The following is a 245,475-nucleotide window of genomic DNA, read 5'->3' on the forward strand; positions in this document are numbered from 1 at the left end:
CAGAGGCGATGGTATAAGAGACAATGAAGTCAAAAACAAGGGTATAAGAGACAATGATTCTAGGGACAATGGAAAAAGAGACAATGAAGTCAGAGGCGATGGTATAAGAGACAATGAAGTCAGAAACATGGGTATAAGAGACAATGATTCTAGGGACAATGGAAAAAGAGACAATGAAGTCAGAGGCAATGGTACAAGAGACAATGAAGTCAGAAACATGGGTATAAGAGACAATGATTCTAGGGACAATGGAAAAAGAGACAATGAAGTCAGAGGCAATTGTATAATAGACAATGAACTCAGAGGCATAGGTATAAGAGACAATGATTCTAGGGACAATGGTAAAAGAGACAATGAAGTCAGAAACATGGGTATAGGAGACAATGAAGTCAGTGGCAATGGGGAGAGAGACATATGTATACTGGAAACAATAAATTAGTATCAACAATACTTCAATGGCTGAATTTGATTCTTCAGAAGAAAAAGCAATTACAGTGTTTTGGCAGAGATTGATTTCAACAGTTTTCTAAAATCACAACACTCAAAGTGAGATACTTCTTGATACATCCCACTTGTTCTCTACTAATGCACAGGTGGGCAAAGTGTGTCATATTGTAAGCAAATAGTCAACCACAAAGAGGTTTTCAAGACCATATCAATGGGTTTAAATTTATAGCAAGAAAAGACATGGAATGTTTATGTACATACCTTGGGTTGTCTTTTTTTTTGGGGGGGAGGGAGGGGGGAGTAGGTACGTTTTAGCACTTCAACCTATTGTTATAAATGAATCTTCATAATGCCACTGACAGTGGTGAGCACTACTATTGCATGGTGTGAACTTGAGATAGAGAGGTAACCATAAAGACACCATTTTGACTGCAAAGGCTATGGTAACCAATCATTCAAATCCAGGTCCATTTTTCTTCCCCCTATTAATTGTTTTTTATGGTACCACCAGTTTGAGGAGATAAGGGTCATATGTCACCACAATCCTACACCTTATGAAACTCCAGTGAGTAATCCTGCAATCCCAAACTCCTTTTACTTACTCTTCATGGTGCCATCACCCTCTGTTATGACCATGGTGTTCATGTCTGTATCAAGGTCCAGGATACCATTATCCCCATGCAAGTCATGTTCTATCATGGTGCCGTCGCCATGGGTGATCATGGTGCCGTCGTCGTGGGTGATCATGGTGCCGTCGTCGTGGGTGATCATGGTGCCGTCGTCGTGGGTGATCATGGTGCCGTCGTCGTGGGTGATCATCGTGTCCTCTGAGTGGTCAATGAAGGTGTTTGATGTGCCCATATCACTATGGATCATGGTGCCAGAATCCTGGTTGTTACCATTTGTGTCCCCTTTCCTTCTGATCATGGTTCCACTACTATCCTCCTCATCCTTTGAAAAGAAATTAAAACAAACAAAAAAATCAAAGTTAAACAATATAGTCAAGTTACTTTTGCTGAACAGCAAATACTAAGCATTGACTATTTGACGAACTACTTAACCCATCCCCTCACCTGCTGAAGGGGGGGGGGGCCTTCACAGAACAGAAATTGGTGATACTGATGTACAAAGGACATTGAGTTCATGTGGATATATTTCATTAATTGCTGTAAAACTTGTTCTCTTTGGGGGGGGGGCGCAATGTTTAACATCAGCTCTATTGTCAAACCTGTAGTCCCTTGGAAGAGAAATAAAACTGTTTGACAATGACTCTTTGGCCTTCCAATGATTTTTCATCGTCGTCTGCTTAGCAATGAATTTTCAGGCCACGTTATCTTATAAGTGACAGGGAACAGTATATAGAACTTCTAGGAACAATGTTGATCTTGGTAAATTTGCAGTACAGTACCATATTCCCAAGTTCATTAGAAAGACCAGTTACACAGTATACTGTACATAACCCCAAATAATGCTGGGGCTTTTGGACACTCTGTACAATTCCGATTCGTTATGTAATGTACAGTATACATATAAGTGCTAATGGTACTACCGAAGTTATTCTTATTTTATTAACCATTTATTTTATTTTAATTTTTTTATACATACATATTCTTTAGGACAACCCTAGCCTTGAACAAATAAGTCCCCACAGCCATAACAATCAGTTCTTTGACACGATAACTACTTCTTGAGATAACAGTTTCTGCACAGATCTATATATTTATATGCAGTTACTGCATAAAGAAGTCGTTTGTTGATATACACAGAGTGTAGCAGAAAGCTTAATCCCCACGTTTTCTGAACTGTTTCCTGATATCCAAGTAAAAATACCCACTGCCCTATACGGACGCTTCCTTGACACCTGCCCTCCAACTCTCGTTACGTAAAAGTTTTTAGTGCTTTACATTATAAGTGGTTAAATATGAACATAACAGTTCTAAAGCCCCATTGCCTGACAACAAAAATCCAACTGCAGTAGGTAAGTCGGTACACAGTTTTTCACACTAAAAAAAAAAAACTTAAGTTCTGCTTAATCGATATTGCTAATTGATTCTTTACTACAGTATCTACAGTATCAATGAATAAGTGTTTGGTAAAGTAAATTGCTGCAGCATGCAACTATAGTCAAATATTATGTCAAAATCAAACAGAAAAGTACAGTATGACAATGTTAAAATAACTAGCTTTTGAGTTCCTTTTTGCAATTACAAATTCCACAGTAGGAAGCAGCTATGATTAATAGAGCAGATAGCAAACACATACAGTAGCAAACACAGAACAATTTGAAGGTTGGGGGAGGGGGAGGATGGGAGAGGATGGGGAAGAGAGACAACAGGGTAGGATCGGGAATGTGGGATGGTTGAGAGTGTTTGGTGCCACATATACACATTTGCTACATAATGCCTCTATAATAATAATAATACAGTTCTTATAAAGCACAACACACAACAAAGTCTCAATGTGCTGTACACAAAATGAACATGTATACAAAATATAATACAGTAGTACAAAACAACAGTGAAAACATGAGTCTTGAGTACAGTTTTAAAGTTATTAACATATTGAGCACATTTGACATGCTCTGTAGTTAACAGCTCTTGTACTAACATTATGCAGTACCCCAGACTTACTATTGTACCAATCCTAATTAAAATCAGCTTGAGGAATGACATGTGGGGTGAGGGAGAGGGGAGGGGGAGTAACATATCAACTTAATCAATCTATCACATGTGTACTCAATGGGAGAACTTACATTTAGGGATGCACCGGATATCCGGTCCGGCCGGATAGTGAGCAATTATCCGGTTCCGGCCGGATATTTTTCAAAATCCGGCCGGATCTTTTTCAAAATCTGGCCGGATCTTTCTCAAAATCTGGCCTGAATTATTCCTTAAAAAGGTGTTGGTATTAACTTAAATCAATGTAAACTATTTCCAAAAATTAATAAAAACATTCAAAGTAAGGAAAAATTAGGTTTAACATGTTTAATTTAATTTTCTCAATGGTCTGACCCACTGTTTCTAAAGATCAACCAAAATAATACAACTACTGTAATAATATGAAGCTATATACAACAAATACAGTTTGCAGTGAAATCATTTCTTGCAGCCTTCATCAGTTTAATATTGAAAGTTCCTAAAAGTTCATGAAAAACCTAAATCATTAAGTGTTCTAATGAACATTCAATTCCATTTTAAAGGATAGATAAAAGATAGATATGCGTATACCTCACCTAAGATTTGCTCCTTGTTTCATACTTCTACTTCTTATTAATGATTTCCGGTTCCGGCCGGATTTTATCCGGCCGGATTTCATGTATTATCCGGCAAAATCCGGTTCCGGCCGGATCCAAAAATGTGGATCCGGTGCATCCCTACTTACATTCAATGGGAGAACTTACATTATGGGCAATTAATGTAACAGTACCTCAAGAATAACAGTTAGACGGACGATGAGACTGATGACAAACGAGACCCCACTAACGATGGTTCCTATTGTCTTTGTCTTTCGTCATTAATTATGCAAATATCAATACATATCAATCTGAGATCAACGACAAATTAGTTTACAGATCCCAGCAATTTCAAATATGAGAGAATACTAAATGATAAGGTACTGTAATACAAATCTGAAAGACATACTATCAGGGAAACTTATCCTGTGGATGACATTATTTTTCGGTTATTTTGCCCATTACTTTAGCTGATTTTAGCTGATATTAACTGATAACTGAAATTAGCTGATAAAACAACCTGTTGGGAGATCTTTGCAAACATATAGATCTATATAAATAGATAGATATATAAATGCGTATACAGGGATGTGCCCACGCTGGGCGGCACTGGGCGTTCCCGCCTAGCACTAAAAATTACCGCCCAGCCCTGTCTTAAAAATAGTGTACAGTATCCCACCCAGCACTATTTCCATCTAAAATCCTGACTTTCCTAACAATATATTCAGCATAAATTAGGCCTATGCCAAAATCATACAGACTAATAATGCATCAGTTACACAAAGAAACATTAATTAAAACTCTCAATCGGTCCCTTGTAAAATCTCTTTGAAACAAACTAATAACTTTTACCAGGTACATTATATATTTCACTAAAAAAAATTCTTAAATTTAAATTGTTAGCAAAACTAGTACTTGTGTATCAGTGCTAAAAAAGCTACACAAGTCCCAGCATTTAGCATCTGAGCACCTTCAAATATCGAAAAATTTCTCAAAGGCGAGGGGGACACCCCCTCCCCCTTAGACCCCTCCCCCAGGACGGCGAACAGTATACCCGGCACTCAGGAAATCCTGGGCACATCCCTGCGTATATATCTCAATGTTAGCAAGTCAGCAGGCTATTATTGAATACTGCCACATTAGTACAATAACAGTAAAGTATAGCTCATGCTCTTTTGAACTGTTTCGAACAATGAACTTTCCCATTGTATGAATCTGATTTCCAAATCAGCTTTTCCTTTGCCAACATTATTCTGTGCACTTTCTCTCTCTCTTTACAATCCTATTTTCCTGATGCCTTTCAGAGCAATGTTGAAACTAAAACTGCATTTTGAGGTGATACTTAGGTACGCTACAATGAGCTGATTTCACATAATGATAATAAAAAGTGAAATACATCCTCTTGTTACATGTAAGCGTTTCAGCCACATACAAAGCTCGACTAAATTTAACCAACCATAGATATTGAATCATGTGCTATTTATATTTATGATGTAGGAGCAAGCATTTGTTTAATACATCCTCTTTGTTAGATATAAGCGGTTTCAGAGACATACAAAGCTCGGCTAAATTCAACCAACCATAGTTAACGAATCATGTGCTATTCATATTTATGATGTATGAGGAAGCATTTGTTTGAAACAGTTATACAAAAAAAAATAATGGCATGTATCATGAAAGGACACTGGATTATGAAAATAATCTGTTGATCCTATTTAACACAGGTGTGACCCTCAGAAAGCATCAAATATGTTGGTTATTTGGTATTTAATTGAAGTACCTAACAAATCACAATAACTATATCTTCATTTTCAGATGAAGAGCAAGACATATCTACCATTTTCTTCTAAATTTCAACTGAAGGAAGCATCATATTTAAGAACCCACAGAGGCCATAACCTATGGGTTATTCTATTCAAAAATCTTATTTTTTGTTTGTACAAATATTACACAATGTCAGAGATACAATTTCAATATGTGCCTGTCATTTCACAAACCACCTTATTTTTATGCTTTCATGGAATAATTTAGTGCTTGAATTCTGTATAACATTTTTGAGGGTTCTGTATGTGCCTAAGTTACAAAATATGATCGTACCTGTGCACAAAAACTGCCAAATACATCTATTGCACTTGTACAATATAGCAATTTCCATTTACCAGATCAATTATTCCCTAGCTGTGAGTACTGTCTGTATCTCTGTTATAATGCATTTGATCGTACGTAAAGGAGAGGATTCTAAACCGTTTCACGGTCTCCACGACAGTACTCAAGATATCAACAGCTTAAACATTTAAAAAATTTGCATTGCGTCCATCTGTCTATGAACTGACTGTTGCTGTTACATTTGGGAATAACGTCCCATTACGAGACGAATGTTATGTACAGTATGTACTAAACTCGTTTATTTTACGGCCGTAAATAGTATCATAATAATTCATTATTCATCGCCATCATAACTTCATCACAGTTCAGATTCACATCAAAATTTCTCACGTGATAATTTTTTTCTATTTTTTATATTAGAAGTAGACTATCAATATCAGAAGTACTGTAATGACAAGATGAATTATTATGGTCAACATGTCCTTGTGCTTTCAGACTTACCTACTTTTATTTTCTATTTATATTTTGATAGTCTTATTGTTACTAATTTTCGGTTGTAATAGTTTAGTATTTTAGTTTTATTGTATGCTGTCATATTTTATGGCTTTCGTCTTTCGTTTCTGAATTTTATTGCTTTAATAATTATTTTTAGGATATTTATTTATTTTGTAATTTTTAGGATGCAATATTTTTTAAGCTGTAATATTTTTTAGCTGTAATAATTTTAAGTTGTAATATTTTATGCAATTTTTTGAAGTGCTTTGAGATCATTCTTTGATGTAAAGCGCTATATAACTATAAATTATTATTATTACTTCATAATTCAACATGACAGTGGCTGGTGATTGTACACAACTAATGATCAAAACGTTGTATTCAGGCTATACTTTGCTCCCGTTTGCTGAATGTTACCATTCTCAATGCACTTTAAATGAATTATCAGATGAAGCAGGACTTGCAAGGTTTTGCATTTCACAAGTTCAATGTAATGCAAGCTCAATGGGATAGTGAGGAGAGAAAGAGTGGTGATATGTATAAGAGAAACTTATTATGAAATTCAAGCAACAAAGGTACTGTACAGTCAGAGCAATTATATATCCACTGTATTTCAAGGGACAAATAACATATATCCACTGTATTTCAGGGCAATTTCATCTATCCACTGTATTTCAGGGAAATTACATATATGTCCACTGTATTTCGAGGGAAAAATAACATATCCACTGTATTTCAGGGCAATTACATCTATCCACTGTATTCCAGAGCAGTTAAATATGTCCACTGTATTTCAAGGGAAAAATAATATATCCACTGTATTTCAGGGCAATTACATCTATCCACTGTATTTCATAGCAATAACATACATCCACTGTATTTCAAGGGAGAAATAACATATCCACTGTATTTCAGGGCAATTACATCTATCCACTGTATTTCATAGCAATTACCTACTGTATTTCAGGGCAATTACATCTATCCACTGTATTTCAGGGCAATTACATCTATCCACTGTATTTCATAGCAATTAAATGTGTCCACTGTATTTCAGAGCAATTACATCTATCCACTGTATTTCATAGCAATTAAATGTGTCCACTGTATTTCAGGGCAATTACATCTATCCACTGTATTTCAGGGCAATTACATCTATCCACTGTATTTCATAGCAATTAAATGTGTCCACTGTATTTCAGAGCAATTACATCTATCCACTGTATTTCATAGCAATTAAATGTGTCCACTGTATTTCAGGGCAATTACATCTATCCACTGTATTTCATAGCAATTACATATATCCACTGTATTTCAGAGCAATTAAATGTGTCCACTGTATTTCAGAGTAATTACATATATCCACTGTATTTCTGGGCAATTACATATATCCAAGTATTCCAGAGAAATTAAATATATCCACCATTTCAGGGCAATTACATATCCACTGAATTTCTGGGTATGTAACACACACAAATAGATATAATTGTGAAATTGGCTTGTCAATAAAGCTTCCTTCCTAATATTTTCATTTCTTTCCCATTTTGCCCTATTAGCTGCTTATGAAAGGAAATTATTATTATCATTATTATTATATTACATTTATAAAGAGCACTTATTCTACAAGTAAGCTCTAAAGTGCTATGTCACCACCCAGTGCAAATAAAATAAATGCACGGGTAGATATGATGAACGGCCTTCAAATCTTATTGGTAACGCCGGGGTCAGAACTAGGATTTATCCTCCAACTCTTTAAGGTTAGGATGAACCATAGTGCAGTAGTGCAACAGAGACAGGTAAGCAAGGAATGAAGCAAATGATAATCCTCCGAAAGAGAACAAGTAGAGTAAATTATTCTCATCAATTCCTGTAAACAATGAAATGTAAGCAAGCCATGCAACAAGGACTCAAGTTCCAACACACCCAAAGTTGTTCAGATACAGTTATTTGTGCAATTAATTTTTCCTTCTTGGCAATAACAGAGACAATGAAGTGAAAGAGAAGGGGGGCAGGGGGTGGGGTGGGGGCAGGGGTGTGGGGAAGGGATGGTAGAGGGCAAAGAGTGATATGGGATGGCTGACGGAAATCTTGGGAGTCTTGCAAGTCGACAACAGAATGGAACATATTGCTGCAATATTTGCTGAACAAAATTCACCACAACACTGGCAACATTCACTTTATATGGCAATTTACTTTGGCAATGGTAATGACAAAAACTAAATAGAAAAACACCAAAAATCATATCCACAAAAAAAGAGGAAAAAAAAACTGATGAACATGTTTAAAGCACCAAAACAAAACAGAAAACAACAAAAAGCTGGAAGCAGTTTGATTCAAGTTTCCTTGCTTTTGATACCTAAGACAAAAATCACTTTGTTCTCTTACCACTCTGCTAGTGGTCGAATCGCCATCTTTCTAAATTATGGTAAAAGACAATCATTGAAGAAAAAAAAAGGTAAAACAAGAGTTTTGCGGTCAAAAATGAAGAGAGAGAGAAAGAAAAAGAAAAAAGATGACGATGGAAGACGACACCAACCCCAGATGAAGAAGAATAGCTCGATGGCGATTTTGAATAAATTACCCTGCCACCGTAATTACTTTGACTGACAAGTACTACCTAGGTAAACAGTGGCGGAGCGTCCATACAGTCAGAGGGGGGGATGCCCCCCCTGACGGACTCAAATGGACTGCTGGCACCCTTTTCAGCTTTTTACTTATTCACGATTGTTGACTTTTTTATTGCACTCTCAAATACCTAGTGACATTTGTCACATTTTGTTGGTGTAATTTTCTGACAAAATGGCGATGACACCTATTTATTCTTCGTTTATTTGCAAATTAGCAAGGCCCCGAAAGGGTCATTTCCGATGATCCTGACTCAAAAAATGTCTGTACGCTCCCCTTAGTGTCGAAAGCGCCCCTACAGACCATTCTCGCCCCCACCCCTGACTAATACCCCTAGCTCCGCCACTGTAGGTAAAACAGAATGGATTGTATGATAACTGTGACATGGGATCTTGTATCCACCCCACAGCATTCAAAACTATTCCGATACCAAGATTTATGATTCAAACTACGACTAACGAATGTGCTTTTGGAGAAAATTCTCAACGAGATGAGCTTCATTTTTTGTCAGAATTTACTTCAGCGATAAAAATTTGAAATTTCACCAAGTATACAAAATCATGTAAATGACATTTAGAACTGACTTGTGGATGTGTAACTAACCAGCCATGGCATTGAAAATCAACTTTCAAATGCATTTGAAACATACAGAAACAGACATTGACCATGCCTACAGCAGTTAGCAGCAAACTTAAACATGTTAATGGCACTATCAACACTAAGCAACATTTTAAACAGTTATGATGGCAACTAAATTCACTCCAAAATGAAACATCCTTGCAGCTGTGAGTTCTTGATCTGATATAGATTGTTATCAGGAAACATCCGCATGGAAAAATATGCATCAGTCTTGAGAATCTAGAAGTCTTAAAAGAAGCAGCAAATTCCTTACTACAACCCTCAATCTCACCCTCTCTTGCCCCCCCCCCCCCATCTCTCCAGGATGGGAAAGAATCAGTAGTCAGGAAGAAATGAAATGTAAGTAGAGAGACTGAATGTTTCAGAATGATATCAAGATGCAGAGTTAGTCGGGTATCAACTCTAAATCGATGGTTCAACTTACTGAATATTCAATGTGGTTCAACTTACTGAATATTCAATGTGGTTTAAATTACTGAATATTCAATGTGGTTTACATTACTGAATATTCAACAATGGTACAACTTACTGAATATTCAGCAAACATTCAACTAACTGAATATTCAAAGTGGTTCAATTTACTGAATATTCAAAATGGTTCAACTTACTGAATATTTAACCATGGTTCAACTTAATGAATATTCAATGTTGTTTAAATTACTGAATATTCAACAATGGTTCAACTTACTGAATATTCCTCATCCGAATCATCTAACTTGTTCTTTTCTTTTTCCCTGATTATGTTGGATTCGTTTATCATATCCTTAAGAATGGACAGAGGTTGAGCTTCCTTGATGAATGTATGCTGAAATAAACAAAAGCAAAATAATTATAGAAGTAGCATATTTCTCTATATGATACTTCCTCCCTTCTCTAAAACAGAGCAAAATGCAAAGATTCCGCACAAAACAGCTGCTTGCCAATGTCATCTTGTAATATGCAAATTTCAAAAACATTTATGCTATGCAAATTACAGGGAAACAAGCTGTATTGATAGTTTGTAGCATGTGGTCACAACCAAAAAAACCTTACTAGTGAAAGCGGCCGTTCCCTGAAAACACCGAATTCAGCATTGAGACTGGACCTACTAATGCTTTTATAGGGAATTTAGACAAATGCAAATATACGATTCTAGAATCTAGACCTGTTCCCTAATCTTCCCTGACATATATGTCTCTGAATGCTTCCTACAAATATCAGGTAAAAAGAATGTGTTACTGTATGCCTATCTGACAGGTTCAATAAATCATTCATCTTAAGCAAGCTTATCACTTTACCCTTACCCATACCTACAGGTAACATACAGAATGCTGGATCGAGTAAATCTGTTGCTATAACCTTTAAAGGATACCTACATTTCTTACCTCATGCAAACCTGTCTTGAGGAGCCATCCAAAAATGTGACCTACATCACTAACCTCAATTAAACACTTCCCTTGAGATATTTTACATTACAAACCTTCAGTGAACCTATAACTATGACCTTTCCCTAAAGATAACCTAGATTACTAATACCTCATGGAAAATGTTGGGGTAACCATACCCCAAAGGTTACCTACATAAATTAACTGAAGTAAACCTGTTGCTATAACCCTTCCTTGTAAGTTCAATGTTTTGCTTATTTTGAGTTAGTATGATGCTATGACCCTTCCATAAAGGAATTAAATCAAGTGAACCTGTTGCTATGGCTCTTCACCGAAGGTTGCCTGTTTTACTTACAAAAAGTAAACCTATTGCTACGACTCTTCACTGAAGGTTGCCTGTTTTACTTACAATAAACCTGTTGGAATGACTTTTCCCTGGAGGTTGTGTGTTGTACTTACATTAAGCAAACCTGTTGCTACAATCCTTCCCTAACTTACAAATGTTAAGTCAAGTTATTCCTATGACTCTCTTCCCTGTAGCCTAGTTTTGCTTACATTAAGTAAATCAGTAGCTGTGGCCCTCTCTTCTGGATTTTTGATGAGACATATTGAAGTAAAATCAATAAATTCTGAAGACCATCTTTCTGGTTGAGAAAAGGTTGGTGGAGGTTTGGTCGGTATCATGAATATAGCCTGACAAAAAAGGAAAGAAAAACAATATAAAAACAAATCTGTTAGCAAACTGCTTATCCACGAAAGAGCCTGTTTAAGAGAATGTGTGTAAATAAGAGGGCCTAACGATTCGATCCTAGCAGGATCTTCTGCAGAGGCTGAAAAAAGAAGATCCTGCTAGGATCGAAACGTCAGGCCTTCTTACTTTTACACAAAAAGGAAAGAAAAAATACAATAATGACCACAAAAAAAAAAAAAAAAGGTTTCATCTAAAAACCCCAATCAGAGTCGTCAGTTTATATTATTACGACCTTACGTACAAAGTTAATAATAACTGTAAAATTATTGTCAATCTCAGGTAACTCTATATGAGTATCATTTGTTGTATATTTTTGTTAAGAACCTATGGATCAAAAATTTTCTACTAATGAATGAACTGAATGTAATGTTATATTAACCACAGACAAGTCTAAGAAAACCACTCAAATGACCAGCCCCAAAATCAGCCGCTTGTCAAGATGGGTTGGAGACATCCTGGAACGATGTAAAGCATTCTAATTTCTTACAACTGGCATCTTAGAAGAAATTGGTTGGGGTGGGTATTGATCTTCTAATTGTACTCACAGTGCAGATCAATCACGTATTCACCAGAGGGGTGGGCTGGGGGGTTGGTGGGGTGGGGGGCCTGCATTAGTTACTAGTTATGTTGTTAATATATCTATATATCTCTATGAAAATGAATTCACAAAATATCCTTCCATTTGTAAACTGATGCAGAAAAGTTCAAGTAGCAATTCCAGGAGGGCAGCTTCAACGATTGAAGAGATCGAGTCCATAACCTCTGGCCTGAAAGAGGAAAGAGTCGGATGTATTAAATATTCATGCGATGATCTTACCCTCATAGGATGAATGTCTGCATATGGAGGTTTGCCCTGGGCCATCTCGAGAGCTGTAATACCCAAGGACCAGATATCCGCCTTGCAGTCGTAACCGATCTCCTGTATGACCTCTGGGGCCATCCAAAAAGGGGTCCCTATAACCGTGTTCCTCTTTGCCATGGTGTCCTGTGACATCACCAAAGAACAAAACAGAGAAGATGAGGGAACATTAAAAATTGGAAATCCAAGACTGACTTTTTTGTGTGTGTGTAAATAGCCAATTTTACCACTTGACAAAGTGTCATATGAATATGATGAAGAAAAATAAAGGGTAAAAATGTGATTCAGAAATGATTGGAAATCCAAGACTGACTATATTGTGTGTGTGTAAATAGCTAATTTTACCACTTGACAAGTGTCACGCAAATATAGTGAAGAAAAATAAAGGGTAAAATGTGATTCAGAAATGATTGGAAATCCAAGACTGACTATATTGTGTGTGTGTAAATAGCTAATTTTACCACTTGACAAGTGTCACATGCATATGATGAAGAAAATAAAGGGTAAAATGTGATTCAGAAATGAGGTTGGGGCTGAGGGCAAACAGGTTAAACTGTCACTTTATAAGACAAAACACTCAAAATCAAAGCAAATTGCCATTAGAAAATTGCAATAATTATATTTCTGGATGGATGACCCATATTTGATCTACTCATTCAATCACATCTGGAATCTGTTGTTGCCAAACTGTACCACCTTTAGTCAACATAAAAGACTATTGTACTAGTCCGGTCACAACCGGTCACTTACCGTGAGTTGTCCAGCAACTCCAAAGTCGGCCAGCTTTGAGTGTCCTTCGTTATTTAAGAGGATGTTCCCTGCTTTGATGTCTCTGTGTATTTTCCTCATGAAGTGAAGATATTCCAGTCCTTTAAGGGTAGACTGTAGTACGGTTGCTATCTGGGCTTCTGTTAGCTGTTAATAAGCAATCGATCAATCAATCAATTAATCAATCAATAAATAAATAAATGAATATCAGATGAAGGAAATCAAGATTAAATTGAGAACGGGCCAAAAAACTACTTAAATAGGATATAATTTGGTATATTTGTGATATTAACAAATCTCAAGATAGCCAATCTGAACATTTGTGATAATCGTGAAAGACAATGAACAGAACTCATCGTAAACAACAACAACAAAATGGGACGAGCAAATCTTTAGCTTGTTCATGATAATTTTTGGTACATGGAACCAAATGTCAGAAAGAAAGAAGAAAATTAAAATAATACTGTCACATACAGAACCACATTCTGATAGAATAATATCAAAAATTGGACACAAGTTTCGAAGATTGTGAATTGATTTCTAGAGAGAGGCCAGCTAAAACTAAGAACTACTGTCACATGTGTGACTTGACAAAATTTAGAGACAATCTGGAGAGAAGACCAAAACTACATCAAATACGAGCATATAACCCTGTCAAACTTAGCTGTTGATTGAAATATTGTGATAACTGGAAAGGACCAAAAGAAAGAGCTGATTTAGGGAATTGTTAATAAATTCTTGAAGAGTGAATTGATTTCAAGGTCTTGTGGATAATAACAGCCAGTGTCTCATTAGGTTAATTTCTTATATCAAAATAATAGGACTTCCCAAAGAGATGCACCCCAGAATTTGGAAGTTATGTCAGTAACATGTATACATGAAGCTAACAAACTTTGTGGCCAGAATTAGATACACTTATATGACAGAATAGCAGATTTTTGGGAGACCAGACGAGTCGGCAAGAAACGCTAGTGTAATTTAAAATCATTCAGTTTTTACGTTTTTTGACACAAAATTCAATTCTCAGTTTGAGATTGGAGTTTTGCAGGAATCTGCTCTTGTCTCCTTGTTGCCGTGACAATTGAAAGACATAGATTCAGTCTGTCAAAATTGACGCAACGTCACATAAATTCTACTTGAATAGTTTTTTGTTAAGTGACGTACACAGTTTGTACAAAACAAGGTTAAACAAACCACTTTCACTTTTGCCCTGATTCTATTTCATTTTAATATTATTATTATTATTATTTTTCTAATCCTTTCGGACTGTGATCACCTCATAAGAGAACAAAGAATCTTCTTACGAAATTAATGTCAAAGCAAGCTCGTTGAATTTCACTTCCCAGTATCACATTTCAGAATCACCCATGCTCGTAGACAATTAAAAATTTAACTTTTCAAACACTGTGTGTACAGTAGCACACTATTTAACAAAGCTTGGAGCATTAGCTTCAACAATATACTGTATATGCAGCCTACCCAAAGCTATACTTGACTGTTAGACTGAACTGTCAGAGATAAATTAGACTTTACCACTGACAGTATGGGGGAGTTAATTAAAATGCACCTTCTGGTGAACGTCCAACACAACCACATCCTCTTGCGTGGATCCATCAGGGTGTGGGGGTGTACCCTTTCCCCCTTCCCCATCCCTTCTCCCTTATTCAGAGTATAAAGTAGAGAGTAGTGATAAGTAGTGATTTAGACCATTTAATTATATACCTAATTTACAGCCAATATAACTCCAACACAACCACATCCTCTTGCCTGGATCCATCAGGGTGTGGGGATATATCCTTCCTCCCCCCCAACATCCCTTCTCCCTTATTCACACATAAACTTGAGAGTAGTGACTAGTAGTGATTTAGACCCTATAATTATACACCTAATGTACAGCCAATATACAGTATGTTTCAAAATCTAAATTTTCACACCTCAAACTTCTGGTGGACCTCCCACACCCTACTGTACTCCATCAGAGTCCGCTTCAAACGTTCCCAGGGCCACACGCCCTTGTTAAGGAATCCTTCAATCAACAAACCCCCAAACCAACCCACCTGCCCCCTCCCTGCCCATCATCACTGTAACCCCTCCCTTTACCACATGTTTGTGCACTGACCCTTTGCCTAACAAGAAGCTTGGCTGCATCAAACATTTTCTGCAGAGGAAACTGCCGGACTTTAAAATGTCTTTTGAGACACATACAGTACTATTAGCTTCACAACAATCTACAGCATCGATTAAAACTTGATCAGAAAAAGTATTTTATGAGTCATCAAACAAATAGTGCTATGTACGACACTTTGGTTGTATAATATAATATAATATTGAAGATTTACAAGTCGCAGACATATCCACAGATAACCATGCTCAAGGCGCATAACAATATTACCCAGGTCAAGGATAACCTGTCAAGCATAGAGACAATCCCTCCACATGGTAGCAGCTAAATAGCGCCCAGCTGACAGTTTATCTCACAGGTCCCCATTTATACACCTGGGTGAAGAGAGGCAATGGAGATAAAGTGCCTTGCCCAAGGAGACAACGTAATGATCTGGCCTGGACTCGAACCTGCAAACCTTAGGTCACAAGTCCACTGCCTTAACCACTTGACCACCAAGCACTCATATGCCATGTATAGGGCTATCTAACCCTAGCCTAATTTACATATTTGATTCTGGGCACAGATTATTCTTTTCATTCAGTGACAAATCTGTAATTTAGCAAATAATCTAAACTCATGAAGATCAATGATATGATACCAACAGAAAAAAAAAGAAAAGATGAGCGTTGTTCAAAGGATAAAACATGACATGTTTGAGAGATCTCATAAGAAATTGATTTTTTTTTTACAAGATCATAACTTACGGTTTTGCTTCTTCTTCTCATAATGTCTGAGACGGACCCAGCTCCACAATACTCCATCACAATCTAAAATGAAAGATAGATGAAGGTGTAAGATGATTCGATCTGCAGAAGGGGGGGGGAGGTGGTATGAGGGGGTAGAGAGAGAGGGCAGCAAATAATTTAGTATTCAAATCTGGTTAAGCAGTTGAGCTAGGGAGAGTGGATACTGGATAGATTCCCTGACACTGTAAACGGAGAGCATCACACGTCTTTATCTGAATTGAAAAAAATCGTTAATACTCTTTTTTGCTTCTTCACCCCCCCCTTAGTCCCCTCCCCCACCCCTTCACTCCCCTCCCCCACCCCTTCACTCCCCTCACCCGCACCCCTTCACACCCCTCACCCCTACCCTCTCTCTTTTTTCTTTCAAAGTCATTCCATTAGCTCAGTGATTCGATGACTTTAATGGATATTATAAAACGTTTCAATTTGAAACACTCGACTCCCAACCTACTATAGCATTCCTTTTCTGATGCACCTCGCAAACATATACTGTACACAAACTTTTGTAGATTTTTAGAAATTAACAAATCATCATTTGTTGACATGCTAAGGAACAAATCATCAACAGAAGGGGTGAGGGGTCAAACTTTGCTTTAAACACTGAGAATATAAGTACTGAAAACATCAAAGCTGACACTGGTTTTGTCAAAATATTGGTTATAACTCGGAGACCCTACACAATTTATGCTGTTTCTATAGCAACCCTGACAACAAGTATTTAGTTTCTCAAAATGAGATTATACATATTTATTAAACGTAAGATGAATGAAACACCTTTAACAAATCTTTGAAGTTCCTACAGTATGGGTATTACACTTTGCCCAACATAGGGTTTTATCTTTCCTTTTATCAAACGAGCTCTAGACCTCAGTAGACAATGTACAGTACAGTATCTGTATAAACGTTGACTGTATCATTAATGTAAATGAGTAACAGAAGTTGATGAAGTGCATACAATAACATAATGTGTCGTCCTGGTGACCGTTTAATATTATCATAGATAACTTGAAATCAGGTATCTGTTCCTGGGAACATGTTTGTCACAGGAAACCGTACCACTGTAAAAATAATGGCATTAAAGTTGAAAGGAAAGCAAAACATTTCTTAATTACATTTCCTTCCCTTTCTCTCCTTTGGTACAGTACTCATTTCATATTTTTTGGGGGGGGGGGGCAAATAATATCAAGCAATTATTCTGGTACAAGTAAGTGAAAATTTGAAGTATTGAAAGAAGTGACACTTTATCTGTTTCATCTTTCCATGATTCATTGATTCCTTATGATTCCATATGAATCCTTATGAATCCTTATGCTTCCTTATGAGCAAACTGCATTGCACCTCTAAAGGACAGCGATGCTACAATAGTTTAAAACTCAAGTTTGCATTGGGTTTGTATTGAACTCGTCAATTGGACTTATCTTAGACTAGTATTGAACCTGTAATATCTCCCAAATGAAACAGCTTTCCCTTAGCTTTTTTAAAGAAGTTATTCATCCAGGTTTTCTCTATCTCCTCAACAAATGATGATTATGTTTAGGTCTGTGTCACCTTAAAAGGGATATTCAGGTGGCTAAAAGTTTGATTGAATAAATAAAATTGCTGGAGATTTTCTCAATAAATACGTCGAAAAACACATCTTTGTTAAGCGGCATAATTTTACGCTTTTGTGAAGATATGAATCTTTTCAAATTAGATGGCATTTTGTGAATGCATTCGGCAATAGCACAGTGAATTTCAGCTGTAAATTTATGTTTTTTTTTTTTCCTTAATAATAATTACAACCCATTTTCACAGAAGAAAATAAAATATCTTTAAAATAAAGTTGCACTTAGATTCAATTCTACACATAGAGAACCTTGACAGCTACAGGAAGCATTCCAAATATGTCAGGTTTGAGAATTAACAGGATATAACATAAGGAAGGTAACTCTTTTGAAGAATACTTGCAGTTACTATGACAACACAGACCGCCCACTATGATCTAAGTACAAAAGAAGAATCCCGGCATATAGCCAGCCAAACTGGGGTCGATCGATCAAACCATTTCGTACCCTCAGTTAGGAACAAGATATCGACATGGGGTGTGGAGAAATTTTTATTTTCCACGTTATCCTCACAATTATGTGCCACTGATTTACTTCACTCCTCTCTTACCTGTCTCCTACAACACTAATACACCTCTCCTAATGTAGAAGACAGGTAAGTATCGTCGTTCGTAACTACCCAAACCAGTGAGATTTGGGGTATACAGTATATGCAAGGGCTTTTAAAAGACAAATTTCAATACATATTATCGAATCTGCTTAAATACACTGAAGACCTAATGATTCCCTGCTACTGCTACTGCTCACCCATAGATCTGTGTTCTTGAAATAGCTTCCGTAGTACCGGACCACGTGAGGACTGTTACATTGTTGCATAATAGATATCTCCTTGATGATCTCCTGCAGGTCCGTGTCTACGGGGACCTGTTTGATGGCGAGGATCTGGCCCGTTTCTTTATGATTGGCCTTGAAAACGCTGCCATATGACCTGCAAAAGAAGCAAAGAATCCAATTGGAGAAGAGAACTTAAGACAATCATTATGCTAATGTTATAGTTTTATATTTTAATGTACAGACCAGACCTGACCTAGATGTTGGGCAAGGCCACATACCGCACAGCACCTCTACGGTTAGTGTGTTTACAGTATATACTGTGTTTTAACCAGTGTTTGCACAGGTTATCCGGGTACCCGGGTACCCACCCGACGCTCTACTACCCGGTTCCTAATTTGTTACCTGAATCCTTTAAATTTGTTTATTGAATGTGTATATTCCTTTTCTTTTACTTTTTAAGAAGTTTGAAAATGTTTCGAAAGCTACAAATTTTTAAAATAACAGGTTAATTGAAAGAAACAAATGCAAATTGAAATTAACGAACATGTATGAACATGGAAACATTGTCAGAGATAAATACACTTGATATGTAATAGCATTCAATTTGCAATTTATTGAAAATAGCTATACCAGAAGGTAAATAGACAAATTTCTGGGTACCCGGATACCAACGGTAACAGCCTCGGGTACCCGGTTCCCAATTTTTGGTACTGTGTAAACACTAGTTTTAACCAAGGACATGTGTGCTGTTACCATACATTAAATCACAGGGCAATTGGCACAGATACTGTACTTTATAAATCATTATGTTAATGTTTTATTCTATCTAAAAATGTAAGTTAGGCTACATACAGACAGACATACAGACATCTGTAAGTGTAAATCAAAATGCAATTGGCAAGATACTTCATAATTCATTATGTTAAATGTTTCAATATTATGTTACCTACAAAATATTTCTTTAATTAGGATAGGCTATACACAGTACAGTATCTCTGCCATAAGTGTGTCAAGGATCTTATTTTCGATTAATTACCCACAGAGAGATCTGCGCGGTGACGTTACATAAATCAAATGTAAGCATTACGTCTTCATGATAAAATTGACTGCAAGAGATGTATTTATATAAACAACTCATGATGACCCTTAGCAGGTCTTATAGATCCTTTATGACATTAATAAAGGGTCTAACAAGGCAAGGAAAAACAAACAATCAAGAATTGCACTGCCAGCTGCTATTTTATTCCTTTTTTTTCTAGCATTCTACACAAGACAATATTCTACAGTATATGTACAGAAGAAAATATTCAAGATAAAAACAGCTCCTTAGAACATATAAAAACAGACACAGCTATAGTAAAAGATTATACTGACCCTTCTCCTAGTTTTTCCAACAGATCAAAGACTTCCTCTGGTGCCTTCCTTAGGTTGTCCTCACTGAGCTTTTGGAGAGGGCTGTATAATATATAAAATATAGAAGTGTGAAGTGGATTGGAGTGTTAGCTCAGTGGCTAATGCCGGTGCCTTTTAATCATAAGGTCCCGAGTTCGAGTCACTCCAAGATTAATGTTTGTCGCTCAGTTACAGTGTTGTTGACAATTGACAATTCGTAATCATGGACGTTTAATATGAATCTAAGAGACTGACTTCAATTTTTCGACAATATTTTTCTAGTGTTATTTTAGTAAATAATCACAAGAATCATGATAGAGTAAAATTTTCCCAGAGATCAAACAAAATGAAATATTAAACCAAAACAAAAGGTGTCCAGTTCTTTGTTACTGCTTTGGTAGAGATGAAACCAGTAATGCGCATTCTGTAAGTACTGTAATGGTCACAGAATATTCATGTTTTGCTGTGACTACAGTATTTCATTTATTTTGTTTCATCACAACATAAGTATGACATACAGTATGACAAGGAGATAACAAAACTTGTGAAAGGAAGTGTACTAAAAAACCCTATAGGGCTTGTCAGGTAGTGACTCTCCCTGAACAAAATACAGAACTTTACAATTACAAAAGAGAACCAAAACCACAAAACAAAAAGAACCACTATGACTAACTGAATATTCATTTTCTACAGCTGTAGCACTATAAGTACTGTAACTGACCACAGAAAATGAATATTCATCACTGTGACTGTACTACTGTATAATGACAGAATCTGAATATTCATCTTCTACAGCTGTAGTACTGTAAAACTGTACTGGTCACAGAAAATGCACATTCATCTTCTGCTGTGACTGTACTGTAATGACAGAATCTGAATATTCATCTTCTACAGCTGTAGTACTGTGAGTAATGTACTGGTCACAGAAAATGAATATTAATCTTCTGCTGTGACTGTACTGTAATGACAGAATATGAATATTCATCTTCTACAGCTGTAGCACTATAAGTACTGTAACTGACCACAGAAAATGAATATTAATTTTCTACTATCACTGTACATACTAGAATGACACAATCTGAGTGTAGAAGACAGGAACACTTCAGAAAACAAAAAATCCTAACTTCTGGATGTGCAAACCGCTCATTCAACTCATGAAGTGTCCAGAACTCTACCTCAAATAATTGTCGGATCTAATCATATTTTCTGCCATCACATGAGTCTAACTCCTAGGAGTATATAATTTGAAGTTGATGTGTAAAACCCTGATATTTCAAAGAATCTATGCCGAAGACTAATTAATATTCTGCAGTGGATGCATGGATGCTTCTATGCCAAACGGAGAAAAATTTAAAAACTAAACAGATAAAAAACAAGTTATCGCAGCTTGATATGATGCAGAGAGGTTAATAAGCCGACTGTGAATATATCTTATATATGAACTAGTGTTTGCACGGGTTATCCGGGTACCCGGGTACCCGCCCGACGCGATCCTACCCGGTTCCTAATTTATTACCCGAATCCTACGATAAGTGTGATTTAAGAAAAAAAAAAAATTGGCAAACCGACGATTACGCAGATTTCCCTTTGACTTTGTGGTGTTAGGCTACAATGTGGTCGAAGATAACAGCAATAACGAAAGTACCCGCCCGACGTAATACTACCCGGTTCCTAATTTAATACCCGAATCCTACGCAAAGTGTGATTGTTTAAAAAAAAAATTGCAAACCGATGGTTAGGCAGATTTCCCATTGACTTAGTGTGTTGTTAGGCTACCATGTGTTCGAAGATAACAGCAATAACGAAAGCTTTCCATAGATAATAGATATCTTATAACTGCGTCACAATTTCAGCTAATAAACAAATGGCTAGGCTACATTTCCCCCATTGACTTAGTGTGGTGTTAGGCAACCATGTGGTCGAACGTAACAGCAATAACGAAAGTATTCCATGGATGTCTTATAACTGCGTCACAACTGCAGCAAATAAACAGATGGTTAGGCTTAGCTAGATTTCTCATTGACTTAGTGTGGTGTTAGGCTACCATGTGGCCCAGTATTATTTATTCATTCGTTTATTTCATAGAAGGAAAGGCTGACAAGGAATTTTACGAGATGTTTATGGATTATAGACGGGATAACTAAAAAATAGTAATCGCAAGTGGCTTTTTACTAATCGTTTCTTCCAAATGCGATCAAATTGCGCGAATCGCGCAATCTCGAGGCTAATGCGAGCCCTGGGCCTGCATAATAGATAGTAGTAGTAACAACTGTTCAAGAGCTAAATTGAATATTTATATGGTTTGATCCAATAGACGTGCACGAGCAAGCATAAGCAGCGGCGGCAGTGCGATGTTAGTAGTAATGCTAATTATAATGAAATAATTAATTTATTAACAAGTTAATGAAAGAAACAAAAGCAAATAAAAATTATTGAGGAAGGTTTTATACCTTATCTTAAACCTACGTATTTGAACATGAAAACATTGTCAGTAGAGAATATAATGCATTTATTACAGCATCCAATATGTAATTTCTTGAAAATCGTGATACACGAGGGTAAACAATTTTTTCCGGGTACCCGGATACCCGACGGGTAACGGCCCTCGGGTACCCGGTTCCCGATTTTTGGACCCGTGTAAACACTAATATGAACTAATATTCTGAAGTGGATGAGTAGTCTGCGGATGATCGGATCGGTAGTGGGGAAACGCTCATCTCACATTTGCCCAAACCTTGAACATCACAATACAACAACAACAACAATAAAATGATACCATAAAAACTTACATCCAGAGGTTGAAAGTATCTCAAAGTATCTCAAAGTGAAAATTGCTATTTCCTTGTTTCACTGTGACAACATTTTTAGCTGTTTCAGTAAAGGCATTTATAGGTTAAAATTGGGTGAAAAAGTGGTTACAATTTGACTTACAAACTCAATAACCACAGTGCCTATCGGTGCATCTACATTTGTATACATTTGTATACATGCGAAGTTACTGTACACCACCATACATAATGTACTGTACCTCTATGGATACCCACTGTAGTTGCTATGTTCCTAATTGAAGATTCAAAATAATAGTAACCACTTTTTCAATTGCAATTTTAGTCTACAATGTCTTTAACGGGGGGAAAAAAAAATCAAAATTGCCACGTGTACTTAGCGTTGTGCGGTAGTCGGATTTCACACAACCGGTAGCGTTGCAACATGAATCCTGGTATCGTAACTACAACCGGGATTTTCTCAACTTTCATATATGGTTCAAAGCACTTAGTTACGAGACTGTCAATGTCATACTTTCAATATGCATAGCCTAGGCTATGTACATACTCTTAAACGCACGGTAATAAAAAATAAAAAAATATCACGCTATATTAGGGCCTTTGTTTTTTTAACATACACTTCCAAAAAGAAAAGCACAAACCTTGGAAAAAAGCAACCCACACCATCCTTCCTTCATACTCGACGTACGATATTAGATTAACACGTTCGCACATGGATTAAACTTGTAATCTGTACACAAACAGAAATTTGGAGTTCCCCACTGATCCATGATATTGGAATAGGGCAAGGTTCCCCTTCAAGTTCAAAAGTTCACAATGAAAAGTTTTTAGCTATCAACAAGTCACCACTTGTTTGGAACTTCAGACAATAAGATTGTAACATAGGGGCTACGTAAATATGGGATTATAAACAACATACATAAGAATAGTAAAGATTTATTTATATCATTAATTGGCTGTTGTTTACTCCAGAAAATATACTTTCTATACATACAATATCAATTTTTTGTACAAAAGTTCTTAAAAATTAAAAAAGTAGCGAAAGATACCTATAAATGCCATCGTGGAACCCCCTGCATTAATAAACGAATCCATTTCATTACAGCATCAAATCTCAAGTAACGCACTGCAGTGTGTGTACCAGTACCAAACCCTAGGCTATAATAATATACAGTCCCGTGCGAAGATGGATTTAAACTGGATATACTTCCTGCGGTTTTGGCTCAAAATTTATTAAATTATTATAATTATTATAAAAAATGAGGTGAAATGCATTAGGGTTAGAATATGTACATGTGGGAACCTTCACAATCTACGTTTGAAGGAAGAATAAATAACGAAAATTTCAGAACAACTTTGAGGTCCCGTAACATGCCGAGCCCAAGTACCGTTCAATTTGGTGTAGCCTAGGTCCAAATTACTTCATGAAAAGTTGATTCGTTAATATATAGGTCTACTGTAGGCCAGTACGTAAATTGATCAGATATTATTCAAACTAAGAACACGGAAACCAGAAATAAACGTGTTTTCTTTTCTTTATTTCATATCGTAACACGTAGATATTTTTATTATGTCCGGGATTCCCGGGAATGATACCGAAAGGAATGTAATAACCGGTTGTTTTCCCAATACCGGTAGTACTTAAACATTGCACTGTGATCGGGACTAGTCAATACCGGGATCGGGAAACCGGATTCACTTGACTACCGGGATCCCGCACAACACTACGTGTACTGAAAGAAGGGAACATCAATCTTGTCTTTTGAGACACTTTTGTGGATTATTCAACACACTTAGCTCAACTGAACAGCAGGCTTCAACGGCTGCGCAAAGTTAGGGGAAATTGTTCCTGTTCCGAACATTTTGAATCCTGAGGCTGATCTTCTTCAAAGTGGCTATTCTTACGACGAGTCGTAAGAATAATTTCCGATTACGCATGCGCAGTTGCTATTTTTACAACCAGGAGTTATATTTTTACGACCATGGGTAACAATAATTTCCGGTTAGGATTAGGATTAGGGTTACCCCTACTACACGCGCAGTTGCTTTATTTACTTTACTGTGCATGAATTCGCCGATGTTGTAAGAATAGTTTATAGATAGTTGTTACGACTAGTCGTAAGAATAGCCACGGTCGATCTTCTTGTCTATTTCTGGAGGAATCACGTCAAACAATCAATGAAATCACATAGGCCTAGCAGAAGGACAGTTTTTTAGCTAAACCACTGACCAACATCAGCGAGATGGTCATCACATCTTTTCAAAGAGAATATATGCATTTACTATCGTGAATTTTCCGTATAGGCCTAGGCTACCATCTTACAGAGTGTAAGTTATAAATGTATTGTAAGGTTACATGTATGATGTAGGCTAGGCCTACCTATACTGTAGCCTAGGCCTACCTAGTGTGTAGCCTAACAATTTAGTACATATAATACTGTGTATAATATTGCATAGACTTATGCTCATGAACGTTTCGTAAAACAGAAAGATAGGTCGAGCACAGAAAGCGGAAGATTATACCCTGTAGAGCTCATTTTCGCCTCTTCTTCTTCCACGAGTGTACTGAACGTTCAGTTCTTCTTCAGACTCCACGGACTACATCAATATCTGAGACGAAAGAACCATTGGCAGCACACGAGAAGGACAAGTCCTTATTGATGCGAGAGAAAGGAAATATTCGACAATCGACTTGATCAAGCAAAATGATGGCTGTATGTATACCACGGAAATATACTACACTTAAAGGCCATATATATGAATCGCGCGAATCTGTTTAACTTTCTTCAAAGGCAGTTCGGTCAAAGTTCATATTGTTTGTCCACGTGACTGATTGAATGTTTACGACGGTCAAATGCTTTTGTTTTATCTGTTTACAATGAAACATACACTTTCTGACATTTAAGGAATTAGACACGAAATTGGATGCAAATCTGTTTTCAGGAATCAGATATCAGGAATTATTTAATAATGTCATTAAATTAATTGATGATAATTGTTATATATTTAATGGTATCTTTATTTAATTTTAATTGGTTTTGGATATTTGTTGATATCGTTAATTCATTTGTTGATATCACTAATCGCATTGTTGATGTCACGAATTCATTTCTAGTTGTATCTTGAACTGATGACTTATACAAGATATTCATTCAATTTATTTCAACCAGTGTAACAGATATAGCCTAACAGTATGAAAAAGAATACGTGACTTACATAGTAGCCTAATGATACGATCGATGAATGACAATTAATTTAAGTATACATCGCATGGATACAGAATGGTTGAGGAGATACACTGGACATGTGCTACTGAAAGGCCTGATGATTAGGGGGGGGGGGGTGTAGTGGCGCAAATCCAATGTGTTTTGAAGCCAGAAAATTCCGACTGTTGCCTTGTCCCCCGCCCCTACCCCCGCGCTACTCGTCAACGATACGGTCAGTGTCATTCAGATTCCCATCTTTCGCGACTGCACTTTTGTTCGGAACTTTTTTCGATACATTTGTACCCACTGGCACTCACTTCACAAACTTATTAGGCCCCCCCCCCACCCCAACCAAATATTTTTGTAAAAATTCGGGCAATATACTAATAACTTTTCGGGTACCTACTGAAAGAAAGATAATTTGCAATGTCATTTGCAATGGTTAAACTGATATTATTATTACCATTAATATTGTAACGACTTCCCCAATAATTATAACCAATATGGAAGGGTAATAACATGGAAAATGATTGAATGTTACTGGCATGCGATATAAAAACCGTTGCATGATATGCACATTAAAATGTGGAACGCTCGAAAAATTTTGGTTATATTTTTCGAGCAAGTCGTTACAGCCCCCCCCCCCCCCCTCCAAAAAAAAATCAAATTGGGCTCCTATGCCTATGACGGTAGTTGTATTATTAGGCACTTTTTTGGAGTATTCAAAATCATACGAAGTTTTGTATGGTGGAGTATAAGAATCGCGAGATACAATTTCTCAAAATGGCAAGGAAAACGTGGTAAATATGACTGACTAAATTTCAATTTTAACCGATATGTTTCAATTTTTAGGTCATTTACAATCACAGGAATATATGTCGGTCTAGATAAACTAGAGTGCGACAGTCGGAAATCGCACTCCAAATTTCCAACTGTGAGACACCGCCACCCCCCCCCCCCCCTCTAACGACGTCCCTGAATATAGTACGTAGCCTACTGTACATATGTACAAATAAATATACACGTTAGCACTCTTAGACAGACAATTAAGTAGCTTGCGTAAACACAAAACAAACCTATTTATAATATAACTTTCAATGGCTATTGTGCTTGCTGATATAGTTAATTACTATACGAAACTCACATTAGATGTTAACGTTTGCCTAATTGTATAGTCATAAAGTAAACTACATTTTGCATGATCTTTCAGTTCAGTTATAATTTCTACATTGTCGGAGAGTTCATTACTGGATAGTATGTAGGCCTATTCCCATCATTCCCACATAAAACCGAATTGATTGCATCTTGAGTATAATATTCAAACTCTTCATGTATTGTAATAAAATATATTTAGCAATACGGATAACGATTATACGGTTTGTAGCTGAAGCTATATATCATGTCGAGTTTTATTTTCAACGGTAGGATATGTATTTCCTATACAATTTATTCTTCGTACAATAGGAGGTAAATTTATCTTAAGATACCAACGTTTCTTTGTATTGCTCTATTGCATTTTTCTAGTACTCGAAAGAAGTAACTTACATTCATTGTAACAATTAAGAAATAATCTGGTTCATAGACAATGTTCGTGTCCGTGTTATTTGAGACGCTAGTCTTGAATCACATAGTGAGAGAATCTTTTTATATCAAGATATCTTGGTAAGTTCATTTGAAGATACTTAATTGATATCAATATAAATACGTAAATATCGGGAGTTCGGCCGTGCATGATTTATTACTAAGTCGAATTAATAATATTATCAGATATGAAGTATATATTTATATATATATTTATATAAGTTCAGCCGCAACAACCAAATTTATGATATCAAAACTTACGCCCTACGCCCTGTGATATATCCCAAAAACTATTTACAACGGGCCCGTCTTGTCGTGGGGGGGGGGGGGGGGAATTAGTTTTCAAGAACTGTCTACGGTAGGCCTATATATGGAGTAAGACAACTTTTTTCATAGTTAAATTTTTGCAAAGTTGTGATTCCACCCAAAAAAAATCTGGTAAGTATACCTGCGTCAATAGCTTTATCTACTAATCCTCTTACTTCGATCTCTTTTTTACGGTTCACCCTGCTAAGTTACCTGTCTGTATTCAGTGTTTATATTTGTCCTTGTAGTTATGTTACTTGTCATTCGATCAGCCTCTGAAGAAGGTGCTGCTAGGATCGAAACGTCAGGCCCACTTACTTTTACATATTCTCTTACACATGATCTTTAGTGAATAAGCAGTTTGCTAACAGTTTTTGTTTTATTTTTATTTGGATTTCAGTATATTCTTCTCAAACATTATAGTCTCTCCAAAATAAACATCAACACGGTATATAGAAACATCCCAAAGTTGATTGACATTTAAATGGGGTGTCGATCTTTTCTGTGATGTCAATTTACGGGCAACGTAGCAACTCGACAATTTGATAATTTTCGCCAAGATATAAATACTATCGTAACATGCATGTCAACTCGACAAGTAACGTCTTTTTGAACTTTTCAATTTACACCGTACATCAGTTACAAGACAATTCGACTATTGTCGTCAAAAAAAAGTCTTCGCAACCTGTCAACTGGACGAAAATCATATTTGTGTCAAACTCTTTGTTAGCGATCGGCAACACGGCAAAAAGTATTAAAAAAATTGTTTTGATGTCTTGTTATGACAAATCTGTAAATCTTCAATTCGTTTGTTCCTTCAGAAGCACTGTGTGTTATTGTATCATATATCGCACATAAACTAGAACTGCTGGGTATTTGGGCCGCGAATATCAAACATGATAAGCAGCTGTGTGGTTCGCCAGAGAAAAAGTTCGGGAAACGTTTTGTTATATCCTTATATTGAGTAAAACCTCCAAAAAAGGGTGTCCATTTGTCAACTGGAATAAGTTGGCAGTAGGTTTACATAATCGATCCCTAGACCATCCAATTATAGGTAGTGGCGTAGGAAGGTACTTTTGAGTGGGGGCGGGGTCTAAGGGAGGGGGTGTCCCCCTCCCCCTTTGGATTTTTTTTTTGCATTTCCAGGTGGCCTCAGATGCAATTTGGTGCAATATAGCACACTTCAACACCCACTCCATTTTGTAAACTTAATTTTGTATTTTCACCTGGCCATAGATGCAATTTGGTGCTCCAAATGATTTTTTTTTCTCATTTGGAAATAAAAAAGGGTTTTCTGACTCGCCCTTGGTCCCACCCGGGCCATCAGCAATATGGTGTGTCATTCAGTTGAAATCTTCGATGTATTAACGACCTTGGAAAGTGTAAGTCAATGCAGCATCATTTTTGTGGTACGTCACCAGGGTTATGCATACTTTTTTTAAGAAAAAGTCGCCCAGGAAAGAACCTGGGCACGAAAACCAAACTACCGAACGACTGATCCGCTCTCAACCCCAGTCCCCTTGCAAAGTGATCATCGTCGGTTGTGAATCACCATTCCTCTCGAAAGGGAACAGCTACTACACATGATCTTAGCCAAAAGGGTTATCATTCGATAATTTTCAATGCAGCAGTTAATTAATGATCATTTGGCGTTCCCTGAAAGAATAGCATGCCTGCGTAAATACATATTGTTTGTCTTATAGCCAATACAAAAAGCAGACTTACGTACTTACCAAGGCTTGTCAAGCACCAGTGCAATAGAAATTTCTGTGCAGTGAAATCATGACTAGCAGTAGCATGACTATCGCTGAACTGAGACCTGTGAGAGTTGCATATCCAGGGTCAGCAGAAGCCCTAACATTAATGTAAGTAATGTTTATAACCCAAGACCGTCAGAAGAATTTCCAGCCCTAGCACTCGTTGGTACTCAAGAGCTATTACAATCATAACAATTCAACACCCGCTATTTAACGTATGCTAGACAGTAGTCATAATATATTCCAGGCCCAGGGCTAGAGTAGCATACTTTGGAGTTTTGAAGGGCCAGTTCGAAAATAATACCTATGCCTGTCGCATACAGTTACGTTGCGTTAGACATGTGTAAAAGTGGTATCAAATTTAACAATAACAGTGTTGAGAGATGACCTCTGGTTTATAAGCAAAAATGAACTATTACATGGTCACTAGTAGTCTTGACATAGGCTCCAGGTCATTCTCTTTAACTGTAGTGTAACTAGGTTAATGAGTTACACAATGTGTATGAAATGATATATAGTGTTTATGACCATTGTTTTCTTAAGTGTAAAAACATGCTCGCAAAATATGTGACTTGCAAGTTCAGTGAAGAGGATAAAGATGCCTTACTTTGACAAAGAGCTTCTATGTGAGTGATGAGTTGCGACTACCTGTACATGATCATTTCCACAAATTCCAGGTAGCCTACCGTAGGCTTACAAACTGTAAAAACAATGTTACAACAATGCATAATGTATGTAATTTCTCCTTCCTCCATCAGAACATCATGGCAGCTGTTCTTCCTAAAGTTGAGGTTCTCTCTAGCCGAATAATTCGATTCCTTGGTTGCAATCCAGGATCTTTTACCCTCCAAGGAACAAATGTTTACGTAGTTGGAACCGGCAATAGGTACAAATTTATTCAAAATATTTAAAACTAAAAGAAATTTTTGTGCATACATGTGTATAAGTATCATAATGGAAACCCTTGCAATTAAAAGACTACAATACTGTAGTCTGCAGTTACCAGATGGTCCTTAATTTGCGTAGTTTGGCCTCCCAACCTGCAACCACTTCAGTTCCCTTACTGTACAGACCTGTATTTTATAATTTGTTCTGCTTTATTGCGAAGTAGGATGGTATACGGTAACTTTGTGTGGCTAAGTGAACAAACATTCTTGGAAAGGTCAAAGGGGATAACAATATCTTTTGATTTTTTATCTTTGGTTTAATTTTATCCTTTATGCGATTTTGATTCCTATGTGATTTCATCGTTACTTTGATTAGATTCTGGCAGAATTTTATTTTTTAAGGTCTTGAGTCAAAACATTCCAAAGGAAACATTTTCTTCACTTTGTGCATGCCTTAAATTTTATGGTTATAATTCTGGGAAATGGGTGTAATAATTTGTCAAAGTGCCTCAGAATACAAAATTGTTGCTTCCTTCTTTTACTTTGCAAATTTTAGCCATTTGCACTGAATCTATGTAGTTTCAACTTGCGTTGAAAAAGTTGTTACAATTTTGCTTTACGAACACAGCAACTACAGTGTCTATCAGTGCAGTTAGATATTGATGTAAACTATTATGTGAAGTTATGGGGACATGTGAATTTACTGTACTTGCCATGCATATTGGTTTGCAGAGAAAATTTCACAATTTAAATTGTGATAGTTTTTGTTGGTTTCAAGCACACATCTACTACCTTATGTACTGTACTGTACTGTACTTTGATGAATCAAAATTCATTTGGAGTTGTGTTTTTTATTTCCTTTCTTTCATCCTCACCTTTCCTTCCTTCTGTTTTCCAATTTTTCATTATTTGCAGGAGGATCTTAATAGACACCGGTGAAAAAGACAAACCAGAATTCATTTCTAACTTAAAGAAAGTATTTCAGGAAAAAGGTATCAGTTTGGAAGCCGTTCTGATAACTCATTGGCACAGGGATCACTGTGGCGGTATCACAGATGTCTTTGAAGGACTAAATCTTGGTGAGAATTTTGATCTGGTCGTTGCCATGTCATTACTAGTGCCGGATTAACACCCCTGGGCAACCCAGGACACTATGCAGTATGGATAACCTGCCACACAAAACCCCCTCCCTCCACCCCCCCCCCCTCCCTGCCTTGTCATATTAAGACTTGCAAGCAAAAATAATAATTGTTGGTATGTCTTGGCTAGAAATGTCCACAGTGACCCTTGCAGACTTCTACTATAGGCACTGACCTTATCTGGCATCTGAATTTAATCAGAACTATTTATGACCATGTATTGTAGCAAAGATAGAAGGAAAAAAAAAAGATCTCATAGTTCCACAATGACTGTGTCTATTAATTTAATTGAGCCAAACTAGACTTATTTGCACCTGGCCACTTTTGTTAATTGTTGCTGATGATTGGGTTATACTGTTCCTTCAAACTGTGCACATTTTTCCCCCCTCTGGTTCTCCTCCCCCTCTGGTTCTCCTCCCCCTCTGGTTCTCCTCCCCCTCTCGTTCTCCTCCCCGTCTCGTTCTCCTCCCCCTCTGGTTCTCCCCCCTTTAATTCTCCTCCCCCTCTTGTTCTCACCCCTTTCATTCTCCTCCCCTCTCGTTCTCCCCCCTCCCTTTAAGTCTTCCCCTCTCGTTCTCCTTCCCCTCTCTTTCTCCCTCCATTTCGTTCTCGTTCTCTGCCCCCTCTCGTTCTCCGCCCCCTCTCATTCTCCCCCCTTTCGTTCTCCTCCCCCTCTCTTTCTCCTCCCCCTCTCTTTCTCCTCCCCCTCCTCTCGTTTTCCTCTCGTTCTCCTCCCCCTCAATAGATCAACCCATAGTTGACCGTGCTTGCAACTTATCAAAGATGTTTCAAGATTCCAAGAGAGCCCTTTTGTGAGAGTTCGGTTTTAAAAGACTCTGTCAATAATCGAATGGCTTTCTTTCGTAGAAGGCGACTGAGATGAGATCAAAATGTGTTTCGCCCCAAAAGTTAAGAATGTGACATAAAGTGGATTGAACTGTGTTTTAAGAATGTGCGAGGAACAAACAAGGGATTATAGTGAATGAATTGGACTATTTGGACAGTGATCTGTCAGATATGAGAATCAATCTTATTTCTTTATCATGTTCTGTCGTTTCTCCAAAGATCATTCTATACCAGTAAACAAGTTTCCGAGGAAACCGTTCACAGAAGAGTCCATCGGAGGTCCTCTGAAATACACCTATATCAAAGACGGCGACACTCTGAGGACAGAGGGTGCTACTCTCAGGTTGGCACTTCTCCATAAATTTGACAAATTGCTGATTTACTGATTACTGATTTTATTGTAGCAGTTGCTTGAAAGTGTTCCGATCAGGATCAAGGCTCAAAATCTGGATAAGTACCCAAATTTTCAAATATTACCAAAGTTCACGGCGTTCTTTTCCGTATCGAGTTCAGCCAGAGTAACTCGGTTTACTCCTGTTAATTAATGTAATGATACATGTTGAAACACATGCAAATAACTCAAATGGTTCAAGTTTTACTTGTAAACAGTGACTTCGTTAGATGCATTTATTCTTCTTCTTCATCTTCAGGCCGCAAATAAAGGCATTTTTACAGCTAACAATGATACATACTATAGTTTGCTACTTTCATGTACATTTTTTGTATTTTGTTTATTTCATTCCTTGCCGGAAGCAGAAGGAATCTTTGTGATGGTGATGGCGTGTGTGTGTGTTTGATGCTTGCGTGGTGTGTGTGTGTGACACTTGCTTGTAAACAGCAATACTCAAACCATTCATGGTGGATTGACTCCATACTTGGTATGTGGATCCGTCTTATTGAGACAAGATACCTATTCTTTTCTGTGGTCATTTGGGGTCAACAGAGGTCAAAGTCTGAAAACTTTTTAAACACGATAACTCAATTAGTACATCTTTGTTGAACTTTATATTTGGTATGTAGATCCAGCTTGGTGAGTAGAAGAACCCTATTGATACTGGTGGAGGTCAAATGTCATTGTCCTTCAACGTAAGTCAAAGTCTGTAAAACCTTGTAAACATGATAACTCCAAAAAGTACATATTTGTCCAACTTCATACTTAGTGTACAAAACCAGCTTAGTGAGTGCAAGAACCCTATCGAAATTGGTAAGAGGTCAAAGGTCATTTGTGTGCAACATAAGTCACACCTTGTTAACATGATAACTCAAAAAAAGTACATATTTGTCCAACTTCATACTTAGTGTGCAAAACCAGCTTAGTGAGTGCAAGAACCCTATCGAAATTGGTAAGAGGTCAAAGGTCATTTGTGTGCAACATAAGTAACACCTTGTTAACATGATAACTCAAAAAAAGTACATATTTGTCCAACTTCATACTTAGTGTGCAAAACCAGCTTAGTGAGTGCAAGAACCCTATCGAAATTGGTAAGAGGTCAAAGGTCATTTGTGTGCAACATAAGTAACACCTTGTTAACATGATACAGGTAACTCAAAAAAGTACATATTTGTCCAACTTCATACTTAGTGTACAAAACCAGCTTAGTGAGTGCAAGAACCCTATCGAAATTGGTAAGAGGTCAAAGGTCATTTGTGTGCAACATAAGTCACACCTTGTTAACATGATAACTCAAAAAAAGTACATATTTGTCCAACTTCATACTTAGTGTGCAAAACCAGCTTAGTGAGTGCAAGAACCCTATCGAAATTGGTAAGAGGTCAAAGGTCATTTGTGTGCAACATAAGTAACACCTTGTTAACATGATAACTCAAAAAAAGTACATATTTGTCCAACTTCATACTTAGTGTGCAAAACCAGCTTAGTGAGTGCAAGGACCCTATCAAAATTGGTAAGAGGTCAAAGGTCATTTGCGTGCAACATAAGTAACACCTTGTTAACATGATAACTCAAAAAAAGTACATATTTGTCCAACTTCATACTTAGTGTGCAAAACCAGCTTAGTGAGTGCAAGGACCCTATCAAAATTGGTAAGAGGTCAAAGGTCATTTGCGTGCAACATAAGTAACACCTTGTTAACATGATAACTCAAAAAAAGTACATATTTGTCCAACTTCATACTTAGTGTGCAAAACCAGCTTAGTGAGTGCAAGGACCCTATCAAAATTGGTAAGAGGTCAAAGGTCATTTGTGTGCAACATAAGTAACACCGTGTTAACATGATAACTCAAAAAGAGTACATATTTGTCCAACTTCCCACCTAGTGCGAAAACCAGCTTAGTGAGTGCAAGGACCCTATCAAAATTGGTAAGAGGTCAAAGGTCATTTCCGTGCAACATAAGTAACACCTTGTTAACATGATAACTCAAAAAAAGTACATATTTGTCCAACTTCATACTTAGTGTGCAAAACCAGCTTAGTGAGTGCAAGAACCCTATCGAAATTGGTAAGAGGTCAAAGGTCACATGAGGTCATCATGTGTCAAAGTATGTTATCCATGTTAATTCCAGAATTAAAGTAACCATTAAAACTGTGTGTTCTACCATGTTATGATTTTCGTTTTGGTGATTTATAGTTTGTTCAATTTCAGTTCAGTGAATAGTTCTTCAGCTATACATATATAGTAACCAGGACCTATACATATAGTTATCCAGGCCATGAAATCTGTGTCAAATAGTTGATACTCTCGGGCTAAGTGCTTTTGAACAACCTCAAGTGGCACTTATCAGCTTTCACACTCTGAGTATCAAGAGGTCAACGGGTTATCCCAAAATTTGGGCTTATTCTCTGTGATTTATACTAGATGGCTTTGGCTTTGGCAGTAAGATGTGAAGATATTTCACAGTGTATGAACTATGTCATGTAACTCTAATTCATTAATAACAATTATTAAAGGGATAGTTGGTGACAGAGCTGATTTGCTATCTCAAAATTGGTTTAAAAAAAGGCCAATTGTTCATACATCTATGTGTCTATATTTCACCTAGGAAGGGTTTTTTTTCCATGGATATTCAAACAATTTGGAGTAAACATTCTATACTGTAAAATCCTTACCTGTGAATTAATTGGTTGATGCCCACAAGTGAGTGCTACAAATAAGCGATGGACATCTCTGATCTCTTCTGGTTCTCACTTAATTCGTAGACAAATTTAACTCACTTGCTCTACATAAGTCAGATATGTGGAGTTTTGAACAAATTATATGGCAAGGAATCACAAAGCCTACTGGATTTGTTAAAACTTAACAAAGTTTGATGATTAATTTGAATAAATGGTCTCTCGTAAAGGGAATTCTATTTCTTTAATAATTCACAAAACAAACTTAAAAATTTCGCAGAGCATCTTGCTACGCTATACGGGGAAGCAATTTCCTCCCTGAATTTAGCATAAGCAGCTGTGTATAATCCAACTTATTGACTAAAATGGCAAAATTCCTTTGTACAAAGATTTTGGCACATTTGCTATGACTACCAATGCTTCAGGTAAGAATCAAAATTCCTGAAAAAATGAAAGTAATAAAATATGTGAAAGGTCTTCTTCAAGCTGGTTGAATTCCAGCATGATAGTAATAATAAAAATCAACAGTTATTGTTACGAGGCTTAAGCAACCACAAATGTGGCGAGAAACCCACAAGGGCTTATGGATTACAACTTACACATCGTGTGGCTTCCAATTCAACATTTTAACTCAAATGTGGAATCTTTTTTCAATTTTGAAAGTCATTTCAGATGGGAAAACCATAGATTTCTCTGGGATAAAAAACCCACCTTACTATGACCTGGCTGGGTATCGAACTCGGACCTCCCGATCGCTATTGTTTCCTCATTGTTTAAAATGCCACCGCCTTTGTCCACTCGACCACAGCATCGTTACTTATAATATTCTAACCTGAAACCTCTTTGTTACGATTCCAGGTCCATATATACCCCGGGACATACCGATGATCACATGGTGCTGTATATGGAGGAAGAGAACGCTGTCTTTAGTGGAGACTGTATCCTTGGAGAGGGAACTGCAGTAAGCCATGAATATTCATAATATTATAATTAGATACTGAAATCTTGCTGATCTGTAATGTTCAGAACATAAAAACATAAAAATTAAGAATGTCTGTAGCGTTACTGTTTCATCATCTCATACAAAACGTAGCAAAGGGACTCGCTAAAGCCAAGCTGGCTTTTTTTCTCTGGTTAGTTTAAAAAATGAATTGCTAAATGAAATCTATTGTTTGGGATGTGTGGTATTGACTAGGAGTGGAGTGTTAGCTCAGTGGTTAACGCCGGTGCCTTTCAATCATAAGGTCCCCAGTTGGAGTCACTCCAAGATTAATGTATGTCGTCCAGTTACAGAGTTGTTGACTATTGACAATTCATAATCATGGACGTTAAATATGAATCTAAGAGACTGACTTCGGTCAGCTTGTTGCTGTGATAAGCCAATGATGGCTTCTTCGCTAGTTCCTGCTTGCAGGAGGATCTAAAATACATACATACATACTACCATTTACAGACATGACCAAAAATCAAAGGCAATAAGAAACAGCTCTGCAAAGAAAAAAGTCATCTTTTTAAAGTCTGTCCATTTTATGAAGCTAAATATTGCAAAATTCCCATGATTTGTAGAGTACATAGTCATTGCCGTCCCATGGTGACTGCACATTTAAATTGCCTTATGCAAATGAACAACGGTAAAGTGTCCCAAATGCAAGGGCGGCGGAACCGGGGGGGCACAGGGGGCACGTGCCCCCCCCCCACTTTTCCTCAGGTTAAAAATGTGCCCTTTTTCTACATAAATATTTCTAAATAAAAAAAGAGTTTACAAAGCGAAACCCACGTCGAATGAAATATTTCGGGAAGTTTTAAATGTTTACTACCACAGGGGTAGGAGCCCAATTTGATTTGGTGGGGGGGTGCTGTAACGACTTGCCCGAAAAATATTACCAAAATTGTTCGCGCTCTACGCGCGCGTTCAACATGTTAATGTGCATATCATATAGGCATGCATTGGTTATTACATCGCATGCCAATAACATACAATCATTTGCCGTGTTATAACCCTTCCAAATTGGTTATAATTATTGGGAAAGTCGTTACAATAATAATGATCATAATAATATCAGTTTCACCATTGAAAAACACATAGCAAATTATTTTTCTTTCAGTATTTTGACATATTTCATTTGCTTTCATGCATGTATCGATCACGTGTGCAGGGACTTGGACTTTCTCTTTTTCCTTGTTTCCCAATTTTGCACATTAGATATTGCAGTGCTAGTATGCATTGTTTCCTTGAGGGGGGGGGGGGGGGGGGGGTGGCGTTGATGGAGTGATGTGTATACGCAAATAAGATAATACAATAAGAGTTATAAAGGGTACTAAATATCAGGCTGCATCAGTCCAATCAAATTTCTGCAAAGTGCCCTTCGACGTTGGTGCCCCCCCAGATTAAAAGTGCTTCCGCCGCCCTTGCCCAAATGTGAACTGGCTATTTGCTTTACCTGACAAGTCACGCATACCCTGTGGATCATTTGTGTAAATTTGCCAATGTTAAATATAAACAATATTAGTAGATGAATAACAGGAAGCATACAGGAAAATTGTCAACAACTTGAAAAAAGCAGCAAAATATTTTAAAATATCAGGTGAGACAAACCAATGTCCTCTGGTCCTGGTGACACTGGATTAGATCTTGTTCAGGCCCAAAATCTCAAAGATAACTTTATTGATAAGAGTTGAAGTTACTTTTTTTTTTAACATAATTTGTCAAATTTAAGTAGTCTTTTGAATGTAGACACTGGCATTAGACTGCTGATATGATATCAAAACAGGAAGTAATGTCATCGGAAATATTAACCTAAAATGACTCTTGGATTTAGTTGAATTTGGCTACAATCCAAGTAGGCTACTGAGGCATTTAATTAAGAGGATACACTCTTTTGGGACAATCGTTGATTAAATCTGAAATATAGAACCGCTTTATCAGACCTAATGCCAGCACTGGTTTTCATCGTCAGCGCTATTTAACATCCTATGTGAAAATATGATAAAGACACTAAAAGAGAAAGTAAAAGTATATCCATCCTCGTGTGATTTTCGACAAACCTTCCATCTGAAACATTCACAGCTCCCAGACAACCCCCAGATTTTTTACACAATAATTTCGCCCCATATGCAACAAGATTTGTTGAGCTGATTCTTTGGGTGGTGGGGGAGGGGGGAGGGGGGAGGGGGTTGTACTTTACAAAGATCTCAGTCATACTGTATATGAAGCCAAAGGTGAAAGTTCTCCAGTGTCCACCTTCAATATTTATTTGTATCTCTCTCTCTCTTAACTTGAATGATAGCTTCATCCTGGCAAACTGGTTAAAGTAAAGCTTGTCTCTTACAAAAACAAACATCACTTGCGGATGAAATATAAAAAAACAATAAACTTCCTGTTTTGCTTTCATCTCATGGTTTTTGTCCATAGTTCAAAAGAACGATCACGCTCAATTAACACGGTAAAGCAATGTTCCCCCTAATTTGAGAGCAGATTTTACTTCCTCGTAAACCTCGCTGGAAAGGAAAAAAAACAATTTTTTCTATGTCTAGGTTACATTGTTGCATTTCATGCTGCTCTACTGGTTAAAGACAAAGGGACAGGTTTCTGATAGGATCAAACCATATTTGAAGTCTCCTGACTATTTTACACAATGCTTCAAAGTTCTTTTTCTGCTACCACACCAGTTGCGTAGCGAGGAATTTGCCAAGGGAGGCGCGAAGCCTGTAGGCAAACTATCTAAGCGTAGCGACATAATGAGTTGGCGCAAAGCGTACAAGGAAAATTTTGGCCGAAAAAGCCTCCCAAAATGCTGGAAATGGCACTTCCCAGGCCTTTTAAGTTGCATCTAAGCATTTTCTATTTTGAAATTACTAGGGATATCATTAAAAATATTTTCAAGGGGGGGGGCGGTCGCCCTCTTCGCCCCCTCTGGCTACGCCCCTGACCCACACCACCCCCCACCAAACACCCTCTCGACGACTTTCTTTGTCACTCTTACAACATCAGGTATTTGAGGACCTTCACACCTACATGAAATCTCTGGACAAGATAATCTCCCTGTCACCCTCCACCATCTATCCCGGTCACGGACCGGTGGTGACCGACGCCGTGCCGAAGGTCCGGATGTACATCGACCATCGAAACCACAGGGAAGCTCAGATCTTGGAAGCGCTGCAGACGAACCAAGGGAAAATGACTGCCATGGACATCGTCAAGGTCGTTTACAAGGACACTCCCGAACATTTACACATTGCAGCTGCGTCTAACGTACATCATCATCTCACAAAACTCGTGAAGGAAGGAAAAATTGGTAATTTACAAAATATTGAAGATGAAACCTTTTTTTTTTACTTTTTTTGCTTAACGTACATCATCACCTGACAAAATCGTGAAAGGAAGGAAAAATTGGTAACTTAATAAGATTAATTTTTTTTTTTTTTTTTTTTTTTTTTTTTTTTTTTGAAGTACACTTTTACTCTATTCTAACATAGTTACCTGTACTCCTTCACCTTTGAGGGATGTTTGACTCATTTCATCGAGCGTGTTGAAATCAAGATGACCAACTCACTTTTCAGATCTCTCAGTTTGTGTTTTCATCTTCTTTCTTACTTTTTTCCAACATTTATTTATTTTGTCTTTCTGGAGAATATATGTATATACATGTGAAGTACACAAAAAGTCGTCATTGAATAGTTTAAGACAGGGCAGGATATAAATGTAGCCGGCTAATCAACAGAGTAAGGACATCCGTTCAAAGTTCTTCTCAACTTCATGGAAGAATATATCGGGCAATCCTCACTTTCACTTTACGGCTGGACAGGAAACTTGAATTTATAGAGAAGTCATTAATTTTGGGAGATGTCGTTGGGACACTTTTTGCGGTACATATAGTATTAAAGGTTAAACATTAGAAAGTTAGAGGGATGTCTTAACAAAAGTCTTTTACCCCCAAATGACATTAGAAATGAAACACAGTGAGTGTGGACTATGATGGCACTATGACAACGACTACCCCCTGCCCCCCCCCGCCCCCACAAGCTCCTCTTATATAAATTTTGTTGTGAATTTGTCTCATTAAAAATCTGATACATTTGGCATGTTTGCTCAGGTGTCATAATATACCCAAAGTTGTAAATGTCTTGGAAACATACTATTTTCGATCTCAGAATTATTATTTTCTTTTGTTCAAACATAACTCACATACTAAGGACAAGATAAAAAAATAAAAGCCATTTGAAGAGTACATCTTTAATTTCAGTTGCATAGTTGTAACTACTGTTTTCTGTAAATAAACACAAAGTTTCACTCAAATTTCAAAAATATGTCATGTTGCTCCTTCATAAAGAATGCAATTTTCAGCAAGTTGTCCTGGAAATGTTCCAGTGAATAATTTGACATGTAAATTTTCAACTATTAAAAAAGGTTTTCATTTCAAGTGTAAATTGGAAGAGGTAGTAGTATCTTACCAAGACCTTGGACTCTACATAGCACTGTGGAAAAAAAAAGAATTTTCGGCGAAATATGTACAGTGTCACTTAAAGGGAGTGAAGACACGTGCACAAAGAAACGTCTGATGCTGGTAAACTGACCTAGTTTCGAATGAGGTGTAACAGAAGTGTTAGACACCACCATCGATGCCAGAAAATACACACACAGCTTGCTACCGTCAGTAATTAGACACTAGTGTACAGTCAATAAATGCAGCTACGGTCAATACCCACAACACAGTGTACATAGCAGCGATGGACACCTCAGGTCTAGATAAAAGACAGCAAGGTATCACGTTTCATTACTGTCTGCATTTTGTAGTGACAAGAAGAAAACTTCACTTGCAAGCAACGGAAAGTTTTCAGAGGTACAGAGACACCGCCCTTCTAAAAGGTCTTTTCAGGTCACAGAATTTGGAAGAATTTCTTCACTCCTATCTCACCTGTCTCCATTCAACACATGCACTCCAATCTACCAAGTCTACAACACTATCTGTTAAGTTTCAGTACCTCGCCTGCTCAGACCTAGTGACTATAATTTTTTCTTCTTCACAAGTCAAACAATTTTTGGGCTTACGACTTCCATGTTCCAGCGTAGATGGCATTCACGGGAATCGTGTAATTTTTCCAATTTTGTTGAAGTTAGAGAATTTGGAATTTGAATTCCACAGAGTCGAGACATTTAGTGGTTATTTCTTGCTTCTGTTTCAGATTCAGATGGGGATGTTTCCAGTATGGACTGCAAGTGGCAGAGTAAGCTATAGCAGATGATGGCAAAGGGGTACTGGTCACACTCAGACGTCTACCAGCTTTCATCTCTCTTTGCCAGTTAATTTGACTGTCGGGTGGTGGAGCATGTGATTAACTACAATAAAGAAAAAAACTGAATAACTAGTAGATCAGTACCATAGTACAGCTCTGTTTGCAGCTCTGCAGCCTTTATTAGCAATATGAAATGTTTGTCGAGTGTGTTGCAAAGTGTGCTTAAGCAAAGGGGGCTAGGCATTGCGGTTGTGGTTTTATAATGCCTGATTTGGAATGGAATTTCACAACTGGCAAACTGCCACCTTTAAACTTATCAAATTCAAATCCTTCTAGAGAGAGAGGAATAGGTCGGGAAAGGCTAATTGTCCCTTCTAGCCAAGAAAGTCTTTGCTTAAGAAACATGGATTTACTTGGGTCATTTGATCAGAGTACTTGAATGGAATTGAGCCCTTCACCAACTCCTTACTATACAAAAAACTGTTTGAAGTCAGCAATTAATTGGCAAAGTGTGATGCTGGATCTGTGTTGTGAATGTAGAAACTTCCTACATCAGTTTGCTAGGAGATCAAATTTGCCAAGTTTTTTGTTTTTTAATTTTCCATGGCTATTCACTTTTAACATCCTAAATCCCTTTTAGTTTTGAAGAATTTCGTTTTTGCGGTTTCTCAAGGTCCTGCCAGAACTTATAAGCCATTTATAAATAAACCAAACAAATCAGTTATGTTTGTCATTTAATTAATTAATTTTCATTGGGAATGGGTGAAAAAGGGGGGGGGGAGGAAGAGAATATTTTTTAATTCATATTCTGATTATTCTCTGTTAAGAGGATATTTGCATAAATATATTGAATAAAGTTCTAATCAAGGGAAAAAGAATGCATTTTCAAATTATCTTTTGTTTGTCAAAGTGGCCGTTTATGTCTGCAAGAGAACATGTCTTGCTACTCGGACTCACTTCAAAACAATTAACAAGCAGGGTTATTTAAAACAGGAATGGTTGGATTTTTAGATCCTTATGAAGTCCATTTTCATGTAGTAACATGTAGGTATTTTATACCTCTTGTCCTGGTTGATCTAAGCGAGCAGCATATAATTGGTCCCTTTGCGTTTCCTTTTCCTAGTCAGAAAAATAAGGGCATCCGAGTGAACGGAGGTGCGTCACTCATCCTCAGCAGAGGATTCAATCTCCGTGGAGGGGGAGGGGGAGGGGGAGGGAGGTGGCTGACAGGATTTTTCTGACAAAATGGTTCCTCTGTGCTTTCTATACTACAAATTCCAGTATTTTAATGTTTTTTTTTCAAGTAAAAGACACTTTTTTTAAAATTACAATAGAATTCGTTTTAATGACGAAAGAGGGAACATTTTTACCGAAAAGGTGGGCTAATTGTTTATTTAAAAATTGATCACTTTTTTTCAGGTTTTTCACAAAACTGGGGGATATTCACCCCGTTCCCTCCCCCCCCCCCCCCAAAATCCGGCTGTCCCTGCTCATGATATTCATCACTTCATCATTCACTAGTATCGAAATTACCACTTATGGCATAATCACGCCCTCGTGAAAAAATCGATGCTTTAAAACTGATTAGGGGACCACGGCTCTGCCTCCCCCCCACCCCCCCCCCCCCCCCGGCAATAGCGCTATATTTTGAAAGGAAAACTAATCAAGTTGGCAAACAATTTTTACACGATTTTATTATCAAACGATACTGCAAGATTGATTAAAATCTAGCCAAATACTGTTCTAGCTTAGTTATCAGTAGGAAAATCAATATTTACAATGCAGTCGCTGTTACTATAGTAACCCGTAACATAGCTACGTATATTATTTATAATAAAATATTTATACAAACAAGACCAAGAACAGAGAATCAACAACAAAGTCGAATTTGACAGAAACAAACCAACGATATTTGTTAATATAATCATTGTGGTTAATTTGACGTTTCCTCGGCCCGAATCTATCACCTACTGGCTTTTAGCTCACCTGTCCTGAAAACCAGCACATTTGATGGTAATTGAAGAAGACCTGTACAAGCATTTCTGAGATTTGTGTAAGATTAGGCCTACTCAGTACCGGGACTAGTTAACAGTTACGATATGTTCAGGTCCGGCTTTCTGACAGGATATCTCTTGATATAGGTTCAAGTAACATTAAAGGGTGTGAAGACTCGCGCAAAAAGAAACGTCTAATGCCGGTAATCTGACCTAGTTTCGAATGAGCAGAACAGTGTATAAACGATACAGCCATTGGACATCTCAGGTCCAGCTATAGATAACAAGGTATCACGTTCCATTACTGTCTGCATTTTGTAGCGACACAAACAAAACGTCACTTGCAAGCAACAGAAAGTTAACTTTTGCAGATGGACGCATGCGGTTTGGGGCGAGTCTTCAATTCCTTTAAGAAGGCCGTTATTCGTCTAATCGGCGTATTATTATATTTGCCTGCAGAAAGTGGCACGCCGTCTAATCTAGTAAGATTTACAGTTAAATTATTTAGGCTGGCTGAAACATTCTTAAAATTGTTAACGTTTTAATACCCTGATCCATTGTATAAGCCACCATTGACAAAGCCTGACACATGCTTGATATTGAACGGAATGTTATGCGGTGTTGGAATTGCTGCCCGTGGCGTTTCAATGCAAATCATGTTTTTCCCGTCTGAAAATCATTCTTGTGAAAGTTAGTTAAACGCCGACTCAAACTCCACTCTGTACCCGTTATCATGCAACCAATTTTAAATTGACTTAATCTGCTATGAGCAATAATAGTCCACATCCTGTGTTCCGACCTTTAACCCTAAGTAGACTCCAATCACAGACAGTGCAACACTTGCAACCCATTCCTCCGTGCCATGCGGATTTAATTTGTTGACAAATTTCAGTGTCTCTTTCCAAAATCTTTCTGCGTGACTTCGTTGAATCAGTGATAACGTCAATCTCATTTCATTCCACATATACTGTAAGTCCGTGCCACCGAGGGCTATGATAGGTAAACACGTGACCATAATCTTACCCATGAATATATATATCGACATAAGTATGAGATTTTGGATCTTTTGGGGTCCAGGTTCTACTACGTCGTTGTAAGTGTCATTCGAGGTAAAAACCAAATAATTCCACTTCAGGTGGACCACTAAACCGAGTACGCTGGCAGGCAAAACGACCTGCATCCAAAGGTTAGTGACTGACCTTATGACCCTGTAGTCTCTCACCATGGAGACGATGCGTTTTCTGCAAGCTTGGACATTGCCTTCGTTGCAATAACAGTATTTGACGAGGAAGAGAAGTTCCTCTCGCAGTGAAGTCCTTAACATATAAACGTAGTTACAAAACAGTGAAAAGAATATCACCCCAATTGTTCCGCTGATTATTAGGACACATAATGATTGACCATCGCAACGGGAATATTTCGGCGTGTCGTAATAGACTAGATAAGACATGAAGGAGGAAATTACGCACATGATGAAGGAAATTAGTAAGAACGAGGTGCAAGAAAATGGCCGATTTTTAGCAGAGACAGGGAGGAACCGTAGACGTCTGACGACAAATGGTTCCTCGAGGAACATCCATAAACACCACGCGATGCTACAACAATCCAAGGTCCTAATGGTCTCTTTACTGACGAAGAAGAAGTAGAGACGGCTCAGCGAGCATCCCAGAGGCAGAATCATCAAGTTCACGCTGTAGGTTGTCATGGAGATGAAGTGAATGATACGGTGCGTTTGGCCGAAATATCTGATCATGGTGAAGCAGAAGACATAGCCAGTAGAGATGGCGCATAATAATAACAACATCGCGGACATCCCAAAATAAGTTCTTCTTAATGATGACCTCAAATCTGAAATTAAAAAGAAAAAGGAAACACTAAAACAGGTTTTCAGTACAAGCTAGGAAGGCCATATATATCCTGAATAGGCTACTATATAAACTGACCACTTAATTCTGAATTTGTTACCAAAAATTGAACCGTTTGAATAAGCCTTGGTAATTAATGTTTCTGAAGTAGTGACGTTGCTGGCTAATATTCATTTCCTTTACCCACAAGTCTTGTACGCTTCAAGACAGGACAGTGAATGGTTGGTAGTGTGGGAGGGGAGAAGAGGGGAAGGGAGGGGGATGACGGATAGAGAGGTAGGACCAGCTTCAATGTTTCGGATCAAATTATCGTGTTTTACACTATAATGTAATCCAGTAAGCAGGACTTACCATTGAAATGCATCTATACTTCTAAACGATCACTCTCTCATTTTGTTATTAATTTCCCCCAACCCCACCACCCCCCCCCCCCACTCTCCCAATTGCCGCGACATTTAACTTCTCATTTCTTCAGATAAAATAACATATTTTTACCATTGGGGTAACCTTGTATCTGACTAAATTTAAAACAGTATTTTTTGTAAAGGTATGATATACTAAGCTCAAGATATGTTTGTTTTTCACCAATTCATTTCCTGCTCGCCCCACATGCTGATCTCGTACAGACATTCTCTGTGGCTGTCATAATTGTGCTATACATGTACGGAAGCGTATTGGAACTCATTCACATTGAAGACTTATACAGTCATTGCAATGCTTAAATCTGAAACAAGATACGACAAGACAGTGAACGTATATTTAGGGTAGGCCTTTACAGCAGGGATTCCCTAACTGGGGTGCATGAACCCCCAAGGGGTGCGTGAGTCCATCCTAGGGGGTTCGTGAGACGTTTCTGAAAGTCAAAACTATAGTACTTTTTGTTGAGCTAACATCTGATATGTCATAGACTTTAGTAATGTACAAAAGTCGTACCTATCAACAAACTCTTTTCGCGTTCCATGCGCATATGTTGCCATAGTAATACCGTACCATGCATGTGATATTTGATCTTTTTTACGAAGCACTGTTATACGTATTATAGTATAATAATGACTCAGATCGTGTCTCGAAAAGTTGGGGGTTCGTGGATAACTCAGACATCCACAGGGGGTTCGTGGGGGGGGGGGGATAAAGTTAGGGAAACCCTGGTAAACAGCCTCGTTGATGGTGTGATATACATGTGTTTCCACTGTCTATAGAGCTATATATAGGGAAACACAGCTCCGGGATATCCGGGGGAAATCACCATGATGTCATTCTTCACAACTTCCTACATTTACTATGCTTGAAAGAACACAAATTGACACGATCGAGACTTGATAAAGTCGAGGTTAGATTAATAAGTAACAAAGGGTACAAAGTCGCCAAGATTAAGACCATATCAGCTTTTTATACCAGCATGAATCAGCTCAGTAGAGATGACATATTTGTCCCGTAGTGCATATAAATAGTTTTACTGGTCACGTTTATGATTCTATTTAAAGAAGCAAAGCACAAATTCTTTAGTAATAGGAAACCATATAGCTTCTTGCAAATGTAGTTTGCAGGCCTATAGAACACACAAAGGTTAATCGTCCAACGCCTCTATGCAAAATACTCGAGAAAAGTTATCAAATGACAAACTTGAAGCGATTTTTACTGTAATAAAAAACATCACTTTACAAATAAACTGTGGTGCATATCACATAAAACATCGCACCCAAGGCTTTGAAGATTTGGCAATTCTAATAAAGCACAAAAGTGCGTTAATTATCTTTGTAATTGTAATCGTCTGGGTATATATCACTCTCATGTCAAATTCAATTACAATTCAACTAAAGAATGAATTATAACTACCCCGCTACGTACCATGTCGCCCCCCCCCCACCCATCACATATGCTTCCGTATATATGCATTCTCTCATATGCTATTGCCATAGAAATCGAAGTAATCTATTGCATATTATATAATACCTAATTGTATTCTGGTCATTTGATTGGTCAATTGCTCGTTGATTGCATGCAACATCCGCTCTATTCCACTCTATGAAATAGAACCATGGGTTATACTTTTTTGGTAGCACTTTTTTTCAATGGTAAGAGAGCAGAGAAACCTGTCTGTTCAAAACAATCTGTTGCATGAGTGCGTTTCACCCATCTTAATCAGGTGCGTATCCAGGGGGGGGGGAGTTAGGGGCGCGCGCCCCCCGGGTAAGGAAAAGAGGAGAGAAAAAAAGAGAAGAAAAAGGGAAAAAGAGGGGGGAAAAAAGAAAAGGAGGAGAGGAAGGAAGGGAAAAGAAAAAGAAAAAAGAGAGAAAAGGAGGGAGTAGAAGAAAGCCAAGACCTCGGGAAGAGAAAGAGGAACAGTCATAGTTAAAGCGCTGATCCCTACTATATACACAGGGTAGCCAGTGACAGATCAAGGATTACGGAGGGGGTGTGCGCCTCACCCTACCCCTTACATCGACAACTCCATTTTTGACGTTTCCATTTTTCCTCTCTCACTAATGTATCTATATAAGTACTATATATGGTCTATCATAACGCGTGTGTGTGTATGTACGGCTAAAACAATTGTACAATTGTGCTATATGGAACCAACTGTGCACTGGTCTTGAACTCGACCGAGTCGTCGGGGAACATGACGCATTTCGGGAAGGGGGCGACCCCCCCCCCCGAGCAAATTTCTTTATGACATCGCTAGTACTTTCAAAATAGACAATGCTTAGATGCAACTTACAAGGCCTGGGAAGTGTCATTTCCAGCGATCTGGGAGGCATTGTCGGCCAAATTTTTTATTGTACGCTTCGCGCCAACTTATGATGGCGCTTCGCTTAGATAGTTTGCCTACAGGCTTCGCCCCTCCCTTGGCAATTACTCGCTACACGCCTGTTCGAATTTGTAAAACAAAGAGCAGATATAATATCATATCAGTGAGCATTGAAATACATGTTCCACGATGAACAGCCTCAAAAACTGTCTATGTGTGTAGTCAAAGGCGTAGGAGCCCAATTGGATTTGGGGGCTGTAATGACTTGCCCGTAAAATATAACCAAAACTTTTCGCGCGCTTCGCGCGCGTTCAACATATAGATGCCAATATCATATCAGCAAGCATCGGTCATTACATTGCATGGCATCGTGTACCTTACGGTCCGTGAAAGTTGCACAGTATACCGCCGGATGCTAATGTAAACAGCGAAATGTCTGATGTAGATGGAGAAAAAGCATACAGATCCATCTATGTCAAAACTCTCTTTTACAGTATAGTAATGTCGGCCAAGCTTACAACTTTATTTTAATTACCAAGGAGATAATTTTTAAGCTATTCATTGCTATTTATTTTTCTTTCAGTAGGTGCCCGAAAAAAATGGGAAAAATTTGGTTGCGGGGGGGGGGGGGGGGCTGCAGCCCCCGCCTCCTGCGGGACCTACGCCTATGTGTGTAGTGTTCGGTTGAAGGAAATATCTGCTATTTTTCATTTCCTTCAACCAAGTTTTATAAAAGCCATTATAAGAGGTTTTAATATTTCTACACCAATAAATTAACTGTGTCTGAATTTTCCTGACCAACATTCTTCATCATACTTTCCTCTACTCGTGCAATTTTGACCTGTCTGTTAGGGGTTCAAGGAGGTTTTTCTATATTGGTTGTCCATAGATTGAATTTTGTGCAACATTATGGGTATGTTTTAAAGTGATTTTATTCACGAGAAATGTGAATTTTCAAATTCTCAACAAATAATGGGCTTAAAACCTTGAAAAGTGGGGCTTTCGGATATTGTGGGCAGTGACGTAGAATCACCTACAAAAGCAATGATCCATAGGACATGCAATGAGGTCGAACATGATGTGTGACTGGTGACAATCTTCAAAAAGGTTATGGATGGAAGGGAAAAAATGGGAAATACTTGGTTCTCAGGCAAAAGTGTACATCTGGTTGGTCATTTTCAAGCCCGAGAAGTGCCATTTCCGGTGATCTGGGGGGTATCAAAACCAGAAATTTTCTTGTACGCTCCGCGCCAACCGATGGTGGCGCTCCGCTTAGATAGTAATTCGCGCCCCCCGGGTTAGAAAATCCTGGATACGCGCCTGTTAATATAATATGTTGTATAAAAACAAATAATGAATGGTTTCCATTCGTGCAATAGTGCAAATATTTTATTCGTTGAAAGATGTAATTTGTTCGATCTTTCAACTCATGAAATATTTGCACTAATGCACTCATAACCATTCATTATTTGCATATTACCTACGCGGCGAACCGATACCGTATGACCTACCATGAAGGCCCATAGTCTTTATATACCTTTCATTTCAACCGTACCGTAGCCTTTACCCCCATCCTACCGTTATAAGGCTTACCTTTGCAAATACCATTCCCTGTATAGATACTATACTCTTCTTAACCATGCAAAGGCTGGCAAAAAGTTTCGTATCACATCCTCATCTCCTCCATATATCAGATCATACCCCAGTCACCCTAACCTACTATACGCATTCATATATTATACTATTTCATCGTATCCTACCGTATAATACCTGTAGCTTTACCCTACCGTACCATACTAGGCCCATATATGTATATAGTACCATAACATAATATGCCATGTAATGACATACGATGCCATGTTTTTCTACAATGGTCACCGCAACACACTTTTTCATAGCATATAGGCCTTACCTTCCCTAGCATATACCATGTCATACCAAAGCATATATACATATACCCTTCCCTACCATAACATATATCATCAATCTTATACTACCGTACCAAACCATACCATACCATAACATAACATAACAAACCATAACATACCATAACAAACCATAACATATCATACCATAACATACCATACCATACCATACCTAACGAAATTTAAAAGCCGGATATTATTCTAATTATGTCGATCAGGATCACAGAACTTGCATATACATCTCCTCATAAGATTTTATAACGTTGTAATTTCTTTCGAGAAAAACGTAGCCCGTAAATTAAATAAATAGTCACAATTAGAGCTGGTTTTCTTACCGAAAGTTTGTTTTTCTAGTCGGAAGCTGTCGTCCAGTAATGTTGTTTTGCCTTCGTTGATTGAACAACCTAAATCCTCTGTACAAGTCTCAGATAAAATACTCCGGACACTTGTTTTCTTCTCCTTCCAGCTCAACACTCCTAGAGGTATCAATTGGAGATGCAGCCACATGGACACTCTATAACCCTTACGTTTGTCTCCAAGTAATGGTTCATGCTCCATTTTGTTTCTTTTCAACGTCCGTCTCCCTAGGCGGTGAATATTTCTTCTTTTATCTACATTTATCCAGAAGACAAAATAAGCCTATATATTGTAATCTCTTAAATGGTTAGGTTTGTTACCATGGAGTGTCTCTCCGTTCGTCCGTCTTTCCGACTTATATCAATATGTTGATTGATTCAAACAATTGAGGTTGGCTATACCTAATCCCGATCTAATACTAGAGGCAAACATGTACAGTAATTGTATGCACTCCCCTAATTCTCGAGTTTGTAACAACAATCACGAAACTAGTCATTCACTTCCGCAATTGCCTCGAGTATTGATCGTGTACATACATTATCATCGTGTACTGTTTGTGTAAACTTCACCTAACTTTCAGTTTTGACATGTTGTCATAGTCCGATTAACTAAGCACGAGATCTGTTCCTTGCGATAATATGTCACGTGATTTACTTAAAATCACAAAGACAGTTTCCTTCCAGACGATTGTTCCTGGGCTAATTAACTATTCCTGAAATTTTAGGTCACTCAATTAAGTTACGTTATACGTAATTAATGTAAGACATGCATGCATGTAGAAAAGGGTATTTACATTTATGTATGACTCACAAAAGACTGGGCAACATTATTGCAGCAAACGAAATTCAATTTTTCTTTTATGCGATGACGTCACACACATTTGTTTTTATCATCAGTCGTGTTAGTTTCGATAACATTCACAACAATACAGGCTTCGATGTCTGTCTTATGTTCATCAACGGATATTGTATGGAAACAAAAAAAAACATAAGGAAGCGGTTTATGATTCGTTAGCACGAAAAATTCGCGGCGGTCTAATTATGACGGAAATGTCTAGTCGCGCACTATGTAGCGTATATCCGCCAATGTTTCTTTACTAAATGCGCTGGGTCGATCTTTACTATTCATCAAGCAATGAGTGATTCGTTCATGTGATTACTTCTATGTTTGATTCGTTCCTCCTGTGTAAAGCGTAATGTAGAAAGGGGAGGAAAATATAACAGCCGTAGCATCAAGTCCCTATTTTTATGTAGGGAGACTCATTCGCGTCGGTGAGCAGTCTCAGCAGTCTACGCAGTATGCTGTTAAGAGTTCTCTGCCGAGTACGCTGTACCGCGTTTCAGCCGATTGAACTAGAGAAGAAAGAAATTGGAAACAATTTTCGTCCACCAACTGTTGAAGCGCGCCACCAACTACGACGTCCCAATCATCGGGGCAGTGGGATTAGGATGCTGCAATAATTTGGCGTTAGAGGGAACAGATCTGTTGACAAAGTGCATAGCTAGTCGAGTTTTGCCCCGTGCCGATAATGCGCGCAAACTGCGCGAATACTTAGGATTACTTCATTTCTATCGCCGCTTCATACCTCGCTGCGCGCAATTACTTCATCCGCTAACTGATGAACTGCAAGATAATATCAAGAAGTCTACAGCAGTTCATTGGACCGAAGGAGCGCAATTAGCTCATATATATACGTTGGGAATCAATCTTATGTTGCAGGAATTCGAACGAATCGACGTTAAGCACGCACTTTGACGGGTTAATAGCAACACCACATTTTTTTTCTCACCGAGCAAATAGTTGAGAAAAGAGTGTGCTCTTCGGGGTTAACGCTGGCTACAAGCAAATCATTGATGCGAAACAGCGTGTGAATTTGTCAATAAACCTCTGTAAGGTTTGCGCTGCGTTGTGTTATCGGAACGGCATGCATACGAACTTATAAAGGACAAAAGGCGTAATAATTATTGCTGTTTTGCACAACATGTCTAGGGGCTTCGACGGGGATATGATGATAAGCGCGCACTAAATCGATTGCAGGGAAAATTTTGCCATCCGTATTTCGCGAGGGAGAATCCTTGCGAGATCGCGATCGTAGTACCGTTTAAATGCTTATTTAGCTCGCTAAGCTGCCGCGTTAGGTTATCTACCTGCTATCCATCTGCCTTCGGACGAACGTAGTTGTCGCCACCGTGCTAATTGTAGGATCAAGCGACTTCGACAATTTTATCTTCAATTTCAACCAATTGCCCCAGCGTAGTATTGTCGATGCAATATGCAAGCACTATGTTGACGTTTGCCGGCAATCGTTGCAGGCAAAGATGGATGGAGCCCTCTAATTTTCGAACGCCTAACAATTATTGATGCATGTGGCGCAATAACTGCGAGGGTTTTCGGGCTCTCAGTTTGACCTCATTTAATAACATTTGCAAGCGCTTCTGTTCGGATAAAGCAGTGTTCGGATAGAGCAGTGCGCTTAATCAGGTTTTCCTTCAGAGTATAGTAAGGGTATTTCGCGGGCGGCGTGAAAAGTAACTCTCTCACTGCTTGCGTTATGTTAGGCGTTAGCGATGAAACAATTTATTCATATTTTGAAGACTGGGCCGTAATATATACTGCTAAATTTGGCTTGAACCTGGGCAAAACATAGCAGAGGATCGTTCAAGAGGATGGTTATTGATCGTGGGTTCGCTATGTGGTAGAAAACTCTCGGTTGAAAAATATGGACTATGAGCGATTGAAGAAAGTACTTGACGAATGTGTAGAGAAATAATGTAAAACAGTCAAAAGGATTCTCGAATTACGTCGAGGTCACCACTTTGTTGTAAGTGTGTAGTAAGGCAATGAATATCGTGAATTCCCAGTAAAGTATAGATCGGTGGCAAACGTAAGTTCCATTGAGAAGAACATATATGTCTATAGTAGGATATACGTTACACATACGGGAGGATACTTAATAAACCTCTATATCTCTCGGGGCCACGCGGAAAAGTGGTCGTGGATTCTCTCTTAGAAATCCTTACACAAAAATAGGGTCACCCATGACTCAGAGGGGTACACGGGAAGAACTATGAATAGAGTGAGGGCGTACTATCGAAATAGCCAAAAAGTACCGTGATAGTATTGCGTCACAACCTATGAACAAGCGATATGAGTATTGATAATGGGCACAAGAGCAAGTTTTGTTATGACGGGGAAGGTTGGGGTGGGGGAGGTAAGATGTTATCCCATTCTCGGAAAGAGGGTGAGAAATTTTAAATAAACGAAAACCGGTGCTCTATTTTGTTAAGTTTGGTGGAAAAATTCGACAAGTTTTAAATCTTTAGATTTACCGTACATAACTGCTAAAATGTCATATATTTATGGACTGTTGACTATATATATATATATATAGTCAATAGTCAATTTATATGTATATATATATATTTATATAGATATATATATATATATAAATATATAGATATATATAAATATATATATATATATATATATATCAATGTGATGGGTGGGTCCCTTAATTTAAATTTGTCTGATAAAATGTCGAAATAATTCGTCATATACCGATTTAAATTGTCCTACGTCAAATTAAACTGGTATATCTTGATTTAAACTGGAAAAAAAATCCACCTAAACTGGTACAAGACGATTTAATTGAACACATGTCGATATAAATCGTGGTATATGTTGATTTCCCTTGATCTGGTACAAATGGCCCGACAAACAGTAGTCTATGTTAGCTAAGACCCTGGCATAACACGGCTTTAGTATTCCTCTTTGCTGCCACACTTACGCCCCCCCCCCCACCCTCGCTAAGGATATTTTGTTCGATACTATAGGGTAAATTCCAGAGCCGTATATTTAGAAATAAATATACGGCTCTGGTAAATTCACAAGACGAGTGCCCTCTATTTCGTCCCAATTTAATTCCTAACAACAAGAGACTGCAGGCAAAGACGATACGAATTTTACGAAAGAAAACTCATTGCGGGCTTGGGATGGTCCAGGTTCTTCCTTCTCACAGTCGAAATTTTATTAATCTTTTCTTTTATATGAACAATAAAATCACATGTAACTAGCAAATTCTAAAATGTATTCAAGGTATGAAATGACAAAGAAAAAAAAAAAAATGAAAAACGAGGGAAGAGAACGGTTTACTTGTGAAGTTAATACACAATAATGTTATAATTTTCTTTGGATTTTAATGTCGAAAGGTTTCTTTAAATTGATCAATATATTTGTAGTTATTTTTACGACGCTGAGCTTCCACATATGCATATGGGAGACATGGGAGACATGGGCGTCAGCAGGTTTCAGAAAGTGAGGGGGACACTATACTATCTAAGCGGAGCGCCACCATTGGTTGGCGCGTAGCGTACCAGAAAATTTTGGGTACATAAGACCCCCTAGATCGCAGGAGACGGCCTTCCTGAGTCGTTTTTAGTTACATCAGAACCAGATCTGTGAGGAGAAATTTTGTCTCACAAAACTTAATTCCGACAGAAAGTACTGGTAGAAAGATGCCGTTCTGACACCAAGGGAGACGAATTACACAGCGTCCATCTCAAACGAAATATTTTTGGTAGTTTGGTATCATATAATACCCTGCATACAGGCAGAATACTGTCTGTAGGGCCTAAAATATATGATATTACCTTCCTGGTGGGGTCTTCGACTTGTTTTCAAGTTGAAATGCGTCGTTTTCTCTGATTCACAGTGTAGGGCAAGGGGAATTCCATTTCTGGCGAGAAGGGGTGCTTCCACAAAACACTCTAAAACATCGTTCAAACATCGCACAAAATTTTATCAGAGGTCTCGGACGAAGCGGGGAGGGTGAATATCAGAGGAAGGGGGATAAAGGGCCAAGCACTGTTCTAATTTCCAGTGCAATTTATTGATAATGATTCTTAAGTTAGATTCTACTTGAATCAGCTCAGCAATTGTGATAGAAAATCGCGCAAATGCATGTGATTTTTTTAATAACTGCTCTGAAAAGTGGGGGGGGACAAATGATATGATATCCCCTCCACTTTTGAAAGTGGGGGGGGGACATGTCCCCCCCGTCCCCCACCTGTTGACGCCCATGATGGGAGAAACCGAATGGCTTATTATTCACACTTCACTTCGGGTGCCCTTCAGAGCAGCTTCAATTTCCATACCCTTGACCATGGTCATTTTTAGCAACGAGTTTCCAAAGTTGTATGCATTTGTAAACTAAGTTTTGTACTCACTGACATAAGCAAATATTCTGCTATATGCTGTAAATGCCATAAGGGATCTGAAATCACTCCCAAAAATAGTGTCCGAATTTCTTACACCAAATGTACTTACACCCAAATCCTATTTTGTTACAGGCCTATCTCTAAAATTATATTCCCTCATTGCATGTTAGCAGTTCTTTTCTGAGACAGTAGACCACACTTTGTGGGATTAAGGGCGTGCTAGATCTGTTTCCTGATGAATAGATTCATTATTCTGCCCCCCCCCCACCCCGCCCCGGATCTTCGCACGTCACCAAACGCTAAAATCTATTTATAGTAACATGGAAATTCCTTTCTTTTACTTCTCATGGCGTATACAAAACTATGTACAATGTTGCAGTGTCTGGTATAGGGAAAACATCAGGGTGAAGGGGTAGTTTAGGACAAGAATGAAATACTGATATCACATAGCCTGAACGTACGTCATTCAATACAACATCACTGGCTCAGCCATTCGACAAGTTTCGTCAAAGATGTAACGATATCGTAAATCAACTGGGTGTCCCTTCTGCACCACCGTAGAAAAACGATCTTTTTATAACAGTATGTATAATAGTCTATTTATAGAAACATGGAAATCTCGTTGGTGATGTAATTACGCAAACGCCGCGTGGGATATTCTTACATGCAAAATAAACGGATATATCACCACCAATAACCATGAAAGATATACGTCGTTTCACAACTGGGGATATTCCGGTGAGAGTAAAAATAGTGAGATTGCTCGAAAAACATTCCTGTTGTGGTTTCTTGTTCATCAATCGATATGCCAAACGCCTGATTAGTATGCCTGGTAAAAACGTTCACGTATAACTATATATGTACATGTTTATCACCCAACAAGATCATAAGCTAGCTTGCAAACGATCAGACCTACAGTTGAGGAATTATTGCAATGTGAAGAATTTCACATTTGACCCCGGTTAAGGCCCATCCACCTCATGATAACATATTGAAGCAATAAGTAATAGATATATTTCTCAAGAATGAGGCATAAAAGCCCCTTTCACACTAGGCGCGACGCGAAGCTAAAATAAAAAAAAGTTGACGGGCGATTTTGAAGGTTCATGTCGCAAGATGCGGCTAACATGATTGATGCCAGAGCTAAATATAGTCCCTGACACATTCAGCCCTAAATACAAAAGAAGTGATTCTAGCAGTCGGAGGTATTCGCCGATATCTTTCCTTTATTTCTTCAAAATAATGTGTAGGCCCTACGTAGCCTATACCTATAATGATATATTTCTCTTCCGTTTTACTATTTTATACGGCAAAGCTATATCAACTAAATCTATTTCATCACAATTTTGTAATACCTCTTGCGCAGGTTATGACATAATATCGAGTGTCCTTGTACAACTATTGCACATATTATTGTTAACTATACATATCATTATGTGACCCAATGACACAAGAAATATCCCGCCACGAAAAACAAAATCGCCGAGCGATCAAATAAAAAGAAGAAAAGTCACCTTTATCTGTCGCATCTCGTTGCGCCTAATGTGAAAGGGCCTTTACTTTTAGGTTTTGTTGGGGCCTAAGTTAAGGTAGCATATGTAAGTCACCTTGCTTGGCCATCTGCTATTGCTATAAGATTTGATATCACCAACTAAGTAAGACCTAGGCCCTTTTTTGTTCTACCAAAACATGTCAAAATTAAAAGGTACACAAACCCATTATAGACTTTATCATTAATTATACATTGATAACTAAAAGTGGGAATGAGCATCTGAAGAAAAAAAAATTGTTATGTAGGTGTAACGCAGCTGATGTTTTAGCTCACTCTTGAGAGATGATATTTTGCGTTAATTCAAAATTGTTGTGGGTAAGAGGAAGATCACCAATATTTTAATGCAGACAATTAATAATCGTTGCAAATTAATTAATCAAATTATACATAATTCCTGAGAATGATCAAGCAATAACAGTTTAAAATAACATAAGTTAATGCTCTTAACCTAACCCACATGACGCCATTCTATAGTATTCTTTGGCTTTAACAAGTAAAGAATACGCAATGAAAACCGGCCCCTCAGTTACGATGTGCTATATATTTACCAAAGCCTACAGCAACCTAATCAGAGTGAATGCCATTACTACATAATAACCACCAGCCTATAAGAGTAATAGTACAATAATAATACGAATTGAAAGATGTACTATAGACGCTCGTTATCGATTTGTAAAATAAGTAAATATTTAAATCTATCGAGGCTTAAATGATACACTGATGAAACACACGCACAAACACGAACAAACAAAAGCTAGTGGTTGTACTGATATACATGAAACACACGGTGAATGTTCAACCTAACATAGTCTAGGTCCAACGTAAATCACATGAGCTACTAGGCTCAACGTATGATTCAATATATATATATATATATATTTATATATATATATATATATATATATATATATATATATATATATATATATATATATATATATATATATATATATATATATATACATATATATATATAGAGAGAGAGAGAGAGAGTTGGTTGGTTGGCGTCTATCTTGGCGCAGAGTGCTCTATGTCCAGTGGACAGAGCGGAATATATGTTGATGCTAGTTGAGACAAGTGGGACACTAGTAGTTGTAACTCGGAGTTTCACGCGTTATAGCGATCGTCAGACAACTCTTTGTCTGCTTTTGTTGTCTGACGATCGCTATAACGCGTGAAACTCCGAGTTACAACTACTAGTGTTCCACTAGTCTCAACTAGCATCAACATATATATATATATATATATATATATATTCATTTATATATATATTCATTTATATATATATATATATATATGTATATATATATATATATGTATATATATATATATATATATATATATATATATATATATTTATTGATATATATATATATTTATATATTTATTGATATATATATATCTTAAGTATAAAAGGAACCAAGGAAAATTGCCTGGGAAATATTAAACATTGTAAAAGAGTAAACAGTTTTGGCTAGGATTTGAACCAGTGACCTCAGACGTACAAGCCCTTCACTCAATCAACTGAGCCATTAGTTATCCAGCTATTAATCGATGATGACCCCTACATAGCCATTACTTTGCCAGTCAGAAACCAAGGTACATTTACTACCTTGCACACTATATTCAGGGATCACATGGACCCACTATCATTTGATACCAGCAAGAAGGCGATTTCAACAGAAATTCGTCTTTTTTTTAAATGTTTATATTCAGGGATCCACTTTTATTAGATTCGATCAAGCAGCAGGCAGGGAATTGCAAAGAAATTCGTTTTTTTTTTTTAATTGTTTATATTCAGGGATCCACTTTCATTTGATACCAGCAAGTAGCAGGCAGGGGATTTCAAGAGAAATTCGGCTTTTTTTTATAAATGTTTATATTCAAGGATCCACTTTTTATTAGATTCGAGCAAGCAGCAGGCAGGGAATTGCAAAGAAATTCCTTTTTTTTTTAATTGTTTATATTCAGGGATCCACTTTCATTTGATACCAGCAAGTAGCAGACAAGGGATTTCAAGAGAAATTCGGCTTTTTTTTTATAAATGTTTATATTCAAGGATCCACTTTTTATTAGATTCGAGCAAGCAGCAGGCAGGGAATTGCAAAGAAATTCCTTTTTTTTTAATTGTTTATATTCAGGGATCCACTTTCATTTGATACCAGCAAGTAGCAGGCAAGGGATTTCAACAGAAATTCGTCTTTTTTTTTAAATGTTTATATTCAGGGATCCACTTTCATTTGATACCAGCAAGTAGCAGGCAGGGGATTAAAACAGAAATTCGTCTTTTTTTTTAATTGTTTATATTCAGGGATCCACTTTCATTTGATACCAGCAAGTAGCAGGCAGGGAATTCAACAGAAATTCGGCTATTTTTTTATATAAATGTTTATATTCAAGGATCCACTTTGATTAGATTCGAGCAAGCAGCAGGCAGGGAATTGCAAAGAAATTCGTTTTTTTTTTTTTAATTGTTTATATTCAGGGATCCACTTTCATATGATACCAGCAAGTAGCAGGCAAGGGATTTCAACAGAAATTCGGCTTTTTGTTGTTGTTGTTGTATTGAAAATGAACAGCAGTAATTACACAAACAATGTCAAGCGATCTGTAGGTCCATACTAATTTGAAATGACCTTTGACATCGTTATTTATCTGCCAAACGTTTGGTAAACAAATTGTTGGAATCATACAATGATGGTCGGCTATGTAAAGTTTCAGAGTTTGACCCATTATTACCTTTATCTCAACTTTGACCTCCCATCCTTGTGCAAGGATTGTTCGTGCACCTCATAAAATCAATAATGATCCTTTTACTGTCATCCATGTCATCCAAATGTCATCCAAAGATAATAAAACTCTCAAGAAGAAGTATTTCAAGTTTAAACCTCTTATGTATGTATGACCTTGAATGACATCCGAGCTAACTTTAGTTATAATGAAAACACTAACACCAACTTGGATAACTTTGATGGAGATCAAATGAAACGGTTCTTCTAAACACTAGAATGACATCCGAGCTAACTTTAGTTATAAAGAAAACACTAACACCAACTTGGATAACTTTGATGGAGATCAAATGAAACGGTTGGTCTAAACACTTGAACGACATCCGAGCTAACTTTAGTTATAATGAAAACACTAACACCAGCTTGGATAACTTTGATGGAGAGCAAATGAAGTGTTGGTCTAAACACTTGAACAACATCCGAGCTAACTTTAGTTATAATGAAAACACTAACACCAACTTGGATAACTTTGATGGAGATCAAATGAAACGGTTGGTCTAAACACTTGAACGACATCCGAGCTAACTTTAGTTATAATGAAAACACTAACACCAGCTTGGATAACTTTGATGGAGAGCAAATGAAACGGTTGGTCTAAACACTAGAATGACATCCGAGCTAACTTTAGTTATAATGAAAACACTAACACCAGCTTGGATAACTTTGATGGAGAGCAAATGAAGTGTTGGTCTAAACACTTGAATGACATCCGAGCTAACTTTAGTTATAATGAAAACACTAACACCAACTTGGATAACTTTGATGGAGATCAAATGAAACGGTTGGTCTAAACACTTGAACGACATCCGAGCTAACTTTAGTTATAATGAAAACACTAACACCAGCTTGGATAACTTTGATGGAGAGCAAATGAAACGGTTGGTCTAAACACTTGAACGACATCCGAGCTAACTTAAGTTATAATGAAAACACTAACACCAACTTGGATAACTTTGATGGAGATCAAATGAAGTGTTGGTCTAAACACTTGAACGACATCCGAGCTAACTTTAGTTATAATGAAAACACTAACACCAGCTTGGATAACTTTGATGGAGATCAAATGAAACGGTCTAAACACTTGAACGACATCCGAGCTAACTTTATGTTATAATGAAAACACTAACACCAGCTTGGATAACTTTGATGGAGAGCAAATGAAGTGTTGGTCTTAACACTTGAACAACATCCGAGCTAACTTTAGTTATTATGAAAGCACTAACATCAGCTTGGATAACTTTGATGGAGATCAAATGAAGTGTTGGTCTAAACACTTGAACAACATCCGAGCTAATTTTAGTTATAATGAAAACACTAACACCAGCTTGGATAACTTTGATGGAGATCAAATGAAGTGTTGGTCTAAACACTTGAACAACATCTATTTTATATCATCACAAAAAAACGAGCTAGCTGCTTAGAGTTTATCGGCACTAATGATGTTCCTCAACGTGCGTATCATCACCATTCATTTGTGATCAACTATTCACAAACGTTTTGCAAATTGGTGTGACTTTTGATAACGTAACTACGGCGGTCATAAGGTGACATCCGAGATGTAGAGTTACCATGTTAGCATAACATGGCATCTCGACTAAATAGTGAATTTTTGTCGAGATACCGACTTACGCTAACTTGACATCTCGGTAAAATTTTTCAAAATGTCGAGTTGACATGTTACGCCTAACTCGGCATCTCGACAAAAATCAAAATTTTGTCGAGATGCCGAGTTAGGTGTAACATGTCAACTCGACAAATAGACAAATTTTACCGAGATGTCAAGTTAGCGAAAGTCGGCATCTCGACAAAAATCAAAATTTTGTCGAGATGCCGAGTTAGGTGTAACATGTCAACTCGACAAATAGACAAATTTTACCGAGATGTCAAGTTAGCGAAAGTCGGTATCTCGACAAAAATCAAAATTTTGTCGAAATGCCGAGTTAGGTGTAACATGTCAACTCGACAAATAGACAAATTTTACCGAGATGTCAAGTTAGCGAAAGTCGGTATCTCGACAAAAATCAAAATTTTGTGGAGATGCCGAGTTAGGCGTAACATGTCAACTCGACATTTTGACAAATTTTACCGAGATGCCAAGATAGCGTAAGTCGGTATCTCGACAAAAATTCATTATTTTGTCGAGATGCCGTGTTATGCTAACATGTCAACTCTACATCTCGGATGTCACCTTATGACCGCCGTACGTAACCCTTACATTTACTTTGATTTGGTTTGACCTTAACCTGCATTATAAAAGATCGATCATTCAACGCGGTTACTACATTAGTACAGTAAACTTTCAGTCACACGTCTGCCAGTATTAGCGTGGAATGAGCGGTGGAATTCTCCGTATTTTGCAATCCGCAAAGTGGTAATAGTAATGAATACTGTAGCAGCTGCTATAAATTCTGGCTTTGTTACGGAGGTGTTAATATTGAACACTTATCATTACAATTTGATTAAGCACACAGTGTTGTTTATGAAATGGCAACATCTCATTCCAAACGTTGCAAGGCGGAGAGTGAAAATCGGAGTTTTAAAGGGTGAGAAGACTCGTGCAAAAAGAAACGTCTACTGCCAGGTTTCTGACCTAGTTTCGAATGAGGTGTAACAGAAGTTTTAGACACCACCATCGATCCCAGAAAATTCACACACCGCTTGCTGCCGTCGATAATTAGACACTAGTGTACAGTCAGTACATACAGCTGCGGTTAATACCCACAGCACAGTGTATAAACGATACAGCGATGGACATCTCAGGTCCAGCTAAAGATAACAAGGTATCACGTTTCATTACTGTACTGTCTGCATTTTGTAGCGACACGAACAAAACGTCACTTACAAGCAACAGAAAGTTAACTTTTTCAAATGGCCGCACGCGGTTTGGGGCGAGTCTTCAATGCCTTTAACGAGTCTTGGACTACAGATTATTTCTTTGTTGAACATAATTGAAAACCACACTGCCTCTTGTGCGGCACCATTGTATCAGTATTCAAAGAGTACAATGTGAAGCGCCACTATGACACGCATCATAAGGATACCTCCACGTTATGGCTCCTGAAATTAGGAACATGAAAATTACATAACTCAAGAAAAAACTGGGGCAACAGAAAACACTTGGTTTCTTCACTTCAGCTTCAAACGCTGCTGCAAAGGTTTGAAGTCAACAGCAGGTCGTTGGTAATAAGTGCGGCCCAGTCAATGTTTCACTCCTTATATCTGGCACATTCATTCAAAAAGGTTGTCCACCCCTGCTATAAGCACTTAAATGACATCACGAGCTGACTTCACTTGAAGCGAAAACACTTACACCAGCTGGGATAACAAATTAAACAGTTGGTCCAGACACTTGGATGGCATCCGGGCTACTTTAGTGGCAACACTTACAACAACTTGGAAAGCATTGATAGAGTTCAAATTAAACGGTTGGTTGGATTGAAGGCAATTCTATATGGAGTATAACACATTAAGTTAAGTCATTGGTGAACCGCAACAAAACAACATCTGGAATGGTAGTTTCTAAAGTCCTCAAAATTATGAACAACTTACACTGTTATTTAAATAAGCACATTGTGTCTGTTAAGATGTAATGGCTCTACGTACACAGTGTGCAATACCACATATACCATGCTGCGTGAGCAGTAACCTATGGTCCAGCCTCCAAGCACTCTCTCCTATACTACCAAATATCGGATCTGTGGATTTATTCCTACGGCCAGATTTAAACTAGTATCTGACTACAGCTAACTTTGATCTGGTATGTTCCACTTGTAACAACTCTTTCCCAAAGACAGACAGCCAGCTTGCAAGAGTTGTGTCATCCCAGGCTCTGAAAAGTGATGAAAATGACTTTATATTAAAGGGTGTGGAGACTCGCGCAAAAAACGTCTGATGATGGACCTAGTTTCGAATGAGGTGCATCAGAAGTGTTAGACACCACCATCGATCCCAGCAAATACACACACAGCTTGCTACCGTCGGTAATTAGACACTAGTGTACATTCAATACATACAGCCGCGGTCAATACCCACAGCACAGTGTACAAACGATACAGCGATGGACATCTCATGTCCAGCTAAAGTTAACAAGGTATCACGTTTCATTATTGTCTGCATTTTGTAGCGACAAGAAGAAAACTTCACTTGCAAGCAACGGAAAGTTAACTATTTACAGATGGCGGCACGCGGTTTGGGACGAGTCTTCAATGCCTTTAAGTTATCAGTGGGCCGGAATGAATTTCACAAATTATCAACAGATTTCAACAGTTCATGATTTTGAGATACAAATGTCTCTAAAATGGTGTGGTTTGTGGCCTAGAGAAATAGGGAGTAGCCTGCACTTTCTTTTTCTATTTCAGCCACTGGGAATGGAACATACTATTTTCCAAAATACTTACAACGTTATATACAGTTAAATTACCAAAATGAATCATCCACACACTGGCTTAAATTTTTAAAGCATATCCACTTGCTTGTCGGTACTCTAAATACTGAATAGCAGTTCAGTGATGAGAGAGGGGCCAAGACAGGGGGGGGGGGGAAGAGAAGATGACATATTCTGTACAAAAAATCATCAATTTGCTTCTAGGCAATTTAAAATAATTCCAACATACCTCATGTCTTCATCTTGCTACATTTCATAGAATCATCACGATGCATTTTCTGCTGTATAACCATTTTGGACCAGGGAGCCTTTGGAGTCACTGTTTCAAGAACCTGCAAAGCAGAATGTTTTAAATTCCAAATTACTAACATGCTCCACAAATTTGTTAAGATGGTTATAAGGCTGCAATACCCTTAATACACGCCGCATGTAGCAGGGAATCATTTATCCAGTATCGCATCGCAAAGTGCTGTTCAACATGATCAAATTGCTATATATACACAGTTTTTCTTACATACACAAAACCATAGCGTTTCATAGGGGACAAAATGAAGAGCTTTTAAGACTGCTACACAAAATGTGAACACTAAATTATTCACATGCCTAGCAGGAGGGAATAATTTAATCAGTATTCAAATTATTCTATAGCAGTTTTGAAAGCTCTGAATGTTCCTTTACAAAGTACTACAAGGTTGCCTGTGTAAAATAAAACTGCTATACATGCTGGCACTTGTATAGCATTTTGCACTGCATTTTGCGGTGCGATACTGAATAAATTATACCCTCTTGGTTCAAGTTTCTTTGTGTGCTGCAGTGTTGATATATTATACTAACTTCCAACTGACCTGTCTCACATGATCAGAGCAATGCATTATTATGCAGAGTAAGGAATAACCAACCTAATAGCACAATGAAATATGCAAATATATATATATATATATATATATTATCAGGTTGCTGATGAAGGAAGAAACCACAAAGCTCAGACAGCAGTTACATTGTGATACTTTCAAAACTTTTTGGGAAAATACGCCGGCTTTTTTTTTTACTTTGAGCACACATTCTGTTTCTGGTAACGGTTCCCGCGAATACTGCTTGCTTACTTATCTTTGGGGAAATGAATAAATGATGGTGTTGAATGAAGTTGAATAGTTCAAAGATATGGATGGGGGGGGGGGGGGCAAACTAGTTCTTCATCTGATGAGTCGCCCGTTGGCGGTGATTTGCGTTTTGTGTTTGGGATCATAATAAGGGTCAACAATTTGGTAACAGAACTGAAAGTTTGTCGACAAAAGCCGAAGCTATGCCTCATATTACCATGGTCTGTTTTTACCTCCATGATATTACTGACTTTGAATTTGGGATACAATGTTTTACTTATTGACATGTCAGGTATGCCTTATCGCGCGATTGCGGTTAACCTACTGACAAGAGTTTTCATTTGTACCGATCATACACACAAGGTACCCCTGTTTGAGTTGTCGTTATGCATTTATTAAAGTGTTTTTTTTTTCATTTTGGTTACACCTATCGTGCATCATTAAGTCTGAGCGATTAGTATCAAATTAGTTTCGAGTTGTAGGACCTACTTGTAACAGTGCACTTTATAATACTACTGTAATGTGTTACATTAGGCAATATGCCTTAGTTGATTGGCTCACAAGTTAATGGTAAGCCTATCGTATAAAGGCAGTGAGCGAATGGGCCACTCGCCAAAATGTCGAGCGTAATGCATTTTTTGCTCGCCAGTCGCAAAATTCTACTCGCCATTGGCGAGTTGGCGACCGTATTTGTCAAGACCTGATATATATATTATATATATATATATATATATATATATATATATATATATATATATATATATATATATATATATATATATATATATATAATATCATGCATGGTAACATCAAGATAGACCCAAAGACATACATGATAATGAGACCAGTAAAAACACACTTAGAAGCCAGAAATCAATCTTGTTTTTGCACCAGGGCATGGAAATTATGGAATAAATTAGAGAAGAATTAAAGAAGTAGTGCTAGCTAAGACACTGCTTGGTTTTAATGAAAGGAATTGATGTCAGCAGGATTTTCAAGAGTTATTGTCAGTATCGAAGCTTCCTTTCCCTATGTGCCACCCAAGTGCCCCTCAACACAGAAGGATGTGACATCCAGGTAACTGATACTGCTCACTAATAGGTACATGTTTAAAATTATAGAAAACAATCTCTTGACTATCCGGCTAGAGCATGCGTAAACAGAGTCTACGGGGACTCCTAAACTAGTTTTCTATAACTATTTACACACAACTATTTATATATAGTGAGTGTGTAATACTAATGTAATGTATTCGGAGAGCTATATATATTTTTTTAATGGAATAAATAAATGTCTATGTTGCATCATTTTGTTGAAAAATTGGATTATCTAGCAAAGTTTGGCTATAGCCTTTAGGCTAGAGCCTTAATATGATTTTATTTTGTGGATCGAGAAAATTTCACGCAGGCTACGTGTTACCATTTCCATACCGGATTAAATTCTTTAGGAAAATTCGCACGGATTTGGTGATATGAAGGTTAAATAAATGTCATTGTTTTAATTTATGAAAGCTCTGGATCATATCTCCTTATTGTGTTGGGTTTTATAGGGAAAGAACGCGATAAATTACCCTCAAGGTTTTGTTTAAAGAGGTTATGAAATGAAAAATTTTCATGTCTTAGAATGGTTTATCTACATTACTACAACACCATCCATGCACAACTTTCCGTAAATACGGCTTCAAACGCCAGAAATTCGCTGTCAAAGTATTCCCCAGAGACCTCTCGAGCTGCCACTCGTAAAAAAAAGCAAAGCTGCCCACCGCAGTTCATCTGACGTCATCAAAGGAACCATTTCAGCCAAAGCCGACTCCCCGCTGTTTACCGATACGGCGTTACACAGTTTACTACATGTAACCACAACACTCTTCTCATCAATTGAAAATGTCTTCTCCCGAATCTTCCGATTCAGAGGAAATCTCTCAGGACATTCGTAAGCTTTGACGAAAATTATTTTCTTGAGGAAGAAGAGGAGGAAATAGTTTTCGAGGGTGATGAAGATAATATCGGTGTTTTTCCCTATCAATTGAGCCCCTTGCAGAAGAATTGTAAAACGATCCCGGTGGCCGAGACTCGTCGCTGCCGATCGAAGTCCCCGAGCAGAACGGTTGGACGACCCTGAACCGAAACTGGTCGGTTGAGCATAAACAAAACCACCGTTATTAAGACCATCATATGATTTAAATTATCTCGAATGTCGATGATCCTGCTACTTAACTTCGTAGCGAAGCTTCTAGAATTTTGTGTCTTACAGTGCAAGGAAAATGTGACATCCTGTACATTGCAACCTTATAGTACTAGTAGTGGTAACATGGGGTCTAGACCTAACTAATAGACGTTGTATAACAGGCTAGCCAGTGTAATTGTATCATCCAACTGTTACGTAAAATCACAACGCAACGCCAGTTTTACCACAAAAGAAAACTTGCAGATCTAGTATTGATTGTTCTTAAACCAACTGGCTTTAAAATTTGTGCGAAATATTAGGTAACCATAAAAAAATCGTCATTTGCTGTATCAAGGAGGCCTAGGCTATGGTCATAACAAGTAATTTGGCAACAGTATAGGCCTACAGGCACTCGTAACGTTGTGTATGTGTAGTGTTTTGAGCGAGTCGTGTTCAAATTCTTCGATTTTGTCATCTTTTGGAAAAGCTTGCAGTAGAAATCCGTCTTTACTTGTGGTGGAGCAACCTGATACCACATATCGGCTCGGCATTTTTAACATTTACGAGATAAATTTACGTAAAAACAAACTCCAAACACCAAATCTCAATTACTACGGAGCAATGCAACAGTGTAATGGTGTGTGTTCTCAGACGTTTAAGAATGTAAACATAGCGTCTCGGAAGTGAGCTGAGTTCCTCGACTGACGTCACGCCGCGTTACCGTAAATACAACAATTTTTAGAAAGTTTTTATTACCCTCGAATTTTTGATCGTTTATTCCTCGAGAATGCAAGCTTCGTTTGACACAAATTGGGTATCATTGGAAAGCTACGAGTGTACAGAATACGATGATAAAGATTTTTTTTTCATTTCATAACCTCTTTAAGATATAGCTTATGTCATACAGCTTGTATACACACATACGCGCACAGTGTGTTGTGACCTGCCTGGAGGAAGGCTCTCTTGAATTTGTGATGCCGCCCTCTACATATATCCTCATTGTGTAATGGGCAATTCCAAAAAGATATTTTTAGACGTTGTAATACGAATTTAGTTTAGATCCACCGTTAGTGTTTTTCACTTGTATTTGAATTGTCTGAAAGACGAACTTGTGTCGCTAACCTTGCAGTGTTGTGAATTACTAACCAGTGAATCAGTTTCCAGTCAAAGGTATGTATGACCAAATCATTTTCAAATCAAAGATTGGTACAAACGCTCGAACCGTACGTGTTGGAACCGTTGTTAGTCAGATAGAACAAAACAAACGGCCGACAATTTTTTAGTGTGGTTGATATCGAAAGGGAAAAAAAGAACATGCTAGATAGAGGGGAAGTTTTTAAGTAAAGAATTGAGATTGGATATTAGGTTAAGGTTAATTAAGGTGGTAACACTTGGTGGAGCGCACATTACTGTTTAAACACTCAATGGCGCTGAACAACAATACAATTATAAATACGATTTCTTAAATAAGTGAGTCTTCAAAGCAACTTTAAAACTTTAAATTGATATGAGTGTGGTATCAATATAATCTTAGAGGGGAATGAGCTTGGATATTAATTGTTTCCCTCCGACCACTTCTATGCATGCCCCTTCTAATTCCCCTTGCATGCACGATATACCTAACCCCTTAGATACCTTTCGAGAATTGCTCCCCGTACCCCCCTCCCCACTTCTATGCATGCCCCTTCTAATTCCCCTTGCATGCACGATATACCTCACCCCTTAGATACCTTTCGAGAATTGCTCCCCGTACCCCCCCCCCTCCCCACTTCTATGCATGCCTCTTCTAATTCCCCTTGCATGCACGATATACCTCACCCCTTAGGTACCTTTCGAGAATTGCTCCCCGTACCCCCCCCCCACACACACATAACAACCAACCATCCAAAACTCACCGCATGTACCCCTCAGAAGCACCAATTTTAACTCCTCATCCACCCCTCCCCCACCCCCACCCCATCTATACCTCCTCTCTCTTCGTTTGTTATCAATCCAATCCTCGTCATCACTTTTCGCTCTACCCTACCCTACCCCACCGCATCTCCGATATCCCGTTAGGATTTGAACCCTGTCGCAACCATTTGACTTATAATTTAACTTTGTTTTGTTTTTGGTGGGGAGGACCCCAGACCACCCCTACCTATATAGGATTTCGGATAACCTAAATCAGTCAGGCTAAAATATTCATTTGACCACCGTACCCCCCTCCCCCCCCCCCCCGGCGCCCCCCCGAACCACACACACACGCATTTAAAATCCCGTGCACGCCACTGTACGTAGGTGCATGACCGAAGAACGCGGCAGAAAAAGAAAAAAAATTGCGCAATTGGTGACTTGCAGCAAGTTACCCAGGCACATGGGTTCTGTAAGTGCCAAGTCATGGAAGCCCCTTGCGAAATGCGTTTGCTGGTAATTTCGCATAACATCCTTCTCTTACATCAGGAACAATATGTCACATGATGGAGAAATAATCCACTCATTGAGTTGCGAGATGTTTACCGGCAACGCTTCATATACTTTAGTTATTTTCTTAAGTTTGTTGTTGCATTGTTGATTGTGTTTTCGATTGTGCAAACATTATGCAATAATCGTTGCATTATGAAAAAACAAAATAGGCTAAAATTAAAGATGACTTGATACGAAGCAATCACGACAGTCAAGAAGATATGTGAATCGGAGATACACAGGCATGAGCTCTTCCGCGGAAACGCGGATTTCCGAATTTTTTTTATTTCATTTTCGCGTTTTTTCTCGTAATTCGCGTTTTTTATTATTTTTTATTATTATTTTTATTTAATTTTTTTTTTTTTTTTTTTTGCCGAACATGCTGGACTGTGAAGGGAAGGAACACCGAATTTGACCAGTGGTGGAATCAAGTAGCACAAAGCAAGCAAAAAAGCCTTTTTTTGGTTCAAAAAAACTAATGGATAAATTATACAAGCAGAAATTCCACACTTTTTGGGCGAGTTATGTGATGTGATAGATTCCATCTAGAGTCCACCATTTTGCATCTAATCCCTCCTTACCTGACAAAAAATTTCTAAAGGGGAGGGGGACACCCCCTCCCCTTAAACCCCTCCCCCAGGACGGCGATCGATAAATTTCAGATTTTTTTTCCCCGGCTCAGTCTCATCCCTTGCCCGCGACACGGACGTGTATTACTTGTGTACTTAGCACTTCGTAATACCTACGTCCGCCGACGTTCACCTCTAGAAATGCCATTTCTGCGTAAGATTTCTACGATATGAATAATCAATCACCTTGTGACCTCACGTCAATTACCCACTAACTGACGAGAAAAAGCTGTCATGGCACTGAATATTAATGAGATCAACTCGGCAGTGGGCGGAGTCGCTTGCCGTTGTTCATCTAATTATAGTATATACTGCGTATATTTTTATCATTTATTACACTTTGTAGGGGAATACATGACGAATATGATTTTTCTGATATATTTTGAGTCTCACAATTTTCTGACATTTGTTCGAATTAGTACTAGATTATATTCAACGCACTAGAGTTGTGTCCGAGCTCCGCCCATTCTGATACGTGTATATTCATTTTCCGAACCAATCAACTGTTGGTCGAGTCTATTAGCGACACAGGGTCAGAAATCGGAAAGTTGTAAACAACTACAGATGTCGAATGCGGAGCATTCACATCGGTTGCACAGATAATCTCATCCCTGGATATAACCAAGCATCTACCTATAATTGTCTGATTTTCAACACTGAAGCAGGGTCAATTTTCATTGCTGTCAACATAACAACTTTGGAGACTCGACTCCTCTCCCCTATTGAGGTCTCGTGGAGAGAGAAATTAAAACACTTGCTTAAGTATCCTAGGCTTAAGCCATAATCTCTGTGTTCTTCCGTTAGATTGGTTATTGTACACATATACTACATGTAGGCCTACATATAAACTTCATTTCTTTGAGTAATGTGTGCGGCACTCAACATGCATGAATGCTATGTTTTGAGACCTGATTATAAGCAACAAAGAGCTCCGTGGTGGTACTATAGTGAACTTCGTATCGACTAAATATCAATCCTTTTTCTTTCCTTGTCAGACATTTTGGACATAATTTTGAACTTATATTCAGCAAAATGTGTTTTTGATCATATTTTATGATCATTTACGCATTATTTCCCCAGGGGACTGTTGACTACTGTATACTATAGCTTACTGTATACGTTAAAAATGTATACCAGCACAATGATCAGTATAGCGTCATATTACATTGTTACTGCGATATTATGATATCGCGATGAATATCGATAGCAGATAGTTTTCGGTATACTTTCTTATCAATATCGATTATCGAAAGTAGACCAAACGGCACCGATCGAGTGACTTGCATACACGGTTAAAAACCACAGCAGCACAAATGAAACTATTAAAAAATTAATAAAATTATGAGTTATTTCACCGTAAAGAAAGACATTCTGATGCCCAAAATATGTGAAAAGCTTATCACAAGTAGAAATTGTTAATGAAATGATTAGGCCTATATAAAGTGCGAACGTTGTACATTATGACAGCTGGGTCTGATACAGAGCCGCCCGTAGCCTCGCCGTCGTAGATGTGTTGTCACGCACTCCGCGCAGTTGTAACTGTTTGTGGTTTATTGCCTGCGATATCTCGTTACGAATATTTCTCGACTTCAAAAGTAGTCTACTCGAAGGTAATTCCGTGCGCACATATGTGTGTGCGTGCGTCTGTTTGTGTATCTTTGTGACGCCTTGGCTTCTAAAACTATTATAACTAAAAAACGAAAGAAGAAAAATTACACGGCGGTTTACATTCATACTTGGTACGAGTACAATTACGATCGGTGACGGCCAAGTGTCATATGAGGTCAACGTCTGATAACCTTGTTTACCAAATGTTAATGTGACACTTGGATATGAAATTCATATTTGGCATGTGGATCAACGTAAGTGCATGACGGGCTCATATACAGGTATCTTAAGTTGGGGCAGGGCAGTAACAATCTTTGGAGGGGTACCAACTTCTTAAAGGAGAGCACTCACAATTTATGGAAGGGTACAATAGTTGTGTCCTATAACTTGTGACGTTTTTGTACGAATGATGGTGACACAGATGGGGAGGGATGGGGAGGGGTACAACAGTCTATACGTGGGGTGGCACTGGCAACAGGTCTGGTTAGTGGCTACAAACACCTTACTGTTATGGAGAGATGAAAGTTCGGTTGATGTCACGAGAGGTAGGCTAAATGCTCAAACATTATTTTTTATTTCTAATGTGGGCAAGCAACAACTGAAAGTGTTGTCATTTTTGCTTTGCATTTTTATCACCCTTCCAGAGTTTCCCCATAATGATGTGGCTCATTATTCGGCTGTTCATATACCCTGGACCCAAAGTGGTCATCATCGCCTGCTTCTTCGTGTGCGCAATCACGAGGTCTACAGGTCAAGAGGTCATCAGCTATACCCCGCGATGTGATGCCGTTTGTGGCGTCAGACGTAACATGGTCGATTGCGAACACTCCAGTATTGAGACCATCTCCCAAGTTCGTGGATGTTATGAAGTAAGTCGTCTGGAAATCGGGTTCAACAGGATCACAAGCCTACGAGTAAGTGATCCGCTACCGACAAGCAACCAGTTAACGTATGTTGATTTCACGGACAACCCTATAACCGATATAGAACCAGGGTGGTTTGCCAACAATCCCCAAATCGAGGAAATTTACTTGAATATGATTAGTCTCCGTAAATTGTTGAACAGTACTTTCAGTGAGTTGCACAGTTTAAGGACCTTGCACTTTTGGGGAGGCCGACTGCGAGAGCTGGAAGAGTATGCACTAGCTGGACTTAGCTCGCTTAAAGATATCAACTTCAGTTTGAATGACATTCGCAGCCTACCAGAAGATTTATTTTATGAGACCATCAATCTAGAAGTTGTCTCTCTCTCTTTAAATAAATTAGTCGAGTTACCGAGTCGCATTTTTTCAAATTCACCTAATCTGAAAATAATAGAATTAGCAAGTAATCGTTTAAGTTCAATCCCAAGCGACATTTTCATGGGTTTATCGGCTCTAGAAAAAGTCGACTTAAAAAAGAACAATTTAGTGGAACTACCACTTTTAAACGTAAAATTTTTAGACTTGGTCTCCAATCAGCTCACAAGTTTACCATTTCCCGATGGCGAAATCAAATGGGAGGAGGTTCGCTTACACCATAACCCCTTGCACTGTGATTATACAATTGAGCCATTACGTAATTGGTACGCATGTCAGATAAACCGATCTTGCAATGGTACTGCCAATGTTGACCGTTGGTTATGTTCGACACCAATGGAATATCAACACTTTCATGTCGGCGATCTGCCGGCTATAGTGACCACTACTGCAGTTCAAACGACTAGGCCTATTACGAATACAGATCCATTAATATCCGTGAATAATAAGTGGGACCAATTTTTTATTGAAAGAAAGGAGAATGAATTAGGGCAAGGTGTTGATTCGTCATCGTTTGTAAATTTGAGTAGTCACTTATTAACTATAGTATTGACCGCCATATGCTTGCTTGCAAAGTGATGATGACCTCATATAAATGCACAACTCACAGTTGTACCCAAGCAATTGTATAGGTCACTTTTGCACAACGGGGGACGAAAAGACCTTTCGCGCCCTGTTGAAGATATAGAGTTGGCGCCCGTTGGAAGTTGCCAATTTGACTCCTATCACGCATGTATGCTGTGTTTGTAATAAGATCATTTCCTATACGCTAGATTGTTCCCTAATTAGCAAGTACAGTACTATTCACTATTCATTAGATATTTCATTTTACTCACTGCTTATAAACTAAGGTTTTCATTCCTTTCCTTTTAAAACAGCTTTCCATATTTTTTTTTTAAATTCTTTTTTTTTCGTTTATTCAGTAACTTCGCCAATTCTCTGTAGTTTATCTCAAACTAAAATTTTAAATTGATCTAATAGCGGTAGTCATACTATATATGCCTTTCTCATCAAACGTAAATAGGCTTGAAGTTATTAGTTTTTCCATTCGTCATCCAACAAAGATTAGTTTAAATGATCGTATTCAAGACCCAAAATAGGAATTTTTAAAAATATTTTATATTTTCATGAAATATGACTCGATTATATAATATAAGGACTGCTTTCTTACATCACTTTTGTAACAAGCAATGGAATTGTATGGCATCAAATGCGAGCTCACAATACTTAAAACCTTTTTGATAATAAAATGCCACATTACTACTGACTACCGCAATTCCTTTTAAGTGCCACTGTTACTAACAGAATCAAATAAAATCTCCCTTGATATCAGTGTTATTTTTGTGACATTTTGTGACATTTTGCAAAAAAAGTAAATAGGGGTTATTGACAATTATCAAAGAAATATATTCTGCATTCTACTCATTTATGTTAAAACAAAAGAAAAAATTGCGTATGTCTTCATGTGCGATTACTTTCAGATTAAAATCAGAAATGTATAATGTGATAAGTAGTTCATCTAGTTGTGAATAAAAACTATTAGGTTTCACTATAATATGAAAATTCATACTCCGTCACCCTTACCTCAAAAATTTATTTCTGAACTTTAGAACTGAAATTAAAAATATCAAGATAAAGAAAAACTACATAACTGCTTTCCCAGCTTTCTTCCACGTTTTGTAAAGTCAAGTTTTTTTTTTAGTTAGAATTAAATATAATAGTTAACTATTATCCAAATTTCTTTAATTCGTAAGTAGTAGTCATAGCCTTTATTTTAAAACACAATTAATGGAACCTTACTCTTAGTCTCTCATTGCAAACTAAATTGAAAAGTTTAACTTGGTTTTTGAGAGTCATGTTTAGTTTAGGAAATGGTTATTGCTTCGACGTAGTTATTATAGTAAGTCTTCCAAAGTCCGAAGATTTAGAACAGACGATCCCAAATTGCTAACGTAAACTGTTTTTAAACTATACGTTTGGGTAATGTCATTCTCTGTATAGGCTAAACGGTTAGTAATACCGAATTCACGATAGGCTAGGATTACTATCGGAGGAAACCGAAGGGAACAATCTAGCGTTGGATCACAGCAGCGTAATATGGTCTGTTTATATTAAAAATGAGATATCATGAAATATTCGAAGGAAATTGTCACCGGTCTTGAACCACCATGCAGTAAGACTAGTAATTTCACTTCGGTGAAGGATACAAATATTTGTCCCTTTCACGTGATGACGTCATAATAACTTCATATTTCATTTGACATAACGAAAGACATTTGTATTGTCTAATCATTTTTGATGTAACCTATATTTCCAGTGAATGATGGGTAGTGTAACTTTTGTCTTCGGTGACGGTTAGAGGATTTTTGTACTGAAGGAGAGCTTAACATCACTCTTCGATCTGAGAAGCAGATATTCAGTCTGGAGGTAGAAAAATTATTCCCTCGACGAAACAAGTGGTTGCGTTAAGTGACAAGAATAACGTAGTAATCACATTATTACGTAATCACATTATCATGAAGGAAGTAAAACCACGTGACACCACTGAATACCCGAAGATTCGGTAGGGTGTTAGGAGGTGAAGGAGTCGTTGCGCTTTTGTTGTTGTGCTTTGCTTAACCGATGTGCTCAACGGAAGCGCAGAATACATATACTTTTTACTGGAAAGGGCATAGTTATGTGATTTGAAGAAACAACTTGTAATGTGGTGACTAAGGTATTATTATTGGTGACTATGTAAAATTAGGATGGTGAGTGGTGCTCGCACAAACGTCCTTACGTTGCGACTCTTGAAATGAAATAATACGGTAACGATGTTGACATGTATAATGTGATGTAATGCATCGTTTCAACTCATTACAACTTATATGTGAGAGTGGTTATCACATTTTGTATGCCTATAGTCATCGCACAGTTTTGTTTTCGGCGTCACGTAACTTTACCCTATCCGCGTTCCATATGGCACACGAAACCATATATTATGATCACCTCCTCAATATCACATGAATCTATATAAGGTTTAGAAAATGGGCAGTTAAACCGAAATAACAGCACAATATTTAACTACTTCCTTCCACCTTTTCCGAGTGAATTGATTCAACAATGGTAGTAACTTCCAAAACACTAAAAATAAATAGCCTATCGAAGGTGTATACGAGAAAACCTCACGTGTTATTATTATAATGAAAAGAATAATAATATCGCGCCATATGACTAGCGTTATGCTTTGTTCACCAGTTTCCATCACGAAATCCCGTGAGACAAAGGGTGATTGCGTCAGTATCAGGCTAGCACATGCACTAAATTCACCCCTATATCTGGTTGCAATGGAGCAGAAGAGATCCATAAAGTTTCACTACCTCTTTGTTGTGTTCGGTGATAAAAAATGACACGATGGTAAAGGACAAAGTCTGCAGTATACGGAGGGTGGTGGAGTGGAAATTCCTAATTGAACAGAACTGTTAAATTTAACAACCACCGTTCCAATCACTGCTATGCATGAGTAAGAGGAACACCCTTAGATCCTTCCACGCAAAGGACAATAGTCTTGGCCAAGTCGTTTGTACTACTCTTTTTGTACAGTGCAAACTGTACATGCCTCAGGGTCCGTTTCTGCCTACCACCAATGTGCTTGCCCACTGTAGTTTACATGCCCGAGGATCTGTCCGATACAAACTAGTATCAATCTAAGGCGTATCGAAAGCGTTGCCGGGGCGTTCTCTGGGCACTAGGCCCACAGGAGATAGATACGGGAACATATATAGATTTGTGAATAGAAAGGTACACTATGGCTGTTCATACTAGGGTGTTAACAAGACGAAAGGGACAACAGCGTGACGAATCAGGTCACGGACAACAAGTATTTATAGTTGATACTTAAAAATGAGGCTAATGACTTGCGGGTTATAGGCAGGAATATTTCTGCCTGGACCATCTCTAACATACCAGAGTGGTCACACATGTGTCGGAATATTTAGGCTAGAGCATCGATAGACCAGTTCCAGGTTCAACTCCCCGGCTATATCTGAATATCGTAATTGATGTCAGGTCGCCAGAGTTTAGCCGGGTATGGAATTTTGGTTCGCAAAGCTCGTTGTCGATTCCACACAGAAAATATGCTATAAAGGCATTTTACAGTGACATAAAATACATATGAAATAACAAAATCTTGCCAAATGTTTATATACTTCTTGCCAATTTTAATATCCTTGTTGTCTTTCCAATTTACGAATCACCTTGTGTACTGAATGAACTTCCATGTACTAGTAACAGTAATGAGAGCAGGGAGTTGTTATAACAACTTCCATGATGAGAGTTATACGGGCCGGCCCGTACTACATGTAAGATAACGTATTGAATAAAGAAGGCAGAGCTAGTAATGGGGGGGGGGGGGTGAATGTAAAGGAATGACCGTAGACATGAGAGTTGGTATCCGTGAATGCTAATATCTGAAATATTGTATATACAGAATATATATATATATATATAAATATATATATATATATATATATATATATATATATATGTATATATATATATATATATATATATGTATATATATATATATATATATATGTGTGTGTGTGTGTATGCGTGTTCGTGTGTATGTGTACTGAGGTATTATAAGATATGTTACATTTCCGCTGAAATCATTCTTCTGATATACTTACATTGCTTTATCATTACTTTTTTATAATTAAATGTACAGTAATCTCTTTCTGGGCCGGATATATTTCTTAAAATATTGTATACATAATTTCCTATCGGGATAAACGCTCAAAGGGGGGGGGGGGGGGGTTCTAGACTGACTGTCGACTGATTTTGTAAACAGTTGAAATGTATAATGCCTTTTTATATTTTGCTTTCAATTTTAAGGATGGAAGGAATTAAGGAATAGGTCTATATTCGGTGACTATGTCATGGTGAACGTGTGTATATGAAACATTTTGTACTATACTTGAGTGGGTTGGTGGTTATGAACAGATAAGTTAATATTTGTTGTCGGATTGTTGTAGCATATTAAGCATAAAACCAGACAACTTGCGTTAAAGGATGACTCTAGTTATACAAAACTTGATATGTTTTGGACCATTCAAACACACTATAACACTACATCAGTCCAGTATGAATTTCGGTACAACAATTTTGATTTTTATTGTATTTTTGTTGTATTTGGCTTTTTTTATGCAGAATTATTCAAAATAAATTTTCACCACATCTGAACTATCATTGCAATAATTTATTAATGTGGTAACAATATCAACCAAACCAGCAGCGGGGTTCGTGATATCAGAGAGCGGATACCCCTGGGATACTTATTTCACCGAATTCCCATTCAAGTTCGAACACTTCATTCTTCATATATTAAATTACGAAAAAGAGTCTACAAAAGTTCGTTAAGTCCATATTTTCCGGAGTCCCTCTATGTAGCCCAGGCCACTTATTGAATCCAAACTGTACCCCTCTCTTCCTTATCCCCCTTTAGTCAGGCCAGCTGTCCCTCTATATATCCCAGGCCACTTATTGAATCCAGATGGTACCCCTCCCTCCCTTCTCCCCATCTCGTTACGTTTGCTGTTCGGGACTATGGCCTCTGAATGTGTCCACCCGGACAATGACAGGACATACATCATATTCAAGAGAGGGAAAATACACCCACCAGCAGAACCTGCAGGCATGACATGCATGTGTTCGAGAAAGCCAACTTTTTTGATTACCGGAATGGCACTCTGTCTCAATATTGTCAACAATGTCTGCGTGGCATTTTCCCTCAGTCTCATTGGTGATTCTGTTCTTTGCGTTGAATAAATTAACCGCACGCGTAGAGGCCCATGCATATACGTTATGACCCTCATGGCCAATTACCGTACACGTGTCGAGTGCGCGCATGTCTATTAAATGTTTCGCGGCTTGAATAAAACCAACTCGTGGAGAATTGGAATCCGGTGACACAGCATCTTCCATACAATATGACATAAGCACACAAACAGATGGTTACATGGAGACAATTGGAAAGTACTACATGATTAATCGCATATAATAGTACGCCTATATATACTGGATGAAAGGTTTGTGTTTTCTCATTTTCTTTCTTCTTTCTTTCTTCCGGTCTAATTTTCTTGTGGCCACTACGTTAACCTTTGTTTTTTTTCTCTATAGTGTCCCATAAATGTCCCCCTTTTTTTTCCCCGGATTTTACCAGACACCTGTATTGACTGATGTATTCATGTGAGGAAATAAATTTGAATTGAATTGAGGAACGGTTAGAGACTCCTGCTAGAGTACAAACGTAGTGATATCTACGAAGATCTAGATAGGACATGGTAAAAAATATATATATTACGTACGTACGTAATATTTATGACGTACGTACGTAATATTTATTACGTACGTACGTAATAATGTAACGTTCTATACCGAAGATAGTAAGAAGTGGCGGTACGCGGTACGTACATACTGTAACATATTTGTCTACATGCAAGATACGTACACCACAGAAGTCAAGCTTATAGATAACTAAAAACATGCCGGAGACAGGCAAGGTACGTTCGTTCGACTAACACCACAGGTATATATGCCTGTGTTTAGGCTTGACACAATATAAAAATGGCCACATCCACAATGTCTGAATGTTTCCTGCGATACAAGAAAAGGCTCCTCAGAATGCGCCTGAGATGTCTTTCGCTAACTATTATCCGATGCTTTGCTGTCAAAGTAATAAAGGATTTCCTTCTGGCTAAACCCTAAATTAAAGTACATATACGAACAAGTTCATCCCTCTCCATCTTTGATATGAAGATGTATCCCGCAGTATATAACGTAGGCTCGCTTACGCTCACTTAATAAAAACACGTACGTATACGTAGGCCTACATTCGTTATAAATATTAAATACGTACGTGATTATCACTGCATAAGTACGTAGCAATTATTACGTACGTACGTAGTAATTATCACGTACGTACGTAAAACATATCACGTACGTACGTGATATTATTACGTACGTACGTAATATTATCACGCACGTACGTGATAATTATACGTACGTACGTAGTATTATTACGTACGTACGTACTTTATCATTTTTTAACCATGTCCTCTCTAGATCTTTGTAGACATCACCTCCATTCCACCCAGTGTGAAATGCACTGTAACGACCTCTCTATTACCGAAGAAGTCCAAGATCGGAAGAGGGGTGTCACAGTTCAGTGCAAATCGTAGCAAATAGTAATATCTAGATTCCTCAATGGAAAGTGTGATTAACAATAAATATACGCACGAGATTATTTGTGTAAACTTATGATAAAATAATTTACATTGCAGTAATATAGTCTTTTTAAACCATCCTTCAAGTATAATATTTCCAAGATGCTACTTTGAACCACGAAGACATTCAATATTAAATCAAGAATATTATACCATTTAATTATACACAGAACATCCTTCACCTTAATTTAATTAACGATGACGCTCCGCCCGTTTACACTTTGTAAATCAAAAGAATCAACTTACGGGTTTATTAACAACGATTAAAACTCCCGGTTTCACCATTGCAGACATCGAGGGATGACAACTGGTCGGAAATACTACGATATAGAATATGACTGGAACAACCATGGTGAGAGACACAAGGACGAATCCAACTTAACTACATACATAGACCTCGAAAAAACGTCACTTGGGCGATCTTAAAGACAAACTGCGACGGAAACTCATTGCTTTACGGTAAACTACAACTGCTGTGGAGACCACCAAGCAACCTCCATGTTAGTAAACGATGGAGCGATTGTCCTCCCATTATCTCCAACAAAATATATTTAGTTTCCCGGCTGTATAGCCTGACCTCAAATACTATTTAGTACAACCCTATTGCTTGCGCAACTATAAGTTATTCATGGTTACTGGACTGTGCAGTCTTGCTTTAATTCATTAACCATATACAAATAGTAAGCATACATATATATATTACTAGTAGCTTCGGTGCAAATTCTTTTCACGTATTATTCACAAGTCACTTAAATGTTACAAAGAGGTCGGGTAGGTGGTGACGAGGTCGGTCCGCTTGCCACCATCCCCACCCCCCCCCCTTCCCCGAACCTCGAAGAGAACCGACCTGAGGTGTTTTGATTTACCTGGTGTTACTTTAGTTGCTACCAATTGTACATCCGCTGACAAGTTCATATTAAATAATGGTTGTGTATATATACGAGAAAACCTATAAACAGTAAGCAACATACGACATGGGTTCTACACATCTAATTCCACATAATTATGTCGATTTCTTTCACATATGAGAAACAGACATAAATTCCAATTTATTCGACATATGTCGATTTCAGAACTAATTTATAGCACCCTAGGCGCACCATAGCCAACACTATATAAATGCTCACATCTGCTGAGTTCTGTTGCATATCGAAACGTGTTTGGCAGTTTGTTGCATTAAACATTGCGCGCAGTACGTACATCACGATTCTACGATATCAACCATAGAAATTAATAAATTTCTGTGATATAAACACTTTCAAATTGAAGACATTCCATTCACGTGAAAGGGGTTAGGATCATGTTTCAACAGACACGTATGATTGATCCACGTATTCATTGTTCATCTCAGTACGATCTTTGCACAGTCTAGCAACCGTGAATATTCAAAATCATTTTCATTTCGCGTTCTACCTAATTTACAAGTAGAAGTTAAAGTACAAGTTCTACTTAACTTACAAAATCGCATTTAATGCGATTTTTGTCGCAAATACGTTGACTAGCATCCTACTAGTACTACACTGCTTATAAGCCTAACGATAGGTCTACTCTACGTATTGTACTGATAGTGATAGGCTGTGTAAGCACCGTCTAAGATATACGAATCAAACGGATGCAGAATTCATCGCCTTGACCAAATGTTACCTTTCTGTACCTCATCCTTTGAAACAGTCAGTGGCGGCGGAACCGGGGGGGGGGGCTTGGGGAGCTCAGCCCCCCAATAAAAAGGTTGAGGGGGCAAATGCATGATAAGCCCCCCCAATATTTACCAAGGCTCCGAAACGTACATCTGCCCATTTTTCAATGCATACTTGTCGATCTGTCCGATGCACACGTATACTCTATAGGTGTAATAATTTTAGTAATTGCTGGGGGACCGTCGGCCCGTCCCTTGGCAATAGACCACATTGTCACCCCAACCGCGTCTTCACGCCCCGTGAAAAGTGGAAGCAGTGAGTGTGAGTACCGGTAAGCGTAACACAACTTCGTTTTAGGCCAATGACTTGCCTCATTTCAGCCAGTTCTCCAACATCCCCTTACTTAGTGGCGGATCGAGCGTCCATATATACAGTCAGGGGCGGATGCCCCCCCCCCCTGACGGACTCAAATGGACTGCTGGCGCCCTTTTCAGCTTTTCACTACTTTTTACTTATTCGCGATTTTTGACTATTTTATTGCGCATCTGTTTTTTTATTTGTTTACCTGCAAATTAGCAAGGCCCCGGAAAGGGTCATTTCCTGCAATCTCGGGAGTATCTTTACTCAAAAATTTTCTGTACGCTCCGCGCCAACCTGTGGTGGCGCTCCGCTTAGATAGTGTCGAAAGCGCCCCTACAGACCATTCTTGCCCCCCCCCCGACCAATACCCCTAGCTCCGCCACTGCCCTTACTACACTCAAAAACGTCTTTGCGAGTACACTACGAGTAATAGCTACTCTCTTAAAACACCATCGAATATACAAATTACAATGTTTTTACAGACTTTACGTGCAATCTGAGAAATTGCAGGATTGAGACCCATATTTTAGGGCCAGGTATTCGCAGCATAAAACACTCGGGAAGTGCCGTTTCCGGCCATCTGGGGGTTTGAAAAAACCCAAAATTTTCTTGTACGCTCCGCACCAACCGATGGTGGCGCTCCGCTTAGATAGTCTCCACACATTAGCCCCCCCCCCCCCCAATAATTTTTCCGTTCCGCCGCGCCTGGAAACAGTAGGTCACTTACCGTGGGTTATAGTGATATTCTTTGTATTTTCAGTGAATGGAACCACTGTTTAACCCTATCTTGGCGGGGCGACTGACCCCAACCAGGCGCGTCCCCAGGTGGCGGATAGGGGAACGACCTCTAGATATAGAGGTTAGCTACGAATAAAACTGGCTTGCCAGTTGAATAAGTAGTCGCGGACCAAACAGCGATGTTCCTACCAGGATGGTAGGTGGGTGGATAGGACTCAAAAGCTCTGGAAGGCAACCTATCTAGGAATGAATCTCCAAATTCAATCCTGGCCCTCCTAGTCTGGGGGTTGGGCAGAAGGCTAACTACCTCCTCCCGGAAAAACTAATTAGTTACAGAAACTACGGATATCAATAAATCAGAGAGGTGAGGAGATGGAAATGGATCGGCCATGTGCTGAGGAAAGACAAAAACGATGACTGTGCTGTGGCCCTCGGATGGAAACCTGAAGGAAAAGAGGCCGCCCGAAAACCACGTGGCGACGAATGATGGAGGTGGAGCGGAACTGCGAAGGCTGGAACACATGGAACTCAGTACGCCACGCAGCTGCAAACCGAACCCAGTGAAAGAATGATGTCCGGGCCTTGTGTGCCTTCTGGCACAGAGAGACTTAAGATAAATAACTACTGTTTAACCCCATACCAAACAACCACATTCGTTCGGCAAACTCGCCGTTCAGTTGTATGTATAGTTGTATGCACAATGCATGCTAGCCGCGCCTAGCCTATGACATATAACATAAACTTTGCGCGTACATACGTGCACAATGTTCGAAGTATGTGTATTGTAGTGCCGTAGGATATGCGTTATTCCCCTACAACAGAGTACCGCCGCCCTAGTCAGCATGACTCAAGACTTTTGTTCACAGATAATTACTTTCTAGCTTGCAAGAGATGAACCATATGATAGATTTGTTTGACTGAAAGCAATTCTAACACATATTAAAATATTTCAATACAGAACACGAAACGAACCAGACAGCAAAACTGCAGTGTGGTTTCGACGATGCTACATGAATGATCTTATATGAATGTGACACACGCACTAGGCTGTAGGGTATAGCCAGGATGGACAACATACGTCAATCTAAGTAGTACAGCAGAAAGCATTGAGATTTATGACAAACAATATTCACATTGGCAGCTGATGACCGAAGTGGAAACTTTTCTTGTATTCAGCATACAGATTGATCTCTACCAAAGACAGCAGGCTTCAAGCTTCTACTCAATGTGGTACACCTACAAGTCGGGGCGATTTTTACCCCCTAGTCCCCACGATTTTGCGTCTAGTTTAATGTGTCTAAAACATCTAACCGTGGGCGACATTTTATTTTCGTAAACCTGGTCATTTTCCCAACGTTATTACATCCAAATCTGAACATTTTGTTTGGCACTGAATCTCGACATTTCCAAAATACGACGGAAAAAATACACGGAAAGACTTCAACAACTGAAACAAAGATATAATACCGATGATTCACAATGATATCTTCCATTCCAATGGGAACGTTGTATTACCAGGGTGCTGCTACTCTAACAATAAAACGTTACATTGTACACATTTGTGTACAGGCATGTATGCAGCGACGTATACATGGCAACTCCAAAAGTTACCGACACACTTGAGCTTAAGGGTATCCGTAGATAAGAACATTTGGTCGAGACTTCTGATTCTTATCTAAGGATGCCTTTAAGCTAGTCCAATTGCCAACAGTCTGTCATATTTTTATGTGGCGAAACGCACATGTTATCTAATAGGCTGGTCGGTGGGAGATACGGTAGATTACAAAACAAGGTTTCCACAATTTGACCCCTAATGACTACAGATGACTTTTGACCTCCTACAAAAACGATAGGCTTCCTATACTTAACGTGTCACAACAACATACTAAATATGATAATGGTCAAAGCTTCCCTTCATGAGATATCGTGTTTACAAGGTTTTCATAATTTGAACCCTCAAATGACCTTTGACCTCCCCAAAAAACAATATGCTTCTTCTACTCAGTGTGGTACTCCCTACGCACCAAATATGAGATTGGTCGAAGCTTCCGTTCTTGAGATATCGTGTTTACAACCAAGGCGTCACACACACTCACTCATCCGCATGCATGTCTATAAAGGTTACCATTATCATCGAAACCAAAAAATAAGAACTTGGTCACGTGATCTTTGTTGACAACTGCAGCACATCCATCAGCTAATTGATGGCGACCTGTCACTTGATTGTCGTTCCAAAAAACATGCAAGTCCGATAAAACTACCGAACCAATTGGTACAGTTTCTGCATATGGTTGTCGCTTTGGCCAAGTAATTGAGTGTTGTGAGTATGGGAACAACAGGAAATACCGTTAGTTTGAGGGTATTCTCTATTGACAAACGACATTAGCCTATTTTTGTTTCGAAACCCACATAATCCGACAAGAGCCCCAATGACAGTTGATAGATTTAACGGTGCTGGATAGAACTCTTCAATTACCGTTAACGGATACTGGGCGCCCCAAAGTCAAGCAATCGCTGTAATTCCAGGAGAGAGACAATTATTTACCACAGCCATCACTCATTGAACCACGTACTTCAGCGCCAGCCGGATAGCACGAAAGAACCATTGCGATTACTTCCATATGCGTGGCCTTATATTAACAATCGTCATGTTTATAAAATTTTAAATATTTACCACAAATGTGGCATCAGAAGTAGTTCCCATGGTGGAAAAGTTTTGTATGGTATCACTCTTTCGTTAGAACTCTACAGGAAGCCATTTTTTTCAAGGAACTATAGCTAAATATAGCAACACCAGATATGCGAAACCAATTACTTTTGTTTCGATTTCAAACTCGGGTAGGAATGTTGTTTTTTATAGTGGTAAGTTCAATGTATTAAGTACACAGCGGTTAGCAAAATAAATGAGTTAACTTTAAGATAATATTTGTTGAAAAACACGTACGAACTTGCGGTTATTTAATCACAATGATCACTATATATAGGTAGGAATTTAATTGGGTTCGCATTCTATTGCAATGAGGTACTGATAATGTGAAGGGAGTAATACTGATAAAATGAAGGGAGTAAACCGTGGTAAAACAATTCCAATGTACTTCTTTTTTTTTTTTTGTACCCACGCGTGCGCATTGGGTCAGGTTGAACAACGTAAAATGGTCGATGCGAGATTTAACAATTACAAGCTCCTTTTGCCTTTCACAGTTGGTATGCCCCAAGTACTGTTTGAACGGACGTTTCATTTTCCTCCTGCCAGTGAAAGTAACCATACGCCAAATTTGTCATTGTTGTCGTTGAAAACGCCAAAATTGACAGCGCCTATACGTCATACAAGGAGATGATTGGCTCATTACTTACACTTCACGCCGGGAGGCTATTCAATTTAACATTTTTTGCTAGTTTTTGTAAAATTTTGTTTATAAAATAATTTTACATTTTCGAAGACTATTTTAGGATGGAAAAACCGTAGACTTCTCCTAGATGCAAAAGAAACTGAAAAAAATCGAAACCCGACCTTTTTTGGCCGACCAAGGATCTTACCCATGACAACCCTGCACGTGCTATGTTTAAATGCTTCTAATAACACCGCCTTTGTCCACTTTGACCATAACACAGAGACGGAGAAGTATAAGTGGCGTCGAAATTATCTGCTGCATTATTCAATGTTAAAGAAACTACCTTGTAGTATATATTTTCACATCAAGCATGGCACTTCTTCTACTCAGTAAGGTACATCCATGTACTTCATATGGAGTTCATCCAACTTTTTTTTTTTTAATTTGACCTCTGTCGACCTCAAATGGCCTTCCACCTCAACAGTACCTATATGACTTTCCTCTATACTCAAGATGGTGTATCCACATGCCAATTATAAACGTCAACCACTTTTGATGTTTTTGAGCTATCATGTTTACAAAGGTTTCCTATTTTCACCTCTGTTGTGAACAAAATGGTGGTTGTCATGTATCTTAATATTTAATGATCACTACTAAGATAACACTTGCACACATGTTTTTAGTTGGTTGCCAAGAGGCTGTATTTCATAATCACATCACTAACAATGTAAGTAGGAGCTATACAAAGTAGATAGCTCAGAATGACAGATTGTCTGTAACAACTACAGTTAATAGTAACAATACCACAATGGTCACATTCATGAAACTACACCATGCAGTTAGAAGCATAAGAAGGAGATTTATTGATATATGAGGTCACATACAAGTGTCACAACTGTCTTGCAGCGGAATATCCTGAAATAGCCGGACATGTAGTGTAGGCCTTTAGGGTCTAGGTTTGAGAAATAGTTTATCAAAAGCTTTCTGAGTCATTTCTTGGCGTCCAAAAGAATGTTGAACGACTTTGACCGAGAATGGATGAAGGGATCGACGGGCAGAAACAACATCACAAGAATGAAAAGATTTGGCAAAGAATTCTGTTATACACATGTTGTCTTGGCAGATTCATGCAGCATAATTGGAGTCCACGGAACTTGCTGGTTATCGTTTTAATCGGCTTGTTAACAGAACAAAAGAAAAAGGAGGGGTGGTTACAAATATCTATGGAAGGCATTTTACAGAGCAACATGAATTTCGTTTAACTTACTCCGACATCAAAGCAACTCCCTGTGGATATATCCTAGATTACAAACAGTTGCGTTTCCTTCAAGATTTATCGTAGGCCTATAACGACTCCGCTTGAAACTAATAACGATTTCGCAACAGGGACTTTTTGTATGACGAAATGAAGCCTGCTATAAACATTTAAAAAAAAGATAATTATACGAAAGGAAACTAGTAATGACGCTATTGCGGTTGTAAATGTCTCATATACAAGCGAAAGAGAAACTCCGGAAGAAGGAAATTTAATAATAACGTCCTCGTCGGTGTTGTTTATGAGACAAGCGATGTAATGTGTTATTTGTATTAGATCAGTTCCGTGCATGACAGTAACGTTTTCCATTTTTGGTCATACCGAGAGGTTTACTGTAATAGGTCGACGGTGTGATATTTTCGTCATGCGATATCGTCATACATTCGATGTTATCACAACATCCTTTATCAATGTTTAATCCTACCGACCACAATAACAATACAAACAAGCTGGTCTCGTCATTTTTAGATTGCTCATATTCACATAACAATATAACAATGAAACTATTAACGTTAATTTAGACTATAGAAATAAAAAGTTCTATTCGCACATTGCTCACCAACGGTTACACGGTTACGTTGGATAACTCACACACGGGTACTCACTAAGGCCTTTATCTAATACGGTACCCATGTTAGCTTGTCATATTTTCCCTTTTCGGCCATACAGTGAAATTATATTTTTCCGGTTGTTTGGTTGATGAAATGCTCGTTTTGATATTAGGTAATTTAGCGGGCTGAACTACAGTGGGGTTTTGTAAACCTCGTCGTGCGGTGCAAAACAATTGCGCAAGGGCCTCACTTCGTCCACATGAAATTTACAAGCATTATCTTCCCAAAAGCTAACGAGGGGTAGGCGAGGAGTAGGTGATTCAAGCCTACACAATGTTGCAAAGTCTGCGGCAATTGGATTACAATAAATGACATATCCTCCTATACGTTTCCACACATTGAGTATTAACGGGAGCGAGAAAGAGAGATTAATAAAATAATTTCGAATTGACACTCGAATTCCGTCCATCAGGTACTTTTCATAGTATGGTACTTACATAATTGATATAACTATTTATAACTATATATAACTATACGTAACTATACCATATATAACTGTAAAATATTTACTACTAAATATTTATATATATTACAAACATATATAATCCGTTCTTTGCTCCTTAATCCACTACCTGTATAGTCATGGTTTATTTGGTTCTATAATTCCATCAATGCAACTAACACTTATCTTGCGTCATACTTTCATTGTGTTACATTTTGTACTTTTCAATCGACTGCCAAGTATTGCTGACGAAAGTCCCATGCAGGGGGACCGAAAATTCCAATATATTTTTCCCAAAACTTTACTCCTTATTTGTTAGTTTTGAGTCATATCTTATTCTCTGGTTTTCTCTTATTATATATACATATATATATATATATATATATATATATATATATATATATATATATATATATATATATATATATATATATATATATATATATATACGCAAGCCTAGTCTATCGGTCTGAGGCTCCGGTCTTACTCATAGTCTCACGGAGATCGACTTTGCGAAAAATTTTGGGACAGAACACTGTAGTGTAAGCCTACAGCCAAGGGCGGCGGAACCGGGGGGGCACAGGGGGCACGTGCCCCCCCACTTTTCCTCAGGGTTAAAAATGTGCCCTTTTTCTACATAAAAATTGAGGTGTCTCAAGTTAGCAAGAGGCCAGGGAACCGGAATGAACACTCGGGAAGGGCCGTTTCTGGCCATCTGAGGGGTTTGTAAAACCAAAAATTTTCTTGTACGCTCCGCGCCAACCGATGGTGGCGCTCCGCTCTGATAGTCGTGCATACAACTTTGGATATTGCAGAGCTAGTATGCATATTTTCTATGAAAGGGGTGGGGGGGGGGGGGCGTTGATGGAGTGATGTTTATACGCAAAAAATATAATACAATAAGAGTTATAAAGGGTACTAAATATAAGGCTACATCAGTCCAATCGAATTTCTGCAAAGTGCCCTTTGATGTCGGTGCCCCCCCAGATTAAAAGTGCTTCCGCCGCCCTTGCCTACAGCATTGTATTTACGCAAACAAATTTTTGAATGAATATCTTTCTTTCTTTTCAAACACCACAAATTCTTCTCAAAAGAACCAAAATTTAAATAATGCATTCTACATATGATTGAGTTTGTTTGAAGAAAAAAAAAATCCCATAACAATCAAAGTACAGAGTTAACAGCATTTCCATTAAAGGATTTTGATGCATGCGGTTCTAAATAATTGTGGCTAAATATTACCATTGCCCGAGTCTGCGGCAAGCATTCTTGCATCTATATATAGGCCTACTCGAAATGCGACGCGAATACGTCTCCATACATACAAATAGGACAATGCTACGACTGTTATATTTTCCCATCCATTTACATACCAGTCACAGACTGTAGACAGAAATATCTCACTGAGTCCTATGAGTGTGTTATAAGGAGTTTTTGCGTACAATTCGCTTGTACAGAGCCGTATCTCAGCCCTGATATATACATAATGCGTAATTGCACGTCAACATTGTGTAAGTTATGACATGGAGCTATAGCTCCATGGTTATAAGTACAAGAATACACGGTATGAATGAAACGCTTTGACCTACGACTTTGTTTACGTTTCTGCAATGAACTTACCATTCGCTTCTCGGCCTTTTGGCTAGGATCATGTGTAGTATCTATTCCCTTTCGAGGGAATGGTGATCCACACCCGACGATGATCACACAGTCACAGTCCCGATGCAAGGGGACTGGGCTTGAGAGTGGATCAGTCGTTCGGTTGTTTGGTTTTCGTGCCCAGGTTCTTTCCTGGGTGACTTTTCTTAGAAAGTACCATTCACAGGGGGAGCAGAAGATATCTATGTGAACTATTTTGATTTAAACACAGTTACTGAACTTGAAGCCGTTGCAATCACAGGAATGAATCGCTCATAGCGTGATGAATAGTACGGATCGACCTGCAGCGCATTTGGCAAAGAAAAATTGGCCGATACTTAACAAAGGCTAGCAAATACAGTGCTCAGTGAACACAAAGAGTGTTGTTTAAATGCAACAACTTGTAACTATCGTAACTAGTCTTCGACAAACTTACCGCTTCAGAATTTGACAATACGTTTGTTGTATGTATGTATGTATGCGTGTATGTATGTATGTATGTATGTATATGTGATCTTCCCGCAAGCAGGAACTCGCGAAAGAAGCCATGGAGGCTTGTAGTTGTTGTTGTTGTAGTTGTTGTTGAATACTATACAAGGGCGGCGGAACCGGGGGGGCACGTGCCCCCCCCCCACTTTTCCTCAGGTTAAAAATGTGCCCTTTTTCTACATAAAAATTGAGGTGTCTCAAGTTAGCAAGAGGCCAGGGAACCAGAATGAACACTCGGGAAGGGCCGTTTCCGGCCATCTGAGGGGTTTGTAAAACCAAAAATTTTCTTGTACGCTCCGCGCCAACCGATGGTGGCGCTCCGCTCAGATAGTCGGGCATACAACTTTGCAAATCCTGGCTACGCCCCTGACTTTTAATGAATTTCTGTGGGTCAAGCTCAAAGCTATTTCGAATGGGAAAAATTTGTTAAGATATTAACATAATCCTTGTTTCCCAATTTGCACATTGGATATTGCAGTGCTAGTATATATGCATATTTTCCTTGAAGGGGGGGGGGGGGGGGGCGTTGATGGAGTGATTTGTATACGCAAATAAGATAATACAATAAGAGTTATAAAGGGTACTATATATAAGGCTGCATAAGTCCAATCGAATTTCTGCAAAGTGCCCTTTGATGTCGGTGCCCCCCCAGATTAAAAGTGCCTCCGCCGCCCTTGCTATAGTTACAAATTTCATCATATTGATTTATTTGTGGCTTCCGTTGCGCACGAGCCAATGTTTTCATTATAACTAAGTATTATGCGTCCATGTAAAGTGCATGTTTTCATGAAGGACTGTAAGGAAGCAAATCAGCCTATTCTCTGAAACCAGACGTTCATAACTAGAACCTCTACAATCAATATCTTCTGCTGTGACCGAAAAATGACTGATATTACATGGAGATGTAGGGTTAGTGTGAGCAGCGATGGGGAAACCGGGGAAATCCTTTTTAGTGGAGCGTAAATGTTCGGTGACGCGGTCAGCAATTCTGCGCTTGGTATACCCCACATATATAAGACTCTACAATTTGTGCAGACGATAATATAGACGACATTTGCTATAGAGATGCGAGTGAAATCATTGGTGACCAGGAAGGTACAATTAGGGCCAACAATACTAGTTAGTTTGTCTTTTAACACGCATTTACAAGTGTTACATCTCTTGCGTTGACAAGGGTATGTTCCCGTGTTCTGATTTATGTTTGTGAGGGGGTGTGAGGCCCGGACCAGGTGATCAGGAATATTACGGTCCCGTTTATATGACGTTACTATGGAAGATATTGAAATATCTCCTAGATAGAGGGGTCAGACATTAGTGTTTTGTAATGCTTATATAAACATGTTCATGACAGAACGCTGCTGCCTTCTCTGTCCCTAGTAATGGGAAGAAAATGAAAACAAACAAACTTGTAATTAATTCGAGTCTGACGTTAATTCCATCGTGGTGCAGATACAAGAAGATTGATGTGTAGGCCCCAGCTAATGTCATCACCGACTATAGGCCTCATAAATGATAAGATCAATCGTTGATTTATGCCAGATGTTTCTTCTACTTTATTTACCATATATCAGCTGGCAATGTTCAAGTCGGTAATGATAACCATTTATGGCCTTCTATGCAGTGTTCCCTCGCTTACATCAGTATATGTAATGTGATGTAAATAAATCACTTCATAATGCGCCATAAATCCAGTGCCGAAGTATAGTCTTGGCCAAGTCGTTTGTATACTTTTTTTCTCGCGCGCAAACTGTACATGCCTCAGAGTCCGTTTCTGCCTACCACGAATGTGCTTGTCACCGCTGTATTTTACATTCCCGAGGATCTGTCCGACATAAAAACCTAGTATCAATATCAAGCGTTGCAGCGGGCGTTCTCTGGGCAGTATAGCCTACAGAAAATAGATACGGGAAAATAGGTTTGTGAGAAAGAAAGGTACACTAGGCTGTACATACGAGCAGCGACGTAGCCAGGAATTTGAAAGGGGGGGGGGGCACTTTTTGCGATTGATATGGATTTTCAAAGTTGTAGGCACGACTATCTGAGCGGAGCGCCACCATCGGTTGGCGCGGAGCGTACAAGAAATTTATTGGTTTTACAACCCCCCCCCCCCAGATGGCCGGAAACGGCCCTTCCCGAGGGTTCATTCTGGTTCCCTGGCCTCTTGCTAACTTGAGACACCTCATTCAATATCACTTTTAAACCCCAAAAACAAACGAGTTAAAATAGTACGTAATTCAGTAATTCAATAATACATAATGTATTCAAATTAGCAAGTTACACAAGGGCGGCGGAAGCACTTTTAATCTGGGGGGGGGGGGGGGGGGCACTGACGTCAAAGGGTACTTTGCAGAAATTCGATTGGACTGATGCAGCCTGATATTTAGTACCCTTTATAAATCTTATTGTATTATCTTATTTGCGTATACACATCACTCCATCAACGCCCCCCCCCCCCCCCCCCCGTCTTAGTAGTCTTACTTTTCAACTTCTGATACTTGTAGATACAAAGATAGGCCAGAAATGTCTTTGTTACAACCATAGCCAGTATTTGTCTTTGATACAACTGTAGTTAGTAAATGTTTATCGAAAAGGCTGTTTTGGAACTTGGAACGCCGATCGTGACAACAACAGATAGTTCTAAATTAGGATTAGATCTCTTACTGAAATATCGCTGACCTAATAAGGTGATCTAGTCAGGTGGCTTAGCAACAATTTTCAGGCTTAACGTTACCGACCGGACAAAAGCACCAAATTTGGCATGGAGTTTCTTTTCGACCTATCTATCGATTTTATCCGTGGAACCCACTTTATCAGTTCCGATTTTTCAAGATGGCGGCCAAAATCCAAGATGGCCGCCAGAAAAAAGGAAATGCCATATATCTGGCTGTAAAAATCGGAGATGAACAAATGAGGGGTCAATTCAGGTGTTTCCGGGGTCACTGAAACAGATGATGACCATGGCATGTTGCTTGAGTAACCCACTTCCAAGATGGCGGCCAAAATCCAAGATGGCCGCCAGAAAAAGGAAATGTCATATATCTGGCTGAAAAAATCGGAGATGAACAAATGAGGAGTCAATTAAGGTGTTTCCGAGCTCACTGAAACAGATGATGGTCATTGTATGTTGCTTGGGCCACCCACTTCCAAGATAGCGGCCAGAATCTAAGATGGCCCCCTGGAAAAAAAGGAAATTTCATATATATTCAATCCCCAGACCCCTGTGCCCTTTTCTGATCGGGACCATCAAACCTTCCGTCCTCAAACGTGTAAATGAAACCGGGCTAGCACCCTGACTATATGTTTTGGCTGGTATTCTAATTGTGTCACTTTGGCTCAGGAAGCCACTTAGGACTTATTGGGGAACTTTGAGGTGTGATCGACCGTGGATAGACACTGTCGCAAAGCCCGTTATTATATGGGAGTAACGAGTGTCATGTAAGACTGATTACATTGAGTCAACTATATAATAGGGTAACTTGAGGGAAAACCGACCAGATGTGAATACCGACTCATTGAGAGATTTTGTACGATTGTGCACCCTTCATAAATACAACGTCAATTGTGCGAACAACACACGCTAAGTCAGGTCACTAGTCATCTGAGGTATTTAGGTCATTCTTTTCGAACCTGTACTCCAGGGCTGCTATTAGCGAGGATCTCCAGTAAGACTTGTTGTCTGGTATAGACAAGGCCCCCCCCCCCCTTCATAAACACAACGTCAATTCTGCGAACAACACACGCTAAGTCGGGTCACTAGTCATCTGAGGTCAACCAATAACACTAATAACCAAGACAACAACAATTACAACCAATAACACCAATAATGAAGGCGTGAAACCATCATTCCCACACCAACCGGACAAAGGGACACTCAAACAAAAGGTGTTGCATAGTCCTGATGGCTTTACAGCCCACACAGGGACAAATCCCATAACCTAATCGCCACCTGACTAGGCGAAAATGGTTAGTGATGAGGACCCCATGTGCAATCCTCGCCAAGTCCCGGAGACGGCTTTCTAGTGACCTACAACACACAGAACACCACACATCTGGAGAGATGGCGGTTTGGCAAGCCGAGGGACCCACGTTCAGCAGAACATCTGGCCCACCCTCCTCTTTGATGGCAAAGTGAGTCACCAATCTGAGTATACACCCCCCGTGTCGCCTTTGGCTGGTTATTGGAAAAGGATCCGGGCCAGTAGTGGCGAAAAAGAAAACCACCCCAGAACGTAACAAAAAAGGCAAACGAGTTATTCTCAAACGCAACGAAAAAAACCTTTCAAAAGGAGAAAGCGCAGTTAAGATGGTAGGTGGACCAAACCATGCCCACCCGCTCAAGGGGGCCTTTTACAGAACGGTCCTTTTGAGAAGGTTTGGTTTTCACTTTCCCCAAATGAAATAAAAAATGATCCTCTCCAATCGCACCAAGGCATAATCTGGTGCAGCGATCACCGTACCAGGATACCAAAGGAGAGGAACAATAAAACGATTGACAACTGTAACCTTCCCAGGGAGGGAGAGTCACCTCCGATTGAATGTGTCGAGCCTTGCCTCCACCTGATCAGACTTCTCGGCCCAAGTGGTGGCCTCCGGGGCACCATAACCTAGCCAGATGCCGATTACCCTGATCATGACATCTGACCAAGTAATATCGAACGGGAGGGATTGGCCACGCCAACCCCCTGAATGCAGCCCTTTGGTCTTGGACTTGCTAAGTCTGGCACCAGTAGCCTCTTGGAAGGTGGCCAAAACCTTCGATAAAGGCTTGAAGGTGACGAGGTCCGACACAATACAAGTGACGTCATCGGCATGTTGCACGCATTTAACTCTAGCCCCACCCGGTACATTGAAAGGTCGAAACCCCAAGCATCTGTTCAGCGAGGTACTGAGCGTTTCGCTGAAGAGAACATACAACAACGGGGAGAGGGGACAACCCTGACGGACTCCCTTCGAACCGGGAAGGGACCAGAAGTAAATCCGTTAACAGTGACCATGCTCGTGACGTCCTTATATAGTAACGAGACCCAACGAATAAACACTGATTTCAATCCGAAGGACTCGCACAGCTCAAGTCTGGAGAGGACCTACAATATCCGGCATCACATCCGCTTAGCGATTTCCTAATGCTTTGGCCAGGATTTTGTAGTCCAGATTTAACAGCGTTATTGTACGCCTATTAGGGTCCAAAGGGTCTCCTGACTTTGGGAGGAGAACAATATTTCCAGCCCTCTGTGTTTGGCTCATGTAATTCAACTGGAAAGCGGTAGCGAACACGTCTCTTAAGTCCCCACCGAGAACCTCCCAGAAGGTCCTATAGAACTCAGCAGGGAGGCCATCGGGACCGAGGACTTTCCCTTCTTCATCGCTGTTACCGCTGTCCAGAGCTCACCAACGGAGAGATTCGAACCCAAGCTATCGTTTTACTATGAGTGGGGGGGGGGCCTTGTCATAACATATAGTCAGGGTGCTAGCCCGGTTTCATTTACACGTTTGAGGACGGAAGGTTTGATGGTTCCGATCAGAAAAGGGCACAGGGGGTCTGGGGAATGAATATATATGAAATTTCCTTTTTTTCCAGGGGGCCATATTGGATTCTGGCCGCTATCTTGGAAGTGGGTGGCACAAGCAACATACCATGTCCATCATCTGTTTCAGTGAGCTCGGAAACACCTTAATTGACCCCTCATTTGTTCATCTCCGATTTTTACAGCCAGATATATGACATTTCCTTTTTTCTGGCGGCCATCTTGGATTTTGGCCGCCATCTTGGAAGTGGGTTACTCAAGCAACATGCCATGGTCATCATCTGTTTCAGTGACCCCGGAAACACCTGAATTGACCCCTCATTTGTTCATCTCCGATTTTTACAGCCAGATATATGACATTTCCTTTTTCCTGGCGGCCATCTTGGATTTTGGCCGCCATCTTGAAAAATCGGAACTGATAAAGTGGGTTCCACGGATAAAATCGATAGATAGGTCGGAAAGAAACTCCATGCCAAATTTAGTACTTTTGTCCGGTCGGTAACGTTAAAGTTGCTAAGCCACCTGACTAATCAAGAGTACAAGTTTTATGTAGAAAAAGGGCACATTATTAACCTGAGGGAAAGTGGGGGGCCGGGGCACTTGCCCCCTGTGCTTCCCGGTTCCGCCGCCCTTGAAGGTACATGTACAGAGTAGTCTTACTTTTCAACTTCTGATACTTGTAGATACAAAGATAGTCCAGAAATGTCTTTGATACAACTGTAGCTAGTAAATGTTTAAGTTAGCCTAATAAGAGAAGGCGAGAGCTATCCCACGATTGCCATCTGATGCAAATTTCTCAAGTGTTTTCTCAACTGAAATATTATCTGCGTAAACGGGTTCTTAACTACATGTTAAAAAACTGACAAGATCGGATCCTATAGTCTTTTTCGGCGGGTAGAGTGTTGAATGAAACTATCGTGCTACATACTGGCTACGCCCTGATCATATGATATCAGTATCAGTAGATTTTGTTTCCTGTTTAAATTCTTTTACATAATATATCAGAAAGACAAACATAGTGCTCTTTTACAAGTTTTCCAGTAGGATGATTCTTGTTTATTGTCCAATGTCTGGACTTTAATACATTTGACGAACTTAACTGATGGACAATATAAACTTTCATATTTTGTAATACAGCCAGATATGCAGTGGCCTAAAAACAAATATCGTTATCGCAGTGTACTAGCAGTGTAATAATTATTTATAGGAAGTGCGTATCACGTACGATTGCTAGCTTAGCTTCATAACATGCTGTTCGTGCAACAACTTAGGACGACTCATTGAACGAACGTTGTCGACGTTGTTGTGCATACAGTTCGTGACATTCCATAGAGTGCGGTTAGGTAGGCAATATGTATTTTATAACGCAGTGGCCAACTGTAGGCTTGTAATTGGCTATAAGCTAAATTTAGCTAATTGCATCTGCCAAACTAAGTAAGTAATTGAATCAGTAGGCGTGAATGTTACTACGATTACAATCGAGTTAACGGAGCTGACGAGTATTCAAGATCAAAAGAGCACTGACAAAATACCATGCTAAAAAACAACAGTTTAAAAAAAAAAAATCGACACTGAAAGGGGGGAGCGGTCGCACTGGCGGATCCAGGGCCTTTGTTTGGGAGGGGCCAAAGTGGCATTAGAGTGATATGGGGGAGGGGTCTAAGGGGAGGGGAAAATTTTCTATTGCTGAATGCCCTCAGATGCAATTTGGTGCGACAAAAGTGTACAATGGTGATGTTAATTTACTTCTAAAAAAAATGTTACCCAGGTGTAATTTTCTAAAATATTTATATAACAAAGTTGGGATCATCTTTCTCAAGAAATTTTATTTCTCAAAGGTTGTAAATTTCTTACAACCAGCCTGTAACTGCAAAACGGTGTTAAACTGTAAATCCTCATGCTCATACATTTACATAGCTCCCAACTCTTGAGAAGGCAAATGCTGGTCCATGCCACGAATCGCCGTCCTGGGGGAGGGGTATAAGGGGAGGGGGTGTCCCCTTCCCCCTTTTGAATTTTTTTTGGAATCCTGGTGATGCCTACATGTAAACTGGTGGCACTTAGAAAGGCTTTTGTCACCCAAAATTTGCTGAGAAATATGCATTTTTTTTGTGTGTAACATCAATAAATTGAATAGTAGGTGATAATTCATTCTTTCCCGTGGCATGAAAATGTTCGCTGCTCGCCCCAATGAAAAGAATTATAGGCTAATTTGAGGTTCAAATGATGCTGTAAAGGAGGTTTTATACTCTATTATGATAAATGCTAAAGAAATGATGGTTGCTAAGTCAAAACTGGATGCAAATTTTTTTATGTATACCTGACAATTACAATGCGGTTTTTTCGGACGCTTGTGCGGGTCAGCGGGTTTGGGTCTGCGGGTCTAATTCCCGCGAATTGCGGGTCAGTTGGGAGCTCTGCATTTAATTTTAAACCAGAAAACGAACAGGTTTAGACTAGTCTACCACTGCTTTTCCTTTCGATTTTTTTAAATTTCCAATCATATGATTTAGCGGATGTTCGGAAACACTTTTTGGCTCACCTTTGGGGGCGCCATGGCCCCCTTGCCCCCCCCCCCCTTGGATCCGCCAGTGAGCGGTCGCTCCCCCTGCTCCCCCCCCCCCTGGCTACGTCCCTGCATACGAGGGTCTTAACAAGACTAGTGCCGAAGGAGATGTAACATTTGTAAATGCGTGTTTCAAGACAAACTAACCAGTCGTGTTGGCCCTAATTGTACTTTTCTGGTCACCAATCATTTCACTTACATCTAGTAATGTATACCTAAAAGTACATTTTATTCACACAGCTTTCGATGCCATTTTATATCACTGTACCAAGTACCAGTATATGTAGCTTAGCTTTATAGAATCAAGTTTCATTGCAGCTTGGACATTGTCCAAAGTTTCATTGTCGAAAGAAACAATGGGGAATCCGATTTCACTGGCCTGCGCACTATACGATGCCCACGGAGTTTAGCATACAATAGACTAGTCTACCACTGCTATTCCTTTCGATTTTTAGCTGAAGTTAGCTGTATATCTTGGAGACTTGAATAGCTATTGAGACATTACTAGCCCCCCCCCCCCTGGACTTAGACATACCCAGACTAAAATCCTACCTAATGCAATCCTTCCACGTTAAGTCAAGTAATGGCCATGTGTTTTACTATCACTCATCAAAGAAGTTCTCACTCAATAAAACTCAATGTCGGGACATATATAGTTTTCCGCCGGGATGAGAATATCCAGGAAATCTTGAAAATGTCTCCAGTTTTTAACAACCCCTACAAAGGCGAAATATTGGTGGCAATGCTGTGACAACCTATAATTTAACCAAACAGTAAAGAAATGAGTCAATTGAAGTTCACAGATATCATAGGTGGAAACACCACCCCCCCCCCCCCTCCTGCAAATATATCGTAATGTCCATGTGGAACGAAAAACTAATGTTCATTCATACTTAGTAAAGATTCCTTAATCCTATTGGTCCATCCAGGTCAGCTGACCGTGGTTAATCCTGTGAGTAACGCACGGTAAAATTACGGGGCATCACTTTAATAAATCTTTGGTTATATGTAACCAAAAATATTTTGTTTTATGATTTTTCCCCCACACAAATGGTAGTGTATGAACGTACGGGGTTAATCAACGGTCTAGCGTGCGTTACTCGCATGATTAATGCACTCCGGGTGTTAATGCTATCGCTGGATGCACTCGGGCTCCGCCCTCGTGCATCGCTTGCATTATCCCCCGATGGTGCATTAATCCTGTGATTAACGCACGCTAGACCGTTGATTAACCCCTTATTTAGCACCAGTGCTTATATCTCCTGCTAATATCGTCACGAAAATGTATAAAACTATTAATAATCGGCCCTGACATGTGAATATCAATGAAGGTAGAAAAGATAAACAAGCTCTGACATCCTTTCATGTTAATTCAGGGTTATTTTATTTATTCAGCTGTTTCGTATTCTATTCGTCTTCGTGTTTTTTCTGATTCTGAGATAAATCCTGTTTTTACAGCAGTGTCACGCCTTCCGAGACCTTCCGTACTTACCAAGACAATTACTTCATCACGTAACTGATATTAAATGACAGATACGCCTATGTGAACCATCGGACCTATAATTGTAAAGAACACTGTAGGTAGAAGTAACCTTTCACTGGTTGTTTACGCATTTATTGTGTAAACTTCTTTAATTGTCGTTTCATATTTTTTGGGGCCAACCTTTGTCCATTAAAGTCTCCTCCTATCCGTCCTTTAAGAAATCCCCGTGCCGAAGACCTACGCCAACCGACCTACGCCCCTACGCCAACCTACCTACGCCAACCTACCTACGCCAACCTACCTACGCCAACCTGAAGTAACGTACCTACGCCATATTGACACAAACGCCCTCATTACTACATATGACCCTCCCACGACTACATCGAATACCTGTTCGTCAATGAAAGAAACTCTCACTCTAACCAAATAGAATTTATCCACTCGCACAAAAAGCTCATTCATAAAAAACGAACAGGAAGGGTGGCAGTGGCGGAGCGTCCATACAGTCAGAGGGGGCGGATGCCCCCCCCCCCCTGACGGACTCAAATGAACTGCTGGCGCCCTTTTCAGCTTTTTACCACTTTTTACATATTCGCAATTATTGAATTTTTTATTGCGCTCTCATGTACCTATTGACATTTGTCACATTTTGTTGGTGTAATTTTCTGACAAAATGGCGATGACACCTATTTATTCTTTGTTTATTTGCAATTAGCAAGGCCCGGAAAGGGTCATTTCCGGCGATCTAGGGAGTATCTTTACTCAAAAAAATTATGTACGCTCCGCGCCAACCTGTGGTGGCGCTCCACTTATAAAGTGTCGAAAGCGCCCCTACAGACCATTCTCGCCCTTCCTGACCAATACCCTTTAGCTCCACCACTGAAGGGGGGGGGGTGGGGAGAGAGAAATCCATTCTTTTGAAATGATGATATTGACAATGGAATATGAATACACATGTATGGTTATGACTTGTATTGTGAAAAGTCACCCAAGATGCAGTCGGTCTGGACAAGAATAACCAAACAATTCGATCCACTCTGAACCCCAGAAAGCAAACACATACAAGGCTGACAAGTTTGGTTGCAAATAGTGTATTTTGTTAAACCGAGATTCTTGGATAAAAAACTGTTCAAAGCGCAAGACTATTTCAGATGCAGGACAAGGATGCCTACTACTGTCTCGGCAACCCCCCCCCTCCCTTACCACCCACCCATCCCCTCACCCTTCCCACAATCATCTATCATAACGAAAAAACAGTAACTTGTGAATCAAATCAAATCAATATAACTGACTTGTCAAAACATTTAAAAGAAATAGAAGAAAACCAAGGAAAAGTACTGAAAAGTTTTACAAACATTCGGTCTCTCGTGACCATAACATAGAACAGTCTTTACATCAGGAAACCCCCCACCCCAACCCCACAAAAAACTCCCATATAAGGAAACATTGTGCCATGAAAACGTCAACAATCCTCAAGTAATTGTTCATCCAAAACAGAAAGTTGAATTGCTGACAACTTCACAGCATAATCTTTAATTATTTCTTTCATTGCTTAATTGTTTGCTAACTATAAACAAGTTTCACTAGAATGACGTATTGTTCACTTCAATACCGGGTTCTTGAAATAGGGAGGGGTGGGTGGGAGGGGGAAAACCGTTGCTCCCTTCATTTCAGCATTTCCTGAAAACCGAGTCTGTTTACTGAGGCTATTACGCACGTTTGACAATTTGGCAGGAAATTTGCGATGTGATCAAATGTCACGTTGTTATTGTAAAATGAATTTATGTCCTTAAACCACTTTTCAGTTAACAGGCAAATTAATATTTTACTTAAAACCTGCTACTTTATTCCCTCACCACCCCAATCCACCATCCCCCTCCCCCTTCCCCCCCCCCAAAAAAATTGATATAATGACGATTGATAAGTTTCTCATCAACTCTTTTGTTTCATAATGAAAACTTGTATTTTTTATCAGTTTCTTGCTCACACTACCTGAACAAATAAATGAGTTTGTTACCCCCCAAAAATGTTTATCTTTGTTCACATTTCTATGGCGCTTAAATCCTCCCAGAGGAAATCCTACAGACATGAGACAAACAAACACAGGGACAACCATAACATTTGAGAATCTCACTGTATTTATCAACACATACTTGTAGCAAGTAGCATACCCTAACACTGACATAAAAACAAAGGCAGAAAATGGAAACGTCCGGATCTGAACTTTCTTGTCGACTTAGAAAAGAAGTATAACACACTATGAACCAGACTGGCGGTACTCCACACAGTAGAGTACACATTCACTGTACTTTGTACTCCTACTCTGGAGTTTGTACTTTGAACTTGTATTACAGAAAGATCAGAATCTTTAACAATGACAGCGAAAACTCCCAATCCTCAAACAGAAAGAACTTTTTTCTTCCCCCTTTGGAAAAGACCGATGATTTGACACAAACCATTTTAATCTCAGTTCATATTCCCTAGGATTTGATTTCCTGTTGCCTTCCAAACTGTTTTATTCAAATTAAAATAAGTCTCTTTTTTTCCATCGCCTGTATTTTCTTCAACATTCACTTAGGCAAACAACTCCATCAACCGTGAATTGATTGAGTTTTTTTGTACCCCTTAAGTTTTAAAAGTCACTGTAATTACCACACTTCTACTCAAACTCTTCTTCGACCGTGTTTTCACGAAAATTGCTACCCTTTGGTTGTCCTTCCTTTGGACAAATCCTCCCCCCACCCCCTGAAAAAATCTTTTGAAGTTAACCCAACATTTCCATTCTTATCACAATAAATTATCAAGAAATTTTACGATTTTTTTTAGGCATATAAAATTCTCCACAAAACGTTTCCTAAATTGATTACACTGGAAACCTGTCTTTCCTAAAACCAAACACAGGGTTTCTTGCTCTCAAATCAGCCTTCTTCATTATCATCTGTAGCAATCAATTGTTTCTTACAAGTTGCACAAACTTCCCGATTTCTTCCAGTAAATGTTACATAACTTGTATCTCCATTCAATAACTCCTTCCCATTTCCTCTACGTTTTTTGCTTTTGGGGTTTCATGAAGACAACTCTAACCTCTTCCTTTAATAACACTGTTATTACAAGAATCATTCTCTCCTGTTCCTTTAATAACAGTTATTACAGGAATCATTCTCTCCTGTTCCTTTAGTAACACTGTTATTACAGGAATCATTCTCTCCGATTCCTTTAACAACACTGTTACAACAGGAATCATTCTCTCCTGTTCCTTTAATAACACTGTTATTACAGGAATCATTCTCTCCTGTTCCTTTAACAACACTGTTATAACAGGAACCATTCTCTCCTCTTCATTTAATAACACTGTAATTACAGGAACCAATCTCTCCTGCTTACCATTGAACTCCACCGTCCAACACACTAGACAAATACGTAACAATCTCTATTACTCGCTCCCAACAAGCCTGCCCTTTCTGCATTAACTGTTTCTTTCCATCTAGCAAATTTTCAAATCTATTTTTTTCTTCTTTTCCACTTAACGCTTACACTCCGACCAGTTTCCTCCATTTCGCAATAAGTTTTTGGCTTAAACTTCTTCAGATGCAATCTCAGAAACTTGGCCCATTTTTGATGGTATTAATTTCGGTATTATTTTATACCCTCTCTACGTAGCATGCAATAATATATCTATGCTTCCTTCGAACTGTCGTTAACTACTTCAGCCCCTTCTTTGTCCCAGCCTACATGGCAGACGACGTCGTCGTCACTCTCAGACAAATCCGAACACTTTTGTTTTGATGGCTAGCAGTAGCTTCTTTTTCAGAATGGTCTTGGAGCTGTATAGTGGGATATAGAGACGTGATATGCAGGTGTTTGCGGTAGGGAGGTGGTTGTTGTCGGGGGGTCTGACGGTGACCGTGGGGAGTGGCTGGAAACCTTCCTCGCTGGCAGGCAGATTGGGACTGGATGTCCAAAAGTAAACCTGTAAAAAAAGTAAGTAATAATGGAATATTTAAATAAATGTTGTAAGGCAACAGTGACTTCATGAGGAACATGGCCTGTGATTAGCCAGTGCTATATACAGAAAACATTAACAAGATTTCACATCCATCACATGACCAACAAGAGATAAGACAGTGAAATATAACTTTTCTTGGCCATGTCTATAAAAACCTAGTGAATCGTTTCTTATGCCTAGCCCAGGCCGGCTTACTTGCAGTTCTTGCTTTTTAACGTCATCTTCTCATAAACTACTTCTGAAAGTACATATCAAATATTATCACTCACGATATTCTTTAAAGATTCAGTGGTCGGGACAAACCATTAAATAATCACTGTGCCTGTCGGCAACCCTCCTTGTGTCCAGCCCACCTCCCCCCCAACTCCCTTTCCTACCCCTCCACCACATGGCCAACAGTAGTTCACCTCCTGCCACTAGCCAAGTACTGAAAATTCAGTCAAAACTTCAAGTTCTTACATATCTGTCTATGAAGACAGTACCTATGGCACTGTTAGGCTAAAACTGTCTTGCTCCTTTAACCAAGTCAATGTCACCAACAGAGGGCAATTTGCTACATAACTAACTGATGCCTTAAACAGCTGTTGTTTACATCTCTCATTTATCAGAACAAATATCAAAGAAATAGATGATGCAATCAGTCCCAGTGTGATGGTAGGCAGAAGGCACTCTCAGCCGGAGGACATCTTTGTCAGTTGTACAAACTACATTTCTGCGACAGTTTGTAGAGAGATTGCATCATTTTTCGCAGCAGAGCCGCGTCGTAATAGTCGCAGAGTTCACATACCTCTCATCCTAATAAAGTGAAATTTTTGGTCCTTTTCTGTAAATTACGATTTTATTCGCAATTTAATCAAGATCTCAACTCTCTTAACCACGCCCAGGGTGATCTGTAATTGTGGACTGAAGTTACAGGGATATATGCATTCAACAATCATCTTTTCATTGATCGTCGTGTACTAGCTGCTCACCAACAGACTCAGCTACTCATTAAGTTCAGGGTGAATGCATCTTCAAGCCAGACAGGCCTAGACCATATTATCAGAGACTAGTTTTCTCGGGGGTGGGGTTGTATTTCTTTCGGCAGATACTCTAGAGGGAGAAAAAAATTGAGATTTTGGGGTCAAACTTACCAAATCTTGTTTCTGTTGGTTAGTGAATTTTTCCACTATACTCCAAAACCACTGTTTAAATCGGGCCAGTTTCTCACTTCCATCGCCACTGCTCTCACCTGCCATTACCAGGGAGGGAGAGGAAGAGAGAGGGAGGGAGGGGAGGGAGGGGGCAGGGAGAGGGAGACGGTGGGAGGGAGAGGGTGGGTGGGATGGAGGGAGGGAGAGGAAGGGAGGAGAAAAAGGAAACCAAAACTAAATTCATTAGTAATCAATATAGACAACAAATAAGGTTCAGGTTTTATTTTTTTCATGCAACTTGACATACAGGCACTGAAGCTGCTTCCAGTATGCAACACATCTACTACATATATGCATAAGAGTCTACAGTGTGTTAAGTATATAGGCATAGATACATAGATTGCCATATGTTAACCTAACATACATCCGCCAGACAGCTAAATCCACATAGGCTACGCATGTTATCTCTGGTTGGCCATAGTAACTGATTGATGTGCTTATATTGACGTGCTTATGTACCAAACACACACGTCTGCTATTTCCATCCCATACATAATGGCATATACAGAAACTGTTCACAAAGAAAATATCATTATGCAAAAAGAAAAAATCATAAAAAAAATGCTAAGTGGCAAGAGCGGGAAAAATATATTAACAGAAGACCTTTGTAACTTTCCAAGGATCGTTATAGTAATAAAAAGGTAAATTACAAAAGCGTGCAGTCACAATGCATTTGGAAATAATTGATCAGCGAGACAATATATGAAATGTGTGACGAAATATGAATAAGCGAAATATGAATAAGTATTCACAAAAGTATATGAAAGAGATGCAGTGGAGCTGCATCTGTATGATAATTAATACAGTTATGAATACGCAAACTAGTAGGTTCAGACAGACACCAAATACAGAGGGAAAGATTTGGTACGGCAGTACATAGGAAATAATGACAAAAACAAACAGCTGCTAGTAAATTACGAACAATGTTAAGGTTACAAGATAAAAACTTTTAAAAAATGAAAATATAGGACTGACAATTTAGGCTGGAGATGTGCATGCCTAGAGCAATGGGAAATGAGATTTTATTTGAATTTTCTTAAAAGAAACACAAAAACACTTTCTAAAGGAAGCCTCCTGTCCTATGGGTGAACAATAACTGAGAAATGGAACCCTTTCCATGGATATGAGCTGCTCAGATGTTCCAAGTTTGGACATTTTTGAGCCAACAGAATCGTTTTTTTTTTAAATTTTATTATTTTATTTTATATTTTTATTATTTGATAATATTTATTTATATATTATTATTTATATATATATTTATATATTTATTTATATATTATATATATTTATATATTATTTATATATTATTTATATTATTTATATTATTTTATATTATTTTATTATATTTTATATTATATTATATTTTTTTTTTTTTTTTTTATTAAAGATATTATCAACATACCTGTTTCATCGTTGAATGTTGTGTAGTTGATGAGTGCCTGAACATTGACCAGACCGCATCCGTTCACTAGCAGTCTGAAATCTTCCGCTGTGAGACCGTCCAGGGCGTTGCGAGGTAGCACGTCAAACAGACCCTGTCTCATTGCCTACAGTGAAAATACAATTTGGACCCAAATACTTGACACAACAGATACAAAAAAAAGGCTAGGCTAGCCAACCCTGTTTAATAAGTATGGTAGGCTAAGTGTTGAAACTTGAAAGCTTCATATGTGTCCATAGTACTAAAAAAAAACACTTCATGTTCTTCCCAGTGCCAATGAGTTAACCCATGAGTTAAAAATACAATTTTGACCAATTACTTGACACAACTGGGTGCCTTTACATCTAGCCATATGAGCACATATGATCAGATACAACAAAAGACTAGGCTCGCCAACCCTGTTAAATATGTATGGTAGGCTAAGTGTTGAAAGCTTCATATGTGTCCATAGTACTTTTAAAACAAAGGGAAGAAGCACTCACTTGTTCTGCCCAGTGCCCACACAAGTTAACCCATGAGTTAACCCATGAATTAACCCATGGGTTAACCCATGAGTTAACCCATGAGTTAACCCATGAGGACAGATTCCTTGCCATACAAGTTGCTCAAGATCTAGATCATGTCAGTCAAGTTTGTCCAAGAATTAAGTGTAAACCAGAAATGATCAGAGATTTTAAGCTCTTATATATATGTCCCGTGTGGGTATCAACCATTCCATTATCTGGTAAGGATTTTATAGGAATGAATTTTTCTTCCAAAATGTTTCAATATCCAGAGAGAACAGTCTTTTCTTATGTGATAGATGCATGGATAGATACAGATAAAAGAACCACTTTCTTTAAAAAAAATTCAAGCTAGCAAATCAGCATTGCTACCAACCGTCCTTTTAATAATCGTTATGAATGAATGAGTTATATGAAATTGTTTATACTCTGTGAAATATTTTCACTGGTTGAGTGTCATCAACATAATCAACACCATCGTGATCATCACCGCCACCACCACCATCATCATCATCATCATCATCATCATCATCATCATCATCATCATCATCATCATCATCATCATCATCATCATCATCATCATCATCATCATCATCATCATCATCATCATCATCATCATCATCATCATCATCATCATCATCATCATCATCATCATCATCATCATCACCATCACCATCACCATCACCATCACCATCACCATCACCATCACCATCACCATCACCATCACCATCACCATCACCATCACCATCACCATCACCACCACCACCATTATGCAAGGGCTTATGGATTACAACTTTCTCGTCGGGTGGCTTCCAATTCAACATTTTTAAATCAAATTTGGAATCTTCTCAATTTAGAAAGTCATTTCAGGTGGGAAAACCATAGATTGCTCTTGGATAAAACAACCCACCTTACTATGACCGGGCTGGGTATCAAACCTCCCGATTGCTAAGGCGCCTCATTGCTTCAAATGACACCGCATTTATTAACAAAGTTCAAGTTCAACAAAGATGTATTTTGTTATCATGTTATCATGTTTACAAAGTTTCAGACTTTGTCCTCTGCTGATGCAACCACCACTGAACAATAGGGTTCTTTTACTCAATAAGACACTCACATATCAAGTATGAAGTTAAGCCACCATGAACTTTTTGAGTTACAGTGTTTACAAGCAAGTGTCACATACATACATCATCACCATGGCATAGATTCCTCCTGCCTCAGGCAAGGAATACATGACAAACTAAACACTGCTAAGCATTCTAACTGAAAAAAACACACATATATGCATAGTCACCAGATATGTATTTCTATAAGCCATCACATAACTTTGTTTAGTCACCCAAATGTCACCAAAGTTTTGCTTAATAAACAAAAGTATGTATATAGTCATCAAAAGACATTGATATATTTGCATACTCATCACATACAGTAAGTTCAATAGTCACCAAAGACAAGTTCGCTTAATAAACACACATGTATGTGCATAGTCATCAGATATGTATAGTTACAGCCACAAAAAACAAGTACTAGTCCCTTTTGCTGTTCAAAATATCCGGATATGTAATTTCCTTATCAGTCGGATTTGGAGGATGTAATTTAGCATATTTAGCCAACAGTGCACTTCTAAAAGGGAATGTATTTCAACAACAAAAATGCCAATTCCTTGTAAAAATGATCACTTTGTTCCTCTGGCTGCTTTCTAAGAATCATAGATATCAAAATGTGGCGGTCCGACTGAAAGTATATTATAGGCAAAGTTCATGGGAGTATCGCTTTCAATTTGAAGAGGCATTTCAAAATAGGGAAATGTGGGGGAAAGGGTTGAGTACATGATTTATTACCTATGATAAGTAGTAGGCGTATAAACGTTAACAAAAAACCTAGCCATTTTAACATCTGTCAATGATTCATTGCATCTACAGACTGTATAGTTAATATATATTACTCCCTTAAGGCAAACAGCACACCAACAGACTTTGTATTAATTTCAGTCAAAAATGAAATCCACAGTTTGATATGACGCCAAGAATTGATTAATGATACTGAACAACAGGTTGGCAACCTCACACAAAGTTTCAGGCCCTAACATGCCAGAGTTTCAAAGCATTCAAAATATCGTTTCTTAGATATCTGTGAAGTATTAACGATTGATAATCTGAAGCCTACATCAGTCAACAAGGCAAATATAGACAAACGAAAAGCGGGCGTAAAGTTAAGAAAGGACAAAGGTCTCAGATAGTATGTCTATGATAGTTTGTCTCTATGGGGACAATGCTAACCTGGTCTGTTCGCGGTACTTTTCTTAACAGTCTTTGGCGCATCAAACTTTATTTTGTCATTTTTAACTCATCATCCAACATGTACATGTATGATTTTGGGCATTCACCAAATAATTTCAACCAGATAATGCTGGCTGGATTCCAATTCCTAAAGTGTATCCACATTATACTGTGCCATAAAACTTAATAACATCTGGCAAAATTTATAGAACAAATATTTGCAGATAAGATAAAGTAGAGGTCCTTGTACCGTGAACTGTGTACTTTGGCATATATATATTTACACAACAAATGAAGAACTTAAAGTGATATGAAATATGAAATATTATACTGCTCTGTTCAAACGTGTTATTCACTACTCACCATCAGCGGTTTCCAGGTGATGGATAACATTCGATATTCCGCGTAGCGTCTGACGTACTCGTGAAAGTTCCCTCGGGTTACCTTGATGCTGGAACCGTTGGGTATGAGGTCCGCCGTGCCGCCCCCTTCTTCTTTCCTCAAGACAATGGAGAATGTCAGATCCAGGCCCTCTAGGGCCGAGAGTGAGCCATCGGGATCTTCCTTTTCTACGTCTCTTAAGAGCCTCCTTAGACCCTCGTATAGACTGGGGTCGTAGAATGCAAGATCGTGCCATCCAAGCTGAGAAAAATGAAAAGGGAAAAAAACATTTTTTTTTAGCTACAGTTACAAATAAACTGGATATCATCTCGTCTCTCAAAGGCCCTTTCACACCTCCCCTCCAGCCCCACCCCCCCCCCCTCCCAAGCCCTTCAAAACAAGCTGTAATAACAAACACCTCCTCCTCTTCAACTCCATTCCTATCTCTACCTCCACCCTTATCAACATTAACAACAACAATAAAATATCATTTTAGGTATACTTATAGCAGGCACCGCAAACAACAACAAGAGTGTAAAATATTTCCAAGTGATTTACATAAAGGCACTATACCAAAAAACGAGTGACGAACCTTGCGCCCCAGAAGGACCTTGACTACGTGTCGACAAAGGGTTAACGGGCATAGTTCATTCTGCAAGAGGCATAAACCTAAAATCCTGGTGAGAAAAAAAAGAGCAAGTTATAGAAAACTGTGAAAAAACCTCCTTCTGGTGATTTTTTTTTTAAACAAACCTAACATTTACAAAAACTGTGAACAAAAGCTAGAAATTCTCTTTCAACAATGATAGACAACATTTGGCAAGATCTCATTTGGGAGATTTATATATAACGGTAAGAATAACAGTCCCAGGATTAAGACCCTTGTTCCAACATTCTCCAATATCATCCACCCTCTCCCTCCACCCCCCTTTTGTCACCAAGGGGAGGGGATGTCAGCCAGAACAACTGTGTGGCACAGGGGCTAGTGAACTTGCCCAGCATCTCCAATAACGAACTCTACCAAATTTATGTTCCTTCATGTGCCGTTTGCTGTTTGTTTTTCTTCTTCTTCTTCACCCAGCGATTAAACCCGAACCAACTTTTCCGCCAATCAAGTACAGTACTACGGTAATGACAACGCCTGTTTAAGGTTAAGAGCAGGTCGGTAAAACAAAGCGAGGTGCAAGAATCGTGGGACTTGACAGTTTAAACCAAAACCGGGTTAAACACTTTCCGTTCCAAAAAACATCTTCTTGGGCTATGACAACAGAAACTAGAGAATGAACCCGTCCAAACCCCTTCCTCCCTCCCTCCTCCTTCCTGCTAAATATTTATCTACCTGGTTTAAACCTGGCTCGTTCTAAACTATGCATCCACCTTACATTTGTCGTGTACACAATATCTCTATGCATTGATTACTGGTGCAGGTCTAATTATATCTGCAGTGACATGGTGTTCAAATTGTACAAATACATATTTAAAATTTTTTAAAGTTTTTGTTTCAGTTTCGTTTCTACTCGGTTCCTTTAGTCAACTTTTATTTTTGTTATTGATGTCGATAACGAAACTCATCGTCTAGGCATTCAAAAGTTAACAGTATCAGTACCTTGGGACTACAAAGGTTTGACTATACTTATAACCGGTTGACTAATTCTCAAATTCCAATGTATTAAACAATATAGTTCTCGGTTGGTAAGTTGTACTTGTTGTGAAATGTATTCTCCCAGTAGTGGCGATGTTACGATAGTAACTGGGAACCACAGGGCACAACCATGCTCAATTGTGGCTAGTTGTATACAACTACTTGCTTAAAATCCAATTCAAATTGTGTTGTAACTAACCCCAACCCCCCCCCCCCCCCTCCATAACAAAGTAGAATGATCATGTGTCAATTCACTGATACATCAACTGCTCTACGTGACATTTTGAACGATTATCATCCATCGACAAGAAAGAGAGGGAGCCCTCAATCGAGCTGTTCAAGTACAAAGTCTTCTCATGATTCAAGGCAAACAATACATATGTAACTTGAATCATAATAATTGAGGCCATAAATCTTACAATGTTGTCATTTGATAAACACAATGCACAACATTGCACATATGATAATAGTCACGTAAAAATTTCAACCCTCCAAGGAAAAAAAGTTTTACTATATAGTATACCATAGTGAAGGAGTTTAACCCCTGATTGACCTCAAGAGATCCTGGGGGAGGTTAGGGGATAACAGCTGTATTATGAAAGAATAGATAAACAACCCAGCAGTTGTCTATGTTGAGGAGCCAGCAGGAAATGGCTGATAAGTGAAACATTGTTACAATTGGGACTGCATAGAAAAGTCATGAATGAAGCCATAGTCAGGAGACAAAAGAGCCAGTGAGGAAGAGATTTCTATGGAATGGGACTTAAGTACTAAAGACTACACTGTTTGCGATTGTATAGCAAGTTAGCGCAACCACATCCCCCGGTCCCTCCCCCACTCCAACATGTATGGTGTTGCATAGAATTGTATAATGCGACACTCAAGTCAAGTATTCTCTGGCCGATAACAAATTCCACATAGATTTGCTTTGTAAAGCTTGTTTTGTCTGTAACACACGCAAGAGTGTTTGTTTCATAGGGACCTAGAATTTATGGCTCCTATCATCCTATGTCAACAAAGGGTAAGTACTTCATAAACTTTGCCACTTCAACTTGGAAGTGATAAGGTTGCATGTTTGTCCTTTCAATAACTATACAACACTGTATGCATTCACCCACACATAAGACAGCTTGACAGATTGACTTTGTTGATCAATTCTTTGGTGTATGACCAATAGTTTCATACTGTTTCAAATCATAATAACCAGAATGCAAAAATGCACCAATAACATTAGAGAGAGTGGTGGACAATTGGCTATGGCGTCGGACTTGTGATCCAAGCATTGCTAGTTCGATTCCTGCCTAGTTCATAACGTTGTGTGTTTAGGCAAGGCGCTTTATCTCAATTGCCTCTCTCCACCCAAGGGCTTAAATGGGTACCTGTGAGGTAACTTGTCATTGGGGGCAGTATATAACTGCAGCCGCCTGGAGGGATTGTCTCTAGGACAGGTTATCATTGACCAGGGGTAATATAATGTCTGCAAAGTGCCATGAGACCTATTGCTGGTATAAAGTGCTTTATAAATATTGATTATTATTATAACATTTGACAATATAAAAAGCGGTTAATAACTGGCCAGGTTGTATTTCTGTACTTTTTTCAAGAAATTACCATTTATACATGTGAGTCTCCTTAAAGTGGCTGTACTACTTAGTCTAATACACAGCCAATTAGGGTCCCTTGCTCGGATACAGCACAATTTGACTCGATAAGAAGAAAAAAAGAAAGAGAGAGAAAATAACTTGTTCACAGTGAGTTACACAATTTGAAAAAGGATAAATGGTGTTGACTTTTTTTTCATCCAAGGGTGTTCAGTTGTTTGTATGAAGTGAACAAGACATGTTTTATGGTTTTGAATTGTCACATATATATATGAAACACAATCCACTGACATGTAAAGTACTTTAGGCCTTGAAACGGCACTCATATTTGTCATTTTTACTTAGGAATATGACATATTCACTACTGAACTTTTAAAAACCAGAGAGGAAAACGTCCCAGCAGTTACTTTCCCAGCCAGTTTGAACAACTTCCTAATGCTAATACCTAGAGCTCTAAACTGTACACCAATATCATGCTTTCAAAAGCACTGGTATTGACAGTACAAACAGCTCCTAACCTTGACCTGATAGAAACATGCATGATATTCATACTGCGGGTACTGACAATACAAGTTCTCCGAAGCTGAACAAGACACTGGAGTTAAGAAAAAATTGTCCCAACTGGGTTACTTCCCTTTCAATACAACATTACATATGCAGCACAAGAGCAGTGTGCAAGCTAGTAACCCTGGCTGAAGTTAATACTGCAGATCAATAGCAGTATAAATCTAAATAGAGTCGGTGATGATTACATGGTTTGATGACTGGGAATCTTGTAACATAATACCACAATGATGGAAGAAACACAGAGGGACATCGTTAGTTGCTGGTTATTTATTTTGCATGCTCACTCTAATAACAAAGAGCTTACTTTACATTTGTAATATCTAGTTAACCTGATGAGAGCCATCCGATATCTTGACATTTGGACCTCAACTGGCCCCAAATGACTGTTGACCTCAACACAAAATAATATGGTTCTTGTACTCACTATAAGAAAGATACATGCCAAATATGAGAGCTATGCAATGTAACATATCTTGGGATGTCATGTTTACAAGTTCTGTGTTTATAAGACTTAACAGAGTGTGACCTCTGATGACCCCAAATGACCCTGTGACCTCCACCTTAAACAATAACGTTCCTGTGCTCATTAAATTAAAGTCACATGCAAAATATGAGAGCCAAAAAAGCTTGGCATTTGGAGATATCGTGTTTACAAGGATTTCAAGTCCTGACCTCGAGTGACCTTGAATGAACTCTGACCTACACCAAATTGTGTCAAACTTAACACTACATAAGACTATCCTTCCATGCACACATGAGCTCCTTTAATGTTCAGGTTCGGGAGATACAGCATTTTTAAGAATTTCACATTGTGCCCTCTGACGACTCCAAATGACCTTTGACCTCCACCAAAATCAATAGGGTTAATGTACTAATTATGGGGAAGCCACATGCCATGTATGAATTTGCTGAGGTTACCTACCTTGAGATATGGTGTTTGCAAGCTCGAGAGTCACATACACACACACCCACATGCAAAGTTGACTGCATACAGTAGGTTACTCGCCTGCCCCTGGCAAGTAACCCAAAATCCCAATCATCATTATAACATTATTACATGTATGTATGTATTTTAGACCCTCCTGCAAGCAGGAACTCGTGAAGAAGCCATCATTGGCTTATCAAAGCCCCAAGCTGACCGAAGTCAGTCTCTTAGATTCATATTTACATCCATGATTACGAATTTGTCAACTGTCAACAACTCTGTTTAAACTGGACGACATACATTAATCTAGAGGTGACTCGAATTGGGGACATTATAAGTGGAAGGCACCGGCGTTAACCACTGAGCTAACACTACTATATAGGTCAGTGAATGGAAGACCTGTGTTGAGTTTGTGGTTGTATCCAAATAGTTTCCTGACAGTTCCGTGCATTAATACTCCTATCCAGAGCAATTTGTCAATGTACTCCTGCTTAAGATTGTACTTGTGCTGAGATAAGATAAGATAAGATAAGATTCACTTTATTAAACCCATTTCGGGAGCCTGTGTACTTATATTATAGTTGTACCCACCGCATGGGATATTGTACTTGTTGCTGTACTATTGCTAACTCTAGTGTGGGGCGTCTAATGATACTGACAGGTTAACTATATAACAATACACTGATTCATCATCTAACTAGAGAGATATTATAAGCTTCTTAGATTAGATAAGATCTACCATGACAATAACAATCAAACTTGTAAACTTGGAGATAATAGTCTATTTTGGGATTATCTTGCTACTGAAAATACAATGGGAGTGGGTTGTAAAGTTTGGTAAAAGGTGTTTACTGCATAGTATGAGGCATAGTACAACAAAAGCAACTTTGCTGAATTTTCAAACAATATCAATGCACTTAAACACCAATCAGGGGCCTTCGGGGCAGCACCCCATGCATGACTAGACTGTTATATATGGCAATTGTTTCCACAGGTGATTGCTCCCATTAAAATTGTAAAATTTGACTGACTCAGCTCTGCTAATGACTAAAGCACAAAACATGAATCACTAAAATATCAAAATGGTACAAATGCCGTAAAACTGTCGGTGATGCATACCGTACGATGTAGTCCTGCATATTCAAGACTCATGAATGTACTAAACAATTGACGAAGGTCTACATATCAGAGAAAATTGCCCAACATTAACAGAACAAGAAAGAGAGCGAGAGAGAGCGTCAGAGGTGGAGAGAAGAAACAGGAGGTACTTCTCTAGAGCAGCAGTAATGTTGCAGATCACAACAAACACTTGTCATAAGGTCTAACTAATATTGGCAATATTCAAATGGCAATAATTAATAACGATAATTCAAGGGTTTATCGAATGTATTAAACACTGCTATATTTACATAGCCTAGTGGTTAGGGTGTCCGCATATAAAGCGGAAGGCCCGGGTTCGAATCCCGGTGGAGGCTGGAAGTTTCTTCACTGTTCTTGATTTTCAAACTCATTACGATTTCAATTATATATATTCATTTGCCTTTCTTGTTTACCTCCATTTCATTAACATAAAGTCAGTTCATAGTATCTCTTTCGGGATCCGGCTTTAGGAATCACAAATGATTTTGAGTTAGTTAGCATCATGTTTGATCTCTAGAGTAAGGCAAATATGTCACCAAAAACAGTAAGTAGTATTGTTCAATACAGGTGACAAACGCCTACAGTGGAATTACGACCTTCCATACCGGTTTCAAACCTCTGGACATACAATCAGCTTCCATAGCCTAGTGGTTAGGGTGTCCGCATATAAAGCGGGAGGCCCAGGTTCAAATCCTGGTGGAGGCTGGAAGTTTTTTCACTGTTCTAGATTTTCCTTATTCATTGCGTTTTCAATTATATACAATTATATACTAATATATGTGTATATATATATACATATATGCCAATTCTAGTAACAGTGTCCATGCATATCAATGCAGTACGGATCGTTGTTAGATCATAATGAAGTCATCATCCATGTCTCATAATTTACGCTCCACCAAGGTGTCTCGTAACTTGAGTTCTACGAAACAAAATCCATGCAGACCTGTCTCGATGCATGAGAATATTGCTTTTAAAATCTTAAGCCATTTTCAAAAGTTTGTGAGATATGGCTGTCGAAAAATACCCAAAAGATAAATCGGGATAAAAACATCCACATCCTCTCATTCCTATAGCCGTTTGTCAGTGTTACAGAGCGACGTCAAATTAAATGATTTTCCTCGTTAGGATTCTATTCTTTTGTTTCTTGAACTCCGACCTGTGACAGGAAGTGAAACGCATGCAGGATATGACACAGCAATATCGCACGCAAGGGAAAGATCTTAAGTACATATTTACAGGAATGACCAGTCATCTGTATAATTTATTGGCAATGCCTAATTGGCAATGAGGAAGCTTGGGCCTTTTATACTCTTTCTTTTTGAATGAATTATATACAGGAAGTTTGAACCTAACAAATACACATCCAGCAGTTTACATTGTTCACATAAAGCAGAAGTGATTATGAAGGGGAAAAATATGGTACAACTAAAAAAACCTCACAAAATAAAGTTAACAAACTAATCAAATAACTTGGCTACAATATATGGTGATGAGTCATAGAGGCATGTGGTACTACTGATGTGTTTACTTTATTTCCGTTTGCAAAATGTTTAGCTTTGAAACACTTCAGACTAATTTCTAAATCTGAATTATTTGGATGAAACACAACGAAAACAAGTTTTACATCCGTAACATAACATCCTGGTTACCACGACATCCATAAACCTGTAATCAACCAACATAAATTCATATTTGTTTGTGTATTTATTTGAACAACAGTTCTCACTGTGGAAAGATAATTTACTCTCTTCCTGTATATTTTGCACTTTTATATTTTTTGAGTTCAAGTTTTAAACATTTTAAGAACACAAACACCACAACACAACACCTTAAGCCTGTTGTGCACACTGCCTCATTTGATCAACTTCCAATTCGGCTGAACCGTCCAGACATGATTTTTTGATTTTGTCGTGAATCCCTGGTATATAACAACTTACAACTGATCCTCTGCAACAACAGACTGACAGGTCGGTGCACCTCAACGAACGATTGCATTCCAAATGAAGCCCCTTCAGTCGATTATATTACTTCACAATTATTTATATATCTATATGTTTACCTACTTTTCTTAACTAACGATTACAAGTAAGTCTATTTTTAACCAATCAAAATGAGAATATGAACTTTTAAATCATGCGCAACAGCAAAATAATTCCATCATGCACGCAAATACATAGACTCATTGTAAACTCTATTGACTCTTTGTACAAAGCGTTAACAACAACACAACAGGGCTAAATTCACACTTCAATGCATTCCTTTATGAAAAATTTTGGCCTTCTGACGTTGTTTATTCGTAGGGAAATATTCAGAAAGAAACGGCATCAGAATTTATTAATAGATTGCCCTATTGACCCACCTAGAACTTACTAGAAATTGAATCGTTCAAAAAATGCTGGAAATTTTCAAACCTTAGTGTTATCTTTGCTTAACAAAAATGCTCTGAATTTTCTGCATCTTTAGGTCAACACCACCACCTCATCACATCTTTTATAAAGCGGAGATCTGAAGTTTTTCGGTAATTTTGTGATATTTGTGAATTATGCATCTGGCAATAGCAGAATGGATGATGTCATCGGAGCAATTCAGCTGAAACCTTGGGTTTTCTTCTCATACAGAAATCATTTGTCAGAAATGAGATGTAATTTACAAACGTTTATATTAAATGTTATGTGTCATAGAAAACTATTCACACTCTGTGGGTATGATCATTTTTGCCATTATGCTGTATAAATGAGTCAGTTCTTTCCACACATTTACTCCCATTATACTCCCTAAACATTGATTTTTTTCCCTTCATATTTCCTTAGGGCTTGCGTGTGAAACTAATTCTGTTTGTCACAAGTTGAGTGCAATGCAGCCTACGGTAACAATAGGCAGCCTCTGTGTACCCGTGTACCAGTGTACCCGTGTACAGTGTACCCGTGTACCAGTGTACCCGTGTACCCTACTAAAGTTCACCACATATGTTAACACAAAAGATCTTATATTACATTTAACGATCAGATCAACTTAACTGCACTTCCTAACTAAGGAATACAAGTAAGGACGCAAGGCTTGCAAAAGGAGTCTCTCAAAACAACATGTTTCAGTTGGATATAATCCGCCTAAGTTATTTCTGAGAATTTGAATTTTTAAATGATGCCATCTTTGAAGCGTCGCGGGGACATTACATGAGGGAACTGTGTCAGACTCTTTGTCAAATGTGTGCAAAACAAACAAACACAAAACAGGGTTGAAACACTTACAATGCTTTGCCTTGTGAAATATCCTTCTATTGAATTTTGCAAATTATGATTGTGTTAAAATGTGTCCGTAACCTTTTTGTCCATTTTATGTCATTAAGGTTTGTGTGTCCAAAACCATTGCGTGTCTGGGTTGAAACACTTACAATGCTTTGCCGTGTGAAATATCCTTCACTAGAATTTTGCAAATTATGATTGTGTTAAAATGCGTCCCTAACCTTTTTGTCCATTTTATGTCATAAAGGTTTGTGTGTTCAAAACTATGACGTGTCTGACGTTTTCCACAATTTCATTTCTAGAATACCTCACTACACCTATCCCCTTGGTTTCTATAATGCGGGGCAGGCAAGGTAAAGCAAACTTAGTCCTCCATTCTGAACCCTTCAAAAAGGAAACCAAGTTTCCAAACCTTCATGTGAAATACCAATTTCTAGTAACTTCTCAGTTGCAAGAATACGGTAAAGGTTTCTTGTAAAATATCTTCTGCAATCTGACCAAAGTACCATTGCAAGAAATAGCTGTCGGTCTGACTGCTAGGTCACGTATTAAGATGCGAGAAACAGAAACTGCACAGTGATCACTAAACGTGTCCTGAAATGCCAGTATTCCCACACAGTACTTTGACCATTTCACAGAGCCCCACCAACCACACTTTCTGGCCCCTACTCCTTCCCCTAGCCACCTCTCAATCACCAAACTTTACAAACCGAAAACCCCACATTTGCAATATATGCATTGTCACTCAATGTAAATATGATAGATGATATCAAAATATGATGAAATGTTAACAAAGAATAAAAACTAGATATGGGTTGTGGTTGTGGGGGTGGAGGTGGGGGAGGGGGGTGGGAGGTTACAGATAAAGCACATCGTCTGACATAGTCACCCAGTGTGTCCATGCATGAACATATTAATCGGATGACTGATTTGTTATATAGCTTGTGTAATAAAATATGTTAAGTTTGATTCAAGTTCCAGGCTGCTCTTTACCCCTAGCTGTTTAAGCTAGCTCTTTGCCCTAGCTATTTACGCTAGCTGTTTACGCAAACTGTTTACCTCTAGGTACAAAGTTAACAGCAGTACTTAAAGGCATTGAAGACTGGCCCAAACCACATGCCACGCTCTGAAAAAGTTAACTTTCCTTTACTTGCAAGTGAAGTTTTCTGCTTGTCGTTACAAAATGCAGACAGTAATGAAGCGTGATACCTTGTTATCTTTAGCTGGACCTGAGATGTCCATGGCTGTATCGTTTGTACACTGTGCAGTGGGTATTGACCGCAGCTGTATGTACTGACTGTACACTAGTGTCTAATTACCGACGGTAGCAAGCTGTGTGCGTATTTTCTGGGATCGATGGTGGTGTCTTAACACTTCTGTTACACCTCATTCGAAAATAGGTCAGATTACCAGCATTAGACGAGTCTTCACACCCTTTAAGCTTGTTACTCTACTCACCGACCGACATTTCTGAAGCAGTTCAACCGCTCGACGGTGTTCTTGCCTGGCCTGGGTGAAAAGAATCCTCGTTTCCCGGGTTCAAAGAACAAGGGTTCACTGTCGAGGTCGTCTTCCGGCTGTACTTTACTGGACTGGGTCTCTTGGGAGGACGACTGAGAGAGGGCGGCAGACTTGGCTTTATCCTGGCCGGACCTTCTCTCGGTCAGACCGAAGACTTCCAGGTCCAGGATACTGGAACTGCCGACGTCTGGACTGCTCTGTTCATCACGGCTGTAAGAACGAGACGGACCGTCAGAAGGAGATAAGCTGCTATCGTGCTTACATGACATACGTCATGACGAGATAACGATATGCAGTGTCAAAGGTCAAATGCGATTAAACCACCGCACAGGTAGGGCTCGTACACACAGAGGAATACCCCCCCCTCCTCCAACCATAATGAAAGTCAAATAGTAATCTCCAATCAGAAACAAACTACAAGAAAGGGCTCTTGTTCATTTTGTTGCACTTATTTCACAGGGTTTTGCATGTCCATAACACAGAGACAGCTCTATGACTAAATGAATTAGGATACTTGGCATTCTCCTACCCACGGTAAAATTATCTCGATGTCACCTCCCAGGGGAATAAAATTACTGCTCACATTTTGTATACCTGTTTGGATGTTTGTGAATTTTGTTTCTCATAATAACTCCAACCACCCCTTCCCCCACCCCCAGACTGTGGCAAATTAAAAAAAGTGAAAATAATGGCGAAATGTCACTTTAAGAATGCGCTTCTTCAACTACTCCACATCGACAGGGATTGTTTTGGTTATATTTTCACTTCCAATTTGGCTTTCTATTATAAGAACTGACCTCCTTGTTAAGCCTGAATGGGTTTCAAAATTTGCTTCTGTTCAGGCATATATCTCTCGTAATTTTACATGCTCCATTTAATGTGTGATTCCCCCTGGCCCCCCCTGCCACCCCCCCACTTTTTCTTGTCTCGTTTTCTCTTTCTGCAAAACGACAACTGGAACTTATTGATCACTGCGTCCATAATTGCTTTCTCAATTACTTCCATACATTCTCCATTTTCTTGTTTGTGTGACTTTTTTCCCATGACTGGCTTTGTAATTTTCTTTTTTGACTTTCCAAAAATATAACTGACTTTTACTTGGTAACTTCCTCTTAAATAACAGTGCTTGTTATTTCTTTTAACTCTCGACCAACGTACCTGTTGTTATTGAGAATAATGTCCATAGCTTCGTCGACTTTCTCACTGAGAGATTCTTCACTAGCCAGGAGTAGGAGCAGCCTGGCAGGTGGGAGCTTTAGAAGCATACCGGTTATCTTGTTTGCAAATGCCTGTCGAGATAGAAGGAAGATAGAGAGAGATAGAGGGAGATAGGTGGAGATAGAGGGAAGGAGAGAGAGAAAGTAGATGACTTTGCTAAGGTGAATGTCTGATTTCAGAAGCTTAAAAGTAGCTGTAGCAGGTATTTTCGATATATTTACAGTATTCTATTAACGACAGGAAGATTTCTGACACAACTTTTGTGAATATTTTCATACATTACAATCTTGTGACCCTCTTTGTTAATGAAATTTAGCTCCTTTATTATTCCATTTTGCACTTCCAAAATGCCCCTCTTGTTGTGTTTTTTTTTCCTTCCTTTTTTTATTGCTCTTTTTGTTGTGATAAAAACAATGGCCCTCCTGTTGTAAAAAAAGTGCAATTTGGTTGAACAATTACGAGCACTTCGAAAGTGCCCTTTGGCAAAGAAACCATTGGAGATTGTCTTACCGAATTCACAACTATCTTCATTAAAGATGTGAGCCTAATTTGGACTTAATTGCAGCTCTTAAAACAAAAGCAATGCTTCCACATGTGCACCAGTTTTGTACTGAATATTGTCATAATCACATCAACCAATTCTAGTGGGAAGGGGAAATATCGCTGTTTGATCTTTTTCATGAAACATCATCTACGATTTTCAACGGTAAAATATACGGTCACTCTGATACAGCACCCCAAGTTTATTCCAGTCCTCCCAAGAAACTAGATACAAAACTGTCTGTGAAAACCTACCGGTTGGGACGAAAAAACTCTAGGGAATAGTCTCTCTCCTAAGGCCTGCTTTGCCGGTGGGAGATGTTCTGTGTGTTCCTCCCTCTCGCCAGAGTTTTGGCTGTCTCGTGGGAAGAACGGCGGAGCGTCAAAGCTGAGCTGGTTACGGTCCCGGTCCAGGCACTGCGTCATCCGGCCCGAACCGGACTGACGGCTGCGAAACCTCTCCCGTTCTCTCTCCCGGCTTTTCAATCTCTGGATGAGGCCTGGAGAAGACGAGAGACGAGAGTTGATCACTACATAGCTCCATCTCGAATGTCATTTTGTATCTTTACAAAACCGAGCTCTCCTACTTTGCACGGGCCTAGAAATTCAGGTTACTTAACTGATATCAACCGTTAGAAAAAGAAGCTACTTTTTGAGCCAGTGGATGTTTTCAAGCACTTGCACTTTCTAGAAAGTGGATAAATCTTGTGAACCCTGAGAAACTGTTCAAAATTTTCTGTTCTCTTGTAATCTCAACCCAGGTGTACCATGGTTATCTGGTAACCATGGTAACCAATCCTGCATGAGCGGGACAACTTTCTTGAAAGTGGATAAACTTGTGAACTTCTAGGCATGTAAATGACAAACATTTTGTTCTCTTGTAATCTCAACCTAAGGGGAACACACACACGCAAACATACACATACAATCCATTCAACCTGCAACAAGGAATCGGTTAGATTCCATCCCAGAAACCTTTTTATTTACTCAACTGATTTAAACAGGATTACATTTGCTGAAACTTTTTCAAAGCCAATGCATTCTCTAACATTTGGTTTTATTACAAGGATACCAACATAATATTTTAATTTTTTTTAATTTTATTTTAAATTGCCAGTTTACTCTTGACAGCATAATAACAAGTTACCATGGGTTACCAATCCTACATGGGTCAGATAACTAGCTCCATCTGCATTTAACTTGTTAAGACCAGCCAAGAGAGAACTCTGAGGACCATAGTCAACAGAATGAGGTTAATATTAAAAGCAAGCGAATGTTTTTATTCCAGCTGTACCCTAATTTACATTCTACTCTCTGAAAAATATTTACTTTATACCTCAAGTTGCCACCTTTTCTAAACTCTCTTCTATTGCCACAAACACTGTTGCCCTAAAACTTTCAATGCCTAGTCTACGAAGTCTTTTGTTCTTTTGCCAAAACTTGCACTAATTAAAAGGGGTCTAGTAAATTTGCAAAGTGAATTAATCAAATATAATGACATTGTGTGCAACAAAAGTAAACAAAAGCATGGGCATGCTCTATGGGCAAGATGTATTCACAAAGTGAAAATGCAAACTTTCAATTTCAAAATTTAGAATTTAGTGAAACAAAACAAAACAAACACAGTTTGAATTGCTAAGGAAACGTGTAAACATTGCTGCTGGCTCAGAAACTAAACACGCATTACAATTATAATTGCATAGGGTTTTCAATATTTCACTGACTAACAAAGACCATGTATAACGATTAACTAAAACGTGAGCGACGTTAAATTACTTGTTAAATGTGCCATCTTGAGTGTCCCGAATTGAGTCCGTAGTTGTTTCTAAATAGTGCCACCAATATGGCAGTCGACGTAGTTGAATAATACGCAAATTTGCTTTTGTTACTTGCAGGCCATAGTGTTACTTGCTAGCCCTAGTGTTATGTAGTTTTAACGTTGTGGGCACAACAACAAACTGTCTAAATTACAGCTCTCTGAGCAAGTAATCCTTTGTTAGAACTTACAGTATGTATTCATAGTTTTCCAAACATACCATTCACTAATGGCTGCGTTTGGTCTGGGGTTGTGTGGGGCTGTGCTAGTGTTAGTTAGGACATGGAGCTAAATAGGAAGCACATGGATGATTTCACTGAATCAGTGGTGGTAGCATTCACCAACTATACTCTAACAGCTATAAACTGGAAAGTTAACAGAGTAGTAGTAGCAGAGCACACTACATTTGTCATATGAAGTTGTGCAGATGTTTTACTACTTCTAAGTTTTTTTTTTTTTTTGGGGGGGGGGGGTTCGGTTCTTTTACAGTAATTTTATGGCATGGTAACTGAAGACTTGAAATTTGAAGGAAAATAAAGTTACCCAGCTAGCAAAATACGTCCGACTTATTCTCTTAATTGGAAGTCAATTACACCCTGTTTATTGTTCACACAATATAAAAGACAAACCGTTCTGTTGTCTACTTGTGCGTAAAACAGACGATAACCCAAGTTTGAATATACGTTGCTTTCCCCTTCACTTGGTCCAATTGCAAGTAATGGAAGCTTCTTGTCATGTACCTCTCTACCATTCCTTCGAGGGGAGGAACATCTCTTAAGACTTTCGGCTCAGCTCTGAACTGAACAGAACTAAACTAGTCCCACATTTTTAATGAAAAGATCCAATTTAGTTGTTACGTGTATTAAGTAAAGATTATCTGGCGGTTTTTTAATCTCGATGTGTGAACAGCTTTTCATGCCACGAAATGACTTTGCTACCAAATTAATGTCCCATTTCGCATTCCATAGACATATATATATATATATATATATATTATATATATATATATATATGACGCTATATACTCTACATAACCGTCTAAGAATCTTACTATACTGAGGACCTTTACTGGTTCCTTGGCAATCTTCCAGGCTGGGCAGCTTCTCACTGGACATGAAAGCCTCAGCGATAGCTGTGTAGAAGCTTCTGGCCACGCCGCTACCTTCTCCGGGCTCGTCTTTGAAGGTGACTTTCACTCGATGGACGGCGAAGACCGGGGGGCCGATGGTCGGCCCCCGGCGGTGAAAGTAAGAATTGAGCTGACGGACCGACTGCTGGATGAGCGCCTCACGTTTCCGATCCACCTGTAGGGGAAGGGGGGGGTGTGGGGGGAGAGAAGAGGAGAGGAAAAGAAGGAAAGTAAACATTTCATAATGTGTCAAAGGTCAATATGGATAAGATCAAATAAAACACAGACCTAAACAGAGGAAAAGATTGCCTACATTACCATACTTACTGTAGGTTCAGTCAATGGCATTAGATTTTAGCATTCAATGATAAAAGATGTTGCTTTGGTAGAAGAGATTGAACTGGACCACTGGCAGGCAAGTATTTTAGAAAGTTGGTAATTTTGCTTCTAAATAAGCCAGTTGTTTTGCATCTGAAGGTGTGTTGGGAGGGGGAGGAGGGGACAGGGAAGGAGTGAGGGAGGGAGGAAGAGGGAAGAGAGGAGAAAAAGGACCAGTACACACAGGAGATGCAAATGGAAGCCTATTCCGGACAGATCCTCTAAATCCAAAGTCAGGATTTGTGCATATTTGATTTTCAATTACCGAGCCATCATTGCTTGTAACACATATCACTGATTAATACAAGTAATAGTTTCATATAAGCTCAGAGGAGCTTACTTTACCAAAGACACTGCAAAAATGGACGTCCTTTTTAAATTATTGAACTCCCATAATATAAGTTAACGATGAAAATAAAAGTCTCGGAGGGCCCTGATTTTTCTGTACAGAGCTTTCTGTCCTTGAGATAGAAAAGAAATCTTGTTTGATAAATTATCTGTTTTGAGTGCTGCTTGAAAAAAATTAGTTTAGAATAAAGTACTTGATTCTGAAGTTAATATCTCTTCCCGTGGTTCCATGGTGCATAAAGATTACCAAAAAATGTTTTTCTTGTTATTAATAAAGCGGCAATAAATGTTGATCTCTCTACTATAAGAAGACAAAATTTTCCAAACAAGTTCTCAATCTAGAACAAGGAATCCCCTTTTCACTTTAAGTAAGGTATATTATAATGACCACGCTGAAAAGGTTTTTCTCAAGACCCGCTAAAAGATTTATGGCACAGTTATTACGGGGAGAAAGAAAGATCTAAAACAATGTTAAAATTGCTTTGTTCAAAAGGGGACTATAGTAAGCCTCTCCAAATCTCCACACCCCCCAACTCTTTTATGAAGAAGATGAAAAAGGAACAAAAAAAATCAATTTAAGCCTCACTTCTAGGGTCAGATCTCTTGATGTTTGGTTATTCCTCAATTTTTCCATCTCTCTTCGGAATCTTGATTCCTTGACCTCAAATCCTCCCAACTCGCTCAGGACCGACCCCGGTTCCGCTCCGACGTCCTCTAGGAAGATGTGACCGAACACCTCCAGACAGAGTCTCCATCTGCCCAGGAGGATGTCCGGCATTGGACAGAGGTTCCACAGATCTCCATCAGCCCTGGAAAGAAAGATGAGAAAGGAAGGGAAACAAAGACTCGGGTTAGAGACAAGAGGAGAGGAAGGGACGGGATGGATATGTAAATGAGTTGAGTATTTAAGGAGCAGGACTCTCTGCCTCTGACATTACGACAATAGGCCTGGGTAAGTAAGTAACTGGTGAGACAAAGATGGGGATGTGGTGCAGAGAGGCAACTGCTAATTTTACTAATATTTGGCATTAAGAGAGAATTGAGGAGCTTTGTGTTACAAAGCGAAAAATAAAAACTAGAGCACCAACACAAATTTGAGTTGATGCAAATATGTTCCAGTGAGGACATACCACTCTAATATTGAATTAGTGCATGTCGCATGCATTCCAATGTTCCTAACATTAATTGTCAATTAACTTTCAAGAACATGTGGTCCTCTAGGAAAGAGATACATTTTGAAAAAGTTCACATTATGTCCTGTAGTAACCTCTGACAGACTGATAGTTGGACAGATACATAGGTATATCAACTCGGGTATAGTTGGTTTGAGCTAATAGAAATGAGCAACCATCTTTGATCAGGTTAAACATTCTTGGCCTGTTAGTACTTTGGATCACTGAGGAGTTGTCTGGTAATATAGTTGTTCGATAAATGACTGGTCCCTCCACAGTTTGAATGAGCGCTGAGGTGTTGCCAAAAGAACAAAAAATTGTTACAAAACCATAGCCTAGCAATATGGGGTGTGCACAGACCTGAAAAAGGGGGTTATACTGATTATAATCAACCCTTGTGAGGAATACCATTATCAAAGGGCTTTGTCATTCAACTCTCTTGACTTGCAGAAAGGTTAGAAACCATTTTGGCTTCTCCTTGAACCGTTTCCTTGAACAAAATCACATGAAATGGAATAAGACAAACATCTTACTCTCGATGTCTTCCTTCTCTCTGTCCAGCCTGTCTTCCGCGGGATGTTCCTGGAATCCCAGATCGGTCACTCTCAGAGGACGTGTCCTGGTCTTGACCTGTGCTCTTTGAACTTTGACCTTTACCCATCTGTTTCATCCCCTTCCCCGAAGCTCCAGGCCCGGCCTCTGAGAGGAGGCTCGAAGGGGTCGAGGATCTCCCGGTCGCGTCTCCGGGAATTTGCTCCCCTTGTCTGGCGCCCTCTTGATCCATGTTTATGATGCTGTATTCGTCGACGAGAGATGGCCGCAACCTCTCGGGTCTCTCCACCGTTCCCGTAGCACGTATGACGCTCACCTTCTTCTGGATGCCGGATTCTAGCAGGGTCGGTGCTTCGCCGGGCGCGCCAAACCCTCTGATCACTCCACGTGAGGAGGGCAGAGCAGGGGAACCCTGCTGCTGAGTGGGCAGGTCCGAATCGGACTCTAGGCTCTGACTGGTGGAGGGGTGGCTGGAACCGAGGGAGCCATCGCTAGGGACACTACCCACCGTGGCAGCGGTAGAGGATGGCACCGATGGCTGACTCTCCAGGGTAGATAGAGAGGATGACCCTGTAGCACCAGTGCTTGAGGGGAATGAATCTGCAAAATTAGAAAGTTAAAGGCACAACTTGTTTACAAATTTAATTTACTAGATGAGTAGTAATGAGTTGTAGCAGATGAGTCTCTCTGTATAGTCATCGGGAGCTACCGTACGGGGAGGAAAGACTGGACATTTAGGAACGTAGATATGCTCTGATAATAGTAATAATAATAACTGACACATCACATACAACTGAAAATTTAGATTACAGAAACGGCAGCAAATTTTTTGGGGCTTTCTTCTCACCTAGGGCATAGTAAAGTAGAACTCAGAGTAACAGATATGTCAGATTAATACTATTAAATTGTACTATTAAATCACACATAATAAATTTCAAATGTTAACATTATATACATCATGGTCAACCAGATTTGGTTTTTCTCTGTTTACATTTTTAAGCTGGGCAAAAATTAGTTTGTTCTTAGTGTAGCATATTCTGTGCCATGTCATCAGGGTCCTGGGAGGGCCTTCAAACTAAGCTTTAGTACTTAGATATCAGATCACAGATCACAGGGCAATGATACAACCAAGATGTCCACTACATCATCCTCTTCACTAAATGGTATCGACATCATGCAGCACTCGCTCTTTAAATATTACAGAGATATATACAACTTCCTTTCTATCTATCTTTCTTTCATCTTGGAGGTAGTTAAAGAGTTTTGTGTTTGCCGCCTGCCATCTTCGTTACTGCTTTAGTCAAATTTAGGCCAGGCAGCGGTAAACGTCCAGATTTAAACTTACCGGAGGTGACTTCCTCGTTGGCCATGGTGACGATCATCTCCTCTCGATCCACGTTACCCTCCAGCGGATCCAGCTCCTTGCTGGTGGAGAGGCACATCTTCGTCGGGATCACCTCCAGGAAGGAAGTATCCACAATGACGACGTTGGAGGACGCGGTCGGCGGGGCAGGTTCCTCCAGGACAACGGAGCTCTGAGGTGTCCCGAACAGCTGCTCCCGGGTCGCATCGGGCTGGAGGAGCTGAGGGCGGTCGGCCAGAGGCAGCGCTTCCTCTAGAGGAGTGTGTATGGGGTCTGGCGCGGGGCAACCCAGGAACGTGGTAGACTCGCTCCTTCTGAAAAAGTTATGTCTCTGGGTAGAGTTCTTTGGCGGTTCCCCGCTGCCGTGCGGGCCCTCCGGCGTGAATGGGTACGGGTCAGACGACTCCGTCGCCATGACGTCCAGGCTCTCGTCAAACTGGTACTCCTGGAGGAACGAGGTGAAGGTCCTCCGGGAATTGGTCGGACCTGCCTCGGTACTCTGATCCAGGCGGACCTTCCTCATAAAGTATATGATGCCGTCCAGCGTGTACGCAACGTGCTTCATGGCGGTGACGTCGATGACCGGCAGCAGGCCCATGTGTTCGCTGTTGTGACACCTCATCAGCGACAGGGTGTACTGTAGGAAGTCCATCATGGCCGAATGGTCCTCGCTGTTGGCTTGGTTGCCTCTCTGGCGGTTCTCCAGACTGCGACGGTAGGACTGGTCCTCTCTGGTCGCGGCCTCCCGGGCGGCTCCCTTCAGCTTCCTCATGAACTGGTCGTGGCTCGGGTGTTTGGGGTGGGCCGGATCGGTGGCCGAGGTCAGCGCCTTGCCGTACCTCAGCTGCGACTCGGTGCAGTTCATCAGAGGTATCAACCACGACCATGTCGGCTTCAGACTGTCCAGAGCATAGGTCTGCAGAATAATTGAAAAAAAAATTGGGAAAAAAAAAATGGTCAAAATACTGAAATGTTCTATCACCACAGCCTCAAGTGTATATCATTTTGTGACGTTCCTAACTTTATGACACAACAACAGATATTAAAGTTTGTCCCCTGATGTGATCCACCAAATGAATGGATGTCTGAAGTCAACAAGAGAACATTGAGCATTGTGTTCTGTTCTTTTCCGTACCTTCAATTGTCTAGCATTATCCTTGGTCACCTCCAGAGATTCAGTCAATGACTCCGGGGCTTTGTAGATGGACAGCGAGGCGACCATGTCGGCAATCTCTCTGCTAACGATGCCGAACGCCCTCGCTAACCTGCTCGCAGATGTAGAGGGAGCCGTTTCAGAAGGGCTCGTAGCGGCCTTGCTGGAAGCGGCATTCGCAGAGTTCAAGGTTCGTCTCAGGTTGGCTGGGTCGATGTATATCAGGTTACTGCCCCCTACCAAGGAAAATGAGGAAAACAGAGACAAAAGATTTAAGAGATGAAAAAAAACTATTTCTCAAAACTCCATCTATTACTTTAATATGGTGGCAGCTGGTAAATATTCCACTGGCTCAACACCGGATTTTACCTCAGACCCAGATTCAATTAGCCATTCTTGTAACAGATGCATTGCTCTTTGCAATTGCTCATGCAATAAATTATGTTGCTTTGCCTGAGACATTCCAATCACAAAGTGACTATTCTACTCTAAACAGAAATGGGAGAGGCGGGGTAGGGGAAGGAGAGGAGGACTAGGAGGTCACATGACCATGAGATCTGAGAGGTCTCAACGAAGATCTCATCGTTTTCTGGTCACTTACCGGTGGTAGACGTTGGTCCCGATGTCGCATTTTCTTCGGTCCCAGTCCGGGCCTGTTGGTTCCTGAAGGCCCACTGCAGAGGATGGGAGGGCTGCGTGGAGGAGGAGGGTCTGTTATTCTGACGGTTGGTGGCCGAGGCATTGGATGAGCGTTGACTGATGCTCAGGTCGCCGAGGTCAGTTTCCACTGCCTCCTCATCCTCCTCGAACTCATTCTCGCTCTCCTCCTCTGCTTCGTTCTCCTCCCCGTCGTCGTCGATGTTCGAGGAAGACTCGTCCTCCGAGAAGAATACGGCGATAGGACCAGAGCCTGGATGTAAACAAGGTATCAACATTTTAGACTCAACTGTCATTCGTTTGATCTGGAAATATCACCGAAATGGCAACGTTTTGGCTTCACTGTACCATCTGATGTACCAACCAGCTTTTGGTTTCGTTCATTTTATTTTGGAATTTATCTTTTTGTGAGGTAACTATCAAAATATGGCCACTTTTTTGGGGGGCATATTTTTGAACAAAAAAAAACTAGGCTACTTAAAACTGTAGAGAAGTAGTTAATAACATGGTAGTGGCTTTCACATCTACCCAGTATGCATAAACAGTATTTAATAGCATTATTTGTTTATACACCCTACAACCATGTCTTTATTGTTTTGACCTGGGGGAAGAGTCTACGTCAAGAGATTCCTCTTCTACAAAGAACTTATTTTGAACGGTACCAACCTGAAAAGCTCAATGTAAGATCAAAACTTTTGCAGAGCTGTTACTGTAAAACAATCTGCCTCTCTGTAATAGAGTAGCTAGATGGCACAACCACCTCTCTCCCCCCTCTCCCCTCCCCCTCCCCATCTGCCAAGGAAGCTTGTACAATGTATTATTTAAATGTTGGCCTTTTATTAAGAACCAATTTTGCAAACCCAGGTGACATTCATGTAAGATGGACACAAGAGGACATATCCGGGGGAAACCAGGATCTATCTTAACCCTCGGGTTGTGTTTATCAGATAAAAGACAGAAGACTTGATCAGGTTGAACTTTTGAACTCTCTAAAAGACAAAGATGGGGACCGAAACTCACCTCCGTCCGCACCTCCTCCCCCGCCGGCCGAGGGCAGCGTGCTGCTCCTACGACTGGCGCTGTGGTCCGCCTCTTGGCTGGTGTGGTCGTGGTCCTGGTTGCTATGGTTACTATCGCTGTCACTGTCGCTCTCCGCAAGCAGGTCCAGATCCATGTCGCTCTCGTTGCCTCCTGAAGGGAGAAGACGGAGAGAGAGACGGGCGAATGATCAGCGAGATACGTTCACGATCAGAGTAGTTTGGAGCGAGAGGATTGATAGAAGACGTACAGAATGGCAGAATGCAAATTATTAAATGAAATCTGCCTGCCTGATAGAGTGGCTGACATCATTTAAAATGGCTGAATCGCATCAAATGAAACAGCATACCGATTCTCCATCCCCACCCCCCCCCCCCCCGGAAACTGAAATTTCATTTTTTTCCTATCACTTGTACGTGAAATTTGATTGATTCACAAGTCATTCCCCTCAATAATTCCTTTGTAAAGTACACAGAACTTTCCTACGGACATATTCCACTATGGTTTACTACAAAATGCTATGTGCATATTTCACCATACATATATTTTTTTGGGGGGGGGGGGTTTCAGGAAACTCTGAAACTGTTATTTATTTCCAACATCTGGAGTAGATGAATTCAAGAGTGCACATATCAATATTGTGAAGTGCTCAAGATGGTACTCAAACTTTGTTTAATTTCAAGTCCACCAACGGCATCCACGATCCCCCCCTTTCTTTTGGGGGGTGGGAGGGGGTGACTCCCTTGGTAGGGACTTACCTCTGTCTGTGTTGTCTTCATCTCTGCTATTCTCCTGCATACTAATTGCATGCTGTATGGCCTGGTCCACCACCGCACTCACTTGCACCGGTAACGTCTCTTCCAAGTCCAGTTCGCTATCCATCACCTCAAACTGAAACAATTCAAAACATCACATTTCAGTTTTTTATAACATAAGGGTACTTTTTTAAACAAATTTGGGGAGGAGGAGGGAGAGGGAGGAGGAGGGGGAGGGAGGAAGAGGGGGAGGGAGGAGGAGGGGGAGGGAGGAGGAGGGGGAGGGAGGAAGAGGGCAACTTTTTAAAAAAGAACCTGTGGTAAAATATGAAACTTAACTAGGTTTGGTATGGCATTTAAACATTAAAAATGTAAAAAAATTATAAATTATTCAGGGACTATAATTTATTCTTCACAGTTTGTTAGCAGTTATTTCTGACAGTAGTAATTTGATCTCTTATAAGATATATAGAAGATACCATGGTTATGTGTACAGAACCTACCATACAGGTTTTTATTTGCTTTATGCAATATTGCAATTTTGAATAGCATAAGATATATAAGATACAGTGGTAATGTGTACAAGATCTTACATATATGTTTCCATTTGTGCTAGGCAATATTGCAATGTTTAACAGCATAACAGAAGATACAATATATGTGTACAAGAGCTTACACATGTTTCCATTTGTGCTAGGCAATATTGCAATTTTGCATAGCATAAGATATATAGAAGATACCATGGTTATATGTACAAAACCTAACATACAGGTTTCCATATGTGTTAGGCAAATATTGCAATGTTGCATTGCATGGTATCTTTTCCTAAATTAGAATGATTACAAGACCTACTCACTACCATCAAGTATCTTTTGATCCCTAATGCACTTGCATTTGCATGATGACTGTATTAGGTACAAAATAAATGTTGATATGTTGATACGTTGTACATTGATTCGTTGTAAAAAGTAGTAGGGTAGAAGGGAGGGGGGGCTGAAAACTTGTTTGATGAATGTTATATAATGACAAACCTCATCCCTGTTGTGGATATCATCGTTGTCTGCTGCCATCGCACTGGAGTGTCGCCTTGGCAACGGAACGCCCGATAGCGATCGACTGGAGTGAGATGCATGATGGGAGGAGGACGAACGTACCGGTAGAGGATCACTGAAGAACAATTCCTCGCTACCCTATTGAGATGAATAGGAGGATGTGATTTAGAGAGATCATTCCGTAGACGAATGATGATTAGTGAATCATACGTACAGAGTTCCTCTTGAGACTGCCACCCACAGGCTCACCCCAAGGACCACCCCCTCCCTCAAGGACCCCCACACCACCCAAAGTGGGACATTATCAGATTTTAATGCCTGTTAACTCTCAGCTCTGACAAATGCTCTTCCTATGGCCCTCGTAGAAAATAATTAATGAACCACTGTGACGTACAATCACTAATGTGTGTGCATGAATGTGTGTCCAGGGTCAGCCTTCAATCGTTTTTGCCAAAACCAATCCAGCAGATGATGCATTTTGCTGGTACACTATCTGAAGGGATATCACTCCTCAACATCTCTGTATGAGAGTGTCGTCATGCAGGTCAGGGTTTAATTAAAGAGGTGATTAGCAATTGACTCTTACCATTACAGCATCCGATTGGTTACTGAAGAGAGGGAATGGCGAGGTCGGCCGGACGACCCCCATACGGACCGGAGCAATCAGGGACTCGGCGATCTCACTCAGAGCTATGATCGAATGATGTATCAAAGCTTGGAACACCTTCTGACATCGGGTGATTGCCTCAGATCTAGAAAAGGGATATTTAAAGCCTGAGTATTGTATTTCATGAAGGAAAACACGATTTCAGGTTAGGTTTGGTCCACTCACTTTACTGTGATTTACTGCAAGGTCGGCAGATGTACTTATTAGGAGATCCTCATATTTACCCTGTGGCAAGCAGCTGGCTTTTTATCATTATAAGGTTGAAGGTTCACAGACTTTGCCAAGGCCAAGGCCCTCTCACACGACTTTTCAACCTAACCCTAGTCATTGTCAACTTGTCACACCCACATACCAAGGTGTGCACAGTTTAATAAATCTTCCCTGGGACACCGCAGTGCACAATCTCCACATGTCCCCCGGGAGACTTCCCATAGGGTACAACCACAAACGGGCGCACCAAACTATATTTACAAGTTACCCATTTACAAGTCCCTATTTATACACCTGGGTGAAGAGAGGCAATGGGGATAAAGTGCCTTGCCCAAGGATGCAACGCAATGATCTGGCCAGGACTCGAACCTGAAAGCCTAAGATCACAAGTCCACTGCCTTAACCACAACGCCCCACCCCCCCCTCACCCCACATATCCCCCAACATTTTGTACAAACTTCAGTGTCCTTTCCACCAGATTCAATTGATTTCTACTGACACGACTAGTTCCTCACCATTCTATACAAACATTACAAATTATTTCCTCCTTCACTTTTCATACTTCCACGCTTGCTTCGTCTCACAAAATTTTGAGTACGGCAGACATTTGCTGTACGTCATTCATCGGGTAATATAACCCGCTGATTAATCAAGAGCATTAAAGAGTTCAAACATTTTAATCCTCACCTTTTTCCCGGGAGCATCTCGACGCTCAGGATGACAAACAGCCTCCCGACTGATCGCACAAACCGTTTGGTGACCTCGACCGTTTCCGTATGTAGTTTGGCCGTGGTAGCGTTCTTCAACCGTCTTATCAAAGTGGTAAGCAGAATATCGATATCCTGTGAGGAGGAGACACAGACACACACATTTACAAACCAAAAATATTAATAAGCTATTACATGTAACCATGGTGACTGACTACAAATACAATTTGAATTTGTATTCGATGCTACTGGGTAACATCATTGGGGGCAAAAAAACAACATTGCATGTGTTGATTTCAAAAGGGCAGTTTTAGGATATAAGTGGTTAAGGATAAATATGCAGCCTTGTCTTTCTAATCAGTTCACGGATTGTTTACAGTCTTACCATACATATGTGAACCAAAGGCCTGCATTGCCTATATACGTAGTAACATTGGGCATATGTATGCAAGCATAGTATAGGCCGAGTTGGGTTTTAGGTTGAATGCGTACAGAACGGGTACCCTGGGGGACTGACCGAAATTACCAAACCAGTACCCGGGAGCAACTTTTTTGGGAACGTTCCCATCACTATCTGTTATGTTGTTTACGAACTTTCAATCACTGTGCAATCAATTGCAATAATACCAGCCAAAGTGCAACTTAATCCTCGAATAACCAGGGAGGAATATGAATGGGGTTATTTCAGACCCTTAGAAACTGATGGGTCGTGGCTAGCCTAGCAAGGGAAGCAGGGATCTTCGCTATCTTCTCATCTAAATGTGGTGAAAACATCTGCCGAGAAAATAGAAACATTGGTGGAGAAGCGGAGAAGAGAGGATATCCCACTTACAGATGAGGTACACTTTACAATCAAGGTGTGGGTGAACCAATCCAATCGGACGGTGCCCGACTGATTCTTCAGGTGGACCTGTTCCTCCGGCAGGGGTTGACGGACCACGCTGGCACCCTGAGGAGGGGGCTGTTTCTCCTGCTTCTCGCAGCCACTCATGATCATGGCCTTGATGGCGTACCAGTCCTGGAGCATGCTCTCCAGCGCGTGGTGGCAGAATCGAGGTGGCAACAGGTTGTGGTCTGGCATGTCAGTATCTAGAGATATCACCGGAGGAGGAAAGAGAGGAGAGAGAGAAAAATGTAAGGAAATTACTTTAAAAGTTGACGAAAGCTCCCGATAAAATTAGGGCTAATACATTCGACAGGATAGACAACAAGTATCAAAGAACATCTACAATTAAATTCAAAAGTTATCATGATATTAATCTATGTTTTAGGATATCATATGGAAGTTTGAAGTGCAATATTTTCTAAAACTGTATCAATATTGGAAAAGTTTAAGCTACAGGAACAACTTCAAGGGTAGAGGGCATTTCTATCTATCTATATATATATATATATATATAAAACATATATAAAACAGTACTCCTATTTGTCAATGAGTCGTATCTCATTTCTCTGCTTTATAACTGTATATATATCTATACATATATATCTTTCAGAAACATGGGGAGAGAATCTTACCGAAGACCCTAGATGGAGCAACATAACTACCATATCTATAGACTTCATTTCAACGACACTCACCGATTGATATTCATTATGGGAGAGAGAAGTAATTTAACTGAATTAAACCAAAGAGATGACATCAATCTACTTATCTGTAATTTTAAATTTTAAATTCAGAAGAAAACCCAGTAAAAATAAATTCAACAAGGATGGTTAAGTGAGAACTGAACATTTTTGAGTTACACAACAGTCCTAACCATGGATCAACCAATATCCAAAACTTGTTATTCTCTTCAATTAGTGAATGGTCACATCCATACAGCAGATTACCATATTTTTTACAAAATTATTATTCTGACCCTAAACTAGCCAGCAAACTTTCGTCAGAAAAATCCAAAACCCACCAACCTCAATGCAGGCTCGATTCATCCTTTCCTCACCCTCACCCACCCTCCTTCCCTAGCGACCCTCACCCATGACCGAGCACCCGACATCCATCCTCCCTTCCCTCCCTCTCTTCCAGGTGAAAAGAGTCTCCTCCACGTTACCTGCATCTGTTTTGCGAGAGAGCCGTTGACGGGACTGCTTGAACTGTCTCTGCTCCACGGTTTGTCTGGCCACGGACTGAGCTAAAAACAGCAGGATGTGCTCTCCTCTGAATAAAAGAGATGGAAAGCAAGAATGCTTAAATGAGTTTTCACCTTTTCTTCTGGTTTTGCGATTTGCTTCAAGAAATGGAAAATTGTAGACCGAGGGGTCTCAAGAGACAATCTGGACAAATAGACACCGGTCCACGGAAAAGAAATGGCCTACGATCTTATAGTGATCAGGAATGGGGTGCCCCCTAAAGCCCTAGGCTAAAGCACCTTATTGGCGGACCCAGTACCCCCTCCTTGTACTGCTCCTTCCTCCATCACCGTTACCCATTCTTAATCCCTCTCCATCTGAACTTCAAGTGAGGTGTTTTGTGTAGATTTCCAATTTGTAAAGTTCTGTATGTTTTCAGGGAGTGTCACATCCAGACAATCCCTATAGGGTTTTTTAGTACACTTCCTTTCACAAGTGTTGTTTCTTATCTCCTTTTATGTTATATGTCATACTCATGTCGTGATAGAACAAAAATAAATGAAAATGAGATTATTTGCTATGGAGCCTTTTGTGTATGTGTAACATGACCACTCCTTGAGCAGCAGGTGGGGGGGTGGCACATGAACTCAGCAGCAAGAGATTCTGTGTTTCTCTGGAGTGAGAAGACTATGAATGTGGTGTAAAATGAAAGACATTAACCCGAAAGTGGAATCCCAAGGGGTGATTATGGACACGGTCCCTGATTTAAAATCTTCCGTTTCTTTTGACTTTCTACTAGAGGGCGTCCTTTCTTCCACCCACTCACCTGCTATTCGGTATACTCATCAGATTGGTCTCGTTGATCAGCCTGTCCAGGAGCTCTCGCCGAGTCAGGTCCTGTCCGGCTATCAGCGCCTTACACTCGCACTTCTCCCAACAGTCGCAGTAAGCGGTGGGCGAGGTCTTCTTCAATCTGAGAGATGAAGTGAAAGAAAAAAACATGTATTCATCCATAAACTATGATGAATTCATTTTCATAAGGATTCTATATTTTGGACCATAAGGAAAGGGGTGAGGGTGAGGGTGGGGTTTGGGGTGAACCATGTTTCTTTGCATTCACCACTTGCCCTTAGAAAAAAAAAAGAGTGGTCTCTCAGTTTTCAAGGGTCAATAATTTATTTCTGACACCCAGAGAATGAGATAATGATAACATGCAAGGAAGGGTAAAACGAAAATGTCAAAAATGTCACCTGTATAACAGACAACAGTGAACAAAAACTAGAACCAGTACTGGAGGAGTCTGCTCACCACAACTATTCCCAGAACATAGAGCAATATAGAGAATCCTGGAGCGACAGTAGACTTTTCAAAAGTACTCTCCTGATAGTGTAATTTCCTGATAGTGTAATCTCCTGATAGTGTAATAGACAATTATAATAAACCAGTCGTTAGGTAACCTGCATTTGAAGGGTAACGGTAATTAGCCTCTTTTGCAGCGTGTGGGTGAGTGACCATTACTTAACCTTATTCCGGCATATTGCTAGACGATACCGATGACCCATGAGAATGTATATATGCCAAGGTCATAAAAATCAGAACCTTACTTGCAATCGTGTCCCTTGTGACAGACTCTCGCACATTCAGTACAGCAGCACAGCGTACCGACCAATCCGCACGTTCGGCATTCAAAGATATCCTGCAGAGAGGGAAAGGACGGAACCTTTAAACGTTTATATAACTACTCTACAAAATGGACAAGCTGGAGGGTTTCTCCCATTAACAAAAGAAATATTATATTTTGTATAAATCAAGATATAAAATAACCCTTATGTAGGTTAAAAAAACTTCTCTTCAGCGCTGTGGTTGCTGGAGGAAATTTTTTTTCCCACTTTTACATTTGTTCCAATCTTTAAAAATCTCAAATAATTTGGTCACTTTTATAAAATGCTATTGTCAATTCTACAAATGTGGTTGTCAATTTCATAATATCATACTTGTTTTTTTTTGCAATACAATTACATACAGTTTTATGAATACAGCATGGGTAGGTTGTGCAACAGCATGATCAATTCTGCAATATCGTCCCAACTTTTTGCTGTATCACTGCCATGTTGCAATATCGCTTCCATGAAGGCTCTGTCGTTAACAACCTTTCCAATCTCGCTGCAAGATTTTCCAAAATCATTGCAAATTTGGTTACGACATTGACAGTTCTGCAATGTCATCTCCGGTTTTGTAATATGATTCACGGTTTCATAATATCATCCACGGTTTCGTAATATCATCCACCGTTTTGTAATATCATTCATGGTTTCCTAATATAATCCACGGTTTTGTAATATCACTCACGGTTTTGTAATATCACTCACGGTTTTGTAATATCATTCACGGTTTTGTAATATCATTTACAGTTTCGTAATGTCATTCGCAGTTTTGACATGTCATTGACTCTTCTTGTGACATTCTTACCCCTTTCTCTATATGTTGGCCAGGATTGGGTATATCATTTCCACATTTAGAATACCATTCCTAATTATGAACTACCATCATAAATTGTGAAATATCTTTACCGGTCTTGTAATATCATACTCTGGTAATATCATGCACAGTTTTGAAATATCGTTCACAGTTTTGAAATACCATTAAATCCATCTTGCAACATTTACCACTGCCATGTTTGAATATCACTACGATTAACAAGTTTTCCAATCTCACTGCTAGATTTTTCCAAAAGAATAGGCAACTTTGGTTACATCATTTACATCATTTTGCAATGCCATCACCAGTTTGGTAAATATCTTTCCCAGTCTTGAAATATCATTACCCCGCCTCGCGACATTCTGATCATCTTGTCGATATGTTTACCAGGTTTGGGAATATCTAAACCAGCATTTCCAAAAGTACTGCTAAATTTTGAAATACCATCGTCAGCAGTGCAATATATTTTACCAGTTTTGCAATACCATTACCAATTCTGTAATATCGTTACCACTTTTGAAACATTTTTCCCAATTATAACTATATTTCCCCTATTCTGGAACATCTTACCAACTTTTCCAACACATCTGCAATTTTTAACATACACAAGATCAATTCTACGACTTCACTGCCAGTTCTGCAATACCATAACCAATTCAGCATTATCATATAACAACTTTACCAAGGTTTCTATTTTTCACCATTTTGGTGCCAATTATGAAATTTGAGGATTGCCCAGTGTTCAATACAATATTAGCAGTATATCCACCTCATTATCAGCTGTGCAACATTTTTTTCCCACTTGTTCGATACTAATTGGCAAGTGTTAAATATCTTGTAAACCCAAATTTGGACTAATCTTTGCAAACTGTCTTCTTTTCATTGGTTGCAATTGAATTAAGTAATGCATAACATAGTGCACTCAGAAGAAGAACACATCAAGAAGTACAACCTAAAGAATACACAGCTTTCAAGGCATATACTTTTTTCCCCTGATGACATCACAAAGTTACAAATAAACTGCCAATCATACCTGATTCAGGGATGTGCTCAGGAATATTTGAGTGCCGGGCAGATTGTGCGGTAGTGTGATCCACACCTTGGGAGAGGGATCTCATGGGTGGGGTACCCCCTCCCCACTGGACAAATTTTGCACATGAAGTATGCTTAGGTGGTGCTATTTTTCCTATTCTGTGCCATGTATTCTCCCAGATTTTGGTTATGGTAAAATTTGTTAAATTATCATCAAAAAAGTGCCGGGCGGAAATGTTTAAAATACTGTTTGTGCTGGGCGGCATTCAGAACTGCTGGGCGCAGCCGCCTGGTGCCGCCCACTGTGAGCACATCCCTGCTGATTAATGTGTTCATACCTGATTAATGTGTTCATACCTGATTAATGTGTTCATACCTGATTAATGTGTTCATACCTGACTAATGTGTTCATACCTGATTAATGTGTTCATATCTGATTAATGTGTTCATACCTGATTAATGTGTCCATACCTGATTAATGTGTTCATACCTGATTAATGTGTTCATACCTGATTAATGTGTTCATATCTGATTAATAATTAATTAAAATACATACCTGATTAATGTGTTCACACCTGATTACTGTGTTCATACCTGAGTAATGTGTTCACACCTGAGTTATGATTAATTAAAATACATACCTGATTAATGTGTTCCTTTCCCGTCCAAGTGAAGCTGCAGGTGTCGTTACAGCACAGGACATACAACGGAGAGGAATCGGGGTGGCTGCCGACGGGGAAAATCATCTTCATGAACAGGTCGCTGTCGAAGCCCAAGTATCCCTCTGGCTGGGCCGGGGAGGGCGGCTTGGGCCTGGCGGCGATCTGCACCGCTGTATCAAAGATGGTGAGGGCGACCCCATACGCACGGGACGACACAGCCGCCATAAAAGGGGTATTCCCTTGGGCATCCCTGGAAGGAAAGAGACGTTTAATCCCGTCCGTGAAAACATTGGTAAGATTTACCCGATTTTTGCACCTGACACAAATCAAATTTAAGTAAGTGATCAGGACTATAATTGCTTTCTTTCAAGGAGAAGCAAACACAATTATCACCTTTGGCTTTCGAGATACATATCACTGTGATGGACACCTCCTGGACCATCTAAAGAAATTCTCGATTCAACTGGGTTAAAATGTTGGGGCAGGAGAGATTTGTTTAATCTTTGATTTTTTGTATCTCAAAAGTGAAACCTCTTTAATGCCAACTCCCCCCCATGCTCCACCATGCTCCCCCCATCCTCGCCCCTTCCTCTGCACCCCCTTTTATTGTTAATGTTTTCAGAAGGACAGAATATTTATTTTCATTAATTGTTAATTATGGACATAAAGCAAGGTATGTTTGATTAAAACAAAATCCACAAAAAAGCAGCCATTCATGAGGTGTTTTCAAGGGTAACTTTCACTGGATTCTGATTTAGGCTATAATACTCTTGGAAGCAAAATTGGACAAAATTTAAACCTGGTAGACTCTCTCAAAGGCTACACAGTTTGGTCTTTTTTCCAGAAATGTGCAAAACAAACACTTACTTTGCAGCCAGGAGTTCCACGATATGCTCGGACAGAGCCGGCGATTCACACAACAGCCGGACGATACGGTGTGCTTCGACTCTTTTCTCGTCGACGGTCAAGTTGATAGGGGCGGGATGGTGGGGAGGTGGGGTGGCCAAGGATGCCGCAGTGCTGGTGAGGGACACCAGGGGACTGGTTCCTAGGCCAAGGGCATCACTCTCTTGATCTGTGGTGACAGGCAAGGGCAGAAAGAAAGCAAATATCAATTAAGTACATCACATGATGTAGATCACATAAATACAAAGGCATACCATGCATATCACATCAATACAAAGGCATACTCTCTGTGAGTTTCCTCCACACCTCCAAACTGTCTTCATAATGGGACAGCCTTAACATTAATTAAGTCAGACTTGTAGTTTGAGTACATTGGTGTGAGTATGATTTCCCTTGGCCTTGGTGTGACTACAAGTACTAGTACGAGGCTCTAAGCTTGAGTATGATTCCCCTTGGCATTGGTGTGACTACAACCACTAGTATGAAGCTGTAAGTCCTGAGTATGTGTACTTTATCTTGCAATAATATCCCCCCCCCCACCACTAGATATTCATAATGCCCCCCAGTATGGGTACACATCCACCAGGGGTACATGTGAGCACTGGTAACTCAGTTAGAATAAAAACTGCAGACTTACTTAACAAATCAGTACAAACCCCCCCTCCCCCACCACTAGATATTCATAATACCCCCAGTATTCTGGGTACACATCCACCAGGGGTAATTGTGAGCACAGTTAACTAAGTAAGAATACAAGTACATAATATAGACTTACTTAACAAGTCAGACAGAAGTACAGTACAGGAATAACCAGTCAAAACCAACTCTTATTAGTCATTATCATGTCCCTAAAATATTGAATCGAGAAGACGGCAGTATATGAAAAGGAATTTCTCCTCACCAGAATAGAGACTGGAAGGTTCCGGAGGCCAAGAGAAAGTGGGAATAGCCGCACCCAGTAAGGACGACGGCGACCTAGACCTGTTGGTCTCATCTGCCTGGGAACCACCGCCACTGGTGCTGGGATTACCGCCAGAGCTACTCTGGCTGGACGACCCTTGACCCATCAAATCCCGAAGGTTAATGCTGTCGAGAGATGAGAACAAACTCACAGTCAAAATCAAAGCTTTCTATTCCTCTTCTTTATGCACTCATAGTTGGTAGTAGAACTAAACATTTTAAGCTTTAAGACATGAGGTATGACATAATTTTACATGTCATATTTCCAGAATTTTAAAGAGGGTTTATTATATCATTTCTACTTTCTCCTTAATTGTGCCATATTTTAAGTTAGATGTAAGAATGGAAGTTTTTAATACCTATATTTTACCTCATATATATATACGCTGTTCCTGCCTGGTACCATTTTTTACTTGTAAAGGATCAGTAAAGAAATAGATCATCCTTGTGTTACTGTGCCAAACTTTTTAGCCTAGATGTTAACACCCTTATGAACCAAGTTAATGCTGCAGCCATGAGAGATTTTAAAAGGACTTCTCCTAAAATTAATAGAGACGAGAAACACCCACTCCATAACAAGCTGAAGTCACTTCTTCAACAGACTAAGTATAATTCGAGAAATATGACAATCACTCCAAAATTTCGCACTGTACGTTTTAAAAATTCTTTCGTTTATAGGGCTGCCATATTTATTCAGGGTGTTGTTCCACAAAATCTACTTTAATTCATCTATTTACTTTTGATTTATTATTGGTACATAAAGTACATGCTATTTTAAGCTTTATAACTCTTAACTGTTTTCCATATCCAATTTATAAATATGTTCTTTCATGTATTTATACTGGTTTTTAATACACTTGAAACTTGAAACAACTAGAACAAATATTTGAAAATTTAGAAAAAGAACTTTGTCAAAATAGTCAACGGAAGAACAGAATCCTGAACTAGGTCTCTGTTAGGTTTGACCGAGATAAAGTTTACAAGACTGAAGTAAATCAACAATATCATAAAGTGAAATTGCAAAAACTTTCAAAAGCAGCACAATGTTTCACATGGTCAATTTTCCTGTACCTTAAAACAGTGTTCAAGATGTACTTTAAAGATCTGTCACATTCTAAAATGACATGTTCTTAAGCTCGGGTCCACAGAAACCACAGACAAGCATTCACATATACGTGGGCATTTATTTGCTAGAGGTGGGAGTCGAATGAGGAGACTAGTTACCTTCTCGAGGAGGATGAGGTGGTGCTGTTTCCAGAAGCCATGGCTGCTCCTGCGATGGCGTTGCTCAAGGTGTGGAGGGCGTTACGGAGCATCTGGGAGCGAGAGCCTAGAGCATCCGAACCTAGACCGGTGGAACTTGACGATTCTGATATGTCAGGAAGAAAACCAAAACCAAAGATTTATTTGTAGGATGGATAAAGAATATTTTTCACTCTGTTATATATCTGTTCAGAGAAATGATGCAGTACACTAATGATATATCTTGTCTTCGTAGTTCTGTGTTGTCAGTGATGGGATATTGTAACACAATAATGTGTTACGCAATATGTGTTACACAATATGTGTTACACAATAATGTAACACAATAATGTGAAATAATGTGACAATAATGTGAAGTTTTACATTTTGCATTTGGTTAATCATTCTACTTAAGTCATTTAATAATCACACAAGACTGTATACATCTGAATCTACTTCATAAAGACAATTATTCGTTTACAACCGTTCTGGATTTTCCAAATACACAAGCTACTAACGCCATCAAAGCCCACAAATTTTATTACAATGTGTTGTTTTCCTCGTTTGCAAACCCTCCAACTAAATCCATCCTTCCAGGTGAAATATCTCTCGATTGGAATTTGTGTATTTGAGTGCAGTATACTTCCAAGCTTTACTCCAGATAAGTTTTCCGACAGCTTCGACATATCTGACCACTCAATATTTTTTATCCAATGGCTAAGAATTTAAACATACCAGAGAGGGGGAGGGGAGGGGAGGGGGAGGGGGGCAATAAAGGCTAGAATTCAGAGGTTAGAGGTGGTAGGCACAGGGGAATTACAGATTTAACTACTTACCAGCAGAACCAGTGGTGCTTGATTCAGAGTTAGAGGTTGGAGCACAGAGGCTGATTCCCATGTGGAGGATGTTACGGTTACCATCGCAGCTCTCCTGGAGGAAAGACTGCATTCTCTGTTCCTTCACCCACGAATCTGATAATCACAAACAGGTCAAATTGGTCAAAGATAGAATCATGAGCGATGATAGCCACCCACTCCATAAATATTTCCACAGATCGGTTATTCCTAGAAGTGGAAGGATGCAGCTACCACCGTCTCATACGAATCGACATTCTTCCTCATTCATTCCAGATTCATTCCACAATGCATTAAACTTTATAATGAAGACTTTCAACGTTAGATCTCGTCTGGCTGGTTCTTCTGTTCCGACTTTACTCTCTTAACATTGTCCTGAGATTTTTGTATATTGTTTTACTGCATGTTTTAAAATGTCTTATGTTTCATATTCTTACAATTGTTTGATACTGTACGTTTTAGGTTTTAATATTTAATGTTTGTATCTCATATATCCTGTTTTAAAATGTCTTATGTTTCATATTCTTACAATTGTTTGATACTGTACGTTTTAGGTTTTAATTTTTAATGTTTGTATCTCATATATCCTGTTTTAAAATGTCTTATGTTTCATATTCTTACAATTGTTTGATACTGTACGTTTTAGGTTTTAATATTTAATGTTTGTATCTCATATATCCTGTTTTAAAATGTCTTATGTTTCATATTCTTACAATTGTTTGTTACTGTACGTTTTAGGTTCTCATATTTTAATGTTTGTATCTCATATCCTGTTTTATAAGAGCATTCAATTACCCTCGTGGTCTAATAAAGTTGATCTAATCTAATCTAATCATAAAAGGAGGCAGACTACATTTCTACCATAGAATTATACAACCATAGCATGCACGATGCCCTTCCCTTCCCCCTAATTACACGATTGCAATACTGATCTCTGTGCCATGGCATACTTACTCGTTTCTAGCTGTAAATTGCTGAGGAAGTGAGAGACAGCCTCATAGTCACACCGCAGTATATGTGGCATCAGCATCTGATTCTAAAAGGAAAATCAAAAACACTTCAATTAAGAAGATAACTCCATTTAATATGAGATGTCTCAAGTATGCTTGCAAGGTATATTCTGATGGTACAAAATAGACTGTGCCCTGAATCAGCAGGGAAGGGGAGGGGGAAAGGGGAGGGGGTGGGGGAGGCGGAGGAGCCATAAGAAGCCATGTCCAAGTATCTATAGAAGGAGACTATGCTCTTTGAGTTTGACAAGAGTACCATTGCTCTCTTCTGTTTGTTATATTTTAATAAGTCTTTCTATGCACAGAGAATGGTGGTAAAAAGTATGCTATTGTCAAATGATGGAACAAGGTTTCCACAACTACATTTCTTTTCAAAACTACTTTCCTTTAGGTTGTGACCCTACAATTCCTAGAGACTGTCTCAGTGAAACAAAAAATAAACAAATACTATTCAGTCACTGGTAAACAGGAGCTACAAACTTTCTAAGTCAAGCAAGAATATTTCTGATCTCCTACAGTCTGGTAAAATTCACTTTTTAAGCTGACAAACTCTTTTCAAAAAGTTTCCCATTTTCTCAAAGAGAACAAGATTCATAGTTTCCTTAAAAACAACTTGTTCCAAAAAACAAAACAAAAAATGTTAAAAAACAATTTTTTTCCCTTTGACAGGCTGACTGGCTGACTGACCTTTACCGCTACTGCGATCACAGCTGCTTTGGTTTTCATGTTGGTGCCGAGACCGGGATGAGTCAGAAAGTGAACGCCGATCCCGAGTGCCTGGAGGGGTGGCAGGTCCAGCCAGGTAGGGTCACGTATACCCCCTATGGCATTCTTCGCTACCGGATAAAGGGTCTTGTTACCGTCCAGGAGCATAGTGACCGGATCCTGGAGAAACCAAACCAGTAGAGAAAAATTAAAGTGTCATCCTGTGAATCTCAACTTTGCCATCTTTTGGTGTAGACTATTCAACCTATGTACAAGTTCTGTGCATTTTCATCAAGCAAATCACAGGCCATTATTTATATCTGTCATTTCTAAGTGTTTTTAGCTGTTTCGATTGTCATAGCAACCGATTTTTCATATTTCTATTGTTTCTCCATTTTCTTCTTCTTTCATCTTTCATCTTTCTCCTTTTTTTTTACTTTCTTAAATCTTTGAACTGAATGTGGTTAGCTAAGTTAGAAAACTTTCTCTTGACTCCATCATATGTCACAAAAATTCCTGTTTTCAATTATTTCTTGTGTTCTAATGTTTTGTAAATGTCATGTACGAAAAATACCTGAATGTTTCTTTAGAAGTTGACTTTTAACACCAAGACTTACTCTCTTGTTGAGGTGAGGACTCCAGCAAAAACGCTGCCTGGGCGTTTTGATGGCTTTGATAGTTCAAGACGACAGTTTTCAATGCCATTGAGTAAATGAGATTTTATGCCCCCACAAAATTTCTCCAAAATTTCATCCTACCTTGGGAGATGCGGCTATCTCGATGTTCTCCCTGCCTCTGCCAAGAAATGACGAGATGCTCGTTGGGAAAACGCTCTCCACCGTCGGCCTACTTGAAGTGAGCTCGTACAGAAGATACAACAACTTTGAATGGGACTTCACCATGACATGAACACCTGGCCAAAAAACAAAGAAATAAATAATTTAAATTAATGTTTCAAAGGGATATTTTTGTGGTAGGCAAAATGTGACATTGGGAAGGCTTTAAAAAGATTTTCTGGTGACAGACAATGAGACACTTATATTGAAGGGAAAAACTATTCCACACTGCTAGTTGAAAACCCCATCTCAATATCTTGCCCCTAACTCAAGATATGTTTGATTGAATGTAACCTATTTTGATTGGCTAAACTTTTACTACAGGAAGTTGGATCACAGTACAAGGGGTCTGTGATATCATCTAGGATTGTTATCTCAGTGGTTAACGCCAGTGCCTTTCAATCATAAGGTCCCAAGTTCGAGTCACTCCAAGATTAATGTATGTCGTCCAGTTACAGAGTGGTTTTAAATTCACAATTCATAATCATGGACATTAAATATGAATCTAAGAAACTGACTTCGGTCAGCTTGCGGCTTTGCTAAGCCAATGATGGCTTCTTCGCGAGTTCCTGCTTGCAGGAGGATCCAAAATACAAACATATAAAACATCTGGGCCTATGCTATTCAAGAGCTTCACTAAGGCTATTTATAATCTTCTTGTTGATTTATCCTTGAAACCTGATACATTTGGAATGTTTGGTTCCTTTCGGAGTGTTTGGTTTGGTCAAAGTTCTCTGTACTTAGAATTTCATCAAAGTGTATCTTTCTTGTTAAAATATTCTACTCATGTGTGGATAGATGGACAAACTATAAAGAAAAGTAACAAAGGCATTTTCTGTCAAGGTGCCCTGATAACATCATCCATTCTGCTGTTGCCAGATACAGTTGCAAAGTTATAAAAATAAAACTTTAACTTTTGGATGATGCGTTCTGAGTCATATTTAGACTCTAATTTTGTTCTATAATTAGCTCTAAACACACAGTTCCCTCATTAATAACATTGAATTTTGTTTGTTAGGTGGAATACTCCTATCCAGCTAGCGTGGCAAAATTCTTCCCCAGCTAAATGTCAATATCCCTAGACTGAAACATTTTTCAACAGCTGACAGTGCAAGGTGGGACGGGCAGCATATCCATCCCAGCCACCCCTTTGCCCAGCCTGCTGGAACTGGATATTTCACAATAATGGACCTTGCTTACCATTGTTACTAATAGACACAGCCAGTATCTGTGACTTGTTTGGAAGGGATAACTTCTTTGGATTCTTCTGGAAACACTCTGGAACTTTCGGCGAGGAGCCTTGTTTTGCAACCTGATAAACAATACGATAAAAAATCATAAAAAAGAGATAATTTTAAAGATCATGTATTCATCGTCCCCACTCTCTTTGACATTGAACACAGCTGTAAGATATGATTGGGTCTTGGAAAAGTAACAGGGTTCAAAAGAGGCACTGAAAAGAGGCAGAGTGACAGGGGCATCAGCCTAGTATGGCTTTTAGCATGATAGGTCAGCAACAGTAAATCAGGTTCTATAATAGTTGGTTTTGCCATTGAATCAGGTACTATTAGGAAGGCATTACCTGCAAGGTTGGACATTGCATAGCGATTGAGGGAAGGGGAAGGGGGGGGGGTCAGGGGCACTACAGAAATTGGTAGTCGGTACTCCACAGAGGCGCTGAGAAAAAGTGAACCATTGAAAAGGCAAAAAGGTTTGTATCTTGTATGGTGATACTTTGCAATTTCCTCCGTTTAGGTTTGGAAGGCATGGCTACAACACGGACAACTCTGACAATTTTTTCGGTCAGGGTGTCAAATAATTCATACATGCAAATGAAGCCAGTCGTCCAAAATATGCAACACAATTGTGTGAACCTTTTCAAGTATGGTATGTTTACTCACATTGCATGCAACAATAACAAAATTCAACCGATTCAGCCCAAAAAAAAGAGGCACTTCAGAGATTTGCTCTCTGTGATGTCTATCAATGCTAACCATGATATTTCAATTCCTCCACCAAGTTTTTACAAAAAAACAGCTTCCCCCTTCCGCCCCCCCATTGATCAATTTGTCCATGACCCAAACCCAAAATCTCACCAGTAGCTCATCTTTACGGAGTAGCCGGCAGTCTTGTAGGATGGAGCTGGCATCTTGTTCCATGGATCCCTCTGAAGATGTGTCCAAGGAAGGGAACCGGACGGCCACGTACGCTCCATCCACCTTCAGGACTTTCCCGACCGGAGAGTGGCGTACGTCCTCTATGAATACCACGTCGCTGAGAGACCAGACCTCGATGTCGTTCCTGTCGCTGTCCGGCGCAGAGACCGAGATGCGGCGTTTGACTCCTCGTCCTGTTGTGGGAAACAATGTCACTTACAGTTGAGTTTAAAAACATCATACAAAAAGGAAAAAATAAAGGATCTTTAAAGGAACTGTTCACTGGTAATATCGTTTCTCTGTTTACACTTTCAATTGAGAAAAGACTACAAGTCTTTGATACATCCTTGCATTAAGGAAAGAAATTTTGTCTATTTTTGTGTTCTTCTTCTTCAAGATACACAATTTATTTTGCTCAATGTCTAGAATGCTCCTTTAATGTGAAATCAATGACGATGGTTCTGCGTGCTAGAGGCCTTACAGCAGGGTTACCCTAACTTTATCCGACCACGAACCCCCTGTGGATTTCGGAGTTGTCCACGAACCCACAACTTTTTGAGACACGATCTGAGTCGTTATTATACTATAATTTTCAAGCATGAATTTATGCTAACTTTGCTTTGTGTCGGGCAAAGTGGAGGTTATCTGGAATTTCCCAAATAATAATAATTACTTTGGCCAAACTTTCAGTTACTTTCTCAGCTCTTTATCTTCACGACGTACTGTCATGCGTACAACAACTTCATCAAAGTCATGCGGCCTGTGTCTGTTTCATAATTCAGCTATTTATCACATGCACGGTACGGTACTACTATGGCAACATATGCCTATGGAACGCGACAAGAGTTTGTCGATAGGTACGACTTTTGTACATTACTAAATTATATGATCTATCAGATTTTAGTTCAACATAAAATACTCTAGTTTTGACTTTCAGAAACATCTCACAAAGCCCCTGGGATTGACTCACGCACCCACTGGGGGTACATGCCCCCCTAGTTAGGGAACCCCTGCCTTAGAGGCAACAATGCCGAGATATCACCAGAAGAGCACCAAGAGCCGACTATGGTCAAGGATCTTAATCCTCTTCACTTAATCCCCTCCCTACGTCCCATCCCTGGACATCAAATTTCCCAACAAAGCTTACTATGTGCAGCCGGACTGGAGACGACAAAGATGTCGCTGTTAGATGCTGCCGGTGACGGGGGAGGACCCATGTCACCTTTGACCTCCGATTTATCTTCCAAAGATCCGTCCATCCTGCTCTCGTTCCTGCATTCGTTGTCTCGATCCTTCTCCGTGGATGGATCGTGGGATGAGCCGCGTACTCTGAACCTGCAGGTATCCGACAGGTTCCAGGCGGTCTCCATGAGTTGTCCCACCTTGGGTGGGGCACCCTTGATGTTGATGGCGATGGCCCCCGTATGGTACATCGGACAACTCCTCAGACAGACCTGGACGGTAAATGATAATGCATGAGGCATTGGTACGAAGCTTGTGGTGTTTATAATATTATTATTATCATTATTACACTGGTGCTTATATAGCACAATTCCCAGGGTTCAATGCGCTTAGCAAAACATATTCAAAATACAAAAATACAATTGAATACACTTAACCATAGGTTTGTTTGAATGAAAACCTCTTAAAAGCTGATTTGAAAGTGCTGATAGAGGTAAGGCTTCGTATTTCTGATGGTAACTTGTTCCACAACAACGGTGCGACATGGCTAAAAGATGAGTCATTCGTACGAGGCTTGTGCTGTTTATAATATATTGAATGTTAAACCATTCCTACAGCACTTTATCACCAGATGCAACAGCTCTTCCCTTTCATTGGAGTAACCAGCACAGAGCTCTCTACAGATACAACTAAGCCAGTCTCGCCCAAGAAGGTGTGAAATGTAGGTAGTGGGTTTAATCACTGATGATAAACGATCACAGCGGAGGCTTTTGCTTTAAGAAATATGCAAATTAGGCTACAGCAAAACGTAACATCAAACCTGTTGACCTTTTTTGACATTGAGAAATAAGTATCACTCCAAACTCCTCTCCTATATATTCAACACCCATCCACCCCCAAACCTGGTTCCCGTCGTCCCTGGTCGACCCAATACTTGAAATAACACAAATACATGAAACATACATGAAATACATACATGAAATATACATACATGAAATAACACAAACTATTTGAAGTATTGTGAAACAAACTATGTGTAGCATACACTACTACAAGACTGGAACCCACCTGTGTCCCTACGGCTATATTTGCTGAGTTGAAGGCCTCTCGTTTCTTGGCTCTAACTTTCTCCTTTGCTTTCTCCATCACCTTCTTCCTCACAGCCAGAGGCAAGACACCCCTGATCAAAGATTAAATCAAAAAAAGAGAAAATTCTTAAATGTAGACTGTAATAAAACAAAACTACAGCAAATGCCCAAAAGATTTTTAGTGCATTCTTTCGACCTCTTTTCAATTCTCGCATTCATGAAATAAAGCCACGAAAAATCATTATTAATGCCAAAAAAAATGAACATATCCCCAAGAAGAAACTTGGTCATTGGTCAATTGTCTTGAACAACATTTATGAAAGGTTTGTCAAATGTAGAAGTGCACTCTGAAGCAGTTATCACACATCTGTCCTTCACAAAGGTTTGATCACATTGCAAAATAACTTGAAATAAGTAATAGGCATAGTTTCTTTTTTTTCCTTGCTCCATAAAACCTATTCCTATTCCCTGTGATCTTTGAATCTCTGTAACCATTTATTTACAAGTCTACACTTTCCATATCACCACGGCAGTTTTTTTTCCACTCTTTCCTTCTGTCCATTTTGTATACAAATTACTGCCCTCTTTCTCTTTTGCTCTAAACGTGTTGATAAATGACAGAGACGCTGGAAACCAAAAGTATCAAAAAAAACCTCATACCATCGACTAAAGATTCTCCCTTGTCCCCCCCCTCCCTGTCTCTCCTTTTCTCATAGCTCTCTTCCACCCTTTTTTCTCCTCACCTTTCTGTCTTTGTCCTTCTCCAGTATATTCCCTAACCCCTTCCCTTAATCCTCTCTTTGCCTCTCCACTGTTTATCTCCTACCTCTCCTCTTCCCCTGTTGGTTTCATTCATTCTTCTCTCCATCCCTTGTCTACTAATCCCCTTACATCTATCTCTTTGTGTTCACCATGCTCATTAACCTGTCTGTATTCTGTGCGTGTTTTTGTCCCTTCTGTTACTGTTACTTGTCAGTTAGCCTCTGAAGAAGATCCTGCTTGGATCGAAACATCAGGCCAACTTACTTTTACACATAAAGATTAATTCAATGAATCGCACTGAAATACTATCTCCTTGAAGGTTTTAAATTGTGTCTGAATAAAATCTGAAGGTAAACATGGCCAAAATGAAAAGAGATGATTAGGACGTACCACCAGTAGATATGTCCGGATTCCAGCCAAGCACATGAGAACAAGGATGAGGTACTGACCCTCACTATCTTGTCCCCCTGGAACTCTCCAAAGCTGAGCGCCGGTTGCTCCAACTTTGAGGCTACGGGGATGAGGGTATCGTCTACGAAGGTCGCGATCTAACAAAATGTAAGGACGACAGATGATTATATGTGAGCTTGGAATAAGACTGTAGAACGTTGAACCGTTTGTAAAATGGAAAGTGAACAGCTATAGATGTGCACTTAAATTACAAATGACATCGAAACACAAAGAAAGAAGAATTGCTCTAAAAAAACTGCAGGGAAAGCTGACAAGCAGATGTTCACGTTTGATGTTTCAAGAAATTTGATGTTTTTATCATACACTATGAAGAGACAGCTATAGTGAGCAATAAAACAATGTTATTTCACAGCATCCCTAGGTGTGAAAGGGCCTTCTCTTGATACAAGACTGTAGGACCATAAAATTTTAAAAACTTTAAGCAAGCAATATGATCTATGTGCACAGAGGCACGGTTACGGACACCACTTGACCAACGGAGGGAGGTCTGAAACATCAGTCTACGGAATATTCATGTCTAAAAGACCAGACTAGTGACACAACTTCCATGAATCTTATAGGTTACTGTTAAGCTACGAAAACGGATTAAAAGTGTATTACCTTCCCAGAATCCATCAGCAGGATGGTTTTCTCGTAGCACGACGAGATCTGGCAAATTGTCTCTCCCACGAGACCAAGAAACATTGTCTTAGGATGGTAGATGGTGGGCGACTGAGGAAGAAAAGATCAAAGAAAAGACTTATAAATAGGTGTAGGGGGGGGTCTTTGAAGAGGGCAGAGATGGGGTAGTAGCCGGCCAATGCTGGTGGCTCCTTTGTTTTTGCTCAGTGCTTAGTTTCTTTCTTACTTTAAATGGCACAGCGTGGAAGTATGACAATTTTGGGGGCTGCAGCATCATTCCGGTTGAACAGGACTTAGTATTTTGCGCTCTGCTATTCTGACACATCGGTAGTACTGCTGGTCTAGCGAGATAAACTCTACTGTTTGAAATTGTTTCAGCCTTGCTGCAGGCAATCTTGCAACTGATCATGCTTTTCTTCTAGACTTTTTCTTCTACAAAACAGCTAGGAGCAAAAATTCTTGCTCCGTTTGGAAGGTATCTTAGTTAGTCTTGAAGCTGCCATTTTGTAAATCTGTGATGTCATAGTGTCCACTAGGAACTGAAACCTTTTACTTTATATTTGTGTTTTTCGTTTCATATTTCCGAGGTAGAATGTCAACGCTGCCAAAGTCAGAAACCATCATTAGGTCATGTTGAGGTGCAATATTTCAGATTCATTATTCGCAAAAAAAAACATCACCATTCCAGAAAATAAACATTTATGATCAATAAAGCAAAAAAAACACAAACAAATTGAACCACGTGTGGATCGAGGATGTCATGTTTAGACTTCATCAAGTCTTCTGCTTTGTCTGTGACTGAACATTAAACCTGTGATATCTCTCAAACAGAATTCAATTTTTGGGGGATCCATCCATCACAATCATCTCTACAAAATCAACCAATAACAAGGGGTTGGGTTTGTGTCTCCTTTAATCGGGCCATTTCCCTTCATAAATAATATGGCTATACTTTGGAAATCCTTACCTCATTTGATTTGTATGGTTTGGCTTCCTTCCATTTCCACTGATGGAGTTGTCCGTCTTGGTCCACAGCCACCAATTCACTGTACATAGCACCAATGTGGCTGAAGACGGTCTTTGCACCTCCCTAAAATTGTTCAAGAAACAAGAAAACACACTTTAAAGTATCGTTTAAATTTTTTTCATGCAAAATTTGCAGCTCTTATCATCCAACAGACTATTTGTCTGTTTAAAAGAACACTGTTTTATCCAACAAATGAAAAATATACGGACGAAAAATTGTATGGAACACAACGGAACTATTAATTGTTCACTACCCATGGTTCACAAAATTTTAAAGAAATGTAATTCATAATTTTATTAGTACCAGAGGATATTTTTTTATTACATTATTTTGAAGCTTATACACTAAAGAGCATGTCATGTCAGGCTAAGGGAGACCAAACAATTGTAACTCTTGGAAAATGTAAGTTAACCCCTCTCTTTAATTTGTGGTGATGGTAAGGGAGGGGGGATTCAAGAGCCATGAATCCAAGACATGGCATTTCATAGCCTAATGTAATCACCAGTTTCATTTCTAAAATACCTTACTCGTGAAGTCTAATCATAGTGTAATAGTAGTTCTAGGCTTAGCTGTAATATCTAGCACAGGATCTGAATGTTAGGCTAGACTATGCTTGTGCTAAATTACATGAAAGCCACGACAGATTGAAAATCAAAATTTCCCAACAGAGCATCCAAGCAAAGTAGACCGCTCCGGACAAAAATTGCCTGAGAAGAAACATTTTGTTAGTCAAATAAGAAGTATTTTAAGGAGGATTTTTCCCACTCTCCCAGACTAAAACTACAACATTCCAGATCCCGAAAAAGAGGGAGTAACTTAAGTGTTCATATTTTGTGTAGCAGATTTGAAGTCTCTAAATTTGGTCTCTTATAAAATACTATGCTATCTGTGTAGAAACAAGTACTATATACATCTGTGCACTCGTGCAGGCAAGTTGTCCATTTTGTAGAGCAATTTGCGATGCAAAACCTGATAAAACATTCCCCGCTCCTTTTTTCCAGCCTTCTCCCCCCATTATTCCTGACCTTGTGGGTAACCATGATTACTTAGCCATAGTTTCACCAAATAAGAGTCAAATCAGGTTACTCAATTTGATCTATCCTACTAAACAAAAGCGTAATAATCCTAAGATTTGGGTAAAACTGTCAAAACCTCTCAACTGAGTTCAATCAGCTCCCTTACAAAGAAATATAAAAACCCTGATACAGACAAAAATCGAAACAAAACCTGACAGATACATAAATATTTATGATATTTACCTTATCTGGCCACCACTCATAATCTTCCCCGAGAACCAATAGATTTTGGCTCTGGTGGCTAACGTTGGTTTTTTTACTATCGCCGTATGTGGGGCTTTCTCCTCCCACCTTTCCCCCACTGCTGCTGGCACCCAGATCTCGGACGGAACTCTCGCGCCAAAGACGATCCCTTGCCCTCAAGAAGTCCCTCTCGCTGGGGTCTCGGTCTCTCTCTGCTTTAGAAATAAAATTTGGTACAGATATTTACTTGTCGATATGAAGTGTCATTACAGTTTCTTATTAAATTGGTTAGGTTTAAGAACAATTTGAAAGAGTGTCTCAGCATGATGAACTGTAATCACAGTTTAATAAATGCTCTGTAAATGTTGCCTAAAATTGTAAAAATTAAAAAAAGTTGTTAAAATTTCAAATTTCCATGACATCTCATCTAAATAAGGCGCTAAGGGTGTTTTGGGGGGTCACTTACCTCTGCTACTATTACTCAATCTAGATAGGTAACAGGTGTCAAACCAATTAAGCATTTTTCCTCTGGTTTTCCTTAAAATGTAGGAGAGTGTCTTAGCTTAATAAAGGCTCTGTAAAATATTGGCTAAAATTGTTGAATGAAGCACAAATTTGTCAAAATTTCAAATTTCCATAACATCTAATCTAACTAAGGTGATGTTTTTATTCTTTTTCTTGGGGGGCGGGGGGGTCTTTCACCTCTGCTACTATTACTCAGTCTTGATCGGTAACGGGAAGAGGACATTCCCAGTAGGTCCTCAGAGAACATCTCCTCTGCGTCGATGATGACGCTCGGGTGCGAGGAGTGAAGAGTACCGTCAAGGAGGGACATCAGGTCATCTAAAGGAAACATTTAAATTTTAATTAGGAAATTAATATCAAATAACGATATCAGCTCAACTGCAGATTATTAGGTGAGATCATATTTTCTCACAGCAACCAATGTCATATAGAAAGATGTGATTTGTGACATAATCTTGCCTCATTTCTGTTGCATGAATATTCAACATGTGGCATAACGACACAGCCAGTTAGGACAATTTCCTAATGCTAATACCTTTCTAAACTGTACTCCGTTATATCATGCTCTCAAAGCACTGGTATTGACAGTACAAACAGTTCCTAACCTTGATCTGATAGAAACATGATATTCATACTGCTCGTACTGACAATACGAGTGCTCTGAAGCAGGACATGACACTAAAATATAGAAAATATTGTCCCAACTGGGTGCACGACAACACAAGATCCAATGAAAATTGTGCCTTTTTTAGAAGTATTTTGCTAATCGGTCAATTCAATAAGGATTAGAGTACCAGATACCAGCTTCCTAGTTTATCCTTTGAGACTGAAATGTTCCCTTTTTTTTTTCTTACCTCCTCCAGATAAATAATTATCGTTGTCCTCACCATCCTCCCCATCTTCGTCATCTCTGCTTAAGAGGTTGTTTACCGCTTGATTGACATCAAGATTCTGGAGTTAAATCATTTGAAGAACAGATTAAGACGAGATTTTGAAAGAGCAAATGGGCTTTTGACAAGAACAAGGAGATCAGCGATGTCGATTAATTATGTCCCCCGAGCCACCGAACCCTCTAGTCACTAGAGTACACAGAGATTTGGGATCAGTAAAAGTACACAACGAGTACCAGAAAACCGACAACAATAAATTATGAGTACAATTATTATGCCTATTTCAGTGGCTCCGATTTTCTACATGGCCCTGAAAAAACATTGGTCTGAGCAAAGGGGCCTGACAGAACAAACATATATACCGATATGACCAAATGGAGAAATATGCAGGGTAGGCCAGTGGAGCCTTCAAGTGAAAGGCCTTCAGGGACTCAATAGCTGGTTACGGCAAAAAAGGTGAACGAATTTCCTATATTTTTTCGGGAGGGGGGGAGCTGTCATATTCAGCTTACCAGCCGCTTATTAAGAGAACCTCTGGTCCACTTTGTTATGACAGGTAAGTCAATAAATACAGATTCAAAAATAGTTGTTTGCCTTGGAAACGCATAATATTTGAGTCCAGACTATCTTCAAACTCTGCTGTAGAAGAGACACTGAGACAGATGACAAACTTAATATTTCTTTGTTGGGAGAGGGGGAGGTGGAAGGGGAGGGGGCTTGTCAAATTCAGCTTAGAGACACTGAGACAGATGACAAACTTACTATTTCTTTGTCGGGAGAGGGGGGAGGGGGAGGGGGCCTGTCAAATTCAGTTTAGAGACACTGAGACAGATGCCAAACTTACTATTTCTTTGCAGGGGGAGGGAAGAGGGGGACCTGTCAAATTCAGCTTAGAGACACCGAGACATATGACAAACTTACCGTTCTCTGTAGCTCTCTGATGATGACACTACGACTCTTTCCCTGCAATACCACCTGGGCTTGCGATATCAGTTCCTCCGGGACGACAGAAGCAGGTACCAGAGGTCGTGAACCCACTATGACCCCACCACGGCCCCTGGACTGAGCCCGTATCACCCTGCTGCCCCTGTACCTAGAAGCTCCCGTCGACGAAGTGGTGTTACTCGTCGTAGAAGCAGCCGTTGTTGTCCTGTTGGCTGGTGTTCGGAGACTGGAGGTCCATTTCCTGGGAAAAATAGAACAAGTTACAAGTGTTAAATTCTCTGATAATGCCAAGGGACATTTTCACTTTACTAAGTACTAACTAAGAGATCCCTGTGGCTACGAGCAGTCATTTGCTTCTAATGAGTGAGTTATGAGTCATTTAGTCCAATACAGCAATATTTTGTGTCCCACAAGTTTAACAAAAAAATATTTATTTGATTCAAACACCAGTTGGTAAACCGTCGAAGTATTTTTTGACTATTTTGTCATCTTTGGGATGTTTCTCCCGACTTAAGGGAACAGACTATGGTTTCAGCTCCTTTATCTTTCCTAACATGGTCCAGTGTGGTACCATCAAGCTATATACAGCATACAAACATTGCAACTTAACATCATGAAACCATTTTTAATGACAAGATTAGCATTTGGCTTATTTGGCTTACCCTGACGTCGAAGTGGTAGTAACGGTGGAGGAACCTTCTGCTGATGCACTGTTGAGCCAAGGGTTGGACGGGGTGCGATTTAGCTGTTTGCTGCCCCCACTATTACTCGACCCAGACGCCTTGCTACGACTAGATTTGGCCTCAGCCTTACTAGCTTCTATCTTGTCCGCGTTGATGGTGTAATTAACCCGACAGATTCTACCATCCTGAAATAGAACAGAGTGCAGAGTATAAGCCAGCTAAAATTTGCATCTTAGACAGATATTTACGAGTATTAAGTACAGTGAATGCTGGGTTATTGTTCTGTATACAAGTTTGTTTAAATGTGCCTAATGTAACACATATCACTGCGTTAGATTCCTTCTTTCATTCTGAAACAAGGAACCCAGCTGAAGAGAACATAAAGAGTTAACAGCAGGGTAATCAATTTAGCCAATTTAGCCATGGGATTACACATCAGAGGTAAGGTATTCTGTGCCCGAATAATCCACAGGTATTAATTAAGATGATCTTGATCCAACAGATCATCACCCTAATATCAAGATTAGCAAACATTCACAATAACTGAAGACATGCGGCTGACAGTCCATGGCTTCATGAGATAACTCACTCTGGGTCCGATATTTTATTCACTTCATAAAATTGCAAAGTACACACGCACAGTACACGGGCAGCTTACACTCACACGATTCAGTAACACATCACACACTGAAAACTCACTTCTTACTCAGGCAACGTTCACAATGTTATACACAATGACGCTACTTAGATGCATGTATCACACTCACTCGCAGAGTTATTGGAGTCAGACTCACCCCGCCCCCCCCTCCCCTTGGTTCCCACCCCCAGGCAAACTGCAAATGACAACTTCTTATATGGAACATATTCACTGTTTAATCATCATTCCAAGGAGATTACAGTTCATTATAACACATCAGACATGGGAAGAGAGAACCCTGCCCCCCCAAATAGAAACGGCAACATGAAATTCTTACCTCGGATAAGAAAGCTGTGTGGCGGGGACCCACTGCAATTTCCTTTACTGAGGAACCGTTTAATCCTGGGATGCTTGTTGTGCTGTAAGAGTAAAAGAATGGAACTACATGAATGGTACAGTAGGCTTAACATAGTATAAACCAAAAGTTGATGGAGAGGGGCAGGTTACACCCACCATGCAGGTAACTGGGTTGTTCAGCTGCAAAAGAGTCCGTTCTTACAATATCCTGCATTAGACAATGCAATTCAACCTTCCATATATATACATTACTAGGGTATTGGATTACAGACAGAAAATGTCACTACGAACAACTTGCACTTAGATTCATCTCTGATATCACAGCTAACAAGAGAACAAATTCACTTAGAGATTAGAGTGTTTTGGTTTGTTCCATCTGCACTCACAGTTTATCTTGTTAAGTACTCTATGCCTCCCACTCCCTCCCAAAACAAAAAAAAGAACACGAAATGAAGTATATAACTGGGCCTAAGGTCAAAACATCATCAAAAAGTCAGTTGCTAGTAGACCTAGAAACTTTCTCATTGTTTTGGAAAACTAATCACCTATTAGACCTAGAAACTTTCTCTTTGTTTTGGAAAACTAATCATCTATTAGACCTAGAAACTTTCTCTTTGTTTTGGAAAGCTAATCATCATATGGTCTGCAGGATTAGGATTTTCCAAAACGTACCATTCACTAACAATCTATCATGCGAACTGTATGCTGTAGCGAGAGACCTGTAGCGTAGCGACTGTAGCTACAGTTTTGCCAACTTACCACCTTGCACTGTAAACATTCATAAGGGAATAATGTGACTTATATGCATCAGCATCCATAATTAAAATCATGACTAGCAACCAATTTCTGACAAAAGGGAAAAGCAAACCCGACCACCATCACTGGTCAAGGTGATAGATAAAAAATTGACCTTCACAGCTAAGAAAATATTCATTCCACCACAGAGCTTACTGTAACAACAAAATCATTGAGCCAAATATGATTGAATTGCTAATGGTTATCCTTACTGATTACAACGTTGATTTTTGTCTTAGAGATAGCCTAAGTTGCAAATGGTTAATCTAAAGAATACTGTGATTGGTTTGATTTCAGTACTGTTTTACATCAACACTGTTTTACATTTCACCCTGAAAATATGAGACAACAAAAGGAAAAGGAAAAGTAAAAATGTTCATGTCGAAGTGGCACAATGATTGACACTGTGACCAAAGGCCCCCTCCCCTCCCCAGATGATAACTTATGAACCCTGGTACCAGGCTCTGGAATGGAAAAGATCTCTAGGGACATTAAAGGTCTAGGGACACCTATGAACAACATTATCACTCTAATAGGCATTAGAAATCATGAAAATAGCTCCAACTCCAATCAAAATCCATCAAAGATAGATTGACCATTTTACAAGTCCTTCTTAATTCTAGTTTTATTTATGGATAAACAGTGATAAATGTAAAGGGAGTGACTACCTAATTTCTGCTATGTTATCCCTTTGTTTTCACAACCTTCATTTCAAGGACACTGGATTGTGGCTTAAGACAATTTTTTGAGATATTTTATTGTGAAAAGAGGAACACATTACGCAAATGATTTATGTGGGCTGGAAATTATTACGGGTTAACTTTTTAAGGGCTACAATAAGAAATTTTGATGATCGCAACACTCCATGTCATAGTTTGCACATATTTAGTGAATTTCCCAGAACTTCAAATGTGTATATCTTGGAAACGAAAAGAGCTTTTCGGAAACTTTCAACAGACTTTGACTGAGACTATCACACAGAACAAATGTACTGAATATGGGGCATTTTGGCTAGGGTGTCCATATTACTTTAAGGCCTGGAGTTGTTCATCATAAAAATCTCTATGATTTTTCAACATCTTAAAGCTCAAAGCTACAGATGGTTGAGTTTGCTTCTCCCTTTAAAAACACATACATGTGTTTTCTAAGGAAACCTACTGTAGTTTATTGTCACTTCTAATAAATCTTGGGCATTGGGCCAAGAAAAAAACTCCTCTTCGGATGGACCATGTAGGCCTACCACTTTTTTCTTTGGGGGGGGGGGTTTACTTCAGTATATATCTCTAAAAGTGATAGAGTGTTATCCCAATTTATTTTACAGGCTACCGGAGTATGGTAATCATTAATATTCTGCCTTGTTATTTATCAAGAGAAGGAAACAAATTACAGGGTCTTCCTTTGTTTGGCGAACACGAGGTTTTAACCACAAGATATACTAAGATAGATGTACTCACTTTGAAGGAACCTGTTTTTGAAGTTTATCAGAAAGCTCCCTGAGTCTGGACAAAGAAAAGACAAAAGGAACAGAGAAATATTATGAAGAAAAAAGAAGACACAAACAAACAATGCTTTTAGATATTCAAGATGCTGAATAAACAAATTTGCCAAGGTACAGGGGCTTACAGTTTGTACAACAATTACTGTATGGGCTTCTGAAAATTTGTTCATCATGAAATGTACTGTAATCATAAAATATTTTGCAGAAAAAAGTTTGAATGTCTCATCTTTGCAACTGTGTAGCAAATTAGTGTACATTTTAAAGCAGTTTGCTATGCCTTCAAAGATAAAAATGTTCCCTGCATAGTTTGTTTTGTGAGGAAATGGAAAAAATAAATGAAAAATGAAATGAAATGAATAAAACTTAAAATGACAATAAGGCTGAGGGCAGGGGGTGGCAGGGGACTTGTTGCCCAGCTATATCTGGTATAAAATTGCTCTTGTGTTGAAAAGTGAACAATCTTTATTCCATAATAATATTTTACACAAACTGTTTCCACAGTCAGGTGTTCTGCCAATGTTGTGAAATTAGATTTGCCACTCATATATACTGTCTTGTTCATTTGTGTTTGAAGATATATCTTACATTTGTTATTTAAACCTTGTCTTCAATGACTATCATAACAAAGAACAGTATTAGTAGTTCCGTCAATGTATGTAACATGTTCGTAGGTATGGTAGAATACCATAATTATGTTCTCTACATTAACATACTGTGTTATGTAACTGCTAGATAGACACTGCTGTTTCTGTGTTCGTTAGTCAAATTGTAACCCCCCCCCCCCCCTTCGAGCACAAGTTGTTTCAATTTACAAAGACATGTAAACTGCAAAAATTAAGTGAAACTACAAAACATCCATATTGTATTTCGAGACATTTTCACGGATAATTTCTCCAACTTAGCAGAAATTATACAGTACACTTCATCGCATGTGCGAAGGAAGTTTTCCTTGCTTCGTACAGTTTGACTCCCGACCTTTATAAGTACAATTCTCTCTTGTAACGGCAGAATTTGGTCAAACCATTGACGTAATCACATTGCTATAGGATAGAACAAAACAACTGAGCAATAACAGCGAGAACGTCATCACCACTATCTTTTAAAAGAACAATTATGCCCTAACTATCAAATTACTATCAAATTTACCATAAACAATAGGAAAATGTACAGAACACATTGAGGAATGGGTATATAATGATATTCAGAATTCATCTGTCAATAGATCAATATGTCTTTGACTGCCCATGTTTTGTGAATAAATGTGCCTGATACTAGACTCACCGAACCTCTTTGTCCTCAATAAAGTTGTGCCTAGTGTAATCTACACAGTCTCACTTAACACATGGCTACAGCCTTGGCCTAACATCAGGCCTAACACTACATTCCATATGGGCCATAATAAACAGTATGACTAGCCTAGTCCTAACACAGTTTGAACCTAGGCTAGGCCAGATCAACATAGTATAAGTTACATATTACTAGTTACTAGCCTACATAGTGTTGTTACATTAAAATTTGCCATGTGCACTGAAATGGCAGAATTCCTACACAATTTCCCTAGGCCTTACTGTGTCCTATTACTGTGTATACGCTGGCAGTTATATAAGTATAATATATCATATAATGGCATTCTTTATGCGAGTGATGAAATTTACAGCTTAGGCTTATTACTTGTTGTGGTAGGCAAAATATATGAGGATTACAAAAGATTCTGGGGCCAAGTGTAGAATTTACCTGTCACTCAATTCATCATCAGTTCCCGGTAGCGGATGGACAACGAAATGAATCGACGCCATTTTCCTTTGTGAGGTGACTCGATGATTTACTGATTACATCTCCAAGTGCAAAAGGAGAATCATCCGAAATGTGTTGGTTTTCCTTCGCAAAGAAACTCAGCGAACCACTGGCACTAGGCGAGTGTGATTGTATAGGTTCTGGAATATCCAAACGGAGGGCTAACGTATGTACGTATACGCATGGCAGACATGCACTATGGTTGCCTAATGACGCTTTTAATTCAACATGACCTCATATCCTAGACCTACTTACACAACTGAAATATGTTAGGCTGGACACATTAATCACATTTCCTATTTATTTTAAATTGTTCCAAAACAATACTTGGTCTTCGGAAGAGAACGATATTTCCTACTGCACGATGGCTGTAGGATTATTAATAGCAGGTCTTTGGCTGAATTCCAAACAAGATTGACCAGTACGGTGTTGTCGTTGTCACTCACATATTCATGCTAAACTCAAGGCCTTTCATACATGATTGACGGCCCAATGACCACGCCTATTAACATAGAAAACGAAACATTGTAGCAATAATCGTTTTCTAGTGAGGGATGTCATTAGTGCGTTGGGAACAGGGAGGGTTCCACTTAATTAAGCGTCCAAGTGGACGGGAACCCCCCCCCCCCCCCATCTATTCAAATGTTCGGAGACCTCCTGGTGCGCCCATTCCTCCAAATGAAAATTGCCACGTCAACAAAAACAAAACTCAGGCAGGAAGATACACATCTTTTTTAACATCTAAATAATTTATTCACATCTGATATAAGTTCTGAAAGGATTAAGTTATCCTCTTGGCCCCGATATCTCCACCATGGGCCTATGTCAGGCTCTGGACCCCACGCCGACATTGCTCCGCACTTTGGCGCCAAGTTCCACTGCCTTCAAATGTTGATCTAAAATCCCCCCCCCCCTCCCCTTCCAAGTATCTGGGGATTGAAATGTGAGTTTTTTTCTTTAGGCGTCTTCCCTCGCCTTCATGTAAATAAACGAGAAGATACGCACAGTCAAAGCTTGAGGAATACTCCCAATTTCTCGGAGCCCACCTCCCCCCCCCCCCTCCCGTCCAACTCACCATGTATACCTTACAGCACTGTGCTATGTTTACTTAATAATCGAAGATCTAACACAGTGAGATGTTAGAGTAGAACAAAGGCTTACAGGAAGTTTGGGTTGAATTGAAATGTAATGAAATGAGGTAAACTCTAACCATGCTTTCTTCATAAAAGTAACTGCAATACCGTGAAATACCCGTTCGAGTAATACTTACGTACTTACAGCATGTGATCAGTTAAACATACAGTTGTGATCGCGTAGGAACAAATGTATAAAATATTGACTGGGTGGAAAACAGGTGGGACTTCCCCAGGAAAAAAAAATTATCGTTGATGAAGCTACGGTTGCCCAGATCGGACAAGCTAAATTTTACCTATTTTATATTCCTCAAAAATTCTCGAAATTTTATTCATTTTTCTAAAATTCTTTTTCGAATATTCGAGTGTGTACAAGGCGGCGGCAGCACTTTTAATCTGGGGGGGGGGCACCGACATCAAAGGGCACTTTGCAGAAATTCGATTGGACTGATGCAGCCTTATATTTAGTACCCTTTATAACTCTTATTGTATTATCTTATTTGCGTATACACATCACTCCATCAATGCCCCCCCCCCCCCTCAAGGAAAATATGCATACAGCACTGCAATATCTAATGAACAAATTGGGAAACAAGGAACAAGTTTTCTTTTGAGACAAAATGAGGTGAAATCATGCTAGTTGCTAATGTAGATTTTATTTCTTGTTAATATATCTTAACAATTTTTTTCCATTCGAAATAGCTTTGAGTTTGACCGACAGAAATTCATTAAAAGTCAGGGGCGTAGCCAGGATTTGCAAAGTTGTATGCACGACAATCTGAGCGGAGCGCCACCATCGGTTGGCGCGGAGCGTAGAAGAAAATTTTTTGTTTTACAAACCCCTCAGATGGCCGGAAACGGCCCTTCCCGAGTGTTCATTCTGGTTCCCTGGCCTCTAATTGTTAACTTGAGACACCTCAATTTTTATGTAGAAAAAGGGCACATTTTTAACCCGAGGAAAAGTGGGGGCACGTGCCCCCTGTGCCCCTCGGTTCCGCCGCCCTTGAGTGTGTATACCAACAATTTCGATTATATTATCTTGTCAAACTGTTGCCATTTTTATATCAACATTATTTTGAAATTTCCAATACATAATTTTTAAATTTTTAAAACAAGACACCCAAAAGTCGACTTCAAATTTCATCTCAAAATTGACTTATCAGTAACTTGGGTTTGCATCTTTTGTTTTGCTTCTCTTTTTTTTTTTGGTCAGATTTTTTTTGCGATACAGTAAGAAACAGTAAAAAAAAAATTGAGAAACAAGTTTCGACATTTTTATATCGAAATTCCGTAAGCTTATATCTAAATTTTCTTCTATTCTGTCTCAAAATGTCCACATCCTTCTCGAAAGTAATTTTTTGCTTTTACATCGAAATATCGACTTGTTCTTCGAACACAACTTAGAGTTAATCCAGAGGTCACTGGTTCATATACTTCTTTAAATTGAAATTGTCATTGATGGAGCAAATTATTACTCCCGACATCCCCCTCTCCCCACAAAGAAAAGTGGGTAATCCTCCCCACCCTCTCCTCCTACCCTCTCCCTCCTACCACTGTCCTCTTCACCTTGTACCTACATCATAACAAACGTCCTGTTCAAATCGAATCGCGGAGGCATACAAGAAATTGAGAAACAATGTGGCTATTTAACTAATAATGGGCGTGGCGTAACCGGTTTGAAACACTCAATAGTTACTGCACAGGTGTCAATATATGTGACCACGAAGTAATACCACAGAAAAAGCTATATAGTCATTCGTCGACCTACTAACCAACCACAGCAATACATGCACTTCAACTCATGGCAGTTGTTTTGTGATGACGTCATTTATCTCAGGCGATGAGAGGACTAAACCAGTCTTATAGACAAACCAAACCGTACTTGTTTGCTAGATATTAGGGTGTACACGCAATAACACGCTTGTCCAAAAATCTCATTGCTATCAATTTTCCTTCCAAAGTTTCCATGCTCTTCTCACCTGAAATTAAAACATAAACGTAAGCTAATAAAAGATCTGGACTAAATCTAGAACTGTCTATGTCAGGGGTTCCCTAACAGGGGTGCATACCACACCAATAAATTAAAGGTGGGCGCTCGATCGCTACCCCCTCCCACCGAATGAAAAAAAAAGTGAGAAGGATATGAGTACTAATTTTGTAGGCTATAGCTATTCTTTTGTTCACGATACGCACCTTTAATAATTATGCTTAATGTCTGCATGGAATGCAGCCAAAATCGATGATGACGTCAGCTCCTTGCAATGTAAATATTAAAAAGCGGCTGAGAATTGAAAATATCGCAGAGCTTGCGAAACTCCGAATTAGCATATTCATTGATCCAAGCCCTCAGTTCCGTTGTTGCGAAATATAATAAGTTACAATTTATTTATTTTATTTCGATGAGAATTTTTGGCAATAATCTCATGCGATGTCATTCGTGGACAACGTCAGCAACTAGCTTTGCTTTCCTTTTAATATCGAAATGATTACAATCCAATAATTGAGTTACGGGACTGGGGTTATTTCAAGCTGTAAAATTGTTACATGAGACTATATTAGAAAGTCAGATTTCGTGTTTGTGGAAAACCGTCGGATTTCACTCTCATTCGCATCGTCATAAATTGCTCCCAAAATTGTTATTCTGTAATAGATTAGATTCATGGATTCCAACAAAGGGCCGGATAATGCTCGACCAAATAAACTGACAAATTGTCCTCAGTATGAGATAAGAAGTTCCAAAAATGGTCAGCACGTTTAGTTTCTTATATCGCAATAATATGATATTTCATTAAGCCGAACAGAAAAATGAAACATTCCCAAACCTTGAACATAAAAAAGGAGGAGTGAGAATTTGTGAAAGTTTATTTGGTTAGGATTGTTTGGGACAACATTCTGGTAAGCTGAAGCCTTAACCTTCACTTTCACATTTTATTAAGGCCTTGTTTTGTCACCCCATTGTTCCAATGTGATCCAAAATGATAGTAAAGCATAGGAACCAAACGAGAGAAAAAAATCCCGATGGGGTTTAGGGTTTTTTTCCCAGATGAAAATCGGCTTTTAGATGCTACGGTGGCTCATACGGGACATTGGAAACGTCAACAATTTATATTCAAATTGCGATTATCACTTTCACAACTTCCTCTTCTTTTCTCGTAAAATGCTACATTATTCATATTTTATCAAAATATCTACTGATTATCACATATTCCATTTTTTTCCCTCGAATTTACGACTTAAATTAATACCAACATTTATTGGGGGTGTATCAACGTTTTACCATATTTGGTTATGAAAGTTTCAATGAACTCATAATTTGAAACCTCTGTTTCAGTATTTTATCGACCTTTGTCGATAAGTCAAATAGTGGGAACAAGTCGAAATTTCACCTCGCTCTGTCGACTATTTAACTGAAACTGTTGACTATAAATTTTATCTAGAAATATTTCACTACATTTGCAAAACTATGATCTGATGAAAAGATTCCCAACACAAGGGGGGGGGGGGCAATTTTAACAATCCCATGGACCTTCAACTGTATAGCAAATATTATCACGTGGGTGAAGGTAACTCCCCCACCTCCCCCCCACCCCACCAACCCACCCCAACAGACTTGTGGATTCTTTCGGGCCCAGTGGTTTTAAACTTGCTTTACTGCCGATAGGCCTTTTTAATAAACTCAACTGTGAAGTTTTACCTATAAGCGTCGTTCAATAAATAAATATTTCCAAATGTTTAGAAAGTAACCAAAAACCCTATACATCAATTAGTGTATAGAACAAATTATTATTTTTTTTTACTTTTAATACATATCTCATGTTATTTAAACTCGGTTTAAACTATCATTTCAATATTTACATAATTTAAGGTAAAGTAAACCTATAGAGCCGTTTAAACAAATGTTTACAACATTATTTGAATTAAGACCTATATCTAGTTGATCGTTCTGATAACAGTATTAAAACAACTTAGCAGGTTTCAATGTTTACGTGATATTTTTTGATGTGATGTTGAATTAATTCAATGTTTACTTAATTTAAATAAAAAATATGAAAACTGATAGTAACAAGAACACATGTAATAACCATGCGACAGGTGAATGTGATTTCTCTTCATTTTTCCCCTTATGATTTCAAATTTAAATGGACACAAAATATCCTATTAATGTTATAACATATGTTTAAACACGGTAGCAATATATCTACTCTAATCATATATGTGAAAGTAATGAGACTTCTGTGGCAGCCTGAAAAGTTGAAAGACGTTTGTTAACAAGGCTACGATTCGCGGTAGTCCTCTACCCCCGCCCGCGGTTACGTCGGGCCCCGGAAACATTTATGTCACACCCCTCCCCTTACGTAATTTTATAAAGCTGAGAATTCAGAAAAAATTATCCCATTATTTCCCGGACCTCCTCCATATTTCCGAAGCACCTAATTTAGGCCCCTGGTCCAGAGGTGTAGCGTTCTAGCTGACTCTCGTCATGTCTGCTACTCCGGGCCCCCGTACCCCCCTCCCCACCCCACACCACAAATTGCCTCGCAAAGTATGAGGCATCATTGTTTAGTTGATGGTTGTCCTCAAGAAATTAGTGGAATGTTTTCAGTTGACAATGGTGTTCCCTGGATAAAACTAGTTGTGGATATGGCTAATGTCGCTGTTACCAAATCAGATTATTGTCTTATATATTTTGTCACTTATGTTTGGGTTGAGTTCATTTCGTCTGGTCCACGTTCGCCACTCTTAATTTATATTTTTTGTATGGTAGGCCAGGAAATTGAGTGAATATAGAAAATAATATAGTATTTGGGCAATAAATCAGTGTCATAAGACAAGTAATACAGTTAAAATGTGTAAATGGGAGCAAAAATTGCTCAAAGGTGGCTACCCCCAAAAATTGTTTCGATGGTGTTTTTTACACATACAATGAAAAATAGCGCCACTATATTGGTTAATTAACGGTTCAGTTGCAAATTCTGTGATAAGATGTTATAGATTTCTGCGGTGTAACGTACTTGGACAGAACTGGGTCGGTATTCTGGCCACACTTAAATGTTATGACATGTGTTTTTACCGGTGTGAAGTTAGATACTTATTCCCCGTTCCTCGTTCGACATTCGCGAATGAGTAACTGCTACCGATTCAGTTACGTATTCGACAATGGTATCGACGTAACACCTCTGGCAAGACAAAAGCTTTCTTACAAGATGTTCAACATATGGTCGTGGAAAGAGGTTTATCTATGGCCCATGGGTCATATGAACTCTAATAACTATGTAGAAGGGTACCATAATGCATCTTGCCCGGTCCAAATAGTTTTTGACCAACTAAAATGACCAGTACTTCATCAGCTCTTAAATTAATGTAAAAAAATTACTTTAGGCCCTAATCAAGACTAGCACGCCTTGGACCACCTTACCAATGGGTCATATGAATTCTTAACACATTGTAGAAGGATACCATAATGCGTCTTGCCCGGTCCAAAGAGTGCTTGACCAATTAAAATGACCATTAAATCAACATTTTTTTTTAAATAAATGTAACGGGAACTGAAATAAAAACATTTGGGCCCTAATCAAATCGAGCACGCCTTGAACCGCCCAACCAATGGGTCATGGGAAGTCTGAGGACCTTGTAGAAGGGTAACATAATGCGTCTTGCCCGGTCCAAAGAGTGCTTGACCAATTTAAATGACCATTAAATCATTACTTCTTCAATGAGTGTAACGGGACCACGAAAAAGCTTTGGGCCCTAATCCATGCAGCACGCCTTGGACCACCTAACCAATGGGTAACATTAACTCTAAGGACATTGTAGAAGAGTACCATAATGCGTCTTGCCCGGTCCAAAGCGTGCTTGACCAATTAAACTGACCATGAAATCATTACTTCATCATCGAGTGTAACGGGACCACGAAAAAGCTTTGGGCCCTAATCCATGCAGCACGCTTTGGACCACCAAACCGATGGGTAACATGTACTCTAAGGACATTGTAGAAGAGTACCGTAATGCGTCTTGCCCGGTCCAAAGAGTGCTTGACCAATTTAAATGACCACTAAATCATTACTTCTTTAATGAGTGTAATTGGACCATGAAAAAGCTTTGGGCCCTTATCCATGCAGCACGCCTTGGACCACCTAACCAATGGGTAACATGTACTCTAAGGACTTTGTAAAAGAGTACCATAATGCGTCTTGCCCGGTCCAAAGCGTGCTTGACCAATTAAACTGACCATTAAATCATTACTTCATCATCGAGTGTAACGGGACCACGAAAAAGCTTTGGGCCCTAATCCATGCAGCACGCTTTGGACCACCAAACCGATGGTTAACATGAACTCTAAGGACATTGTAGAAGAGTACCATAATGCGTCTTGCCCGGTCCAAAGCGTGCTTGACCAATTAAACTGACCATTAAATCATTACTTCTTTATTGAGTGTAACGGGACCACAAAAAAGCTTTGGGCCCTAATCCATGCAGCACGCCTTGGACCACCAAACCGATGGTTAACATGAACTCTAGGGACATTGTAGAAGGGTACCATAATGCGTCTTGCCCGGTCCAAAGCGTGCTTGACCAATTTAAATGACCATTAAATCATTACTTTTTTAATGAGTGAAAAGGGACCACGAAAAAGCTTTGGGCCCTAATCCATGCAGCACGCCTTGGATCACCAAACCGATGGTTAACATGAACTCTAAGGACATTGTAGAAGGGTACCATAATGCGTCTTGCCCGGTCCAAAGCGTGCTTGACCAATTCAAATGACCACTAGATAATTACTTCTTTAATGAGTGTAACGGGACCACAAAAAAAGCTTTGGGCCCTAATCCATGCAGCACGCCTTGGACCACCCAACCGATGGTTAACATGAACTCTAAGGACATTGTAGAAGGGTACCATAATGCGTCTTGCCCGGTCCAAAGCGTGCTTGACCAATTCAAATGACCACTAAATAATTACTTCTTTATTGAGTGTAACGGGACCACAAAAAAGCTTTGGGCCCTAATCCATGCAGCACGCCTTGGACCACCAAACCGATGGTTAACATGAACTCTAGGGACATTGTAGAAGGGTACCATAATGCGTCTTGCCCGGTCCAAAGCGTGCTTGACCAATTTAAATGACCATTAAGTCATTACTTTTTTAATGAGTGTAAAGGGACCACAAAAAAAGCTTTGGGCCCTAATCCATGCAGCACGCCTTGGACCACCCAACCAATGAATCATATGAATTCTATGGACATTGTAGATGTGTACCATAATGCGTCTTGACCGATCCAAAGCGTGCTTGACCAATTTAAATGACCATTAAATCATTACTTTTTTAATGAGTGAAAAGGGACCACGAAAAAGCTTTGGGCCCTTATCCATGCAGCACGCCTTGGACCACCCAACCAATGGATCATATGTACGCTAATGACATTGTAGATGGGTACCATAATGTGTTTTGCCCGGTCCAAAGCGTGCTTGACCAATTAAAATGACCACTAAATCATTACTTCTTCTATGACTGAAACGGGACCACGAAAAAGCTTTGGGCCCTAATCCATGCAGCACGTTTTGGACCACCCAACCAATGGATCATATGAATTCTATGGATATTGTTGAGGGGTACCATTATGCGTCTAACCCGGTCCAAAGAGTGCTTGACTAATACAAATGACTAATGCACAATCATTATCCAGTAGATTCATCAATATTTTCTTTTTTGAAGTTTTACTCTATGTGTGTACCAGGGTGGTGATACAAAACAATAGCAAGATTAATGCTAATTGGTGCTTTACGATCATCAGCATACAAATTTTCCTTCCCACCCAGGAGAAACACACGCGCACTCTTTTTTTTTTTTTTGGGGGGGGGGGTGCACGCACCTTAGCGCAACTCCATTTCTCAGAATGAAGTGATTAATGAAGACTGGCAACGCAATGAAAACGGTTTTTTATTATTCGTTCATAGAACTTAATTTCATTTCTTTTATTCGTTTCACACGTCACAGATTTACAGATTGAAAGAATAGAGAAGTTTTCTTGCCTCTCTCCGTGAAAGTGTTTGTGAACGCTGTTACCCCCTTCGTAGGTTCTGAAAGATTCCACTGCTACATTCTATATAGAGCTGACTAAGGCAATCAGTCATCTCGGGTCAAGCGGAGATAAACTTACTTTAATAGTTTATTTAGCAAAATAGTCTTCAAGTGACTTATTTCTACCCAGACATATATTTTATGCCGAAATCCCTTTCTGATTTATTGATGATCTCCATTAGTCATAGTTGGTAATGAACCAATCCAAGTTACCCTATGTACTGCCATTCTATATGCATTTTTCATTTTATCGTGTTCCCATGTGCTTGTCCTTCTCTTAGCGATTTTTCAATAGAAAGTTTCTGTTGGAGTGTATAGAGGGCAGATCCGCCATAAGAAGTTTCACTGGGTTTATTCCAACTAAACATAGACCAGGGTTAGTGTGAGTTTTTAGCAAATTTCCTTTCATTCAGTTTTACCTAAATATTAATTATAACTTCCATAATCTAGCTATATAAATTTTACTAAATACACAAGATATATATCTAATCCATTAACAAAAGTGCCAGATTTTAGGCCAATTTCGCGTTTAGTCAATATATACATTTTACCAATCTATGTGCGAAGATGTTCCATATCACTATTACTCAATACTTCATAAGATAAATGTGAAGGAGCGGAACAAAGGATCATGCGTTCTGATTGTAATTGCGTTCTGATTATAATTGATTCATTCAGGATGTTTCCTAGAAGTTTTCTCTCGTTAAAGAGCGCTTGACCATTAGGCTCGAACTAAGTGATACCGATTTACGAACTGACTGCCTACCTTGTCCATGGAATTACCTTGTCCATGGAAAGACTGAGAGTTCATATTTATCATAGCGTGATTGCTCCCTTGTGTCAAACCATTAACATAATTAAGTGATAGATTAATGAAAGAATCTGCAGCATGTTGAAAGTTTAACTGCATTTTCGCATTTGTATTCCCAAATGAATTAAATATCGGAAATAGTCACAATTTTCTTCGTTCCTTGTTTGAACGTTACTGCATGTGCCATTAATGCATGGTAGGCCTAGGGGATTGTTCATTACTTTGATTGTTTGTCCGGCTGTAAGCTTCAGTTGAGCTTTTATGACAGTGCATGCCTGCTACAAGCCTGCCACAAGCCTGCCACAAGTCTGCCACAAGGCTGCCACAAGCCTGCCACAAGCCTGCCACAAGCCTGCCACAAGCCTGCTACAAGCCTGTTACAGCCTTGCTTTAGCCCTGGAAAGATGCTGTCGCTTTATGCCACTGTGTTCAAATAACTCCCACATTGCAATTTCCCTCTTTGAGTAGGCCTGAAATTTCGTAAGTGATTTGCGCAAGTTAAAGTGTTATATATGCTGACATATCAATGAAATCGGAAGTCATTTAGAGGTAACGTTCTAAAATTGTAAAAGCTTTCCTACAGAATTTGGCCATATATAGACATGCGGCCAGGGACGTCGCTAGAGTAGGGGGTGTCTCACCCCAACCCCCCCAATCGTGGTAAAACTGACGATAGTTGGAAAAATCTGAGTGCGACAGTCGGAATTTCCTACTGTCGCACTCTAATTTTCATATATTCTTGTAATTTGTGAGTGACCTAAAACTTTCGGTCAAAATTGACCTTTAATCAGTCATATTTACCACGTTTTCCTTGTCAAATTGAGAAATTGTATCTCGTGATCCTTATACTCCACCATACAAAACTTCGTATATGATTTTGAATACTGTAAAAAAAAATGCGTAATAGAAATACTGTACATCGTATACAATTAATACGCTCAATGCTAATCTACGGAAGCTTAAATGTGCTATCAACATAAGGAACACTTTGCCCTGTTAGGTGAAATTTTTCAGTAAATTGTTTAGAGTACAAGATAAAATCTTATCCAAAAATAGAAAAATGTTGGATTGCTCAGTTGCTTTAACTGAGCAATTGAACAACTTTCTGAAAAATGTTTAATTGACAACTTATCATATCTCGTGTATTGGACGTTTTGCTGCAAAATGTTCAATTGTTCACTTCATTCCATCTGAGCAACTGAAAAATTTTCTGCAGAATGTTTAATTGACAACTTACCTTATCTCGTCAAATGGACATTTTTTGGCAAAATGTTCAATTGTTCACTTCATTCCAACTGAGCAATTGAAATATTTTTTGGGCAAAATGTATAATTGACAATTTATCGTATCTCGTCAACTCAACATTTTTCTGCCAAATTTTTTAATTGTTCATTTCTTTCCAAATGCTCCAAATTCCAAATCCTTTTTTCATGTGAGTGATAAATAGTCTCACCCCCTCCCCCCACCCCACCCCAAGAAAATAATATTAAGCGCTAGGAAAAAGCACTGTATTTTGGGGTAATTTCACTATGTCGTCGAATATAATTTGTTGAAAATTTGTTGTTTTCCTCTTTGTTAGCTTTTGTAGTTAGTAGTCTATGTAGCCTATCAAGCAGATAACTTATACTCAGTTGCTTACTCCATTAACCAGAGTCATTAATAAGTTTGTGAAGTGAGGGCAAGGGGTACACCAGTACCGAAAAAAAGTTCGGAACAAAAGTGCAAACGCGAAAGATAGGGTGTCTGACTGACACTGACCGTATCGTTGACAAGTAGTGCTGGGGGAGGGGGGGGGGTGGAGTTACAAGACAGCAGTCGTAATTTTCCATTTCCAAAACCCATCCAGTTGGAATTTCAGCCACTACACCCCCCCCCCCCCAATCATCAGGCCTTAGCTACGTCCCTGCATGCGGCCATGAATAAGAATTCATATGACCCAATGGTTGGGTGGTCCAAGGCGTGTTAGCCTTGATAAGTGCCTAAAGTGATTATTTTCGTGGTCCCTTTACACTCATTAAAGAAGTAATGATTTAGTGGTCATTATAACTGGTCAAGCACGCTTTGGACCGGGCAAGACGCATTATGGTACCCTTCTACAATGTCCTTAGAGTTCATGTTAACCATCGGTTTGGTGATCCAAGGCGTGCTGCATGGATTAGGGCCCAAAGCTTTTTCGTGGTCCCTTTTCACTCATTAAAAAAGTAATGACTTAATGGTCATTTAAATTGGTCAAGCACGCTTTGGACCGGGCAAGACGCATTATGGTACCCTTCTACAATGTCCCTAGAGTTCATGTTAACCATCGGTTTGGTGATCCAAGGCGTGCTGCATGGATTAAGGCCCAAAGCTTTTTCGTGGTCCCTTTTCACTCATCAAAAAAGTAATGACTTAATGGTCATTTAAATTGGTCAAGCACGCTTTGGACCGGGCAAGACGCATTATGGTACCCTTCTACAATGTCCCTAGATGTCATGTTAACCATCGGTTGGGTGGTCCAAGGCGTGCTGCATGGATTAGGGCCCAAAGCTTTTTTGTGGTCCCGTTACAATCAATAAAAAAGTAGTTATTTAGTGGTCATTTGAATTGGTCAAGCACGCTTTGGACCGGGCAAGACGCATTATGGTACCCTTCTACAATGTCCCTAGAGTTCATGTTAACCATCGGTTTGGTGATCCAAGGCGTGCTGCATGGATTAGGGCCCAAAGCTTTTTCGTGGTCCCTTTTCACTCATTAAAAAAGTAATGATTTAATGGTCATTTAAATTGGTCAAGCACGCTTTGGACCGGGCAAGACGCATTATGGTACCCTTCTACAATAACTTAAGAGTTCATACGACCCATTGGTTGGGTGGTCCAAGGCGTGCTGGTTTTGATTAGGGCCCAAATGTTTTTTATTTCAGTTCCTGTAACATTTATTTAAAAAATTGTTGATTTAGTGGTCATTTGAATTGGTCAAGCACGCTTTGGACCGGTCAAGACGCATTATGGTATCCTTCTACAATGTGTTAAGAATTCCTATGACCCATTGGTTAGGTGGTCCAAGGCGTGCTAGTCTTGATTAGGGCCTAGAGTGATTTTTTCAGGTCCCATTACATTAATTTAGAAACTGATGAAGTACTGGTCATTTTAGTTGGTCAAGAACTATTCGGACCGGAAGAGATGCATTATGGTATCCTTCTAAATATTCATTAGAGTATATGACCCATAGATAAACCTCTTACCACGACCAAATGTTGAACATCTTGTAAGAAAGCTTTCGTCATGCCAGAGGTGTTACGTCGATACCATTGTCGAATACGTAACTGAATCGGTAGCAGTTACTCATTCGCGAATGTCGAACGAGGAACGGGGAATAAGTATCTAACTTCACACCGGTTGTGTTTTTGTTTTGTACACAAAAACAAAGTACACCTGCTACGGTATTGGACGGTTTCGACTTGGCAGTAACTTAGACCTTTTAGTTTTAACATCCTAACTTACTGAATATTTTCCAGATAAATTGGAGGTCTGTTGTCTGGTGTACGGTTGTCATAAGCTTTAGCTTTTCCGACTTAGAACAGATTATCCAAATTTTGATCCGACTCTATTGGTTACTCGTGTACTTCGCGAAGAAAAACGGTCACAACTACAGGGTTCATGCAAGCATGACTGCATAAACACAGGCAAGTATGACCTTTTCCCAGCAAGCGAAGTTGGGTAAACAATACTAATACTGAGGCTATCATCGTATCGTTTAAGCTAAGATCGTGTGTTATATACTGTACAATCGCGTTGAACATGTGAAAGGGACTGGTGATAAACGGTTGACGATGATTACACGGTTACAGTCTATATGCAAGAAGACTGGGCTTGAGAGTGGATCAATATCAGCCGTTTGGTTTTCGTGGCCAGACCCGCTTGTCTTTGGTGACCTGTTAGTATTTATTATTTCATCGCACAAACTTTAGACCCAGGGGGCTTAGAAGTTACAGAAGTTACAGTAGGATTAGGCCTAGGCTAGGCTTAAATTGCTCTTGAATAACTACTGCTATAAAACCTGGAAAGTGCTTCCGAATGACATAGAAACTCAAAGAAATAATACTGTTAGCAAACTGCTTATCCACTAGAGAGCCTGTGTAGGAGAATGTGTAAAAGTAAGTTGCCTGACGTTTCAATCCTAGCAGGATCTTCTTCAAAGGCTAAATGACAAGTAACAGTAACAGAAGGACAAAGACAGAAAGGTGTGGAGAAAAAAGGGTGGAAGAGAGTTATAAGAAGAGGAGTGTTCAGGAAGGACATGACTAACTTTTCTTCTGTTCCCCCCTCCTTCTCCCCTTGTTTCCCCCCCCCCCTTTCACTCCTTTTCTCATAACTCTCTTCCATCCTTTTTTTCTCCACACCTTTCTGTCTTTGTCCTTCTCCAGTTTATTCTCTTTCCCCTTCCCTTAATCCTCTCTTTGTCCCTCCACTGTTTATCTCCTACCTCTCCTCTTCCCCTGTTGGTTTCCTTCTTTCTTCTCTCCATCCCTTGTCTAATAATCCCCTTTCATCCATCTCTTTGTGTTCACCATACTCATTAACCTGTCTGTATTTTGTATGTGTTTTTGTCCCTTCTGTTACTGTTACTTGATATAAAAACTGTTAAATCTGATGTAACAATTAAGGGCAAACTGGTAAAAGCCCACCTAATTGAAAACTACGCTGACTGAGTGTTGATTATCTCATGTTTATTCTTCTCTACTCTTAATTGTTACCTTCTTTCATTGTTATTTGTTATTTTTTTGGTCGCTAGCTCGATAAACTACTATTGTTTGTCTAGTGTCCTGTTTATACTATACCACTTTGTTCTATTGTTCTTATGTACAGACGAAATAAACCAAATAACCAACACAGTAGCCATAAACTTGGATAGGACCAAATAATAAAAGCACCCCACATCAGTTGTGTACATTAGGTAGCAGGATGTACCTTTGGAGATTAATCTTAGAATGCTACTTTGACCACTTTAGTCAAACCTAGGTTGTTGTACATATGTATTAGCCTAGGCTAGGCCATGTCTAATCTTATTAGTAAGCCAAGTGGCAATTAAAAGCCAAAGGGGAAATTAAGGAAACAAGCAAACAGCAAACACTGTGCATTGCAAGAAACAAGAGATCAGTATTTCTCTGAGACTAAACAATTCCTTGCCAATATTAGAATGTTACTTTTATCAGAAAAAAAAAAAAGTTACAGACACAAAATTTCATGTTTGAACAATTAATTGAGTAACTTCAAGTGATCAGGTATGGCTTCTTATCTGGACCTATGCAACAAGTATGAATTTCCACTCAGAAACACTTTTGTAGTTTACAAGGTCTTGGCAAATCGAAGTTCTCTATTTAGTAGATGAACTGATTGTGTCAGTCTTAGTGGAAGTGTCAATAGGTTAGTACTGTGACATGGCTTTCATCCCTGCTGACATCAAATAGCTTTGACACTACACTGCAGTGCAGTATCGTATGGTATGGTATGGTATCATAGGCGTAGGAGCCTAATTTGATTTGGGGGGCTGTAAAGATTTGCCCGAAAAATATAACCAAAATTTTTCGCGCGCTCCGCGCGCGCTCAACATCTTCATGTGCATATCATATGGCATTCATCGGTTATTACATCACATGCAAATAACCGATAATTGCCTATATGATATGCACATTAAGATGTTGGGAACGCGCGGAGCGCGAAAAAAAATGTTCAGCATATTTTCCGCGTTATTATACCCTTCCATATTCATATTGCAAATTGTTCTTCTTTCAGTAGGTGCCCGAAAAATTCTCAGTATATTGCCCGAATTTTCACAAAAAATTGAAACACACACTGCAGATTTTTCTTCTCTCAGTAGGTGCCCGAAAAATTCTCAGCGTATTGCCCGAATTTTCACAAAAACAAATTGAATAACACATTGCAAATTATTCTTCTCTCAGTAGGTGCCCGAAAAATTCTCAGCGTATTGCCCGAATTTTCACAAAAAAAAAACAATTGAAAAACACATTGCAAATTATTCTTCTCTCAGTAGGTGCCCGAAAAATTCTCAGCATATTGCCCGAATTTTCACCAAAAATTTTGGTTGGGGGGGCTGCAGCCCCCCCGCCTCCTACGCCTATACATGGTATGGTATGGTATGGTATGGTATGGTATGGTATGGTATGGTATGGTATAGTATATTATCTAAGTTTTATATGTTTATAAGCAATCTGAATTTACTTTATCCCATATTATGAATTGTGATGTTTTGCAATTTGTAATGTTGAGACAAAACAATATTCAGTAAAATGTGAGAGGATTGTGATCAAAAAGTCTGAGTCAACAGTATTGAACAATTAGTCGCTGGATTAAATAGATTAAGTGAATCTCATTATTGTTTTCATTTCAATTGGCAAAGCCAGCTTCTCAGGGTTTCCATGTTTTGACTGTAAAATGTAGGTTTAATCCCAGCTGAGAGGTTATTGCAATTTGAAAGGAAATCAGTTGGTTATATAGTCAGTCAGCAGTGATAATGTTGTATCGTAGTCACCATGCAGCTGCCTGCAAACACCAGAAAGTGATTTTTGCTATCTATGCGATGGTGATGGTGTATGTGGGTGCGTGTGTGTGTGTGTATGTGACACTTGCTTGTATACACTGTAACGCAAAAAGTTCATGGTGGATTCAATTCGTACAAGTTTGGTATGTGAATCCAATTTATTGAGTATTATTATTTTATTATTATTATTATTATTATTATTATTATTATATATTGATGTTTTTTTTAAAATTTATTTAATTTATTTTTTATTATTATTATAAAAAGATTTATAAAGCACCAACTATACAAAGGAGAAGTCAAAAGCGGAATACAAAGTCAAGTTAGACGAAACAAAGAGCAACAAAATAGAAAGATAAAAACATTCAAAAACAAAACAGTAAGAAAACCAAACATTTATAAGAGCAAATAAAATGCAGAAGTTAAATACTACCCAAAATAAAGATGAGCAATGAAGCAAGAAGCGTGTTCTCCTCACTATGAGTGGACCCTAATAACATATAGAGATTAGAATGATTAGCTGATCGAGGACAATAACCAATGGTCGTAATGGACAGCCATTTCTTTTTATTTTCTAGCGAGGTCCTGTGTCATTAAAAGGATTGTCTGGTGGCCCAAAGAAGTTAGCTTAAAAAATAGTAAATAATTTTCCAAACATGTTGTCAAAGTATGAGAACGCTAATGTTGCGTTTGACAGAGAAACGATTTTTTAATCGTTATGGATAGACATTTCAAATATGATTTGAACAGTACAATACGTGACGTCAGCTCTGCCATAGCAGATTGCGTCATAACCCACCCTCCGCACAGTACCTATACGGTAATCACAACAAAAACCGCGTTTGTATACAGATAAATTTCTTCCTTAATTTCCGGTGAAATTTCTTTAAAATTAGATATGTTTTCAAAAACTCCTTAAGCCGCCATGTACTTGATCGGTGGTTCCGTGGTCTTTGTGTAACACAAGGTAAATTTTAACAGCAGACTCTGAGTTGTTCAGGCTATACATCGCGCTATCCAGCTCCAACGCGAAAAATGTTCGCATGTAGGCTATACTCAAACGTTGACAATCGGACAGTTCTGCGAAGCCTAAGCTTCTCAGTGCTACATTCTGCTCTGACAACGATTCGATCAATTTCTTCAATAATTTCCGGTGAAATTTCTTATAAATTAGATATGATTTAAAAAACTCCTTAAGCCGCCATATATGTAGTAGATCGGTGGTTTCGTGGTCTTTGTGAAACACAAGATAAGTTTTAACAGCAGGCTCTTCGTTGTTTACACATCGCGAAATCCAGCTCCAGCGCGAAGAATGTTCGCGTGTATAGCCTACTCTAACGTTTACAATCGGATAGTTCTGCGATGACATCGATTCCGCCAAGTTTCATCTTTCGGTTTAACGAATACTTTACAAGTTTCCTTTTACTGTTAATTTGATCCGTGAATTTTATTTCAGCGATTTCGAAGAACAATTAATGAACTGTGGTTTGAGTGTGAGTGTACTATGTGTAACGCTATACAAGTACACCAACTGAGCATCGTAGTATATACGTTCGCGAGTATGTACGTTATATATATGAGGCAATCCAATGTGCTTACACGTGAGTTTATTTGCTGCGGAATTGGGAGTGCTAACTTCAAGTCGCCTGTTTTGCCTATCTGCAACCACTACGTCAATCACCATATTGAAGCGTTCGAACAAACGGTACTTTTGGTGAGAAACTGGTGAATTTGAAAACCAGATTTCTACAAGAAGAAAACGTCGAATGGGGACAATTTTTACATGGTTAGAAAGAGAAAAATAATAACTACAAAGACAATGTATCAAAATCTTCCACCAGACAATTCCTTTAAGCTCATTGAATGGCAAGATTTAGAATATTAAACTGTATTTTTATTTTTTTTTAAATAATTATTGTTAAGTTATTTATTTCTGTAATTCTTAAGATGCAATATTTTTAGACTGCAATATTTTTAAGCTGTAGTATTTTTTAAGTTGTATTATTTTTTGCGTTTCTGTGAAGCTGCTTTGAGATCATTCTTTTGATGTAAAGCGCTCTAAGTATAAATTATTATGATTATTATTCAGTGATCTATAGGCAACCAGTGAATTTGTTGCAGGAGACGTGTAACATGCCTGGTAGATTGGTTACATCAAATAAACCTCTAACAGCAGCATTACGTTACAAGTCGTAGCTTACTGGTGAGATTATTAATTAGGTTAGCCACTGTATAAATAATTCTTGGTCAAAATTTAAATTGGCTCCACATTAGTCAAATAGTTATTTGGAATTTTGAGGAAATTGTATGGCAAGGAATCATGAAGCCAATTAGGCTTCAAAAAAGCTGCTGGTGGTCTTTGTAACTGTACTTGGAAACAAAGAAAATAAAATGTCAAGTTGTTTCCAACAAGGAGATTTAAGGCCAAGAGTCTCAAAAAAGTGCTGGTGTCTGCAGTTTGGTAGTTTTGGGTCAAGTGTTTATTAAATGTTGAGATACATTTCACAGGTTTGGCTCATTTTGGAAATATTTTTAATTATCATTTTGAAAGACCATTTCATATGGGAAAACTGCTATCTCCTGGATGGTAAGCCCACCTACAGTAACTTAAGCTGGCCAGTAAGGCCTGAACCCATTACCTCCTATTTCTATGGTAGGTTTTGTAACTGTCATTGCATCCATAATTAATTCATTTATTCACTCACTACTGTAATCAACACCCGATCATTTGAAGGAAATTGGTTTTGGCAGTTAGTCGTGCAAGTGCTTCAACGACTTAATAAAGCCACAACGTATACATTGCTAAACTTCAATCATTAATTGACAGCTGTTAATGGGGTCAGTAGCAGCAGTATTGATTTGTTAGCTCAATTGGGGTAATGATTAATATTTGGCGGTATGAGAACTTATATGAAAAAATAACTTCCTACCTCTCAGGAGGACTTTATTTTATGTGCTGGATATTGGAAAATTTTAAGAGCAAATTTTTACAGTTTGTTATTGTATTGGGGTGGGAGAGGGTGGAGAGGGGGGTGGGACAAGATGTTATGATGTCCAGGAGAAAGTTTGATAAGATGGAGGGTACTTAGAATATATACAAAATGGTGCTATATTTTACACAGTTCCTATACCATGTTGAAGATAGTTTGACTGCTTAGTTGGTACCTCACAGTTGCACTGTATTTCTACATGTTATGTACTGTATACTAGGAAGCTGTGTAATACCCTGTCTCCCAGTGGAGAGGTATTGGGGCAATTTTATTCTGTGGTAGGGGCTAAAGCTCCCCCCAGAAGTACAGCACAGTAGCATGGTTGCACCCCTGGTCAAGGGAACTAGAACTCACTGATTTTCCAAAATTTTGTCATAATTTTAGCTTTGTGGACGAATATGAACCAGTTGCTCTACAAATCAGGTAACAGGTAGAATGTCTAAAATGAAATTGCTTAGAGGTTTTCCGGGTATTATATATGTGTGTGTATACAGTAGCTTGTAGCCATTATGGTCCAATCACAGTACAGTTGGCTATTTTAACCTCATAATAGACTGCATGTGGCAATAGGACCTACTGTCCTATTGTTATAGCTACAGACAATTGTCGGCCCTTAATCATTATACCCATTAAAAGGTACAACATTTATTTGCCATTTGAAACGTTTACATTACTTTTATCATACATATCGCTTAGCATGGATTACTGTGTGTATCGTACCTGTTTTCATAAAACTCTCCCTCATTTGTATGATAAATGTATGCGGTATGACTTTCAATAATTAAATGCTCATAATTGAAAACAGTTTATTTATCCTGTCCATTGGAAACATATCAGACTTATTTGGTTCCAGTCGAATACCCTCATCGGATTTATACCTCACGTAATTAACCTTTCGATGTAATCAACAGTCCGCCGCATGCAGTACGTCTGTACCTGCAGCTTTGTATGCACCGGGATATAGATAACAAAACTATTCAATGACTTCATCCCAGCCTTGTTTGTCTACTGTACTGCCTAACTGCACAATGTCACTTTGCAGTGATCATGCAATATTTCAGGATCTCTTTACCAGCAAATTTTATGAAGGTCCTCACAGTTCTGATTCATCGAGCTTCAAGTGTACTGATTTCCCGTCTGGAGTATGTCGAGTGTCGTTTGACCCACTCAGCCGTCTTGTATTCAGCATCATTTAACGTGGCACTTGTTGCCATTGAGCTGATAGTTGCATGATTATCATACTGACTTCCTCCTCCTATTCCCCTTGCTTCATCACCCCCTTCTTCCTACACGATATATATGTATGTATATATTAATATATAACGCAGGTGGGACATGCCTACAGTGGAGTTATGACCTTCCTTTTACTAGTTTCAAACCTCTGGACATTCAGTTGGGGTCCATAGCCTAGTTAATTAGGGTATCCACATACATATAATGTGGGCGGCCAGGGTCTAAGTCCTGGTGGTCGCTAGAAGTTTTTCACTGTTCTGGATTTTACAACTCAGTACACTCTCAATATATATACAGGTGAGAATTTAATTGAGACTAGTGCGACACTAGTAGTTGTTTCTCAGAGTTTCATGCATTGAGCGGTCATCAGACAACTGATGATCGCTCAACGCGGAAAAACTCTGAGTAACGACTACTAGTGTTCCACTATAGTCTCAACTAATTCTCACCTATACTTCGCTCTGTCCAACGGACATAGAGCACTCAGCACCAAGATAGACGCCAGCCAGCCAACCAAAGGAATATATATGTTATTGCCCACAAATATGCTAGAAAGTTCAATAATGGTCACCCATTGTCAAATTCCGACAATTTTTTTTGTCTGCCTACTCGAAATGTAATGTGTAAAGGTACATTGGCCTGATGTTTCAGTAACAGAATGGACATAAACACGCACAGAGTACAGACAGGTTAATGAGCATGGTCAACACAAAGAGATAGATGTAAGGGATAAGTAGACAAGGGATGGAGAGAAGAAAGAACCAACAGGGGAAGAGGAGAGGTAGGAGATAAACAGTGGAGGGACAAAGAGAATTAAAGGAACAGGGTAGGGAATAAACTGGAAAAGGACAAAGACAGAAAGGTGTGGAGGGTGGAAAAAGGGGGCGTGAAAGAGAGCTGTGAGAAGAGGAGTGATGGAGGAGGCTGGGGGAAGGGAACAAGGGGAGCAGGAGGGGGGACAGAAGAGGGGGACTCGAAATGTAGTTATATATATATCCACACTTAACCCTTCTAACATTTTGATTTCTGAAGCATGCTTAAATTTGGGGCTACTAGTGATGATCTTTAATAAAAAATATAAAAAATTATTAAACATACACTCTTTTTTTAAAAGTAATTTCTGTTCCTTTGTTTCTGTTCCTTGGTTTCTGTACGTACCTTATTGTTGCCCATACCTCAGTTGATCAAATTCATAAATCATTTGCAAGTAACCCCCTGCATATATATTTGTGGTTAGTGTGAGGGTTAACAAACAGTACATGGATAACCCATCCATGACCAACAACACCTGTAGATTTCCCAGTAACAACAAAGAAGAGTTTTTTAGAGGCTTAAAAAGAAGCTTAATTTCTTTCCCTTTAGTGCTTGATAATCTGTTCAAATATACACACAGCAGATTTAGACAGCTGATTTAACAATAACAGCATGGTGTTTTGTTTGTGTGTGTAAGCAAGTGCATATTGATTCTGGAACAAAATATTAAAGCAGTGGGTGGAGCTTACAAAGAATTGACCAATCAAAAACAAGGAAATCACTGAAGTCACAGCCTATACACAGGCATGATTGTGTGTGTGTGGAATGAGTATACAGACCAAACTATACAAACTGCGTATAGGTGTCCAGTGTAGTGACAGACAAGAAGTTCATCTCTCATGCATTATTCTCATCGAGGGTTGAAAGAAATTCTGGGGAAAAATAGTCAAAGAGTCAAGGCTTGTTACATGCACAGTTGCTGTGTGTACTCTTATATGGAATAGTATCATTGTTGTTGTTTTTGTTATTATTATTTGGGATCTGTTGCTGTTATCGTGCTGGAATTACCGTGTACCTGGCGATCGAACATCGTTGAGCTTTCGTTAGTAATTATTGTTAGATAAACTTGGATTGGCTACCTACTTGTTCTCTCCTCTCTCTCTCTTCGAGAGGACTTCATTTTTATTCAATTCCGTCTCTCCAAAATTGAAGCACACTTGAGGCATCTTGACACTGAAGTTTAAATTTTGGAGCAAAGGAACTATACATACTTCAGATTAAAAATTAGGTGAGAGTTTAGTCAGTTTTTTGACAATTTTTTGCCCTCAAAAAAAAAAGGAAACAAGAAAAGAGAAAAAAAATGAAGATTTTCAAGATCATGTAAACAAAAATATAAATGTACTGCGCTACTGTATAGAGCTCTGTATGTAGAGCTGTAGGCAGCCTCTGTGCATGTATATATATATATACTCTCCTCTCTACAGTCACTTTTGGCTATTTGCTTTATTCTCTACAATGTGGGGGAATTTTACTATATATATATTTTATATAGGTTTTTTTTTTAGCCTCTGAAGAAGTTTCTGCTAGGATCGAAACGTCAGGCCAACTTACTTTTACACATATACATATTTTACTGTACATATCTCGTACATCAAATTATTGTCTCTTAATCTCTAAAAGACCTCCCTCGCATTTTCCTGAATTACAACACACATTCAGTTACTGTACATACAGGCAATTGAGAGCAGATAGTCCCATAATATTTGCTAATAATAAGCAGTAATACCTACACGGCTCAATGTTAGGTACTGACCATTGATGGTTTACCGACTTTACTATGTGTTGAAGTTCTTAATATACATTATTATATACAGGCAGTAAATTACCATGTAGCGCCTCTCTTTTCTACTGGCCTAATGATGGTAAAATCCACTGAAATATCCCAAATTTTGAGGCCGGATACTTATACACAAGTTCATGCCATACAGTAGTATATTGAGTGTTAATACCGTTCTGTATACCCTTACAGTGATTGTACATGTGTATATACCACATTGTCTCTGCATTTATATTTGCTGTATATGTACATATTTTATAATTCTCTCAAACTGCGTTAATATTTGCTATATATTTACATATTTTACAATTCTCTTTAGCCTGCATTTATATTTACTGTATCAGTATATATATATTTTATTATTCTCTCTAGTTGCATTTGTATTTGCTGTACATATGTATATTTTATAATTCTCTCAAACTGCATTTATATTTGCTGTATATATATATAATTCTCTTTAGTTGCATTTATATTTGCTCTATATATACATGTATATTTGATAATTCTCACTAGCTGCATTTGTATTTGCTGTATAAATTTGTGATCAATGTGAAGATCTGTCACCCCTGACATTCATTCAGCTGGAATCATGAGAAAGTAATTCAACGCCAAATTTGCGACTGTAAATCTATTGTTTAATATTTGAAATTTTGGAATGGCTTTAAAAGTAGATAATGAAGAAAGTGCATGTGAGGGTTCATAGTCATACAAAAGGTAAAAGATGTTAATCAGAGAGGGGAAGGGAAGGTGAGGGGAATTGATTGGGGCATATTGACACCCTCCACAAGTTGTATTCCACAGAGTAAGGTTTTCATGCTAATTGCCTTTTCGAGTTATTTGAATTTCAAGATTTTGGTCGCCAATTGAGACACTTTCATGCGTTAAATCAGATGTGACTTTTTACTTCATTGAAAACAAAAAAAATAATAACAATTGACTATTATAATGATATTTAAGTCAAGCTATGGTGAATTACAGTTTTTAATTTATGTGGGATGTAAAGCATTGAGAAGTTTTCCTGACCATCAAATAAAACATAAATAAATAATGAAATGGATTTAGCTGTTCTAATGATCAATTAAACCGCAAACTAAGGGACCTATGCAACCCAAAAGTGGGTTAAATACAAACCCATTATCTTTGGTTAGCAGGGTTTTTCCAGACTTCGGAAAATTTATCAGCAGTTTTCAGAACTTTCCGACAGAGATTGAGATTGTATCTTTTAGTGTCAAGGCCATATATCTGTCTAAGCCGGCTCTCTTGTATTTTTTGTTTCGATGATAATCGTTACCTATGCATTCATGATAGCGTGTGTGTGTATGTGTGCGTGTGAGTGCGTTTGTGATGCCCAGCTTGTAAACACGATTTTAAGAAGCCTATTATTTTGGTGGAGGTCAAAGGTTATTAGAGTCACCAGGGGTCAAAGTGTGAAAACCTGGTTATCATGGTATCTCAATACTGGAAGCTTGGGGCCACCTCAAATTTAGTGTGTAGAAGTACCACATTGAGTTAAAGAAGCCTATTGAGTTTGGAGTAATCAGAGGTCAAATCGTGAAACCCTTGTAAACATGCACACCCTCATTAGACATTATGTCAGATTCAGGAAGAAACTGCTCATGTTACATCATCGAAACCACAATGCATTTTTGCATTCTGGTTATTAGTATTGATTCTGTCTATTTGGTGCACATGATATTATTGCTCAGTCTTTATTGGAAAGTTGTGGACATTAAAACCGTACTCAGCCACAAATTAGGAGATTAGGGAAGGTGGATTTGGTGAACATTATATCCCCCACCCAGTTGGGACAATGGGGATCTTCAGCCGTGCCCTAGATTAATAGAGGGCGCCGTCATATCGGTCCTTTGTGGTTCCACAAAACTTGACGAAGCCGCAGTCTCTGAAATCACTGAGAATGACTTTGAGGAATCTCTGACGGACACTTTTGAGCAAATTATATACATTATTACCTGATCCACACATAGTGTGACATACAGTGTTGAAACTAACAAAAGTGTTTACCACTCATTACTAGCAAATTAAAGCAACAAAATGTTGCCCACCGTTTGTTCGGCAACTTTACTAATCTGGTCGTCAACCAATCGTATAGCTCCATTGAGGTATGATGAATCATGTCCCCTAAACTGAGTTTAAGCTTTGAGTGTCAATTATAATTGTATCCAATTCTCCGAAAGGGAGTGAACTGGATTTGTAGTACCTGTGATTCTTGTAGTTATTGAAGACCAGGTCTTTTAAAAAACACATTTTCACAACCAGCTCATAGATTTAGATATATATATGTTATATAGCTAGCGCTATATACACAATATCTTTGGAGATCTGTAAACAGTATACAGTAGATCACATGCACATTAGAACCCAGAGCCGTAACTACGGCACTGTTTTGACTGATTTGGCAGTGCCCTCTATACTTTCATGTCAGGCTCCGAAACACTCATACTGACAGTATGAACAGTATGAATATTCATGTTTCTATCAGATAAAGGTCACAAACTGTTCATACTGTCAGTAGGAGTGCTGTGAAGCATGATATGAGGGGACAGTATATAGTGGTATTAGCATTAGAATCAGATTACGGTTAGGAACTGTTCATACTGTCAGTACAAGTGCTTTGAAGCATGATATGAGGGGAGTGGGGACAGTATATAGTGGTATTAGCATTAGAATCAGATAAAGGTTTAGGAACTGTTCATACTGTCAGTATGAGTGCTTTAAAGCATGATATGAGAGGACAGTATAGAGTGGTATTTAGCATTTAGTACCAGAGAAAGGTTAGGAACTGTTCATACTGTGAGTACTGTACAAGTGCTTTGAAGCATGATCTTGAAGTATAGTATAGAGTGTTATATAAGTTGCATTAAAACACTGTCCCAACTGGCTGATGGATATCCCTAAAAAGATGATTTAATATTACCCGATTATTTTTCAACTGATTCTAGCTAATTAAAACAAGCTAAGTGCTATATAATCAACTATATAGCATTCGAGTGGAAGCTGCCTTCATAACTTTATAATATCAATTTACCAATGTATGTACCAATGTCAGCAGTGCAATACTAATTGTGGCAATTGTTTTTGTACTTAGCTCTTTTAAGCCTTTGGTACGTTTCAGTCAAGTGTAGGGTACTTAAATGCTAAATGGTGGTAAATTTTGCAACTTTTGAAACAATTCTTGGAAGATTTTTTAGTGTTCCTGTTGCACCACACATGTATGTGACATGTTCAATGTTCTGTACACTTAAAATAATTTGTAATACACTGAGCTGCTCTGAGTGAACTTTGGGGTATGGGGAGGGCTAAAGCCCACCCGTCCCCTCCCCACTCCCCAGAAGTGTACATGGTTGCGCCACTGTGAGAAAGTGCATGGAGAGACGGAAGCAGGACACTTCGCCCAACAACCATTTCGCCCAACTGCCATTTCGCCCAACCTTACCATTTCGCCCAACTAGCCTGGTCATTTCGCCCAACCAGCCTGGTCATTTCGCCCAACCAGCCTGGTCATTTCGCCCAACCAGCCTGGTCATTTCGCCCAACCTTGATTAAATATGATACTTCAAAAGGAAACGTTCGGGAATTGTTAACGTTACAGGATACGAACCGAATATTAAGGAAACTTGAGGATCGATCAGTGTGTTAGGGGTTAGGTTTGATAGTAAACGTTCGAATATTAAGGAATATTAAGGAAACTTGAAGTCCTTTACTTTGTATAACTTTAGTAAAGAAACATTCGGGAATTTTTAACGTTACAGGATACAAACCGAATATTAAGGAATCTTGAGGATGTTTTAGGGGTTAGGTTTGATAGTAAACGTTCGGGAATTGTTAACGTTATGGGATTCGAACCGAGTATTAAGGAAACATGAAGTCGTGGTTAAATTGATTACAAATGTTAATACATATGTGGTTACATTGATTAAGTGGTTACATTGATTAAATATAGTACTTCAATATTACGGACAGGTTTTATATATTTTTTTCTCAATTTAATAAGAAAACGTTCGGGAATTTTTAGTCAGTATGATGGATCAGTGTTTTAGGGGTCAGGTTTGATAGGTTTTTATGAAGACAGATTCCCCTGTGTTTGTATAATAATATAACTTCCATTGTATGCGTAAACGCCTAAAGTAGTGTTATCCTCCCATTATACCCGAAATAACTGCTCAGACTTTGATCAATATCGAGCGGACCTCACTTTTGTATTTACCTATTACGAAGTAACCTAACGCAAAATAAATCAAATTGAACTAGTGGAATAGAAAAAGTAATATTATTCTGACTGAATATTAGTAAAAATAAGGTTGGGCGAAATGACCAACACGGTTGGGCGAAATGACCATGCTGGTTGGGCGAAATGACTATGATGGTTGGGCGAAATGACCATACTGGTTGGGCGAAATGACCAGGCTGGTTGGGCGAAATGACCAGGCTGGTTGGGCGAAATGGCAGTTGGGCGAAATGGTTGTTGGGCGAAGTGACTAGAAAGCGGAGAGACAATATAGACAGGTTATTCATGTTCTTCATAGAAATACCCATCCGGTAACATTTTGCGTTTTTGTTTATATCTTGACAGGTTTACATTTCATCTCAAAAGGGCGACCGAGGCTTTCGTCTTGGCAAAGGCGACCCTCAAATACATGAAGCTCTAGAGAAGATACGAGCTATTCGTCTTGGTAACGTTACTGTTGCTATGGATACCATTTTGGATTACTGTTTCTCCTACTGCTGTTTATGCTGCAGTTGCTATTCAATGCGACAGTTTGACGATGACGCGTACGAACCGTTACTGCAGGACGAAGAGAGGGCAGCAGTCAACGAACTCCTGACATATTTGAACAGAGGTACAGTAATGAATATTTATGAGTTCAGCTGTTATCTTACGTTAGGTACAATTAATGAATGCATCAAATTTGTTTGGGTCCTTTTGTCTCAAGTCTCAACAGTATATATGCTATAATGTAACTATGGGGTGGAAATAAAACATATTTTCAAGGCAAACCAATTTTTGTGTACAGTATAAAGTTCTAAGCTCCTTCGATTTAGTCTGAATTTAATTTACCACTCCTAGTAAACTGGTATCCCCAAGGAAAAGAAATTACTTGTGTTTAAGATGAGAGCACTACAATAGCTAATGATTCACTTTACTTCCTTGCTTGTAAGTAATTGACAATCTGTTGAATGCATGGTGACGGTCAACGATTTTTTCGATCTTTTCAAAGCAATTTGAACATTGTTCACGGTTTATCCGTATTTTTGCTATAAGGCTGAACATGTGCTGTATATACGTACATATATGTTTGCCATAGCGCACAGGAGCCTGATGTTTAATTTACTCTGGTTTGATGCACTCAGTGTTTAATATACAGTAGTACTTAACAGTATATATAGTACTTAACTGTATACAGTATACATTGTACACAGTGCTGCATATTTAACTACAGTATCTGATGCTGTTGGTTGTCAGTTGAATCTAGGTCTGTATGGAAATCTATTCTGATAGACGCTATTATAAAAATCAGTTCTGATCGAGGTAACAACAATAAGATAGTACCCTATTCCTGACGGTAACAGCCGGGTGGAAAGATTATCTGATACCTGGTCAAGTGAACGCTGGCCAAATTTTTTAAACTGACCGATTGATCTAATATTGTACAGTTTAGCTATTTTGAACAGTTGTGTATGTTGGCCTAAATTTAAATCATGTTACGTATTAATTCTAATATTGTTTCTAATATACTTTAATGGAAATCCAGCAGATCAAAAACAAAGTGAAAATTGTCAACTTTTATAACGTCTCCAATCACCTCGAAGGATTGAATATATATGCCTGTTACCGGAATGAATGGTTTGATTCAAAGACTCAACCGTAGTTCAGGGACTAATTCATACTTCAAATTTTGGTTTATTTTAGCAGTTTTGAAGGCCCTGAATTTTTGTCTCTTTACAAAAATATGAAATATTATCTTCTCTTTGTTAAAAACCTGCTACAGTAGATATATCTTTGGGCGCGTGTAGCAATGTCTGTTATTTAACGTAGCATTTTACGATGCTATACTGGATAAATTATTCCAGGCATTGTAGTTTGCAATTGAACTAACAGCTTGTACACAAACCAGAGACATTTCCTAATTGTGACGATTGTTCAATTCATGTTTATTTTGCCTGATATGTCGTCACAGGGAAAGGGCAGTTCGATCCTGCAAGAAATTTTTTGATCGACATGCTACTTCCTGATCAACAGTATAAGTTATAAAATTTGCTGCCATTTTTTTTTCCCCTTTTCAGTTTGAAGTCGAAAATTGACACATCACAAAAATAATGGCTTTATAGTGTATACACTAGTTAGTTAACTGTATGGATTAGCTTTTAATTTTACATTTTGATGGTTGAGGCCTTATATCTGTAGATCGTCACCCGGGCCTTCACTGACTGTGCAGTCATGCACAGCTCAAAGAAAGACGCGCGAATATAACAGAGAGCTGTGTATTTAGATGCTACGTTATTATTAAAATATTTGGTTCCAAAAATAGTTTTCCTGACATTTGCCTTGAAAGTGGTATACACGTTTGTGTTATACTTCACTCCTGAAGGCAAACCAATTGCATACACTTTACTGAGCCTGTAAGATATTTTGCAACTTTATAATTTGGACCAGAAAAATTGTAAAAAAACAAGATCGAAGGAGAATTTCTTTTAATGCTTATTTGGCTTTCCTTTGTTTTAAAACTTGTATATGTGTGTATAGTATGTATGTGTATGCGTGTTTGTATGTATTTAAAAATTGAAATACTGTACAATGTTCTTAATAGAATTTAATTAGATCAAAGTTAAGTCACGTTATCCTCGGAATCGTTAATACCCCCCCTGCGTGGAATCCTGGAATAAGAATTGATCCCTTTTCTTGGTGATTGAATTAACGTAATTGATCTTGCTGGGAGCTACAACCAGATGTGATACCCTGACCGATATCTTGCTCGGTATTTTCAATTAAGTTTGTAAAAATCCATTGTGTTTCCTTATATTTGGATTTTCAAAGAAAAAATGGTAGTACAGTGTAAAGAGCTCAGAAAAGTACAGTGTTCTGAAATTGTAACATGTAAATCTACATGTACTTAAGTGGTCTAGTTCTGTATGTACAGCATATGTGTGTGAAAAATGTGAATGCATGATCATAGAGTACAATGTACTTATAAACATATGAAGAAAAAATGTCTGCCTTACATGATGGGATGACAGTGCAATTTGAAAGTAACAATAGATATATTTGTACTTTTCATCTGAACTGTACATGTAAAGAAAATTTACAATAATGTACAGTTATAGTCTTGTCTCGATCAAAGACTATAAAATGCTACCATGCAGTATAGTATCTTTGCCTTCAGTACTAGTAGTACAGTATTGTACAGTACTATACTGTAGCCTAGACTATAAATAGCTACTCTATGCAGTACAGTTTGTATGCCTTCAGTACTACTATTACAGTATGAAATTTGTACAGTACGTACTATACTGTAGTCTCTAGAGACTAGATATATTACTGCTATGCAGTACAGTATGTATGCCTTTAATACTATTAGTACAGTAAGTACTATATACTGTAGTCTAGACTATATAATACTACCATGCAGTACAGTGTGTATGCCTTCAATACTAGTAGTACAGTATTGTACAGTACTATACTGTAGTCGAGACTATATAATGTTACTATGCAGTATTTATAGTTTATACCTTAACAGCTAGTAGTAGTGCAATACTTCATAGGGAATAAGTTAGTGTTTAAAATTCTGTGTAGCAGTTTTGAAGGCTCATATCACTTTGTCTCATGAATATTAAATTTATGGTTACTGTTTACAAAACTTGCTATACATGTACATCTTTACACTTGTATATATACAACTTGAACTTTTACATAGCATTTTATGATGTGATACTAGATATATTACTTCTCTATGGTATAGTACTACTGTATACTGTTATGTGGTAATATGTATATAATAATAATAAAGGCTTATGAGCACAACAACTACAGAAAACTGTGTGCACTGCTATGCTGGAAAACAACTAAATGAAACAGAAAGTAACAAAACAAAAGTTAAACCTGGTCGAGATTCTGACTGAAATCAGAACCATGGACGAATAAGTACATATAAACCTTCTGTAATACAGTATACATATATATATATCCACTTATTCATGTTTTTCTCTCAGTATTGCGAACTATAAACACCTGACCAATCCACCCTAGCATTGATTACCACATACATGTATACATCTGCAGATCAATTTTCTGCATTACATGGCACATTTTATCTCTCCGCAGCAACCCCAATTCCCTCTTTGCATCATGGGAATGTCCAACGATTTACATACATATATGTCTGAAAGATTCCATTAAAAGGTGGAAACGGAGACCCGTATTTGGAAACTGTCGTATAAAATTTCTTACTATTGATTTTTTCCTGGCCCGAAGGTGGTTTCAATATGCACGCTGAAAAACGGTTACTTAATTCTTGTGTGTACACAAGCTGTAAAAAGAGGTTGGAGCTATGAACTGTATACGGACTTACTGCATATTGTGTATGTACAGTACAGAGCTGGAGGTATACTTTATATATGACTGAACTGTCGACTAATTAGATTTAATGATAGCCTGGAAAAGTGAAGAGAGTAAAAGAGTTTCATTTCTCCAAGCTAAGAAATTTTGCCTCTGGAGCAAGGTCACTTTTTAAAGTGTTCAGAATATATTGCTAACACCTGATGTTTCAGTGGAAAATTTTCACAGTATGAACCAAAGTTTAGTTACAGTTGTGGATTCATGAGAAAAAGACGGTAATTAATGCATTGAGTTAGGTTGAAGTGTATATGCGGCTCTCATCGTCGAAACTGGATTGAAATGTGATGTTGTGAGAATGTGGTTTCGAGAGAGCCACATGCATATGTGTTACTTAAAATGTGAAGATAGGTTGCCTTGCCTACCAAAGGGAGACTTCTTTGTTTGTTTTATGAAAAAGAATATCCACAGCTGCTGCCATTTTGTTGTGTGAAGTCATCCATCATGACATATTTAAAACAAACAACACTACACCGGCCAAGAGGTGTATTAAAGCCATACATAACTGTATATTCGGAGACTGTGTGGTGTACAATAATCGTATGATTCATGGAATTATTAAATTTATATAAAAGTTTGATGGACTTACGTATTACTTAATATCAGAGTTGAGAACCTGAAACTAATAAATTATGAAATATGAATAAAAGTCAGCAGTAAATGTCAAAATTTCACTTCAAAGTTACCAAGGACAATATTTGAAAGTTTTCCTATTTGGTTTTTTATGCAACACATAATGTTAATACAATTGGTAATTAATATGAAGTTAAAATTGAAAATAATATACACACTCTTGCTGGCTGTACCGTACTAATCTCTATAATTTTTCCATTATTTTGTTTAATTTGCGATCTTCACAAAAAATATTAATCAAAATACCGTACCAGTACCAAAAAAGGTAATTAATAAATCCCTGTGTTCAACAGTCTTCATGTTTCGTTTATTCGTTTGCCTCCTGTTTTTTGTGTGCTTGTCTTTGATTTATGAATTTATCCATCAATTTCCGGCAGATTTTGTTCATGCTCGAATGGCACTGTAATTACAGGGTGATTTGTCACGTACAGTATATATAGGCTCATAAAATTCTCTGCTCTCAATCCATCAACTGTGTGTAAATTATTCGTGAACAGTCTATTTACTGTACATGCTGTGTTTAATGGCACAAAGATGTTTACATATATATATATACAGGTTAAATCATGTGACCAGCTGTTATAAATATTCAGTGATATACTGTTATGAATATTCAGTGATAATGATACTGTTCACTACAGCAGCTTGCAACTCTCTCACCTGTCAGGGAAGAAAATTGAAACTTTTAATATTCCTGCAGGGAGTTGTTACATCCACAGACAAAGTCTGCATAAATAGACATGGTAGAAGTCAACAAAACTAAAATAAAATAATACTTTTGGAGATAGTTTTGGAGCTAGTTTGCCTAAGTTGACAATGACCTATAAAAAGTGGGTTATAGAAGGTGCATACATACATGTGCCGAAATGTGACAATCCTTTGTGAGCTGTATATATATGTACATTTGATTGGAGACAAGTTCTGTCACCTTATTATCTCACAGTTGGGCTAAATTGTAAGGATTTATCCGATAGACTATGCATTTCCATATATACAAAAGGAACCCACTTCCTTGGTATCCTTTGACACAAAGCAGAACATTTCTATGGATATCATATTTCCTAGCAAGGGCGTGTGTATTATAGATCATAATATCCAATCAGTACTGCAGTATACATAGTAGACATGAATATTCATTTGTGTTCATGATGTCATCACAATATGGCCAAAAAGTAATTTCAGTTCACTTGACTCTGACTACAGTATGCTACTGTACGTCTGTCAAAAGTGAAAGAAGTTGGGTGTTCACAGCTTTATTAGTATCAAGTTTGTGTTACTGATATTGTGTACACAGCTGTGGAAGATGAATATTCATTTTGTAACATCACAGTACAGCCGAAGATTGATATTTGTGCAGTTTGTATGACTATAGTAAGTACTACAACAACAGCTTCATTAGATGAATATTCAGATTGTGTCATTACAGTACAGTCACAGCAGAAGATGAATATTCATTTGATGTGACCAGTACAGTTCATTACTCACAGTACTACAGCTGTAGAAGATGAATATTCATATTCTGTCATTACAGTGCAGTCACAGCAGAAGATGAATATTCATTTTCTGAGACCAGTACAGTATTTACAGTGCTACAGCTGTAGAAGATGAATATTCATATTCTGTCATTACAGTACAGTCACAGCAGAAGATGAATATTCATTTTATGTGACCAGTACATTACTCACAGTACTACAGCTGTAGAAGATGAATATTCATATTCTGTCATTACAGTGCAGTCACAGCAGAAGATGAATATTCATATTCTGTGACCAGTACATTACTCACAGTGCTACAGCTGTAGAAGATGAATCTTCAGATTCTATCAATACAGTATACGGTCACATATATCAACAATTTGAACACTTATTCTGGGTGAGACATGCTTGGCTGCTAGTGGAACAACAAGTATTAAATATCTAGTAGAAAAAAAAGAGTGGTTTTCTAATCCACAGAGTGGATGTAAAGGCTTGATCTTAATAAGATCTACAAACTCAGTCCCTATAGACTGATGAATACTGACGTCAATACAGTGTGTCACTTGGGTATATACTGTCATGGGTGGTCATCAACTTAGAATGATGCTCCTCTGGGTATTAGATGATGGTGGATGGGATGGGGGGGGGGGGATGGTTGGGGATTTGGCTGTGATCGATCGATCATTTTAATGGTTGTTCAGGTTTTAGTTTGCAGGATCAAGAATTGGCTGACCGCAGCTGGAGGTGAATGTATCCACTGGTTGTGTACATATTACTGTATACTGTACTGTACACATATGACAGCAGATGTGTACATACCCACTAAGCTTTGCATTGGATGGGAGAATGGGGTCAGGAGGAAGGGCGGGGGGGGGGGTGGGGGTGGGGAAGGGCGCAAAGCATCATGAATTTATGGTGACTTAACTTAGAAGGTGTTACAGAATGTTCTCCTGTTTAGATCTATTGTTTACATTTTACAAACATGGAAATGGAAATATCAAAGACAAAAATTAAGAAAAAAAGAAAAAGTTCAAGTAAAAAAAACTTTTAAAATATTTGATGTCTTTCTATACTTCTACAGATTTCCATGCAGTTAAACTTTTTAAGTTACAAGTACAAATTTCCATCCTTAATTTCACAGATATGGCTGTGGCACACACACCATATATATACAAGATAAAATGATAAACTTTTACTACCAGCAATTTCTTTTGGGGATACTAAAGGGATTTTTAAGTGTATTAATTACTACAAGCTTATAAAGTTCTGTTAACAGTTCTATAGCTAGCTATGAATCTGTGTTAATTAATGGTAATATCATCCTGTATATATAATCCAGTAATTATGTATGTATTTTAGATCCGATCCTGCAAGCAGGAACTCGAGAAGAAGCCATCATTGGCTTATCAAAGCCGCAAGCTGACCGAAGTTAGTCTCTTAGATTCATATTTAACGTCCATGATTATGAATTGTCAATTGTCAACAACTCTGTACCTGGACGACATACATCAACCTTGGAGTGACTTGAACTGGGGATCTTATGATTGGAAGGCACCGGTCTTAACCACTGAGAAAACACTCCTAAATTATTCACTCAATAATTGATCTATCTATACCATGGAGATGAACTAGATCGGTGTCTTTAATCCTTCCTACAAACAAGCATCAAATTTAAAATAAGAGCACAAATTTGTAAACAAGAGGCACTGCAAAGCATACATATTAGGGTCAAAAGGTGAAGCTTAGTCATAAAGAGGTACGTAGCAAACACCATTTGCAGTAATTCAGGTTTTCTATACCATGGAGATGAACTAGCTCAGTGTCTTTAATCCTTTCTACAAACACACCTCAAATTTATATAAGAGCACAAATTTGTAAACAATATGCACTGCAAAGCATACATATTAGGGTCAAAAGGTGAAGCTTCTAAAGACATAGAAAGCTAGCAAACATCAATTTGCAGTAATTCAGGTTTTGCTTACAATTAGATACAATTAGATGGAAGCCTTTGTGTTTGATTATTAGTAACAAGATCTCTAGCCTGGAAAAAAATGCCAAATTTGGTATGGCCAACATTTGTGACAGTAATATGAGAAGGACCCAGTTAGGACATATTAGTAACTGCATTGATCTTTGGTACCTTTTTGAAGGCAGAAGGAATCTTTACTTTATAATAAGCAGATTTGTAACTATTCCACCTGTTTTAGTATTTACGATATTTCTATCATAGTTGCCTGCACTTGACCTAATGTTTTTGTGGGTACGGACTTGTGCATTTGTACCCAGCCTCGTGGGTTTGCACCCGGTCTGTAATTTGCACCAGGCCTGATTCTGTTAAGTCGGTCAAACAGTACGAATCATAGTATAGTATAGTGGTCGCGCGTTTGAAATTTGGCTCCGTCTTTGTGGCAGGATCGACCCAATAATGTGCTTCCATTGAAACACTTAAAGATAGACTTAGCCTGTTTCATTGCAGTTACGGATTCTAAGTGCTGTTTAACCCATTTGTTCTTATTCTTAGTTGTTTTTCACCTATATTAGCTATTTTGCTATATTTCGTTAGTTGTATTTGGTTACCAGCCTTTGTGCATTTTGATAATATTGTTGTATTTAAGTGTTTGGCGTTTAACTTACTGTTTTTTTACTGACTAGGTTTAGTTTTCAGTTTTCAGTGATTTTTAGAATTACCTTTGAACTTGATTTGTATTATGAATACATATATTTTGGGTGATTTTTTATGTGATATCGGCTTTGATCATATTTTATGGAATTGTTGCACTTTCCCCATTAATACAAATTTTAATTATGATTATTATTACTAAGTCCTACTTATTCTTTGTACTCGAACTACAAGTCCCATGTAAAAGTACAGTTCGTCCTTGTGCACAATCCGTTATCAATCGTTCCAGATTTACATGCGTACATGTACAGTATATAATCTGTACAGTAAAGTGATTGTTACTGGTAATTTTGAAAGGTACGTATGCACTATATATATGGTCATTTTCACAATCAGTGGTGTAACTTCCAATATTGGCACTTATTGCTTTGTAACTCAGTGACCAAATACCAGAATTCTTAGATTTTTTGCCATTTGACCATCCTAAATGAAGTCTACCTTGGGTAGCTTAACGAACTTTCTCGGTTTCTTCAGGTTGATTTGGTGGCCATAAATATGCTTAAAATATGCTAGTTCAGCCGTACACTCTCAACTACCCTGTTTTTGTCAGAGCCTGTACTTATTGGTGGAAGGTATTTTCCAGTTCTTATCTGGTTGATATTATCAACAAGTGTCCAAACTAAAATGCAATTGTGTTCCCCAGGATTCCTTCCTTTCCTTCTCCAAGGAACGGTGGCTAGATTTTGTCGTTTCGGAGGTGACATTTTCCGTTAACAATTGGTACCTAAGTTTGACTGCAACTAAGTTCTAGTTAAGCAGTGTAAATTTTGTTAAGTAAGGTTGCATTATTACAATAACTAATGTGTCTAATATCTGGGCCAAAAAATATTTTTCATTTGGAATTCTTAAAAAAATTGTGTTAATTTCAAATTTAATGTTAACTTTTCCGTTAACTTTTCCGTCACCTCCGAAACAAAGCATTCTTTAGTCCAAGATTTATGTAAACAATAGTATAGCCATTTTGAACTTATTAAAATATACCTCACCCCCTAACGTAATATTTGAGTAAAAGTTGTGACAACATGACCAGTCGTTTTAATTTCTGGGAGATTCTTAACTTTCCGTTAACATGCGTCACCTCCGAAACACCTTGTCACCTCCGAAACAGGTTAGTTGGAAATTTGATCTCTACTGATCCAATACACATCTTCCTTGGCTAAAACTCATATAACAGTAATTCTGTAGAGGTGTAGCAACCAGTATGATAATATCTTTTAAAAGGTCCTTTATTAATTATGTTAAATTTGAATTAAACTGTAAATTAATGTTTCGGAGGTGACACAATATTGTTAACACTACATTTTTTACATTTCTGCTGTTTGTGTACCATCATATGCTAATGGATGACTTGATCTACCTTAGAAAACACTGTAACAAACTGAACAAAGTATTAATGAAACTCTCACATGCACAGTTGATGAATAAATTACAAATATGTGTTTTCTTGCCACTTTTTCCCCTTTCTGGACAAGAGATAGCGTACCATTGCTTACATTAGTGCTATTAATAAACTTGAATGAAATGATCGATTAGCAATGAAGTGCTGTCCATAAAAGATCACAATCACCAAACATGCAGTTTTTAAAACTTTATTAACATGGGACAAATTTATCAGATATTAGCTCAATCTGCCTGTGGTCTTTGCTATCGTTTCGGAGGTGACATTGATTGTTTACATGTAATATACTGAACTATCCCTTTGTTTGAGCATATTTCTAAAATATTCTACTAGTGCATACACTTGTGCTGCAGTTCACTTGTGCTGCAGTCATATGTTACCTTCTGTGAGTTCTACAGTGCTGTTGAGTACATGTTCACAGGTTTAATTTTGCACCATGTTGACCTGTACCAGTATACACATTAATTTGCATGATTCCCACTATAACCACGGAGGGCTCTACTATTTGGTCCAGGTAAATATCCTACAAAAGTTCAGAATATTTGTTCACAATATGTAGACCTGCTGCTGTAACATTTGAAGCAAAAAGAAAGAATCTTATTGCTTCTTTAATGAGCTGTTGTTATCACAGCACATTGTCTGAAAAGAGATTTCCCAAAAATACATAAAATTTGAACAGGGAATTCCCCTCCCTTTTCTTAAAGAGTGTGAAGAGTGAAGACTGGTGCAAAAGGAAACGTTTAATGCTGGTAATCTGACCTAGTTTCGATGTGTAACAGAAGTGTTAGACACCACCATTGATCCCAGAAAATACACACACAGCTTGCTACCATCGTTAATAGACACTAGTGTACAGTCAGTACAGCTACAGCACATTGTACAAACGATACAGCGATGGACATCTCAGGTCCAGCTAAAGATAACAAGGTATCACGTTTCATTACTGTCTGCATTTTGTAGCGACACGAACAAAACGTCACTTGCAAGTAACAGAAAGTTACATTTTTCAGATGGCCGCACACGGTTTGGGGAGAGTCTTCAATGCCTTTAACAACCAATTACAAACAACTAACCTTTATAGAGTGAAAACTCATTTAACTCTAGATTGTTGCTCCAGATGGTCTCTTAGGCCTTGTTCACATTTAAGAATGCAACCTGGGCGATTATTGATATTAAGTCCGCAAGGAGGATAAACTAGTTAAGAACAAGAAGCATTCACATTTCAGAACGAGTAAGTTTCGTCTGTTTGCGAGATTAATATACTGCGCAGGCGTATAAAGGTTATATCAGCTGTTTACATTCCCCCTGTGCTTTGCCATTGTCTTATGTTCTGTACTAGTACGTACTACTCCGTGCACCACTGCACGGCAACGTACAATCATCGCACATAAACAGTTAACTGCATTCAAACAACTCCGTACTGGCATTACCATAACATTTTAACCCAGATTTGAATTTCTTCCAAACCCTTCAGTGGATGAGTAAACAATCTTGCTAGTCAGTGTTTTACTGCTTGATGTCGCATTTGAGGCTAATCTAACATCAAAGGCATTTAATGTTAAGGTCTACTGTATCTGTATACAGTAAGCTACTGTAGTAAGTGCAACTTCATTATAGGCCAGGCCAGACGTAACGGTTTTAGCCTTTTACTAACTTCCATAGCAACCGAACCCAAAATCATCCGTTTTGAAATAACCATCAAATTACAGAGTTTGGCCTCTTCAAAAATCTGTTAGTACGGCGTACAATGAATTTAAGGTTATAACAGTAGATTTAAGTGGACTGTCATTTAGTTTGTTTTTGTCTCACAACCGTTACCGCATCTTTTCTGCAGTGTTGGTCAAATTGGTTCAAAGAAAATGAAATGGGTTCACGAATAGCATCGTTTGGTAGTGTTTCTGTTAAGAAGGGCAACCTCTGACAAACACATACATGTACGTACTACCCGCCCAATAGCAACTTGATATATCGGAAATCTCGGGTCACCATTAAGTCTCCGACCATTCACATCACATTTACTGAGAATGCAGGATAAATTCTTAAGACTGCATGCCGACTTGAAGTATGAGTAAAGGAGTGTTCACACTAAGGGAATTAATTTCCCTTGAGGACTTGAAGTACGGGTGCATTCTTAAATGTGAACAAGGCCAAGCTGCTGTTAAATGATTTTAGCCCATCATTTATGCAGTTTTTGACAAGTGTTTACCTAACTTTTCACTAACACTTTGATAGAATGTGGTTAGGTCATGTTAATGAAGTGTTTTTTCCAGAATAATTGACTGAATGTCCTCTTCAAATTTGTAAAAGGTTACAGGAATGTGACAGTCAGTTTCACTGCCAAAAGTGTAACCAACATGTACTGTAACTAGCAGTCAGAATGGCTAATGGCTACGCAATGTTAATCATTTCTTTGTGGTATAATATTTCATATGCAATTAGCCAAAACAGTGTGAATTTAACCAAATGATTTTGAATGGATACAGTATTGTCTCCAAGTTATCATGAATGGCAGCAAAAGCAGTCACAGCACTAGTATCATGAATGTCATTAAAATATTATCAGCATATCCTTCTAATGTTTTTCATACTTTCCAAGGTAAGTTCTATGTGTTTTAGCATGAATCAAGCCTTCTGGGTTGTGTAAACGTTTAGCGTCACCTCCGAAACAAAAGAGACTGAAGGTATATATGTTGTATGTGAGATAATCATTTGCAATATGAGTGCCACAGTAAGAGACTTCAGCCCAATGTTTACAATTGCTTTTTAAATGCCCTTATTTGCTTTACCTGACATTTACCTATTTTTTATAACATAAAACTATTGTATTCTGTGTTCTGTATTCTTTCACTTGTTTCACTAGTTGTACAGGTAGTTGATGTACATTCTCTGCTACTTGGCAGAGATATTTTTTATTTAAATCAGTGTTTGATTAAAGATGTTATGAATATTCATTGAGTTTAAGTGTTTAATTCTTTGTTAATTAGCAAAAAAGCCTTTACACCAACTTGTAAACATTTTTGTCACCTCCGATACACATATAAAATGTTAACGTCACCTCCGAAACGCGTAAGTGGGAAAATTCCAACTTTTGCAAAACTGCATGGATTTTTGTGCAACTTGGATTGCATATTAGCCCTCTGTGAGGAGACATTATTTAGGGTGTTTGACTTGGCCTTATCTTTTTATTAAATAGTTTAAAGTTAAAATTAAGAAAAACAATCCTTGATTTCCAATAAATTTTCAGTTAACATGGAAATATCTGCAATAGTAATAAAAAATTTCTGCCAAATCCTTTTCATTTTTAAGTAACATATAATGATAAGCATTTTCAAGTTTACTTGAAACAGAGTACTGTTTTAAGACGGTGTAAATATGGTTGCTTAAAAATATATCTTTTTGCTTAAAGTTTCCTAGAGTCATACAGTCACCGAAAAATTACACCCATAAACGTATATGTTTAAGCTCCGAAAAGTTGAAGTTACAAAAATCTGAACCCTTTAACATGTGATGTTAGTAAAAATTTTAATATATATGGTGTTTGAAATTTTGGCCCTGAGTGTACAAAAGTTACACCACTGATTGTGAAAATGACCATATATATATAGATATATATATATAGATATAGATATATATATATATAATGGCTGTATATAATGGAACGTGGTATATTATCAGATATATATGTTATCCTCTTTGGTTAAGCAGTCGTCCCTCAGAATATTATCAGATATATATGGTATCTTCTCTGCTTAAGCAGTCGTCCCTCGGTACATTATCAGATATATATATTTTATCCTCTCTGTTTAAGCAGTCGTCCCTCGGTTTGGCTTTTGTTCATCTGGCACTTCTAGCCTGTAATGATGCAGACACAGTAGTACATGCTGTTAGACCAGGAACCCTGACAGATACAGGATTGAAGTGAGGGGAGGGGGTGGTAGTGGGGGAGGGGGGAAGGGGAGACGGGTGGGATGGGGTTTGGACAGGAGTCAAAACTTTTAATCACTGCTGAAAGCCATTCTCTCAAGTATGCCGAGTGTTAGACACCATACATGTGTGTAGGCCCACACTGTACATTACCCTACTGTAGTAATAATGAAGTACAGAATGTATATTTAGGATTACTACAGTACTATAGGTACAGTACTTTGCTCAAATTTGCTGTATGTGCATCTACATCTAATTATTCCTCTTCTGATATATTCATGTTTAATTGAATGTTTAATTAATCCCACCAACTCTGATCATCAAAACCAAATTTAGATCACACCGACAAATTGATGAAATACGCATTCATGAATGCAGTGTGTTTTTTGTCATTTAATATTCTCCACAATTAATTTAGCATTAATGAGAAGGCACTGTAAAAGTGTGTGAAATGAATTAAAATTAAATGACAATTTTAAATTTCAATGACGTTTTTCACCTTGTATACATGTATGTAATTAACTCATAATTGTTGTATCAATTGATTGTGTAGTTATATACACAGGCATGCCATTGTGTGGGATATAGTATGGTTAAGACTATATACAGTTAGTGTAGTTCAGCCAGGTACAAGAGCTCTGCAATATGTAGGTAACAACCAAGAAGTGCATGAGTGCATTACAGAGGATGAATGGTTTTTGTTCCCTCGAGATGGCAAAGTGTAGTTGTAGTGCTGAACGTGAATTATTTAAACACATTCGATGGAATAGTTAGGAGACTACTCCACTGGGGCGTACTGTACAGAAACAGAGCTCTCTATATAGTGATTTAATGAAAAACAAAATAAATTGTACTGTTCAGATGTTAACAGGGTGTTAGTATAGCTAGGCTACAGTACACATGCACACACACACACACATATAACATAATAGATTTTTTTTTTTTCAGAATTATAGGTACTGAATAAAAACTGGTATTAAAGAGGAACGATAGTGATTTTTCAGCATCGACGAAAAAATACGATTTTATTCAAGAGTATTCTAGTTGGTTTCCATATTACACATGTGAAAATTCAAGTCAATCCGATGTTGGGAAAGGCTTAAAAAAAATTCCTAGACTCGTTGATTTTTTAAACAAAAATTGGGCTTTTCGCGAACAGCGATATGATGATCACGTGATCTACAGTGACATGTGACGTCATTATGATGATAACAAAGTGAGCTCGGCGTAGTGTACTTCAGCAGTGTGCACTTAGTGTGTAAGTTTAGTTGCAACCTACTCTATATTGGACTCGACAAACAACCTAACCCAGAGGGGAGATTGATACACTGCGTGAGACATTTAACGGTTTAATTTTAATAAGGTGTTATTGTTCCTGCTTTTTCTTGTCGTTTTAGTGAAGCCGACTGCCCCAATGTAAATTACAGAATAATCGGTCATAGAGCTATCTCGGGCCCAATTGAAATTTGCGTGTGGCAAGGTCACTAGAGTAAAAAAAGTTTGAAAGATTGATGCTTTTATTCCGCATTATTTATATATATCCCGATAAATGCAACAGTAAGTGTTGGAAATGGAAGACATGTCAGACGTGAACAACCCAATGACTATGTGAGGAGAGAATCCACGTGCAAATTTCAATTGGGGCATGGACGTCGCTTAGGCAGAGTTTTTTTGGGTAGAGATGTGTTCATACCCTCCAAACCACTTTAAATGTAATACGAATAGGAAATGTATGTATGCTCGAGCGAAACAAAACATCGTGTAAGTATTACTTACGGTAGCGCACACTGTCACTTATGTTTGCACAGTGTGAAAGTACCGTTTGCGGACCTACGTGAAGTTGGGCTAGAATACGATTCCTCCTGAAGCCCAAACCACGAGGCATGCATGTGAAACGCAATAGGCATTGCATGTAGTGAGAAAATTGTTTGAGCTAGACTAACTACTCGATTGAGTTCAAATGCGGTTGTATTTCAAGCTCAGTGAAACCTTTCTGTTGGATTTAATGACGCACGGAACAAGGAACGTTTATGTTTTACAGTAGGCCTAGTGCATACAAGCGAATCTACTTTGTTTAAAACTTTGGATTTTCTTTCGGATGTTATACTAATCTACGTTTGAGACTATCATCACTATTGTCATTGTGCCAGTTTGACTGGTAAGTGAGCACATTCATACATCACTCTGTATAAAACCCGCCAAAAACGTGATCTTGAGATTTACGTTACTTTGGGTCAGCTTGCGAGTTACCTCTTCAGATATTGGGAAATCGTTGCGAAATCGCCGCAAATTTCGTAAAAAAAAAACTTTTAAACACGTGGTGAAGAAATCAAGAAACACCATGACATTCATTATCTATTTATGTCTTGAACATTACGCCGGAAAATAACAGTTATGCTGACACGAAATGCACGCACAGCTCCGTACTGAACAGTTCACAACAGAAAAGATCATCACAGTGACGTCATTCACTGACCTGAGGGCTGTTCAAGGTCGTTGCAGTGTTTGCAAATTCCTAAATTACGGAGACGAAAAAACGATGTTTCAATTCCCTTTTTTATAACTTTCCGGTGTGCTATTTGGAAAATGAAAAAAATATGTTGCTTGGTAACATATAAACTATATTATATATGAAAATGAGAGATTTTTTTTCTGTCACTATCGTTCTACTTTAAACTAATCAACATGTTAAAACCAAAAGACCTTTAAAAGGTATACTGAAGCTTTATAAACCAATTTGAAGAAAATTCAATACTTTTTGATTGAACCCAGTTGGTCGACTGACTTTCCCATGATCTCTGACATTGTGTAGATTTTGCTAACATGTATTTGTGAACCTCTCTTTGGTATTTTCTTTTCTTTCCTTGGTTTACAGAACATGAAATGAAGCCAGTGTTAACACCGCAGAGATTGAGGGCGCTCTGTATTCTGACTTATTCCGAAAATTCCGACCTGCAGAGGTCCGCTGCTCTGTGTTTGGCGGAGATCAGTGAACGGTGTAAGTCAACAAGATTTTTACTTCGCACTACTCTTACACGTTTTCCCTTTTCCACTTTCCGGGTCAAAGTTCACTCTCTATCTCTCTTCCAATAAAATCTACCAACTTCTCATATCGTCCAAATTAAAATCATTTCGAATCTAAACTTGTATCGTTTTTGTGTCGTGGATCCAGAGGTTACCCAGAAGTGGGTCAATGGGCGCGCTGTGCCAAAATGTTACCAATTTAGTTAGGTTTAGGCTAAGGTAGATTTGGAGTGTGTGTTTATTGGAGAGTATGGTCACTGGTCAAGTCTGGGATATTCATAGAATGGATGAAGAAAGTAGTCTAGAAGTTAGCTGTCTAAAGCTTGTGTGAACATGTTAGTGTCGTTTGTTTGAGCTGTTGAAGTATTTTGTTGTGTTTCGTCCATGGTGTGGTGGTTACTTGAATGGTTTCTCGATTTAGACGTGTGTAGGGGGAAAATACAAAACAACTTAATGATGATCCTTTAAATGTATCATTTGACTTTTTAAACTATTATTCAGTTGCCTTTAATTAATATGTTAATAAATTTTCTGTTTTTTAATAACCTTCTGAGTTTGTGAATTGCTACAAATTATAGTATGACTATGTAAAATTAGTTGCCAAGTTGAATTTCAAAATCAACAATTTCAAATGGTTAAAAAAAATTAACAATCTGAAGAATGTAGTCAACATTTTATTGAGTGCTAAATTTAGCAACTCCTTTTAATGGAAACATGCAAAATACTGTACCCGGGTGGGTGTCCTGTGAATAGAATGTAAAAATATATTCAAAAAAAATGTGTGAATGTTTGCAGGTGGGCTGATTTTTCAAGAGACAAAAAACAAAGCAGCCAGTGAAACCCCCACCCCCCCCCCCCAAAAAATAAAACATTGTAGCTGTTCTCAGGTATGAATATATGAGAATTTTAGTAGGTCGACTGATTACAAATTATTATGTTAAATAACACGTGTCTGAACAGTGTGGCTGGTTTCCCACAATAAGTCCTTGAACTTAGTCTGATCACATATATACATGTCTGAAGGTGTGGTGTAGTGATGGTGCAATAAGTGAAGCTTACAGGGTATCAACAACAGTTGCATTGAGTTGTTCTCACTTTCAAAGTATGGTGTTAGTATGGTGCAAGAGTAAGGCTCTCCAACAACTCTTAGGTCAGAGATAAATATGGAGTAGCCTTCTTTAGTAAATGATACTTCTCAGCAATTTTCAATCTGATAGGCCTGCATGGGCACTACCCAGAAGCTTAGATTTTGACTGAGCCATGGTCCACCAGATGCCCTCCTCCCTTTCCCCATCCACCCACCTCTCTGAAGCGATGCTTAAAAACTTGATTGCTAGTTTGGACTTTGGACAGGATGTTTTAGGGGGGAAAAAAACCTTGATGGATCTCCAATGGTAGCTTCCAAAATTGGGCTCGAAAAGTCCTATAATCCACAGAAATGAATTATTCAACCGACTGTTGTGTTGCACTCCTTTGCCTGCAGATGGTCACTGTATGTTTACCATTTTAGATAATCTTTAACTAATTGTAACATGTAAGATTCTTGAGTGAAGGTTTCTGCAAGTACAGTAATTCACAGCTTCCCAACGGCTAAGAACTTAAAGCATTTCTCATTTTGTTGGTCGAGATATTATAGTGCCTGCATGGGCACTACCCAGAAGCTTGGATTTAGGACTGACCCGCGGTTCATCAGACCCCCCCCCCCAGCAACCTCTCAGAAGCGATGCTTGTAAGCTTGAAAGCTAGCTTACAACTTAAACATTTCTCATTTTGTTGGTCGAGATATCGTAATGCCATCATGCCGCTTCATGAAGGAATATAAACTTCAGAACTTATTACAGTATGTCTAAACTAACATCTTTTCGATTTTTTCACATAATTTGACAAAATGTCACATTTAGAATCTAGTTACAGAAAGTGTTCCTATTTGATTCCATGAATAGTTGTGTGTCTACCCGTATTAGACATTGAAATCCTCAATTTCACAGACTCCCTCACCTCATATAACCTATGCATTACCGTATTGACCTCGCTCTAGCATCTGGCAATTCTTTGTGTGTGTGTGCGTATGGCAATCTCCCTTCTTATTAACGATGATATTAACGCACATCGTCTGTGGCTGACCTCGCATGAACACATACATGTCTTTAGTATGTCCTCATACTTCTTGTTTTAATTTACAGTACTGCAACCTTTGACCTCAGAGATGATGGAGCCAGTCTTAGCACTGTTGGAATCAGACGACATAGAGACTCAGAAGGCAGCGTCTCTAGCCGTCAGTAATTTTGCTTTGGTTGGACCGGGTAAGTAGCATTTGGTCTTCATACATTTATATGAGTTAGGTTTGACCAGGTAATCATCTACTGGCTAAAATCAAATTATCACTGGGCATTTTCATGCATTACAACACACAGATCAGTTATCGCACAGGCTAGATTTGGGCTAGTAACTCTACTGCTACTCAGGGGGGGAGGGGGGAGCGTGGTTGCCACTTCTACTAAGAGGGTACAGTAATGACTTTCCCTCATTGAGGTTGCGACTCCCCATATTTTTTCGAAAGTTTTCCCTCTCCATTTTCACTGCGTGATAATTTGCCAAAAGCCCACCTTTTTTTCCCACTACAACCCAGGGAAAAATTTAGTGTTCAAAGTTTTTGTATCACTTTGGAAGGATCTAAATTTTGTCTATGCACAATACATCTTAAACTTCTATAGCAGTTTGCCCATTTTGTATTTGGAGCAAATTGCTATGAGATGCCAGATGAATTATTCTCTGCAACAGTTCCTAAATGAAGCCTGTATCTTCAAAATCTAAGTTTGACAAAAACATTGTCACCCCCACCCCCTCCCCATGGCAACTTCGAGTGAGAATCAGATATTTTTGTTGCAAAAACATTATGTATCAAAGGACAAAAAAAATCTTTCAAAATTTCCCATACATTCCACCACCTCTATTGTGCAATGTTCAGCTGATAGAAAAATTTGTCTCAACTTTCCCTGTTACCAAATGAAGACTTTCCTTCCATTGATCGCGTACACCACAATGAAGCCTAACCATGTCAAGAGTTACCACACAATTGAAAACATGTTTACTTAAAGGGCAAAAAAAATCATGAAATGAGAATAATTTGATTCATATCAGCTGTAAGACACATCTGGGTCAGTACTTCATATAAGCAGGTTTAAACATGATTTCGCACTCTTTTACCCGTCTGTTTATGTAAATGGCCGAGAAAAAATATTTGGGAAGGTTTATAACAGGTTTGATATTGGAGAACAGTATGATGCGGAAAATCAAAAACTTTTGTTTATTATCGTATTTATAGTGTGCAAGCAATTAGGCCAAGTGTACTCTGACTTAGTTTCTGCATAATGAGCCAACCATGTATATAGTTCTGCTCCCAACATTGTTTTTTTTGTTTGAAATTATGTCGAAATGAGGAAAGTTGCGACACTACTCGGAGTCATGAACTCGTGAGGGTCATGAGCACTCGACTCCACTAGTTTCAGGAATCGCCAAAGCCCTACAGTAATGCAGGCTTTTAAGATCAGTCCAATCTAAATAATATTTGCCGATGGTAAGCAGTAATACGATGGTGTCTTGTTAGATTCTTTGACTGACAATCGTTAACCCACTTAAAATCCTGCGTTACATTTTCTTAATGTGTCTACAGGCATAAAACTGCAAGTGCCTCTTTTTTTTCATTTCGACTGGCAAATGGCAAGAAACCGCTGGCATTTTGCCACTAATTTTGAGGCCTGGTGAAAAGATTTTCATAATTATTGGATAACTAGTCCTCGTATGCACTCGCGCACTAACTGTACTTTTTGAGACACATGCAGCCGCTCGGATCAATATTGGATCAATAGCATTGCATATAATCAACGGACGAGTTCATGCAGACTGGCAAAACCGCAGAGAGCGGCACTGTTTATGAAACGGTTCATTGTTAAACCACCGTTATGAAATAGAGACCATTTTATGTAATATAAATAGATTTGGTTTGACTTAATAATAATAAAACAAACAAACTTTACTATTTTGAAATACACAGTTTGCACGAAAAATCTACGACATGGTTTAATTGGCACACATCCAGTTTGATGATCAATGACTATATGAAAATTTGTTCAAATTCCATTACAGAATGTGTTTTGGGGTGAAGACAAATTTGACTTGGTATCTTGATATTCTGTGTCTTTACTTTAATTTTTAATAAACAATTTTTGGAACGCAGTGGTCAGATGGATAGGCAATAGACATGGCGATCTTGTTTTGCTGGAGGTCAAAGGTCATTTGGGGTCACCAGGGGTGAAATTGTGAAAACCTTGTAAACATGATATCTCAAGAAGGAAAGCTTGGGCAGACTTTATATTTAGTGTGTAGAATGCATTTCTGCATTCTGGGTAATAAAAATTTTGGATCTCGGTGGTCAGATGAATAGGCAATGGACACGGCGATCTAAAGGATTGCAGGTTTGGTTCCTGGCCAGATCATCACAATGTGTCCTTGAGTTAATATGTACATTATAACCCTACACGGGTTTGTACACTTTGGTGTGTGACAGGGTATCATGCGTTAACTAGATAATATTGTAAAGTCTTATTCAAGGCCTTGCCTTGATACAAGAAGTAATGTAAATTCCTACAACTTTGACTTCAATTTATTTATTATTTTTTTTTTTTGGGGGGGGATATGAAGATTGTATATTCCTGGTGAAGCTGTCTGGTCATGTTTTCACAGACTCTACTTATATAAACTTGAATGGACAGAAGAACATGTTTGTCCATATTTTAGTTCTTATAATAGCATAGGAACTGTTGTAGTCAGGTCAGCTGGTGTGTGTGACACTTTAGTTTGTATGCACGATAACTCAACAAGGGAATGATTGATCAATGCCATACTTGGTGAGTAGGTGGTCCATAATGAGTGCAGGTAGAACACTGAGTGTGTTTTAGGATGCGAGGAGACAGTGGTAAACGGGAAAAAAGCCAAGTGGTATCCAAAATATGATAAGTAGTTTTGGGGATGTCCTCATTAGATACAGTGGGTACCCCTGGATAAACTGTACTGCAAATCTCTCTTACCTGTCCTCACCCTACTATTGCACCTTCCCATCTACCTACCCTATAATAACTGGTAATGTTTTAGCACTGCTGCAACCCCTTGACCCTCCTCAGGGTGACTCTACATCACCTCCTCCTCCTTCTCCTCCTCCTCCTTAGCCTTCTGAATCCTCCAAGTATAGAGAAGCCTGTATTCGGGTGATAGTCTTTGTCTCTTGGAAAATCACATTACCAGTTATTAGGCTAGGTAGATGAGAAGGTGCAGTAGTAGAGTAGAGACATCTAAGTATTGTCACTTGTAAATACCCAAACCAGGGAAGTTTTGGAAGTCTATGTGATGTATTAGATATATTAGCTCAGGGGTTAACGCCAGTGCCTTTCAATCATAAGGTACCGAGCTCGAGTCGCTCCAAGATTAATGTATGTCGTCCAGTTACAGAGTTGTTGACACTTGACAATTCATAATCATGGACGTTAAATATGAATCTGAGAGACTGACTTCGGTCAGCTTGCGGCTTTGATAAGCCAATGAGGCTTCTTCGCGAATTCCTGCTTGCAGGAGGATCTAAATACCTATATACATACATAGTATAAAGCAGATAACAATCGCTATACATACCGACTGCCTCCAATGTTCCTTGGATAGACACAAACATTAAATACTACTGTTTTCTGCTATTCTATCTGCACCATTTCTAATCTCTCCCAGCTTTTGATGTAATCATGAGTAGGTCGTAGCTAGCTGCCTGCAATTTAATTTTCCAAATGTCACGATACACAGCTCCCCCTCCCCCCTCCCCATTTACTTCTAACATTCTGTCAAGGCTTTTAATTTACTGCCCTTATTTTTCGAGGTAAAAATTTCAAATCGAAGACAATTTAATCAACTAGATGAGGTATTGAAAAGGATGTCAAGTGTGTTTACATTCCATCGATCGTCATATTTTGTTCTTGTGCTTTCGTATCCAGGCCAAGTCAAATTACTCCGTTTCTCATCTGTGTGGTGTATATGTATTCTTTCAGTTCTTGCAGCCGGCAATGTGTTGTAATGGCATGTGTCACTTCAACCAACAAACGTACAGTAATATTAACACTACAGGGGAATAATTTTGTTTAGCAGTCTCAGAGTATTCGGTGACCTTAGTTCTTTTCCTGAAGGTAATTTGGCGGATATATGTCACATGACAGTTTTGTTGACGAAAGTTTCGATACACATACAAATGTCAAGAGAGAGTGGGAAGTTTTTGAGGGCCTCTCAGCATTTTTTGTGGTTTTATATTTTTCAGGATATTGATCAATTGCTCAAGTTCAGAGTTCCTTCCAAACGGCTCTGAATCCAGAAACAAGTATTTTGTTCAAAAATAGATTTCCAACGCCAAAAACCATGGCGATTAATGGAAAGCTCATTTCATCCACACAGTTAGTGCAAATGAAGGATGTTTCCGATGTGCATTATAATAGGTTTATATTCTTTGCAATGATCTTGGCTACCTGCCTGTATTGTACTAGTACAGTACCTACCTGTATAGTACTGTATATTACCTACCTATATATAGTACTGTACCTGCCTGTATTGTACTAGTACAGTACCTACCTGTATAGTACTGTATATTAACAACCTGTATAGTATCTCCCTGTATAGTACTATAGTATCTACCTGTATATAGTACAGTACCTCCCTGTATAGTACTGTATAGTACCTACCTATATATAGTACTGTACCTACCTGTTTAGTACTGTGTAGTACCTCCCTGTATAGTACTGTATATTACCAACCTATATATAGTACTGTACCTACCTGTTTAGTACTGTGTAGTACCTACCTGTATAGTACTATAGTATCTACCTGTATATAGTACAGTACCTACCTGTATAGTACTGTATATTACCTACCTATATATAGTACTGTACCTACCTGTTTAGTACTGTGTAGTACCTACCTGTATAGTACTGTACCTACCTGTATAGTACTGTATATTACCTACCTATATAGTACTGTATATTACCAACCTGTATAGTATCTCCCTGTATAGTACTGTGTAGTATCTACCTGTATATAGTACAGTACCTACCTGTATAGTACTGTATATTACCTACCTATATATAGTACTGTACCTACCTGTTTAGTACTGTGTAGTACCTACCCGTATAGTACTGTATATTAACAACCTGTATAGTATCTCCCTGTATAGTACTATAGTATCTACCTGTATATAGTACAGTACCTCCCTGTATAGTACTGTATATTACCTACCTATATATAGTACTGTACCTACCTGTTTAGTACTGTGTAGTACCTACCTGTATAGTACTGTATATTAACAACCTGTATAGTATCTCCCTGTATAGTACTATAGTATCTACCTGTATATAGTACAGTACCTCCCTGTATAGTACTGTATATTACCTACCTATATATAGTACTGTACCTACCTGTTTAGTACTGTGTAGTACCTACCTGTATAGTACTGTATATTAACAACCTGTATAGTATCTCCCTGTATAGTACTATAGTATCTACCTGTATATAGTACTGTACCTACCTGTTTAGTACTGTATATTAACAACCTGTATAGTATCTCCCTGTATAGTACTATGTTGTACCTCCCTGTATAGTACCTCCTTGTATAGTACCTATACATAGTACTATATGAGTACCAACCTGTACAGTAGATCACCTACCTATATAGTACCTCCCTATATAGTCCTGTATAGTACCTCCTTGTATAGTACCTACCTGTATAGTGCCTCCCTATATAGTCCTGTATAGTACCTCCTTGTATAGTACCTACCTGTATAGTACTTACCTGTATAGCTGGTTACAACTTGTACACTTCACTTGATCAGCAAGTTATAAACTGTTTATCTAACAACTTTGACCCTGACAACTTTGTGGTTTACAAAGTTCATGTAATTAATTATTATTTAGTTGCAAAAAAGGTTTTAATGCTTACAGCATTTGCATTATTTCTTTTGCAACATGGGCAAGAGGGGATGATGGGCAGGGGCAGGGGGAGGAAGTGATGTCACACGCTGGGTTTTGCATGGACTTAGTTTCACTCTTCTCTTAAGTTTTTAGCCTCATTTGAAAATGGGTCCTTTAATACCACTGCCATAACAGTTAAACTGCCTCTGGCATTTAATAGGTTCTTGTGGTACTGTAGATCACTGGAAATTTGAGTTATGCAAGTGACTTTTGCACACTTGTTTCCTTCGCTAGGGTCGGCGAGTAGATTACATAACACACAGGCTAACGTTCCAGGCTAATCACCTTGAAAGGTGAAGAAGTAGGCAGTGGAGAAAAATGAGTGGCAGTCTTACTAAAGGGAAGATTTTCAAATGTTGAACATGTATGGTTGATTTTGGAGAAAGAGCAAGTACTATAGGCAATTGACCCTGAAATAGGTCGGTTGTGGAGGGGGGGGGGTGTGAGAGGAGGGGGTGCACAGTGCTAAAATGCATATCAACTTCTGTAGGTTAGGAACAGACATGTAAGTATCGTCACTCATAAATACCCAAACAGTGAGATTTGGGTATTTTTGTCAACATTAATTGTCAAAGTTTGTTGAATTACTCCATTGTCTATCAGTGGCTGAGAACACACAGTGGTACTACTATCCTCTCTATTGTTACTCGTTATCCTCTACTTAAGACCCATCTTTTCACTTGTTCTTTTGTAAATTAATCTGCTTTCTTTGTAAAGTGCCTTGAGCAGTGACTTTGGTCTGTAGCTGATTTGGCCCTATATAAGTCTCATTTATTATATATATTATTAATAATATTATTATTATTAATATTATTATTATTATTATTTTCCTATCCACAGAATCTAACAAGGAAGTCATCGTCAACAGCGACACCCTGCCCGTGTTGATTCGTCTCCTTGGCAACAGTGACCTGGAAGTACAGTGTAATGCTTGTGGCTGTATAACAACCCTGGCTACCTCAAGTAAGCACCTTTAATTTGTTAGCTTTATGAGATATTCCGCCATTGCAATCTGGTCCATTCTTTAAAACAAGTCATCCCTCAGTATATATCCAAATTTAGCATGCATGCTTCAAAAATTTGATAGTAGTTCAACGTAATTAAAACGTATCCGAGAGAAAATAACGGACGTAGAGGAGAGTTCGGTTCGACCGTTAAACATATCTAAGAGAGAAACAAATTCTCCAAGGGTAGCATTAAATATGCCGGCTGAAATTTGGGACATGAGTGACCATTAATTGATTGTCTAGCATATTTTGGGGGCTATGTACCGATGGGCTTAATCAACTTTTTGAGTTAATTAGTCTACAGAACTACTACTGCCGGACGTGACTATGGAGCAACCGGCAAAACAAAGCGGTTACAAAACGGTTACAACTAATTCAAATTTAATCATGTTAGGACTGGGAGTTGTGAACATTATACATAGTAGCTGTGTCTGTTATAGATTAGGCCTAACGTATGGTTTGTGATGTAGGTCAGTTGTAGATGTTTGAGTATGTATGTATGCGTGTATATGTCTGTTTGTGTGTACAGTGCGTAGGTCTGCGGTTCGTTTCAAGCCTAGTAGGCATTAATCAAGTTAAGTATGTTCTGTATGTATGAACTGAGGTGTCGGTCTGCGTGTCTGTAAGGGTGTATGTGTGTATGTATGTTTGTGTATACAGTGCGTGGGTCTGCGGTTCGTTTCAAGCCTAGAAGGCATTAATCAAGTTAAGTATGTTCTGTATGTATGAACTGAGGTGTCGGTCTGCGTGTCTGTAAGGGTGTATGTGTGTATGTATGTTTGTGTATACAGTGCGTGGGTCTGCGGTTCGTTTCAAGCCTCTATTGTAGGTATTAATCAAGTTAAGTATGTTCTGTATGTATGAACTGAGGTGTCGGTCTGCATGTCTGTAAGGGTGTATGTGTGTATGTATGTTTGTGTATACAGTGCGTAGGTCTGCGGTTCGTTTCAAGCCTAGTAGGCATTAATCAAGTTAAGTATGTTCTGTATGTATGAACTGAGGTGTCGGTCTGCATGTCTGTAAGGGTGTATGTGTGTATGTATGTTTGTGTATACAGTGCGTGGATCTGCGGTTCGTTTCAAGCCTCTATTGTAGGTATTAATCAAGTTAAGTATGTACTGTATGCGTGTATGTATGCGTGTATGCATGTTTGTGTAAACAGTGCTTGGGCCTGCAGTTCATTTCATGCCTAGTAGGTTTTCATCAAGTTGAGAATTCAATTCATCAAACCACGTCCGTTTCTATTTTCACGAAAAATGTCAGCATTTCACTCGATTAATTTGATTCGGAACTCAACTTTTCGAAATCAATACCTAGGCCCCGAAAAGGGATGGAAAGCCAAGGGAAACTTGTGGAAAATTGATTTTTTTTTTTTTTTTGGCCATCCAAGAACTTTGCATTTTGCTCATTCAAAATTTGCCCAAATTTTCTTTACAAAAAGGGTAATGGACTTCTTTATTTTGTCTTTGAATTAGCCATGGACAAGTCAGAGAATTATATTTTCAAGAGAAGCCAAACTTTTTGATGCGTGCAAATTAGGATAGCCATATAAATGTACACTGCACTGTATGTACCTAGTCTAAAGCATTAATATTTGTTTGGAAATGTACAGGACTTGCGCAGGTGATGTTCTTCATTAATGTGATGCTGCATCTACATTATATGCTACTGTGATGCCATAAAATCTCTGTGGTGCTAAGCATCTATATAGCATGTTCAGTTGTGATGCTATATAGCATGTCTATGATGATAACCATCTACAGTGTGTGATAATATACGATCTATATAGTGTAATATCTATGTGATGCTATGCTTCATGATGCTATAGCATCTCTGTCATGCTATAGCATCTCTGTCATGCTATAGCATCTCTGTCATGCTATGCATCTTTGTGATGCTAGTATATGTGCAATATGCTATGTATCAGCATCTATGTCATGCTACAGTGCAAGATGGCAAGAACATTTTGTGCTCATGGATGTTTTTAAGCAGGTTGGGAGAAGGTACGTTGTCAAGACAACCAGCTGATGTATGTCCAGATCCCCCCCCCACTTCCACGTCCTCAAATCCAGTAGAGACCATGTGTCACAAAGCGATGATTAATAAGGTTTTAAATGAATCATAAAATGTAATTTCTGACCCTAAAGCTTTCATAACAATCATCATTAAGGTGAATGTAGTTTTCATGTGACGACATTTTCCATCATTCCTTCATATTCCATTCAAATGAGATCAAATCACTCATATACGTCTTGTGTGGTATTTTAGATTCTTCTTCCAAAGAACTTCAACATAAAAACTTCAACATAAATCTCAATACTTGAACCGCATCATTCCGAGAATGGTTTCCTGGTCGCTAGGCAACAGTCGCAAGTCTCACGTTCTTATGTGCAGTTAGTAATTATCTGCTCTCGGAAGGTCAAGAGATCTGGGTATCCAATGAAATATTTCTGACGTTTCTTTTCGAGTGTTCCATATTTTTGCCTCTCTGTGTGACCTTCAGAAAGTGAAGAAAAAATTTGAAAGAGTCTATTTATAGTATAGTCTGCAAAGATTTTCACAGAGTTGAAGCTCTTTGAACTGATTGTGATTCCTGAAATGTTAAGTGAAGAATCCGGGTGTTTCTATGGAAGGCTGGAAGGGTGAACTATAAACGCTGATGGCGTGGAATGATTGCGTGACAAAACAATATGTATTGAATAATTTTCAGTTATTCAGTTATTATGATCTCTATAGATTCAGTAGTTTGTATTAGTGTGTGATCAAATGTAGTACACAAGACAAAGAATTATTAGAGGCAGATGGCAAGGATGAAGGATAATTGGGGAGGGGGAAGGGGGAGGGGGAGGGGGAGGGATCAAATGTCGCACAATTAAGACAAAGAATTATTAAAGGCAGATGGCAAGGATGAAGGATAATTGGGGAGGGGGAAGGGGAGGGGGTGCAGATGAGAGGGGGGTGATCGGAATTCTTCAACTTCTACAGGTTAAAGCGCAATAAATAAACTTAAACCTGTTTTGGTAAAATTTTTGTTATGAGGCTTCTTTATTTTGCTTTGGTCATTCTTGTCATTTTGCGAAAGAAAACCATCCACAAGAAATCGGTTCAATGTATTGATTAATTGCTTTAATGTCCTGTTGGTCCATTTTCATGACTCCCACACAAACCCACTCAAACCCCCTCCTCCTCCTCCCCCCAAAAAAGCAACATTAAAAAAAAAATTAACCTATGTACTTTGAAATTCTAAGAAACACTAATTTGTAACAAATGATTTCTTAATTTGCATATGTAAATTTCAACTTAACTGCTTCCTGTACATTTATCAGAGTTTGCAATTTGAGAAGGAAATAGTTTTTGTTTATGTTGCCCCAACTTCCACCTTCCCTCCTCTTTTTCCCTGTCATTCCCCTTCAGTGAATCAAACTGACTAAGTTTTGTAACAAGGATTCACATTTTGTGGGTATCACACAACCATCACTGTGATAGCAAAATTTATAATTTCCATATGCAGTATGTGACAACTGAGCATTTAATTTTTTGGTTTTCTTGCTAGGGACTTCTTTACAGAACCTTTCATATTGAGCTGCGACTTCCACTCACTTTAGCTAGATGAATCACCATGTTTTATTTAATTTCTTGTTTTTCCTGTTACAGACAGAAACAAAAGTCAGATAGTTGCATGTGGAGCTGTCATCCCTCTCATCAAACTGGCAAAAGAAAGTGATGTAAGGGTTCAGAGAAATGCAACTGGAGCACTTCTCAACCTCACTCACTTAGGTAAGTGATGGAAGTGTGTAGTGACATGCAACAGGGGGGCACTTTTTAACTTCACTCACTTTAGAGAAGTGAGGGAAGTGTGTATCTAGCAACATGCAACATGGCACTACTTAAAACTGATTTCAGTAAGTGATGTGAGGGGTCCAGAGAAATTCTCTAAGGGCACTTATTAACCTCACTCATTTCAGTTAGTGATGTGAGGGGTCCAGAGAAATTCACTAAGGGCACTTATTAACCTCACCTATTTCAGTAAGTGATGTGAGGGGTCCAGAGAAATTCACTAAGGGCACTTATTAACCTCACCTATTTCAGTAAGTGATGTGAGGGGTCCAGAGAAATTCACTAAGGGCACTTCTTATCCTCACTGATTTCAGTAAGTGATGTGAGGGGTCCAGAGAAATTCGCTAAAGGATGTTTGTAATACCACATAATACAAAACTAATATGTAATAACTGACATATCTCTTTCTGTGATTGGTCGTCCTACCTGGACTTGAAACTCTCTTTTTTTTCTTAAGCTGAATATTGTCTTCCTTGTTTTAAAATCAGGATTTTCCTCATATTTGCCTCAATTTTCACAGAGAAGAACCGGGAAATTTTGGTAGGATGTGGCGCGGTGAAAGTCTTTGTCGATCTTTTATCCTCTGAGGACACAGACATACAGTATTACTGTGCTGCAGCCATTTCTAATCTAGCCGTCGATGAGAAGCACCGTCCATTCGTGGTCCGAGAGGGAAACCACAAAGTACTCAAGCTGTTGATATCACTGTTAGACTCATTATCCGATAAGGTGAGTTTTCAATTTTTTGTAATTTTTTTTTTCTTTGTAAACCTCGTAAACGTGATATCTCAAGAAGGGAATCATGGGCAGACCTCATATTTGGTGTGTCGGAGTACCACATTGTGTAAAAGAAGCCTACTGTTTTTGATGGAGGGCAAAAGTCATTTGGGGTCACCATGGGTCAAAGTGTAAAAACCTTGTAATCACGGTATCTCAATACTGGAAGCTTGGCTCTAATGTAGTGTATAGAAGTACCACATTGAGTTAAAGAAACCTTTTGTTTTTGGTGGAGTTCATTTGGGGTCATCAGAGGTCAAATCGTGAAACTCTTGTAAACCTATACACCTTCATTATACATTACGTCAGATTCATGTTACATCATTGATACCATAATGCATTTTTGCATTCTGGTTGAGATTTTGTTTTGTCGACAATATCACATTTCTTTACGACATTATCAGAGAATAATGAGTCTTGTTATATTTTTTTCAGTCTGATTTCATGAGAGGTCATTTTTTGCTTTGTCATTGCAGAATTTTATGAATATTTACTTCTTATTTCACTCAAAGACTATAAGAGTCTAGAAGACTAGAATTGTTTTTCAAATTATAGACTGTGAAGTGAAGCAAAAAAGATTGTTGCAAAGTTCAGACAATATTGCATTATTGAATTTCTATCACGGTGAAAAACTTGTTCACCACGGAATTATCATAACTTAAAAGTGTTGTATAAATATAGTTTTTCCAAAAATGCCTAAGAATTGGATTTTTTTTGTCCATTTTCAGTCTACTCCCTCTATTAAAATGACCAATATATGTTACAATTGTGCAAAGAGTGGTTATAGCAGAGTTTTGTGTACAAAAATCCTTCATATTGTCAGTATTTTGTGATAAACAAAATTGATAAACTTAATAAATATAAGCAACTATTGGAGGAGTAGTTTTTCCCTTTCAGTAATTATATTCCTGATTTTTAAAGGTAGCCTCTTAAAGGCAAGTCTTCAAGTTTCAAGTTGATTTAGAATCCAAATTAATCTCAAAGGGAGGGATTGTATTTCATTGAGCTAATATATTAAATTTACAAACAAAGAAAATTAAATTTAAAAAATTTAAAAAAAAATTTACATTGACAAACAGAAGTATAGAATAAGTAAGCAGTGCAAAAAGTTCAGAATGCCAAACTAAAATTCAACAGAATTTACCCCCAAAAAATGCAACACATCGCAAAAGTGAAGATTGCACGGTAAAAAAAAAAGAGACAATTCAGGCACATTTTGAAATATGAAAGCTTCCTTCAACTGTCCTTGATACAGCTTTTAATCATAGAAAACCCCTCTTTCACTCGTCACCTTCCCTCACGAAAGCCTCCCGGGAGATGATTGAAAACTTTATGATCAAGGTGAAATGCTGATATTAAAGAAAGCCACGTAAGTCTGTCACGGGAGAACGTTAAGGAGTCTTTTAATCAGAATATCCGACCTTCCTACAATGTTCTACCTTTTTCTGAAGACCTTTTCTTTTACGACTCGCGAAAGGTTGAGAGGGAGAGAAATTTATTTGAACGCAGTTCCAGGGTGCCTATAACCAATCCAATTACCGTCCGTGAACCACCCATAGATGCCAAAACAATTAGCAAACCGGTTTACAGGTTCACGGACTAGTAATGTCTACGTTGTAACGTATTATGAAAAAGCCAGGAGGGGTATATGCCACACCTTTGATATAAATAAGGACGGCAATCAGAAAGCGAAGTTTTATAATTATCTAATGAAAGAGTAAAAATCAAAATAAAATATCACTGTTAGCAAACTGCTTATCCACTAGAGAGCCTGTGTAAGAGAATGTGTAAAAGTAAATTGGCCTGACGAGTTTCGATCCTAGCAGGATCTTCTCCAAAGGCTGAATGACAAGTAACAGTAACAGAAGGGACAAAAACATGCACAAATTACAGACAGGTTAATGAGCAGGGTGAACACAAAGAGAGATAGATGTAAGGGGATTAGTAGACAAGGGATGGAGAGAAGAAAGAAAGAAACCAATAGGGGAAGAGGAGAGGTAGGAGATAAACAGTGGAGGGACAAAGAGAGGATTAAGGGAAGGGGGTAGGGAATAAACTGGAGAAGGACAAAGACAGAAAGGTGTGGAGAAAAAATGGTGGAAGAGAGCTATGAGAAGAAGAGTGAATATAATGAAAGAGTAACGTTTATTCCACAATCTGGGCATCAGGCATGAAGCAAACATTTCTGTCTGGTTGGTTAGAGAGCACTGCATTCCTTTACAGAGGCAAACTGTCTCTTGTTCATCTCAAAATGGTGTCTTAGTCTCATAATATGGTAATACGAGGTCCCATTTTGTGACTGAAGGTTAGAAGTCTCAGTTGAATGTTAAAAGTCTTGTGTCAAGGTAAGGCCTACTCGCACAACTCTACAACAGTGAACCCGCTGGTCGTTGGTAACTGGTTCCACCCACAGCAAAGGCCGAATGAGCATAATTCAAACAGCTGCTCCCAGTGCACACTACAGTGTGCTCATGTCCACATGTCTCATGATTAACTTCCCATAGTGTGAAGCAGCCCATAGGGTGCTACACCTCTTGCCTCTTCATGGAGTACCTTGACTAGTGGCTCTTGTGTGATCTCACATTCACCTGACTGACTGACTGACTGACTGACTGACTGACTGACTGACTGACTGACTGACTGACTGACTGACCAACATTCTAAAACAATAAGCATTCGAGTTAACACGCATGCTACCACTCTTTCACTTGAAATAACCTCCTAGCCCAGGGAGTAACTTATGCCACATCTGACTAGTGGTTTGAATTTGTCTACACAGATGTTATTCTATGGGGGATGTGGTGGATGGGGGGGGGGGGGGGGAGGAGGAGGGGTTGTACACTGAAATGGACTAGATTCAGTATGTTATGAAAAATAAACTTCACAAATCTGAAATATTCTATCATAGAGGGATCCATATTGACTATTATCATAGAGGTATCTGTGGTGACAATGACTTTGTTTGATTCTAATTGGCAGGTTGTTAACTGTTTAAATCAAGTCGAGAACATTTTGTGTCCCACAAATTATGGTAATTGGGTTTTGTATTTAAATTTGCATTTATCGTTGCATTGTACGCCTACTTTTATTTATCCTGATGTCTAATTGTGGTGGAATAAAGTTATGATCAGACGCCTTAGATTTCCTTTTGATATTGATTAAGTAACGACCAAATTGTCACAGATTCGATGGAAATATGCTAGAGCTGTCAGTATTGAAGGCAGTCAGTGTTGCCCCCAAATATGCTATACTGTCAAATAATGGTCACCCAATTTTCAAATTTTGGCAATCATTTCACTCAGCCACTGTAAAAATAGTTACCAACTCTCAGATATTGAATTGTCTATTTTTAACACTCCTCAAATAATTGTGAGAAATTATTTTGAGGATCAGAATCTCCAGGGAAGAAAGTACTTTTGAAAAACCTTTTAGCGACTTTGAGCATCATGATAAAATTCGGGGCCCAATACTGTTGACCATTTTAAAGCAAATCCCATCCTGTCCTTTGTTCATAACGAAACCTCTCACTCGTCATCAAAGAAACACGACAGTCAGATTCTGAGAATCTGCAAACATTCGACCTGAGCTCGAAGGATTCTTATTATTCAGCAGAAGAAACCAGGAAATTTCCAGTATTGTGATAAACAGTCTAATTGGTGGTTGAAACAATTGCCATGGAAACGATTTGATAATTAACAAACTCTGTTGTCATATATAACAAGATAAAACCTTTGAAACATTGTAGGAGGTAGGGATACATAAAAATATTGTTTATACAGTAACCACAGAAGTTTTATTTTGGAATATGATACCTGAAACAAAAAATTTAAAAATGAAGTTTTAATATCAGAAGGGAAAAGCAGAAGTTTATACTATGTTGCCAGGGTAACGTTGTAATTTATCTCCTTTGAATCAAGTCACAGAGTTAATTGTGTAGTTTATACGAAGATGAGAGGAAACTGTATCTTAGAAATCGATATGGACAACAACAACCAGAGACTTACCGATGCGACATAAAACATGTGACTTGAAAAGGAAATGACTTTGGGGAACCAAAAAAGGGGGGGGGGGAGGGAGAGAGGAAAACGAACATGTATACAAAATGAAATTGCGGCTGGTTTCTTTGAAAATCATTCCTCCAAGGCAATGAAGAAATATGAAGATATTTTACCTCCATCAGTGTTGGTCTGTACTAGTAACTACAAATTATAGTCTGTATTTCATCTGCCGTAAGATTTTGTTAGACTATAGGATGTTCACAATTGTCAAAGAAGTAATGTGTTGTCAAGCTAAGACAACACTTTTGTACTACTTTGTATATTATCTTTTCTGAAATATAAATTATCAGGTCAAAGTCGCCATGACTTTACTACATAGTTTCAGTTACTGTTGGAGCTCCTTAGATGTTTTGCTTTTCTTGTTCCCTTTTTAAAAATTTTTTTTAGGGTTTTATTGTTCTTATTCAAGTACAACTTGTAGTAATAATCCAATTTTGTTGCACTGTCATTGAACTCTGTTTTTGTTGTGTCCACCCTTGTGCTACCATACCTTATGAAATCTTTGTTATGCTAATGCACTTGATGGCAGCCATCACAGCAACCATCACCGCAACCATCAAAGCAACCACCACAGCAACCATCAAAGCAACCATCAAAGCCATCACAGTAAACAGAAGAAATATCTGTTGTAGGTTTATATACAAGGATAAAGTTTGAGTTATACCTGTCACTGGGTCAATTAACCCACTAATTAGCTTCAGCTGCCATCACAATTTGCTGACAGTATGAATTAGAAATTATTAGTGTAAATGACAATTTCAGCCCTGGTTCTTGTTTGCAAAAGTATTGCAGGTAGCTAATATCTGTTACATGTAGGGAAAAGGCATTAAAACACACGATATGTAAAGAATGATGAGAGGAATTTTAATATAGGACAGATGTAGGTGTTTAGGTTCGGAGGTGAAGGTCAGACCGACTTCCACTTCAACCGAGAAATTAGATCAGTTTTGCAAGCCAACGCAGCAAAGATACTTCCTGCCTTCCAAGAGACTGCTACATTTCAAAGACATGTAGCAACTTCATAGTGATTTTGCTCAATTTTTGATATGCTTGTAAAAAATGATAAAGAAATAAAAAATAATAAATTAAGATATACAATAAAGATATAAAATAAAAAAAGCAGAAGCAGCAAAAAAAAATTAATTAATTAAAAACAAAATTATAAAATTAAAAAAAAAGAAGATAGTCTTGTAATGACATGTTAACACAGAGCCATCTCTTCATGAGTTAGTTGATATCATATCTTACATGCTGTTTGATTCTACGATCCCATAACATTGTAGGTCATTAGCTTTACTATGTGTATTTCATTCCAAACAGTTGAGTTACTCACAAAAATGTTAAATAATTGTCCACTGGAGCTTCTCCAGCCACGCCCAATATCCACAGAGGGCGCTCTCATATCAGTCCTATCTAGTTCCGCTGACCCTGACAAGCTGCAGTCTCACAGTGCAGATCATAACAGTAACATGAGTTGATCACTATACATTTTTCTTTTGTAATCATTGAAGAAGAGATCTTTTTGAAGCTTTTTTTTCCAAATTTGAAGTCCAAATACTGTAAAGCAGCCATTTTAAGCAACCTAACTTGTGTTTTCTAAAGCATTTTTTTTGTTTGGCCAAACTGCATAAGTTTGACCCTTGAACTTAAGCCGATCACCCAGGGCGTCAGTATTCGTCATATGGCGTGTTGGCATGTATGCGAACGCCTCCACATGATCTTATTACCCTGATTCAGAGATGTGTAAACAGTATCTATGGTTGAAGCGCATTTTAACCAATATTGACAGCACCCTTAGTAGAAACATGCTGGATAGCCAGCCCAATGCATTCAGAAATGTTTTCAAAGCTTCTACGAGAATTTGTTTTTTCTTTATTTCTTGCTTGCAGGTCATCTGTCAGGCTTGTTTTGCCCTTAGAAATTTATCATCTGAAGGTAAGAGGAAATTTAAATTTTGTTGTTGTTGTTGTATGTTATATTTGTTCTGTTTATGCTATGCAAAGTGCTATGCAAAATTGCTATGCAAAATGGGCAAATTCCTATACAAAATTCAAAGATGTATTGCAATCGTTGTAAACAGATGCCATAGTATTAGTTTTTTATTGTACGTTATGTGTCTGTTTGTTCTGTCTATGCTATGCAAAATGCTTTGCAAAATGCTTTGCAAAATGCATTGTAAAATGGGCAAATTGCAATACAAAATTCATAGATGTATTGCAATCGTTGTACACAGGTGCCAATTATTAGTCTTTTATTGTACGTTATGTGTCTGTTTGTTCTGTCTATGCTATGCAAAATGCTTTGCAAAATGCTTTGAAAAATGGGCAAATTGCAATACAAAATTCATAAGATGTATTGCCATCGTTGTACACAGGTGCCATAGTATTTTTTTTTTTGTACGTTATAAGTCTGTTTGTTCTGTCTATGCTATTTTAAATGCTTTGCAAAATGGACACATTGCAATACAAAACCAAAGATGTATTGCAATCATTGTACACAGGTGCCATAGTATTTTTTTTTATAAGAGAAGTATTGCAGAACCGTCAACATTTCTAAACAACAAAAATTTGAACACGAAATTATTCCCTGAGAGGTCATAGGGATTGTTGCAAAATTTTGTCATAATTTGCCAAAAAGCGATGGAAGTTTGGAAAAATCACTTTTGAGTTGGTTAGCACCCACGGTACCATTTTTCAGGCATAGCAAAATCTGTTAGCCTTTTGGCTAGTAGTTCCGTCTGGATGCTGAATATTCCGTCAGGGAAGTGTAATATATATATATCTATATATATATATATATATATATATATTTGACATGGCTATTATTTAAATATTACATTAATGCATGAAGGTAGCTTGCAAACTCCATGAAACTACATCAAAGCTTTGCTGTCAGATTCTCAAAGTGATAATGTTGTCCACCAATATTCACAATTGGTGCAATTTATTGAGGGCTCTTCTGGAAAGCAGTGCTTCTGCACTGAGCAGGACTACCCTCATTAAAGATGACAATTATTAAAAAAAAAAAAAAAATTTGTGGAACGATTGTGTAAAATACTTTTAACCCTCGTTTTCATTATTATTCCCCCCCCCCCCTCCCCCGTATCTCAACTATAGCTGGTATAATGAAGCGTTCATTAAATGAAAGATAAACACCGACAAGAAAATTAAAAAATTCTACCTGGACACTTTTTAATTATGTTTCTCATCGAAACCACAATGCATTTTTGCAGTCTGGTTACTTTTGTTTCTGTTATGTTTTCAGTTGTTGTGTACCTCTTATTTCCTATGTTTTTTCCTTCTATTTCCCTTTCAGTTCATATTTTTGTTAATTTACCTCCTCTTTTGTTAATTTTTTTGTTGTAATTTTTCCACAACTCACAGGCGACAACCAGCTTGCAGTTGTCGAGTTTGGTGCCCTACCTCTCCTACTGCAAATAATGAGGAAGTGCTCCAAAGAAACCCTAGCGGCAGTGGTAGCAGCGCTGAGAAATCTGTCCATTCACAGACGAAATGAGGTCAGTCAGCTTTTCGGTAGTACATCCGATCTCCTTCACTTTAAGCTAAAACATTTATGGTTGGGTCTGAGTTCTCCTTTCAACAGTTCTTAACATTGCCCCGGAATTTTAGTCTGGAAAAAAAATTTGGCTAAAACTTTTTAAAAATGACTCCTTTTCTGAAAGATGTGGACCTCAAAATGATATTTTCTGACAACTCAAAGTACTTCATAGTCCAGAAGATAAAGTATGTTTAATAGGCAGGGAAGTACTTTGAGGTACTTTGAGTAGGAAGTACTTTGAGTGGACATACTGTGAGATACTTGGAGTAGGAAGTACTTTGAGTGGAAGTACTTTGAGATGTTTGGAGTAGGAAGTACTTTGAGTAGGAAGTACTTTTAGTGAAAGTACTTTGAGATACATTGAGTAGGAAGTACTTTGAGATACTTAGAGTAGGAAGTACTTTGAGATACTTTGAGATACTTTGAGTAGGAAGTACTTTGAGTAGGAAGTACTTTGATATACATAGACTAGGAAGTACTTTGAGATAATTTGAGTAGGACGTACTTTCAGAGAGGATGTAAAAACGATTGTTGAAGTTTTCAGCCGATTGGCCATTATTTGACTTGGCAATTACTGACGATCTTAATGCTGGCGTCACTCTGTCCCGAAGTTGACATCAGATGGACACACGATAAAGAAAATGTCAAATTCGGCTCTGATCGTAAAAACCTCGGGCCATTTGTGAGGGCATCTTAAGCCATCGTATGACCTCCGGTGGAGTTTTTCAGGCTCCGGCAGCAACTTCGTGAGTGGTGGCAAAATCTTTGGCATGCCAAAAAATTGCCCGAAGACCTTGCGAAGGTTCATTGTCGTGTTGAATTCGTGTGTCCATTTTGCCCTTTGTAAGGTCATCGTGAGGGCATCTTATCAAATCGTGTCATCTTCTTTTTTACTTCGTGTGATCATCGGGCATTTTCGCCTCACAAAGACAATACGAAGGAAACAAGAAGCTGCCCGATTGTCTTATGAAGGTAACACGAATACGTGAAGCCCTCGCAATGCCGTCGAGTAACCATCGTATTATAGTACGATGACATCGAGATGGGACCACGGTGTCGGCGAAGACAGCCGAATTTGTGAACCTCAAGCGTTTCCCAGGTGTCATGGTAACGTGGACATATAAAGGCCAGCCTCAAAAAATCTTCCTCAGTCAGTCCTAAGCAACTCTACAGAGTAGAGGCGTGTGTAACTCCCAAAGCTACAATCGCAATCACAACTAACCACAGTTCAGTTCCTGCAGAATGGCCTACTTTGGTGATGAGACAACCAGGAAAAAGAAAGCAGCAGCATTGCTTCTTTTGATGTACCTCAGAGAACATGATGAGCACTTCTTACAGGCCCAGCACCTCCTCTTACAATAACAAAGCATTATTTTATTTCACTTTGTCATTTCTTGCTATTTGCCTTTCTAGCATTCGACAATGTACTTATCAATACATCGTCGTGTATAGCCATCGTGTGGCCTTCGTGTGGCATTCGTGTGTCCTGCGGGTAAACTACTTAAATAGAAATGCACATCTTCGTGTTGCCTTCGTGCGTGGTTCGGGTGCCATCGTGTGACCTTCTGTAGGCATCGTACTTGCTTCGGCTGTTTATTGACTGTTGACCAAGTTCGGGGCCATCTTGGTGCGAAATTCAAAATTCCATATTCGTATGGCCATCTGGTGTCAATTTCGCGACAGTGTGACACCTGCATTAAAGAGAATCCTTTCTTGTAGCGCTTCTTAAGTACAATTCCTGCCTCTGATTTGTCTGCCGATCTAGCAGTCCTTTGAAAAAATCGGCTTGGGGCTATCACACACCTGCCTCCTCACCACCTCACCGATAAGAGGAGGCTTGTTCTTCCTTGGATAGGCTTGATATATGCCAATTTTCTGCCATAGATTTAGGATTTCAAAATGATTTTTCGTTGTTTTGAATGTTCTTTTAGATTCCGATTGTCCAAGAGGGCTTCATACCAGAATTGGGTAAAGTTCTGAGGGAACCGTATCTTTGGGACGCCCACTGTCACGCCGCCGGAACGCTGAGGAACCTTGCAGCAGGGAGCAAGACTAGGGTAATTAATATCTCAGATCAAAATTTAATTCTAAGCCATTTAACTTAATTTAATTTCTATTTCAAAAAAATGGTTTGGTGCCTGAATGATTCAAAAGATGCATTTTTTTTGGTTCTTTCTGGTTGCAGTTGATCCTGGAGCAAGATGGGTTAGACAGTTTGACAGCCGCTTTCGTAGATAGCACGGCACCGGTGTCCGTTCAGACCGAGGTTACAGCAGCCCTGGCAGTCATTGCTGGAAACAGTAAGCTTTTCTTGAATACAAACCCTCCTTGCCTCTTCCCACCCCACTGCCACTACCCTAATGTTGAAAATGCATTAGTGACTTTTACAGGTGTCTTTGGTACTGGCAGAGGATTTGGCAACAAAGTTCAGTTTGTCATATTTCTTACCACCCACCTCCCCTTCCCCTTTATAATGTTCTGCATTGACATAACCATACAACTTAATCTTCTTCCACTGGCCCCTAAGGGCACACCCATCCCTGTACCTCTATTGAAAAGGAAAGGTACTTTTGATATAAAGTTTGATCCTGACAGAAGAGTTTGGACATGATACGTGTTGGTTAATATCTTTTCTTTTTACTATTAATACTGTTGTTTCTTCTTTTTTGCTATTAATACTGTTGTTTCTTCTTCTTTGTTTAAACTTTCCCCCCGTTTCACGTTTACAGATGAAGCGAGGAAAAGGTTGTTGCAGCTAGGAAACGGCCGAATCTTTACTCGGTTGGTGAATCTAGCAGCTCAGTCGGCCAGTTCAGAAGTGCAATATAACAGTGCTGGTACAATAGGACAGTTAGTACAGTTAGGTAAGACTATATATAAAACTTACAGAAGAAACTGTTGATGTATTACTTATATCAAACAGAGAAATAACTGTGACATTACAGGTTATCTATTGCAAAGAGCCTGTGTATATGTAAATGTATTAAAGTTAAGATGGCCAGACGTTTCCAGTCTAGCAGGCTCTTCTCCAGGGAACGGAAGGCAGATATGGCAAAGCATGTTAAGTGCAATGTTCAGCAAAGACATAGAGTCAGATAATGACAGAATAATGGATAGAGATGTGAGAGGGTTGCTGGAGATAAACAGTGTAGGCTATCATAACAGAGAGAGAGAGAGATATAAATGGAGGTAAAGGAGTTAATGGGGAGTAGGGATTAAGAAGGAGATAATCAGTGTAGGGGAGACTAACATAAAGATAGGGAGAGAGTTAGTAATGGAGGCAAAGGGGTGAATGAGGAGAATGGATTAAGAATGAGATTGACAATGAAGAGGAGTGTTACAGAGAGAGAGAGTTAGTAATGGAGGTAAATGAGCGAATGGGGAGTAGGGATTAACAAGGAGAAAAACAGTGTACGGGAGAGTAACATAGAGAGAGAGAGAGTTAGTAATGGAGGCAGAGGAGGGAATTGGGAGTAGGGATTAAGAATGAGATTAACAGTTTAGGGGAGAGTAACAGAGAGAGTTAGTAATGGAGGTAAAAAGGAGTGAATAGGGGGTAGGGATTAAGAATGAGATTAACAGTGTAGGGGAGAGTAACAGAGAGAGAGAGTTAGTAATGGAGGCAAAGGAGTGAATTGGGAGTAGGGATTAAGAATGAGATTAACAGTTTAGGGGAGAGTAACAGAGAGAGTTAGTAATGGAGGTAAAAAGGAGTGAATAGGGGGAAGGGATTAAGAATGAGATTAACAGTGTAGGGGAGACTAACAAAAAGAGATAGATGGAGAGAGAGAGATTGATGGAGGTAATGGGGAGAATGGATTAAGAAGCCAGGATAATTCCTTATACCAGCTTGACAGCTTTCATTTTTAGTTTGTTTCTTACTCTTGAGCCAACCTGTAATAAATTATGTACGTCTGTTCCAAATCTTTATCTAACAGTGACATTGTTTATAAATCCCTTTTTTTTTCCCATATAAATTCTATTCTTCCTTTTGTTAACAAATTAGTGAGTGTGTTTACAACCCCTGTCGATGTGCCTCTGATATTAACGAGCGTGTGGAAAGGGAATCGTTAGGCCTTCTCTAACCTTTCTCTTTACAATTTTTTTCCACTCTGTCAGAAATTCCGTCTGAAGTTGTTGTCAGCAACCTCCCGTCCATTATGAAGTACCTGACAGTATTCTTGGAGTCGAAGGAGAAGAACTTTGCTCACATTTCTCTGTGGACGATTTTACAACTCCTTAAAGGTAAATTGACCGCATCTTTGCTTTCTAAATACTTCACCTGTCCGAAGTTGTCAGCTCGTTTTTTATGCTAACGACTAGAACAAACCGACCGCAGACTGTTACCTTGTCAATGGTACGGCTGAATTTCTCACGGAGTAATAACATGGCGATGTTTTTTGTTATTAATTCTCTGAAGTTTATCCAAAATGTTGCAATCGACTCTGTCTGTTAGTTAACCTTGACAGTTAACACCTCAATTCTGATATGCAAAGTTGGCTAGGCTCAATATATCCAATATGAAAAGTGTGGTAGGTCTTTTGATAGTGTCTGTTCAAAAGAAACCTGCTATGAAGATAATGCAGTAAAATTTTCATCAAACGTTCTATAATGCAAAACACAGTTTCTGTTAGGCATATATATATCACAGTGATGACACATGGAAAACATTAGACACGTTGCCTCGTCGATGTCTAAACTTGACTGAATGTTGCTAGAAGGGCACACAAGAAACCTTTCTGTTCAAACCTAGGGTTACCATATGTCCTAAACAATCAAGATTGTCCCTTAGACTAAATTGCCCCGATTTGCTACAGGTCTCTTTGACGATGAAAATCATCATTATTTTTACCACATTCAGAAAATAGAAAAAAAATTACACATTCAGGGTGCGTCACTATGAAAAGACCTACCACACTTTGCATTGTGGATATACTGAAGGTCTCTTTGACGTTGAAAATCATCATCGTTTTTACCACATTCAGAAAATAGAAAAAAAATTACACATTCAGGGTGCATCACTATGAAAAGACCTACCACACTTTGCATTGTGGATATATTGAGCCTAGCCTACTTTGCATATCAGAATTGATGCATGATACAGGCCTAATCGTTTTCAATACACCTGTATGATGGATGGGTGGCTGCATATCATCCCCACAAGTTTGCGAGGAAAAGCTGTGTAATGTTAGGGGCTACATTGTTGGAAGAAGCTCTGACCCTACAGATTATGTAGCCAGTTTTCGATATCTAGAGGGGACACCCTCCCCACCCCTATCCACCTCCCTCCTTAGACCCCTTCATCCAAGTTGTGCTTTCCCAATTTTCGAAGTAAAGAAACATGGTTACCATAGACCATAGTTCCAATTTGATGAAGTTTCAAATGACCACTCAACTGTTTTAATATGTGAGAGTGAAGTATTAATTTGTTGGCAAGTAGGAACCTAGGGTTCTTATATTTAAGTCCATATATGCAATCAATGCTCTTAGTGGCCTGTTTGATAAAGCGATGGTTCTTTATCATTATGAATACTTCTTACCCATAATTCCTTGTTTCTTCTTCTATCTAATCCTTTTCTCTTTTGCCTCAGATTCGTCTTTCAAGCAACGGTTTTCAGAAGGTCCTCTGAGACGTATCGTCCAGAATATATTCGAGGAACCCTCCACCTCACCTCAGATGAAGCAGTTAGCTCTAGATATTCTCCAAGCGACAGGGGAACCGATCAAGGGATAGATAAGACCTTCTCGGAGGATCACAAAGTATTAAAGATAAAAATTGTGTTTTTTCACCCGGTTCGTCGAGAAAAATAGATTTAGTCTAGATCCTCTTTCTGTCCCGACTGATAGTTTCAACCAGAATACGATTAGAATAACCTCAAAGACTTAAGTTGATCAGGAAAAGATAATGTCTCAAAGCAGATAACAAGCTTACATTAAGGTGCTAAGTGCTGCATTCCACCATATACTAAACAGCTCGGGGTCATTTTGTTGATCAAGTTTTTGATGAAGCAGCCAGTAGGCATGTGTTCTCATCTTTAAATCAGTAGCATCAGATGTTGCATCATTCAAACATCTGCATGATTCTCGAGATCAAATATGATCCGCAGCCCCCGGTTTGCGAACATCGTGAAGGCATCGCAAAAACGTTCGGAAAGGTGTGCCACATTGCAAAGGTTTACAACTCCTGAATCGGAGTCTACATGGACACAAATGTACCTGTGATAGTCTGTTGAAGATAGAGTACATTCACTGAAGCATCCACCTCAAGAGGAGGAAATTGGATAAAAGTATTCTGGTTTGCATTTCGTAACCAAATTCCACTTTTCAACAGATCAGCTCCTTACTCGTACGGTGCCTCGTACGACGTCAGTGAAATTTATTCTCTCTGTTGAAGAAAGGGTACATTTAATCCGTCGATATGATCAATAGATTTAGGCAATAATAGCTTCAGCCCCGATTCTCTTATGCAAAGTAGTAGGCTAAGCTGTAGGTAACAGTTGCTATGAAAAGATGTCACGTTAGTCTAGAATAAGGTATTAGACGAGGATCTTCAGTACCGAAAATTTCACAGCAATTCTCAAGATTTTTATTTGATCAACTCTTGGGGATAAATTATAATAGTACAATTGATAAACCAAATAGTTTCTATGCAAGTATAAACCATGAAGGAGGAGGGGAGTGGAAGAAGGTGAAGATGTAACCAGTTGGGAAGCAATTCTTCTGTAGCATTCTAAACCGCTATTTTGAGCAATGATCCTGGCAATGTTATGTTATTGCATTGAAAGATTTTCCGTAGCGCATGAATCTCTTACAGAGGTTAAAACGATTTGAGATGTAAATTGAGATGGTTTGAGGATAAAACAGGGGAAGGGGTGGAGTGGGGTGAGGTGGGGGATCGATCGGTCTCATGTTGTGTATTCAGGAGCCATTTTGTTTCAGTCTAGGATACAAAGTCGGTCAGAAGATGGGTCTTCGGGAGATATTGAAAGTTAGAGTAACATCTCTTGCTTTTATGGTTTTTGCATTATTGTTTTTAATTTTTTTAATTTATGTATTTTATTTATGATTTCTGACAGTTACTTAGGGCATATTGATAGATTTATGATAACCCCCTCCCCAACCCCCCTCCCGAAGAAAAAACAAGTGCAAATTCGTAGCTTTCGTTAGGGACGGGAAGGGGGAATTCGGACTGTGTTTTGTAGTGCTAGTCACTTCACAAACATTTTTTTTAAATGATTAAAGTTTTGAGATATGCCTTTGTTGCTTTTCACACTATTCCACAAACAACAGAATAGCATATTTTGAAGAACGGTCAAAATGGGTGACCATCCATGCATTGTGAGAAAACTCTAAATCTGGATTTGAAGAAAACTGTAAAAAAATACCACCTGAAAGTGATCTCTCTATGGCAAGATAGAAAAGTGAAATTTTATTCCTGTGTGTCAAAAAAAAAAAAGTTGTGACTTTTCACTAACCCCTTTCCCCCCTTTGCACCGAGTTTTGGGCATTGTTTTAAATGAGACCAGAGGGTATTATTTGGACTTCATAACAAAGAAGCTATGATGTGTTGCATAAAGAAATGATGTTGTTTTACTTTTTTAGAAGATCTGGAATTTCTCCCATTTAAATTGTATATTTATTTTACACTCTTTTTGTTTTCCTTTTGAAAAAAGAAAGAAATACTACTGAACTGATCAATTTTGCAAAATTTTGATTACATTTTTTTTTTCAGTTTTATTCATTGATAGAATAGATATTAACTTTCATAGAAACCCATTGTTGTTCAGATAATGAGATGTCCCAATTTTGTTGTTGATTTTGTTGGTAATTTTGTGAAATAAATGGGAAACAGCACCTAAACTTTTGATTTGGGATTGCTGAACACAAATTTACTTTATTCACTGTGTTGTTGAGCTTGAATTGTCTTCAAAGGAAATGAGAGAGATGAAAGTGACCATATTTGATCATTCTAGCATATCTGGAATTAATATCAATGGCAGCGTATCGTTCACTACCAGTTTTTTTTTTCTCCTGCGAAAAAGCCACGGCATGAAGATAGAATATCGTAAGGACCCACGAGGACCTGGCTGCCGAGACTGAATAAATTCGTCCGTTGCGTATCATTTTAAAACATTTCTAAGATAAGAGAGTTATTATCTTTCGTACAGGTTGTATTCTCAACCAAGTTTGAATTTTTTTTTTTTTCTATTTTAAAAAAAAATCTTTATTTCTGATGTTAACTTTAACCTATCAAAATTAAGTAAGAATTTTAAATTTTATGGAATCTATTTTTAAGTCGTCCCTTCATTTTTAGATTCCATAATAATGTATCAATTTTGTTTGAATGGTTTTCATCCCCTTGTCAACGAGCAAAAATATCATATTTGAAAAGTGGAATTTGAAAAAAAAATTGTCGTCTATTTTTGAGCTAAAGGTATATTTCTCATGTTTTGGTGCATTTTTACTTGGTGTTTTACATTTTTTTTTTGCATTTCATTAATTTAATTTTGCTTTATTATTTTTGTGTGCTTTGAACTTTGGTTTATAGTGTTATAGGTTTGTGCTGCACATCATTGTCTTTCAGTCATTCAAAACCGTTTTGTTTTTTTGTTATGTTTTTTATTTGCTTGTTCGGTTTTTTCTTTTTGTTTTCTGTTGGTTATACTTCATTTTTTTCTACGTTTCCACTCTTTAAAAGTATTTGGAAATTTTTCTCGTCGGTTAAATGAGTTAGCACCACCAATTTTGTTTTTGCAGTCTTCTAGTTTCTGATTCATTCTTGAAAGACAAAAGTATGAATATGTTACCCAATCACAGGATATGATTACTGACCTAAGATCAAGTGAGGTCACATGTGCATAAAATGAACACAATGAGGAATAAACAAATGTTATTTGTTTGAATAACTGTTTTCATTGTATCGTTATGTTTTAATACCTAGTTAGACAAATACATACCAAAGAAACGGAAAGAAATTTCAGTCAAATGTCAAACTTTTACTCTTGTAGTGAAGTCAGAAAATTTCCCCTCCCTCATTTGTCACCCACAGTGAACCACAGTTTTCCCACAATTCATTTCTTGTGATGATATAAATGGTCATAATGTAACACAGTCCCTTTAAATTATAAATGGTAACAGCTAACCTATAATTCACTGCAATGGAGCTATTATTTGAATCCAACAACAATTATAAATAAAAATAATAATAAAAAAATGACAATAAAAGAGAAAAACGGAAAAAGACGCAGGATATGGTGTTAATTTGTTTGATGGTAAACTATCACATGTTTTTGAATTAAAAGAAAAAAAAACGTATTCAGGTTTTGTAAAGATATAACGTGTTGTTTTATACTTTTAGGACGAATCACGTATATTTTGTAAACCAATTAATTTTTTTCAGTGTCTTAATTAAAGAGATGAATTCATTAGATGCAGGTTAAGTTTGTAATCTTGTTATAGATATGTTAGTGTGGAGAGTTTGTGAAGGATGTTAGAATATTGGTTGATCCCCGCCCCCCCTACCCCCACTCCCCCTCCTCATTCCTAGCTGGTGTAGATTGTGTCAATAACTTTTACATCTCAGAGTTTGACTGTCTCATTGCTTCCCATACCCCCTTCACTGTTCCCCTTATCAGGAGTCTGCTCTTTAAAATATTTTACTAATTTCGATTTGTTTTTTGTAAACACGAATTTCTCGTCATTCCAAAATTTGCGTAGCATTTTGTTCATTACTGTACTTGTTATTGGTTTTTCATCTCTTTCAGAAGGAAAACAAAAACAGCATTTGCATGAGTGTAGAAATTTTATAATAATGATTTAATATCGTCCCAGTAAGAATTGTATTTTGATAGGTTAGTTGTTGTATTTTTGGGATATATACCATTAACCCACCGTCCATTTTGTTCTCAACTCCTCACCCCAGCCCATTCCCCATCCCCCCCCCCCCCTCTTTATGACAGTGATCAAGCGTTTACGCGCGCGTGTCTGTGTTGAATATTTCATGCTGTATCACCCATTATAGCTAGTTAACTGTACAAGAATCCCATGTAAAATAATTTTAAAAAGAAACAAATTAAAAATAGATGGATTGATGGAAAAATAGATTGAAAAAAAGATGGATTGAAATTATTGATAAGATATCAAAGTTGTTCGATAGGCGGCATTACCCAAGTTCTAACGCAAATCAAGTTTGAATAGCTTGTATAGGTTACGGGTATACAATCCGTGCGTCAGCTTGTGTATCATGATGTTGTATAATCCACTGCACTGGTCGTTGATTCACACCAATGTTCTTGACTCCGGGATTTACTAGGGACCGATAACAAATTTAGACGAGATTTATATATTATTGCATTAAAATATGATTACCTCATCGTTACGTCACCGCCAGTAAAGTAAACTTCAATAAAACATGGCGGGAACATTTGGTTTTTTGAAACAGTTTTAGGTGTATTTCTGCAAGATGTGCGAGGTTGTTTCTGTATACGGTGGCCCATAAGGGACATTTAGTAAAGTAAGTTAATAGCATACTTCGTCGAATGTTCGGCTATTTATCTCGAAATTTCGACTTCGAAATATATAGTCTAACTTCAGACTTACAAATTTCTATTTCTTATGCCATATCTGTTTCCACCAACTATCGGCTGCAGGGAATTTGAGCAAACGATATTACATCTGCAAAATTTCGTACCGATGTAAAAATTGTTTTCATTCTTAGATTTTATGGTTTTAACCTAACCGTTCTTCAGTACATTCGTTGTGTACATAGGTAAGAAAAAAAACAAGGCAGAGTCTATATTTTAAGAAAACATGTTCATGTAATTTGTGTGTTCCAGTAATCAGAAATATCCGTGACGAAAACTGATATTTTTTTCTTTAGTTTTCTTTTTGTGTTTCTGCTTATGTAATTTTTGTAAATCTGCTTTGCTAGAAAGCCCGAAATGGCACTTCTATAAAAGTAGATTTTCGAGTTGATTTTGGTAAAATTTCTCATAAATCGTAAGATAAAATAAAAATCCAACTACACTTAATTCATACACTCATACTTGACTTTGTTTAAAAAAAATCTTTGTTGTGCTGGCTGGTGTCCGCGCCGTGTGAGAGGTCCTACGAAGTTTTCCCCTCACCTATGAGAAATTTTGGTAAGGGGGCGGGAGAGAGGGGGGGGGGGGCTCGAGCTACATTCATACTTATTCAGTAATGGTAACAACAAAGGACCAAACATCGTTTTCTATATAAAATAGACTAGTTTTTCACACTTATACGGTATAACGGTTAATCGGTATACGATATAAAACCGCATCGGGCAACTGAGATGGAATCGCTCAAGGAGCGATGTCTTGCCGATGCCGCACGGTTTACAGTATCGTACAGTTTTAAGTATCGTTTTACACAAAAATCAGCCTGCCAACCTGTCTTTCACGAAAATAAGGAGATTTGCAATTTGCTATCTTAGATAAGAGAGATAAGGACATGAACATAGTAGAAAGAATTAGGTAAAATCCAGCTAAAACACGATAGCGAAATAAACATAACATAAAAACAGTATGGGGTTGTAACAGGCCATAGTTATAAATCACAAAGAAAGTAGATAACATAATGTTGGAAACAACGTAATGCTTTGAGACTGTCACACGGGCATCTGCAGCCTCGAGACTGTTACAAGGGCATAAGCAGCTTTGAAACTCACAAGGGCATCAGCAGCTTTGAGACTGTCACAACGGCATCGGCAGCTTTGAGACTGTCACAAGGGCATAGGCAGCTTTGAGACTCACAAGGGCATAATCAGCCTTGAGACTGTCACTAGGGCATTAGCAGCTTTGAGACTCACAAGGGCATAGGCAGCTTTGAGACTGTCACAAGGGCATCTGCAGCCTCGAGACTGTTACAAGGGCATAAGCAGCTTTGAAACTCACAAGGGCATCAGCAGCTTTGAGACTGTCACAACGGCATCGGCAGCTTTGAGACTGTCACAAGGGCATAGGCAGCTTTGAGACTCACAAGGGCATAATCAGCCTTGAGACTGTCACTAGGGCATTAGCAGCTTTGAGACTCACAAGGGCATAGGCAGCTTTGAGACTGTCACAAGGGCACAAGCAGCATTGAGACTACTACAAGGGCATAAGTAGCCTTGTTACTCACAAGGGCACAAGCAGCTTTGAGACTGTCACAAAGGCACAAGCATTTCATACAATTATTTCCCGAAACATGAAGCTTGAATAGTCTCTACGTTCCAACGCATGCGCAAAAGTTTGCGTGCGTCCCATTGCTGTCACAATTTAGTAAAAAAAAGGGGGGGGGGAGGGTGAGGGGAAATCGTATCTTTCTGGGAGATTAGCGCTTTAAGTCGGGAGAGCGTGATACCTGCCTTAAAAAAAATCGTGCGACTGCCTACAAAGCCGGGAAAGTTGGCAATTCTGCCGAATTGCCAAAATGCCACCAAAAGGTACGTTAAAGGTACGAGCAAAATGATAGGCTTCTAGAAGGGTATTGGTGATGAGAGAATTTGTAGTTTAGGGGCCACCAATGGGGGAAGATCGCTGGTAGGGGTCCAGTCAGGCCCGTAGCGAGGAACTTGCCAAGGGAGGGGCGAAGCCATAGGCAAACTATCTAAGCGTGCCGCCACCATAAGTTGGCGCGAAGCGTACAAGAAAATTTTGGCCAAAAATGCCTCCCAGATCGCTGGAAATGGCACTTCCCAGGTCGTTTAAGTTGCATCTAAGCATTTTCTATTTTGAAATTACTAGCGATATCGTAAAAAAAAAGTTCAAGGGGGGGGGGCGGTCGTCCCCTTCGCCCCCCCCTTGGCTACGCGCCTGGGTCCAGTGGTAATTTTTTTTTTTAAACGCTGGCTGCATGTCGTCGTCTTATCATGTCATGCATCCATCATCTTCTTATTAGCTTCATCTACTACTATGTACAATCCGTTTTATTTATGACGCGTACGGTAAAAGAAGTATTTCCCCCTTTTAGATCAATGTGGACAAGACTGCACATGCATGTATGCAGTTAAATAACCGCCTCTAATTGGGTGCATGCCGTTGTAAGCGGCAACCCCTTCTGCCATATAAATTTGCACAGTCATGCCGAATCGCCGTTGACTGTGAACTTGCAAACACAGGTGGCGGCGGTAAGTGTTAACGTATATAGT

At 38.6% G+C, this 245,475-nt stretch overlaps 6 protein-coding genes, 1 long non-coding RNA gene and 1 other non-coding gene across 22 annotated transcripts in view; 4 read left to right on the forward strand and 4 right to left on the reverse strand.

Annotated features, from left to right (window-relative positions):
* The window catches only part of LOC139984173 (serine/threonine-protein kinase 4-like), a 28,213-nt gene extending 2,752 nt beyond the window's left edge, over positions 1-25,461 (reverse strand). Inside the window, exons 1-10 of one of the 2 annotated variants that reach the window (XM_071997943.1) lie at positions 25,273-25,461; positions 19,946-20,026; positions 18,545-18,725; positions 16,152-16,214; positions 13,266-13,430; positions 12,474-12,641; positions 11,461-11,598; positions 10,230-10,346; positions 8,663-8,692; positions 1,050-1,398 (exon numbers count right to left, since the gene is read on the reverse strand). In XM_071997943.1, the coding sequence (XP_071854044.1) occupies positions 1,050-1,398; positions 8,663-8,692; positions 10,230-10,346; positions 11,461-11,598; positions 12,474-12,641; positions 13,266-13,430; positions 16,152-16,214; positions 18,545-18,725; positions 19,946-20,026; positions 25,273-25,286 (1,306 nt within the window). In that variant the 5' untranslated portion in view covers positions 25,287-25,461. The remainder of the gene's footprint in view (positions 1-1,049; positions 1,399-8,662; positions 8,693-10,229; positions 10,347-11,460; positions 11,599-12,473; positions 12,642-13,265; positions 13,431-16,151; positions 16,215-18,544; positions 18,726-19,945; positions 20,027-25,272) is intronic. The other variant, XM_071997944.1, reaches the window with a different exon arrangement.
* A 4,088-nt stretch (positions 25,462-29,549) lies between these two features.
* Positions 29,550-41,878, forward strand: LOC139984587 (endoribonuclease LACTB2-like). 2 transcript variants are annotated; one of them, XM_071998536.1, is made up of 7 exons: positions 29,550-29,707; positions 30,358-30,485; positions 31,402-31,565; positions 32,691-32,814; positions 36,400-36,502; positions 39,533-39,836; positions 41,725-41,878. In XM_071998536.1, the coding sequence occupies exons 2-7, from the start codon at positions 30,364-30,366 to the stop codon at positions 41,775-41,777; spliced, it is 870 nt and encodes a 289-aa protein (XP_071854637.1). In that variant the 5' UTR covers positions 29,550-29,707; positions 30,358-30,363; the 3' UTR covers positions 41,778-41,878. The 2 variants fall into 2 exon arrangements, with proteins under 2 accessions (XP_071854637.1, XP_071854638.1); XM_071998537.1 differs by having other exon boundaries at positions 29,611-29,765.
* Positions 41,879-43,451: 1,573 nt separating this feature from the next.
* LOC139984585 (uncharacterized) lies at positions 43,452-51,458 on the reverse strand. The gene is made up of 2 exons (XM_071998534.1): positions 50,644-51,458; positions 43,452-45,617 (listed from the first exon to the last, which is right to left on the reverse strand). Exons 1-2 carry the CDS (start codon positions 50,864-50,866, stop codon positions 44,533-44,535), a joined length of 1,308 nt encoding a protein of 435 aa, XP_071854635.1. The 5' UTR covers positions 50,867-51,458; the 3' UTR covers positions 43,452-44,532.
* A 9,067-nt stretch (positions 51,459-60,525) lies between these two features.
* Positions 60,526-93,725, reverse strand: LOC139984588 (uncharacterized). 5 transcript variants are annotated; one of them, XR_011799097.1, is made up of 4 exons: positions 93,241-93,725; positions 81,364-88,361; positions 64,836-64,938; positions 60,526-64,051 (listed from the first exon to the last, which is right to left on the reverse strand). It is a non-coding gene; the product is annotated as an uncharacterized lncRNA (long non-coding RNA). The 5 variants fall into 5 exon arrangements; XR_011799094.1 differs by lacking the exon at positions 93,241-93,725 and adding an exon at positions 91,173-91,778; XR_011799096.1 differs by lacking the exon at positions 93,241-93,725 and adding an exon at positions 89,059-89,889.
* LOC139984586 (uncharacterized) lies at positions 68,917-79,075 on the forward strand. The gene is made up of 2 exons (XM_071998535.1): positions 68,917-69,042; positions 73,199-79,075. Exon 2 carries the CDS (start codon positions 73,211-73,213, stop codon positions 74,429-74,431), a length of 1,221 nt encoding a protein of 406 aa, XP_071854636.1. The 5' UTR covers positions 68,917-69,042; positions 73,199-73,210; the 3' UTR covers positions 74,432-79,075.
* A 9,648-nt stretch (positions 93,726-103,373) lies between the features above and the next one.
* Positions 103,374-166,351, reverse strand: LOC139984577 (E3 ubiquitin-protein ligase UBR5-like). Of its 7 annotated transcripts, none has more exons than XM_071998519.1 (46): positions 165,841-166,351; positions 164,063-164,107; positions 161,794-161,875; positions 160,799-161,004; positions 160,113-160,377; positions 159,156-159,252; positions 158,479-158,619; positions 157,777-157,988; positions 156,458-156,580; positions 155,470-155,580; positions 154,789-154,946; positions 153,617-153,728; positions 152,514-152,820; positions 151,307-151,560; positions 150,411-150,522; positions 149,133-149,287; positions 148,357-148,554; positions 147,614-147,695; positions 146,642-146,776; positions 145,788-145,932; positions 144,505-144,689; positions 143,565-143,772; positions 142,677-142,947; positions 140,130-140,221; positions 139,352-139,498; positions 138,507-138,613; positions 137,288-137,544; positions 136,436-136,590; positions 135,458-135,623; positions 134,851-135,009; positions 133,823-133,955; positions 133,047-133,217; positions 131,971-132,279; positions 131,352-131,605; positions 130,199-131,132; positions 128,835-129,453; positions 127,716-127,938; positions 126,326-126,578; positions 123,714-123,958; positions 122,859-122,989; positions 121,638-121,910; positions 111,652-111,736; positions 111,042-111,320; positions 107,855-107,999; positions 106,393-106,490; positions 103,374-105,223 (listed from the first exon to the last, which is right to left on the reverse strand). In XM_071998519.1, the coding sequence occupies exons 1-46, from the start codon at positions 165,900-165,902 to the stop codon at positions 105,011-105,013; spliced, it is 9,114 nt and encodes a 3,037-aa protein (XP_071854620.1). In that variant the 5' UTR covers positions 165,903-166,351; the 3' UTR covers positions 103,374-105,010. The 7 variants fall into 7 exon arrangements, with proteins under 7 accessions (XP_071854620.1, XP_071854621.1, XP_071854619.1 ...); XM_071998520.1 differs by having other exon boundaries at positions 126,338-126,578; positions 157,777-157,991; XM_071998518.1 differs by having other exon boundaries at positions 157,777-157,991.
* On the forward strand, positions 117,568-117,639 carry Trnay-aua (transfer RNA tyrosine (anticodon AUA)). Its single transcript has one exon. It is a non-coding gene; the product is annotated as a tRNA-Tyr (tRNA).
* Positions 166,352-179,300: 12,949 nt separating the features above from the next.
* LOC139985236 (uncharacterized) lies at positions 179,301-243,369 on the forward strand. 3 transcript variants are annotated; one of them, XM_071999504.1, is made up of 14 exons: positions 179,301-179,584; positions 193,865-194,132; positions 210,888-211,010; positions 213,220-213,339; positions 219,929-220,051; positions 223,750-223,872; positions 224,453-224,661; positions 230,657-230,702; positions 232,151-232,284; positions 234,257-234,382; positions 234,511-234,625; positions 235,055-235,189; positions 236,445-236,570; positions 237,917-243,369. In XM_071999504.1, exons 2-14 carry the CDS (start codon positions 193,982-193,984, stop codon positions 238,057-238,059), a joined length of 1,674 nt encoding a protein of 557 aa, XP_071855605.1. In that variant the 5' UTR covers positions 179,301-179,584; positions 193,865-193,981; the 3' UTR covers positions 238,060-243,369. The 3 variants fall into 3 exon arrangements, with proteins under 3 accessions (XP_071855605.1, XP_071855607.1, XP_071855606.1); XM_071999506.1 differs by lacking the exon at positions 179,301-179,584 and adding an exon at positions 179,664-179,835; XM_071999505.1 differs by lacking the exon at positions 179,301-179,584 and adding an exon at positions 188,297-188,724.
* Positions 243,370-245,475: the final 2,106 nt, after the last annotated feature.

This window comes from Apostichopus japonicus, chromosome 17, assembly GCF_037975245.1.
Source record: "Apostichopus japonicus isolate 1M-3 chromosome 17, ASM3797524v1, whole genome shotgun sequence".
Lineage (NCBI taxonomy): Eukaryota > Metazoa > Echinodermata > Holothuroidea > Aspidochirotida > Stichopodidae > Apostichopus > Apostichopus japonicus.

What these genes read in the sequence shown, in the direction of transcription:
- LOC139984586 (XM_071998535.1), top strand. Translation starts at nt 73,211, where the DNA reads ATGATGTGGCTCATTATTCGGCTGTTCATATACCCTGGACCCAAAGTG.
- LOC139984585 (XM_071998534.1), bottom strand. Translation starts at nt 50,866, where the DNA reads ATGGAGCATGAACCATTACTTGGAGACAAACGTAAGGGTTATAGAGTG. An exon ending in ACTAGAAAAACAAACTTTCG is followed by an intron (nt 45,618 to 50,643) that starts GTAAGAAAACCA and finishes TTTTAATTTCAG; the next exon opens with ATTTGAGGTCATCATTAAGA.
- LOC139984587 (XM_071998536.1), top strand. Translation starts at nt 30,364, where the DNA reads ATGGCAGCTGTTCTTCCTAAAGTTGAGGTTCTCTCTAGCCGAATAATT. An exon ending in CTTTGAAGGACTAAATCTTG is followed by an intron (nt 31,566 to 32,690) that starts GTGAGAATTTTG and finishes GTTTCTCCAAAG; the next exon opens with ATCATTCTATACCAGTAAAC. An exon ending in ACAGAGGGTGCTACTCTCAG is followed by an intron (nt 32,815 to 36,399) that starts GTTGGCACTTCT and finishes TTACGATTCCAG; the next exon opens with GTCCATATATACCCCGGGAC.
- LOC139985236 (XM_071999504.1), top strand. Translation starts at nt 193,982, where the DNA reads ATGGATACCATTTTGGATTACTGTTTCTCCTACTGCTGTTTATGCTGC. An exon ending in AACAACCCTGGCTACCTCAA is followed by an intron (nt 220,052 to 223,749) that starts GTAAGCACCTTT and finishes TTCCTGTTACAG; the next exon opens with ACAGAAACAAAAGTCAGATA. An exon ending in GGCAGTCATTGCTGGAAACA is followed by an intron (nt 234,626 to 235,054) that starts GTAAGCTTTTCT and finishes TCACGTTTACAG; the next exon opens with ATGAAGCGAGGAAAAGGTTG.
- LOC139984577 (XM_071998518.1), bottom strand. Translation starts at nt 165,902, where the DNA reads ATGGCGTCGATTCATTTCGTTGTCCATCCGCTACCGGGAACTGATGAT. An exon ending in ATGAGTATACCGAATAGCAG is followed by an intron (nt 138,614 to 139,351) that starts GTGAGTGGGTGG and finishes TCTTTTATTCAG; the next exon opens with AGGAGAGCACATCCTGCTGT. An exon ending in GGGAGGAGGTGCGGACGGAG is followed by an intron (nt 132,280 to 133,046) that starts GTGAGTTTCGGT and finishes GTTTACATCCAG; the next exon opens with GCTCTGGTCCTATCGCCGTA.